The 288,358-nt window shown below is 44.0% G+C and overlaps 4 protein-coding genes, 1 non-coding gene and 1 pseudogene across 12 annotated transcripts; 2 read left to right on the forward strand and 4 right to left on the reverse strand.

The window, feature by feature from the left end:
• Positions 1–24,817: 24,817 nt before the first annotated feature.
• Tmem177 (transmembrane protein 177) lies at positions 24,818–42,061 on the reverse strand. 4 transcript variants are annotated; one of them, XR_006148206.1, is made up of 5 exons: positions 41,995–42,045; positions 40,279–40,343; positions 36,444–37,802; positions 32,283–32,436; positions 24,818–24,854 (listed from the first exon to the last, which is right to left on the reverse strand). XR_006148206.1 is itself a non-coding variant. In XM_042685283.1 (3 exons), exon 3 carries the CDS (start codon positions 37,778–37,780, stop codon positions 36,848–36,850), a length of 933 nt encoding a protein of 310 aa, XP_042541217.1. In that variant the 5' UTR covers positions 37,781–37,802; positions 40,279–40,343; positions 41,995–42,045; the 3' UTR covers positions 36,432–36,847. The 4 variants fall into 4 exon arrangements, 2 of the variants coding, with proteins under 2 accessions (XP_042541217.1, XP_042541218.1); XR_006148207.1 differs by lacking the exons at positions 24,818–24,854; positions 32,283–32,436 and adding an exon at positions 35,151–35,796; XM_042685283.1 differs by lacking the exons at positions 24,818–24,854; positions 32,283–32,436 and having other exon boundaries at positions 36,432–37,802.
• A 12,799-nt stretch (positions 42,062–54,860) lies between these two features.
• On the reverse strand, positions 54,861–148,961 carry Cfap221 (cilia and flagella associated protein 221). Its single transcript, XM_042685135.1, has 24 exons — positions 148,891–148,961; positions 147,524–147,709; positions 144,128–144,228; positions 130,901–130,987; positions 130,695–130,793; positions 129,212–129,312; positions 104,637–104,740; positions 96,772–96,931; positions 92,584–92,704; positions 92,390–92,501; positions 92,091–92,199; positions 89,706–89,793; positions 86,352–86,441; positions 84,382–84,480; positions 82,678–82,768; positions 80,561–80,694; positions 79,883–79,963; positions 78,036–78,140; positions 77,817–77,948; positions 75,188–75,346; positions 73,766–73,857; positions 67,164–67,256; positions 56,899–56,994; positions 54,861–54,990 (listed from the first exon to the last, which is right to left on the reverse strand). The coding sequence occupies exons 2-24, from the start codon at positions 147,660–147,662 to the stop codon at positions 54,882–54,884; spliced, it is 2,502 nt and encodes an 833-aa protein (XP_042541069.1). The 5' UTR covers positions 147,663–147,709; positions 148,891–148,961; the 3' UTR covers positions 54,861–54,881.
• On the reverse strand, positions 58,834–58,968 carry LOC122112482. Its single transcript, XR_006148213.1, has one exon. It is a non-coding gene; the product is annotated as a U8 small nucleolar RNA (small nucleolar RNA).
• Positions 59,803–60,247, forward strand: LOC122112330 (annotated as a pseudogene).
• An 11,242-nt stretch (positions 148,962–160,203) lies between the features above and the next one.
• Sctr (secretin receptor) lies at positions 160,204–229,230 on the forward strand. 5 transcript variants are annotated; one of them, XM_042685163.1, is made up of 13 exons: positions 160,204–160,441; positions 179,548–179,665; positions 192,755–192,862; positions 197,948–198,051; positions 202,336–202,433; positions 203,527–203,662; positions 204,827–204,980; positions 210,599–210,659; positions 212,220–212,289; positions 215,813–215,904; positions 219,915–220,041; positions 225,953–225,994; positions 228,432–228,656. In XM_042685163.1, the coding sequence occupies exons 1-13, from the start codon at positions 160,370–160,372 to the stop codon at positions 228,573–228,575; spliced, it is 1,326 nt and encodes a 441-aa protein (XP_042541097.1). In that variant the 5' UTR covers positions 160,204–160,369; the 3' UTR covers positions 228,576–228,656. The 5 variants fall into 5 exon arrangements, with proteins under 5 accessions (XP_042541097.1, XP_042541098.1, XP_042541094.1 ...); XM_042685164.1 differs by having other exon boundaries at positions 203,530–203,662; XM_042685160.1 differs by lacking the exon at positions 219,915–220,041 and having other exon boundaries at positions 228,432–229,230.
• A 1,958-nt stretch (positions 229,231–231,188) lies between these two features.
• On the reverse strand, positions 231,189–237,988 carry Tmem37 (transmembrane protein 37). The gene is made up of 2 exons (XM_042685165.1): positions 237,912–237,988; positions 231,189–232,029 (listed from the first exon to the last, which is right to left on the reverse strand). Exons 1-2 carry the CDS (start codon positions 237,930–237,932, stop codon positions 231,457–231,459), a joined length of 594 nt encoding a protein of 197 aa, XP_042541099.1. The 5' UTR covers positions 237,933–237,988; the 3' UTR covers positions 231,189–231,456.
• Between the last annotated feature and the right edge of the window lie 50,370 nt (positions 237,989–288,358).

A 288,358-nucleotide genomic window follows, 5' to 3' on the forward strand; every position in this document is an offset into this window, starting at 1 on the left:
TCCATGTCTGTGGAATTTAGTGCACAGTTTAATCAGAAACTGCCAGATTTTATAAGAATGGGTAGATGAGATACTATAAGGGTCATCTGTGCAGTTGAAACAATAAATCTAGGAGAAACATCCTATTAGCAGTGGACTCTGCTTTCTTGCAGAGAAAAATAAATAAGTTGTACTTAGGCAATAGGCACTAACTCCCAAATCTTGGTTTGAGTTGATATATATTTTCTAGAAAGCAGTTTGTCAATATGTGTTACAAGCCTTACATGTATTTGTATCTCCCACACATTCTTACACTTTGGTCTAATCATTTGATTCTGAAGTATTAAACTTAAAAATAAAATAAGTATATGCAAAAATGTTAATTATAATACCCTAAATTTCTTTTGTGTGTGGGGGGGTGGGGAATAAACTGCTTCAACAATAAATTATTGATTGTTTAATCAAGAATGTCAACTTGAAGCCAGTGCTGGTGGCTCACGCCTGTAATCCTAGCTACTGAGGAGGCTGAGATCTAAGGATCGCAGTTCAAAGCCAGGCTGGGCAGGCAAGTCCATAAGACTCTTTTTTTTTTTTTGGTCGATCGTGGGGCTTGAACTCTGAGCCTGGGCGCTGTCCCTCAGCTCTTCAGCTTAAGGCGAGCCCTGTACCACTTGAGCTACAGCGCCACTTCTGGTTTTCTTGTGGTTTATTGGAGATAGGAATCTCAGTCTTTCCTGCCCGGGCTGGCTTTGAACCGCGATTCTCAGATCTCAGCCTCCTGAGTAGCTAGGATTACAGGCGTGAGCCACCAGCGCCTGGCTTCATGAGACTCTTATCTCCAATTAATCACCAGAAGGCCAGAAATGGCACTGTGGCTCAAGTGGTAGAGTGCTTGCCTTGAGCTGAAGATCTGAGGGACAGCGCCCAGGCTGAGTTCAAGCCCTATGACTGACCAAAAAAATAAAATAAGTGTCAACTTGATGGGTAATATTACCTTTGAAGTTTATAGAAAGTTTGTTATTAAGGCACAAAATGTTTCTTTCTTACATAATGTTAAGCAAAACAAAGCAATATAATCTCAGTTAGACTAAAATCCCCATATTCAGAAAAACCTGGACTATGTATTATTTTTAAATATACATTTTAGAGCTGGGAACGAACTCAGTGGTAGAATGCTTGCCTAGCTTGCTCAGGAATGTTGGTTCCATTTCCAGTATCATACACATACATACACACACACACACACACATACACACACAATAATGTATACTTTATCACAAGCCTCTCCCATGTCAACAAGACAGAGGTACTGTATCATTTATAAGAATTGCATGCTATTTCATTGCATACATAAAAAAATTTAATTGCTTTCCTATTATAAGATATTCAAATAGCTTCCAGACTTCTTGTGTTTTAAGTGCTGTAATGAACGATTTTACACATTAATCTTTAGCCAGTTCTCCAGTATTTCCTCAGGATAAATTCCTAGAAGTGGACTTGCTAGGTCAAAAGCATTTCAGACCTTTTGAAATTTGTTGCTAAATGACCTCCCCAAGAGACTATGAATTTATACTGTCACCAGTAGTGTGTGAGTGGAAGCTCTTCCTCTGGTAGCTTTCCCAGCACCAACTTACCCATTTGCTTTAAAATTTAAAAAATAACTTAAGAAAATTTGCCAGCAGCAGGATTGAAACTCCTTCAAGTTTTTTTTTAACATGGTCCTAGCTTGCTACAATAATTTCTTGGTAGAGGCTGACATTTATTGCAGTTCTCATGGCCAATGTTACATGAGTTAATTCTTGTACTCCTCCAGATCATTCTAAGGTAGGTTCCATGACCAATGATAGGTAACCATTTCACATGTGAGGAAACTGAGGCACAGAAATGATTCATAAGCTGCTGCTATGGTTGGAGAGAACCCAAGGGCTCGTGGGCCAGGAGCTTGGTCCTGCATTTGGTCTAGTGGGAGGTCACTGGGTTATTGGCAGTGTACCTCAGAAGAAATAGGGAAAATTAATGTAGTTGTTACAGGAACCCCATATTTCTCTGGCTTTCATGTCCTGTGTGGACTTTCCTCTCACATGTGCTCCTACACTATGATATCTATTAGGAAGTCCTTACCAAGCCTAGCCAAGCTGATGACACTATACCCTTGAATCCCTGGAGCTGTGAGCAAAGTATTTTATTGTGGTAACAATAACAACAACATCAACAACAACAACAACCCAGACTAAAACGGCAAGGTAACACAAACCAAAGTCAAGATAGAGGAGATAAGATTCTCAACCCAGATCGCCACTTACACTGTACAGTTGCTCTGCTGAGAGTCTGCTAAGTTATTAGTAAGCACTCAGTGGGACCTTCCACTTCAAGATTCATACGATGCTGCAGATTCATCTTGTCCCTGTGTACAGCAGCTGAGTCTCAGATTAGGTAGATGTCCTGAAAAGAATTTAGAAGGTGTCAAGTGACTGTATCCTTAGGTTAGGGTGAGACAGAACACCTAAGCAGGGCCTGCCCTGTCACTCAGGGCTGAGAAGCTATCAGAAAGCAGTCTAGGGCAGATGGCTGTATAGTGTGAGGTGCTCATCCCACTAGGGCCAGGCCATTAATGATTCCTGGTTTGCCTATGACTGTCCTGACTTAACACCAGCAGCCTGGCACCCTGGGAAACTTCTTAGGCCTGAGAAAACTGGGACAGCTGGGCTCCATATGCTTGGGGAAGGCTCTATTGTGTCCTTCTCACTCCAGTACAAGAGGCTTCAAAGGTTTTTGCCCAGAAGCTCTGGACCCCAGACCGCACTAACTCCTGTACATCAGACACCCCAGGGACTAAATGCTGGCCACGCTACAACGTCCTCTTTCCCCCACCCTTCTCCCTCTGGGCCTAACCTCAGAGAGTCACGAACTGGATTTTGGACTGAGTTTGAGGGCTGGGGTGGGGCCAGGAGAGAGAAGGAACTAACAATGAATGTTAATAGTCTCCACTTACCCACCCCGCTGGCCCCACATAAAGCTTCCAGGCCTGAAGCAGGCCTCTACTTGTACAAGTTGGGAAGCTTCACATTTAGCAACATTTACTTTTACATACATTGGACTAGACATTTTGGTCACAGAAGTGAAACTTGAAATAGCCCAGAGCATTGTGGGAGATGTCAAGAGTGTCCCAAGGGGCTGGGGAGGAAGGATGACAGAGGGCATTGGGAAGACTCAGGCTGCTTAGGATTGCATGCCGCTGGGGGTGCAGCTTCTCTGTAATGAGTTGCATGAGTAGCTACCCCATCCAGGGTCTCAGCTGTGGTCCCTAGGGTGGGACCACAGCTGCTGCTGCTTCTCTTGCTTAAGGAGCAGGGGTTGGAGTTACAAAGTGAGGGTTCCTTGGTGACCTTTGTCCATCAGGCTCTGGCAAGATCATCCTGCCCTCCCCAATTCTACCTCTTAAGTGCAGAGCCTAGCCTGCACTTAATATGATATTCTGGTGACATAGGGCTCCATTCTGAGGTAGGCCTTTTAGACTCATGGTCCTCCTTTGTCCTTGTAACTTCCCAGTGAAGCCTCATCATCCTTGTGTTTCTGACATTCAGAGAGGTTGAGGAGTTGCCCAGTTATTTAAGTAGCAGAGGTGACTGTGCCTGTCTCTATCCAGAGCTCACACCCGTCTCCTTGTTCTGTATCACTGCTTCACTTTTGCTGTTGTTTGTTACTGTGGTAGAGGTTGTTTTCCTGCTACTAGGGATCTAACATAAGGCCTCACACATGCTAAACATACCCTCTACCCCTAAGCCATAGCTTTCTGGCTTTTATCTGGCCTAATCTCCTAGCTTCACTAGATTCCTTGGGGACAGGAGTCTTCCCACTGGGACCCCACTAAGCTAGTTTCTACTATGCCCACTGGAAACTTGGAATGTATTTTTCCCCCTATGGAAACACTGTGAAGGGTTTTCTTGACTCTGCTGTGGTTACGTATGGGTTAAGTTGACCTTTTGTGACCAGGCCTGAGGTTCTACCCATGCTCCATCATGTGATTTCCCAGGAAGAAAACACATCCTGGATTGGAAATAGCAAATTCCAAACCCTGTTAGTGCATAGCTTATTTGTGAGTTAGGGAATGTCTGCCTGTAAACTGTTTTATTCTGTATGACAAGAAAAAATAAACTGGCCTCTCTCATTATGTTATACGAGTTGTTGGTTTAAAAATCACATAGACGTGAGGCTGTGCTGCAGTTTGCCCTTCAGGAAGGGCATCAACTGTTGGGACCATTAAATCTCTCACACGAGTTTGTGAGTAAGCATATGGTTTAGCAAATAGATTAGGAGTCAATCAGGTGTTATGGGCGAGTCTTGCCCTTGCCCTTACCCAGTTGTATAACCTTGGGAGAGTTACTTTACTGCTTTCGGCGTCTGCTTCTCACTATGTGAAATAAAGGGGTGACTCTACAGAGTTCCCCAGTTTCCTTCCAGGTCTTAAGTTCTATGAAGTACAAACAGCCTCAGGTGCAGAATTACCAATGAAAGCCCATTCAGCAATTGCATCTCTTTCTTTTACTTCCCTTTGTTATTAGAAAAAAAACTCTCTCATTAGCTGTGTCCTCTTTGAGCTGTGGCAGAAGTAAAAAGAGAAAGTCAGGTTCTTTGGGGTTAAATGGAGCATTTAATGATGGATAAGCAGAAAGATGCGTGATGGGCCTGTTTCTCATGTTGGCTGTTTGGCTAATCTATCAGCAGATCCTGGCATCCCAGTGACAACCTGCATTGAAAAGGGCGGAACTTGGCTCCTCTGCCTTTCCAGCTGTAAGAGTCTGGAAGGGAAGCTCTGGGGGAATGTCTTTCATTTCCCCCCTGGAAGCTGGGGGAGCATTGGACTTAGTGTTGCCAACTGGGCAATGCGGGCTTGCCTCTAAAAGAAACCTTTTTTACGCAGCCGTCTTTCAGGCCGCAGTATTCCCCTTGGCTCCCCACCCCCTTGGAACAAAGCCTGATGGAAAGACTGGGGCGTCGCTCAGGCCAGCCTGGGAACGAATTCATTTGCTAATGGAGAAAGGGCTTCAATGTGTCTTCAGTGGCTTTTAAATTTTACAGCCAGGATTTGATTTGTCTTTTTGTTGCTTTTTCCCTCATCTCTGTACACACACACACACACACACACACACACACACACAAATGTCTTTACACTAAGGATATGTTCAATAAAATGATGCTTGGAAAACCGAAACAAAAGGAGATAGAGAATTAGGCCCAAGGAAAACAGAATAGAATATCAAGATCAGATAAAAGAGGGCACAGATGTGTAGACAATGAAGGCCAAATAGCCGTAGTTGAAATTCAGATTTGGCTACCTAAAAATTTCCCAGTGTCTAAGCCAGAATGGGCTACACAGTCACATAATTCTTTAGTATCAGAGAGAAGAAAGAAGGTCCAGTTACTCAGAGGAATGCACGCTTGTCTATTCATTTAGTAAGCAGCTAGTAAATGTTCACCATGTGCCAGGCACCACGGAGGCTAATCAGAGATGAAAGGGCCACACTCAGCATCTAAGGGAGGTGCAGTGAAGGGAGTGTATTTGTACACTTACTATGTGTTAGACACTATACCTTCAATTATACATCTGTGTATGTCACATACTATGCATTTCTTCATGCACATAGTGCCTATGTCAGGCATTATGCACTTTACTATGCATTTTTGCTTAGTTTTCATAAATAATCCTGTCCGGTGCTTGATGCAGGCAGGACAATCCACTAAACCTGGCCATCAACATTCCACGGTGGGCCTAACCAAAGCCCCCCTCTCCCCACTTCCAACCCCAGTCCTAATAGCCTTTCTGATAACCTCTGTCTCCTTGCTTAGACATCATAAAAGCCCAACTCCAACCCCACCCCCCTATACCACCTCCATTCCCATGGGAAGGTTTGTTGCCCCTCCCTGTACCTCAGTAAACAGTCTTAGCCTGTTGAGAATTGAGTTTGGCCTTTTCCTTTTCCTTTCTCCTCCATTTTCCTAATACCCATAGCTGGTAAATATTGACATTGGGATTCAAATTAATTATTTTCTTTCTTTTTTTTTTTTTCAGTGCCAGTATTGAGGCTTGAACTCACTGCCCCTTAGCTTTTTTGCTCACATCTAGTGAGCTCCATTCCTGCTTTTTGGTAGTTAATTGGCAATAATTATGGAATCTTATGGACATTTGTGCCCAGGCTGGCTTTAAACTGTGATCCTCAGAACTCAGCCTCCTGAGTAGCAGCTAGGATTACAGGCATGAGTCACCAGTGCCTGCCTTCAAATTAATTCCTTATTTTTGGTGTGGTACCATACTGTTACTTAGCTTCCCAGCTTCGCTTACTTATACCATCTTCTCTTGTTAACAGAACCTCAACTTTGTTTTTTCCTTTAAATGCCTGGATTAAGAGACAGTGACCTCATTTTTGACCTTGGGGTAGGATGATTGAAATCCAAGGCAAACACAGTCATCCCTTGTATTTACCAGAGATTTGGTTTAAAAATATCTAGGCTTAAACCAATCAATGTGGTCTGTGCTAGTGATTGTCTCAGGTCTAAGGTGACCTAAGTTGGCACAATAAAATCATCGAGTTCAAATCTGGGGAAAAGTTCTTTCTTTTTTTGCTGGTTATAAACTATTAAGTACGTTGTTGCTGACAGCCCTTTTTTGTGACTAGGGAAAGCTGACTTTGCTCATGTCAACTGCTGTGATACCAAATGGTATTCTATGATATACTTTCTCAAATCCAAATGCAGATCTCATCATGGGTTAGTGCATACTCTACAAAGACCCTTTCAACTGCTCTATTAGGATCAACAACAGATCAGGTCCCAGACTACTTGCATTTCTGCCCAATGGGCTACAAATCTGAGAAGTTCCCAAGGTCTCCTTGAGACAGATGAGAAGGACCCAGTTCTCCACGAGTATTATTCTGTTAGGAGTTAATTATTAAACACTGCTAAGAATGTTAATATTAATGGTAGGTCTTTAATGCAGATACTCTTTTGTGTTTGATTTTCTTATAAATAAGTTAAACCTTTGAGGGTCTGACCCTTTGGGGGTCAGTTCAGTTTGACAATTAGAAGAATTTTGATCCCAGCTGCACAAGAGTAGGGAGAGTTTGTGAACCAAACAGTTTGAGTTGTTATAGCATTTTGAACACAGCCTCATGGAAACTACACTCAGCTACAAGAAGTACTACAACCTCAGCTGTGGGGGTCACGATGTCTGCTCCTAGAAGCCTTGCTCCAGTCACAACTACTCCAGTCAACTTGCACTAGATTTAGAAGACTTTACTCTGGGTAGCACTGAAATATTAGGTATAATAAAAAGGCTCCACAAAAATGGTCTTTTCTTGCCTAGGAGGAGGTGACAGTGGTGGTAATGGTGGTGGCAAGAGGGAAAAGGTGGTGACTGAGGTAAAGAAGTTTCCAAAAGCTGAGGCTGTGGAAGTCTGAAAGCTGTGAAATATACTGTGAAATATAATAGACGGAGGGTCCTGGATGTTGAAAGAAATTCTAGAGTTCTAAAAATTCTAGAGGGCTAAGGTCCTGACACTCAAGACTTGAGAGCTGTGCTATTAGTCACTCTTAAGGATGAGGATGAAGATCCTGGTCCCTGGAGCTTAGCACTGCTGCCAGTGCTAACTTCTGCTAAGAGCTGAGGATTACACTAGCTGCTGAGTGCCAGATCTCTGGTTGTCAAAGCCTAGAGCAAGAGGCCCCTAACCTGAGCACCTAGAGCTATAAACTTCTGTATTCTAAAGCTTGGATCCATAGCCTCCAGTTTTCCTATAAGGCTTTGGTACTCAACAGTTCAGGACTACCCTTATCTAGTGACTATTTCCATCCAAGAAGAGCAGCCAAACTGATCAATAACATGTTCACATTCAGTAATTCACTAGAATGTCTTGAAGAACTTAGGAAATCCTATACTTATGATATTATTATGAAGGTTGTAAGTCAGTAATATGGCACAAAGCCTAAAGAGAGTCCCAGATATAGAACTTCTGGACCTTCTTGTGAGAAACAAGTGTGTATCACTTTTCCAGTAAGTCAATATATTCATCAACCAAGACCTTCTAGTGAGCTTTAATGTCCACAGAATTTCATTGAGGTTTCAATACATAGCCATGATTGGTTAAATACTGGCCAAATGTTTGAACTCAATCTCTAGCTCCTTTCCTCTTTCTGGAGGTTAGGTTGTCTCAAAACTTTAGCTCGCTAATCTAATAGCTGATCTTTCGAGTGATCAACCCTCATTCTGAGCCATCCTATTAGGGTAACGCAAGTGTAATCTCTGGGACTGCTCCATCTTCTGGAGGCCACCTGTATTTCTTACCTTCCTCTATCTTCCAAAACAAGGGCAGATGGAGCTATTTCTCATGTGATGTCATTTAACCCTGTCTTCTGCCTCTCCTACTTGCAGGGATCCAGTTGCCACACTGAGCCTGCCTATATAATCTATCTTCAGGCCAGTAGATTAGTAGATCTAATCTCATCTTTAACCTTCACACTAATACTAAGTCTGGGCATTAGCATAGGGATATCTTTATAAGACTGTCACTTTTTTGTGTGTGTGCTGGTCCTGGGGCTTGAATGTAGGACATGGGCACTGTCCTTGAGCTTTTTTGCTCATGGCTAGTGCTCTACCACTGAGCCACAGCTCCATTTATGGCTTTTTGGGGTAGCTAATTAGAGATAAAAATCTCATAGACTTTCCTACCTGGGCTGGCTTCAAACCAGATGTTGGCCTCCTGAGTAGCTAGGATTACAGGTGTGAGCCACAAGCACCCAGCTAAGGTAGTCAGTTTTGTGCCCACAGTACCCTGTTTCCTTCTTTCTCAGCTTCAGGTTCTAGCTTATCTTGCCTCTTGGCATATTGTTTATTGTTATCTTGACTTCTTTCATACTAACCAAAAAGATAAAGTGATGGAAAAAGAAAGGAGAAAAGTTGGACACTAGTGGCACATGCCTATAATACTAGCTACTCAGGAAGTAGAGATTTATAGGATTGTGGATCAAGGTCAGCCTATGCAGAAAACTCCATGAGACTCTAACTGCAATTAGTCAACCAAATGTTAGACTGCAGGCATGGTTCAAGTGGTAGAGTGCCATTCTAGCAAGCAAGAGGCCCTGAATTCAAAACCCAGTATTGCCCCCCAAAAATTACACACACACACACACACACACACACACACACACACACACGCACGCACACACACAATTAAGCCCAAAGAAAGAGAGGGAAAATGGGAAGAGGGAGGTAAAGCATGAGGAAACACATTCATAATATCTCAATTGAGATTTTGTATTTCAAAACTCTATCACTTCTACATGCCTAAAGATCAACCAAAATTTTAAAGTGGTAAGAATTCTACTAATGAACAGGCACAACATTTGAGGCCTTAGAAAACAGGCCTTTAGAAGAAGACTATAGCTGGTACCAGCGGCTCACACCTGTAATTCTAGCTTCTCAGGAGGCTGACTTCTGGAGATTATGGTTCAAAGTCAGCTTGGGGAAGGAAAATCCATAAGACTCTTATCTCCAATTAACCACCCAAAAGCCAGAAGTGGAGCTGTGGATCAAGTGGTAAAGTGCTAGCCTTGAGTGGAATAAAAACCCAGGTCCTGAGTTCAAGCCTTAGTAGTGGCACAAAAAAAGAGAGAGAGAGAGAAAAGGGAGATTAGAAGAGACCTCATAATGTTGTTATTGCATTTCCCTTTTCTGAATGTGCAGTCTATGCTGTGGACCAAACCCCTTAAACTTTCCTGCAAAGTCTTTATTCTATTTCCCTCTCATTGGCCCAGATGTCCCTTCCTTTAGAGGCATTAAGTGCTATTAGGTGAGTGCCACTTTGTCCTTGTGCATTCTTTACATTCATCTCTCCTGGCTGGGATTGGAGCATTGCAAAGTAGAACACTTGGGCAGATTGTTAAGGGAGGATCCTGGCGTGGAGCGTGCTGCCAGCTGGTCTCGTACCCACATCTTTTCAGTAAATTTCGCTCAAGCATATGTACACACACAAATACGCCTTCTGTTGAAGGCAATGAAATCATCTTTCATCACAGAGGCTGGAGAAAATATGCAGAGCCATAAAGCTGAAGACATGCTTTCAGAGCTGGGTATAATTTTCATAGAGCAGAACTCTATTGTCACCATTGTTGAACAGTAAGCAGACTGGAATACTCAGCAGGTGCACATGGCCCTGGAAGTTTAATTCCAGGGACTCTGCCGTGTTGGGAGAGGCTTGTTCACCCTGGCTTGTTTACCTCCTTGCAGGTCCCTGTCTTATTCTCCTCACAGCACCCAACTCTTTCTAAGATGACCTTGTGGGTATTTTTCTTTATTTTGTGGGCAGTGCAAGAGATGAAACTCAAGACCTCACACATGCTAGGCAAGTTCACCATCACTGAGCTGCACCCTTAGCTCTGGAATACCATGAAGCTTTGTGTACAGTCCTAGAAGACTGCAAACTCCATACTCTGTTTTCTCACTGATGAATCCTGGTACCTGGAACTCAGACACTCAGTCCTTTCTGTCACAAACCAGGACATGCGTATAGTGTATCTTTGTCTTGAACCCACTGACAACTGCACCTAAAGTAAAGGTTGGGCCACCTAAATCTCAACTACTTAACCCAACCTTACTACTTACTACTCCCCCTGTTCCCTTGAGAGGCTGACCTAAGACAAAAGGAAAGGCAAGGTTCTGCCAGTGAAGGGTCACCTGGCAGGAGACCCAGAAGAGCAAAGTTCTGGGGAGCACCCACTACAAGCTGTCAGGGAGCTACTTCCTGGCTGGGCTAGGGAAGGTGGAGGGGGAAGCTGAGATTCCAGCCAGGGACAATGAATAGTCACTTGCACCTCAATGTGGTGGATGCTCTTTAAAGGGTCAGACCAGGGTTACTGCTGAGATAAAAGAGCAAATGCCTCAACACCAGTAGCTCTAGCTACTCAGGAGGCTGAGACCTGAAGGTCACAGTTCCAGGCAGGAAAGTCAATTAACCCCAAAAGCTGGAAGTATAGCTGTGGTTCAAGTGGGAGAGCACTAGCCTTGAGCATAAAAAAGCTCAAGGACAGCACCCAAACCCTGAGTTCAAGCCCCAGCACTGACAAAAAAGAAAAGATTAAATCCTCTTTCTCTCTTGGGAGAGTCAGGGAAAGCTTCCAGAGGAGAGCACCTTGAGCTGAATCTTGAAGGATGAGGAGGAGTTGTCAGGGGCAAGAGCATTAGGCAAAGTAAACTGGGTTCAGATCCCATCATTGCTGCTGGGTGAGAGGCACTTCCTCAATGGAACAGCCTTAACTCCTGCTAAAGCATGTGGGAGGTCAACACAGGCTCTTGGCTCTCTTTCCAGGTGTAGGGGTGTCTTCCTGTTTGCCTGCTGCCCTCCATTTCCTCCGTGTAATCTGCATTCAAACCTTCTTTTGCTGCTGAGTCTGCCTGTTCTGACTTCCAGGTGAAGCCCCCTGTGCCTCAGCTGGGGCTCTGGGTCCAGACCAGTAGCCGGGCTACCACCCCCTTGCCATTTTTCTTTGTTACCTGGATCTTAGAAGGCTCCAGGGACTTCCAATGACCTGGCATAGCTGCTGGTGTGGCCAGCTCACCTTTGTTGCTCCATACCCAAACCTGTAAAGAGACAGGGTGAAGGGGAGGTATGAAGAAGCATCCATGCTAACAACTTCTGCTCCTGTGGGGAGGTCACCCATGCTTTGTGCCTCCCCTCCTCCCCTCCCCCCCCCTCCCCCCCCCCCACTGCTCTTCCTTGTATTTCTCTAGGGCTCAGGAAGGAGAATTCATGAGCTCATGTCTCAGAAATGCTTTGAAGATGAGAATCACTGAGCATTTTCCCAACAGCCTTCAGTTTACTTTTTCAGCATTCTCTCTGGGTTGTTAAGCCTTTGTAGTTATTTTTATAAATAGCAATCATTGGCTGCTTCCATTTTTACCCAGGAAAACTCCATCTCAGGCTAGAGCAGATTCTCTTCCTATAGCAGACAGCCAGGGGCTGGATTCGCCCCTATTTCTTCTGCCTCATCACTCCCCGCTCCTTTGCACATTCTTCCCACTAACACAGAGCCCACCCTCTTGGTCACTTGTATACTTCCAATGCCACTCTGTCTCCCTGTTTCTTGGCTTTTGGTCTGTCCTCATTGCTCCTCTCCTCCCACAAAGCCAAGTTTGCCAGTGTGGTAGATGAGATTCTCTACTTTCTCCTCCATCACTCCTGGGTTCAGACATCTTAAACTATCTGGAACTCCTGTTGTGCCAGGCTAAGTCCTGCTTCCAGTCTGGAAGAGATCAAGTTCCTGGACAACAGAAAGTGAATCTAAAGGTGCGCCTGCTCCACTGTGGACAAGATAGCAGGCTCCTCACTGACTGATGTGCATTTAAATGAAACATTTAAAACACACAACAATTATGGGGAATAATATGATGGATATTATGAACCACTGGCTTAAGAACAGAGATATTAATATCCATGGTTCTCAGTTTTCACCTCCAACTCTCCCCACAAGAAAAACAAAACATTATTTCAAATTTAGTGCCTAATTTGTCTAGCAAGTCTTGTGTTTACATAACTAAATAATACATCGTAGTATTTGTGATAGCTTTTAGACTACATAAATGCAGTTTACTGTCAATATACATACGATATTTACCCACTGAGGTTTTATATAAGCTGACTCTTGCTAATGGTAGTAATAATCTTGCTTTTTGAAGGAGGCTCTTGCTATGTTGCCTAAACCTCTAGGTCCGGGGGAATCTTTCTGCCTCAGCCTCCCTAGTAGCTGGGACTCTAAGTGTACCCCATCATTCCCAGATAATTTCTGTATTTTTTTTTCAGTGCTGGAGACTGAACCCATACTTAGCTTATGCAAGCTAAGTAAGCACTCTACCCAAGCTCTACCTCCAGTGTAGCTTCTGATCTTAATGAGTCATGTTCATAGTGATGTACTAAGAAAGGGTGTGATAGGAGTAGTTTTAGCTACAAGAATAAGTAATTTTATTTTTTATAGAAAATTAATTTTGTATGCCATAACAATAGATATTTATTTCTCCCCGTTCTGGCTCCTTCCAGATTTGCCGACTCTTGCCTTCTCATGTGTACTCACAAGGCACAGAGAAACCATCTTGGTTTCATCTTTTCTAGCAAGGACGCTAACCTATGCAATCAAGATCTTGCTTGTATGACATTTTTATGACCTCTTTAACTGTGTGCGTGCATGTGTGTGTGTGTGTGTGTGTGTGTGTGTGTGTGTGCGCACGCACGCCAATCCTAGTGCTTGAACTTAGGGCCTGGGTGCTGTCCCTGAGCTTCTTTTGCTCAAGGCTAGCACTCTACCCATATCTCCATTTCAGGTTTCATAGTTTATTGGCGATAAGAGCCTCACAGACTTTCCTGCCCCTGCTGGCTTTGAAACATAATCCCCAGATCTCAGCCTCCTGAGTGGCTAGGATTCCAAGAATGAGCTACTGACACCTGACCTCTTTAATCTTTTTTTTTTAATTTTAATTTTTTGTGTACATACTGTACAGAGGGGTTACAATTACATGGGCAGGATAATGAGTAAATTTCTTATCAAGCATTGCAGCCTCCTCCTTTGTTTACCCTTCACATCCCTTCCCAGCCTCCCCCCACCCCCCCCCCACTCAATTCCCCCCCCCCTCCCCCAGCACCAAAGTTGTAAAGTTCATTTTTGACATGACAACTTGTACTTCTCATAGTTGTATCGGGTCCACCTGTATCCTTAAACAACTTGTTTTCCCCCATCTCCTCCACAAATTATACCAACATCAAATATAGTGAAAGCAGGGGTTATACTGTGGGGGAGGGACATACAAAGCAACAAAGAAATAATCTTATAAATGAGTTAGAAACAAATGCATGAAAGAAAAAAACATTTAAATACTTATCTAAGGGTTCATTTTCCTAACATCACATTATCTGACCTTTCCTGCTTGACTCATACATATACTAGATATTGCAAATAAGGGAAACTATGGGACCTTTGTTTCCTTGGGCTTGGCTTACTTCACTTAATATAATTTTTTCCAAGCCTTTCCATTTCCTAACAAATGGGGAAAAGTCATTCTTTCTGATGGAGGCATAGAATTCCATTGTGTATATATACCACATTTTCTTGGTCCATTCATCTACTGAGGGGCATCTGGGTTGGTTCCATATCTTAGCTATGGTAAATAATGCTGCAGTAAACATAGTTGTGCTGGTAGCTTTAGTGTGGTCTTGTTTGTAAACATTTGGGTAAATGCCCAAAAGTGGGATTGCTGGGTCATAGGGGAGTTCTATGTGAAGTCTTTTGAGGAACCTCCACACTGCTTTCCAAAGTGGTTGAACAAGTTTACACTCCCACCAACAATGAAGTAAGGTTCCCTTCTCTCCATATCCCCTCCAGCAACTGTTGTTGTTAGAGTTCTTGATTATAGCTATTCTAGCTGGGGTGAGGTGGTATCTCAATGTTGTTTTGATTTGCATTTCTTTTATGGCTAGGGAGTTTGAGCATTTCTTCATGTGTCTGTTGGTCATCCTTCTTTCTTCTTCAGAGAAGTTTCTCTTCAAGTCTTTAGCCCACTTATTTATTGGGCAGTTGTTCTCTTTAATCTTAACTATGTCCTACAGACTCTATCTCCAAATAGAGACCTAGTAGGGGTCGAAATGTCCACAGAGGGATTTTGGAAGGACCATTCCAAGTACTATTATTATTATTATTATTATTTTGGGTTTGGTCGTGGGGCCTGAACTCTGGGCCTGGGTGCTGTCCCTCAGCTCTTCAGCTCAAGGCTAGCACTCTACCACTTGAGCCACAGCACCACTTCCTGCTTTTTTCTTTTTGCTTATGTGGTGTTGAGGAATCAAACCCAGGGCCTCATGCATGCAAGGCAAGCACTCTACCACTGAGCTACCTTCCCAGACCAATTTTTAAAAACTCTATGAACATCATACCTGCATCTTATTACCTGCAGGAAGGCAGATCAGTGCCTCTACCTTCACTCTACCCTCACCCCTTGGCACATCACTGATGTCAACACACTCCCCTTTTAAACAATTGTAGAAGACAAACACTTGCAGGGCTAGGAATATGGCTCACCAGCAGAATGCCTACTTAGTATATGTAAAGCCCTGAGTTCCATCCTCAGCATTATCAAATGAATGGATTGATTAATTAATTAATTAATTTTTGAGAGAGAAAATGTTCAGAGAACCTCCACCCAATCCTGCTTTGCTCCTCATCCTGTCCCTATTGTATTTGCCCCTGTCCTGGCCCTTCCTTTTCATGGTGTCCTCCCCCTCAGGTGGAAGTTTTCAGCCTTCCTCTTCATGACCTAGTGAGCACCCATTTGTCTCAAAGCCAGGCTCAGCTTCCCCATCTGGGAAGTACCTTTTTAGTTGTCTCCAGTGGAAGCGATTTCTGTCTCATCTTGACCTCATTCTCCAACTCCCAACAGGGAAACTGGGGCTCCATTTCCAGGCCTGGAGAGAGAGTGGTTTGGAGCTGAGCAAGTCTGTCCCCAGGTCTCCCATGATGGCTTCTCAGCAAATCACTCCTCTGATCCACAGACTCCTTATTTCTGAAATGGGGACAATATTTTCCATTTCTCAGTCTAGTGGTGCGGATTAAATGAAATGAGATTCAATATTCTTCAGTCCCATGGGACAGAATAATGGTGAGCAGGGTGAGAGAAAGGGAAAGGTCAATAAGAATGCCAAGCTGGGTGCCAGTGGCTCACACCTGTAATCCTAGCTGCTCGGGAGGCTGAGATCTGAGGATTGAGGTTTGATGCTAGTTGGTGTAAACAAATCCGAGAGACTCTTATCTATTAATATGAAATCTGCAAAACAGCTATGAATCAGCTGAATGATTTTTCTTAGCAGATCTAAAGTAAAATGTACAGGAGAATTAGGAGTTCATGGGAAAAGAGCCTCCCACCACCTAGAGGGAAGGGAAGGGAGGCAGAAACCTCACTTTAAGTGGAGAAAGAGGGAGAGGGAGCCTTCTTTTGGGGATCAGCTTGCCCATGATATGTGTGATTCTGTTTGGAGGGGTCATTTGCTGTCTAAAAGCAGCTGCTCCTATCTATACGTTAAAAAAAGACAAAAGGCCAGGCACCTATGACACACACCTGCAACCCTAACTTTTCAGGGGACTGAGTTCTGAAGATAGCAGTATGAAGCCAGCTTGGGCAAAAATAGTCCATGAGACCCTCATATCCGATTAACCAGCAAAACATCAGAAATGGAGATGTGGTTGAAGTACTTAAGCACCAACCTGGAGTAAAAAAAACTAAGGGGAAGTGCTCAGACTCTGGGTTCAAGCCCCAGTACCTGTGCGTGTGTGCATGTGTGCACACCCACATATGCACACACTCACAGCCAAAAATATTTATATAATTTGATGAGAAACTGTAGTGTTACTGTCTATGCTTTATTTTCCACTTCAGCACCAGGTGTTTGGCAAGCATTACTGCACCAAACAGTTCCAGCCACCCAACAGGAAGGCATAATGGCCTGAATTTTACAGATGAGACCCAGATCAAATATTTTAACAGTTTGAACTCTATGGAGCACACGTACTGCTGTTTTCTTTTTATCCACAGTTTTTTTGGGGGATTGGTACTAAATCTTCTTTTCACTAACCTTAGTAAAACCTGTGGCAGTTCCCACAACTTACTGAGTCTAGGCTTCATCTTGAATTGATCAGATATAATGCCCACAGCTTGTACCGGCCCCAAATCAGCCAGCCTTTAAGCAGGGTATGGGGATAGGCAGAGTGGGATCACTTTTCCTCTCTCCCCTCACTCTTCTGGCCTCTTTCTTTCCTGTCTTTGGAAACTTGGGGAAAAGGTGAGGGAAGCTTCCCATTTGACTTTTCCTGGGTGCATGATTGCAGCCTCCTCCTCTATTGGTTTGGAGACCATTCAATGGCTGTTCTCAGAACACTATTGTCCAAATGCCATCTCCCAAAAGAGAATGCTTTTGGGAGTCCATTTTCTTCCCCTCACTTTCCTCCTGCTCACAGCTAGAGGACCTTGCCAGAGTTTCCTGTCCTGTGAGAGTCATGGTGGAATAACCAAAGAGATGTATCACCCCAGGAATGATGGGTACTAGCTAGCATGTGAACTGCTTGCCTGCAGGCTCCAGCCTACCCTACCCACAGCCTCTCTCCAGCTCAGGAGTATGCTCTGTACAGAAGTCTGCCATCTGCAAGGGCAATTCTTCTGTAGTGTTTCCATGAACTGAAGAAGGGAAACCCCAGACTCACCTTTGATATCAGTAAATGTTCCCCTTGCACCTCCTCTTCCTCCTACATAATCTGAGGTGGTTTCAAGGCTAGGGTGTGGGGTTGGGTCTAGAAGAGCTAAGCTTGGATATTTAAAGAAGTTAAGGGGGCGGGGAGAGGGGAAGGGAGGGATGGCTCATGTGGCAAGAGTTTCTGCCTAGCAAGCATGAGGCCCTGAGTTCAAACCCTAGTACTGCCAGTAACAAAAAGTTTGAGCTGGGGTGGCTGGCTCAAGGCTATTATCCTAGTTACTTGGAGGCTGAGACCTAGAGGATCACAATTTGAAGTTAGCCAGAGAAAAGTTTATGAGACTCCAATTAGCCATCAAAATGCTGGGCCAAACCTGGGTAGCAATGGCTGACATCCATAATCCTAGCCACTTCAGAGACTGAGGACTGAGGATTGTGGTACAAAGCTAGCCTGGGCCAAAAAGTCTGTGAGTCTCTTATCTCACCAAAAAGCCAGAAGTAAAACTGTGGATTATGTGGTAGAAGGCCAGTCTTTTTTTTTTTGTTTTGTTTTTGGTCAGTCATGGGGCCTGATCTCTGGCCTGGGTACTTGTCCCGCTTGTCCCTCAGCTCTTCAGATCAAGGCTAGCACTCTACCACTTGAGCCACAGCACCACTTCCAGCTTTTACTGCTTATGTGGTGCTGAGGAATTGAACCCAGGTCCTCATGCATGCAAGGCAAGCACTCTACCACTGAGCTACCTTCCCAGCCCAGAACACCAGTCTTGAGTGACAAAACTAAGGGATTAGAGCTCAGGCCTTGAGTTCAAGCCCCAGTGTTGGCACAAAAAAAATTCTTGGCTAGAGTTATAGCTCCAGTGGTAGAGTGCTGGCCATGAGCAAGCTGAATGAGAGTGTGAAGCCTGGAGTTCAAGCCCAGATACTAGAGTATATGTCTGCTTATATACAGATGAAGTTAAGGGTAGTGGATTTATTTTTATTGTGGTAGAATCCACAGAAAAATTAATGACAGAAAATTAATCATTTAGTTATTTCACAGTGTGGAGACAACTACCACTCTATATCATTCCGAAACATCTTCACCACCTCTATTTCATCACTCTGCACCTATCAGTCACTCCCTGTGACTCCTCCCCAGGCCCTGGTAGCCATGAGTCTGCTTTCTGTCTCAAGGGGTTTAGAAAGCACATTGGGACATTATCTTATTACATCTGTTTTCCTCCAATAGCCACATGATCCTATCAGCAATTATCAAAGACTTCTGGTACTTCCAGGGATCAAACAGGCCCTGACAATTCAAAGGGATAGGAGTATGGGGGGAGGAGAGGGGGTGGGTGGATTTTTAGCAGGAAGCTACCGATCTCTGTCAACAACTATCTCTCAACCACCACAGTTACACAGAGCTGAAATCTCCATGCTAGGCACAGGAACATGGTGACTGTTTACATGGCACAGTGCCAGGTGCCTCAGGAAGGCTGAAAAAGGAGGTGTACAACCCTATGGGAGGCCCACCATCTGTGGATTCCTGCTCTGCTGCCACCTTACTGGGCATCCTTAGACAAGTATTCAGCTTCCTTGGCTTTCTGTTTTCCATCTGTAAGATGAATGGTGATGTATTATTTATGCAAATTATAAAACCAGCCAGGTACTGGTGGCTTATGCTTATCATCATAGCTTCTCAGGGAGGCTGAGGTCTGAGAATTGCAGTTCAAAGCTAGCCTACATAGAAAGTTCCATGAGACACCAATTAATCTCCAATTAATTTCCAGTTAATCACCAGAAAACTAGAAGTGTGCTGTGGCTCAAAGTGATGGAGTGCTAGCCTTGAATGCAAAACCTCAGGGACAGTACCCAGGCCCTGAGTTTAAGCCCCATAACAACAACATAAATGATCCCCTTTGGACTGAGAGTCATTAAGAAATTCCTTCTTGCTTCCATGTGGATTCACAAAGTATTTGGGAAACCCAAACAAATGTAAAGAAATGTGTGTAGCAGCTCAGAATCAGAAGAGGAAGTCTATGCCTAGGAGCAAAGGGCCACCAGGAGCTCTGGGAGAAGTGTTAGGCAATCACACACAGTGGACCAGTATGCTTGTGTGTGTGTGTGTGTGTGTGTGTGTGTGAGAGAGAGAGAGAGAGAGAGAGAGAGAGAGAGAGAGAGAGAGAGAGAGAGAGAGAGAGAGAGAGAGAGAGATGCGGGCTGTATGTGCAGGTGTGTGGTATGGTGATGGAGGTTGTCTGAGTGCTTGTCATTTGGTGGGAGAACTGTTTAGGATTAAGACTCTGGGACCAGCACCAGAAAGGTTCTGGTCAAGCCCTAGCATTGGAGGAAAGGAAGTAGGTAGTGCAGGGTTGTAGTTCAAGTGGTAAAATGCTTGCTTAAACATGTGTCAGGTCCTGGGTTCCATATCCAGTATCACTTAAAACCAAACAAGAAAACAAAAGAAGCACAAAGCTCTGAGTTTAATCTCCCAAACTGAACAAAGGAAAAAGACAGAACAGAATTCAAGATACATATCTACCAAATACAATGCATGGACCTTGTTTGAATTCTGAGTCAAATAAACCAGCTGCAAAGCAGACATCTGGAACATTCTGGAGAATTTGGACATGGACCCGGTATCAGACAACTATAATGAACTTTTGCTAAATTTTTTGGGTGGGTTAATACATGAACGGGTGTGAACCACTTAGCATGCTTGTTATGTAAGAAACTATCCTTGTTTCTCAGAGATTCACACTAAAATCATTCAGCAACACTATGATGTCTGCAATTTCTTTTCCATAAAAACAAAAATAGATGAAGTGAATGTGACAGAATGGTAATCATTGTTCAGGCTAAGTGATGGGTGTTTGAGTGTTTACTGTGCTGTCTGCATGAGTCAGGAGCTAACCAGGAGACAGAACCACTGGAGGATATTTAAGGCCAAAGACTCGGGCAGAGCATTGGTTCTATAGCAGTCAGAAGACTCAGGAGCCAAACAAAGAGTCCAGACACCACCAACCCTGGCTGGAGGGCAGGGCAAGAAGCTCCTGTCCCTGAGACAGAGGCCATAATAGGCCTTGTGGAGAGGTCCTGGAGTCTAGTAAGTCAGTGGGATACTGTCCAAGGGAGGCTGTGAAGGGGCGGGGGCTAACTTCTTCCTTCCTCCTGGTCCTAATCTCCTGCTTCCTGCTAATGCTCCTTATTGACCAAGACCAGTCAACAATCAACTGCAGCCTTCAGGGCCAGCCTTTAACAGAGCAGAGAGGAGGGATCTGGAGGCAGATATAGATAGGCCTAGAGCAGCACAGCATCCTGTATGTTTGCAGCTTTCTCCTTCAGAGTGAAGTTTGCACCTTACATCTCATTTCCTGACGCTCTCCATGGAGACCCCTTTGTCTTGTAGAGAGGTATGGACATGGCTCTGGGGCAGAGGCACCACCCCTGCCATCTTTATAGGACCTGGCATTTTAGATAACACCTTCTAGTGAATTCAACCCTGTGTCTGTGTGGCATCAACGAGGGCCCAGACAGCAGCAACTGCTGTGGCTGCAGAGCCATCAGAGCTGACAAACCAGGGAGATTTGGCCTCATTTCCCACAGTGGTCCTGCTGATGACCTACCCCAAATCCATCTCCTCATCTTCCTACTAATAGAACTTTGATTTTTTTTTCAGCTGACAATGTGTCCAGCTAAAAATGATTGTTTTCTCAGTACTGTTGAAGTTCCTGGTGACCTTGTAGCAATGAGCTGTAGGCAAACCAGGGATTTCAGACTTATAATCCTAAGGCAAGGAATTTGTCCACATCTTCAGTGAGGGAGACTTAGGGACTTGGGAGTCCTTAAGGCTAATCATTAGCACAGACTTGCCCACATGCTGTGAACAGCTGGGCCCAGTCTCCAGCTAATACTGTAGCCTTGGTTGGGGGCAGAGGTTCATACCTGTACTCTCAGCTATGTGGGAAGCATAGGTCGGAAGATCTAGGACTGGGGCTCTACTGAGACCAAAAAATGTGAGCCATTCTCTGACAAGTAATTTAATACCTGAAATCATACAGGCAATTTACACCTGTAATCCTAGCTACTCAGGAGGCTGAGACCTGAAGGACAATAGGTTCAACATCTATAAGATTACATCTCCAAGTAATCAGTAACATACTGGACTAAAGGCATGGTTAACATGGTAAAGTACCAACTATGAGCATAAAAGCCCAGTAAGAGTCAAAGGCCATGAATTTAAGCCCCAGTACTGCCGTAAAAAATGGTAACTTAATGCAAAATGATCTGAGTAGGTGGCTAGTGGTACAGCATCTGTCTAGCAATTTCAAAGCCCTGAGTTCAAACCTTGATACCACTCACAAGCAGCTGGATGTCCTTTGCTTCTGAGTCCTCAAGCAGAGGACCAAACTAGGCTGTGCCCAGGATCAGTGAGATCATAGAGGAAGCCATGAAGAACCTAACTTGAGCCTGGCCTGGGGAGGGTAGTGCATTCATGTTGCACTGTAAGTCCTTTGTTACACCCTCTTCCTGCTTTACCATGCAGACTGAGCAATGAATGTGACTGCAGAGTATAGGAAAGGGAATTACTCAGTCCCACCATGACCTGGGCACAGGGCCATGTATGTTACTTACTGATTCTATCAACCATCACAATGATCCATAAGTCACAGAGCCATATAACCACTTCACAGATTGAAAAACAGAGGTATTTCATGGATGGATAGAAATTCTAGGAAATGAAGTCAGCTCCTCCTATTCTAAGCTGGGTGAGAATTTGGCTTTAGGGAAAAATCAGGCCATCTGAGCTCATGTGGCCTACTTTATCAAGCTGCCTTCCTCCCCTGCTGGTCTCTTCTCCTCTTTCTAGCCTTCTCATTTCCTCTTCTTCATGAAAGCACATTCTCAACAGAGTTGTTTATTTAAAATTGAATGTGGTAGTACCTTAATTTTTAAGTGCAACAGAGGTCCAGTGTGCCTCTATTCCTTGTCCTTTGCTTGCATATTCTTCTTCCAGAGTGGCATTTTTAGGCCCTTCCTTCAAACACTTTCTAAATTTGAACCTGGTGTCAACACTCCTTTTAGCTGCCTTCCTCTGTGTTGCTGGGAGGCTTCAGAGAATTAATGTAGATCAAACATCAAGCCTTTCCCCTGCACAAAGTCCTGTATTCTCTTTTTACTTAATAGGTAAAAAGCTCAAAGTCCTGGCTGGAGATGACATCCATCCTAATGGCTCAGATGAGCCCTTGAGCGATGCATGACTTACAGAGATGTGGACTTATTTAAGATCAGTTGAGGAATCCAGGTGCCAGTAGCTCAAGCCTGCAATCTTAGCTACTTAGGAGTTTGAGATATAAGAATCGCAGTTCAAAACCAGCCCGGGCAGAAAAGTGAGACTTTCATCTCCAATTAAGCACCCAAAAACTAGAAGTGGCACAGTGGCTCAAAGTGGTAGAGCACTAGCTTTGTGTGAAAGAGCTCAGGGACAGTACTCAGACCTTGAGTTCAAACTCCATGGCCAACAAACAGTAAGTAAATAAATAAATAGAAGGATCAGTTGAAGAGGTTGAAGCACCCCAGACTTGCACCTGGCAATAGCAAGAAGCTCTTACTACCTAAAAAAAACAAGAGTGGTAACAGAGACCATGGATGCCCAGCCAGAGATGTAGTCCTGGAGGCAAGAGGTAGGGAGAGAGCCATATTGGAGAAGACATATTGGTACCTGGCTCTCCTCCCACCCTTTTTTCTCCAGCTGGGGTCTCTCATTGGCTCAACTCATTTTCAGCCAGACACAAAGCCATCAGGGTGATAGAGGATGGGAGTCAGCAATCCTGGAGGACAGAGCAGAGCAGAGGATGCTCTATAAGAGCAAATAGAGATGCCTAGTACATTACATATGACTCAAGGCCTTGAAGTCAGGGTTCTTAATGACTTACTATGGTGGCTCTGTGATTTACTGTAATTAGTAGCAATAACATTAGGGGATATTTGGATTGGTACAATTAGGGCAATAAATATCTCTGCCCATAATTATTATTTTTTTTTTTTTGCCATTTGCTATTTTATGTAACTCAGTTGGTGTGGTCTTTTTGGTTCACAGACTTTGAGAATCCAGGAGAGAAACACCAGAGGCTCCATCCACCTGGGCATTTTAAGAGGGTTCTGGAAACCACCATGGGCCATCAGTGTCTGCCTTTTTTTGCCCAGTTACAAGGGCTTGGGGAACAGCAATCAGAACATCTTTGTGTGAGCGGATCCTGGGACTTGTGTGTGGGACTTGAGCACTCTATCACTTGAGCCACAACTCCACTTCTGTCTTTTTTGATAGTTTAGTGGTGATAAGAGTCTCACAGACCTTCCTGTCCAGGCTGGCTTCCAACCATGATTCTCAGATTTCACCTTCCTTAGTAGCCAGGATTATAGGTATCAGCCACTGGCACCGGCCCAAGCAGAACTATTAAAGGAAAATTCTAAGAGAGAATGGAAACCTAGGGGAAAGTACACACTCGCAAAAGTGCTCTCTCCTTTGGAAGCTACTAAGTGCAAGGAGACATTCAACACTCTGGGATACAGTCTGCCTTTCTCCACTATGCCCTGGGTCACAGAGACCTAATGCCCTCTGCTGGTCAGAAGGGTATCTGCAGGAAGTTGCCCCTAGCCAGTTTATGCAGATCACATACGTTTGCCACTCAGGCTATGAGAAGCTACCTGGAAAGTTCCCACTGCAGGGAGCACCCAAGGATGCTTAAATTCACCCACCTGTAATGGACAACTGTCTTAATTAGAATGATTCCAGCAGAGAAAAAATTTGAATTGACATCCTTAACAAACATAACATTTTGATTCAACCTCACCTCCTCCAGGAAGACTCAACTATCCAGTGTAATCTCTATATCCTCTTTCCTTGCTTGACTCTAATTCTGAAGGAATAAGAAAACCCACTTTACTTTGCTCTCATTTTTGTATTCCTATTAGAACACCTAGAAATTGTAGTGCCTTGATTTCAATCATTGCTGAGTTCCCATGCTCTCTCCCTGGGATGATGACCTAGCTGGAGGTGGAGGCAAAAGGAACTCTTAGGCAGTGCCAAGCCAGAGCAGATGGGCAGCCTCCACTCTGCCTCATTCTCTTGTCACAGACACCTGCTCAGGATCCTGCTACCAGCCAGTGAGTCCCCATGAGAGGCCCCATGCATGCTTCCCATGCTGGAGCTCCTGTACTTGTTTTGTTAGGATTCATACAACAACCTCTGTGGCCCTCTCACTTCCCAAGGGTCCTGGGTTTTCTGACAGAACAGCTAAGGAGGGTTCTGTTCAGCTTCCCCCCTCCTCCCTGCCCCCTCCCCCCTCCCCCCCCTTCCCCCCCCCCCCCCCCCCCCCCCGCCACACACACACCTGGTGCCTCCCAGGGAAATGGGGCAAGAATACCTTTGCTCTCACACTTGCCATATCCCAAGGGCTCAGTTGGGTAGCTGTGCCTACTGATGACCTTTCAACTCTTCCTCCCCAAATTTCTTCTCCCAGCACCAGGGAGTTTGGCCTGAGCCAAAAATATCAGCATCGCTTTTCTGCTGTGTCTTCCCAGGTCTCTTGTCCAAGATGGAGTGACTTCTGTTTCCCCAAAGGACTAGAAAACAAAAGAAATTACACACACACACACACACACACATTTCCCATGTATTTTATTATAACATATAACATATAATATATATTATATATTATATACACATGCACACACAAATATACATGGATACAATTTGACATATTCCTATTTATGTGGTATAATACAATATTTCAATGTGTTATATAATATGTAACAATCTGATCGGAATAATCAGCATATCTATCACCCATGTCATGTGTAATTTCTTTGTTTTGAGAACATTCAAATTTCTCTCCATTAGTTAGTTTAAAAGATATAAAGCCAGTATGCCTGTACTCATAGTTATTTGGGATGCAGAGACATGAGGATCTCACGTTCAAGTCCAGCCAAGACAAAGGTAGGGAAGACCTTATCTCAAAAGCAAAAAAATAAAAAAATCAGAACAAAATCAATTTGAGACCATCGCTCATGTTGCAAAATACAGAGTGTACAGGGTGCTTGTCTAGCCTTGGCTTCAAGTCCTAGCATCATTATATATATGCATATATAGTGAGATATATACATACACAGATATACACAGATATACACATATAGATATACATGTATGTGTGTGTGTCAACCACCATTATCCCATTAGGCCATAACATGGGAAGTTATTCCTCCTGCACACCTGCACCCTGTACCTGTAAGTCATCAACTCATAAACCAACTGATTTCTTCATCCCCCACATCTTTCTAGTCTCTGCTAACCACTATTCTGGGCCTTATTTCTGTGAGATCAGCTTTTTAGCTTCCGCATTCAGGTGAGAGGGAGAATGGTTTTTTCCAGTTTCCCACTGTTATACCTCTTCCTAAGGTGAGGAGCTGGTCAGCTTAAATAAGGAGAAGCAAAAAGGAGGAGAGGGAAGTTGGGGAGAGGAGTGTCATCTCATGCTTCTGAAATATCACCCATCACATCTTCCTGCCCTCTTTTCTTTCTCCACTTCTGCTCAGCCTCTCTCATTCCTGAGGGCCAATCAGTACGACTATGGCCCCTGAGGAGGAGGCCATGAGCACCTTTGGGAAGAGAGTTCCCTCCAGCTGCAGCCCTCAGCACAGGAGAACCTGGGGGAATTGTGGCTGCAGAGGGGTGATGAGTATGAGTGAGAATGAATATCGTTGAGTAGTTATTTGGACATATGAAAACGGAACAATGAGACCTGTGGAAATTTCATTGGAATGGGGTGGGGTGGGGAGAATAAGGATTGTTCAGGATACATTGTATACATATGTGGTAACATCACAATAAAATCGCCCCTAGTACAACTAATGTATGCAAATAAGAAAAAACACACAAATGTTGATTTGGCCGGGGTGGGGGTGGGGGAGGAGATGGGAAGGGATGGGAAGGGGAAACGGGAGGAGGCAACAATGCTTGATGTAATTGTAACCCCTCTGTACGGTATTTTCACACACACAAAAAAATCTTCAAATGGCCAGAAAGAGGAAAGGTTCATGAAAGAGAAACGAAGAGACAGTATGAGACAAATATACAAGCAAACAAAATAACAGAGGGAAACAGAGTAGTGACTCAAGTGGCCGAGCACCAACTTAGATTGAAACTTTGATTGAACAAGCCAAGTGGGATCATGAGGCCCTGAGTTCAAGCCCAAGTACTGACATATACTTAGCTCCTGATTCTCCAAATCACAACATACCAAATCAAGCCAAGTCTCCCTACTGGAGTATAATCCTGAGGACTGAGAATAGATGTGCAAAGACTCAACCTAATGCCTGCCTGGACTCTCCCCATTAACCACTGCTCCCCATTAACTTTCGCTTGCTACAGGGTCATATAAGCTCCCAACACAAGTAAACTGGCAGGTACAGTGGCATTGGCTTCACTTAGCGAGTCACTGGCTGTGCCTTCCACAGACATTGTCCCCAGATGTAGTCTTTGCCAGGGACAGTGCCCTCCACAATGACCTTAAGGAGTGACACTCCTAGTGACACCCTTTCTCTGGTTCAGGTTTAATCTCGGATGACCAGTTTTAGCTCACAGGCTCTTGGCAGCTGGCATTTCTGAACACGTCCCCCATGCAGGCTGCCCATTCTCCACCTCTGCATTTATTCACAGGTCTAGACCTGTTGGATGTTCTGCAGGCAGAGAGGAGCCTTGGGCCCCTCCCTGTCCAGCTTAACCCTAGGCTTGTGCCTGCCCTCAGACTCAGGGCAGCTCCACAAGTCTTACTCAGCAAATGAACCAGTTCTAGCCTGCAGGCCAGGTAGGGTGATGCGAGGAGTGTGTGGGTGATGAGCTGACCCTCTCTATTATAAACCAGCATGCTGAGGCCCCCAAGGCCACCCAGCGGGGGCTGAGGACCCCAAATAAGACTAATGGTCCAAGGGCATTATCATTTATGCAAATCCTCTTGTAAATTGTATAAACTCACTGTCAAAACAGGATTTGAGGCATCGTTTACCTCATCAGAGTACTCTGTGTTTATAAACTGGTAAGTGCACCATACACATCTGGGTTTCTCACTGGAGCCCCACACTGTGGCTTGTACACAGGGGTGCTCAGGACATGCTTTTGGATTGGGCCAGGCACCTCCACCCCAGGCCTCATTCTATTGGGCGTCTCCTTTCCTCTCTTTGATCAGTCTGCCATACCTTCCCACCTGCCAGTCACTGAGCACCTGTGTCCACCCAGGTGCCCAGTCAGGCGCCCAGGATATGGGAAGGCAGCCCCAGCCCTGCCTGCCAGCCATTCATAGCCCTGTTAGGAAAGCCAGACAAGGAGCCAGACAGAGCCTCGTGTGGAAGTGCAGGATGCAGTGTGCCAGGCTGTCATGGGAACCGAGGGGTGGGCCTGTAAGCACACAAATGAAAAACAGCTCCTTACATCTGTGCATTGCCTTTGGCTTTTCAATGATGGGTGTAAAGGTGGGGGGAGGGCTGGAAAACCAAGAAATGGGAGTTTTCCATTTCCTTGTTCACATTCCAAGGCTGTCACTTTTGTTAAGCTTCTGCTCCTGCCACGAGGAAAACAAGGGGGCAAGACACAGAGGCAGGGGCTGCACACCTATCTTTGCAGCTTAGTACTGCATGAGCAGCTTTTGGTGTTTATTTTCCAGAAAGGCTTGGTGGCAAGCAGCTGGCACTGGCCTAGGGGTTTCTCCATGGAGCAGAATTCTCACCTTGCTAACAAGCCACTCCATAGCCCATTTCCAGCTTGGTGACCACATTGTGACTGGTCTAGGCAGCATGAGTGACTCCCTTATGGAGGTTGGCTGTAAGTGTGGCGAAGGGTCACTATGCTCCACTGCATTATCTACCTTTCTCTCCTGCAAGAGATCTCTGCTTTGGGCAAGGTGGAAACCCTTTTCCTCAGAAGGGTCTGCCTGGGTCTGAGGGCCTCTACTCTTCAGGCATTTATAGAACTTTGACCATAGTGCTGGCTTATCTAAAGGTAGTGAGCTCAGAGTTTGGGGCACCCACTAACCATGGAGGGAGAAGCTGTGGAAGAGTGGTTTCTTGTCCTGAGGCCAGCCTGGGGTCTGGTAACTCAGCTTGGTGGAGGTGGTGGTGATGGTATGTGTGTGTGTGTTTAGAGTTTGCTTTCCCCAAAGCTGATATAATTTCACTCTCCCACTTTCACAGCTTGGAGGAACAAGACCTTGGGACAGAATTATTGGAGGATAAAGCTGTGTCCCTGGTGCTCCAGGTGCTACTGCTTCCTATCTGTTCTCTAAGAGCCTCTAGCATGGGTGGGGCTCACTGCGGTCTCCGAGGCTTTGCTGCTGCTAAGTTCCCTCCCTCCCCTCGGAGGCTGTAGTCTTGAAGGGAACACACAAAGGATTCCATACCTGCCCAGCCCCAACTACTTTGCGGCCACCGGTGAGTTACTTAGCTTCTCTGAGCTGCTACTTCCCATCTGGACCCAGGGACAAATCCTTCCTTTTCTTTTTTCTTTCCTCCTCCCCTCCTCTCCGTGCCCTCCTTTCTCTCTCTCCATTTCTCTCCTCCTTCCTTTTGCACCCCCCCCCCCCCCATCTTGCTATATAGCTCTGACTGGTCCAGAATCTCCATCCTGCCTCAGCCTTCTGCATGCTGTGATTACAGGAGTGAGCCACTGGGGCTGCTCCACCACCGGGAGCTACCATGAGAGATGCTGTAATGCTGTTCCATGCAACGAGTTTCCACTTGTGGCTGGGCAGAACAAGCTGAGGGGAAGATTCAGATCAGTGGGGCACCAAGGGGCAAGTCTCCCACCCCTGCGGAGGGCCACTCTGGTCTCCATCTCACAATAGGATGTTGGGCCTGGCCCTATTGCAGGCACACAGTCCAGGCTTCCTTTTCCATTGTCCCCAGGCCTCTCTGTCTTGTTCTTTGGACCAGCCACTTCGTTTTCCTCAGGTTCACGCACTCCCGACAATTTAGCAAATCTTTCTTGGCTCGACTGAGGCTCTGATCGCGAGGCAAAACAAAATCACTTCATATGTATGGAAGCATGTTCCCAACAGCTGCCCCGAGCCTAGGCAACAGATGGTGCCTGACATCCATTTGGCTGGCAGGAGGAGCCTTCAGGGCCGATTCAGAATGGATACAACAGGAGTTGAAGGTGGAAGAGGCTGCAGGTTTCTAAATTCAGGAGGAGGCGCTGAGGTAAACCTAGGGGTGGGGGCTGTGATTGGATATCTGTGCACGGGAGAGGCGGGAGTGCACCTCCAGTACTGGGATCTATGGACCAGGAAAGCCAACCAATGCAGAAGCCCAGCTGGCTGGCCTGGACCTGAGCAACAATGGCCGAGGGTGCCCTCCAGTGTCAACTAGGAGCAATGCCGGAAGGTGCTGGGGAGGGGGGCCCTTTTGAGGACAAGTCTGGGGGTGACAGGCTTGGTCACGGTATCTTCTCTTGTGTGGCGCCTGGGAAAGGTGTGCTGAGCTGTCACAACTGAACCACACATTGAACAAACAATGCTGAACATTGACGCTGTCAACCACCACGAACAGAGATGGCTGTTGTTATTCTTGCTGCTCTAGTAAGGGGTCCCAGGCCAGCATGGAGCCAGACATGTAAACGAAACTGGACTCTGCTGAAGTTTGAGAATGCTCTGTAGGGCAGTCTGCCAACCCTGACTCACACCAGTCACCTGAGATGATTCCAAAAGTGCATGTTGAGCCAGCTCTGATTCAGTCACTTCCTGAAAACTGTGCCCTGGGCAGTGGCCAGTGAAGAGAAATTATGCTCAATTTCTTCCAGCATAACTCTAGGTTAGGCATTGTTCAAGATGTTTTGTAAATGTTATTTGTGGTCACTATTTGCACTTTCATGTGGGGGAAAATGAGGCATAGGAAGGCTAATATACCCATCAGCATTAGGTTGTAGAGCCAGGATCTTAACTCAGATGGTCTGGCTCCAAGGCCAAAGGCTGTCTAGAGAGGCATTGACAGCAACACTCCCCTCCCCACCACCATTTTCTCACAGGATTCTGATTCCAGTTCTTTCCCGCCTTAGCAATTTGACAAAGACATGCACTTCCAGGCTTGCAGGACTGCTTCAAGTAGCAGATGACAAAGGATCTGGCTGGTGTAATCTGCTGGGGTTCACCTCTGACATGAATTTAGGGAGCTTAAGCTCAGGAACCTGAAAAGAACAGCAGTCTATTGCTAGGTAAGAGGGTGAGTACCATGGCCTTTTCATATGATACAGTTAGGGAAAATTCAACACTGACAGTGATTTAAAGTCTTGGAAAAACCAAGCCATTGAGCAAGTAAGTAGTACTCACCTGGTTGGGCTGGTAAAAGCAAACACCATTAATAAGCATGTTGTGAACTGTCTGTGCATATCTAGCCAACTAGTGTCCTGTCTTGGCAGCTGCCCTGGCATCTCTTTGGAGGTTTGCATTGGTGAGCTTTGGTGAGGTCCTTCTCTGTAGACAGCTAATTCTGCATCTTTTTTGGTGTCTTTACATCAGTTTCTGAGCATTTGAAAATTTATCGTAAAGGTGACGTATAGAGGGGTGACAGTTATATAAGTCAGGCAATGAGTACATTTTTTTTGGAACAGTGTCATCCCCACCTCCCTCATTTTCTCCCAGTTTTTCCCCTCCAGACCCCCTTCCCTCCCAAGTTGTGTAGTTCATTTACAATATAGTGTCTAGTGAGTATCACTGCTGAATTGGTTCACTCTTTGTCCTGTTTGTGCTTCAACTTCCCAAATTAGATAAACTTATATATAAGACCCAGGACACAGAAATAAAAAGAAATAAAAAAGGCAACACACGAATGTAAAAGGAAAAAATTGTACCATAAAAACCTTGTTTCCATTTCTTGGAGTTCATTTCAATGAGCATCATTTTATATGATAGTATGTACATAGGGGATGTCTAGTTTGTTACCTCAGCGGGTGAATTTGCAGCAAGAAGTGGTTCATCACCCTAAGTTCTCCAGTGAGATGCAAATTCCACCTCTAGCAGGTAGGGCTGCTCCTTAAAGCTGCTATTCCTTTTTTTTTTTTTGGTCAGTTGTGGGGCCTGAACTCTGGGCCTGGGTGCTGTCCCTTGGCTCTTCAGCTCAAGGCTAGTGCTCTACCACTTGAGCCACAGCGCCACTTCCAGCTTTTTCTGCTTATGTGGTGCCGAGGAATCAAACCCAGGGCCTCATGCATGCAGGGCAAGCACTTGACCATGAACACCTTCCCAGTCCCTATTCATGTACTTTTCAGAGACCTTATTTCATACAAGTCAGTCCCTGTCACGATGTAGATAGCCACTGGTTCTTCATGACATTTGGAGCACTGTGTGTTTAGTTTCCTTTTGGACCTGAACTGACTTGAGCTGTAAGAACCACCTCACACCTCACTGCTAGCTTCTGTCTGGGTTCTTCCCCTGGCCCATTTTACCTGGCTAACGTGATAGTGGTAAGAACAAAGATGCTAAAGTGCCTGAGTTAAGATCTGGTGCCCCACACTGCAAGGTAGGGAGCTATTCAAACTCTCTACGATTTGATCTCCTTTTCTGTAAAATGGCGATATCTTAGTTTATTTGGGCTACTAGAACAAAATGCCCCATTCTGAGTCATGTGTAAACACAGATATGTATGGGTCACAATTCTGGAGGATAGAAAATCCAAGATCAAGGTGCCAACAGATTTGGTGTCTGATGAGGATATGTTTCTCATAAATGGTGCCTTCTCTGTGTCTCTGCATGGTGGAAGCACATGGGCTCCTTTGGTCCTCTTTTCTAAGGACACTAATCCCATTCTGCCCCTAATAGCCCTATCTCTTAATATTGCCACATGGAGGACAGGGTTTCAATGTGTGAAAGGGGGAGAGACACAAGCATTCAGAATACAACAGAAGACTGTGGGACTCTTGTGGGGATGAGTAAATATATGTAAAGCATTGATATGTGAGCATCATTCTCACACACATACTGGGTGTTACTAGTATGAATTCTTTCAACTCACCCTTTGGGGTTTTAGCACCTTCCTGTCCGCCACTACAGGCTGTTAGTTGCCCTTTCCAGTGCTTCCTCACGTAAGTTCATGGCATTGACCTCATGTCACTGCAGGTGTGCTTGTCAGTCTCTTTTGTAGGACTCAGCTTAAGCTCACACTACACCTGCAAGGTGAAAGATGTAATTGAGGCTCTCTGTGCCTAGACACCACCAAGACATGAATCTGTGAATGAGAGCTGCACTGGAGAAATACCTGAAGGAAAAGGCAGAAGGGACATGGAAGAGGCAGGGGGAGGGAGGAGAAGGGTCACAGATATCAGGGTTCTAAGAAAGGCTTTCCCAGACTACAGGGAGTTCTTAGGTCATTTGCTCACCTGCAGGATTATGGCTACCATGTGGTCACTGGCTAAAAGCAGGGGGTGAAGGCATGGCCTCAGAGTGAATGTGGTGATGGAGCTAGAGAAACAACAGCTTGGGCTGTCAGTCAAGTGTGCTCCCCCAGCAGGCCTGAGGAGCACATTTTCATGGCTGCCACAGTTACAGACAGAAGGTTGGCCACACCCCAAGAATGCAGAGCCAGAGCAGGGATACAGAATCTGTCACCTTGATGCAAAAAGAAAGCAAAGGTCCAGGATCCACTGAGCAAGAATTTATATAAATGCATGTGTGTGCGTGTTAAGAATAGAATTATTCAAAATTCCACCATAACATTGCTTCCGACTGTGAATTTCTTGCTTAGTTTATGTCCTTGTAATCAGTATGCAGGTAGCACTTTATATTTTTAAGAATTTTATATGAGGGGCTGGGAAGGTGGCTCAGTGGTAGAGCACTTGCCTTGCATGCCTGAGGCCCTGGGTTCGATTCCTCAGCACCACATAAGCAAAAAGCAAAAAGCCGAAAGTGGCGTTGTGGCTCAAGTGGTAGAGCGCTAGCCTTGAGCTGAAGAGCTGAGGGACAGCACCCAGGCCCAGAGTTCAGGCCCCATGACTGGACCCTCCCCCCCCAAAAAAAGAATTTTATATGATATTTATATCTTTTTTTCTTTTTTGCCGGTTGTGGGGCTTGAACTCAGGACTGGAACTTGAACTCAGGGTGCTGTATCTAAGCTTTTTCACTGAAGGTTAGCACTCTATCACTTTCAGCCACAATTTTCTGGTGGTTAACTGGAAGTGAGTCTCATGGATTTTCCTGACCCAGCTGGCTTCAAACCGTGATCCTCAGAACTCAGCCTCCTGAATATTTAGGATTGTAGGCATGAACAACCAGTGCCTGGCTTATTTATATTTCTACAAATTCCTATAAGTTTTTTTTTATCAGTATACATTTTAGTGGCTAAACACAATTCATAACTTCCTGAGTCACTGTTGTCCAACCTTTCAATTATTTCTATTAAAAATGTATTTAGTTAGGTGCCAGTGGCTCATCCCTGTAATTCTCATGAGGCTGAGATCTGAGGATGGTTGTTTGAAGCCAGCCCAGGCAGGAAAGTCTAAGCCCCTTATCTCCAATTAGCCACTAAAAAGCAGGAAGTAGAGCTGTGGCTCAAGTGACAAGAGCACCAGTCTTGGGCAAAAAAGTCCAGGCCTTGAATTCAAGCCCTATTACTGGCACGCACACACACAATAAAAATAAAAAAAATGTATTTATAGCTAATGTTCTTTTTTTTTTTTTTTTTTTGCCGGTCGTGGGGCTTGGGCGCTGTCCTTGTGCTCTTCAGCGCAAGGCGAGCGCTCTACCACTTGAGCCACAGTACCACTTCCAGTTTTCTAGTGGTTTATTGGAGATAAGAGTCTCATGGAGTTTCCTGCCCTGGCTGGCTTTGAACTGTGATCCTCAGATCTCAGCTTCCTGAGTAGCTAGGTTTACAGGTGTGAGCCACCAGTGCCCAGCTTGCTAATGTTCTTAAATACGTCTTTCAACACATACTATTTAATTTCTGTTGGGTTATAGTGTGATTGGACCAGAATATATAGGTTTGTGATGCTTACAAGTTCTTTTTTTTTTTTTTTGGTCTGGTCGTGGGGCCTGAACTCTGGGCCTGGGCGCTGTCCCTCAGCTCTTCAGCTCAAGGCTAGCACTCTACCACTGAGCCACAGTACCACTTCCCGCTTTTTTTCTTTTTGCTTATGTGGTGCTGAGGAATCGAACCCAGGGCCTCAGGCATGCAAGGCAAGCGCTCTACCATTGAGCCACCTTCCCAGCCCACAAGTTCTTTTTTTTTTAAACCATATTTTTTTTTCTAACCATATTTTATCAAGTAGTAATGTACTTAACTATTACCTATGGCCTCATTATTTCTATGGGGCCAGGATCCAGGCACACCTTAGTTGTGCCCTCTGATTCTGGGGTTCTCAATAAGCAGCAATAAAAAGGCTGGTAAGGCTGAGGCTTAATCTGAAAGCTGGTCTGGATAAGGATTCTCTTCCCAATTCATATGGCTGTGGGCAGGATCCAGTTCATTGTGGGCTGTTGGATGGAGGTCTTCAGTTTTCTGATAGCTACTGATCAGAAGCCACCCTATCACGCTTCCTGCCACCTGGGCCTCTCTAGCATGGCAACTTGTTTCACAAAACAGCAGTCTGCTAGGAAGTTACAATATTTTCTAACTTAATCACAGCAATGGCATACCCTCTGATAGCTTTGCTTACTACAAAAAACACCTGAACTGGGTACCAGTGGCTCATGCCTGTAATCCTAGTGACTCAGGAGGCTGAGATCTGAGGTTCATGGTTCAAAACTAGCCTGGGCAGAAAAGTCTATGAGACTCTTATCTCCAATTAACCACCAGAAAACTGGAGGTGGCATTGTGGTTCAAACTGGTAAGCCTTGAGCTGAAGAGCTTAGGGACAGCTCCCAGGCCCAGAGTTCAAGCCCAAAAAAGAAAAAAAGACACCTGAGATACTCAATTGTAACAAGGCTATTTTGGCTCATAGTTTTGGAGCTTACAGTCTATATAGTTGGCCCTATTGCTTTTAGGTCCATGGTAAGTAAGGTGGCCTATCAAGGTGGAAGTACATGACGGAGCAGAGAGAATGAGGAAAGGGCTGAGGTACCACTAGCCCCTTTGAGGGCATATCTTCAATAACTCAAGGATCCCCCACAGCTACCACCTCCCAAAGGTTGCACCACCTCCCAAAAGTGCTACCCTGGGCACCAAGCATCTAACACTCCTGCCACTGGGGGACATTCCAGATTGAAACTACAGCACTCTCAATGTTGCCATATTGTATTACTTAGAACTAAAGGGAGCATGGGGAGATTACACAAAGTCGAGAACAGTAAGTCCATAAATCACTGGCAGCCATCTTATGTCACTAAGAGTATATACGATTATATCAATTTCACAACTTCAGTAACAGTAAATGCACCAGTGTTTAAATATGACTAGTATAATTGGTGCAAAACGCCTATTATACTAGTCATATTTAAACACTGGAACATCTTCCACATCTCCAGCCTCTAGCCCTTACCTTACTGTTGGGGCAGATCTGCAGGAATGCCTGATGCTGCTATCCTGGCTCTTGCTAAGATTAAGAACAGATAGGGCAGTAGTGAGGACTTGTGAGAAGCCTAGTATGTCCAGACTCCAAATAATATTTCTCCAGCCAAATAGGTGGCCCATGTGGCCTTTCATGTTCAGTAGAAACGTGTGCACACCTCTCTACTCGGAATGACTTACTCTTCTCCTCTAAGTTTCCCCCACTGAATCTCTTCTTTGCAATCCCTGATCATGTTCTGTGGCTGGGAAGGCTGCTTGCTTTGGACTGTCACAGTAAAGGCTATTTTGCAATTTTTTTTTTTTCTCCTTCATCTACCTACAAGCAGAGCTCCTGCCACATTAACTTCACTCTTATCAGTTCTAGGGGCTTTCCTGGTTTCCTTACCACCTACCTCTCTTTGGGGTTTCCCTTCTCTCTGTGTGCCATTTGCATCCATAGGACCCTACTGATCACATTAACTGTAAGGCTCTACCTTAAAGCAGCCTCAGGCTAACTTCATATCTTAATCTCTTAAATCTTCTCACTTCTACCACCGAGGAACTGGGGTTTGACAGATAGGTAGATGGATGGTTGTTTGTTGCAGGAGTTGATATACTATAATCATCTTTGGTGGTAGACATAGCCTGACTTCCACAGTCCACTAGAACCCAAAGACCAAGTAGGAGCAATACCTTGTTTATTTAGGGAGCTGTTTGCCAGGCCCTTCTCCAGCTCATGGCTCCACACAACTGAATAATTCTTTGAGGTAGTTGTCTTCTCCCTAGTTTACAATTGAGGAAAGGAAGGTTCAGATCGTACAAGGACTTGTCTAATGTCACCAAGTCTGTAAGTGGTAGGCAAGGAGAGAATCTACACTAACTGTGGTTTGACATTTTTGTGACCTTGGGCTAAGGGTGCAGAGGCATCAAAGATCTTCTCAGAACGTACTCGTTATCTTGCCCATGTAATTGTAACTCCTCTGTACGGTATTTTCACAATAAAAATAAAATTAAATTAAAATAAAAAAATTAATTAAAAAAAAAAAAGATCTTCTCAGGTACCCGAGCAAGGTAGGAATGTCCTGGTGAGGGGTTCCTCAGGAGTGGCCTTGGTTCAGTGTCCTCCTCCATACCTGCAGTACAGAGTCCCGGCGAGTGGTGTAAGGTAAATGTTTGATGCGGAACCAGTGTTTAGGGATGATGTTCCCACTGGGTGCAAACAGCTTTTCTCCATGCCTGCCTAGAAGGCTGCGCAGGGCCAGGTTGCCAGATAGAATCTTCTCATAGAATTCAACTCCACCGCGGGCATAGTCTGGAGATAGGGAAGCTGTGCGACGGTCCAGCCAGCCTTCCAGAGCATGAGTGAGAGAGTCTGTGCAGAAGGCGTAAGCCACAAAGCCTGCCAATGCTGCCGCCAAGTTGAAGGCAGCTCGTAAGCTCCTAGGGCCTCCATAGAGCCCTAGGGCATGCTTAGCACCCACGCTAAGTGCCCAGGTTCCTGCCAGGCAAGCTGGGGCTGGCACAGCCTGCAGGGCAGCTGCACTGCTCTCCAGGTACACCACCTCCCTGGCCAAGGCGAATTTCTGGGCATCATGGGACAAGGTCAAGGCATCTCTTAGCCGAGTGCCTGCTGGGCTTTGCCAGTCCACTTTTTGCCCATGTACAATGACTGGATGATCAGTGGTTACTAGGCTACCCAGGAAGATGGCAGGGATGCCTACTACAGCCCCAGCAGGGAGTTTTGGGAAGCCAGCACTCAGAGGCTGGAAGATGAAGGTAGTAAAGGGTTTGTAGGAGTGGCTTGATGGGACACCCAGGTCCTGGAGCACCTTTTGGAAGAGGTTCTGCAGCTCTGGGAAGAGTGGAGCTGGCTGGCCCTGTGGCCAGTATTGGTATAGCCACCGGACCACGGGATCTGGGCACAGGTGGTATGAAATTTGAATTCCAAACAGGCCTGTGCAGGAACCCACCAAGAGAGCCGTCCTATGTCTCTGTACAAAGACTGCTGCCCTCCACAGGGGACCAGCCATCAGTACTGTCGCTGGTGACAACCTGGTCAAGAGAAAGAGAAGTCAGCCAATGGTTCCCAGTTCTGCTTGCAGAATGAACATCCTTCAAGGCTATTTTCTCTTCCTCCTTCTTCCCCTTTAGTACTAGAGACTAACCTATGACCTTGCAATTGCCAGGCAATGGCTCTACTACTGAGCTACAATTCCCAGCTGCTTTTTTTTAAATTTTGAGACTGGTCTTGCTAAATTACCCAGGTAAAACACCTGCCTCAGCCTCCCAAGTAGACGGAATTATAGGCATGCTCATCCACAACCAGATGCCCATATCCTTTTTTTTTTTTTGGTGCTAATGCTAGGGTTTGAACTCAGGGCCTAGGTGCTGTCCTTGAGTGTTTGTGTTCAAGGCTAGTGGTCTACTGCTTGAGCCACAATTCTATTCCTGGCTTTTTGGTTGTTAATTGGAGATAAGAGTCTCACTGACTTTTTTGCCCAGTTTTCTTAAGACTGGTAATCCTCAGAACTCAGCCTCCTGAGTAGCTAGGATTGCAGGCATGAGCCACTGGCCACATCCTTTTTAACTTAAGTAATACAACGACTGTAGTTAGAAGTATTTTAGTATCTGGCATAAGCAGACATTCCTTCTGATAATAGCTATAATATTTACTTTTTTGTGCCACTATTGGGGTTTGAATTAAGGGTGTGGATGCTGTCCCTGAGCAGTTTTTGCTCAAGGTTAGCACTCTACCACTTTGAGTCACAGCTCTACTTCTGGCTCCCCCCCCCCTTTTTTTTTTTTAAATTGCTATTATAAAGGTGATGTAGTGTTACTATTTCATAAATCAGGAAATGAGTACATTTCTTTTGATCAATGCCACCCTACTTCGTGTGTGTGTGTGTGTGTGTGTGTGTGTGTGTGTGTGTTAATTAGAGATAAGAATCCCATGGGCTTTCCTGCCCAGGATGGCTTCAAATCATGATCCTCAGATCTCAACCACCTGAGTAGCTAGGATTTCAGGTATGGGCCATTGGTGTCTGGCTTGTAGTTATTATTTTTATTCTCAAGACTGGGCACAGCATCAAGTACTCAACTGCTTCATTCTACCCACCATTCATCCTACAGTGAAGCTTGTGATCACTCACCTAAAAATGTATCCCATGTTTAACTTGTTGAACACTTTATTATATGCTAGACAGAGTTCTGAGAACTTTCCCTATAGAGTTGTCCCTCAGGATCTGTAACAGCTTAGTTCCAGGACACCTTGTAGATATCAAAAGCAAAGGATGCTCAAGTTCTTTGTGTAAAATGGCACAGTATTGGCATATAAACTACAGGTTGTCTGTGGCTGCTTTCCTGATAGAAAGACAGAATAGCTAGGACAGGGACTGTCTGACCAAGCAAGTCCTAAAATACAAGATGCTCCTTTGCTTTGAAGTTTGTTGATGTTTGAAGCATATGCACATTCTCTCTTATACTTTAAACCATCTCTAGAGTATTATAATACCTGATACCTAATGTAAATGCAGCATGTATTTTCGGGAACTTTGGAGCTGAGCTTTGAGATCAGGAAAGGGTTAACAGGTTGGAACACCACCTTCTCAGTACTCAGAAGCCTGAGAACTGGACTCTGGAAAGGTCAAAACAGGCAAGGCAAGATAAATGTATGTTACAACTTAACTGGACCTGATGGTATCTGAGTCACAGTTGATTGGCCCCTATGACACAAGACAATGGGAATAAGATGAATGTTGGTGTTATGGTCACCACTTCTCATTGTTCCCTAGCTATAGGAAGTTAGTTATTACTATGTATACAAATTATGTCTTATGTTAATGATAGTAACCACAAGATAGATTAACAGCTTGTTTTCTGTACCACCTATAGTAATTTTTTTCCTGTACTGAACTAAACAAATAAACTCACTTATGGGAGCTAGGGCTTCAAAAGCCAGTGGATGCTGGACCCCTGGTACCCTGTTCTTCTATCCTCTGTCTCCTTTCTTGTTTCTTCAGCTCCAGGATCCTGTCCTGCTGTCCCTGGTTGCAGTCAACTACAATGTATGTTTATCTCCCATTGCCTAAGGATTAACTGCAAGGGAAAAAAATAAGTGCTTTCAACCTTTGGTTAGTTGAATCCATGGATGTATCCATGGTTATGAAGGACCAGCTGTATTAATGAATAATGCTGAGTAAACTATTAGGTAATAAACAATTTTAAACAATTATTCCTAATAAACATAAAGAAGCATTTATATATATACATTTATACACACACAACACACACCATAGTGGTCCCTCTATATCTGCAAGGGATTGGTTCCAGCATCCTTACAGATAACTCAAATTCACAGATGCTACCGTCTTACACAAATGGTTTAGTATTTATGTATTACCTCCATACATTCTCCATGTATTTAAAATTATCCCTGGTTTACTTAAAACACCTAAGGCAATGCAAATGCTATGTATATGGTTGTTATTCTGTATCGTTTAAGGTGTAATGAAAAGAAAGAAGTCTGTACCTGTGGATAATTTTTCTCCCCAAATATTTGGGACCTGTGACTGGTCAAATCTCTAGATGTGGAACCTGAGGATACCAAAAACACACACAAATCTGATGTACAGACAGTTAAGCAAATGGATCGAAGTGACAAGGATCTGTGTGTGTGTGTATTACTGGGATTTGAACTCAGGACCACCTTCATCAAATGTTCTATTACCACACTTCTAACCCAAAGTGGCAGTGTTATGAACTGATTTGTGTCCCTCCAACTTCACATACTGAAGGTCAGTATATGAGATTATGGCTGTTGTTAGGGTCTTGAGAAAGGAAAGGAAAATGAGGATGTGCTCTAATCCAATCTGGTGCCTTTATAAAAAGAGACTGGGATGTAAACACACAGAGGGAACAGGAGCATCTTGGAAGAAAATGACCATCTGCTAGCCAAGGAGAAAGGCCTCAAGTGATACCATACTTGCCTATATCTAGGTCTTGGACTTTTAGCCTCTAAAACTGTGAGAAAATACATTGCAGATCAGGTCATCCAGTCTGTGGTACTTTCTTGTAGCAAGCCTAGCCAGCAAACACAGGTGCAGTGTTTGTTATAGACTGAGGGATGTCCACAGCAAACTTGTCATTTTGGACAACTTGTTATGCTAAATCACATACAATAGTGGAAAAAACTGCATGCCAAGGCACTGTGCTAATGGTTCACATCTGTTATCTAAGCTTCTCAGGAGGCTAGGATGAGAAGACCATGGTTTACTAGGTCAGAAAAGTCTGACACTATCTCCAGTGAACCAGTAAAATACTGGACTGGTGGCAGATCACTAGCCAAAAACAATAAAATTGAGAGCCACCCCCCAAAAAGCATGTCAAGGATTGGGAATGTGGCTTAGTGGTAGAGTGCTTGCATAGCATGCATGAAGCCCTGGGTTCCATTCCTCAGTACCACATAAACAGTAAAGGACGGAAGTGGCGCTGTGGCTCAAGTGGTAGAGTACTAGCCTTGAGCACAGAAAGGCTCAGGGACAGTGTGCAGGCCCTGAGTTCAAGCCTCAGGATTGGCAACAACAACAACAACAACAAAGCATGTCAACTTCTCTCAGCATCAACTCAAAGCTAATACGGTTTCACCTTCCTACCCCACCCCTTTTCTGACAGGTTACTTTTTAAAAATTCTTTATTTTCTTGTGAAGATGCCATACAGAGGGGTTACAGTTACATGAGTAAGGCAACGAGTACATTTCTTGGTCTGACAGTTACTTTTGAGAAATGCTCTACCATTTCGTCAGTGAATGTCACTAATGATCCCAATTAACTATGATTGAAACCCACCGTCTTCCCATCTGTGAAAGGCAGTGTTTACTGAGCAAGGTGTGGTGGCAGACAAGCATGCAGGGTAACTAACTGCTCCGCCCACTTTAATCCGGAGCTCCCGCCCACGTCCCCGCAGTCCTGCAATGCTTCCCAACCCGGAAGCTGGAGGTCTGCGTCCAGATCCCCGAGCCCCTCGGCCCGCCAGCGCCCAGGCGAGCTCGGGGATCGCCCGGGAGGCCGGCCGCGGAGACCTGGGAGGCCATGGGTCCCGGCCATACTTCCACCCTGGGACCCTAGGACTACTTCCACCCTGGGGCCCTAGGACTTGTCAGTAGCACGAACACGACCCCGCCGGGAATCTAGGAGCCAAGAGTGGCTTCCCAGGCCACCCGGCGCCCGCCCCGCGCGCCGCGCTCACCTCAGCCGCGGCCCCCACGAAGCACCAGCACGCTGGACGGCCGCAAAGCACGCCGGTCTGCGCGCTGGGGGCGGGGCCTTTAGTGCGGGGCTTGGCCCTCCGCTAACCCGTAAGGGGCGGTGGGGGCGGAGCTCCAAAGGGGCCGGGACCGGAAGTTATCCCCAGTCGGTGGGGTGGGGGGCGGTGTGGAAGGGCGGGTTGGGGCTCGGCTTTTGCCGCACCCGTGGGATATTTCGTGTGGCGGGGGGACGCGTCACCCAGCCGACGCTCAGGGCAGCACCGGAGGCCCGTTCCTAAACCGAGGTCCTTGGGGGCGGTCCTTAGGAGCCGGGACGTTGGCAGTCCCCTTTAACCTCGGAACGGCAGCCCTGCCTGCGTCCCCGGGCGGCCCGTGGCGCAGCCCTTCCGTCCTCGCCCAGTCAGACGGCCACGCCCATGCCCACTTGGTGGAACCGCCCACTAGCTTTGAATTGGCACGTTCGGCCTGCAGGGCCGGCTCTCTACCACTTAGCCCACACCTCCAGCTCTGCTTTTTGCAGGTTATTTTGGAGGAATTTGGGCTGGCTTTGAACGGGGAATCCTCCAGATCTCAGCTCCTGAATAGCTAGAATTACAGGCATAAGCTGCCCCGCAGCTGCTCTAAAAAGTGCCCGCGCTGCACAGTACACAGTGCATCTGCCACCTTTTCCTCAGCTGTAATGTGCGGTAGGTCAGGAATAGGCTTGCCTGCAAGCCAAACCCCACTAGCGACCTTATTTTTGTAAGTGACGTTGGCTGCTGGTCACAGCCATTTCCTTTACTGGTTGTAGCTGTAGGGCAGAGTGGCAGGGGCAGAGACAGTCTGGCCCAGCAAGTCATAAAATACTACTGGCCCTTTGCAGAAAAAGTTTTTTTTACTGATCCTTGGAAGAGATTATCCCCATTTTGAAGATGAAAAAAATGAGGCCAGGAGCTTTGAGCAAGGGGTATACACTAGTATGCACTGGAGTAGGAGGGTTTTGTGTCCCTGAGTATTTCTCTCTGGGCAGCGTTTCCTATCAAAGAATTGACTACAGCGTATCAATCAAGACAGGCCAGTCAAACCATGTCTGTTCTCAGCTAACCCTGTGCTTCTTGAATATCCCATGGGGGCATCTTGAGGCCAGTGTTTCCAGTCTCAGACTTGGCCCTGTAGCCTCCTGTGAAGTTATAAGCTGGTGAGACAGAGGTCCTGGCTCACTCAGGTAGAGCCTCAGACCCGGGTTCAAAATCACTGCTTAAGGAGACTGCAGCCCAGAAAAAGTGAACTTGCTTGAGTCACAGGGGGACTGGGGATCATAATGCCTCTCAAGGAAAATAGTGGCCTAGGTTTTTCATTGTATAGCTAATATGAGCAGTCACTTCAAGTGGCTTGTCTTGAAAAGGAAGCTCTGGTCTGAGTCTTCCTTCAATCTTAGCCTTGGAAAGTGTCAGTGACCACAAATAAGCTTTCCTATGGTGAAGAGCTTCAGACACCAGAGCCAATCTGCCTGGTCTTAGATCTTGGCTCTACAACTTCCTGGCTGTGTGACCTTGGGCAAATTAACCTCTCTAAGGATGAGAATACTACTTACCTCCCAGCATTGTTGTGGGGATAACATAAGCTCATAAATGCATAATGATCAATACAATTGATGTCATCAGGCTATTATTAAGGTGTCTTCTCATTCTGACATAAAAATTGGCTGCTCAGATGTTTTGTAAATCCGTGTAGCCTCAGCCAAATATAGGATGTACAGTCTACAAGGCAAATGATGTTCTTCCACTGAGCCACCTTCCCAGCCCGCAAATGATGTTCTTTATTCAACAAATCCATAGCATACAAACTACAGACGGTGCCAGTGCCTCATACCTGTAATACTAGTACTTAGGAGGCTGAGACCCGAGGATTGCAGTTGAAAGTCAGTGTGAGCAGAAAAGTTTGTGAGACGCTTATCTCCAGTTGAACAGAAAGCAAGGCCAGAAGTAGAGGTATGGCTCCAGTGGTAGAGCACCAGCTTTATGTGAAATCATTGAGCAAGAGCTTACAGCCCCAAGTACCAGCAAAAACAAATTTAAAAAAAAAAAGAAGAAAGAATAAGATACTTGAAAGGCAGAAGATAAATGTATGTGACTTGCTTGGATCTGCATTAAAGTAAAAAGACACTTTTGAGACAATTAGAGAATTTTGAATATGGATTGCATATTAGATGATATTAGTGAATTATTGCCTTTTTTTCCAGGAGGGGTTATGGCATTGAGTTTTCATAAACCAAAAAGTCCTTATGAGAGATATAAACCAAAGTATTTCTAGGTGAAAAGACATGATGTCTACTACTTATTCTAGTTAAAACAAAACCAAAGGGTAATGAGGATAGGTGGTAAAGAAAAAACAACCAGGAGGTGGCGCTGTGTCTCAGATGGTAGAGTGCTAGTCTTAAGCTGAAGAGTGAGAGATAGTGCTCAGGCTCAGAGTTCAAGCCCCACAACCAAAAAAAAAAAAAAAAAAATCATTTATTTGGGGCTGGGAAGGTGGTTCAGTGGTAGAGCGCTTGCCTTGCATGCCAGGGGCCCTGAGTTCGATTCCTCAGTACCACATAAGAAAAAAACCAGAGGTGGTGCTGTGGCTCAAGTGGTAGAGCGCCAGCCTTGAGCTGAAGAGCTTAGGGACAGCGCCCAGGCCCTACGACTGGACCAAAAAAAAAAAAAGAAAAAAGAAAAAACAACCAACCAAATTAACAAGAAAACAATAGTGGCATAGATGAGATGAAACAACATTGACTAAATGCTAGTATTTTTTCCTTTTCTTTTTATTCCCTTCCTTCCTTCCTTCCTTCCCTCCTTCCTTCCTTCCTTTCTTTCTTTCTTTCTTCCTTTCTTTCTCTCCTCCTCCTCTTCCTCTTCTTCCTCTTCCTCCTGCTCCTCCTTCTTCCAGTCCTGGGGTTTGGACTCAGGGCCTAGGCACTGCCCCTGAGCTTCTTTTGCTCAAGGCTAGCACTCTACCACTTGAGCCACAGTGCCACTTCTGGCTTTCTCTGTTTATGTGGTACTGAGGAATTGAACCCAGGGCTTCATGCGTGCTATGCAAGCACTCTACCGCTAAGCCATATTTCCAGCCCATGTTTGTTTGTTTGTCTGAGACCTGGACTTGAACTCAGTATCTGGTGCTTTCACTCATTGACTGAACCATGCCTCCAACCATGAAATGCTAGATCCATGAAGGAAGGGTTCAGGGGTCTCCATTATACCATATTCTATTTTGGGGTATATTTGGAAGTTTATAGCTTAAACTATATATATATATATATATATATATATATATGTATATATATATATATATAACTATATAAAAACTATATATATATATATATATATATAGTGGTATGGAGGGTTGAATTGCTAGGCAGGTGCTATCTTATGGTGTGAGTCACACCTCCTGTCCTTTTTTTTGTCTTGGTCATTTTCAAGATAGGATCTTAATATGACTGGGCAGGCATGGCTTCCATCCTCCTACTTGTGCTTCTTCATGTCTCTGGGATGACAAAATTGTGATGCAGACCAAAAACTTGAACATAAAATACATATAGTTCTATTTATCCCAGACTAGCTCAAACTGGTAGTCTTCTGCCTCAAGTTCTAGAGTATAGAGATTATAGGTGTGTACCACTGTGCTGGCCTATCTTTTTTTTTTTTTTGGGTCCGGTAGTGGGGCCTGAACTCTGGGCCTGGGCGCTGTCCCTCAGCTCTTCAGCTCAAGGCTAGCTCTCTACCACTTGAGCCACAGCGCCACTTTTTTCTTATGTGGTGCTGAGGAATTGAACCCAGGGCCTCGAGCATGCAAGGCAAGCGCTCTACCACTGAGCCACCTTCCCAGCCCCCGGCCTATCTTTTTTAAAAACAGGCCTAGGTGGCTCTTCAGAGAACCATTGCTCTAAAAATTAATGTCTAGGCTATACAAACCCCATCTCAACAAAACAAAACAAAGCAAAAATAAATAAAATATTGTGTTGGATAATCTTGGAAGCATGCTTTCTTTCTCACAAAAAGAGAGAGATACTCTAGGTCCATTTTATTCTCCTTGTCCTAAGATATTGAAGCAGATACTGCTCCAAAGGTCTCTGGTTCCTTTCACTGGCAAACTGTATTTGAGGACAACATTCAGGTGCTTTGTGTCTTTATTAAGAAAATTTCAGTTAATCAATAAAATAGAATGCACTTTTGAAAAAAAAAAAAGAAAAAAGAAAAGAAAATTTCGGGGGGCTGGGAAGGTAGCTCAGTGGTAGAGCACTTGCCCTGCATGCATGAGGCCCTGGGTTCGATTCCTCAGCACCACATAAGCAAAAAGAAAAAAGCCAGAAGTGGCACTGTGGTTCAAGTGGTAGAGCATTAGCCTTGAGCTGAAGAGCTGAGAGACAGCGCCCAGGCCCAGAGTTCAGGCCCCACGACCGGACCCCCCCCCAAAAAAAAAAAAAAGAAAGAAAATTTCAGCCTGTGCCAAGGAACCCTAGAGTTTCTCCTATTCCTTCCTGCAGTATTTTCAGGGAGTCTGCTTGTACCTCAGGGTCTTTGATCCATTTGTAGTTGATTCTGGTGTAGAGTGATATATAAGGATCTAATTTTAGTTTTCTACAGGTGTTTAACCAATTTTGCCAGCACCATTTACTAAAGACGCTGTCTTTCTTCCATCTTATTTTTTGGCTTCCTTATCAAAGATTAGTTGGCTATAGGTAGGTGGGTTCATTTCTGGGTCTTCAGTTCCATTCCCTTAGGTCTGTTTTTGTGTTGATGCCAAATTGTTTTGTAATAAGAGTTCGAAGTTTGGTATTGATATTCCTCCAGCATTGTTTTTTCTATTTGGGGTCTTTTATTGTTCCATATGAATTTTTTTATTGCTTCCTCTATTTCATTAAAGAATGAGGTTGGGATATTGATGGGTATTGCATTGAATTTGTAGATAGCCTTTGGCAGTATTTGGCAGTATTTGGCAGTATTTTCACAATGTTAATCTTGCCAATTTAGGAGCATGGGAAGTTTTTCCATTTCCTTAGTTCTGCTTTAATTTCCCTTTTCAGGTTTTTAGTTTTCATCATAGAAGTCCTTTACTTCTTTGGTTAATTCCTAGGTAATTATTTTATTTTATTTTTTGCCAGTCCTGGGGCTTGAACTCAGGGCCTGGACGCTTCTTTTACTCAAAGCTACCACTCTACCACTTGAGCCACAGTGCCACTTCTGGTTTTGTGTATGTGGTACTGAGGAATGAAACGCAGGACTTCCTGCATGGTAAGCAAGTACTCTACTACTAAGCCATGTTCTCAGCCCAATTCCTAGGTGTTTTATTTTTGGGGGGGCTATTACAATAGGAGTTGCTTTCCTGATTTCAGTCTTGCTCTTCTCATTATTGGTATATAGAAAAGCCACTGATTTTGAGGGTTAATTTTATGCCTTGCTACTTTGCCGAGGTTTTGAGTAACTTGGGAGTGGGTTCATGTCATCTGCAACGAGGGAGTGTTTGATTCATCTTTCCCTGTTTGGATCCCCGTTATGTTTTTGGATCTTGCCTTATTGCTCTAGCTTGGCATTCTAATACTATATTGAAGAGGAGTAGAGAGAGCAGACATCCTTGTCTTGTTCCTGAATTTAGAGGAAATGGCTACAGGTTTTCGCCATTAAGTATAATGCTGGCTGTAGGTTTGGCATACACAGCCTTTATTATATTGAGGAATGTTCCATGGATTCCTAGTTTCTCCAGAGCTTTCATCATAAAGGGGTGTTGGATCTTTTCAAATGCTTTTTCTGCATCTATTGAGATGATCATATAGTTCTTGTTCTTGCTCCTGTTGATGTGATGAATTACATTAATTGACTTGCATATATTGAGCCAGTTTTGCATCCCTGGAATGAATCCTGTTTGATCATAGTGAATGAATTTTGATGAATTGCTGAAGTTGACTGGCTGGAATTTTGTTGAGAAGTTTTGCTCAATGTTTATCAAAGAAATGGGACTATAGTTCTCTTTCATTGAGGAGTCCTTGTCTGTGGGATGAAGGTTATGCTTGTTTCATAGAATGAGTTTGTAGTGAGTTTTCACTTTCAATTTCATTGAAGAGTTTGAGAAGTATTGGTGTGAGATCTGCTTTGAAGGTCTTGTAGAATTCAGCTGTGAATCCATCATGTCCTGGGCTTTTCTTGAATGCGAGGTCTCTTATTGCTGTTTCTACTTCAGTGCTTGATATGGGTCTACACACACAATCACTTGGCTTAATAGCATAGGCGACCACACAGCAGGACGCATTAGAAGCAGAAGCAGAAATTTTTTTTAAATGTCACGGGACATATTTTTTTTTTGCAATTTAATTCAATTGAGCACATAAATATTTAAATAGGATACATTTTTCTTGTATCTTTTGAAATACCTGTTTCCCTTATGGTCATAATATATATATTACCTCTTACTAATTTTACCAGGCCATGTGCATTATATATTATGTTGTATACAATCATGTATATCATGACTCCTAGATGACACATTTCATTCTGCATCCCCAACTGTGCTTTCATTTTCATGATTCTTATTTTCTACTTTTGTGTGTGTGTGTGTGTGTGTGTGTGTGTGTGTGTGTGTGTGTGTGTATGTGTGTGTGAGGGAGAGAGAAAGAGGGAGAGAGAGAGAGAGAGAGAGTCTCTCACAGTGTTTTCTGCCTGGGCTGGCTTTGAACCATGATCTTCAGGTCTAAGCTTCTTGAGAAGCTTGGATGACTGGCATGAGCCACCAGTGCCTGGCTGGTTTTTTCTTGTTTGTTAAGGTACTTTATCTGTTCTATATTTTGATTAGCACATAATGCTTTTAGAATATGGGAGGTTTCATTGTAGTGACACATCTATACAAGTATGTAATATACTTTACTCATTCGTTCACCCCTCACCTTTTTGCCTTCCTACCTCCTACTAGTTCCTCCCCCCCAAATCCTTCCCCATTTATGTTCACTCCCATTTCTTTTTCTTTAGATCTAGCTTTCACATGAGAGAAAGCACACATTTTTCTAAATCTGGCTTATTTGGCTTAACATGGCCTCCAGGACCATCCATTTTCTTACAAATGATGTAATTTCATTTATCCACCTTTGTAAACAAAAAATGTTTATGTTGACAGAGTTTTGGAGGTTTCAGTGCATTGTCAGGTGGGCATGTGTGGAGGCAGCACACAACCGTGGGAGCGCATGGAGCAGAGCTGCTGGGATGTGAAATGAGAGGAAGAGGAGGGATCACTGAGTCCCACTACCCTAATTTCATTCTTCTTCCATGGCTGAATAACACTTGAATAATACTTCATAGTATGTGTGTGTGAGTGTACGTATGTAATCACATATTACATATAAAATGTGATCTATATGATGTGACATATGTAGCATATAGAAAGTGTGACATATATCATCATATAACATACATCATGTTATAGATCACATTATTATGTAACTATATATATATATACATATATATATTACATATTTTATCTTCTCAATCCACATCTTGGGACTTTGACTAGTGCTTCCATAAACATGGGTGTGCAAATGCCCTTCTTGCACGCTTACTTACATTCTATTCACTATGTGCTCAGGAGTGGCACGGAAGGCAGAAGGAGGAGTGGGGTGCTGGGGGCTGGATACCTGAGTCGTCAGTGGCTGCACCTTTCCTCAGAGCTCCTGAATAAGGGGCTCCTGCAGGGTGTCCTCTAGGAGAACTGTGTCTCCTTTCCTCTGAATGAGACCCCTCTCTATGATGTAAGCCATTGAGAGAAGGAGAGTGGACTGCAGTTTGACCCAGGAGGAGGAGGCTATAAGGTCTGGACAAAAAGACCCAACAAAGACTCGCCTTCACTATTCTCCTGTCTCTAAGGGGTCCATAATCTGTTGCCCCTCCCCCCCCACTCTGAACACTGACTTGAACCCATCTCTCCTCCCTGAAGCTTCAGTGCTGTGTTTCATCCCCTTCACCACCTAGAAAGTTATCTCAAGTGCTCAGACCCCAATTTAGTTCTTGGAAGATGGGAGATGGGTGGGTGGAGGTGGAGAGGGTAAATGCAGAAGGATGGAGCTTCACTCTCAACAAATGCTATGATCACAAGAATAACAGTTGTGGGGCTGGGAAGGTGGCTTAGTGATAGAGCGCTTGCCTTGCATGCCTGAGGCCCTGGGTTCAATTCCTCAGCACCACATAAGCAAAAAGAAAAAAGCTGAAGTGGCGCTGTGGCTCAAGTGGTAGAGCGCTAGCCTTGAGCTGAAGAGCTGAGGGACAGCGCCCAGGCCCAGAGTTCAGGCCCCACGACCGGACCAAAAAAAAAAAAAAAAAGAATAACAGTTGCTAGCTATTTTCTAGTAACTATTGCATACCATGCTACTGTGATTTTGACAACCTCACAACCATCCCTTGAAACCACTGCTGTCATTTCTACCTACTTAAGAGATACTACATTTATAGAGAGCACGATCATATCCACTAAGGCTGGGCTAGATGACACTCATGTCCTTGGATATTCTGGATTCCTAAATTCATCTATTAGGTTCAATTTCTATTTTCCCTATAACATGTATTCTGTAAGCATCCATAAGCATGAAATGTAATTTCTTTCTTCCTTTTTTTGGTAGTATTGGGATTTGAACTCAGGACCTTATGTTCGCTAAACAAGTGCTATACCACTTCAGCCACACCCATACTTTAGTTATTTTTGCTTTGGCTATTTTTCAAATTGGGTCTTACATTATGCCCATATGGCATTATGGCCTATATCATGATCTCATGATCATCCTATTTATACTTCTTTTGAAGCTGGGATGACAGCTCAAGAACTTTTTTTTTTGGTCAGTTGTAGGGCATGAACTCAGGGCCTGATTGCTGTCCCTGAGCCTCTTTGTGCTCAAGGCTAGCATTCTGCCACTTGAGCCACAACACCACATCTGGTTTTTGAGCGGTTAATTGGGAATAAGGGTTTCATAGGGACTTTCTGCCTGGGCTGATTTTGAACTGCAGTCCTCAGATCTCAGCCTCCCAAGTAGCTAGGATTACAGACATGAGCCGCTGGCACGTGGCATCAAGAACATTTTTGTTTAGGTTAGCTTTGAACTGTGATCCTCTTAATCTCTACCTCCTACATGGCTAGGATTGCAGGCATGAGTCACTGCTTCTGGCTCATATTTCTTTTATACACTCTGTGTGTGTGTGTGTGTGTGGGTGTGTGTTGGAATTGGGGTCTGTTACTCTTGCTTAGCTTTTTTGTTCATGAATGGCACTCTACTACTTGAGCCACACCTCCATTTCTGGCTTTTTGCAAATTGCAGAGTCTCTTTGATTTGTCTGCCTAGGCTGGCTCTGAACTTTGATTTCAGCTTTCTGGATAGCTAGAAGAGTGAGTCACTGGTGCCCAGGTCTTTTATACTCTTTTTAAAAAATTTTTTTTGGGGGGGTCCGGTTGTGAGGCCTGAACTCTGGGCCTGGGAGCTGTCCCTCAGCTCTTCAGCTCAAGGCTAGCGCTCTACCACTTGAGCCACAGAGCCACTTCCGGCTTTTTTTTTTTTTTTGCTTATGTGGTGCTGAGGAATCGAACCCAGGGCCTTAGGCATGCAAGGCAAGCACTCTACCACTAAGCCACCTTCCCAGCCCCTCTTTTATACTCTTTAATTCAACAAATATCTGGTCTCATGTGATATGTTCAGAGTCATCTCAACTACACTAAAAGTATTGCACAAAATTACTGCCAGGCTATATGTATATGAAATATAAATGAATTTCATGTTGCCACCTGGGCTCTGTCCATACAATGTATCATTATGTATGTGCAAATACTTCAAAATCCTAAAAAGTCTGAAATTTGAAACTCTGAGGTCCTAAGCTCAAAGCCTGTAGTGATTGCGTATCTCAGAATGTTGTGAAGATCACTGAAAACATACAAATGAAAAGTCCTTGGGAAAAAGATCATTGGTTTTCAATCTCTTGGCCCTTAGAAAGGGACCTTTGTGATAATCTAGTGACTGCAAGAGAAAGATGGCTAGCAGTTCCCAAGATCCCTACTCTGTCAGCCTACTCTGGGACCTGCATAAGGGCTCTCTCTCACAGAGAGCCTCTAAACTTTATGTGGCCACTGAAGAAATTTTCCCCATGGGATTGATTGGCAGAAGGAAGTACAGGTGAGGGTTCCTTGTGTTTTTACATGTTAATGTGGTCTAGGAAAAGGGAAGAAAAGCATTGACCAACAATCTTATTTGAAAGTCCATTTGGTTCATATGGGAGTCATGAGAGGACTTTTCCATGGTGTCCACCAGGGGGCACCAGATCCCCAATACAGTAAATACAATCTTTCTAAGGGGCCACACTGCTATATAGCATGGCTCTTGGAAGGCCCAGAGAGAAATAACAAAAAATGGCTTTGTCTAAAGATGGGAAAACTGAAATGGCATAAAAATACATACATGGACATGCGAACAAGCTCATAGTCACATAAAAAGGACTGAACGAGAAAGGTCACTGCCATATTGGGCAGTAGATAAAAGGGAGGTGGGGATGGTAGAATTAGGTAGGGGTTCAGAAACAGATGGTTGCGTGCTGCTGAGTGAGGCATGAATGAAGTAGTGTTAGGTTTGGGTATGCAAGTATTGCTGGGGCAATGTTGTGGCAGAGACTAGGTAAAAGCTTGGAAGGCATCAAGGTAGAGGGGGTTGAGTCTCAGGGAATGACATATGAAAAGGTTCAGTGTGAATAGTGGTCTATGCTTAGGGAATTACTGGTAAACTAGGCCTTAGAAAGCTAGAGACTGGGCATGTGGCAAAGAGATGTGAAGGGGAGAGTGTGGTTCTCAGTTCTTGGGAAACTTAAAAATCTGAGGATCAAGGTTCAAAGCAAGCTTGAGAAGGAAAGTCTGTGAAACCCTTATTCTATTAACCATCCAAACCAAAGTTGGGAGTGGAGCTGTGGTAAAATGGTAAAGTACCATCCTTGAGTGAGAAGCCAAAGGACAGCAGAGGAGGCCCTGAGTTGGAGCTCCATTTTTGGCATGTGCATGCAAGTGCAAACACACACACACACACACACACACACACACACACACACACACACACACACACACCACCTGGAGAAGGATAAGCCAAACTAGAGAGGCTGTTCACTCATAGGGGGAGGGTATAAACACAGTGTTAAGATGGGGATAATTGGGAGGGGCAGCATTCTCATTCTGAGTGTGCCTCTGTGTAATGGTCTTCTCAAATAAACGAATAATTAAAACTAACTAGGGGGGTTGGGAAGGTGGCTCAGTGCTTGCCCTGCATGCATGAGGCCCTGGGTTCGATTCCTCAGCACCACATAAGCAGAAAAAGCTGGAAGTGGTGCTGTGGCTCAAGTAGTAGAGCCTTGAGCTGAAGAGCTGAGGGACAGCACCTAGGCCTAGAGTTTAGGCCCCATGACTGACAAAACAAACAAACAAACAAAAACAACTAAAGCCAGGCACAGGTAGCTCAAGCCTATGGTCCTAGCTATTTAGGAGGCTGAGATCTGACGATTGCCTAGGCAGTAAGGTCTGTGAAACTCTTATCCCAATTAACTAACCTGCCAATGCTGGAAGTGGAGCTGTGGCTCAAGTGGTAGAGCATTAGCCTTCAGCAAAAACAGCTCAGGGACAGCACACAGACCCCGAGTTAAAGCCATAAGATCAGCACACACAAATAAAACAAACAAACAAACAAATAAAACAACTAGGGTGTGGAGGAACTCAAGACAGAATTCAAACAAAATATACATCTGTCAAACATAACTCAAGCGTACTGATGGGAGTGGAGAAAGAAAAATAAACTATCTTAAATGACTTGGACAAATGTATTCTGACTGTATCCTATGAAGCTAGCTAGTCCAAAAGAATAAATACTGTAATCGAGTTAGTAAATGTATGTGGGCTTTTGTATGTTTGTGTGTATGTATGTATGCATACACTCGTCCTATGGCTTAAATTGTGGGTCTGGTTGCTTTTTTACTCATGGCTAGTGCTCTACCACTTGAGCCATAGGGCCACTTTTTTTGGCGGTTAATTGGAGATAAGGGTCTCACAGACTTTCCTGCCTGGGTTGGCTTTGAACTGCAATCCTCAGATCTCATCTTCTTGAATGGGTAGGATTATAAAAGTGAGCCACTGTGCCTTGCAGTAAATGTGATTTTTGTACAGGAAGTAGTTTAGCTATTATTCCCTTTAAAGAGACACTAAGATTGAATAAATAAACATAAAGGAGCTTGTTTTTTTTTTTTTTTTTTTTTTACCAACTCCTGTTCCTGGTCCCTTTGCAATGACTTCCTGTCTCTGTGCTTCTGGGAGTTACCATGGGGGTGTTTTCCAGTGGTTCTCAAATCAGCCTGCTTATTCTAATCACCTTCAATGTCCATTCCAGCTCAGTCCCCTTTTGCCAGTGTATGTGAATGGCATAGCCCATGGGAGCCACTGTCCACACCAGTGCTGCTCCTACTGGGAGCAGCTGCCATTGCCAAAGTCAATGATACCAGCTCTGAGCAGAGATGGAGGAGCAGCCCCCTCCCCAGCCCTACCCTACATTGGGCCCTGGGTCCCAAACCACAAAAGACTGCCCTAAACAACCATCAGTACCAGGCTCTAGGACCCTCCTAACAGTGGCACATACCTTGCTCTGAAAGGCACTGTCATTGCATTTAAGTCTTGGGCTAAAAAGCATCTCACCTAGCCATCAAACTAATGACATTTTATTTTCAGAAAGAAACAAAGTGTTAACTATATACATCCATCCACATTCAATTTTTGTCTCTAGGAACTTTAATTCCAAGAGGTCAGAATGTAAATTGGCATGAAGGGCCCCAGCAAAATGAGAGGAGCTGGCCTCTGGTGGTTCTTACTGCAGAATCAGATATGTGTTGAGAGCTTTGCCCTGCAGATTCTTCATCTCCTCCAGTACCTTCTCTCCTGACTTCTCCGCTGACTGTGCCTGGTCTTTCACTTCTCTGAACATCAGAAAACAAAGGTAATTAATGAAACAGGCAATGCACCCAACAACATCTAACACTTCCATTAAAGACTGGAGGCTTTGCCAGGCACTGGTGGCTTATACCTGTTCTCTTAGCTACTCAGGAGGCTGAGATGTGAGGATCACAGTTCCAAGCCAGCCAGGGCAGGAAAGTTGGTGAGACTCATCTCCAATAAACTACTCAGAAAAGGCAGGAAATGGCGCTGTGGCTCAAGTGACAGCACTAGTCTTACGAGAAAAAAACTCAGGCCCTGAGTTCAGGTCCAGGATCAGGAAAATGATTTGGTGTGTGTGTGTGTGTGTGTGTGTGTGTGTGGTGTGTGTACATGTGCACATGCTCACATGCCAATTGCTAATTCTGGGCTGTGAACTCAGAGCTTGGGTGATGTCCTATAGCTCTTTCACTCAAGGTTAGCACTTTACCATTTTAGCCACTTTCCCATTTCTGGGTTTTGGTGGTTAATTGGAAATGAGTCTCACAGACTTTCAAACTTTGATCCTCAGATCTCAGCCTCCTGAGTAGCTAGGATGATAGGCATGAGCCGCAGCATGTGGGTGGAGTGTTTGTTTTAATATAGATAAGATTTTAGCTATTATTAGTAATAATTGACTCATCTGTAGGAGCCCTCAGCTTGTCTGGACTTCAGATTTGGCCTCTAGTCTCAGCTGTACCTGTTTCCCAGCATGTGCAAGCTACTTAAAATGTCAGGTCTCTAGGGTCTTTACCCCCTACGGTGCTAATTTCTGTGTAAGGTGAAACAAGAAATTAGTCACAGCATTAGCTGGTCTTTCATCTTTATGAATAAGGCAGTGCAGAGTATTTCTGACTTTTTTGTATGTGTATGCTAGTACTAGGGATTGAACTCAGGGTCTGCTGTCCCTTAGCTCTTTTTTTTCTCAAGGCTGGCTCTACCACTTGAGCCACAGCTTCAAGCATGGATTTTCCTGGTAACTTTGGAGATATAATCTCATGGATTTTTCTACTCTAGGCTGGCTTTGAACCTTAATTCTTTGGATCTCAGCTTCCTGAGTAGCTTGGCTTACAAGTGTGAGCCACTGGCACTGGGCTATAATTTTTAACAGCATGATGCTTACTTTATTCACCAGCCCCCTTGTGTAGAGGTGAAGGAAAGAACATTTTTTTCATGTTTGGCATCTTGTTCAATTCTTAGAAGGGCTCCGTGAAAGATAGTTAACACCCCCACCCCCACCCCCACCTTCCCCCCCACCCCATCCCCACCCCATCCCCACCCCCAGCATGTTACAGACAAGGTAACTGAGGTTCAGGGAAGCGATAACTTGGCTCAAAATCTCTATGTGATAAACGGTAGAGTTGGGATTCAGCCCCAGTTCTTGTCTGGCTCCAGAGCCTGGGTTTCTTATATTAAATTAAACAATTAAACTCAATCAGCTATTATCAAGAAATAAATTCATCTCTGACACTGTATGATAAGCAAATGAAAAAACTAGATTCACTTTTTGTTTTTTTGGGTCCTGTCGTGGGGCCTGAACTCTGGGCCTGGGCGCTGTCCCTCAGCTCTTCAGCTCAAGGCTAGTGTTCTACCACTTGAGCCACAGCACCACTTCCGGCTTTTTTTCTGCTTATATGGTGCTGAGGAATCGAACCCAGGGCCTCATGCTTGCAAGGCAAGCGCTCTACCACTGAGCCACCTTCCCAGCCCTAGATTCATTTTTTAAAGGCCTCCATGCCCCCAAGTATTTGAAGATGATTATTGTCCATAAAATATAGTTAAAAATTTGAAGCATGGAAAACATGTCTCCTTCAAAGCCTGAGATGTTTAGATTCAGATATCATGGCAGTTTTGTACTTCCTGCAAGACCAATTTTGCCCAAGGCTATCTCTTGGCCAAAAGGAACCACTTACTTCTCCTTCTTGGCATCCTTAGGACTCAACATAGGGAACTCTGCTCGTATCATTTCTGGAGTCAATACAACTTCTATGCTATGTTCACAGATCTCCCTGGAAAAGAAGAAGATGTTGAGTGGGAAATGCTTTTCCTTTCTGAAATAAAAATAGAATTAAATATTGTGATCACTTAAGACATGCATTCCTGTGACTTTCAATGTTAGTTGCATCTACTTTTGTTGAATCTATGTTCAGAGAAGCATAAGACTTACAGATTGTTTTCTAACAGCAAACAATAGTAGGAATAGTTATTTATTTATTTATTTAATCGGTCATGGGACCTAAATTCTGGGCCTGGTCACTGTCCCTCAGTTCTTCAGCTCAAGGCTAGTGCTCTACCACTTGAGCCACAGCACCACTTCTGGCTTTTTCTGCTTATGTGGTGCTGAGGAATCGAACCCAGGGCCTCATTACCACTGAGCCACCTTCTCAGCTGGGCACTGGTGGCTCTCGCTGTGATCTTAGCTACTCAGGAGGCTGAGATGTGAGGATCATGGTTCAAAGCCAGCCTGGGTGGAAAATCCATGAGACTCTTATCTTCAATTAACCACCAGAAAACTGTGGCTCAAGTGGTAGAGTGCTAACCCTGAGTTGAAGAGCTGAGGGACAGTGCCCAGGCCCAGAGTTCAAGCTCTATGACTGTAAAAAAAAAAAAAAAGTCCTTGAAGATAGGGTCACATATTCTAGATTTATTTCAAATGTTCATGAGACAGTTGATGGAATACACCAGGTCTTGTCCATAAAGAGGCATCAAATGATTTCAAAAGATAAGAATCACTTTAAGACTATGTTCTCTAGCCACAATAGAATTTGAATAAAAATTGTAGCTGAGCTGCTGGTGGCTCATGCCTATAATCATAACTACTCAGGAGGCTAAGATCTGAGAATCATGGTTTGAAGCCAGCATAACTACTCAGGAGGCTAAGATCTGAGAATCATGGTTTGAAGCCAGCGTGGGCAGAAAAGTCCATGAGACTCTACTCTTCAATTATCCAGCAAAAAAAGCCTGAAATGGAAGTGTGATTGAAGTGGTTCAACACAAGCTTTGAGCAAAAAAAAGCCAAATGGGGGTGTGAGTCCATGAGTTCAAGTCTCTGTACTGGTATATACACATGTACACACACACATACATACACACAATCTACTAGCCAATAACTAACTATAAAATCCACGAAGTCTATGGTTGTTTTAAAATCGAACAATGTATTTCTAAACAGTCCAAAGAATTTCAAAGGATCCAGGTCATTTTTTAAAAACTTTTTTGGTAGTTTGCTTAGAGCAGGGCTGTTACAGTTCGGATAGGAGCCATCCCCCAAAAGTTCTTGTGTTGAAGCAGCAAGGTTCAGAGGTGAGCTTTCCAAAAGTGATTGGACAGGAGTGCTGAGCTCTGACTTCATTAACAAATTAACTCACAGATGGATTCAAAAGTTGATGGCCTTATTCAGAGAGTGTGGCAACTATGATTGGACCTGGTTGGAGGGAGCGGGTCACTCACTGCTGGTGTGCCTTTCCCTGTCTTTTCCGGTCTTCTCTCTACCTCCTGGTTGTGATACAATGAACAGTCTCTGCCACACACCCCTGTCTGCACACTATAGACTGCAGCCTCTCAAACTATGAGTGAAAATAAATCTGGAAATAAGTAATTAACAAAAATTTAAGGATTTTTTTTGGGGGGATGCCATGCTGGGGTTCAAATTCAGGGCCTTGTACTTGGTAGGCTGTCGTCTACTGTTTGAGTTGTGCTTCCAGCTCTGCTTTTTACTGGATATTTTGGAGATGGGGTCTAGTGAACCTCTGTCTGAGCTGGCATCAAACCATGATCCTCTAGAACTCAGCCTCCTGAGTAGTTAGGGTTAGTGAGCCACCAGTGCCTAGCTAAAAGTCTTAAAAAAAATCATACAAGAGCATCCAGGGAATTGCAAGTCCTGATTATGTAGAGACACGTGCTATTTATTATGGGACATCCAGTTATCATGTTCTATCTTTTCTCCAAAAGGAGGAACAGGTAAGGATTATCTTACCTAAAACTTTCACCAATTTTTTGGTAGTGCTGAGGTTTGAATTCAGGACTTTGTCCTTGCTAGACAAGCATAATAAAATCAGTCCTGGAATGTGGAGCTCTTTTGCTCAAGGCTAGTACTCTACCACTTTGAACCACCACAGCTCAATTTCTGGTTTTCAGGTAGTTAATTGGAGATAAGAGTCTCATGGACTTTCTTGCCCAGGCTGGGTTTGAACTGTGATCCTCAGATTTCAGCCTCTTGAGTCACTAGGATTACAGGTATAAGCCACCAGGGCCTGCCTCATTTCTCTCTCTCTCTCTCTCTCTCTCTCTCCCCCTCTCTCTCTACACACACACACACACACACACACACACACACACACACACACACACACACACACACATTTTTCCAGTCATGCAGCCTGCACTCTGGGCCTGGGCGCTGTCCCTCAGCTCTTCAGCTCAAGGCTAGCACTCTACCACTTGAGCCACAGTGCCACTTCTAGCTTTTTCTGCATATGTGGTGGTATGGACTCAAACCCAGGGCCTCATGTATTCAAGGCAAGCGCTCTACCACTGAGCCACCTTCCCAGCCCCACCTGTCTGTATTTTTAAAGGGGATTTATTTAAGAAACATAAAACATGGGAGCTAGTGCAGCCGCAGCAGCTGAGTGAAGGTTTTAGCAGCTCTGGGATCCCATCTCCTGATCGCCAAACCCTAGGAGCCGGGTTTCCTTAAACTAGCCCTGCTGTCTTTGCTCTCCCTGGGCTGCAGAAAGCTACCAGGTTTTAGCCAGCTCAAACAAGCTGCCTGTGTTCCCTTTTCTTTTTTCCATGCGGGTGTTTTTGACTACAATTCTATGAGATCCCAATGGTGTAGACAAGTGGCGATGGATCTAGGAGTGTACCAACTGAGACAGTTTCAATCTCTTTGTTGTCATCGTTGCTGGGAACTGAAAACACCTCTGTGAGACTTGACAATAGCTTCTCTGGTGCAAGTGTGGTAGCTATCGACAACAAAATCGAGCAAGTTACGGATTTGGTGAAACCCATTTGATGTAAGATTTGATGAAAGAGCTAATAGAGAAAAAATTCCCAGCTGAAGTAGGAAAACAGTCTGCTGAAGACTCTGGCCAGTCCTGAGCAGCTGGCCCAGTTTCAGGCCCAGCTGGAGACTGGCTCCCCGCCCGCTATCACGCAGCCACAAGGGACCACACAACGCCTCCCTCCCCCCCAGCCAAGCCAGCATCCAAGGGCTTAGGACCAACTGCCCCACAGAATGAAGAACTGGCTGCTGCTGTCTGAACTGAACAGAAGAAGATGTGCTAGGGAGAATCCGCCTCCACATTCCATTTCATTGCTCACTGCAAAAGAGACGTGAGACTGATACATGCCATTATCTCTTCTTTCCAGTATTAAACACTCATATGCTTTTGACTTGAAGAAATTTACTAGTTGGGTGAATTAAAGGTTAATCTGAGAATTAGAATGATGTTTCCAGTGCAGCTTGGCAGATATCTGAGGAATGGTTTAATTGATGCTCAGGAGCTGTGTGCCTTTCCATCCCCTCCTGCTGCCCACCCCCTTCCAACAGTCCTCTCTCCTGCCTGCACACTGTGCTCCACGGGGCTAAGGAAGTGTGGAGTTCCTCCTGGATTTTGGGTTCTGCATTCTCCTCTCCTCCCCCATGAGGAACTAAAAGAGAGGTCAGAGACAAACTAACATGAGGGTGGATGCAGTCATTGTACAAGTTGACGAAACAAAGTCCATAAAACACACACACACACACACACATACACACACTAGTACTGTACCTCTTTTCTGAAACATTGGATGACTCAAAACTATTAGTGACAAATGGTGACAGGTAGCTTGGACCTAGGCTATCTTTCTATGAGGTTGTGTTGCTTATTGTATATTTGTGTATGCAATGTAATTATTTTATACAATAGAAGACTGTAACTACTATTTAGGTTGTACACATTGAAATTTAGATGTTTCATAGGTGTTGGAAGAGGTGTGGACTGTCTTTTCTAGAGAGATCAACATAAAAACTGCGTCATGACAAAAAAAAAATCACACCTGAAGAAATTTTACGAATTTGGTATAGTTTAGTCACTTTGTGTAGTTTGAAATGTAGCTGCTGAATATTCTGAAGTGAATCCCTCTTTACTGCAGTCTTTCCTTTGAGCTGGTCGAATACTTGGAATAATGATCAGTCCTAGCTGAGTGGATTACCCACTAGGAGTTTCTGCATATGGCCTGTATAGTAATTATATGCATATGTTTCTGTGCATGTTCTCTACACAGTTGTAAGGTGTCACGGTATTTAACTGTTGTACTTGTCAACTTTCAATAAAGCATATAAAATGTTAAAAAAAAGAAACACAAAATATGACAAAACACACTACACGAGAACACACTTTGCACAATAAGATGGGCAATATTTCCCAAGTACAAGCCCTCAGATCTACTAATGTCACATGGGTGTAACAGTGAGAGCAAATGATCCATATTCATAAGGACCCAGGTCAAAAAGCAAACAGTATAAATACCTATCTTTGTGGGGAGCCAAAAGGGAGTCTCTCAACATGATAGGCTTGACTATCTCACTGGAACATCTTGAGGCTGAGTTTACAGAATCCGGCCTTTTCACCCTGCCCTAAGCAAACACCCTGCAGCTACTAATGACCACCTTTTCACCTTGCCATAAGCAAACATCCTACAGCTGCTTTGGCCAGTGAAAAAGCTTCCTTAATGGCCAATGAAAAAGTTTCCTTATTCCAAGCATATAAATACCGCTGTGTGAAAAATAAAAATTTGCAGCTTGATCAGAATCCCTGTCTTGCTGTCATTCTTCGTGTCTCTTGTCCCTTCATTCCTTCTCGCTTAGGTTCACTGCCCTCGTTGACGTCCTGCCGGTCGGGACATATCTTTACTGTTGACAACTGTGTGCACTCACCTTATAACTGAGATCAACTGAAATACAGACAGTATTTGGGTCAAATTGGTTAGCTCTGTAACATGCTCACCCTGCATGTGGGGTGACCCAAAGGGCTGGGAGCTCAAGTAATATTATCTTTCACAAACGCACTTGTTACAAAAACAACATCTCTTCGTTTACTGAGGAAGGTTTGACATTATGTGTGTGTGTGTGTGTGTGTGTGTGTGTGTGTGTGTGTGTGCCAGTCTTGGGGCTTGAACTCAGGACCTAGGCACTGTCCCCAAGCTTTTTTGTTCAAAACCAGCATTCTACCATTTGAGCCACAGCACCACTTCTGGCTTTTTGGTGATTAACTGGAGATAAGAATCTCATGGATGGGCTGGTAGAGTGCTTGCCTTGCATGCTTGAGGCCCTGGGTTCGATTCCTCAGCACCACATAAGCAAAAAAGAAAAAAGCCGGAAGTGGCGCTGTGACTCAAAAGTGGTAGAGCGCTAGCCTTGAGCTGAAGAGCTAAGGGACAGCGCCCAGGCCCAGAGTTCAGGCACCACGACCGGATCCAAAAAAAAAAAAAAAAAAGAATCTCATGGACTCTTCTGCCCTAACTTGCTTTGAACTCTGATCTTCAGATAAGAGTAGCTAGTATTACAGGCATGAGCCACCAGTGCTTAGCAATTTAGACACTTTTATTATGATGCACATGCACGCATGTGCGCGCGCGCACACACACACACACACACACACACACACCAGAGTCAATGCTGTGACAATGAGCTGTCACTCAAATAATTTCACACCAATTCCAATTTGTAAAAGAAGGCATAAAACAGAACAGGATTCTCAAAAAAATCTTATTTATAACTCCAGTGTTAGCACTAAGGTGAAGCCAGGCACTGGTGGCTCACGCCTGTAATCCTAGCAACTCAGGAGGTTGAAATCTAAGGATCGCAGTTCAAAGCCAACCCCAGGCAGGAAAGTCTGTGAGACTCTTTTTTTTTTTTGTCCAGTCGTGGGGCCTGAACTCTGGGCCTGGGCACTGTCCCTTGTGGAGAGCTTGCGGGAGCTGACCAAAGATGGCGCAGCCGCATGGCACGGCCAAGACCAAAGATGGTGCTGGCTTCCGCCTTCCGCCTTCCCGATGGCGAGTGCTCTCTGTGAAAAACAACTCCTTATATGGCTATGGCTTGGCTTCTGGCTTGCTTCCGTGTTTGCGACCCTATTGGTGTATGCCACGTGGCACCTCGGGATTGGCCATCCAGGAGGCTTATAACCGGAGTGCGGTGCGGGGCGAGGAGGAAGCTAATAATCAAGGTTCCTGAATAAACTGCTTTGAGAAGAATCCCAGGTGTGTCTTCCTTGCTGGTCGAGGTGGATGCGACAGTCCCTCAGCTCTTCAGCTCAAGGCTAGTGCTCTACCACTTGAGCCACAGCACCACTTCCGGCTTCTTTTTTTCTTTTTGCTTATGTGGTGCTGAGGAATTGAACCCAGGGCCTCAGGCATGCAAGGCAAGAGCTCTACCACTGAGCCACCTTCCCAGCCCCTCTGTGAGACTCTTATCTCCAATTAACCACCAGAATACCAGAAGTGGTGCTGTGGCTCAAAGTGGTAGAGCATTAGCCTTGAGCAAAAGAGCTCAGGGGTAGTACCCAGGCCCTGAGTTCAAATCCCACAACTGAAAAAAAAAGTGAATATAATTCACACAGGCTAGCCAGTTGTGGAAAAAATACTAATAATTTAAAATAATGAAAATAAAACTCAAAAGAGGAGAGAAAAAAAGAACCCTTCTTAAGGAAATGCACCTCCCTCAAAAAAATCGGCAAGGAAAATTGCACACCTACAAAGATACAGTATATGGATAGATTACGAGAAAAATAGCAGAGGTGCTGTTTGAGCTGGTTAACTTTCATAATCATTAACTGTACTTTGAAATCTTGGCTGGCAATGAATAACTATGATTTTTCTTCCAGGGCATGGCTTTCTTCAGAGAATGTTTTCACATTCATTTCCTATGTGCTACTCTTTTAGAAGTTCTTCTGTGTTTCCATATATACTGACACAAGCATCCTCTATGATATTTTCCTGCCTTCTGTGCATGCTTCCCTATTATTTCAGGACCATTAAAAGCCAGTCCCCATACACTTACCTACAGACCACTGACCTGCTGGAAAGAACAGCAGTGATTGAACAGCAACTCTGTTGTTGTTAGTTGCTTCTTCTATCACCACAGAACTGTTTTCAAACTCGTCAGTAACATCAATGCATTCTTCAGGTCATTGAGGCTTTAATTCATGATAAGCACCTTGAACATCGTCAGGTGAAATGCCCCTGATGTTTTTGTTATAGTTGTTCTACATAACCAGTCCTATCCCCTGAATTTGGCTTTTTCCCTTACCCCATCTTTCGGTTTTCATGGAACTGTGTCTTTGAGGACATTAATAACTTCAATTTTAATCTTTTAGGATTTCAATTTATTATTTTTTTGCAGGCTTCAGAGATTTAATCTTTTTAAAAAAAAATTCAATGTTTGGGATGATCATTCTGGATAATATCTACATCATTGCTTGTAATTCTTGGGCAGAATGGCTGACATTGCCACATCCCCAGGAAAGGAGAGAAAGTCCAGAACAACTAGGCTGTGGCCTGCTCCTCCCAACACAGTATATTCTGCAATGCTCAGGCTCAGTGATCCCCGAGCCACTCAGGAGTAGGAGCGCTGCCAGGTCCCTCGGCTGCAGTGCTTGTGAGATTCATGCAGATGTGACACCACCACCCCGGGCAGCTTTCTGCCTTGAAGGACCAGCTCACTCGTCTGAATCCTCAGCTCTGTTTTATCCTTGCTGACATCTGTGAGTAATACATTGGCTTAGCCTGACTTGTCTCACTGAGCCAGACTTAAATCTTTCTAGATGCCTGAGAAGCACAAGAATATATTGATAAGTGAGTGTTTACAACACTTTGAAAAGTGACAGGAGTTAAATAATGAGAACTTCATTGGTGAAATGTGCATATTTATCCAGAGTCCAGGAACAATTTATTTAGGAACCTTAAATCTCAAAGAAAAACGAATCCTTCTATCTTTGTTATACTTCAGAATACTTCCCCTTTCTCATGTCAAGCCAAAACGATCCCATATATTTCAGCCAACTTTCTGTCACTGTGACAAAATGCCTGGGACAATCGACTTAAAAGGAGAAAGTTTTATTTGGGCCCATGGTTTCTCAGGTTTCAGTCCATGGCCACTTGTCTTCTTACTTTGGGCTGTGGTAGCCCACTAGATCATGACAAGAGCTCCTATTCACTTCATGGCCAGCTTCAAAGGAGGGAAGAATGCAGAAAGAGAGAGAGAGAGAGAGAGAGAGAATGAAGAGTGTGAGAGAGAAAATGAGAGAATGAGAGAACACCAGGATGCAAAAATGTCCTTCAAGGATCACACTGCCAATAACCTAACTTCCTCACACTAGATTCCACCCCTTAAAGGTCATACCATCTCCTGGTAGTGCCCAGCTGAGGACTAGGCATTTAACATATGACCTTAGTGGGGGCACACTAGATCCAAACTATAGCATCATGTAACTGTCACTAGCAAAGGAACCAGAAGCAAATAGAGGAACAATCAGGCAGACATAGAACTGGGCACTTGGGGATCAGAATCTAGACTCTTCAACACTCTGCTCCAGTCATGTAGAAACTAGCTAAAGCTGGCTGAGTGTTTTCAGCTTCTTATCCTTCCTTTTTTCATACATTCCAGGGCCTTGTTACTAGATTAGGAGTCTTCTCATTTCTGTCTCTTTTATCCCTGTCCCCCAAACTTGAACTCTGAAAAGGCTTCAGGAACTTACTCTGAGTTACAGTTGAGACTCAAAGTGTCCCCTCCCTATAGGACAAAAGTAAAGAGTGGATCTTCAGTTACAGAACCAAGGGGAAAAAAAAGACTTAATAAACTTCGGGGCCTTACATGCATCATATTTCCTAGCCACCCATGGGACACTTTCTGGAGTTATTCCATTTTAAAGATGAAGTCATCAAGGCAATGGGAGGTGGTCACTTGCCCAAGATGTGGAGAGTGAGTGGTGGGGTGGGAAGTTTGAATCTACAAATTATAATCTTTTGTCAATATGGTATGCAACATCTTGAACACTCTATGATGATACTATGGTTTGGATGTGATTTGTCCCAGAGATGGTTCATGTGTTAGAGCCTTGGTCCCCATTTGGCCATTTGGCCAGGTAAGATGTCATTAGGTAGGTCATTAAGTTTTTGAAGGTGCTTCCCTTAGAAGGGATTAAGGTAGTTCTTTGAGGACCCTGAGTTAGTTTTGGTGAGAGCAAGTTGTTGTAAGTGCAAGCCTGTTTTCTTGTCTGGCATATGCTTCTACCACTGTGGTGCCATCGGACATGAGGCTGGTCCTCGCCATGGCTGAGCTGACTGTGGCACCATGCCCTTTGGCCTCCAGAACTGTGAGCTAAGAAATGCTCTCTCTCTTTCTTTCTCCCTCTCTTTTAAGTAAAGTTAGCTTGTCTTGCCTATTTGTTTTGTTACAGTAACAGAAAACAAACAAATACAAATTGTTATGTCTAAAACTTTGTTATGTTGCTTAATTATGCTAGAAATTTTAGTTTGATTTTACTTTTGCCTAATAGAACCTGCTGAAAAATATTGAACTTGTTATTTTCTTCTGGAAATTATGTAGTGATATAATAATAGAGCTAAGCATATTTTTAGAAAGGAGAAAGCAATGGTTGTATTCTAGAGGCATCTGCAAATAGGGCAATGGTCTGGGAGCTCCTAGTGGAGAAGCTGCCCTGGGACCAGGGCATATTCTTTGCCTGACTCACATTGCCCATTTTGGGTCTCTAGTATTAGATTAAATGGGCGTGGTGGCAGGAGATTCAAAGATGTCTGCTCACTGGCTATTGGCTGCCAAGAAGTAATATGAAGCCCAAGCCTTTTGTTTCTGGCCTTATGAGTTCTTGACTATCCAGATCCTTACATCTTTCACAGACCAACTCAAATCCACATGACTTCGCCTGCCCATCAGCTTCCCTCTGTTCTCCCTTCCCTTGAACTCCCTGAGTACATAGTTATCAGCAGGCTTTAGACTTTGGAGCCAAATACTAGATGAGTACCTCCTCAGAATGGCACTGCTGGGCATTAGCTTTACCTACTTGGGTTGCAAACTCAGGTCCTTTGAACTGTTCTGAACTCCCTCCCAACAAGGAGTATATTTTTGGGAAACAGACCACATTAGAGATTAAAGGCAGAGAATAAAATGAAATACCGTTCAGCTGTTTCCAGTCTGTCTTCTTCTGGTAAGGCTTCCAGAGGGGTGGGGACATCAATGGGAAGCAGAGCTGAGTTGTAGGAATCATAGCTGCAGGGAGAAAAAAAAATCACACAAGTAGTCAAGGAAAAATGATCACACTGCCAGTCATAGCAGCCTTGATGTGACTGTCCACAGTCCTTCAGCATTATCACGGGGAGGCCTCTACTTCTCTGCCTCCTTCCCTGCAAATGCCTAGCCATGTTTCTGGAAAAAGCAAATGCAGGGAGCACAGGAGGCCCCAGCAGACCCCTGCATCCCCTTTATAAAGTTAGTCTGTCTTGGGTATTTTGTTATAGTAACAGAAAATGAACAAACACAAATTGGAATGTCTAAAACTTTATGCTACATTGGTTAAGCTAGAAAGCTTAGATGGATTTGATTTTTTTTTTTTTGGATTGGAGAATGCTTCCAAATAAGATGTTTTCTGGAGTGTGAAAACAGAATCAAAAGAGGATCTGTGTGTGTGTGTGTGTGTGTGTGTGTGTGTGTGAAAGAGAGAGAGAGGGAGAACAAGAGACTTGAAAGGTTTTATTTCCAGCACCAACAAAAATAAAATAAAATATAAAATTAAACATCCTGCCTGGTGCCAGTGGCTCACGCCTGTAATCCTAGCTATTTAAGAGGCTGAGATCTGAGGATTCTGGTTTGAAGTCAGTTGGAGCAGGAAGTCTATGAGACTTTTATCTCTAATTAAGTACTAAAAAGCTGAAAATGCAGCTGTGGCTCAAGTGGTTAGAGTGCTAGCCTTGGGCAAAATGCTCAGAGACAGTGCACAGGCCCCAAGTTCAAGCTCCAGGATTGGCATGCACATGCACGCGCACGCGCGCACACACACACACATGCACACATATGCACACACATACACACAATCTATTGTAATATTAAAAGTTGGTAGCAGGCTCTGTTTCTAGATGGTAGAATGGGCACTTGTTGGTTTGGATCTCAGCTTCTTTCTTATAAACTTTTAAAATGATACTAAAGAAATAAAAACTGAACAAACAACAGCAAAGAGAAAAGGTATCAGTGGATAAAAGTTTTCAACAATTTTGTGGGAGGTATTTCTAGCACAGCAAATGAACACTGATACCTGTGTACAACCAGTAGGAAAATGTCTTCCTCCTATATGTGGTGAGGGCTGCCTGCTGAAGGTAAGGCAGGGGCAGGAATGGATAATGGAGCCACTGAGGACTCTTTATGTGCAGGTAAGCCTCTGAGGAAGACAGAACTTGTATCTCATCACGGGTGGCTCATGCCTGTAATCCTAGTTATTCAGAAGGCTGAGATTTGAGGATCAAGGTTTGAAGCTAGCCAGGACAGGAAGGTTCATGAGACACTTATCTGCAACTAACTATTATACCAAAAAACTGGATAATAGAGCTGTGGCACAAGTTGTTGAATACCAGCCTTAAGTGAAAAAACTAAGCAAGTATGAGAGGGCCTGAGTTCAAGCCCTAATATAAACACACACACACACACACACACACAAAGACTGATTTTATTTGTTCCTGTGCCAAGCAAGTGTGCAGATGGTTAGAAAGAAAAACAATCTGCGATATCATGGTTTTGAAGGATGGAATAGAATGAGGAAGGTGTCTCTGAATTAACATGCGCAGATTTCTAGAGATACTATTCTGCGAAAAAAGCAAATGCAGAAGAACATATTTAGAGTGGCACTTTTTATATAAGAAAGAAGGGACAGGGCTGGGAAGGTGGCTCAGTGGTAGAGTGCTCGCCTTGCATGCTTAAGGCCCTGGGTTCGAATCCTCAGCACCACATAAATAGAAAAAAAAAGCTGGAAGTGGTGCTGTGGCTCAAGTGGTAGAGCGCTAGCCTTGAGCTGAAGAGCTGAGGGACAGCACCCAGGCCAAGAGTTCAGGCCCCACGACCGGACCCTTGTGTGTCTGTTAAATGTATTTGTAACCTGGCTTTGTATATAGAAGAGATCAAGATACAAAGGCACCCCAGTGGTGATATGCACACCAGGGCACATCATTCCCCTGGATACTGGACCCCACCACTCAGAGGTCAGCCCTATTTACTGACTTCACCATAAAGAACTCAGGTTCTAATTGAAGATCCCACAAAAACTGTAGAACATAGAGTTGAAGGGATAGCAGAGAAGAGAGAGAACAGGGCCTGGGCCATTCTCCAGAGACCTGATCTAGAACAATGGAACAGCAACAACCAAGGGGTTTCATGAAGCATAAGGAATTAATTATACATTCTCAAACCATGTTGCTCTTAAGTTATTTTCTGGTGTAAATATATTGTTTTCAATTTTATGGTGGTAGATGGTTTTAAATTAATATCCTTACTTGACAAAGTAAAACTGATAACCCTAAATTAGTTCTCAAATTGTTTCTGAAAGCCTAGAAACCACTGTCTTTAGGTAATTGTCTCCCTCCCTCCCTCCTTCCTCCCTCTCTCCCTCCTTCCTCCCTCCCTCCTCCTTCCTCTCTCCCTCCCTCCTTCCTCTCTCCCTCCCTCCTTCCCTCCCTCCCTCCTTCCCTCCCTCTTTTCTTTCTTTCTTTCTTTCTTTCTTTCTTTCTTTCTTTCTTTCTTTCTTTCTTTCTTTCTTTCTTTCTTTCTCTCTCTCTCTCTCTCTCTCTCTCTCTCTTTCTTTCTTTCTTTCATTGTGCTAGTACTGGGGTTTGGAATCAGGGCCTTTTTTCTCAAAGTGGCACTCTATCACTTGAACCACAGCTTTACTTCCAGCTTTTTGGTAGGTAACTGGAGATAAGAGTCTCACAGACTTTTCTGCCTGGGCTGGCTAAGAACCACAATCCAAACATCTTAGCCTCCTGAGTAGTTAGGATTACAAGTATGAACTACTACCATTTCTGTTTTGTTGTTGTTGTTGTTTGTTTTTTTGTTGGTTGTGGGGCCTGAACCCTGGGCCTGGACTGTCCCTCAGCTCTTCAGCTCAAGGCTAGCGCTGTAACACCTGAGCCACAGTACCACTTGCAGCTTTTTCTGCTTATGTGGTGCTGAGGAATCCAATCCAGGGCCTCATGCACGCAAGGCAAGCACTCTATCACTGAACTACCTTCCCAGCTGCTACTACTATTTCTTTGGGTGCTGCTCAATTTTAGATTTTATGGAAGTCTGCAGACTCAACAAAATCTCTTTGATTTACTAATGAGTAAAGAAACCAGTAAACTCTTTGAGGATTCTCATGAACATAAATAAAATAAATCCAAAAAGAACTTGGAGTATATAAATGCTAAGCAATCATATTGCATGGTTTAATAATATGCAGATAAATCTCAGGGTACAAGAGAAATCTCATAAGTAATAGGAGATAATCTATTTAAGCAAAATGGCCATAGATTGAAAAATCACTAATGGATGTGTAGGGACTTTCTATAGGCTGAATGTTTGTGTCTTCCCAAAAGTCATACATTGAAATCCAACCCCCAATGTGGCTGTGATTGTAGTTAGAGTAGAAGGTCTAGAAAGTATTTGGGTTATGGGGTGGAGCACTCACTTGGATTAGAGCTGTCAGACGAGAAGCCCCAGAGGACTGCCTTCATCCTCCTTTATGGAGAACACAGCAAGAGGGCACTGTGTATGAGGCAGGAGATGAGCCCTCATTGGGCTCCAAAGATTCAGACACAGCTTACTATTAGTATGGGTCAAGTGTTTTGGTTTTGGTTCTGGACATCAGACCCAGGAACTTGAGCATGCTAGGTAAGTACTCTAGCATTGTGCTATACCCTCAGCCACTTAAAGTTTCTTTTTTTCTTTGGTGGTAATGCATTTGAACTCAGAGCCCCATACTTGTAAGACACCACTGAGCCACGATTCCAGTCCTTTTTTGTGCTAGTTATTTTTGAGATAGGGTCTTCCTTCCTTTTTCAAGCTGATCTACCTAGTACAGGCTTTCTGTCATTGCTGGGATGACAGTGCACATCACCATGCCCAGTTTCTTCTGTTAAAATGAAGTCTCAAGGACTTGTCTTCCAAGCATGGCCTGGAACCACTATCCTGCTGATCCATCGTCTCCCATGTAATGAAAAGTGGCAGGCACACACTGGCATGCCCAGCTATCATACATGGGTCAGTTTTGAAGCATCCCCAACTCCCAGTTAAAAGGAGTCTCTTGCAGCAGTGCTGGCGCCATCTGGTGGCAACAGAGTGATTGCAAGGTTTTGAATGTGGAAAAGTGTGTGACCAATGCATGCAGTAGGCAAGATACTAGATGCTTTGAATGAGCATTTAATTTAAGTCTTCACAGCAGTCTGGTGAGGACGCCTCACCCATGTCACAGGTGAGGAAATGATTGTTCAAGGAGCTCCAGGAAGAAAGTAACTCACCCAATTGCAGAGAGCTGGGGGGCACAGCCATCAATATCAGAGGCAGGTTTCTGATGCCAAGGCTCTTGCTTTCTATGCTTCTACTGTCTACTCCCAATTTTGGAGATTCTTTATTTTAAATAAAGAATGCTGAGTTTGAGAAGACAAGGAAGCAGGGAAGATATAACAGGGAGAGAACAATGCAGTCCCATGCTGGGTGCTTTTTATCTCCAGGCATAGAGAAGAACGGAGAAGCACCAGGGGTAACCTTGAAAGGGGACACAAAGAAAGAAGACTTTGGAAGTTCAGCTGCACCTACCTTATATCAAGGGGAACTTTTCTGGTTGGCAATGAAGGAAAAAGTCAAATCAAGTGTCTTAGGGTCACAGGCTAGATTCCAAAGACCTTACATACCTATAGGATCCTGGACAGACAGTGGGTACGGAGTGGCTGACTTAATGTAACTCAGTACTATGAACTGGGTAATGTACAAAGAGAAGATCTTTGGCCCATTGTTCTGGTCCAAGGTTGAAGGGCTGCATCTGGTGACAGCCTTCTTGCTGTCAGTGCTCTTCAGTGGCTTAGGTCATCATATAGCAAAGGACAGACAGTGAGTAGCCACTGGGCTTTTTCACATTAATCTAAGGCCACCAGGATTTAATCATGGGTTTCACCTTGATGATTTTGTTTAATATTCCCAGAGGCCTCACCTCTAGACACCCTAGTCAGATGACATGTCCATGTTCTTCCCACCTCACACTGCTGTCAAACCCCAGCCCGAGTCTCAGAAGGGACAAACGATCACAATGATCGTCACCTAGTAGAAATTTAAAAAAAAAAAATCAAGGCTGAGAAGTACCCTTACAACAAACCTCATCCCCTGTCTCAGAAGAGTAGTAGAGGGGCACGGCTGACCCCACAGCTCCTGCATGTGTGGAGTAGTTCTTGATGGTTTTAAGCCAGACAGCCAATCGAGGGACTAGGAATGTGGCTTAGTGGTAGAGTGCTTGCCTTGCATGCATGAAGCCCTGAGTTCCATTCCTCAGCACCACATACACAGAAAAGGCCAGAAGTGGTGCTGTAGCTTAAGTGATAGAGCTAGCCTTGAGCAAAAGCAGCTCAGGGACAGTGCCCAGGCCCAGAGTTCAAGCCAGAGGATTGAAGCTCACTGGTGTGAGTTGGGGGGTCTGCTGATCTCAGTCAATGGCAATGATCAGCTTTTCTGACCATCTCAGTGATGGGGCCTCACTGAAAGAGAAGGTGATGGTAGCTGCAAATCATTGTGGGACCCTAGTCACATTCAGGCACCAGTATCTAAATAGCTACATTTATAAAGACAATGGGCTGATATCAGAAGTTTAAGGGCTCCAAAGTAGGTGTTGATCAGACCAAAGAAAAGGCCACCAAGCTGCTTATCTTAGAGCTTTGAAAAGATACTAAATAGCCGGATTAGCAAAACTGTATCTAGACTAAATTCTTCCTTTGTGGTTCAACAATATCCTCACCTATCTGTTCTGTATCTGAGGCTGAGCTCTAGGCTGTGTATAGAGCTGAGGGGGTGTGTGTGTGTGTGTGTGTGTGTGTGTGTGTGTGTGTGTGTGTGTGTGTGTGTGTGTGTGTAGGTGGGGCCCTATAAATGGAGAGGAAAGTGGGTTCTTTGGAACTGAGTGTGGAGGGTGCAGGAGGCTAATCTTGGCAATTTAAAAAACAGACCAAGAATATTTCAGCCGAATTCTACTGTTTAGTTATCTACCTGCGCTGAAGTGCTACTTGTCAATTAGCCACTGCAACATCACTTTTTCAAAAGTGTAATAAGACAACTTTGCTTAAGACAAATTTGCTGGGTGCTGGTAGCTCAAACTTGTAATCCTAGCTAATCTCAGGAGGCTGAGATCTGAGTTGAAAGCCAGCCTGGGCAGGAAAGCCTGTGAGACTCTTATCTCTAATTAACCACCAGAAAACTGGAAGTGGAGCTGTGTCTCAAAGTGGTAGAGCACTTGCCTTGAGCAAAGGAACTCAGGGACAGTACCTGAGTTCAAGCCCCACAACTGACAAAAAAAAAAAGACAAATTCATTTGACAATTTTTTGATTAAGATGAATTCAAAATAGGAAAATCAAGAGTACAGTATTCCATCTCTCTGACTTGCAAACATCCCTTAACTCACACTTGCAAAGTTTAATTTGACATAGCATTATGATTTAACTTCTGTAATCTGTGGGATTAATGACCTCCTGGGAGACAGGAAGATAGCAAGGCTTACCTCTGTGTGGGCTCTATCTTAGAAGGGTCTGGCATGGAGGAGAGCACCACGGGCTGGAACTTCTTCCAGTGCATAATTCCAGGGATAATGTCCTGTAACAGTAATAGGCATAGGGCCACATGAGAAGGAGGAAGGACTTCATTCATTCAGCATTTTGTGTGTGTATGTGTGTATTCTGGTACTTGGCTGGCACTCTACCACTTGAACAATGCCTCCAGCCTTTGTTTTTACTGGCTTATTGGAGATGGAGTCTCTTGGACTTTTCAGGTTATTTAATATCTTTTCAAACATCTAGGCTGGGCTAGCACTCTCTGTGGCTCCCTTCTAAATCAAGATCCTCCAGTTCTTGGTCCTAAGTCACCAAAGGCCTTGTGGGCCAAGCTAGTGAACTTGGAGCTGTTCCCACTGGCAGTAAAGCCCACAGAGGTCTTTGAAGTCAGAACCAACAGGATCAGATTTCTGTTGATGGAAGATTCCTATGGAGGGCAATCGCAGCAGTGGTGAGCCCAGGGATAGACTAGAGGAGGACCCTTGTAGTTCAGGAGGTGGACTGGTTAGCTATGGGGAGTGGGAGAAGGAGGGAGTCAAGTTCTGTGTACAACGCATGTGGATAACACATGGAGGAGGCAGTGGGGGTAGAGCTGGTGGAAGTGAGGCAGAGATCATGATCAGAGTTAGAGATTTATTGAGACTAAGGGGTCTTGAGGTGATTTTCAAGAGGTGCCTCTAGATATTCAGGTCAGGTGGATCATATGGGGGATCATATGGGGGAAGGAATTCTTTGTAGCCACTTCTGTTCATTTGTCCCACCATCTCCCTGTGTACACTGGGATTTTTATACTAGTAGGGATCAAAGTAAGAGGAGGTCAGAACAAGGAAGGATATGAAGCTCATGGCTGAGGTAGGAGTGAGGGAACAATTCCTTTTACAGGGACAACAGAGAAAGTATTGACAAAAGCCAACAAGAAGTGGGTGGGGGCTGGACAAGGTTGTGTTTGGGTGGACGGGACAGAGTTGGTTTTAGTGTGGATGGGACAAAGGTGGCATTTATTTTCCTTGCCGCTTTTTGTGTGTATGTGCAGGTCCTAGGGCTTAGATTTCAGGTCTGGGCACTCTCCCTGAGATTTATGGCTCAAAGCTAGCACTGTAGTTCTAGAATCACAGCTCCACTTCCATCTTTTTGGCAGTTCATTGAAGATAAGAGTCTCATGGACTTTTCAGTCCCGGCTGGTTTCAAACCATGAACCTCAGATCTCAGCCTCCTGAGTAGCTAGGTATGAGACACAGATGTCCTGCTTTCCCTGCTGCTCTTTCAGGGCTAGCCTACTCTGCTTGGTATGTAGCCGTGGTCCTCCAGGTTCATCCCCATCGCCTCCCTGAATCCCAGACCACCTCTGTCAGTGAGCTGAGAGAGGGCTTTACCGTGTGATGGAGAAACTGCTTCTGGGTGAGTGGAATGCTGGACCCCTCGTGGCACTCCTGCATGAACTTGTACTTGGGGTGAGAGCACACATGGTAATCTATCAAAGTCTCTGCGTAGGTCAGTGGGTGCATCACAGGAAACAATCCTGGGTTGGGATTCTGCAGAAGAGAAAAGGCTTCTGTTAACCCATCTCCATGTCAGGCCTAGGATGGGCATCAGCTAGTGTTCCCTATGGCTCCGGAGAGTGCTAACACTCTGGGATTCCTGTCTAGAAGGAGAAGCAGGAGACCCAAGGCTTCTTCAAGTGGCTATGGTTTAAGATGTCCTCATCATGCAGAATTGCCACTTTTCCAGATTAAGAGCTCTTCACATGCCATTTGGGTTTACTCTCAGTGGAATCAAGTGAAACTGAAATCACAGCTCGCAATGGCTTCTAGTATTTGCTTCTACTTACAATGAATTAGGGGATTATTAAATTAGCAAGCGGGTTTAAAAAGAAAGCAAATAAGCTTCTGGATCAGAAAACAAAAATAGCCTCTTAGAAACCATGCTAAAGAGATGACAAAAGCCATGACATTTGGTGTACCAGGAAGTGCCAACATTTAACATTATTGTGGTAGTGGTTTTAATTCAGGATGGCTCCATGAGGATGTGGTATCTGGTTTGAAGGGAGATCTTAATTTTTTTTAAACTAATATTCTGAAGAACTAATTGAGGTGCAGAGCAATTTTTTATCAAAATACTAAAATAGAGGACCTTCAAATAATATCCTTTCTGGACTTTGTACAACAAATCTTGTACTCTTGTGTCAGACACTCCCAAACTCCACCTTAGTAAGGCAAACCTGATCTAAATGCCAAAAGCCAAATGTTCCCACCCCCAATTTAAATATGAGCAAACTGGGGAGACATTCTACTCCCAGATGCAAGGTATGGAGGGCCCAGAAGTGGCGTGCTGGTAAGTCAGGAATGCTGAAGTGACTGTGGATACAGGGTCTGGGGCCAAGACTGGGGTCTAGGGGAAAGACTCACAGGGGACTCTCTGCTGAATGTCCAGGTGTGGAGGAGGAGGGTGGGGAGGGGACGGAACCCCTGGAGGGTGTCTGCAACGGCCACAGTAATGTGGGAATGAGCCAGTGAGGCAGGCACATTTAAGGAGACAGCGCCATGGGAATGAGCTGGCCATACTCCATGGAGGTAACCACGGGAGGGCAAGTTACTAGGTGCCTTTAGGAGTGTCTTCAGCTCTGGTTGACTGAGGCATGAGGAGGAGCTGGATGGCCTTGGGCCAAGTGTAATAAATGCAGATTTTCCTGCAAATGGTGATAACATTGTTTTCACTAGTTTCTCTACCTCAGATCCCCTGGGTGGCTGCCACTGCTAGAGTTAAGAGGTCATGACAATTTTAATTTTAGTTTTCCTCAGAGTACTGCATGTATCTGGTAGTGACTCACCAGGCCACACGTGGTTATGATGACAAGCAGAGGCTCCTGTAGCTTGCTGTCCCCATATCCCAGAGGTTGTTTTTTTTTCTATTTAAAACAATTCATTTTTTTTTCAATCAGATTCTTGTAATTTCTTATCTGTGATCAGTTTGGGTTTCTTCTGTCTCTCCTTTTTCTAATATGTTAAAAGGTAAACTTAGGACACTAATTCGAGACCTTTCTTCTATTGTAAGATTGTAAGTGTATAGTGCGTTGACTTTCCTACCATTTTTTGTATTAATTTAATTTTAAAAAAATTTCAGTTAAATACTTTCTAATTTTTCCTTTGGCCTATAGATATACATCATAGAAAAGATACAAGTCTATGTCACAGAAGTAGAAAAGATTATAAAGCTACTATCATAAAAACAAATTCTAAGCTGGACATCAATAGCTCACATCTATAGTCCTTGCTACTCGGGAGGCTAAAATTGGGAGGATTGCAATTTGAGCCAGCCAGGCTCAAATTTCATGAGACCTCTACCCTAACACATAGCTGGGTACAGTGGCACATGCTTATTATCCCAAGCTGTGTAGGAGGCTGGAATTGGGAGCATGTGGTTCTGGACCTGCCCAGGCAGAAAGTCTGTGAGACTCCATTCCCACAAAGGGAATCTGGACATGATGGTATGTACTTATTATCCTAGCAATGACAGGGAGCTTAAAGTAAGTGGATCATAACTCAGATGGGCTGAAGTGAGAAGCAAGAACTTCTCTAAAAAATAAACGGTTAAGAAGTGGTTGGAGATGTGGTCAAGTGGTAGAGCACCAGCTTAGTAATATGAGATCCTGAGTCCAAACCTTAAATACTTCCAAAGTAAGTACTGGAACTATTAAAAGACAGCAATACTGATAGGCTCCAAACAATAAATGACAAACAATTTCCAAGGTGAGATATTATTTAACACTTGAAATTCTAGGACTGAAGATATACTTTAGTGATAAGAGTACTGATGTAGCATGTGTAGGGCCCTGGGTTCAAATCCTAGCACTGAAACAATAACAACAACAAACAAAACAAAACAAAGTCAAACACTTGAAATTCCAATGAGAAAGAAATAATCTCCTTAAAATTTCTGGGTGTTTTTTTGGATGGGTCAGGGTGGAAATAAAGGAACACATGACTTCTGCCAGTTGTTACTTACGAAAATATAAAGTGGATCATACTCTATACCCATGGCCAAGGCCTCAGGTGGTTTCATACTCAAGATGGATGGCTTTCCAGAGAGCTGCGTGGCATCCTGGTCTGGCAGGGCTCTGATGGTAGTGACTTCATCCTGGGTAATGACCAGAGCATCCGTTAGTCTTGATACAGGGACAAGAGAGGAAAGATAAGGGCAATTCTTGAAGGGAGATATTGTCACCTCGGCTCCTTGTTTCAGGTTTCGAGCAAGCTTTTGGGATATGTAGTTGTTTGAAGAATGGACAGAGAATGGTTTGTATCCCTTAATTTTGTACAATTGAGGAACCTGGGGATGCAAAAAAGACAACAGATTGAACACCCTCTTAAGGACCAATTACTGTTCAGTGGGAGGGGCCTCTCAACCACAGTGGCCTGATGGCAAAAATGACCAAGCACCAGGAGGCGGCCAGTAGACTGTGGTCTCTCTCCATGTGGACAAATGCTGGACAGACATTGAGCCCGCTGGAATCCTATTCTGGTCTTCACAACATCAGAGTTCATGATGTCTTTCTCTTAACATATAGCTTAAAGTAGACATACATCAAAACACTTTTTTTTTTTTTGGGGGGGGGGTGCTGGTCCTGGTGCTTGAACTCAGGACCTCACACTCTTGCTTGGCTTTTTTGCTCAAGTCTGGTGCTCTACCACTTGAGCTACCGCTCTACTTCTTTCTTTTTGGTGGTTAATTGGAGATAAGTGTCTCATGCGCTTTCTTGCCCAGTCTAGCTCAGATCTCAGCATCCCGAGTAGCTAGGATTACAGGAGTGAGCCACTGGTGCTCAGCTACAGCTTCTGTTTTCAAAATCAGAAGTGGTCATATACCACAAGAAAGGCTGACTAAGGTTTGTTAAATGCCATCTTGTGTTTTGTCTTGAAGTTTCTTTATTCTATTTTTTTTGGTGCCAGTCATGGGGCTTGAACTAAGGCTCTGGGCACTGTCCTGGAGCTTTTGTGCTCAAGGCTAGAACTCTACCACTTGAGCCACTGCTCTACTTCTGGCTTTTTGGGGTAGTTAATTGGAGATAAGAGTCTCACAGACTTCCCTGCCTCAGCTAGCTTTGCCCCACAATCCTCAGATCTCTACCTAGCTAGGATTACAGGTGTGAGCCACCAGTGTTTAGCTATCTTGAAGTTTCTAGTAGATGTAGTGGAGCTACTTCACCTAATTGTAAGATATGGCATACCCACAGAGTAAAGATCCTGGTTGCTAGCCACCACATGGGGAACAAGAACCTGGGATACCTCTAACATACCATTAGATAATAGCAGAAAAATACACACCATGCCATTCAGTATAATACAAAGTAGGACAAAACTAATGGAATAATGCAATTCAAATTCAAGAATTTTTTTTTCGGTCGGTCATGGGGCCTGAACTCTGGGCCTAGGTGCTGTCTTTCAGCTTTTCAGCTCAAGGCTAGCACTCTACCACTTAAGCCACAGTGCTACTTCTGGCTTTTTTCTGCTTATGTGGTGCTGGGGAATTGAACCCAGGGCCTCATGCATGCAAGGCAAGCACTCTACCACTGAGCCACCTTCCCAGCCCCAAGTTCAAGAATATTTTGTTTGCTTCCTAAGAAGCTCAAATAGAATTGGTGAAATTGCTTAAGTGGTAGAACGCCTAACTAGAAAGCACAAGGCCCCAAGATCACATTCCAGTACTGCCATAAGAAAGAAGAAAGGAAGAAAGAAAGAAGGAAAGAAAGAAAAGAGCCAGGTGCTGATGGCTCATGCTTATAATCTTAGTTACTCAAGAAGCTGAAATCTGAGGATCACAGTTCAAAGCCATCCCAAGCAAGAAAGACCGTAAGACTCTGATTTCCAATAAACCAGCAAAAAGCCAGAAATGGAGCTGTGTCTTAAGTGGTAGAGTGCCAGCTTTGAGTGAAAAAGCCAAGAGACAGTGTGAAGTCCTGAGTTCAATTCCCATCACTAGCACCAAAACAAACAAACAAACAAAAAATGAAAGAAAAGAAAAAAAAGAAAAAAAAAGAAAAACTCAACTAATTTTATGAAGACCAGTCTGACCTGTAATTTGAAGAATGCATAATTCTGCCTGATTTGAACATCTGAAGCCTTAATTGGGACCAGTCCAAGGCCATCAGGAGCCTACAATGTGAAAAGTAGAGAGGAAAGGTTAAAGTGTTCTGGGAAAGGTGACTAAGTGTATCTTTCATATATGTTAAAACAGTCCATGGACAGTTCCATTTTGAAGTAGCTCTTCTAACAACCACAGCTGCCACTTGATGTGTCAGACACAAACCCTGGCCATCCCTGCCCTTTGTCTTCGTGTTTGGAGATACAACGTGTCACCCATAACCTCCTTCCTTATGAGGCTGGGGCCAGGCCTAGGCCTTGCCCTCGTTTTGGCCTCCTGTTTACAGGCAGCAGAAGGCTCAACTGATCAGAGCCTGCCTCCCTGAACCAGGAGGGCATTTTCTGTGCTTCTGAGGCACTGTTTCAGGGCAGCCTATTCTGGGTTCCAGATAGGGGAGGACCCAGCCTGCATTACTTAGGTATATGGGATGAGCCAAGAGCAAAGCAGACAGCAGATGGCTTCCAACTTCTTACTGTTCATACTTTCTTAGGTGCAGGTCTCCTTTGGAGCCTCTCAGAGGAGCTTGTGAAGGGACTGAGGTCAGGCTTTTCCAATAATCTGCCCACATGATCAGGCATGTCCCACCCCCACCACTGAACTGCACCCACCAGCTCATTGGAACCCTTGGGGGGTCTGTAGAATGGGAAAGCAAAAGGCAGCACTTTCTTGAGCTGTAGGGAGGACTGACCACTATGCTCTTCCTTTTTGGATGGCTCCTCTAAGTATTTGGAGGGTTTTTTCCCTGTGGATGAAAAACAAAACCATATAAAGGATACACATAATACACATTTCCATTTTAATTTCTTCTGTTTGTCTTCTCAACCTCTTTCCTAGTGTTAAAGAATTTAATTTTGCTGGGCTGGGAAGGTGACTCAGTGGTAGAGCGCTTGCCTTGCACGCCTGAGGCCCTGGGTTCGATTCCTCAGCACCACATAAGCAAAAAAGAAAAAAGCCAGAAGTGGCACTGTGGCTCAAGTGGTAGAGCACTAGCCTTGAGCTGAAGAGCTGAGGGACAGCGCCCAGGCCCAGAGTTCAGGTCCCACAACCGGACCCCTCCCCCCCCCCCAAAAAAAATTAATTTTGGCTGGGTGCTGGTGGCTCATGCCTGGAATCCTAGCTACTCAGGAGGCTGAGATCTGAGGATCCTGGTTTGATTCCAGCCCAAGCCAAAAAGTCTGTGAGATTTATCTCCAATTAACTACAAAAAAGAGAAAAAAGCTGAAAATGGGGTTGTGGCTCAAACAGTAGAGTGCTAGCCTTGAGCAGAAGAGCTTAGGGGCAGCTTGCAGCGCGTGCGTGTGCACGTGCGCGCACACACATACACACACACACAATTCATTTTATTTTTTTTTCAAAAAACTGTCTATCTTTTAAACATCTTTTTAAGGAGGCCAGTACTGGGGTTTGTGCATAGGCCCTTGTACTTGCTAAGCCCTTTATTCATTAGTTATTTTTTAAAGAGAACCTCATATTAATAACTCCTCGTTTACATTTCCCAAATAGGATGACGGGTCGTGCCACTTCATCCAGTTTTTATTGATGGAATGTTGATAACTTTTTGCCTTGGCTGGTCTTGGACTGTAATCTTCCTGATCACTGCTTCCTAAGTAGCTGGGATTATAGGTATGTTCTACTACTCCCTGCCCCACAACAGGTATTTCTTCAATTTTTTTTTCCTTTTTCTCTCTCCCTCCTTCTCTCCTTCCCTCCTTCTTTGTTTCTCTCCTTCCCTTTCTTCTTTTCTCTCTTTCTTCTTCCCTCCCATCCTTTCTTTCTCTTTGTTTTGTGTACAGGTACTGGGGCTTGAACTCAGGACCTCAGGCTCTCATTTGGCTTTTTTGCTCAAGGCTGATGTTCTACTACTTGAGCAACACCTCTACCTCCGGGCTGAAATTCTTTAAAAAGCAAAACACTGTGTAAGATTTAAAAACATTGCCTAAAATGCTAGGCTGTGGAAGCATCACATTCATATTCAATCAGCAAGTATATACCACAACTACCTTTATCCCGCTAGTGACAAGAGGAGGCAAGGGTACAAAACAAGAGGTCAAGTGTGGTCAGACTCCTCAGTCCTTGCACCTCCATGTAGGATGGGTTGACTTGTTCATTACTATCCAGGCAGGTTTTAGTCCAAACCTGGCATAGAGATCTGACTTAGGACACATGAAAGGTGGAGTAATGGCACTGAAAGGTCTATAGCCTATGCCCTGGGGATGTGGACTGCTACTTTATGTGATAAAAAGGAAATTTGCAGAGGGGATTAAGTTAAGCATCTTGACGTGGGAAGCTTATTCTGGATAATCCAGGCATTCTCAATGAAACCATAAGGTTGGTATAAGGAGGAGACTGGAGGGTCAGTCAGAAAGGGATATGTGATGCCTGATGCCAGAGAGTCAAGTGATGTAAGGAAGGGTCCACCAGCCAAGGACTGCAAGGAGCCCAAAGAAGCTAGCAAAAGCAACGCAATGGATTCTCCCATAAAGCCCCAGAAAAAGCAGCTTGAGGACACCTTGATTTTAATCTTTGGCTTCCTAGACCTGTGATATCCTAAACCTGTGTTATATCAAGTTTGTGGTGGCTTTTTACAGAACCAATGAGAAATGAATACATGTGGTTTATGAAAAGATTTTATTCCTCCATAGCCAACTTCATTGTAACGAAACAACATGACCAGAGGGATTATGGGTCTAAGCCCTTCTGCCCCTTGTAGCTACACATTCATTACCTTGTGCAAACAATGTTTTCATTTGGATAGTATCTTTGTCCGTTTCATGAACTCCACTCAACATGTTGTGTAATCGTCGCTCTCGTAAAATCTAGATTGGAAAGAAATTTCATTATTTTAAGTTCTTAATTTTGCCACCACTCTAAGAATTCACAAGGAGAGTTCTACAGTGTTAGAGATGAAGGCTGTGAGACTTCATGACCTGGGCAACAGGGTATCTGCCTGGGCTGGCTCTGAACTTAGACCCTCAGATCTCAGCTTCCTGAGTAGCTAGGATTATTGGCATGAGCAACCGGTGCCTGGCTACCTGGGTGATTTTGTAGCTTGGGATGAAGCCAGAGGCAAGGCTGACTGTGCACCATTAAGCTTTGCATCAGAATGGTGCAGCCTCAGACGGGCATTTTCTGTGTGCAGAACTATGGTCTGAAGGATCAGTTGCTCTGTGATTAGCACTCCTTTCTATCTTCTCAAGACCTTCATCACACAAAGATTATGAGATGGCTACTTTGTGCTCAACTCTATACATCCACCAGAGAGACAGAAGAGCAAAGAGGTATCCTGCCTCTGTGTGTATGTGTGGGCTAGGAGCAGAATGTCTAGCCTCTAAGCAAGGATGAGGGAAGGCCTCTGTGAGGAGGTGAGGTTTGAAGTAAGGTGAGTGACAAGAGACAGGATAGTGAGCGAAAGACAGAGTTCTGAGCCTTGATAAAGGCTGCATTTTTACTCTCATTGAGATGGGAAACCTTCAGAAGGTTTTAGCAGAGTGAATTGTATTTCTATAGAGATGTTATTAAACAACACTAAATACTATATAAATGCACGTGTGAAACCATGGGGAAACTCCTTTGAACAATTAGCATATCTTAAAAATACAAAGGGCGGGGATGTGAATCATGTCCTGGGTGGAATGGGCTGTTGATGGGAGCAGGGAGGAGTGGAGAGGGTGGCAGGGGTGAGTGTAGGCAAAACACTTTATTTCCATGGCTGCGAATGGAACAATGAAGCTGGATGAGCTTGATCTGGACAGGAGCAGGGGGATGAGGGAGGGTGATAGGGTGACCAAGGAACATTGTAGGCATATGGATAACTCAAAATGAAATCCCTTTATACAACTCACTGACTCTACTTCAGGTGTGGATGGCTTACACTTGTAATCCTAACTACTCAGGAGGCTGAGATCTGAGGATCATGATTTGAAGTCAGCCCAGGGTAGAAAAGTCTGTGAGACTCTTTTTTTTGGGAAGGGGAGTGTCTGGTCATGGGGCCTGAACTCTGGGCCTGGGCGCTGTCCTTCAGCTCTTCAGCTCAAGACTAGCGCTCTACCACTTGAGCCACAACGCCACTTCTGGCTTTTTTCTTTTTGCTTATGTGGTGCTGAGGAATCGAACCCAGGGCCTCAGGCATGCAAGGCAAGCGCTCTACCACTGAGCCACCTTCCCAGCCCTCTGAGACTCTTATCTCCAATTAAGTAGCAAAAATCCAGAAGTGGAGGTATGATTCAAGTAGTAATGTACCTCCCATGAGCAAAAAAACAAGACAGAGCCAGCCCTGAGTTCAAGCCCTATACTGGCATGCACACACACACACACACACACACACACACACACACACACGAAAGTAAAGTAAGATAAAATCCTCATTGTTTGACTTGCTTGTGCTGATGACTAAGTAACAAATAAAAATTCCAGTGGTGCTGACACTTACCTTGCGTGTTGCTTGTTGAAATCGTACTTGTGCCCGGAACCTGGTGCTCCAAGTATTATTAATAAATGGATCAAAATTAGGATGAAATTCCAGGATTTCCTGTGAATATAAAACATAGGCACAGCTGACATTTAAATTCTAACTCTAACTGAAGCACAAAATAAAAAGAGTTTCATCCCCAGCGCAGTTCCTATCTGTTCTGTCACTGACTGAGTACTTATTAAGCACTTGAAGTATACACAGCATCCAAGGGTCCAACAGTGGAAGATAAGAATCAGCTTTAAGGAACTTTCTGTTTTGTTTAGGGCAGTTCAAGCAAACTGGTGAGCTGAGGGAAAAGAGCTGTGTGTGTAGGAGCTGGCACTGTCTCCAGAAGCAAGAGGAGTGGACCATGAACTGACAGGGAGATGGCTCCACCCAGCCCTGCATGCCTGATACCACTGCTGCCTTCGAGACTCCACAGCAGTGTGCCCAGGTCACAGAATAAATGGAGAGATGATGATGCCAGGGGCAGAGGTGAGAAGAGCAAGCCCAGTTCTAAGGTTCTGTAGTTACTGAGCAGGAATACAGCAAGTGAAGCAGTCAGCTAGACATGAATGGGTCTGGAGCTAGTCTATGCAGTGGGCTATAGAAGGGCAGGGAGAGGGGCAGGCTATGAATGCAAGCCAGTGGAATTAGTCAGTGGTAAGACCCAGAAATTGGACTTGGCTATGACCTTGCAGAAAGCTACTGGTAAGACTTTGTGGGTAGAGGAAGAGAAAAGGTAACAAGAATTCAGATATGGCAAATCAAGTACAGAGAAGCCAGACTGAAGAGATTAGGAAGAAATGTTTTCATTGTTAAAGTAAGAAGTTGGAGAGTATTTCCTTCCTTCCTTCCTTCCTTCCTTCCTTCCTTCCTTCCTTTCCTCCCTCCCTCCCTCTCTCCCTTCCTTCCTTCCTTTTTCTTTCTTTCCTTCTTTCTTCCATTCTTTTGTTCTTTTGTTCTCTCGTTCTATCTCCCCTCTCCTTCTTTTGCTTGTACTAGGGCTTGAACTTAGCACCTCACACTCTCTTGCTTAGGTTTTTCATTCAAGGCTGATGTTCTACCATTGAGCCACAGCTCCTTTTTTTTTTGCTGGTTAATTGTAGATAAGAGTCTCATGGACTTTCTTGCCTGAGCTGGCTTCAAATGGTGATCTCAGATCTCTGCCTCCCAAGTAGCTAGGATTACTGATGTGATCAACCAGCACCTAGCTAGAAGTTGGAGTTTTAACCAGAAAATGTTGCACAACAGAGGATTAGATGTGAAGGTTACTATATCTCAATTTTATAGTTGAGGTTAGTCAGACATCATAGCTCACAGGCTTGTCCTGGGTCCCATCTCTGCCATCAAGTTGGAACCATAACTCTGGCATTCTTTCCACCAAGGGAGGAAGCCTGTTAGCAGAGGTCAGGGACCCACTGGAGAACCTGTAGACAGGTGTGGAGACCAAGCAAAGGAAGTGGAAGAGCAGAAATGGGGAGCCACACTCTGTGATGTTGACAATTTCAAGGGAAACGTTAAGTACACGTTTTGATGCTCTACTTGAGAATGCATTGTAAAAAAAAAAAAAACGCTCAAAAATATAAATGCATGAGAAGTTTTTAGCTATCTCTTGGGGAAGGAAATTCTATAAAAATCTTCAGCACTTGCTGGGTTCCAGTGGCTGAGATCCAAGGATTGAGGTTCCGGAAGCAATTCTACACAGACAAAATCTATCTCCAGCTAACCAGTCAAAAGCCAGGAGTGGAGGTATGGCTCATGTCAGAGCTCTAGCCTTGAGTGAAAAAGCTAATGGAGAGCAGGAGCCCCAGCGTTTAAGCCTTAGTAATAGTGCATATGCATGTGCGCATGTGTGTGTGTATACACACACAAAACTGTTAAGCATTTAAAAAAAAGTATTTAGGAATTGCTGATCATTAGAAACCAAGCAAAGGGAAGTCACTTACATCTTGTAGATCTCGAACTACCCGTTTTTGGCTAACTTCTGTCTTGAGCCGTTGTAATTCCTCTTCCACAATAGGATCTCCTTTATCTAGCTGGATTTTTAATCATCAACAATATTAATGTTAAAGACAGATCTGTAAAACTTATTTATCTTCAAAACTGGTATAAACCCATTGAACAATCTCTCAAGCCTACCCATGGAGTTATGGTTGTGAATGGTAGAGACTTTAAATCCTTGCTATAATTCTTTATTGTTTAGATGCAAGGAGCTTTTTAGAAGCACAAACCTGAGACCTTCTTTTTCTTTTTTAAATAGCTAGTGGTAGATATCTCTGGAAATGATTATTTCCAAGGCACTAAAATCCCCAGGAAGGTTTCAGGAAGTTACACAAGTAGGAATATGTCCACTGCAGACTCAGTATAAAGAGATCCTGGTACAGTTTTGCGCTAGTTAGATTGGAAATTCCTGTGGAAATTCCTTCTTTCCTGAATTCTTAGTGGACCTTAGAGTCTCTTTTCCTAATTTCAGGAGCCACAGATGACCCCAACAGGGCAGGTTAATCTGGATCAGTGCCTACACATGCTGGTTGCAAGGGAAAGAGGGCTGTGAACACTACACATGGTACTACTTTTTGACTCTGTGGGTTCTATTATTTGCTCAATAACTTCAAAAACCAATTTGTACACAGTTCACAGTTATGTCTAAGGATGTAATTGAAAAGAGCCTATTCTGATGATCACATTAACACCCTACTCAGAAATAACACAGGAGGAGGGTTGGGCATGGTGGTTTGTGCCTGTAATCTTTGCTACTCCACAGCCAGAGGCTGGAAGATCAAAGTCCAAGGTCGGCCTGGGCAAAAAGATCTAGACCCTCTCTGAAAAAAATAACTAAAGCAAAAGGAGGCTGAGGACATGACTCAAAGCAGTAGAGCACCCAGAGTGCCTACCCAGCACACAGGAGACCCAAGTTTAAAGCTCAGTACACAAAACAAAACAAAATAAAAACAAAAGCAAAAACCCATCGAAATAAGGTGGGAGTGTCACTGTCATCAGGGTGGAGAGCTGACTGGGTCTGATTCTCACAGTTCTGGAAGTGGAGTTTAGGTCTGTGGCCCTCAAGTTCAGATTTCATGAGGAAAGACCCAGACTCTTTTCCCCCCACCATCATTAAGATAGATTAAAACTGGCAATGTAATGTTGTCAGGTAGAATAAAGAGAAGGGGTATTTTGTGATGAACAAATGGGCATTCAGAAGGTAATGTCCCCATTGGTTGCCATGAGTAAAAGCCCATCATCCTTTGTGCCATCCAGCTGCGACTCCCCCATGGTCTCTTGCTCAGCCACTGGGGCCTCCAAGTGTTCCTCCCAGTGGTTATCTGTGAGTCTTAGCTGCCAGATGTGCAGCCCCGCAGTACATGTTACTCCTCATTCCAGAGCCTTGGAGCACTTCTTGTCCTACCCCTTGTCCTGCCTAAGGGCACAACTGCCCTGGTCTGCACATGCTGGCCATCAGAGCCTTCATGCTCACTTCACCTGACCATGTCACCCACTGTCACCTCCATCTCTAAGAGAGGCAGCATGCCACAGAGGGCGCGACAGAAAATACTATGCTATGCTTTGAAAGTAGCTTTTGAAGAATCTGAACAACACAGACAAACAGGAAGTTCATATGTGTCTTTCCTGGAATGTAAAGATTTGCCAATACAGTAATTTTATATTCTTTTGTTTTCCTTATTTAAAAAAAAAGAAAATAAGACATTCATCCAAACATCTAGGCTGACTAAAATCTAAGCAAAAATCAGATATTTAGCAAGACACATGTTTTCCCCTCATTTCTCCTAGTCATGAACACCAAGTTAGTTCCCTAAAGTCACATTGCTAAGCTTCAGCATGTTACAGGGGTGAGCTGGGTCTCCCACAACTTACATGTTGATGCTCAAGGCCTCAGTACCTCAGCATGTGGTGGGACCTCTTATCAAAGGTGGTTAAGTTACAGGGAGGCCTAGAGTGTCCTAATAAACTTATGACTAATGTTAAAGTGGATGAAGGAGAGATTTGTGAGAGTAGGAAAGAAGCCTGACTAGACAATCAGGGCAAAGCCCCACTCCCAAAGAGACTCTGTATCTCTTACTATGGCCTCAAGCACTTTCACATTGGGCTCTGGGACTCATGCTATGAAGCTAGAAGACTTGCACATGAACAATGAAATCATTGGACCCCAGAGGTGTGTGCTGGAATGGGCATCTAATCAGAGAGACTGCAGGAGCCATGGAGAACTAGTGCAGCCTCTAATTGGGTCTGGGGACTGATAATGGCCCACAGGCTGTCCAGTGATCTTGAGAGTCATCTAGCTGTCATCTTATCAGCCTTATTAACAATGCCCTCTACCTCCAACCATGCAGGGCCCTTCCTTGGGACCCCTCCTATCTAGCAGGAGTTCTGCTTATCTAATTCTCTGATAAACCTGGGCTATTTTACTCCTTCTAAGTCCATGGAAACCATTCATTGAGACCAGAAGACAAAGGACTTGATCCAGATGTTACCGGTTTTCAATATCCTTGTGAGCATTCACTGCAAGACCACCATTGCTGAGCCAATAGAGGACTCAAAAGAAGTCAGCACCCCAAAGACTTGATCTCTAGAACAGCCTCCTGCTGTTAAAGTCTTTTTTTTTTTGTAACCCATTTTGATATGACTAATAAAGTATGTGATGGTCTCAAAAGTCTGACCAATAAAGTTCAAAGCTCTTACACAGAGAGCCCCACTGAGCCTACTCTGCTTCGTGCATGTCCTGTGCTTCAGCCATCACAGCCTTGCCCCAGTATCTCTGCACCTGCACTGTGTGTAAATACCACCTCCATGTCCTGGTCAGGCCATGGTGTTCCAGTCTCACAATTCCTGCCCCTGGGCTTACAGGGACTGCCTTGGTCTCTGGAGAAAGTCTCTGAGAAACTCTGACTTGGGACTGTCATTTGGATCTGGCTTTGGGATCCCTGGTCTTCATGTTCCGTGGAACAGATGCACCTCTTGCCCAGAATAACAACTTGAATCTGAGCCCTCCCTCCACTTTCACTCATTCTCAAACTTTCACTGTGTCTTCCAGGAAGCTCTCCAGTTAGAGACGTTCTCTCTCCTCTCTCATTTCTCAATTCCCCCATAATACTCACTATCAGTGTCTCTATTAGAACATGTATTGCCAAGTGAGACCTATTCTTAGCAATTTGCTTATGGTCAGCCTCTTTCCCCTCCCAACTGAATGTACAATTTCTTTTTCCTGGTTTGACATCTTATATATAATAGGGACTCAGATCATTTAGTGAAACAAAGGCTATAAAATTAGCAGTCATTCTGACCTGGTATTTGTTCCATGAGCTTTGCCACTCCTCAGCAAACTCTTTTCTAAATTTAAAAGACATAGGTTCTTTACCAAGGTGCACCTGCCTGGGGGAGAAAAAAGCCAACTTCCAGAAGCCATCAGAAAACATACTCAAGTTGGGCATGGTGACTCATGAGTGTGGTCCCAGATACTCAGAAGGTGGAGGCAGGAGGGTCGTGGTATGAGGTTGGTCCAGGCAAAATTAGGCTCGGAACCCTATCTGAAAAACAAACTAAGAAAAGCAAAAGTACTGGAGTGTGGCTCAGGTGATAAAATGCTTGTCTAGCAAGGGTGAGGCTCTGAGTTCAATCCCAAGTAAGAAGAAAGGAAGGAAGGAAGGAAGGAAGGAAGAAAGGAAGGAAGGAAGGAAGGAAGAAGGAAAGAAGGAAGGAAAGAAGAAAGGAAGTAGGGAGGGAGGGAGGGAGGGAAGGAAGGATGGAGGAAGGAAGGGAGGAAGGAAGGAAGGATGAGAGAGCTGAGCAAGGCATTGGTGGCTCATGCCTATAATCCTAACTACTCAGGATACTAAGATCTAAGGATAGCAGTTCAAAGCCAATCCATACAGGAAGGTCCATGAGAATTTCCTGTACATGTACACTACCACACACAGACTGGGGTATCTATGATAATACTAATAATTTAAAAATGGAAAGTAACAGATATTTCTGAAGATGTGGTGCGACTGGACCCCTCCAACATTGCTGGTAAGAATGTAAAATGGTGCTGCTACAATGAAAAACAGCTTGGTATCTCCTAAAAAATTAAATATAGAGTTATCATTGATACAACAATTTCACTCTGAAGTATATGGCCAAGAGAACGTAGCTGCTATGTGCACATTAAAAACTCAAATGGAAATCCTCATAGCAACATTATTCATAGTAGTCCAAAGTGGAAACCATTAAGTTGTCCACTAACAAAAGAAGGAAGAACTAAAATATTATTCAGCCTTCAACAAGAGTGAAGTACTAATATATGCCATGAAGTGGATGAACCTTGAAAATTTGTGAAGGTAAAACCCTTTAGTTTCTTGGAGTACTAAAGCTGAGGCCGGTTAAATGAGGCAAGATGATTTAAGTGGAAGGAATTTCTGTCAGAAACAAGCCATTTTTCCCATTAAAATAGGGTGTGAATGCCTCCTATGGAGAATTTCCAGGTCAGGGTGTGTTCCTGTGTGTCTAGGAAGCATGGAGGCAAGGATATGTCAAGCAACCCTTAAGGGACAATTTCCAGGGGTCTCTTTCTTAGTTCAGTTCAAGAGTTCCTGAAACAGGAGGTGTGGTGGCTCATGCCTGTAATCTGGGCTACTTGAGAGGTGGAGGTCAGGAAGATTGTGGTCTGAGGCTAGCCTTGAGTAAAGGTGCAAAGTTCTATTTTTTAAAAAAGGAAGTGGGCTGAGAATGTGGCTTAGTGGTAGAGTGCTTGCCTAGCATACATGAAGCCCTGGGTTCAATTCCTCAGTGCCACATGAACAGAAAAAGCCAGAAGTGGCTCTGTGGCTCAAGTGGTAGAGCACCAGCTTTAAGCAAAAGAAGCTCAGAGACAGTACCCAGGCCCTGAGTTCAAGGCCCAGGACTGGGAAAAATAAAAGAAGTGGTAGAACATCTGTCTATCTAACTCATGGCACAAGCCATGAGTTCAAATCCAAGTCCCACCAAGAAAAAAAAAAGAGAGAGAGTTTCTGAAGTTTACTTTAGAGTTGGGTGTGGTGGTTCCAGCTACTTGGAAGATTGAGGCAAGAGGCTCACTTGAACCTAAGAGTTCAAGGAAATATAGTGAGAACTTGACTCAGAAAAGAAAAAACGAAGTGTATGTACTTTCGCTGTATACATTCGTGTAGCTAGGCCTGGTATGCTCTGGCTTAAAAAAAATGTGAAAAATTCCATTTTGACCCCAGAAGAACAAGAATTCTTTCATCTGAGTGTTAACAGGACTCCACCCCATTCCATCTACCCCTAGAATTTCTAGGTTCGTCAGAAGGCTCTTGGGGCACACAGTGAATGGCAGAGGGGCTCATGAGGTGGTGAGAGGCGATGGGGTAAGACTTGAGGTACCAGAACCACTCCAGATCTGTCCTTGAGTTGGGGGTGTTGCTCAGAGCAAGAGTCAGGGTCCCAGCCCCTCCCACAGTTCACCTGCCTCTGAACTGTCTGATCACACTTAGGTGACAGGATGGTTTGATCATATTAATTTATTCCTGATAGATACTCATTCTGAAATAGAAAGACCAGTGGGTGGCCAGGAATAATCAAATTCCCCAAAGGACATCAACTATTATATTTCATTATGTCTAATGCATTAAAGGTCATTCCTTGAAAACAATCATGCAATCACTTGACACAAATAATTGCCCAATATTTACCACTTAAGATGATTTTCTGTCTCTTCCTGGATATCCTGTCTGACTTTTTGTTCAAAGAGTGCCTCCTTCATCTGTTTTGTTTTGGAAATCTCAGTGCCTTGGTCCAAAACTAGAAGAAAACAAGCAATGATGTACCAGTAATCAAATGAAACGCATTTGCAAGAGGAAGACAAATTTCTAGTGGCAAAGTCAAACAGCAATTGAATCTAAGTTTTATGGCTCATAAATAATGGATGTGACAAGAAACAATTTGCTCATATTTTGCCCAGGGGCTGATTTATCATTGGATCAACTGGTACCTTCTCTTAATTCTTTAATCTTCAGTTTTCCTGGTTCTTGGTTCAGAACAGTTGCCACAGCAAATGGATTTGATAGGTTAGCTGGAAACCTCAAGTTTTGGTACTCAATTTCCTGAGGACCAATCAGGAAAATGAGTCCTCTGGTTGTTCCTTCTTCCCTCCCATCAGTGACACTGAGGGTCTGCCCACTTTACCTTCAACTTCGGAGGCACTGTCTTTGGTGGTAACCGGCGAAAATTTACATGCATCATTGTTTTTTCTGGAGGAACTTTTACTTTATTAGAAAGAACATTTAATCTTTTAAATTCTTCTAATCTATAATGTAAAATATATATTAAATTAATATATATGAAAATAAACTCTAGGCGTATGTGTGTGTGTGTGTGTGTGTGTGTGTGTGTGTGTACCTGTGTAGAATTTTGGGGCTTGAACTCAGGGCCTGTGTTGTCCCTTAGTACTATCCTTCAAGGCTGGAGCTCCAGTACTTGAGCCACAGCTCCACGTCTGGCTTTTTGCTGGTTTACTAGAAATAAAAGTCTCATGGAGTTTCCTCCTTTGTCTGGCTTTGAATCTGGATTCTCAGATCTCAGCCTCTGGAGTAGCTAGGATTACAGGCATGAGTTGAAGATGATAGCTTCTGGTTTCTGTGTTATATCTGCCTGGAGAACTAATCTGTGCACACAACAGTGGTATACTAAAATAACTCCAATGCCAGTACAGTAGTGAATAATTATATATAGCCAATGGCCTTCCAGCATGTGGCTTTTCATTCTTAAAGAATGTGATGGTTTAAAAAAAAAAAATTAAAAAAAAAAAAAAAAAAGAATGTGATGGTAGATGGGCTGGGAAGGTGGCTCAGTGGTAGGGTGCTTGCTTTGCATGCCTGAGGCCCTGGGTTCAATTCCTCAGCACCACATAAGCAAAAAGAAAAAAAGCTAGAAGTGGCTCTGTGGTTCAAGTGGTAGAGTGCCTTGAGCTGAAGAGCTGAGGGACAGCGCCCAGGCCCAGAGTTCAGGCCCCACAACCAGACCCCCCCCCCCAAAAAGGAAGAATTTGATGGTAGAGAGTTTGACATACTAAAAGATGCTGTCTTGACTTAGTACAGTTCATTTCTGGATTGTAGGTTTTCAACAGCCTAATTGCTTATGTTAAAAAAAAAAAAACAACACTTACTTTGACTTAGGAGTGAAAGAACAATTATGCCTACTATTGGTAGCCAGATCTTTCAAAGAAAGACACAGTCATCTTTGGTTTGTTTTTCTGAAAACTGCTTTTGGGCATAGTCATGTAGAAACCATGCTGAAGCCATGCTATACAGAGCTCCACTGGTGGTCCAAAAAGCTAGCGGTGACACCTGTTGTTAAGCAAGAAAGTGGTATCCTTACTGTCTATGCCACTACAGAAGTATGATAAGGAGACTCTAGCACGGATTCATTCTGTCAGTGTGCACCTGCCAGCACCTGGCTGCAACTCTCTCTTATCTCAACTTACAGCCCCCATTGTAAGAAGCACCCTTCATGTTGGTGGCATGGGAGAAAACATGCTGACTGATATGAGCCAATGTACAAGGCTGAGAGCTTAGCTAGGGACTGAGTCTGCTCAGTATCCAGCTCACATGGAGCTCTGGGGTCACCCTGCTGTAAATGTGGGGAATAATAAAAGTCTTTTGAGAGGATCAAAAACAGAACAAAACAGTATCCCAAAGAACTCTAATCACTAGTTCTAGCAATGGAATTGAAAGAGTTTAAGAATATAATAGATTTGGCTGGGTACTGGTAGGGCAGGCCTGTAATCTTTGTTACTCAGGAAACTGAGATCTGAAGGTTAGAGTTTAAAACCCAGCCTAGGCAAACAAATCCAAGAAACTATTATGTCCAATCAACCAGAAAAAAAAGCTGTAAGTGGATGTGTGGCCCAAGTAGCCTTCAGCAAAAAGAGTTAAACAAAAATGCAAGGCTCTGAATTCAAAGCCCCAGGGCTAGCATGCACACACACACACACACAAACACACACACACACAGAAGAACGTGGTAAACTATAAAGTTACATATGGATATTGATAGGGCCAAACTTAGGACATGAGTAAGTCTATCACACATCCCAAACTGAAAGAAAGCAGTCCATGTTAATTTGAGAGAATGTTGTGGCTAGTCTAATTATTTTTCCTTTATGGTAGAATTTATATGCTATTAGTACCATTCCAAATTTGGGGAGTCAGGCAGCTGTGGTGATACATGCCTCGCATTTATTAAATAAGAGGGAGCCCTATTGGGAAACTAAAGCATCACAGTCTAGAAATGTATATGACTGCATTTGTAAAGTGCTTCTACTGTACAGTGCTCTTATGAAAAGATCACATCAGGACTGGAGGTGTAGCTCAGTTGTAGATTAGTGACTAGCATGTGGATTCAATCTCTAGCACCAAAAAAGTTAATTAAAAAATTAAAATAAATGGGCACTGACGGGTCAAGCCTGTAATCCTCCTTACTCAGGAGGCAGAGATCTGAGGATTGTGGTTTGAAGCCGGCCTGGGAAAGAAGAGCCCATGAAACTCTTAAATCAAAATAGCTTACAAAAAAAGCCAGAATTAGAGCTGTGGTTTATGTGGTAGAGAGCTAGCTTTGAGCATAAATGTTCAGTAATAGCACCCAACCCCAGAGGTCAAGTCCTAGGACCAGTACAAAAAAAGTTAATATAAATAAACAAGAACATATCTATGAAAGGATATAAAAGTGAAGTCATCCTGGGATATCTTTGAGAAAGCCATCTGAGCATGGCCACATATGAGCAGACATGGTGAATGACACTTACTACTGACACAAGAAAAATTAATACTATTTCTTATTACAAAAAAAGTGTAAGTTCAGCTGGGTGCTGGTAGCTCATGCCTGTAATCCTAGCTACTCAGGAGGCTGAGATCTGAGGATCACGGTTCAAAGCTAGCTAGATAGGAAAGTCAGTGAGACTCTTATCTCCAATAAACCACCAGAAAACTGGAAGTTGTGTTGTGGCTTAAGTGGTAGAGCTCTTGCCTTGAGCTGAATTGCTGAGAGACAGTGCCCAGGCCCAGAGTTCAAGCCCTACAACCCACCAAAAAAGAAAAAAAGTATAACTTCATTTTGAAATGGAAATGGAAGCTCAGGAAAGATTTATTATGAACTAAAACTCAATCCCATTGCACATCTTCACTCTTTTTTTGTGTGTGTGGTATTGGGATTTGAACTTAGGCCTTCATATTTGCTAGGCAGATGCTCTTACTGCTGAGTCATGCCATTTTTTGTGTGTTAGTTATTTTGGAGATAGGGTCTTGCTTCCTGCCTAAGTGCATGCCTAAGCTGCAAGTTACCTAGTTTAGGCTTTCTGTTTCAGCTAGCAGGCATGCACTGCACTCGTGTTGAGAAGGGGATCTCATGACCTTTTCTACCCAGTTGGCCTCAAACTACAACCCATCCAGTCTCAGCCTCCACATAGCTAGGGAACCTGGCTCTCATCTTCACTCCCGCCTCTCCCCTGCTGCCCTTTTAAGCCATTGTGTGTGGCATGTTTTTAACTCTGCTTTATGGGATGGCACTTGATATACAGGACTTACTTTGCTTGGGGTGCCGAAGCCATGGGACTTTGCAGCAGATCCTGCACAAGGCACTAACTCAATTACTAGGAATGTTGTGTGAAAATTTTAGAATCATTATTTCTGGCTTTGTGTGATTTAGATGTTTGGAAAGGTAGTAATGCGTGAATATGGCTCTAACCTAAATAGCACATCTGCAATGATCAGCAAAAGTCCCCTTTCTGTCATCATATCATCCAGAATCACCTGTGTAGAAACATCTCTGCTACTAGCATAACTATTATTATTGTTGTTGTTGTTGCTGTTGTTGTTGTTGGTGGTGGTGTGCGTGTGTGTGCGTGTGTGTGTGTGTGTGTGTGTGTGTGTGAGTCCTAGAGCTTGAACTTAGGACCTGGGCTCTGTTGCTTAGTTTTTTCACTCAAGGTTGGTGCTATACTACTTGAACCACAGTTCTACTTCCAGCTTTTTTGGTGGTTGATCAGAGGTAAGAGTCTCGTGAACTTTCTTGCCTGGGTTGGCTTCAAACCATAATTCTTAGATCTCAGACTCCTGAGTAGCTAGGATTACAGGCAAGAGCTATTGGCACTGGACCTTATGCTTAACTATTTTAAAGCCTATTTAATGTCAGGTTTATTATTTAAAATAAGGGTTTTTTTTGTGGTTTGGAGAGTTGAATGTAGGGTCTTGCCCAGGCTAGACAAGAGATCTATCACTGAACTACATCACTGGCATTTTTGTTACAAAGTGGAAGGAGGAAAGATGGGGTTTTGGAAAAGCATTAAGAATTAAGGAAAACATTCCCCAGAAGCCATACGGTAAGGCCATGTTGGGGTAGCTGGTTCCGGTGAAGACACACTCATACGGCTGAGAGTTGAACTGTGAAATCCACAACTGCATTTTTATTTGTGCTGTCCCATACTGGAAGGGCGTAAACGTAATGGTCACATTCATCTTCCCATTGGCTGGAATGATTCCTGAGGAAAAAAAAGGAGAAACAACATGATACTCTCTCCTCTCGCCAAGTGCCAAGAGTCAGGCTACACATCAAAACTCCTTCCTTCCAGGATAAGTACAAATATTTCTATGATTTCCAAGGAGCTCTTTCACTAAGCATGCATGAATCAACTCTGTATGCTTATTGATCTGTATGATCTTACTGATCAATTCATGACATTAATCTTGGACAATAATTATTTGATTATGTCAAAGTGACATAATTAACTCAATCTGAGTTAATCGTTCAAACAGGAATTGCTATAATTCCAGTTTTCACATTCCAGAATTGAAGATTAATTCTATAAACAACAAGGAAAAGCCAGGGATATAATCTAAAAGCTTATGTCCAGATAATTTAGTTCCTTCTGTCTTTGAGTGGTTTTTCTTTTGTCATGTGTTTTATTTTATTTTTCTCAGTGCTAGGAATAGAACCCAGGGCTTGTCCCATATTGGTCTAGGGTTCTGACACTGAGTTACAGTCCAAGCTTTCTACTTTCAAATCTTGAGGATAAACTGCTGTTCCTTCCAAAGTCAAACACCATAGTATCTTATTCTTCTTTTGAAATTTGGATCATTATAATTGCTTGACAGATGCAGGAAGAAAACTAGACAGAAAATCAATGTACTGGGTACAAGGAGACTAATATTCTTCCTGACTTCCATTAAAGACACTCTGGTTTGCTTCCCTGATGAGACCTTTATCTTGCCATTGGCCTGAAAAGCCCTTGCTCCATTCCTGCCTCTTGCCTGACCTTCGCTCCTCCTCCTTGCTCTGTTCTTCTCTGAACCTTGTACCATTCTCTTCCTTCCCTCTATGCTCAACTACAGAGGCTACTCATGCAGCCATTCAGACATTATTGAGTGCTTACTGTGTCCTTGGCACTTAGAGCTATAGTAATACACAAAGCTCCCATATCTAGGGCGTTTACATTCTAGCTGGAGCTAGCAAACAAGCAGCAGCAAATGAATAGAAACACAGAGCCAAGTCATGAACATCAATAAGAAAAACAGAGCAGGGCACTGGGATGGACAGGCCCCTGGGAGGATATGTTGAAGAAGATAGGTGAGGAGGGCATGGCCTTCCCTCGAATCCCCATGCTCTGTCCCCTGCTGCCCAGAGTCTTAGGCCTGGAATGCTGCTTCCTGCTCTCCTAGGTGCTTCTCCTACTCCCTGAGATGGAGCTCTTGCAGTCTTCCTTCCTCCAGGCTAAGGGTTAAGTTTTAGGGAGGCAGGCATCTGCTCACCACTGCTTTCTAGCTCAGTAAACACCGTTAGATGTGTGAATAGGCCCACACCCAAATGTCTTCTTCAACCCATGCCTTATAAGCCATGCCCCTGTCTTTCCATCCCCCAGGATATCCTCCATCCTTTCCTGAATATCCACCTGCCCTATAGAATTTGTGTTCTATCTAATATGTTAGCCTTTAAACTTCCAGACTATCATCCCTCAAAGTAGCTCCCTCCCCAGATCTTCTATCTTTCTGGATTCCACACACAACAAATCCACATGTGAAAAATATAGGTATTTATGTTTCCTGAATATGAAAATCAAAATAGTTAATGATACCAACTGATCACCCTCAAACCCAGAGCCTGGCTGAAGAAATCAGCTCTGAAGGCCAGCTGAGTAGGAGCCTAGGTTTCCCCATGGTACAATGGCCTCCATACACCTGACTACCCATGGTCTTGGAATATGGCTTAGTGGTAGACTTGCCTAGCATGCATCAAGCCCTGGGTTCGATTCCTCAGTATCATATACACAGAAAAAGCTGGAAGTGGTGCTGTGGCTCAAGTGATAGATGGCTAGTCTTGAGCAAAAAGGCTCAGGGACAGTCCCAGGCTCTGAATTTAAGTCCCAGGACTGGCAAAACAAAAACAAAAACAGTTTCATATGCCTGACCACCCAATTGGTTAGAAAATACTCTGTGTGACCCACAGTTCCTCAGGGGCTTGAGATCAAGAACATTCTATTGTTTCTGCTACAGTTCATTAGCTTAAAAAAAACAAATCTGGAGCAAGGATTAATGTTTGCTGTGGGCTGGCTGATTTATTTTTAAGTGTTCCAGCCAAGAGCTAATATATAAAACAAACTGTGGAGACACAGTCCAGGCAACCAGAGAAAACCACTTCTTCCATTAGCAGTGGGGGAGCCAGCACAGCTCCATCACCAGAGCAGGGTGGTGGCTGCATGTCCATTGTAGACAGCTGTGGAGGTGTCCTGCAGCCACAGTAAGCGAGAAATCTTTTGCTGCCCAATGCAAATGCTAACTGTATTTTGAAATCACTATTTTAGGGCTGTAGTTCAATTTCATCTGCAATCCATTTCTGTTTGCTATGCTTTGCCTAAGCAGGAATAATGTTAAACCATAGGGCAGGGAGAATGGAAGCAGAGACAGGGTGAGAGCCAAACTTGAAAACAAAACAGAGCCAAGTATGGTGCACATCTTTATCCCAGCCCTCAGGAGGCTGAGACAGGAGGATCTGAAGTTCAAGGCCGGCGCAAGTAATGTAGCAAAAATAAATAATGAATGTAAGGCCAAGAAAACTCTAAAGCTCTAGTTGATCTTTACAGTGACTATCATAAAGAAAATATCGTGGGGGGGGGCAGTGGAAGGATGGGAAGGGATGGGAAAGGGAAACAAAGGAGGAGGCTACAATGTTTGATAAGAATGTATTCATTATCTTGCCCATGTAATTGTAACCCCTCTGTACAATATTTTCACAATAAAAATTTTTTTTAAATTTTATTTTATTTTATTTGTGAACATACTGTACAGAGGGGTTACAATTACATGGGCAGGATAATGCGTACATTTCTTACCAAGCATTGCAGCCTCCTCCTTTGGTTTACCCTTCACATCCCTTCCCAGCCTCCCCCCTCCCCCCCAATCCCAATCCTTCTCCTTTCCCCCCTTTCCCCCCTCCCCCCCCTCCCCCCCCCCCCACACCGACGTTGTAAAGCTCGTTTTGGACATGACAACTTGTACTTCTCATTGTTGCAACAGGTCCACCTGTATCCTTAAACAACTGGTTTTTCCCCATCTCCTCCACAAGTTATACTGACATCAAATATAGTGAAAGCAGGGGTTATACTGTGGGGGAGGGACATACAAAGCAACAAAGAGATAATCTTATAAATGCGTTAGAAACACATGCATGAAAGAAAAAAACATTAAAATACATATCTAAGGGTTCATTTTCCTGACATCACATTATCTGACCTTTTCTGCTTGACTCATACATATACTAGATATTGCAAATAAGGGAAACCATGGGACCTATGTTTCTTTGGGCCTGGCTTACTTCACTTAATATAATTTTTTCCAAGTTTTTCCATTTCCTAACAATAAAAAAAATAAAAAAAATAAAAAATAAAAATAATAATCCTTACCAAAAAAAGAAAATATCACAAAATAACCATAAATGAAGCCACCACCAGGAAATAGTGTTTTGCTTTTCCTAGATTACAATGGAATAAAATATGCATATAAATATGGTCAGTTCACTGGGTGTTTGTGGATCACACCTGTAATCCTGGGTACTCAGGAGGCTGAGACCTAAGGATTGCGGTTTGAAGCCAACCTGTGCCGAAAAGTCTGTGAGACTCTTATTTCCAATTAACCAGAAAAATGTCAGAAGTAGACCTATGACTCAAGTGACACAGCACCAGACATGAATGAAAAGCCAAGGGAAAGCTAGAGGCCCTAGTTCAAGCCCCTATATTGCCCCATCTCCCCCCAAAAATGTATGGCCAGTTGGAAAAAAAATCACATTATCTTTTAGAGGAATGAGGCGTAGGCTAAGGTAGCTGATAAAAAGGTCTTCTTTTTATACATGCATAGCATGTTTTAATGGACATACAATGGTCTAACTGTAGTGTTTTGACACATGTAAGTTGTATGATGATCCATCAGGGCTTTACACATGCATCACCTCAAACATTCATCACTGCTTTGTACAGAAACATTGAATATCCTTTCTTGCAGCTCTTTGGAAGTGTACCATGTTGATTGTTGTGTACAACGTTGTTACTGGTCACCCCACTGTGCTACAGTGCATGGGAACTCACTTCCCTAACTGCAACTTGTAACAGTCAGTCAGTCCTCAGTCCTCTCTCCAGCCTTAGCCAGCCACAATCCCACTCTACTTTTACAAAATCAAAAATTTTAGGCTTCACATTTAAGTGGGATCGTCAATATGGTCATCATTTTAAAACAACTTTCCCTCTAAACATCTCACAAAGTACAGCTTCTTCTCTCTGCATTGTCAAAAAGCCATCCAATTTACATGCTTGACTTGTTACCAAGGTCTGTTTGGAAACTTCCAAGATTTAGGGCTCCACTAACTGTGGGATAAGTGGTAAACCACTTAATCTCTCTAAGCCTTTCTTAGGAAATTAGCAGCTACCCTGTTTAAAACTATCCTTGCAAAAGCTGTTGATAAATCCTAGCAGAGCTTTTGCTTGTCTGGGGTTGCAGAGGGAGGGCTCCAAGAAGGGTGTGTTTGGCGTCATTTCAGTGGTCCCAGGCCACCATGGCTGCACAGGATGTGGGACAGAACAGCTCTGGGGCCACTCAGCCTGACCTAATGTCCTGCTTTTGTTTGGTCTTTCAGGAGCTCCTCAGTTTAGCTTAGATTCGTCACTGAAGCCCAGGTTTCTTATATGTGAGCACTTCTAGCTGTGGTGCACACCTGCATCTTAAGGATGCTAAGCAGGCAAGTAGACAATGTGTTAAGATTTGGGGTCACTGTGCCAAACTCAGGGAATTAAGTATTTTGTTGTTGTTGTTGTTGGGGCTTGAACTCTAGACCTGGGCACTATCCCTCAGTTCTTCAGCTCAAGGTGAGTGCTCTACCACTTGAGCCACAGTGCCACTTCAGGTTTTCTGGTTGTTAATTGGAGATAAGAATCTCACAGACTTTCCTGCTGAGGCTGTTTTTGAACTTTGATCCTCAGATCTCAGCCTCCTAAGTAGCTAGGATTACAGGCATGAGCCATCGGCATCCAGCTAACTTTTTTTTTTTTTTACATTTGGCAATACTGAGTGCAAAATGCCTGAGAAGCATAGAACATAGATAATGCATCTAGATTCCAGAGAAGATTTATACTATAATCCAGTTGAATGTGAATATCTCACACATTGTTTAGACAATGGGATACCAAAGATAGTTGAAACAGTGTCCTTAAATGAAGTATAATTTCATTTAAAGGAGAAATTAAAGACACAAGCCATGAAGTCTCAGAATAATCTGAAAAGCCATCCGATGGATTAGACCAAAGTAGGTCAGGAGTCACATACTTGTCTGAATTGTAAACCTGTGCATTGCACAACCTGAATGCTCCAGGTAAGTCTTGCTTAGTTTTGTTAAGTGTTCATGTAAGGAGACCAGTGATCTCTGCTCAACATTCTTTTATGCTGATCTGTGGAGTGTTTGGGTTCTGAATAGGTTATATTTCAAACCCCCCTTGGGTAAATTGTTCTGGCCTTAGGACAATAATTTTTAGAGGTTTGGCAAGACTATCAACTCTCCAGTTTCTCTTCCTTTTGTCTCCCTAGTTTACTTGAGGCTCTCACATCTGGCAATATTTCATCCCAACATCATGAATTCCTGGCCTCTTGTCTGCACCCAGTAGTGACCCTGTGTACTGACAAGCCCCCATCAAGCACAGTAGCTCCTAAGACTTAGCAGCTCCCTTCCATCTGTGGAACTTACTAGAACTTCAGAGCACCTGGAAAAGTGTAAGGGTCAAACTAGCCCAGTAACTCTCAAACATACTCTAACATCATTCCTATTAGACTTGTTGAAAGTACAGAAAAATCAAGCCTTGTCAAATTACTAAATCCAAAAGACCAGGGATGAGTCTCTGGGCTTTGAAAACTTTCCAAGTGGTCCACATCTGGAGCCACTGCCTAGTCTAACCCTTCATCTCTGGCTCTGGTCTAACCCTTCATCTGGCTCTGGTCTCACTCTACCTTGTCCCACCTCAGCACCGTTGAATGAACCAGCTACTCGATGTGACCTTGAGATCCTTCACTAAGATTTTTTTTGATCTGTCTTTGAGTGTGGCTCACAGAGACAATCCTAGAACCCCAGTGACAGCAGGCAGCCCACGTGTGACAGTGGGACCTTCTCTTTCTTGCTGAGATCCCTGATTCTCTACAAGGTAAAAACTAAGATCAAGAGGGAGCTCACTTTACCTGCATGCCTCCTAGGGCAAATGTTTATAACTTCTCAGATCAGGTAAAATTTTAACTTGTGTTTTACAAGATAGTACATAGATCTGGAAGCCAGAGTGAGTGAGTTCAAATCCCACTTAGGTTACTTACTACTGAGAGGTTGAAAATAAGGTAGCTATATTCCTTGGTGCCTCATTTTCATATTTATTAAATGGGAATAAAGTATGAACCTGGAGTGGCTGTAGATAGACTAAGAATGTGCACATCTCTCTCTGTATAGTGTTACTCAAAGTGTTAGTTACTAACAAAAGGTTTACTAGGAGAGTATAAACAACAGATACTTGCATATCTAAAATATCTTGCCAGTTGAATTTTAATTACTCAATTTCCTTCTATTTTAGGGTTCAAATAGCTGAAAATAATGGACTCTTCCTTCTAGAAAGAGAACCAAAGTCAATTTTTTGCAATATCTTATATTTTTCAAATTCTCAGAATAGTTCTTGGTTCTCTAAAAATAATTTATATTCACTTAATTATTCAGAGATAAGGCAAAGCTTCTGCTCCAGACACTTATTTGCTGGAATAATAGGCACTTGTACTAATGGTAGAGTTGTACACTAATGAACCTTAAGCTTAAAACAAAATAATTTTAGTATTCATTGTCAATGATTGAGGACAAATACTTAAATCCCAAATATCAAGAAACAGAAATTAGGAAACAGGAATCATTTCTGGTATGAAAGGTCACTTTCAAATATATATATATATATATATATATATATATATATATATATATATATATATATATATATATATATATATATATATATAGGTCAGTCATGGGTCTTGAACTCTGGGGCCTGGGCACTGTCCCTGAGCTCCTCAGCCCAAGGCTAGTGCTCTACCACTTGAGCCACAGTGCCACTTCTGACTTTTTCTGCCTATGTGGTACTGAGGAATTGAACCCAGGTGCATGCAAGGCAAGCACTCTACCACTGAGCTACTTTCCCAGCCCCTTTCAAATATTAAAAAAAACAACCCCATTTTCAAGGTGTAGCAATCTGTGTTCTTCAGAATATGTTAAAAAAAATCAGGTTGTTCACATCTCAAACAAGAAAAATTTGTCAGTCTCTTCCCCTAAGATACTGAAAGCTTAGAATATATCTGAAATTGAGTTGAGTCAATATTAGCATTAGACAAGATTAACTTCTGATTTCAAGTTTAGACCTTGAAAGAAACTGAACTTGGTGTTATTATAAATTATCTGAATGTTATAAATCAGCTAAAAGTGTCCAATTCCAGCTTATCGCACGTGTCCAATTCCACCTTATTGGAAGTCAGATGTGTGAAATTTATTACTGTTACACACTTGAAAATAGGATAATGCATTCAATATGACTTATTTTGTTTTGATTTTTAAGAATCTGAGACCTACTTCCCAATCTTGCCTTTAACCTGAGACCTCTAAGGATAGTGTACATTTGATGTCAAGACTTTTCTCACCTGACATTGGCTCAATAGAAAAGGCCTGATGAGGCTGAAGTAAGGTGATGTGGAACTCGAAGTCCACAGGGCAGCTGCACTGCAAGGGGATCACATAGGAAGTGCTGCAAAACAAACAAAAACAAAATGAAAGGTTATTTTTCTTCATAGCAAGGATGTTACAGTATCTTGGTTTAGATTCCATAGACCTTAATTTCCTTCCTTTTCAAATTATTTTCATAATTGCTATATTTTACATGAAATTCTAAGTGTCCTCTTTGAGTTTAGTAATCTTTTTTTTTTTTTGTCTGTTGTAGGGCTTGAACTCAGGGCTTGGGCCCTGTCCCTAAGTCTCTTTGTGCTCAAGGCTAGCGCTCTACCACTTGAGCCACAGTGCCACTTCTAGTTTCTGAGTGGTTAACTGGAGATAAGGGTCTCAAGGACTTTTCTGCCCAGGCTGGCTTTTATAATCTCGATACTCAGATCTCAGCCTACTGAGTAGCTAGGATTACAGATGTGAGCCTCTGGTTCTTTTCTCTATCTCTATTGAGTTTATTTCATCTATTGAGCTTTTAAATTTGAATGTCTACATTTTGTACTTGTAAGGTTTGTAATTGGTTCTACTTGTCTACTTGGCTTTTCTAAAATTTCCTGGTGTAGTACAGGATTTGTAAATTTGGATGATAAGCTTAAATAGTGTCCATCTCACAACGACTAAAAAGAAATCTCCATGTAACCTTTTATATTTTGTACCAGAAACATAGGGTACTTGGGCATTGGTTGAAAGAAATCTAATGGGGGCTGCCCCCATTGGGGATTTCATGTCTGCTAGCACACCCAAGGAACAACATTTGGAAAATAAATACCAGTGAAATTTGTTTAGATATTAAATTTTACTTTATTGTTATTATAGAGGTGTTGTACAGAGGGGTTGCATTTACATGAGTCAGGCAATAAGTACATTTTGTTTTATACAGTGTCATCTGTTCCTTCATTCTCTCCCATTCCCTCCCTCCCATCTCCACCCCTGAGTTGTCTAGTTCATTTTCATCAATGTCCAGGGCTGCACTTTTTCACCCTTTTCCCTCAGATTCTGGGCTCTCCCTTCACCCTCCCACAGACTTGCACATGGATATACCATATATAAGGTAAAAAACACAGAATCTGAAGAAAAAGAAAAAAACAAATTTAAAAAAGGTCCTTTGTTTCCATATCTTTGGAGTTAGTTTCAGTATGTATATGCTTTATATCCATATGGAGAGGCCTTGGGTATGGCTCCTTTGTGGTTCTCTCCTAAGACTATCCTCTCTTATTTTCACTGTATGGGAATATCTCGAATCCTGGGTAATTTGTTGTATTATCCCAGTGCATTTTAGATCTAACTTCCACATATCAGACAGAACATACACCATGTGTCTCTCTGAGCCTGGTTTACCTCACTTTATATGATTTGTTCTAGTTCCATGTATTTCCCTAAAACTGACACTATTTTATTCTTTCTCATGGCTGTATAAAATTTCATTGTATATAGGTATCACATTTTTTGATCCACTCATTTATTGACGGGCATCTGGGTCATTCCGATATTTTGGTTATTGTGAATAGTGAGGCAATAAATATGGGTGTGCAGGTGTCCTTGTCATATCCTGGTTCATGATGTCTAGATGCCTAGGAGCGGTGTGGCTGGGTTGTAGAGAAGGTCTATATTTAGTTTTCTGAGGAGCCTCAACTGTGTTCCAGAGTAGTTGTGTTACTTTACATTCCCACCAGCAGTGCAATAAGGTTCTTTTCCCCCACATCCCCGCAAGCATTTGTTGTTAGAATTCAAAATGTTGGCTGATCTAACAGTGGTGAGATGGAATCTCAGGGGTGTTTTGATTTGCATTTCCTTTATGGCCAGTGATGAGTATTTCCTCATGTGTTTCTTTGTCATTCTTACCTCTTCTGAGAAAGTCTCTCCTTAGCTCCCTTGCCCATTTTTTAATAGGTATATTAAGCTTGGGAGGGGTTAGTTTCTTGTCCTTGTGTATATTGGGTATTAGGTCTTTGTCTGATGTATTGCTGGTAAAGATCTTTTCCCAATTGGTTGGTTGTCTTTCTAATTTAGCAACTATGACCTTAGCTGTGCTGGAACTTTTTTATTTTAATGTAGTCCCATTTGTCAAGTCTCTCTTCTATCTGTTGTGCTCCTGTATTCAGGAAGTTCCTGCCTGTACCTAGAAGTTCTAATGTTTCTCCTACTCTCAGGAGTTTCAGAGTTTTGGGTCTGACATTGAGGTCTTTGGTCCACTTTGAGTTGATGTTAGTGCATGGTGACAAGTAGAAATCCACTTTTAGTTTTCTGCATATAGATGCCTGGTTTTTGTTGAAGAGGCTATGTTTTTTTCCCCTACTGTATGTCTTTGGCTCCTTTGTTGAATATCAGATACTGTAAGTATGTGGTTTTATTTCTGGGTCTTCTAATCTGTTCCATTGATCTTCAGGTCTATTTTTGTACCAATACCAGGTTGTTTTGTTATTATGGCTCTGTGCTTTTTTGTTTGTTTGTTTATTTTTTGGTCTATAATTGCTTTGGCTATTCTAGGTCTTTTGCTGTTCCATATGAATTTTTGAATTGTTTTCTCTATCTCAGTAAAGAATGTCATTGGGATTTTGATGGGGATTTCATTGAGTTTGTATATCATTTTTTGCTGTATGGCCATTGTTACAATATTGATTCGACCTATCCATGAACATGGAAGGTCTTTCCATTTCCTGGTATCCTCTCATTTATTTCTTCTGATTTTTATAGTTTTTCACTATAAAGATCTTTACATCTTTGGTTAGGTTAAGTCCTAAGTATTTTATATATTTTCGAGGCTAGTGCAAATGGGTTGTTTTCATGATTTCCCTTCCTGCTTGTACATTGTTGGCATACAGAAAGGCCACTGATTTTTTTTAATTTTTTATTGTAAAGATACTATACAGAGGGTTACAGTTACATGAGTAAGGTAATGAGTACACTTCCTATTGAGCATTGTTATCCCCTCCATTGTTTTCCCCCTACCATCCTTTCCCTCCCTACCTTCCCCGAGGTTCTTTTTTTTTTAAATTGTGATTAAGTGATTACATAATTTCCCAAATTTCACAGTATTGTGGAATAATGATGCTTATTTAAAGTCAAGTTCATTCTACTTTCCTGGAGCAAATTGTCTATCACAGTCTGTAATATATAACGGTGTTCACATGTTATATACCATATATGTGATCAGCAGCATGGGGATATTTAGTAGTGGTTCAACCAGATGAGTGGGAGTTCTTTGTTTCTTAAGTCCTGTTGGTTTTGTCGTATCACCTAACATTTTGGATTTAGCATCCACTTATCAGGGAGACCATGTACCGTTTGTCTCTTTGCTCTTGGCTTACCTCGCTCAACATGATTCCTTCTAGCTCCATCCATTTCCCTGCAAATGCCATTATTTTGTCATTTCTAATGGCTGCATAATATTCCATTGTGTATAGATACCATAATTTTTGGATCTATTCATCTGTGGTGGGGCATCTAGGTTGTTTCCATATCCTAGCTATTGTGAACAGTGCTGCAATAAACATGGAGGTAAGGCCACTGATTTTTGTGGGTTAATTTTGTATCCTGCTACTTTGCAGAAGTGGTTGATCAGCTCTAGGAGTTTGGGGGGGGGTGGAGTTTTTTTTTTAGGTCCTTTAGGTATAAGATCATGTAATCTGCAAATAGGGATAGTTTAATTTCTTCTTTCCCCATGTGAATCCCTTTTGTGTCTTTTTCTTGCCTTATTTCTCTGGCTAAGAATTTCCAGAACTATATTGAAGCAGAGTGGAAAGAGTGAGCATCCCTGCCTTGTTTCTGATTTTAGGGGAAATGGTTTTAAATTTCCCCTATTTAGTGTGTTTAATCTGTAATATATAGCCTTTGTTGTTTTAAGGAATGTTTCTTCTATTCCTAGTTTCTCCAAAGCTTTTAACGTGAATGGATTGGCATTAGGCAATTTTGCAATTCACAAATTTCTTGATATTTTTTTAAATGGAAGTTTTCTCCATTTATTTCATTGAAGATCTTAATATGCCTATTTAAAATTTGTATCACACTGTTGTAAATAATCCATTATATTAAATTAAATTTTATGCTGATGGAGTTTGTCTTTGTGTGTGTGTGTGTGTGTGTGTGTATGTGTGTGTGTGTGTGTGTGTGTATGTCTGTGCCTGCACCATTACTGGGGCTTGAACTCTTACTCAGTGCTGTCCTTTAGCTTTTTCTACTACAGGCTAGTGTTCAACCACTTGAGCCATAGCTTACTAGCAGCTTTTTGCTAGTTAATCGGAGATAAGTATTTCACGACCTTTCCTGCCCAGGCTGGCTTTGAAGCATGGATCCTTAGATCTCAGCCTCCTGAGTAGCTAGGATTACAGGTGGGATCTACCAGTGGTCAGCTTATGCATACATTTTGAAATCTGAATTTTCAAGCTTGAGTAAAAGGCTTTAATATTTTTGTTGTTGTTGTTGGTCTTAGGACTTGGGTACTATCCCTTAGCTCAAGGCTAGTGCTCTAGCACTTTGAACCACAATGACACTTCTGGTTTTCTGATAAATGCAGATAAGAAATATACTTACTACCTTACCTAAGCAACTGTAACCCCTCTGTATATCCTTGACAATAAAATTAAATAATAAACAAAGGATTAAATGCAGTAAGCTACTGGTGCCCAGCACGGATTTGATTTGTATTCAGTTCTATGACTGTATATCAGAGTTCCAACCAGGGTTCCAACTATTTTCAGGCCCCTAGCCTTCAGTCACTGGGTCAGCAGGCAGCCAGGCTTACCACCCTTCATAAGATGATTATCATGCCCTCCGCTTTCCCTGTCTATGCTGAGTACAAAATCCTGGCCTGGACACAGGTCAGCTGAGGTTTGCCAGCTTTCTCTCATGGAAGTGCGAAGTAAGAACACCTCAGTCTTCCCCTGGCTTCAAGAAGCAGGCAAGGTGCTGATTCCCTGACTTAATAGGACACATGACCTCCCTGTCACCATGAGAGTGACCCAAGACTCCCAACTACCTACTTCATAACCTGGCTCCTAGAGTTGTGTATCTTATTTCTGAGCTTGCATTCATGTCTCTGGAGGTGTCTTTTATAGCTTATTTGTCACTACTAGGTATCTGGGTAGAAGAGATGCTGTACAGTTTCAACTCTGCTTCATCCTGACCAGATGTCACTAATGGGCCTGACAGACATGTACTCTGAATGCAGAGATCACTTGATGCCTACCAGTCAATGTCCTTTTTCTAATTAATTTTCAATGGTGTTTTGTTTTCCTCCACCACCTCCTTCTCCTCCTCCTTCTTTTTTTGTCAGTCCTGGGGCTTGAACTCAGGGCCTGGGTATTGTCTCTGAGCTTCTTTGTGCTCAAGGCGAGAGTTCTACCACTTGAGCCACAGCACCACTTCTGGCTTTTTTGAGTATTTTATTGGAGATAAGAATCTCAAGGAGTTTCTTCTCTGGGCTGGCTTCAAACCACGATCCTCAGATATCATTCTTCTGAGTAGCTAGGATTACAGGTGTGAGCTACTAGCACCTGACCAGTTGTGTTTATTTTCAAAATGATCTTTTAGCTATGATGAAATGATAGCTGTATGAAATGATAGCTGTCTGGAAAGGGCATAAGAGCCCCAGAAGGGGATAGGTCCACTCACACTTCCTAAGGGCCCTACAGTTCTGATACAAACTCTGGAAAGGGTCAGAGTCTTTTCTTCAATACACATGGGATGCACCCAAGTAGGTTTTCCCTTAAGTCTAGTCCTAAAATAAGCTCTGTTAGAGGTCTCCAGTCAAGCACAACTCTCTGGGAGCCTTCCTAATTGAGCTAAACAAAATATACAAAGGCCATTATATTTTCAAGATTCAACCTATCAGACATTCAGTTCCCAGTGAGCATCCGCTGTTCCACTGAAGCTGGGAGAGAAAGCTGGAATGGCAACTGCAGAGCACACGAGCTCCCTGGGCCCATGGAGGTGACCGTAGGCCTTGGATAATGGTCAATGTTAGGCATGAAACTGTGCTTACACGGTCTCTGAAGATTAGGCTGGGCATTCACAGTGACTGGGCTGTGTGGCCATTGGATCAGTGCCCTAGGGATCTGATCAGGGCTGTCCCAGCAAGGTACATCTGGTGCTCAAGGTTCCTCTACAGAAAGGTGCATGGTTGCATTTTCCTGAACTGAACTGAAGCAAAACAAGCAATCCAAAAAGAAAAAAAAAATCTAACAAACCTACTCAGGGCTTTTACTCATTGGTGATAAACACCCAGTTTCCAATGAACTTTCTAACTGATAATGCTTAGTAAAATGGCATCAAGATATTTGTTTAATGGTGATTATAAGAGGCCAAGTTCTCAATGCACTAGCCAGTCTGGAAAAACAAACAATTCCTTAAGGGTCCAAATTCCAAGTGCCACCATCTGGGAGGAAATACAAAAGTATGAGCTCTGTGGATTGCAGTGGGACAGCTAGTCTTGTCCTTGCTGCTGTTCCTGTCATGATGTCAACCCAGTGTGGACCATATCAGGACACTCTAGATTAATTCTGATCAGGGAAGTTTAGGTGATAGAAACCTTAGTTTTAGTTTTTCATTGTACTAAGATCTGACTAGAATTAAAAAGATTTCAACTGAATTCCCACTGCTAAATACTATTAAATATAGCCAGAAGCCAGTGGCTTCTGTAATCCTAACTACTCAGGAGGCTGAGATCTGAAGATCGCAGTTCAAAGCCAGCCCTGGAAGGAAAGTCCTTGAAAGTCTTATCTCTAATTAACCAGTAAAAAGTCGGAAGTATAGATGTGGTTCAAGTGGTAGAGTGCCAGACTTGAGTGAAAAAGCTAAGAGACAGCACCCAAGTTCTGAATTCAAGCCACAATACTGGCACAAAAAATTCAAACAAAAAAACAGACCTGTGATTCTTCAGAAGCAATAGGAATTGAAATTAAAGTTCTAAACTTTATGAAAAGCAGACAATAGGCAACATGAGAGCAAGTAGAAGTTAGTACTTTTGGAGGCAACACAACTTGTACCCCTGTTACTTTATTAAACATCAATAATGCTGTTAAGCATCATTGCATGCTGTATACAAAAATAGATAAAAGTACTTTTAAAGAATTATTCCCTATTTTTGAATGAAATAAAGCCAACCCAAATCTTCTAAACAGTAAGGTTTTATATTATGATCATGTACAAATTGATAACTAATAGAACAGTGCATAAATTTACCTTCAGAAAGTAAACATAAGAAAACAAATTCAAATTTATTTCTTGTTCCTTCTCTGTTTTTAGAGAATAAAAGCTCTGTGATCTATTGAAGAGAACTTGAAATCAAATAAATATATGCTCTAATTCAATGCTTTCAATGTCTAATGAGCAGAACAGACAAGCCACCTCATCATAATAGAATTTCGTTCCTTTTCTGTAGAATTGAAGGTTAGGGACAATAAGCATGGCAAATATTAGCTATTGGAAGATGATGTTCATAAACCACTGGGAATTAATCGGAAGTTATTATGTTTGCATAAAACTTGAGGGGGATACCACCAAGACAAAGGGAAGTTTTTCTACAGAGAAGTATGAGTAAGATGACCCACTGCACAGACAATTATGGCACATTATGGATGCCAACTGAAGCCTGGAACTAACAATCTTACTGGAGGGCTAAGTCAATTTTCAAGTACTTTTCTTCTGTCAACTGCTCATAGATGTGGGAACCATTCACAGATCAAAAGATGTAGCAACAGTGACTATCCACATATTGTCATCTTCTTCCAAAAGTATGGAAGACTCCTGAAACAATCCAGAGTCTAGACAATCTTTGGGGTTGCACATTGCAAGAGTTTTCAAACAAGTTTATAAACTCTCATATCTCTCCATTGAGAGGTACAATTTAACTTCCCTTCCCTAGATTCTGAATTCTGTTCAGCACTACTTAACTCATACAATACAGAGGGAATGACAGTGTGCCTGTTTCTTAAGGCCAAGGCCTAAGAACTGGAACTTTTCACTTCCTTTTGGATATACTCACTGTAGCACATAATCACCATGTTGTAAGGAAGCTCAAACAGCCTGTGGAGACCTTACCAGGAGAGAACCAAGGTTCTTGGCCTCAGACCAACTGAACTTCTGAATAGTAGCCAGCATATGAGGGTACCATTTTGAGCAGAACTCATCTGACTCTACAAAGTGCAGAAAATGAGCTTTCCCCATCAAGCAACACCCAAGTTGTAAACACATGAGCAAAATCAGTGATTGTTGTTTTATTTTTCTTTTTGTGTTTTTGTTTTATACCAGCCCTGGGGTTTGAACTTAGAATCTGATCACTGTCCCTCTGCTTTTTTGCTCAAGGATAGCAGTCTATCACTTGATCCACATTGCCACTTCTGGCTTTTATGGTAGTTACCTGCAGATAAGTGTCTCTTGGAGTTCCTGTGGAAGTTAGCTTTGAACCTTTATCTTCAGATTTCAGCCTCCTGAGTAGCTAGTATTATAGTGTGAGCCACTGATGCCCAGCTTGATTGTTGTTTTTCTAAGCTACTAGTTTTAGGGTGGTTTATTACAAAAAATGTAGACCAAGAGCATTCTCTCTTTCATCCCATCTTTCCTTCAGTCAATGATAACTTCATCTATTTCTATTTAGTATCTTAATTTGGCTATTTTGAAGTTTTTTTGTTTATTTTTACAGTAGTTCTTAATATGTCTCAGCCTTGCACTACTTGATACATAGTGCATATGTAACCCTCTTGACCTTGTGAGGTAAGTACCATTATCATCCCCTTTTATAGAAAAACTGGGCTGGGAAGGTAGTTCAGTGGTAAAGCGCTTGCCATGCATGCCTGAGGCTCTGGGTTCGATTCCTCAGCACCACATAAGCAAAAAGAAAAAAGCTGGAAGTGGTGTTGTGGCTCAAGTGGTAGAGCACTAGCTTTGAGCTGAAGAGCTGAGGGACAGCGCGCAGGCCCAGAGTTCAGGCCCCACGACCGGATTCCCCCCCCCCCAAAAAAAAAGAAAAACTGACATACAGGGAGGTCCAAAGTCACAACTGGTAAGTGGTGAGGTGTGATTTAAAGCCAGAAATTTAAAGCTAGAGTCTGAGCTAATCTACTGGAGATATAATATGGTATAGCAGGTGCCATATTACTTTTATCCCCAACGTTAAAGGGCAGCTCCCTGTATGTCATACAGAACTCTCTCTTCACCTCTTCTCATCCTTCAGTGCTTTATCTGTTGACCTTTCTGGAAAGTTTCTCCTTTCATTAACAAACAGGATAAGATCCTGTAAGATCCTGTTTTGGACTGCTGTCTTCCCCATACAAGGTAAAGCTCTGATTCCCATGAGAGGAGTAGGGCTCAGATAGGTTTAGATGAGGCCATAAGAGTGCCTGCTTCCCCCACCCAGTGGAATTAGTTTCTTTTTAAAAGTAAGAAGGGTCAGAATACTCCTCCTCCACCAGTTTCTCCCCATCTGGGAGAAGCCCAGATCTCACCATGTTGGCATCATGGCTTACAGGGCTGTGAGAAATGTTTGTTGTTTGGATCTCCTATTTTTTACCAGTTAGATTTGAGAGAGGGTCTCATAAACTTTCCTGCCTGGGCTGGCCTCCAACTGTGATCCTCCCACTCATCAACCTCCTGAGTAGTCAGAACTATAGTATGATAACATGGTAGAAATTTCCCAGAGTAGCTAGGAGATGAGACAAATCCTCAAACTTTTTCCTATATATTGATAACTTCCTCTCAAGCTCTGCCATACATACACAGAAAAAGAAAGAAGTTTGAGAGCTGGCCAATTATTTATATTTAGCCTTTATATATAAACTTCTAGCTTCACAATATAACTTAAAATAATGGAAGGAAATGAGGCACTATTAATTGCCTGGTAAGTTAGACTTTCTCCCATTCAAACAAATAGGTAATAATTTCAAAATATATGAGAAACTGAAGGTATTTTATGTTTCAAATTTCAAAGAATGCTCTTTTATCTAAGATCATTTATGCACTTTTGAACTTTCCTATGTTGCTTATCTTGTTTTCAAAGACACAATTTATTTCACTAGGATTGATACCACAATCCAGAAGCAAGGTAAGCTCATGCTCCACAATAACTAGTCAAATAAAGGTAAAAATGAAGCCAGGCACAATGGGGCATTCCTGTAACCCAAACTATGCTGGAGAGATTGAAAGGACCACAGTTCGAGACCAGTTAAGGCAAGGTTAGCCAGTCTCCATCTCAACCAATGAGCTGGGTGCTGTTGTATTTGCCTGTGGACCCAGCTACATGGAAGGCCATAGGTAGAAAGAACATAATTTAAAGCTGACCCCAGGCAAATTTTCAAGACCATATCTGAAAAATAAGTAAAGCAAAAAAAGCGCTGGAGGTGTGGCTCAAGTGCAAGCCACAAGGTCCTAAGTACTGCCAAGCAAGAAAAAAATGTATATAAGGAATTTCTCAAACAATAAGCATTTAATTATTTTTATAGCTAGGAAACAGTACCCACACTGCAGACTAAGCTTAGATCAATATTAGAAGCAAAGGGAATTGAAGCTCAGGTAGGTTGGCTGTAGAGCTCCTTCTTTGCTGAGTTCAACTTCTTCTTTGCTTATTAATTGGTAAAGTTGCCCCATCTGCTGGCCCAGGAGTTTGGGAAAAGGAGGATGCTAGAGACAACACTATGAACAACCTGACTCTAAGGAGGTGACCTCCTATAGTTTGTAGAAGTAGCTAAGGCATTACTCTGGGGGTGAGACAGTTGCTAAATTCAGAAAAAGAAGAGCAGGTGCCATGACATCTGTCATCTGTGGAGGTAATGTGTAGTCTGTTCATGCTTCAAAATGACTCCTTTAGGGCTAGGGATATAGCCAAGTGGTAGACCATATGCTTAACATGCATGCAAGGTCTTATCACCAAACCCCAAACAAAATCCACTCTCTAAAAATTTACCATCTTGCGGCTGGGAATGTGGCCTAGTGTAGAGTGCTTGCCTAGCATACATGAAGCCCAGGGTTCGGTTCCTTAGTACCACATACATAGAAAAGGCCAGAAGTGCTGTGGCTCAAGTGGTAGTGCTAGCTTTGAGCCAAAGAAGCTCAGGGACAGTGCCTAGGCCCTGAGTTTAAAAAAAAACAACAAAAAACAAAAAACCAGTACTGGCAAAAAAAATTACCATTTTGAGCTGGGCACTGGTGGCTCATGCCTGTCATCCTAGCTTCTCAAGAGGCTGAGATCTGAGGATCACGGTTCAAAGCCAGACTGGGCAGGAAAGTCTGTGAAACTCTTATCTCTAATAATCATCAGAAAACTTGAAGTGGTGCTATGGCTCAAATGGTAGAGCACTAGCCTTGAGCTAAAGAGCTGAGGGGACAGCACATAGGCCTAGAGTTCAAGCCCCACGACTGACAGAAATTAAAAAAAAATAGAATATTGAAATACAAAAAATCTTGAATAGTAATATCACTTAACAGGAGAATATTAATAAAAATATCTCATTCAATAGGAACTGACTGTTCATGGTTCTCTCCAGGGTAGGATGATGGGATAAAGAATGAAATTCTTGGGTGACTCGCAAGCAGGGAGGGGAAGCAGGGCCTATGGCTGGAGCCCAAAGCGCAGGAGGAGCTGGCGGCAGGGCTGGCAGCCAGCACAAGGTGATTAAGGGCCAGATAAAGACCTTCTGCAGTCCCAGTGCTTTTATGTTGAGACAAACACAGCCCTTGCTGGGGGTAAGATTCCAGGCCACACTATATGCTACTGACAGCTGCTGCTGCTTCTAGAATGGGGGTAAAAGAAACCACATGCTGACTACATTCAAACCACACTTCCTCTCAGCTACAGAGATCACGACAGCATGTGGCCCAGCACACAGTCGGGAACCAGTGCCAGCCTGCCACTCCTTCCCACCACCTCCTGTGGCTTGCCTACCATCTGTTATTACAACAAAAAGCTCACTCTGGTGGAATACAATATTTTTTTTCAAAGCAAAGCAATTTAAATTCAAAATACATTTGAAATTGTAGTATGCAAGAATCTGGGGTGAGAAATTGGGAGCCTATTTAATAGAAAACATCTGTTTAAGAAATTATAGTCACAATTGTGTTGACTGATGGCTAGTTATGTCATTCTGAATATTCTGACAAGTATTAAGTGAAGCACACTGTGTATGTGTGCATCTGTGTGTATGTGTGTGGAGGTACCACCAATCTAGCAGCAGTAGTATGGGGGAGGGGGAGATGGCTGTAAGTGCACTCTGAGGGGGAATAACAGCTATGTTAGCCAAGCAAGTGGGGCCACCAAAAAGTCTTAATGTAGGGGGACTTTCCAGGATCAAAAGCCAGCCACAAAGCTTCCTTTTGCACTCCTAGGGATGTACTTTGGGTACACACTGACATTCCTTACCTTTTGGACCTTTTTGTAGTACTAGGGTTTGAACTCAGGACCCTGTACTTGCTAGGCAAAGATACTACCACGCCTGGTGCCGGTGGCTTACACCTGTAGTCCTAGCTACTCAGGAGGCTGAGATCTGAAGATCACAGTCAGCCTGGGTGGGAAACTCTGTGAGACCCTTGTCTCTAATTAACTACCCTTATCTCCAATTAACTACCAAAAAATCTGGACTGGAACTATGGCTCAGTGGTGGGAGGGTAGTCTTGAGCAAAAAAAAACCAGGTCCTGAGTTCCAAGCCCCAGGACCAGCACAAAAACAGTAAACAAAAAACAAAAGAACCCTGAAAAAACAAACAAAAAACCCCACTACCTTTTAAACCATACCCCAGCCCTTTTTTGCTTTAGTTGTTTTTCAGATAGGGCCTCAAGTTTTTGCATAGCTAACCTTGGACTGAGATCCTCCTACTATGGGAGTAGCTGGAATGAAAGGCACCACACATCTGGGTTATGGATTGATATAGAATCTCTAATTTTTTTCTCCAGTTGGCCCCAAATCAAATTTCTTCCACTCTCCACTTCTGAAGTAGCTGGGATTACTGATGTAAGTCACCACACCTAGCCTTACATTGTATTAATAAACATTACAATTAGAATTCATTCATGGGCATTTTTTCTGATGGTAGTGTAAAGTTTGCTATTGCTTAGTACATATATGTGTGTGCATGTGTTTTTGTGCATATATATGTATATGTGCATAAATGTGTCTCTCTATATACATATATACATATTCACATGTATACATATATGAGAGAACTTACATAAACTAGAATAACTCAAAAGTAGAATATGTTCTTCTTTTAACACCTAGCTAGGCTTTTATACCGTCAACAATTCCTTTCTTTATTTTGGTTCTTCAGTCTTCTCCTGGATTTCTTCTGAAGCCAAAAGTTAGGAATGTTGTGACAAAGACAAAAAAGAATAAAAGCTAGCTGAGTATCAGTGGTTTATAAATCCTAGCTATGTAGGAAGATGAGATCTGAGGACCACTGTTCAAAGCTAGTCCAGGCAGAAAGTCTATGAGACTCTTATCTCCAACTAATCACAGAAAAAAAAAAAAAAAACAACCAGAAGTAGAGCAGTGACCCAAGTGGTAGACTGTTAACCTTGAGCACAAAAACTCAGGGACAGCTCCTAGTCCCAGGGTTCAAGCCTCAAAAAAAAAAAAAAAAAAAAAAAAGAGATCAAACTGGAGCTGTATCTCAAATAGTGCACTAGCCATGAGTGAAAAAGTTGAGAAAGAGTGCAAAGCCTTGAGTTCAAGTCCAGGTACCAACCAGCACACATATACCCACAAAAATAATAAAAGCTAACCCAAGTATCTATCCAATGTTCTCTTTGTTGGCTAGCTCATGTTGGTATCCATTTTTTCTAAATGAAAGAGAGAACCATTTATGCCCTGCCACTATTACTTATATTCAACTGTATACTTTACAGGTTAGGAGATTTTCTTTTCTGTCTAAAATTGTAAGTGAAGGCTGGGTCAGGATGAATAGACTGATACTTGCTGGACAAAAGAATATTAAATTAAGAAAATTTAGGAAAATTGTTCATACTGTGTAATACAAGCTGCTGTTAAGGGACAGAGGTTATATAACAATATTGGATAACAAGGTCAGTGCTGTTCCATAGACCCGGGTTGGGAGTAGATAGAGAATGTTTGTCCATAAGCTTAAGTCACTCTTGTTAAGATTGATTCATAAAATGCTGCTGCTTCCTGAATCAACTTTGAAATTTGGAACACAAAAAGAATCTTCAGCCAGGCATTGGTGGCTTTTGTCTGTAACCTTAAATATACAAGGAAGGTGAAATTTGGAGAATCATAGTTTGTGGACAGCCAGAGCAGAAAAGTCTGATTCGAGTTCCAAAATAACTAACAAAAAGCCAGGCTGGAGACATGGTTCAAGTGGCAGAATCAGCCAAGCAAGAAAGCTGAGTAAGTATAAGGCCCTGGGTTCAAGCCAATGTACCAATATGAGTGAAGAACATGAAAATGTAATTTTTAAAAAATCTTTTCAAATAGGGAGGCCTTCAGAAACTCCTCCTTCACTGGCGCACTATTCCCAATAGCCAAGATATGGAAGCAGCCCAGATACCCTACAATAGATGAGTGGATCCAAAAAATGTGGTATTTAGTACACAATGGAATTTTACACAGCCATTAGAAAGAATAATATTATGTCATTCTCAGGGAAATGGATGGGCCTAGAACAAATCATGTTAAGTGAGGTAAGCCAAGCTTAGAGAGCCAAAAGGAGCATGTTTTCTCTCATATGCAGAAGTTAGATCTAAAGTGCACAGGGTTATGATAAATTATACAAGCCTCTAGACATTCACACACCGTGAGACCAAAAGAAGACACTTAGAGCAGAAATACAAAGGCACAATCCCTGTGTGCCTCTGATCATATAAAATAATATATATGTCAAAACGAACTCCAAGAAATGGAAACAAGAGTTCTTTTCTTGTTGCTGTTTCTGTTTTCTTTTCTTTCTGTATGGTTTATTTGCTTGTCTGTCTTTTGTGGGGGGCAGGGAGCCCAAGGGAAAAAGGGTGAAAAGGTGCAGTAGCGGGGCTCATTGGACATTGTTGAAAGCAAACTATACAACTGGTGGAGCTGGGAGGGAGGGACTGGGAGGGATGACACTGGACAAAAGGAAATGTACTCATTAACTGATTTGTGTAGCTATAATCTCTCTGTATATCACTTTTATAACAACAATAAAGTTTTTTTTTTAAAGGAACTCCTCCTGAAGAGCAGTTTGTCCATCTTCTCCAAATGCCTGCATTCTGGCTTCACTGCAACTGGTTCAGTGTTGGACAGTGTGAGTCTTGGTTTGGTTTCCACCTGTGCTGGGCATACCCTCACCCCCAACTTCCCTGGAAGTGTTAGTTCTGGTATGCATGTTACCATGTGGCCTAGATGCTGTAAAAGCCAAGATTAAAGCATACTAGTCTGATCCTGGTTACTCTATACACACATACTCTTTCTCTCTCTCTCTGTCTCTCTGTCTCTCTCTCTCTCTCTGTTGGTCATGGGGCCTGAACTCTGGGCCTGGGCACTGTCCCTCAGCTCTTCAGCTCAAGGCTAGTGCGCTACCACTTGAGCCACAGCACCACTTCTGGCTTTTTCTGCTTATGTGGTGCTGAGGAATCAAACCCAGGGCCTCATGCATGCGAAGCAAGCACTCTACCACTGAGCTACTTTCCCAGTCCATACTCTATACTTTTCAAATGAACCGTGAGTCTCTCTCCTAAGAAAGACCACCACGGGCCAGGAAGGTGGCTCAGTGGTAGAGTGCTTGCCTTGCATGCCTGAGGCCCTGGGTTCGATTCCTCAGCACCACATAAGCAAAAAGAAAAAAAGCCAGAAGTGGCACTGTGACTCAAGTGGTAGAGTGCTAGCCTTGAGCTGAAGAGCTGAGGGACAGCGCCCAGGCCCAGAGTTCAGGCCCCACGACTGGACCAAAAAACAAAAAAGACCACCAGTAAGTTCCTAAGCCTGTGACTTCAACATCCTAGAAACTGTAGTCTACTGGCTTTGGAACAAGGCTGTCAGGCCTTGTGGAGTTTGTGGAGTCTCTGCTGTCTTGAGCTGTGCCTGGGGTCTGTTTGCTGCAGCAGCCCAAGGCTGCCTTGCCCATCAATCCATTTCCAGAATGGATTGTATCCTGGTTTTCCATCCTTCCTTTACTGGGTGACTTTTACAGGAACTTGTCTATAGCACACTAGCCAACTGGTCATCTGAGTCAGCTTGCTGCAAAGGAAGATTGGTTGTTAGAAGAATGGTTAATGGCTGCTTTGCTTCCAGTTCTGTTTACTTGGTACCAGAAAGACACAGATGCAGGAATTACAGAGTGAATAAATCTTTTCAGAACCACGAGGTTGGAATGATATAAAAGTTTTGTGTCTAATGTAAGCATGATTGTATTTCCTTGTGTACATCGAAGGATAACACTGAATCTTATCTACCATACTCTTAGAGGTATTGAGTGATCACTGATTTTCACAAGTCAGGGTGGTTAGGTTTATCTAGTTACAAAGTGGCTCCAGCCAACAGAAAGGGAGGGGAGCTTCAAGTCCCCATGGCCTCTTCGACTTGGAGAATTTGAACAGGAATTGGAATGCAAGCTTTCCTTATTTACAGACACTGTCAGAGTACTCTTCAGCAGATCTTAAGCTACCAAAGTTGTTTATAGGTAGTTGGCAAAGGTCCATACGGCATTTTATCTCAATATGAAAAATTTATAAGCACCAGATCCAGCTGCTGAAAAATGTGCTTGATGAACGCAAAGCAGTCTGCTACATGACCTTGTAGATGGATGGAAATGTTGTCCATTGCTCAAAGACGCCCCAGCCCACAGCTGCTTCTCCCAAAAACAACCCATGGAAGGGAAGCAAAAGTAGTAATATTATACACAGGTCCAACAGCTTCTGATGTTTTCGTCCAAGGAAACTGAACATGTAAAGGGGAAAATATTCTTCTAAATTCACCTTTTGCTGAATTTCTATTTCTCTATCAGCTTTGCATTTCTTCACCATGTAGAGGGGGATTTTTTTGTTATTGTTTCGGCTGTAAAAATGGTTTCTTTACTTAGAAGTTTAAGAATTATGTGCCATTGGAGATCTCATACATTTCCCACACTAGTAGTTTCTCAAAATGTTAAATACAAGTTATCTTATGAATGAGCAATTTTACTACTAGGAATATATCCAATGAAAAATGCAAACATACCTCCAGACAAAATTATAGCTACAAATGTTCATGGCAACAGCATTCCTAACAGCCCCCAAGTAGAAGAAACAGAAATATCCATCTACACTGTGGCTCAAATGGTAGAGCGCTAGCCTTGAGCTGAAGAGCTGAGGGACAGCGCCCAGGCCCAGAGTCAAGCCTCACAACCGGACCCAAAAACAAACAAACAAACAGAAATATCCATCTAGTGATACACAGATTAATAGAATATGCTATATCCATAAAATGGAATATTATTCATCAATGAAAAAGAATGAAATATTGATTAAAGGTGAATGACTCTTGAAACACTCTGCTAAATGGAAAAAGTCAGTCACAAAAGACCTTATAAGATCCCATTTACAGGAACTGTCCAGAACAGGGAAACTTAGCGAAAGACAGAAAATAAATTAGAGTTTGTTTGGGATTGAATAGTTGGGAGAGCAGGAGATGGAGAGTGAGGTAGAGATATTTTCGGGGGATAATAAAAATATTCTACAATTGATTATAGTGGTAGATATACATAGTAAAAACAGTGGATTGTATATCTTGAATTAGTGAGCCTTATGATATATAAATTATATCTAATACAAGTTACTGTGTGTGTGAGTGCATGTGCGTGCATGCGTGCGTGCATGTGTGTGTGTGTGTGTGTGTGTGTGTGTGTGTATATGTGTATGTGTATGAGAAAGAGAGAGAGAATGTGTTCTGGAACTTGAAGTCAGGACCTTGACAGTTTCTTAGCTTTTTCTGTTCAAGGCTAGTGCTCTACCATTTGAGCCACAGCTCCACATCTGGCACTTTCGGTAGTTAATTCGAATGTCTCATGGACTTTCCTTCCCAGGCTAGATTTAAACGATCTCAGATCTCAGCCTCCTGAATATCTAGTATTACAGACATGAGCCACTAGTGCCTGGCTCTAATAGAACTTTCTTTATTTTCTTTCTTTCTTTTTTTTTTTTTGACAGTCCTGGGCTTGAACTTAAGAGTCTAGGCACTGTCCCTGAGCTGCTTCTGCTCAAGGCTAGCACTCTACCACTTGAGACATAGCACCACTTCCCGGCTTTTTCTGTGTATATGGTACTGAAGAATGGAACCCAGGGCTCCATGCATGCTAGGCAAGTACTCTACCCCTAAGTCACATTCTCAGACCTCTAATAGAACTTTTGAAAAGGTATAAATGTGTTTCAGTCTGTTTTAGACTACTCTTTCAGAGAATCACAATCTGGCTAATTTATAGTGAACAGGAAAGATGAGAAGGTAAATGATGTCATCTTTATAGCCCCCTACAGCTCTGAATTCCAATCATGATATATGTGTGACCCTGGGCAATAGCAACCTCTCTGTGCCCCTCAGAATCCTCCTCAGGCTTGTCACAGTAGTGCTGGTTACCATCCCCTCAACCTACTGCACAGGGTCATCAAAGGGAGGTTTCTCAAATGTTAATGTACATTGTTTCTCAGATGTAAAATGTGCCCTCTTTCTTCTTGAAGCTGCAGAGGTGGCCTAAGGGTGAAAGCTAACACTTCTCAGCAAAGCTATGAGGCCTTCTAGCTCAACTGTATCCCTACCTCCCCTGCCATGGCCCCTGGAACACAAGCTTAGTTAGTCTACAAAGGTACAAATGTGCTGGGCATTTCCCATCTCCACCTTGTACTATGCGATTCCTTCCTTCCTTCCTTCCTTCCTTCCTTCCTTCCTTCCTTCCTTCCTTCCTTCCTTCCTTCCTTCCTTCCTTCCTTCCTTCTTTCTTTCTTTCTTTCTTTCTTTCCTTCCTTCCTTCCTTCCTTCCTTCATTGTGGGGCTTGAACTCTGGGCTTGGGTGCTGTCCCTGCACTCTTCAGCTCAAGGCTAGTGCTCTAACACTTGAGCTACAGCATCACTTCCAGTTTTCTGGTGATTAATTGGAGATAAGAATCTCACAGACTTTTCTGCCAGGGCTGGCTTTGAACCATGGTCCTCAGATCTTCAGCTTCCTGAGTAACTAAGATTACAGGCATGAGCCATCGACACCCAGCTTTGACCTATCCTATTTCTCTGCCTAGAATATCCCCTGTCTTCTTCTCCTCCACACCTTTCTTTGCTAGCTACACTTCAAACATTCTGAAAACTCAGCTCAGACATATTATCCCAGAACTCTTATTTGAGCTCCCCTCTTCCTCTCGACTGGCTCACCTCTCACAAGCTGGGTAGAATATCTGTCCCAGAATACACCTAGTTAGAAGAGAACTGCCCATCTAGACATGGTACCAGGTCATAATCATCTTGATACCCCTAGTTCTTGCTGTGGCTGGAATCTAGTTCATTTCCTCCAAAACTCAGTTTGAAATTTGAGTTGGGATGTCAGGGGATGATGCTTTTAAGACATGATTGTTTGTGAGAGACTGCTACCTTTTGTGGGACTGGGTTAATTCTCTTGGTCATTAGAGAATTCTTGCTCTTGGAAGACTGAACTAATTTTGTGGAAGTGGATTAAGCTAAGGGCTCCCTTGACTTACATTTCTTTCACATTGCTGGTGCCTTAATTTTTTTTTTTTTTTATGTTTCTCTTGATCTTTTGGGCTTTTATTTTATTTTTTTAATTTAATTTTATTTTATTTGAGAACATACTGTACAGAGGGGTTACAATTACATGGGCAGGATAATGCATACATTTCTTATCAAGCATTGCAGCCTCCTCCTTTGTTTACCCTTCACCTCCCTTCTCACCCTCCCCCCTCCCCCCCACCCAATCAAACCTCCCCTCCCCCCCCCACTCCGACATTGTAAAGCTGGTTTTGACATGACATTTTGTACTTCTCATTGTTGCAACAGGTCCACCTGAATCCTTAAACGACTTGTTTGTCCCCGTCTCCTCCACATGTTATACTGACATCAAATATAGTGAAAGCGGGGGTTACACTGTGGGGGAGGGATGGTGCCTTAATTTTTGACCTCTAGAACTATAAGCCAAAGTAAACTGTTCTTTTGTTTTGTTTTTGTTTTTGGTCAGTTGTGGGACTTGAACTCAGGGCCTAGGCATGTCCCTGTGCTCTTTTGCTCAAAGCTGGAGCTTTACCACTTTGAGCCACAGTGCCACTTCTGGTTTTCTGGTGGTTAATTGGAGATAAAAGTCTCACAGACTTCCCAGGCTGCTTTTGAACCATGATCTTAGATCTCAGCCTCCTGAGTAGCTAGGATTACAGGGGTGACCACCAGCACCCAGCTAAACTCCTGTTCTTTATAAGTCACACAGACATAGGAAGCTTGTTAAAGCAACAAAATGGTAAACTAAGACAGAACATTGTGATGATTACATGTCAGGCATTCAATAAATGAGTGAATAAAATGAATGATAAATAAACAACCCACACGTATGACACCTTCAACCCCATGGTGGCCCAGAACTCATAGGGAACATTTTAGGTAGAAGTCCTTTCATGAACTCACCTAGTGTACTACTAGCTCAGCCTGGGGTTAAATAAGCATTGAAGGCTTGAGCAGTTATATATTGCTCTCTGTGAAGGGCATAAAATCTTGGGAAGGCATTGCCTGCTGCCAGAATGTTTGGAGGAAAAAAAAAGTAGTGTGTTTATCTTTTGAAAGATTTTTTAAAAATAAAAATAGTATACCATTATAAACAATAACTCAGTTAAATAAACTGTTTAACTGAGATTTCCATGCTGATTACAAATGAATGGCACCATATACAAAATAGTTTGGGGAAGGGCCCTGAGGACGTGACAGGTTTTTGTTTTAAAAATATAAGATTGATGTCTGTATTTCAAGGTGTATTGTTCCCTCCAGTTTAATAAACCATTTTTTTCTCAGCTCATAATCCTGGCTTATGACACAAGCTGAAGGTAATTTGTGGGCCAAAAAAAAGAAGAATGAATGAAGTAGGAAGTAAATTATTCCTCGCCGCTTCTATATTTTCTACTTGCAGGAAACAACTGTGTAGCCTCACCATGGATGCTGAACAGGTCCTGCAAAGAGGGAATTATCTTTGCTATTCTTGGAGTCCCTGTAGAGACCACTTAAATCTGACAGGAAGATGGTGAACCCAGGACATATTGTGAGGGGAAGGGAGACATTACTGGGAAAGAGTTCTGCTCAAATGTTTTGGGGAAAACAAATAAGAACACGAAAAGGCACGGGGCCAAAAATATAGTTCACACAAAATGGGATAGGCTGATAATAGCATTGTTAGCAATGATGTAGGGAAATGAGAAATCTCACGCACTAGGGCTGGGTGTGTAATTCCAAAGCTTGTGCCCCAGAGGCCTTGGACAAGAGCAATGTTGTCATAGCAACAGTGAGTAGGAACAAGCCACAATCCATCAGTGGTAGGGAGGAAACAAAGTATAAATTCACACAGAGGACACTACACAGCAGTGAACCACACTTTACAAGTGTATGTGGCCAAACCACAAAAATATAATGTAGTCTGAAAAGAGCAAGTTACCAAAGAACTTACACATTATACAATTCCATTTGTGGAAAGTTCAAAAACTAGCCAGACTAGAGACTATGCTGTCAGGGGAGCTATGTCAAAGCCATTGAAGCAAATTCAGGGGAATAATTATCACAACATTCAGAAGGGTGACTGAGAAGCTACTGATCATGTTTTACGACTTAAGTCAGTCTTTGTTATTATCTTTAAAGTGTAAAAATTATAATGTATACTCTTATTCACTTTACAATCCTTTTTTCTTTTGTGGTACTAAGGTCTGAACTCAAGGCCTCTTACTTATGAGACTGGTGCTCTACCACTGAGCCACACCTAAAGCCTTGTTTCTTGCTGATTGTTTTTTGAGTAGGGTCATGTTTCCTGGTCTGCATGTACCCTAGCAGTTATCCACTTACTTTAAGCTGCTAGGATGACAAGCATGGGCCACCACATCCAGCTTCTCTTTGTAAAGATGGAGTCTTGAGGGCTTCTCTACCCAGACTGGTCTAGAACTGCAATCCTCTCAGTCTCAGCCAAACACCTAGTTTGCCACTATACCCAGCTATGGGTTCAGAAGTGCTCATAAGAATTTGTCTGCCGGGGCTAAATTCAAACCATGATTGTTTCAATCTCCTCTTTTCCAAGTAGCTAAGGATTATAGGTGTGAGCCATTGGTGGCACCAGGCCATATTAGTTTTTAAGGAGGTATGTGGTATGTGTGTGTGTGTATGTGTGTGTGTGTATGTGTTCGTTTGTTCTTGTTTTTGGTGTACTGAGAACTGGACTTAGGGCCTTACCCATACTAGGCAAGTACTTTACCATTTGAGCCATGCCTCCAACCCTAGGAGTCATTTTAGAATGAAAGCAAACAGGAATGGTGAATCAGACACTGAGAAAGGTGTGTGGATAGAGAAGAAAAGAACAGCAAGTCAGCTCAGCCAAAACATCTGCTCCAGGTATAACTGGAGTTTCACTCAAGGACAACAGATAGTACTCAAAAAAAGTAGCTAATATGCATTGGTCATAAGCTTCTACCACCACCAAAAGGGTTCATTTGCTTCTTTTTCTTTTTCTTTTTTTTTTTTTGGGTCCGGTCTGGGGCCTGAACTCTGTGCCTGGGCGCTGTCCCTCAGCTCTTCAGCTCAAGGCTAACACTCTACCACTTGAGCCACAACTCCACTTCCGGCTTTTTACTTATGTGGTGCTGAGGAATCGAACCCAGGGCCTCAGGCATGCAAGGCAAGCGCTCTACCACTGAGCCATCTTCCCAGCCCCTCATTTGCTTCTTTTTCAAACTGAATGAGTCTGTTTTTTATTTATTACTTTTTCTTTTTGTGTGGGTATTGGGGCTTGAACTCAGGGCCTAGACACCTGTCCTTTACTATTTTTTTTTGAAGGCCAGTGTTCTACCACTTGAGCCACAGCTCCACTTCTAGCTTTTTAGTGGTTAATTGGAGATAAGAGGCTCATGGACTTTTTTTTGCCTAGTCTAGCTTTGAACTTTAACTTCAGATCTCAGTCTCCCGAGTACCTAGGATTAGAGGCATGAGTCACAGGTGCCCAGAGCATTTCTTTTTTAATGTCTTGCAAAACACCCACCACAATTCAGTCTTTAACTCACTTACCCTGCTTTTGACCTAATAAGCCTGTTGACACTACTGCTTGTATAAGGAGCTATCTAGTGCCTGTCAGCTACTGATGGCTTAAAACCCTTCAAAGGCCTTCATCACCTGTAAGACATGCTTGATGTTCTGCTGCTTCATGGTTTGGTAGATGATCTTCATAGCTCATGAGATCCTCTCAGGAAAACCCATATCACCTCCTGCACAGTGAGAACTCCAGATTTCTGAGTCAAGGCTGAGTGCTTCTTCTTCTGGCTCACATAAACCCTACGTATGTCTCAGTTTCTGACACATACATATTCACAAATTCACAACAGATCCTGTTCTTACTGGACTCAGAGACCTTCAGGACCATAGCCTCTGTCTAGTCATCTTTTCACCTTGTGTGATGTCGAAAATGCCAGCCAGTCAGCAATTCCCAGACAGCAACTGGCCAGAGGGGAGCTAGGGCTGGAGCCAGGTTCTATGGATGCCTCTATCCCACTCCTAAACTGCTGGTTTGAACTCCTTATCTGATGAATCACAAGTACCTTGGGTGCAGAGAAGGGAAACCCAGGAAAATATAAATAGTACAGATGTAATTCGAAATTTTTTGAGAGAGGATCCTGCTCTAGAGCCCAGACTGAGTTTTTCAATATTTTAACTACTGATATGGCCATATATATGGATTCAGCTGTTCAGTTTCAATGTCCCTCACATACCTAGAGACAGATAGTACTATACTTGGTAATAGACATTTCGTGAATGTTTCTTCAAAGAATGAGATACACACTAACATATAATTGAAATCATTAACCATTTTCCAAGCAATAAGGTCAGAATCTGAGATTTGGCTTTACCTTCCCTTTACCTCAATGCAGATTGGTTAGTGGATGGGCATGTGGCCCATGCTAGTCCAATGAGACTCAGTCCTGGACTTTTGCTTGAATCCTGCCAGCCTCCTCAGCCTTCCAGTCACTCTTGATTCCAAACTAGTTTTATTAATTCTCTTGGCTTCATGATGAGTACTGTTAAATTTTTTTTTTCAAAATAACACAAGATAAAAATATCCCTGGACATGGAGAGAGTTGGGTTGCTGCAAACTGACTTTAACCTCTAGGCCCAGTGTGCCTGAAGAAGTCCCTGTGCCATTTGGTTAAATGTCCCAGCGTATTTAGTTTCTTGAATTTTTGACTCGGTTTGCTTTGTGTTGTGTTGTTTTGCCTTTTGTAACCGTAACTTCAGTCCACTTCAAGTGGAACAGTGAATTTCCACTAGAAAAAAACCACAAGTTCGTGTCTTTATGCCTTTCTTAACTTGGCACATCCTATTTGAGTACTCACCTCTCACCAAGAAGGACATTTGATAGATTTATAAATGTGGGAAAGTCCAGGTTGTTCATGACTGGATAGGCATGGATAGGAACAAGCAAGGTGTCATCTCCCTAAAATTAATGAGTGAAAGAGAGTTAAGTTTGTTGTTCTGAAAACTGTAATTTCTGAAGAGCAACTTGCAGATGCTATATTTCTGATGTTGTTTTTGGTCAATTTTGTAAGAAACTTCAGTGCTTAGATCACATTAGAAATACTGAGTTGTCTTCACCATAAGCCAAGTGTAGAAAAATTTGAGTACATATCATTTAAACAATGTTCACTATTACCCAAGGAAGCTAGAGATGATAAACTATTGTCTTCTATTAAAAATGATATAGAAGACACTCTTTAGTGATCTAAGAGAGAAAGAAACTAGCCTGCATTTGTTGGATCTACAAAGCTCAGAATAGTAAGCATTTGCTGGCAAGAAGCAGCAGAAACCTATTTCCTGCTCTGCGTATTACATGACCTTGAGCAAGACCTTCAACCTCTTTAGTCTTGTTTCTTTTTTTGCCAAGTGGTGATAATCATACTTTCCCTCAAAGGCATCTTTAAGAATTAAAGTGAGCTGGGCATGGTGGCTCTGGTTTATAATTGTAGATACTTGGGAGGCTAAAACCTGAAGGATCTCTGTTCAAAGCTAGCCCATGCAGTAAGGTATGTAAGACTTTATTAGCTAACAAAATGTTGAATTCGAGACATGGCTCAAGTAGAGCACCAGCTATAAGCAAGAAAGCTGAATAAGACTACAAAGCACAGAGTTCAAGCCCTTGAATCAATAACACACACACACACACACACACACACACACGCACACACACACACACACACACACACACACACAGAAGATTATAGCCTTTAAAAAGTGAAAAGTACTGCATGAATATAAAGTCACATTATCAGCATGAATACCAGACACAGGAAATGGTTCCTATTACTCTACATGGTGCCTATTCTGCTGGGTACTGAATAGTTCTTCTAAAAAATATTCGAGTTTTATTTTTAGATTTTTTAAATGAAGCTCCAAAACATAACAGTCGTTTGTCATATTCTTAAGATGTGTTTCTTGATATCTGGGGTCACCAGTGTTTATAATCACAGTATGTGCAGATGCTATTGTTCTAGCTTGGCCCTTATAGGAGCACATTGATGCTATTTGACAAAAGCCCTCATGAAAGCCCAGAAACACAGGAGAAATGAGGAGGATTTGCATAGGCTCTGAGAGACCTGCAGCAGTCTCCCAGGTTCCCTGCAGCCTAACACCTTCCCAGTCAGGATGCATGCAACCGGCCTTCCAGTACCTTCCACACCAGTCAGACAAGCTACTTAGAGACTACCTGGCACTGGACTGAATTAGCCCTGACCCGTAATCCCATCCTGCTTTCTTCCTGGGAGGAAATGGGTCGCTCCCCCAATCTTAATTTTTAAAAAAAAGCAACTTTAAGAAACTTACCTTACAGTGAACACGGATGCAATCATAATAGTATCGCCACTCATTTGGAGAAAATGTAATAGTGATCATGAGAGACAAGCCAGGGACGAGGCGGTGCTCCTGAAAGGTAAGTGGGATGCTGTTGGAACCAGCAAGCCAGAGACAGAAAAGCACGGCCCAGCAGAGAGCACTATGGGAATGGCAGTGGATGACCCAAAGACACTTACCTTCTTCTCATAGCTGATTTGAAAGAATTTTGTCTGTGGGGGTAAAATATGCACATGTGTGTCTTCGTCAGAAACATTGACCAGGTGCTGGGTAAGAAAAAGATGCATTTAGAGTCAAGAAATTGTTTTATTTATATGCATATTCATCTCATTTATTTCCTCCTCTAAAAGGATTTGAGAAGACTGTGTGTGTGTGTGTGTGTGTGTGTGTGTGTGTGCCAGTCCTAGGACTTGAATGCATGGCCTGGGCACTGTCTTTGAGCTTTTTTTGGGGGGTGGGGGGGGGGCTCCGGTCATAGGGCCTGAACTCTGGGCCTGGGTGCTGTCCCTCAGCTCTTCAGCTCAAGGCTAGCGCTCTACCACTTGAGCCACAGCGCCACTTCCGGCTTTTTTCTTTTTGCTTATGTGGTGCTGAGGAATCGAACTCAGGGCCTCATGCATGCAAGGCAAGAGCTCTACCACTGAGCCACCTTCCCAGCCCCTCTTTGAGCTTTTTTGCTCAAGGTTAGTGCTCTATCACTGGAACCACAGTTCTACTTGCAGCTTTTGGGGGTTTTTTTTGGTAGTTAATTGGAAGTAAGAGTCTCACAATCTTTCCTGTTCAGGCTGGCTTCAAACCTTGATCTTCTGATATCAGCTAGGATCATAGGCATGAGCCATCAGTGCCTGGCAGGGAAAACTTATTTTTAACTTTTCAAAAAACCGGACATCATTTAAGAATAGGAAAATATGCCCTTATGCCTAGTGTCCCCCTCTTGGGAATGGTACCAGAGCTTCCCAATCCCCTATGGTCCTTCCCATATTCCTCAGTCCTACATAGTTAGGTTTGTGCTATCTGTTGAATTCTGATCCTGAGTTGCCTGAACTAAAAGGGCAGCCATCGATCCCCATGGGTTCTCTAATTATAGGCCACTGGCTCTGAGATGGGAGGAGAATCAGGAAAAGTTACATGGCTGGGTCAACTTCCTACGGACAGGCAGCAGCAGGTCAGTTCTGTGAGGTAGGACTAACGGGGGTCAACCTAGCTGAACTTGAGGAAATAAATCAGTTTCTTCTGCTTGAGAGAAGAGTAAGAACTTTGGGTTCTGAGGATCTGGCCTTCCTCTGGGCCAACTGGGGAACAAGAGGCCTTTGGCTTACAAAGTGTAGGCTAGAGTCTCCACCCGCATTGCTGCTCCAGAAGGCCCATGCCCAAGGCTCTGTGTTCCTGGGGAATCTAAGTTAGACTTCAGACCTTAGCTCTTGATGAGGTTTTAGAGGTGTTGGAGCAGAAGTGAGGTATTGATAAAAGTTCTTATTCTTACATGGGAACATTCTTAAAGTGCAACCATTTTAAACTTGTTTTGCTACTTTTTTTGTTGTTATTGTTTTTTGTACCAGTGCTGAGGCTTGAACTTGGGATCGGGGCACTAGCCCTCAGGTTTTTGTTTTGTTTTCACTCAAGGCAAATTCTCTACCATTCCACTTCTGACTTTTTGGTGGTTAATTGTAGATAAGAGTTTCTTGGACTTTCCTGCCCAGGCTGGCTGTAAACCTCCATCCTCAGATCTTAGCTTCCTGAGTAGCTAGGATTATAGCTGTGAGCTATCTTTTATTTTTAATACGCTGAAAGCCTAAAGATAAAAGCTCCCCAGGAATTTCTTGACTTCTAAGAGGCCCAGCAGAAGAGAGACAATCTAGGTGAAGGCTGGGCTTCCCACAGGGTGGTCCTTGCAAGAGAGAGGGAGACAGGTATACTGGGCTATCATGCTCTGGGCCTTAGGTTGTGAGACCCACCTCTGGACAGATGCCCAGACCTGGTAGATGTGACAAAAAAGATAAGCATGGGAACATGACCATAAAGGCCTTGACCTAGGTGTCCAGGGAGAGCTGATTTTATCATCACCATTTACTTACAAGTAATCCAGCAAAGACAATACATTAAGCAAGGGTGTATGAACTTGTGTTGGTTTGTACCCTGGAAGTACAGAAATGACATTCTGTGCCTTGTGGATGCTGAGGGTCCTCATCTAGGTCCATACCACATATAGAGTGGTACTCGGGGAACTTCAGTGATGCGCACAGGATGGGGGCTGCTAGGCTTCTAGATTAGAGAAGGGTTCATGGGGATACAGGGATTATCAGGAAATAATTATCCTGATATTTCGACCCTCAAACAGAAGGGATATAAGAATCTGAAGCTCAAATGCCCAATGTCCTTCAGGATGACATTTAGCCAGGTGCCAGTGACTCATGCCTGTAACCCTAGCCACTCAGGAGACAGATTTTAGGATTCAGTTCAAAGCCATCCCAGGCAGAAAAGTCCAAAAGACTCATCACCAATGAACCAGTAAAAATCTGTTTGTTTGTTTGTTTTTGGGTCCGGTCGTGAGGCTTGAACTCTGGGCCTGGGCACTATCCCTCAGCTCTTCAACTCAAGGCTAGCGCTTTACCACTTGAGCCACAGCACCACTTCCGGCTTTTTTTTCTGATTATGTGGTGCTGAGGAATCGAACCCAGGGCCTCAGGCATGCAAGGCAAGTGCTCTACCACTGAGCCACCTTCCCAGCCCCAAACCAGCAAAAATCTGGAAGCTGAAGTATGGTCCAAGTGTTACAGTGCCAGCTTTGAGGGGGAAAAGCCAAGTGAGAGAACAAGGCCCTGAGCTCAAGCCCCCTGCCCCCCATTAACATTCAGAGGACTCAAACTCTCTTAGGTCCTTAACTTCAACTGAAAATCTGATGGAAAAGAGAATATGCAAGACTAAAGGGCTGGGCACACAATTCCACATGATAGATGGCAGTAAAGGCTGTGACTGGACTTTAGTGATGGTAGGGGAAGAAAAATTCTGCAAACAATGACTTCTTTTACTTCTCCTCCTCCTCCTCCTCTTTTTCTTCCTTCTCCTCCTCCTCTTCCTACCTCTTCTCCCGCTCCCCCTTTTATGAGGCAGTCTATGTTGCCCAGCTGATCTTGAACTCCTGGGCTGAAGCAGTTCTCCTGCTTCAGCCTCCTTAGTTGCTGAGAGTACAGATATGTGCTTCTGTGCTTGGGCTTGGACAAGGACACTGAGACAAAAAAAGAAAAAAACAACAACCCTGGTGCCCAAAAAGCTTTATAAATGAACTTGGAACACTAACAAGGCTTAACATACTGACTCCCAATACACACTGTAAAGACTAGAGATTCTATTCATGTTTCAGTTCTCTGCTGTGAGTTGCAAATACCCATGGTTTGCTATAATTAGCCATGTTTTTGTCCTATTAAAGATTGTGTTGTCTGAACCCCTGAGAACAGAGAGGCCATTTAGAAGACACAGTGATATGGTGTTGCTCAAAGCAGGCGCTGGGTCTAGACTTTGCCTCAGGCTTTTTCCACTGCTTCTTACTGTCTCCTACATCAGGGAAGCTCAGGGACCAAACTATGCTCCATCTTTCTTTCCTTTCATGCTGTATTAGCAAATTGGTTTTATTTTTAGGTTGTTAAAAATAATATCTTTCCAGGGATAAAATGGTATTCCTGCCTTTCCACTTACAACTAAAACCGGGGGGAAATCATTATTAAAAACACAAGAGGGGTAAAACAAGTCGTTTAAATAAGGATACAGGTGGACCCGTTGCAACAATGAGAAGTACAAGTCCTTATGTCAAAAACGAACTTTACAACTTTGGTGGGGGGGGGGGAGGATTAGGTGGGGGGGGGGGAGGATGGGAAGGGATGGGAAGGGGAAACAAAGGAGAAGGCTACAATGCTTGATAAGAAATGTACTCATTATCTTGCCATGTAATTGTAACCCCTCTGTATTTTCACAATAAAAAGTAAAAAATTAAAAAAAAGAAATGTACTCATGACCTTGCTCATGTAACTGTAACCCCTTTGTACAGCATTTTCACAATAAAAAACTTATTAAAAATGCAAAAAACCACAAGAAAGTGGATTTTAAGTTAATATTTGAAAACATAACAAAACCCGAGTAACCCAGCACTGCCCTTGAGGCAAGATAAAGTTGCCTACAATCTTACCCTGTCTTCTGTTTCAGGATGCCAGTGGACTCTTGAATTGTCCAGGATCCCTGACCCCCTGGGAGCTAGCCTTCCCTGGCTCTGTTCCCCAGGATGCATCCTTTGGGAGGCTCATATTGACCACAATATGAATGAGATTCAGGTCTTTCTTCTGTTTTACAGGATGTCTCCTTTCCACCAAAAACAAACAAACAAACAAACACCCACCAATCACACATCAAGATGCCTCACCATGACCTGGGATTTACAGGGATAAGATAGAGAGCTCAGGGCTCTCTTTACTTCCCTTCCTCCATTCTCCTCTCATGCCCTTCCGTATGCAATTGCAGGATTTGTAACAGGTACTGATTTTGCTGAAAAGCAATGATTCCTTATTTGGGTCCACAAATTATCTCAAAGGAGAGGAAAATAAGCTTGGCATCTTTGCCTCCATTTTCTATGTGTTTTCAAGGCATTCTCTCTGCAGATCCTTTGGAATCATTTGAGGTTCTCGGGACAGGACTGATGGATGCATCTTTGTGAAAAGTAACTGAAACCATCTGGAAGGAACAGTAGAACTTCTGGAAAGAATATCCAGCAGGCAATGATGACTTGTTTACCCTGATCAGTGATGACAGTGGTAACAACCTCTCTGGAGCCCCTCCCCAAACAAGGACTAGACCAATGATCAACCAGACCATACTTTGAACAGATTTTATAATTATGTATATCTCTCTCACCTTTGTCTCCAGTTCCTTGTGTATGTAACCAATAGTTCATGTCCGTTCATTGAAGATAGTGGAAGATGAGCTGAAGTACTATCTTCCCATGGCTGCCCATGGTCTGTAATAAATCTCCTTTCTATGCCCTTTACAATAGGGGTGAATGGCTGGACCTGACATGTGGAACTCCTAGAGTTTGAACCTGGGGCCTAAATACAGGTCTATGCTTCTGGACTGGAGTGAAAAAAAAACGAGTCTGCCTCCAAGGAAGTCTTGGTCTAGTGTGGGTGGGGTGTAATCTTTACTCCAAAGCATTTATCCCAGTATGTTTCCAAACACAACATATTCAGCCTCCAAGCTGGGTGGGGGTGGGGGGGAGGTTGCTGCCAATTTTTCTAGAGGAGGTCAAGTCTTTATTCAGGGATCTGGGGCCAAATTCCAGCAGTTCTGCATGACCTTGAAGATGTTTTATCTTAAAATACATTCTGCTCATATACTGCATTCTTCTCAATAGAGAGAGAAATTGGTACCCAAGAAACAGGAGCTGTGTTTATGTTTGTCGTATTGATTCTCCCTTCCTTCCATGTCTACACAGGAACCATAGAAATTCATGGTCTTAGTTTTGAGAAGCAAGCTCCTGCTGTGGGGAAAGGTGGTCCTTAAAGGCTGTCGTATGGAGTTAAAAACTAATATTATTGCTTTACAAATCCAGAAGGAAATGTTCACTCTTTTACAATAAGGCTTTACAAGGCTAACAATTTTATTTGAGCTGGCAACACAGCACTGGTTGTCTTCTAGGAAAATTGATGGATTATTTACTTAATAAATATAATTTCCCAGACAACATCTTTCCACAGCAGGGAGAGGGAGAATGTAAGGAGTCTCTGTTTTGAGAAAATGGAGGAGCATTCATTCAAATTTGAAAGTAAATCGAAGCACAGATTTCAACATGAATGCAAGATCTGGATCAATTTCAAACATTAATAAACAGTTTGTTGTGGTTTTAAACACACATTCAATCATCCCATCCCTGGGCAATTTACATAGTTTCCTGTGGTGAAACCAAGATAAAAGCAGAGTTGTTGTATTTTTCCCCTTGTTTGGCAAGAATCTCCAGGAAATAGCCTTGGGCTTCCTCTTAACTTTGTTGGTAGAAATAGGAGACTGGCTTTCTCAATACTTCCTAGAATATTATTACGATGAAGTCATTGTGTACATTTATCTATTTCTGTTTTAATGCCTGATAGAAATGTGTGGCCATTTAGACTTTACACTGTATTACTTGGCACTCATAAGCCTCTACCAAGTTAGTCCAGTCTCAGCAAGTAAGTTCAGTGTGATTCTTTCACAAGTATTTGCTGAGTGCCTTCTGTGTGTTAGACATTGTGCAAGGTACAAAGGAGCGGCAGATTTGGCTTCTGTTCTCAGCAGAGTGAAGCAGAACAGAGGCTTTGTATCTGTCCAATAACTAAGTCATACTCCTTCTTGTGTTTCCCTAACATTCTCAAGGCCAGTAAGACTCCACAGGGGAACTGAAAATTGATTTCTGAGAGGGCAAAATAATCTCAAATATTACAGTGATGTGGGACCTTCAAAACTTAACTACCTCAGAAAATTGTATTCTTTCATGTTTCATTCCTCTCATTAATGTCTCCTTTAAGGACAACAATGGAAGAAAAGGTTGAGTTGGGCACTGGTGGCAACATTTGTAGGCCTAGCTACCCGGGAGGCTGAGATCTGAGGATCAAGGTTTGAAGCCAAACCAGCAAGAATAGCTATGAGACTCTTATCTCCAATTAATGAACAAAAAGCCAGAAGTGGATCTGTGGCTCAAGTAGTAGAGTGTTAGCATTGAAACAAAAGCTAAGGGACAGCACACAGAGCCTCAGTTCAAGCCTCAGGATGGGTGTACATGCCCATGTGTGTGCATGCACGTGCACATGCACGCACACACACAAAGGTTGTGAACCTCAACCATATGCAAAATTCCACAAAACTGATTGAATGTTCTTGAGTTTAAAAACTCATCCTTAACTTCCTTTACTATCTGAATTACAGCCCACCTAAACTAGTGGCCTCCAAGTTCACTACATGTTTGCTCACCTAGAACCTCTTTCCATGTCCTCCTCTGTGCCTGAATTTCTCTCATTTGGCTTGTGGGCTATGCTACCTGGCTTCTCTTCTACACTCCATTTTTATACCTTCCCTTGTGAATGACAAGGCATCTTTTAGAGAGCATTTTCTTCTCATTTCTTTATACCACCTTGCTTGTCTGGTATCATGTTTGAGTTGTTTGGTGTGTGTGTATGTGTGTGTGTGTGTGTGTGTATAACGATTTAAAGGACTTTTTGTTTTCTTTAGCATTCACCATGATGCTTTCACTCTTTGCCACATGGTGGATGCTCTTGCTAACTGTATGTGGAATTAAAAGAAAACCCAAAACATGGTAACATACACCAGACAGTAGAACCTCACTAGAGAGAAACTAATAAAAGAAATGTTCCATTGGAGATGAATACTAGGAAAAACTAGTATTAACACGATTAAAATCATAGAGGGCAAAGAATTTTTAACTTGGTAACATTATTGGAACCATTGACATTGTACTTAGCAAAAGTAAATAGAATGCCAGCCATGTTGTTTAGTTTTTTTCTTTATTTGCTAGTTTGATTGGTATGGTAGTTTTTAAAGTTACTAGTTAATTATTAACTCTGATAAATGCCATCCATAGAGAGAATGGCAATATTTCTTAACATTCTTTAGAGGATCTTAGCAAGCCAAATAGGCCTTCTGTGACTCTGGGGAAAGTCAACTTTAAAATAGGTTAGGCTCCTACCCTATAAAAGTGGGAAATAGCCCAGAGTTAGTGAGAAAGGTGATAAAACAAGTGTAATAAATGACATTTGTGGCTTAATATTATGATACTCCCCAAATTGATTCAATGCAACTCCTGGCGCAATTGCAGAATAGTCAAAATGATCTTGAGAAAGAAAAGCAAGGTTGGAGCACTTGCAATTTTTGGTTTCCAAACTTACTGAGAACGTCAATAATCAAGTGTTACAATGCCATCAGGACAAATGTGCACATAAGTGAAGTAGAAATGAGAGCCCAGAAAGAAACTCTTACACTTACAGTCCATTGATTTTTTTTTACTAAGACTGTCAAAAACACTTAATAGGGAAAAACTAGTTTTCAACCAAAAAATACTGGCACATGAAAATGATTGGAATTAACCTTCATCTTACATAATACACAAAAACTTAAAGAGAACTACAAAACTAAAGTTAAAAACTAAAAGGATAAGACTCCTTTTCAAAATATAATTTTGTTGTTATTATTAAAGTGTTGTACAGAGGTGTTACCATTTCATAAGTGTGTTTCCCTTTTGGACAATGTTACCTTTTCCTTCACTTTCCTCCATCTTCCCCTTCCTATCCCTGCCCACAAGTTGCATAGTTTATTTTTTATATCATGTCTACTGAGAAGGTTTACAATTCATAGAAGAAAACACAGGTGTAAATCATTATGACCTTGAATTTGTTATTAAAAGCAGCACAAATAAGAACAAATGGGTAAATTGGACTTTATTAAAATAAATACTTGATACTGTCTAGAGAATTAGGACAGGTACAAGATACTTGTAAGTCACACATATGATAAGTGACAAGAGATTTGAATAAACATTTCTTTAAGGAAATGGCAAGTCCTTTTTGTTTGTTTTTGGTTGGTTGTGGGGCTTGGAATCAGGCCTGGGCACTGTTCCTAAGCTTTTTTGCTCAAGGCTAGTGTTCTACCACTTTGAGCCACAGTACCATTTCTGGTTTTCTGGTAGTTAATTGGAGATAAAAGTCTCATGGGCTTTCTTGTCTTGGCTGGTTATAAACCAGATCTCAGATTTCAGATCTCAGATCTCAGTCTCCTGAGCAGCTAGGCTGTTTGAGTGCCTGGCTCAAAATGGCCAGTGATTCCTCCTTTAACACTATCTCTTCTCAAGGAAAGGTTTAACTGCAGATGTTTTCATATAAATTATCACATTGCATGCAAGTAACTGATATGAAGGAAGAACTCAAATTTAGAAAAGGCAGTAAGTACTCTTGTGCTCCTAAGCTAACAGTATTTCATAGAATTGGTTCTCAAGTGGCTGTGTGAAGTCAGTTCATGTGTTTTGGCCAGTTCACAGCTAGTGAACTCATGAAAAAGTATACCGTTAGTCACTATAGAAATGCAAATAAAGCTTGATTGAGCTACATAGTGAATTCAAAAAGATATGTTCACATTCTCATCTCTGGCTCATGTGAATGTGATCTTATTGGATAAAAGGTCTTTCTAGATGTTAAATTAAGGATCTTAGGATGGGGTCATTTTGGGTTACTGAGTGGGCCCTAAGTGTAATGACAAGTATTCATTTTAAAGCAAAAGAGAAGACGGGGCTAGGAGCATGGCTTAGTGGTAGACTGCTTGCCTAGCATGCATGAAGCCCTGGGTTCGATTACTTAGTACCATATAAACAGAGAAGGCTGGAAGTGGCGCTGTGGATCTAGTGGTAGAGTGCTATCCTTGAGTAAAAGAAGCTCAGGAACAGTGCCCAGGCCCTGAGTTTAGGCCCCAGAACTGGCAAAAAATAATAATAATAAAGAGACAACATAGGTAAACAAGAAAATATCATGTAAAGATGGAGGCAGAGATTAGAGTGATGCCATCACAAACCAAGAACACCCAGGACCACCCAAAACTGGGAGATTCTTCACAAGAACCTCTGGAAGGTGCAGCCTGCTGCACCTTGATTTTGGATTCTAGCCTCCAGAACTGTGAGAGAATAAATTTCTAATTTTAATAGCCTAAATTTATGGTTTTTAATAGCACTTATTCCATGTATTATGATAATTTCATACTTCCAAGCAAATTAAAAATATGTCCACACATACATGCATGTGCATGAGTGGTCATAGTATTGTTATTTAATAATAGCCCCCAAATAGAAATAACCTATATGTACACCAGCTGATGAGCAGATAAACAAGATGTAGTCTGTGGAATAGTATTCAGTTTTAAAAGCGATAGAGTACTAGCTTACTCTATATGGTGTATGAACATGAAAACCACTGTGCTGTGTGAAGCCAGTCACAACAGACAACATGCTGTGTGTACTTCCAGAATCAGTAAATCCATAGAGACAGGAAGTACCTGCAGTTGCCTAGTGTGTCATGAGGGTATGGCGAGTGACTGATACTAGGTGTAGGGATTCTTTTGGGAATAATAAATTTTTATTTTACTGTGAGCTTTTTTTCAATTTTTAAAATATTTTATTATAAAGATACTGTACAGAGGGGTTACAGTTACATGAATAAGACAATGAGTACATTTCCTATCAAGCATTGTTACTCTTTCCTTTGTAATTCCCCTACTATCCATTCCTCCTCACCTCCCCAATACCTCCCTCCCCCCAAAAATATTTTGAACTTTTATCTTGGCAGTATTTGCACAAACCTATAAATCTAGTAAAATCACTGAATTGTATTTATGTTATAAATGGGAGACTTTGTGGGATGTGACTTACATTTCAATAATGCTGTCAAAAAAAGAAGAGTCAAGAGCTAGCAGTAAAATCTTATCTTAGCCTTTTGTATTTACTTAGCTTGTAAACATTAAGTGATTATTATTAATAAATATTTTAGATTTATCCCACTAGGACCCAGCCTGCAAACTTCATCAAGAAAAAGTAGATTCTAGAAAGCTGTTTTTGCTGGTTGGTGGGAAAGTTCCTAACCATACTTTTTTTAAGCACTTTTTTTGTTCTTAATATATATATATGTATATTATTGTAAATATACTGTGCAGAGGGGTTACAGTTACATGAGCAAGGTAATGAGTCCATTTCCTATCCAGCATTGTTATATCCTCTTTTGTTTTTCCCCTACCATCCCTTCCCTCCCCACCTCCCCAACTCCTCCTTCCCCTCCTGCCAATCCCTCCACCCCCCCAAAAGTTGAAAGTTCATTTTCAAGATACTGTCTTGTACATCTCATTATTACAATGGGTCATCCTGTATCCTTATTTCAGCATTTTGTTATTTCCCTTCCCCTCCCCAAATTAGAAAAATGTATATACAAGATGCAGGACACTGGAATGAAGAAATGCTTAACTTCCCTAGCCATAAAAGAAATGCAAATCAAAACAACATTGAGATTCTACTCAATCAAGTTAAAATGGCTATAATCAAGAAACCTAATAACAACAGATGCTGGAGGGGATGTGGCCAAAAGGGAACCCTACTGCATTGTTGGTGAGAGTGTAAACTTGTTCAACCACTTTGGAAAGCACTATGGAGGTTCCTCAAAAGACTCCACATAGAGCTCCCCTATGACCCAGCAATCCCACTTTTAGGCATTTATCCAAATTATCACAAACAAGGCCATACCAACACAACCATATATATTGCTGCATTATTTACCATAGCTAAGATATGGAACCAACCCATGCCCCTCAGATGAACAGATCAAGAAAATGTGATATATATGTAGATATATAGATATAGATAGATATATGGATTTTATGCCTCCATCAAAAAGAATGACGCTGCCCCATTTGTTAGGACATGAAAAGACTTGGAAAAACTTACATTCAGTGAAGCAAGCCAGACTCAAAGAAACATAGGTCCCATGGTTTCCCTTATCTGCAATAACTAGTATATGTCTAGGACAAGCAGAAGAGGTCAAAAGTTATGTACATATGACCATATAACTTGATGCTAAATGAAATGAACCTCAAGATAGGGACACAAAAGGTTTTATCTTTGTTGCGGTTCTTTTTAATGTACTTAAAATATACTATGTAATATTTTTGTTTCTTTGTATGTTCTTCCCCCATAGTACAACCCCTGATGTCACTGTATTTGATTCTGGTGTTCTGCATCTTGTATATACATTTTCCTAACCATACTTTTAAACCCTCATCCACTTCCTAAGAATGAAAGCTTCCTAGGAGCTGTTTCTCTCTACCCACTTCAATGTGCAGGGCCTTGTGGACACTGTTCCCTTTATGAGGATGGCCTGAGAGAAACTGTCCTTCACTCCCTGATAGTTTCACCATTTGTCAATGTCCTAAAGTGACTCTGATTCAGTGTCCTGAATCAGGCTTTCTTAAAATCATCAGTCTTACAGTGGCTGGGTCAGAAGAGCATCACACACACACACACACACACACACACACACACACACACACACACACACACATCTTGTTACACACAAAGACAATCTCAAAAGCCCATGTGATGCTGGGAACCAGTGCTACCCAGGTCTGTAATCCTAGCTACTCAGGAGCCTAAGATATAAGGATTGAGATTCAAAGCCCAGGCAGATAAATCTAAGAGACTCTTAGCTCCAATTAATCACCAAAAAGCCAGAAATTTAGTTGTGCCTCAAGTGGTAACGCGCCAATCTTAAACACAAAAGCCAAGCAAGAGTGTAAGGCCCTAAGTTTAAGCTTCCATACACACACACATGCGTGCGCGTATGCACGCATGCACACAAGGTGAAGACTTTCCCACCCCAACTTGGCTCAGATGCTAGTTTGGCTCAGATGCTAGTGTAGCTCAGATCCAGAGCCCATTATGGAGAAATTCTGGGATGTACTGTCCAGTGTGACTTTGGGGGACTGCATGAGGTCACTGAGATAGGGGAGCTAATGTAAAGGCTTGGGCATGTTTTCACATAGATAAGCACAAGTAGGACCATGAGGGACAGCCTGGTCAGCATTCAGTTCAGGGAAGAAGACCCAGGCAGGTCTGGTCCTTCATCTAGTTCTACGGAAAACCTCCTGTAGCCTGGCTGCTTGAAGTCCCACTTTTTCTTCTATCCTAGATCCTGCTTAGAAGAGCTACCTTTACCTGGCAGACCTCTGCAAATCCTCCCTTACCAGAACAATTGATTCAGGTATTGGTATCTGATCCAAGCAGGTTAAAAGGGTCTGAGTTAGAACACCTAGGAAAGAGACACCCCTTTTCCTGGGAGTGGTGAAACTAGAGTGGCTTGGAGGAAGGTAACCCAAGAGTCAAATTCTGTCATGATCACTCGGTAGCTCTATGTGCTCTATGTGCTGGAATCCTTTCTCCTTCATCTCTAAGAGATACAAACCTCACAGAGCTACAATAGGGATCAAATTGGATCAGTCCCCAGCCCCACCATAGGACAAAGTATTTAGAAAGACTATTGGGAGGAGTCTTTGACACAGTGGAAGAAAACGTGTCCAAGGACACTGATGTAGCTTTAGATTTTCTTAACCTTCTGATCTAGAACTTGATCTGTTTATGAGTACTTTAAGTGCAATGATATCTCATTTCATGACCGTGATTAACTATCCCCCTTCCAAAGTACTCATCAGAGGGCCAGGTGAGGTGTTCCAGGCCTATAATCTTGACGCTCAGAGAGCTTGAGGCAGGAGGTTGCACGTTCAAGGCCAGCCTAAGCTACTAGTATGACTATCTCAAAAACCCCAAACAGTTAAACAGAGAAAAAAAAAGCACCTACCAGAATCTGCTTGTGCTTTTTTCCTACTTGATAGCCTCCAAAATGTACTATGCCAGGCTTCGCCTGGATGATCTTATTGTTCACAAGCTTGGCATAAACCTCTGTAAAAGCAAGGGAGATAAGTACATCATGAGACACCAGAGGGAATATTAAATTAATGAAGGCTCTCTTAACATGGACTGCCTTTCATTTAGGGCATTTTAAACACAACAAAATTTCAGACACTGGATACAGCTGTCAGTAGGATTAATTATGAACTTAAACTGAACTTTAACTGAATGCTTCTCCCTCTACTTCTGAGCACTCCTGGGGAGACGCTCCCATCACCACAAAAATCTATAGTATACTTATTAGTTATTAAAATAACTCACTCTTCATTCATGTGGTACATGATTTTATAATAAAATACCAACTGGTAAAGACCACACACCTTGTCTTTGCTCTAACACTAAGATTATTTACTGTGTGTAATGAATACCCAGTTCACAGTATCCAAATACCAAATGTTGCATTTTATTACTATCTGATTAACTTTTATTATTTGACCTTGCCTAGACCTGATTACAAGGTGATATAGAGACATCTTAAAGCTCTGAGTATCATTGTGGACAGTAAAGCCTTGGATTATTTTGTTATAAATGAGTGGTTTAAAAAAAAAAGGTTTTAAGAGCAATGTTAAAATAGCTGAGCTCATATAAGGGTTCAACCTATAAAACTTTGCTCAGATCTTTATTTAGGCAGGGCAGTGACAGGTGGAAAAGGCCCTGGAACTTGTCTCATTTTCATTTGCATGCTTTCTGCTTTGTGTCAGGTGGAGCACTGCATATGTTTGTTTATAATTCTCACATTAGTGCTATGAACTATTATTTCCACTGTGAGGAGTAGGAGAGTGAGGGTCACAGCTAAACAACTTCCTCATAGCTGGGAGAAGAAATCAGGCCTGTATGTGCCTGATTCTGAATACTAAACTGCTGCCCTTGGGATGTCTAATTCCCCAAAATGATAACCATTTGTCTTTGGCTGCATCTAAGTCCTGTGAGCCACAGAGACCCCCACCCCACAATTCACCATCATGATTTGTGACACATCTGAAGTGGGCGTGAAAGTACTGTGATATTTCCTTTGCAATGACTGCTGATAGCAGTCACTGCTATCAACTTGGGGCCAAATTAAAGGGCTAGAGGGTGGTGGGTCAGGGGACTAATGATCTCTGTAGATTATTATATAGCATTTCTTTTAAGTGATTTAAGTTTCCATTAATTAGTGATTTTTTATATGTTGAAAGAATTTGTGGTTGGGAGAGATAGGAGAGAACAATGGAAGGTGTAACACTGATCAAGATCCATTGTACTCAAACTGATAAGCTGCATTAAAGCCCCTTTGTACAAGTACTTAAAGATAGATATATCTATAGATATACATATATATCTATATCTATCTATCTATCTATCTATCTATCTATCTATCTATCTATCTATCTATCTACCAGTTGTGGGGCTTGAACTCAGGGCCTGGGCACTGTCCCTGAGCACTCTACCACTTGAGCCACAGCACCACTTCTGGCCTTTTCTGTTTATGTGGTACTGAGGAATGGAACCCAAAGCTTCATGCATGCTAGACAATCTACCAGTAAGCCACATTCCAAGCTCCAAGGATAACTTTTTAAAGTAAAAAAAAAAAAGAATGACTTTTGTTTTAAGGTTACAGAGTAGATATAAAACTATCATTTTCCTTCTAACACACCCAAATGATAAAGTATACAATTTTTATTTAACACATCTTAGGATGACAAGAGTCACACCAAAATAAAACATTTCTAAGATGTAAGATGGGGCTCGAAGCTGTGTGTGGTGGCTCACACCTCTAATCCTAGCTACTCAGAAGGCTGGAATCTGAGGATTGGGGTTCAAAGCCAGTTGGGGCAGGAAATGCCATGAGACTCTTATCTCCAATAAACCACTCAGAAAACCAGAAGTGGTGCTGTGGCTCAAGGGTAGAGTGCTTGCCTTGAGCTGAAGAGCTGAGGGACAGAGTCCAGGCCCAGAGTTCAAGCCCCTTGAACAGGAAAAAAAAGAGAGATTAAAAAAAAGATGAGACTTGAAAGACAGGTGGCTGGCACAAAACATGGTAGATAGCTGAACATGGATCTCCACCAGCTGAATGACAGCTAGAGTGCCATCTTGGGGAAATCACATGACCTGTCCAAGTCTCAGTTTCTCCAACAGCAAGTGGAAATAGAATGTACCTCATCAGGTTGTTTTGTGGGGGCTAAATGAGAAAAATGAGGACAAAATGAAGAGACTATTCTCTAACAGATACAGGATTTCCCAGGCTTTGCAGGCTGGGAAGGTATAATATGCATATATTCCCAAAGAACAAGTAACCTGGCACCATGTGAGGATGGTGTAAGATGATCAAATTGAGATCAGACACTAAAGGGGGTGAGATGCCAAGGAAAGAAGCAGTGATTTTAGTCTGTGTGCAAGGGGGAACCACTGAGCGTATTCAAGTAGGGTGGAGACAAAGCTGTCAGGTATTCTAGAAAGGAAACTGATAGGTGGAAAGTGTGTAGAGGGAAAATGTGTAGAGTACTGTCAGACCCGGTAGCCTGCTGATGTGGGAAACAAGCAGAGAGAGATGGGAAATGTACCTGTGGAAATGGAAGTAGTAGAACTTGGTGACTAATTTATGCTCCAAAAAAAAAAAAAAATACACCATTTAATGGAATACACCATTTAAGACCCAGAAATGAATCCACAGATTTATAGCCACCTAATCTTCGATAAGGGAGTTAAAAAAATAGAATGGAAGAAAGCCTCTTCAGTAAATGGTGCTGGCAAAATTGGTTAAACACCTGTAGAAAACTAAAGATAGATCCTTATATATCACCCTGCACCAGAATCAACTCCAAATGGATCAAAACCTGGAAGTCAAAGCAGACACCCTGAAAATATTACAGGAAGGAACAGGAGAAATTCTAAGGCTCCTCGGCACAGACTGAAATTTTCTTAATGAAAACCTAGAAACACAACAAGTCAAAGAAAGGTTGGACAAATGGGATTCCATGAAACTGCAGAGCTTCTGCATGGCAAAGGACATAGTTAGCAAGATCGATAGAAAGCCCATGGATTGGGAGAAGATCTTCACTAGCCATACAATGGACAAGGAGCTCATATCTAAAATATTCTTAGAACTCAAAAAAATAAATCCCCCAACAACAAACCCTGAATTCAAGTCTCAGTACTGGCACAAAAACAAAACAAAACAACAAAAACCTATTAGGAACCTATAAAATGATATAGACAAATCAACATCAACTTTTCCATTCTGCCTTCTGGAGTTGGATCCCTTGGGAGGATGGGAGCTGTTCACAAAATCTGTTTTCTAACTACTTACTGGATTCCAGGAGGTGATTAGGAACTTCTCCTCTTCTCTTGGGCTCCTCCACCAATCTCTTCAAAAGGATGGGTGATAGGTTACTACAGGGTTCTTCTGCATTCTTTTGCTGTTGGCTAGGGTTTTCCACTGCTGCCATTTTATTATGGAAAATGGAATCTTCTTTCTAGAGCCAAAGTTTATTTCCTAGGGAGAAGAGAGCACAGCAAAATCATCTATGAGAAACCACATGCATATGCTTGCTCAATTCTGCCTATTGTACTGATTCAAGTCCTTCCTACCTCTTGTCTGCTGGCCATTCCTCTCCACACAAAGATTCATGGCTCTTCCATTAACTTTTTATGTCACACATCATAACCCACCCCAGTGGCATTGTCCTTTAACAGCTTTCCCCAAAATGTTCTCCTGAGATGTTTCTTAGGCATGTAAAAAGGAAAAATAAGCCTAGTCAAATAAGCACTGAAAAATGTTGAAGTAATCTAATCTGTTTCTTAGAGGTATTTGAAGATCTCTTCAATATATGGAATAATTTTTCAGGACACTGGCATTTATGCCCCCTTCCCTAGTACTCTGCTACTAAAAGGAAGTTGTAGGGAGGCTACAAAGGCCTGGGGACATTCCTAGGACCTTTGTGGCTCTAGGAAGTCATACTATGGGTCAGACTTGCCTTCCCTTGATACTCATTTGAAATTCCATGCTCCTCATGAAGTTGATCCCAACACCCTTAACCTTCTTTAGTAATTATTGCTTCTATCGCTCATTGGACCATAATTTATTGTTTTGTAATAACATTTTACAAGTCCCACATTTCCTTAGCTTCCATAACTATTAACTATGTGTGTGTGTGTGCGCAAGGGGGTTGAAATCGAATGTGTGAATGTTTGTGTTTCCTTTTTCCATGTGTCTACACTGTTAAGGGCAGTAGAATGAATACATTGCAGAAAATGTTCTACAATCACTTTCTGAAACAAATTTCTGCTGACTCCTTCCCCCTGGCATCCCTTCTCCCTAGTATCGCCAAAGGCTGCCAAGTCCACTTACCTCACCTGCTTGATTCGCATCCTGCCCCCAAAGTCACCTTGTAGGTCCTCCCCTTCCTAGTCTCACACGATCTCTGCCTGTACTCCAGTCGGGTACTGCAGCTAAACAGTTTTCATACCAGCTCGCCCACCACCATTGAACTTTGTCACCACCGTCCCCTCCCCCCATACCTTTAGTCTCTGTCCTGTCTGTCCTCTACCGGGTCTCTCCCTAGCCAGAGGGCCTCTTTCCTTCAGTGACCTGTCACCCCATCCCTTGCCAAGAGTGGGAGGTAGACCCCAGAACCATCCATCACTGCATCTTCGTTTGACCCTTTGGAGCCTGACCTTTTGTCCAACCTGGCCCTGGCTGATTTTCGGCTGGACACCTGCCTGGGGCTCAAGATTCTCAGCAGCTCGGTGGTAGACACGTAGTCCACCTAGGGCCGCCCCAGACCCAGTCCGGGGACTCCTACAGAGGGTTCCCGGGCGGGATTCGGCGGGCGCCCGCACCCGCTCAGAGCGTTGCCATGGCGACACAGACGCGCTCTCCCGGAGAGCTGCCGGACGCGACCAAATGCCCCCACGGCGTGGGGGGAAACTGGTGGCCGCGGTTTGGGGACAGCAGGTTGTGGGTAACTCTGGGGCCTCGGACAGTCTTGGGGAGCTGTGGAAGAATAGAAAGAACATCTTATAGTGTGGGAAACTAGTAGATTTCCGGAGGAGAAGAGGAAAACTGGTAACCTGCAAGAGCAGAACGCGGCAGAAAGGAGGATGGTAGGGGTGGGGCCTTACCACTGCAGTGGGTGCCAACCCCAGAGTTCACGCCCCAACACCTGCTTTTTTCTTTTGCCAGTCCTGGGGCTTGAACTCAGGGCCTGGGTACTATCTCTGGGCTTCCTTACCCTTTGAGCCTGCTTTGTTGTTGTTGTTGTTGTTAATACTTTTATGGTAAGTTTCATAAAGTACATAGAAAGGTAGAATAAACCTCAGCATCCGGATTCAACCATGTTCAAATCATGGGTAATCTTGTTTTATCTCTACTTGTTCTTCACTGTATTATTTTGAAGAGAATTCCAGACATTATTATATCCGTAAATACTTCAGGACATGCCTCTAATACATAAAGACTCTCGTAAGAGAAGTCTTTAAGGGCTGGGAAGGTGGCTCAGTGGTAGAGCGCTTGTCTTGCATGCCAGAGGCCCTGGGTTTGATTCCTCAGTACCACATAAGCAAAAAGGAAGAAGTGGTGCTGTGGCTCAAGTGGTAGAGTGCTAGCCTTGAGCTGAAGAGCTGAGGGACAGCGCCCAGGCCCAGAGTTCAGGCCCCATGACCAGACCCCCCGCCAAAAAAAGAAGTCTTTAAAATCATAATAATATCTTATGATATTTAAAAATCCACTACTATACTCAATTGTCTCCAAAATATGGCCCATCCTCCTGCTGGCCCCTGCCCCCCAATGTGCTAGTTTGAATCAAAATTCAGATAAAGTAAACCCCACACATTGAAATAAATTGGCATGCTTTTTAGGCAAATCAATAAACAACTTCCACTATTTGCTGTTATAGTTTCTTCAATTTCTCCACTGAAGAAACAATTTCTGTCCTTAATGCTGAAATTTATGGGTTATAAGATTGAAAGCTGGCTTGTTCCTGTCTCTCATTCTTGCATTCCACACTGCTAATCCATGGATATGTGTCTTTACAAAACTGCCTCAAACTTCACTCTTCTCAGGAATTATTTTTATCTCTCTCCTTCCTATATAACTTAACTATTTATTTATGGTTCTATGTTAAGGGATTATCATAGGTACCCAGTGAGACTCCCTGCCTTCCTACATGATCATCTCTGGTGTTGGATGTATTCTGCCTACTAACTGGAAATGTTTGTTTTGTCCATCTTCAAATTCTTGAATCCCTCCTTCTTCACTATTTTCATTACCTACCCTTTCTTTTTTCCTTTTTTCTTTCCTCTCTTTGTTTCTTTCTCCTTTATTTTGGTATTGAGACTTGATCTCAAGGCCTTGCACTCTTGCCTGGCTTTTTCCATTCAAGGCTGGCGTTCTACCACTCCAGCCACTCCTCCTTCTGGCTTTTTGCTGGTTGATTGGAGATAAGAGTCTGATAGATTTGTCTGCCTGGGCTAGCTTCAAACTCAGATCTCTGAGTATCTAGAGTTACAGGTATGAGCTACTGGTGTTGGCCTCCTCCTCATCTTTCAATGCTAGCAGTAATTAAGATTCACTTACCTCCCTCTTCAAACCTTGCATGCCAGAAGGACTCTTTTTCTGGCTCCTGACTTCCATAACCATTTGTTCCACCAGCTTTATATCTTTCTAATGCTTATCTCTTTACAGGCTGCACCCATCATTATTTGTGTATGTGTCTTAAACTGCAAATTCTTAGGGGAAGGGCACTGTACCTTATGTTGGATTTCTTACAGCCCTTGACCCAGTTCTTTGTCCATAGTGATTACTCAGTGACTGTTGGCTAAGGGAGTGAAAAGATTCATTTGATTATCTAATGCACTGCTTCTGTTCTTTTTGTTTTGTTGTCCCAACAAAGTTGTAGATTTCAAGAGAACAGGCATATCATGTTTCTTGTAGTTCCAAACTTTGCCACCCCAGCTCAAATCATGAGATATTTGTTTCTGTACACTAGTTAATGGGTATCAGGTCACATCTGTAAGTATTTCCCATGAGAGAGAAATAATACATCCGTCTACTTAGAATATCTAAATAAAGCAGGTGGTACTATTATTATTATTGGTGGCTCACACTTGTAATCCTAGCTACTAAGGAGAATGAAATCTGAGGATGGTGGTTCAAAGCCAGCCCGAGAAGGAAAGTCCATGAGGCTCTTATCTCCAATAAACCACCAGGAAACCGGTGGTTTCCTATGGCTCAAGTGGGGCCTGAACTCTGGGCCTGGGCGCTGTCCCTTAGCCCTTCAGCTCAAGACTAGCGCTCTTACCACTTGAGCCACAGCACCACTTCCAGCTCTTTTCTTTTTGCTTATGTGGTGCTGAGGAATCAAACCCAGGGCCTCATGCATGCAAGGCAAGCGCTCTACCACTGAGCCACCTTCCCAGCCCCTAGACACTGATTTCTAAATCATCACTCCTGGAAGTGTGAGCTGAGGCCATTGGGAGCTTGCTATGGATGTGAGATTTATCCAAGATCTATTGAATCAGAAACTGTGTTTTAATAAGATTTTCCAGTAGATTCATAGGCACATTAAAGTTAGAGACTCATAGAACCAATGGGTGCCCTACAGTTATGGCTCTCAGATCATCAATTACTTAATTCACTCATATGTGCATTCCACACATTTTTTCTACTTAGCATTCATGCTGGGCAGGACTCAAAGGTGGTCCAGTTCTACCAAGCGAATGCAATGAACCAAGTGTGACCATACAGGCACAGATACCATAGCTTGTTACAAGCTTCAATAATACAGGAGGAGCCATTCATTAAATTGCTCATTTAAACTTCCTCAGTGGCTTCACATTATACAGAGCATAAAGTCCAGAACCTTTTTTTAACACATTTTCAGGGCTGGCTGCTGGCCCTCCCTTCCATTTTGTCCTCATTTTGCTACCCTGTGTCCACCACCACCCCCTTGCCTGGCTGGGTGAATTAGAGGGGCTGCAGATCCTCTGATACTACTCATGGGAAGAAGTAGGGGTCTTATCCCCTTCCCTTGGATCTGAGTGGGGCTCTGACTACTTTTACTGCCTAATCAAGTTCCATCTTAACTTCTGATTTGTGTGATATAAGATGGTTTCTGGTTCTAACCTCTACTGCAGCAATTAATTACTTGAAACTTGACTAATTCCTAGTTAGTGAAAGGATTCCTGCCTCATAGGGGCTTTTTTCCTTCTAAGTCAGGCTCTGCTTTCGCAGAACTGTGTTCTCTCCCTTCATAGCTTAGTTCATGCTTCTGTCACAAAATACCTGAGTGGTTTAAAAATGACAGCAGTTGGGCTGGGAATGTGCCTTAGTGTTAGAGTGCTTGCCTAGCATGCATGAAGCCCTGGGTTTGATTCCTCAGCACCACATACACAGAAAAAGCCAGAAGGGACACTGTGGCTCAAGTGGTAGAGTGCTAGCCTTGAACAAAAGAAGCTCAGGGCCAGTGCCCAGGCCCTGAGTTCAAGCCCCAGGACTGGCAAAAACAAACAAAAGAAAACAACAGCAGTTTATATCTCAAAGCTCTGGAGGCTATGAAGCACAAGCTTGACACCAGCACTCTCCATGCCTGGTAAGATTTCACTTCTAGGTTCACAGATGAGACTTCCTTCCCCTCTGCATCTTCACATGCTGGAAGGAAGGGTCGAGAGCCCTCTGTTCCTCTTTTATTAGGGCACTAATCTATTCATGGGGGCTCTGCCCTTTTCATCTATTTATATCCCTACAGGCTCTACTTCCTAATTCCATTTTTACCTATTTTTATCTCTAAAGGCTCTACTTCTTAGTTCCATTACCTTGGGACATGCTCTTAATATGTGAAATTTAGGAATACACATTGCAATCACAGCTGCTAGGTTTGTGTCTTTGACATGTGTCTCCCTCCACTATGTACAATGCTGGCTGACTGACCCATTCACTACTGAGCATACATCAGTGTGAACACTGTAGACATGTAATTGTGTCCCAAAACCTCTTCATTTGAAGTAATACGTGTGTATATGTTCTTGGAATGTGGCTAATATAGTCATTATTTATAATTCAAAGAATAAAAGCCCCCTGATTCTGCCCATTAGTCATCAAATTCCCTTTCCCAGAGGTAACTGTTGCCAAATTCATATTTATCATTTAAGGATATGTTTTACTCAGATACAAGCAATTTCAATTGCAAGACCTTCTTTAGAAGCCCAAATTTCTTACCTTACTTCTTTTTTATTTAAAAATATATCTGGGTGATTGTTCTATATTTGTATATAAGGTGCCACCTTATTGTTTTCTATGGATGTATAAAATTTGATCATTGAATTACCCAGTCTCTCTTGCTGGATATTTAAATTGCTTTTGATCATGTGCTATTATAAGTAATGCTATTCACACACATGTATATATCATTTCTTCAACACTATACATATATCCATTCACATATGTGTGAAGTATCTTTATGAAAAGTCTTCAGAGTGTAAGTGCATTAGTCAAATGCTTTATTTGGAGAATTTGTGGTATTTATGACTTGTCAAAGAATCCTCTCTGAGTGTTGCAATATTTTCTACTCCTAATTGTAATACATACATAATTTTTTGTTTCTTTGTAGCCTTACCTACAAGTATATTGCATTACTTTTGTGTTTTTGTTGATGTGGTAGGTAAAATGTAGTATGTAAATGGTGCCTTTGTTTTTCACATTTCTCAAGAGAAGCAGCAATGAGCATGGTTCCATTTGTATAGGAGACATTTGTGGTTCATCTTCTGTGAGTCCATACCTTTAGCTATTTTTTCCAATTAGATTTTTGTTCTTTTTCTTATTGAATTGGAACTTTTTACATATTAGGGACATCAATCTGTGTGTGTGTGTGTGTGTGTGTGTGTGTGTGTGTGTGTGTGTGTGTGTGTGCATGCATGCGCACACACACGTGCTATACTGAGGCTTGAACTCAGGGTCTTGTGCTCCTGCTTAGCTTTTTCCAGTCTGGGCTGGTACTCTACTACTTAATCCATAACTCCACTCTGTCTTCTTGCTGGTTAATTGGAGTTAAGAGTCTCACAGACTTTTCTGCCTGGGCTGGCTTTGAACCAATGTCTTGAGATTTCAGGACATACCTTTTTTTTCTGTGATAACCATTATAGTTTTTCACAGCTTGTCATTTGGCTGTGTTGTTGATTATTTTTGTTTTACAGAATAAAAAAACCTATGCTATCAGAAGGCTTAATGAAGCCGGGCGCCAGTGGCTCATGCCTGTAATCCTAGCTTACTCAGGAGGCTAAGATCTGAGGATCACGGTTCAAAGCCAGCCTGGCAGGAAAGTCCGTGAAACTCTTATCTCCAATAAACCACTAGAAAACCGGAAGTGGTGCTGTGGCTCAAGGAGTAGAGCGCTTGCCTTGAGCTGAAGAGTGCAGGGACAGCGCCCAAGCCCAGAGTTCAAGCCCCACAACAGATCAAAAACAAAAACAAAACAGAAGGCTTAATGAGCAGAACACCAGTTGTTCATGCCTGTAATCCTAGCTACTCAGGAGCTGAGAATCAAAATTCCTTCAAAGTTAGCACAAGCAGGAAAGTTTATAAAACATGTATCTACAGTCAAGTGTGCGCACACATACACATACACACACAAAGCTGGAAGTGGAGCTATGACTCAAGTGGTAGAGTGCTAGCCTTGCAAAATTGCTCATTGACAGTGCTTAGGTCTCGAGTTCAAGCCCCAGGACCTGAACACACACACAAAAAAAGAATCAATGAAATAGGTTGATCAGTAGGGGTTTGGGAAACTAGTAGAGAAATTACTAATTTGAGAATCTAGTTTAGTACATGCATGTCTGAAACCCCATAGTGGAACCTCTTGGTGTAATTAACACACATTAAAAAATGGGAAAATGATGGACAGCAAAGTGGAACAGGCTCTGTTGAGGACGATGGTGCCAATGGGGGAGGAAAGGCTAACAAAGAGGTGAATGGGAATGAATATGGCTGAAGCAGCTGTTAGCATGTATGAAAATAGAACAAGGAAATTGTTTTAGGAAGGAGAGAGTGGAATGGGGAAATCAACAGATGGGATGAGGTTGATGGGATACATTGTGTACATGTAAGGAAATATTACAACAGACTCCTCATTAACTAAAGTGAGCTAATAAAAATATTAAACATGCTGTGCTATTATTTCATAACAAATTATTTCCAACCAGGTCACTTGAAACAATAATATAAAAATAAAAATAGTTTGCCTGGTGCTGGTGCTCATGCCTGTAATTCTAGCTAAATAGGAAGTTGAAATCTGAGGATCATGACTGGAAGGCAGCCTGGGCCAGAAAAGTCCATGAGATTCTTTTCTTTAAAAACTTTTAGTATAAATTAGTTATATAAAGAGGTTACATTTCCACAAGTTAACGAATGAGAACAGTGCATCTTGATTAATATTCCCTCTTCCTTTGTTTTCCCCATTTCCCCCTTCTGTCTCTATCCTTGTTACATAATTCATTTTTATATAATGTAAACTGAATTTATGACTGCCTTTGCTCACTCTTCTTCCCTCCCTCCATTTGTGTGCCTCTCCCCTTTCTCCCCTCAAAACACATTTCTACTTCCTGGTATTCATTTTGTTAAACAGCTCATTAAACTCTTATCTCCACTAACCAACAAAAAGATGGAAGTAGAGCTGTGGCTCAAATGGTACCAGCCTTGAACAAAAAAGCCAAGGGGGCTCAAGGCCCTGATTTCAAGCCCCAGGGCTGACACACACAAAAAAGTATATTTCTGGGATAAGAAGTCAGACATGAAAAAGTGTAAGGAAAGTTTATTCCAACTTCCTGCTGTCTAGGGCTTCCACTGGAGACAACCATCTTTTTAGTTAGTGCCACTTGGGTACTGTCAGGTGGGAGCCTGAACTAGGTTTGTGGCCAACAACTTAAGTGTATTGAATTATTCTCAACTTCATGCTAATGCTGAAAGAGGAATATTAATTTCCCTATTACACAAATGAGGAAACTGAGGCTAAGTAAATTCAAGTAACTTGACCAAGATCACAAGGTTAATGGGTAGCTAAGTCAGGACTTGACTCCATCCTTTGCTTTATGTCAAATGTCTGACCAGGAAGGAATGGGGGAAACTTCTGGGAGACTAGCTTACACCTGATTTTTCTATGCTCTGTCCAGTGAAGATAAGCCCTTGTAAGCAACACTGTTCTTCAGATAAAGTTTTGTTTCTTTTTATTTGCTGTTTTAACTATAATGTTTCATATCTGTATTTAAAAGGATGCTGGCAAATAGAGGAGGAAAATATGAAAAGTAAAGGAAAACACTGCTTTCTTGAGAAAGCCTTCCATGTTTTCAGAGTATAAACAGTGAACCTGGGCCATAAAAACCTCATTAAAATGTCAGTGTTACACCTTTGTACTTCAGGACTGAATAGCAAATCACTTACCCCATTATTTATGGCTCATCAATAATACATTAGCTCTGCTCTTAGGAAAGCTGACATTCAAGGATGGGCTGGTCTTGTGTGTGGTTTATTCCATTCCCAAAGGGGCAGAGCACCACTTGCGTGGTCATTTGATGAAGACCTTAGACTCAAACACCCAAAAGAACCAATATCTCCCTTCCCAGTGCTCTCCCTCCTCCCACTATCCCAAACTAGTCCCAGCAGTGCAGATAGCATTTCCTAAAGGAAGCCTTCCTTCCTCAGAAGCAATTCCAGTCATAGGATGGAAATGGATTCAAATTGTTAAAATGTGTGTGTGTGTGTGTGTGTGTGTGTGTGTGTGTAAGAGAGAGAGAGAGAGAGAGAGACAGACAGACAGACAACAGACAGACAGACAGAGGCAGGCAGACAGACAGGCAGACAGAGAGAAAAGAAGTGGGGGTGACAGGCTTCAGCTTGACTATACTGAGATGCTGGATGTTAATGTTCAGGTATCACCTCTCTCCACCTATTTTCAGTGCAAGATAGCTTCATTCTCAGCAGGATCTCCGCATGCCATGGAAAAGATCACCATCTTTGCTATTAGTTTGGTGGTAATGGTAACACACAGGGTTTGCTGGTGCCACTCTTATTGGTTCAGGGTCAGTCATATACTCATTCCTGAGCCAATCAATATGATTAGTTGGTTGGTACATGGTGACTCTCATTGCCCAGGTCTGGAGTCCTTGTGAAAGCCCCAACCAAAAACTTTCCTTCTCCTGTGACATGAAAGTGGAGCAGGGACAGGTCTTATACCAGAAGGAGAAATGGAAGATGAACAGGCAGAAATAACAATTGTCAAGGAACTTGTTAGACAAATTTTTATACAATTGTTGCTATTCATATGCATTTGAACTGCATGCATGTGGACTGACAGGAGTCAACTGATGTATGGATCCACTAGGCTTATTGTGTGTCCCTTATTGTGTGTTCTTGAGGATTTACTACAATTTGCGATGTGACCCACTTTACATTCTGCTGTTGTTCATAAATACAATAAATAATAAAAGGTTGATTTATTATGTGGTGACACTGGGGCTTCCAAGGGGTAGAATGCTACCATGTGGACTTTGTGTATGGAGCTGAGGTTGCCAAGACAACTTCTCAGATCTCTGTCATCTTAGCACAGCATCCAGAACTGAGCAGGTGCTCAGTGAACATTAGTTCTTCAACAAGGGTTTATTGCTGTCGGAAAATAAAAAGAGCACCATGATTTAGACAGAGAGAGGGGGGAAGGAGAGAGAAAGAGGGAATATCTCAAGCCAATGGTGAATCCTCTCAACAAAGAATGAATCCATTTCATAAATGGTAAACATCAAGCTTGTCCCTATAAACCCTCCTTCTCTACCCACATTTTAAGGAGATGCTCTCAAGGGGAATGTCCCTCTGAGCATGCACAACTGATAAAAAATTGTAAAAGAGTCACATATCTTAAGATTCATATCTTAAGATTCTATTAAAAGAGACACTCTGGGGTATATGTCTCCTAAAAATATATTGAAGGCAAAAGGGGAGGAGCAAAGATGTCTTACCCTTTTGGTACCAAGAAAATTTTTAATTCAATTTTTGTACTTACCTTTACTGTCTACTTCTCTAGAGTGATAAGAGTGTCTACATAAAGCCACTGGAGAAATTCACCCTAAAACTGACATAAATACTCCCATCCCTGGATAATATTTAAAATACTATTAGGAGAACCTAGTGACTTAATAGTGTTCTGATGGCTATGACTTTCCTGTGTAGAGGGATTAAGGGAAAGGGATTAGAAGCCAATGTGGGAAATTAAGATCACAGAGATGCCCCCTCTTTGTGAGGTTATAATGAAGCTTAGAAGATTTCTTACCTCCCAAGGCCATCGCAGTATTTATGGTCCCATTTGTTCTTCCAGAATCTTATCTTCATCAAGTAGTGCCATCTAGGGATGGTTGCTGTTCAGTATAACACTTCACCATCCATCACGGCCTGACCCACAGTAGTTCTTTGTAGGAAGGAGACTGTCAAAAGCAGGAGAGAGGAGGGCAGAACTCATGCCAGTTCTTCTCCAAATGTGATCCAACACCTGTTATGTTCCCATTTTAAGCTGGTGTTTATGAGGATGCTCCAAAATCTGCCCTCCATTTCTGCAGTGATTTTCCAACCTTACTTAACAAATTTCTTCTGGGAAGGAAGGCTGCTGAGGAGCCACTTTAACATGGCTGCTTAACAGCCTGATCAGAGACCCCTTACAAGGCTCAAGCTCTAAGCTCTGGGTTCAAGTTACAAGCAGGCAGCCATGTAGTGGGTCTTCCGCCATCCTCATGCTCCTTTTGGTGGACATCACCTGGGGGAATTTGATGAGCTGATGTACTCAAAGTGCCTAGAAGAGAGGGCAGAAATGTGGAGAGGCAAGAGGGAAGTGAGTGGACATCAGATGGAGACAGAAAAAAATGGATCTACAAGATCCAGGCATGGTGGCTCATGCCTATAATCCTTGCTACTTGGGTGGTGGAGAGGTGGGGATGATGGTTCCTGGCCAGCCCAAGGGAGAAAGTTGGTGAGACTCCATCTCAACCAATGAAATACGCAGCACCAGTGGTGTGGACCTGTCATCCTAGCTAAGAGAAGTGTTTAAATAGGATGGGACTCTCTGGGTATAAATGGGAGACCCTATTCAAAAAATAACTAATGCACAAAGGGCTAGAAAAGCCATTTGGGGGGCCTTGCACTAAGGAGGTAAAAGCAAACTTCCGGGATAAGGGAACACCGAGAGGCATGCAGGCTAAGCAGGCTAGGCGAATATCTGCCTGGTATTTACTACAGAGCGTCCCAGGGAAAACAAGTGTCACCGAGCTTCACTGGTAATCTTCATAGGCACAGCTCCAAAATGCCTGGGTATACCGAAACCCTCTTGATTTCACCTGATCACCAAAGGCTTCCTGGTATGGAGGGTAGGTGACAGGAAATTTCTGGAATAAGTGAGTATAACTTGAATGATGAAGAAAGACAAAGTGGAAATCAGTAAGTTCAAGGTCGTTGTCACACCCCACACCACCCCCTCCCGGTGGGAACACACACAGTGGGTGGGCGCTTACTGAGTCCCTGGGTCTTTCGTTTACCGATTAGGTTGCATTCGATACATTATTAGGAACGTGAATGGATATTGACGCTCAAACAGGTGGCCCACACCTTTCTGTAATCCTAGTATCTTGGAGGATCATGAATTCGAGGTCAGCTCTAGGCCAGGTGGAGACCCTATCTTGAAATAAATAAGCTGCTCTGGACCCCGCGAGCTGCTATGGCTTGGGTCCCTAGGATCCAGAGCCAAGGAAATGCTCTTGTGAACTTCGGGGTGGGGGTGGGGGTTGCAGCCCTGAAGGCTGGGCAGCGCCTGCTGTTTGTTGTCCTCTCCAGGGCCCTCACCCCCACTTCTCTGCCAGCTCCGCCTCTGCCTCCGCCTCCCCCCCTCATCCCTCCCATAGGGGACTGGGTGGCGGCGCGCAGACCGAGCTGAGTCCTTACCGTAGCACCTGGTCCGGGAAGTACTGCCGTTTGAAGACCTCAGTGGGTCGCGGGGGTGTCTAGCTATGGCTGCTCGGGGATCGGGGGCCGCCCAGAGCCTGGGGTGCCGCGCTGGACGCTGAATTACAGTGCAGGCAGAGCGTAGAAGCGAGCGACCGTCGGGGCGCCTGCAGTGGAGGAGCGAGGCGCACCATGCGCCCCTGCCCGCCGCCGCTGCGGGTGCCGGTGCTGCTACTGGTGCTGCTATCCGGCGCCGCACGCACGGTGAGTCCCACACCTTCCCCGGACTGCTGCCCAAGGGGCTCGCCCCTTTAGGATCCTATGCGGGATGGGGTGGATTGGGTGGGGAGCGCAGAAATTCCGCAGAGGAGAGTCCTGCTCTGCCCTCAACGGTGATCTCTATCAGCTCCTTGCGGGGAATAGGGGTGGGGGGACCCCAAAGGAGGAAAAGCCATCGTGGGCACCAGGGGCACCGGGCGGAGGCAGCTCTGGGGTAGATGCTTTGCCCTCTGCCTCTGCTCTTCCTCCAGCTGCGCATCTGGGTCCCTCATGGACGGAAACTGTGGAGCCGTCCCTGGCAGCGCCTTGCGTGCTGGGCACCGGCCCTCCAGGGTTTCATTGAAACCTCCGAATCACTCTCGTGTCACCCTTGTCGTGTGCAGACGAGGAAGCCTAAGGATCCAAGGAGGGGTGATGGTGGTGGTAGCAATGTGGATCTTGCTTCTTGTCCGAAAAAGAGCTTGGGGACTCATATCCGTCTGTCCCCAAGTCTTGACATTTTCACACGCATGCACGGGGCTGCAGATGGGGAGATCTCAGAGAGCTCTGGTTGAGCGTCTGGGTCTCTGATGGGGCAGTGTGCAATTCCCCACCCCCGCTCCTGTGGGATTTGTCTTCCTGATGTCTGCATGTGTATGTTTGTGGGCTCCTGGGAGAAGCTGTTCCCCACAAACCAGGAAGAGACTGGAAGAGAAAAGAGGTCACAGGGTGGGTGATTTGTCTTTCTTTCCCATGGGAACTCAGGAATGCTGGGCTTCTTCCCCTGGGCTTTGTGCTTGCTAGCAAGACTGGTAGGATGGAAGGAACAGGGAAGGGGTCAAGGCTGGGTGGGAGGCGGCATCTCACCTCAGACCCAGACCCATCTCATCCCATTCGCATTCCAAACTGGTCCCCAAGTTCTGCATTCTTTTGAGCAGCCTTCAGGGAAAAGTGCTTGGGGAGCCAATTTTGAGTCTTCCAAGTCTATCCTGGGCAAGTTCTTCCTGTTACCGGGCAGCTGTGTTTGCCCTTAGCCTGCCCCAGTTTGATCTTAAGGAAAAAAGTTGCTCCTGGGTAATGAGCTTGTGGACACTCATGGTGGCCCCTCTTTCTGCAGCTCCAAGGCATTCCACAGCCATAGCTTGGAAAGGTGCACTTTGGGGGCTCAAGCCCAGCTCCCACAGTACCCAGAAGCCTCTTCTCATCAGTGGCAGGGCTGTTTTGCAAGGTGTTAGAGTACGAACACACACTCTTTAGTCTGAACTTACTGCACTATGCAAGATGCTGGGCTGGTTCAAGGCCAAATACAGCTTTGTATCTGTATACAGTGTGTTATTCTATGGCTGGAGGGGGAGGAGCAATAGCTCCTTCCCTAGGTGCCTCCCAGCCTTCTTCTTAGGTATTTACAGTAATCTTAAGACTCTTACTCATTCCTAGGCTTCAGAACTCAGGTTGAACTTGTATTTCTATGTCAAGGGGACTCAGGAAGTACAGGGGAAAATGAGTTTGCTTAGCTCAAGTTGTCACTGTGTTTTAGAAGGATGCTTCATTGTAGCATGGTTTGATTCTTTCATATTATAAATGAGCAGATTGAGACACAGAGAGGACATCTCTGACATCAACAATTCAGCATGAGAGCTTTGACTAGCTCTGCCTGTCAGGTTCCTTTATTTACTTATCATATACTTAGGTACTTACATGCTCATGGATGATAAGTGTATTAGTATCTGAACTATATGACTATATAACTATATAACCTGAACTATATGATCTTATATATTTCATATACTTATGTATTATATTGTATTGTTGGGGGACAGCTCTCCATGTTATTTTATGGGGTTTGACCTGTGGGCATGTGTCTTCAGACTTTATGGTAGCAAACTCCCTTAATAGATTTACAGCAGCATTGATAGTTTGGTTGAAGTATTCCCCAGCTGCTGAAGCTGTGGTTTCCTTCTGGATGTTTCATTCTGTGATTCTGGATGGTAAGATATTAAATGTGTGTGTGTGTGTGTGTGTGTGTATGTGTATTCAGAGCCTTATACTCTCACTTGGCTTTTTCACTCAGACTGGTGTTCTACTGCTTGAGCCATGCCTCCACTTCTGGATTTTTACTGGTTAATTGGAGATAAGAGTCACATAGACTTTTCTGCTGGGACTGGCTTCAAACTGTGATCCTTAGAATTCAGCCTTGTGAGGGGCTGGAAAGTTGGCTCAGTGGTAGAGTGCTTGCCTTGCATGCATGAGGCCCTGGGTTTGATTCCTCAGCACCACATAAGCAAAAAGAAAAAAGCCGGAAGTGGCACTGTGGCTCAAGTGGTAGAGTGCTAGCCTTGAGCTGAAGAGCTGAGGGACAGCGCCCAGGCCCAGAGTTCAGGCCCCATGACCGGACCCCCCACCAAAAAAAAAAAAAAGAATTCAGCCTTGTGAGTGTGAGCTACTGACACACAGCCAAATACTGAATCTTGATGCTATCAAAGATTTTTAAAAATTTATTTGGTGTCCTGTTGAAGGAGACCATAGGCATCTGCCTACTTGCAGGGATAAATATCAAGTCACTTATTTCTCTCCCTCATATTTCTGTCTCTCCATACTTGGAGATGTCAGAGGGTTCTGTTCAAGTGAACACCAAAATACAGTAATGGCAAAAGGAGGTGAAGTATTCTGATGATTTCCATAAGAAACTCTGAGCTCCAGAGACAAATGGTGCCTGTTTCTCTCATAGACCTAAAATACATGGGGACATGATAAATTATACAGGATTCGAGGCATTCACACACAGTGAGAGCAAAAGAAAATATGCTTAGAGAGGCACACAGAAATGGCAATGTCTATGTGCATCTGATCATATAAAATACTATTTATTGAAATGAACTCCAGGAAATGGAAACAAGAGAGCTTTTTTGTTTTGTTTTTCTTGTCTTGTCTTTTTGTCTTATTTGTTTATCTGTCTTTAGGTGGGTAAGGCAGGGAACAGAAATGGAGGGGTAAAGGGTACACAAATGCAGCAGTGGTATTCACTAGACACTGACTGGGTAAGAATAGGACAGAAAAACTGGGAGATTGGAAGGGGAAAAACGGAGATAGTAGTGCAAGGGGTGATATTGTCCAAAAAGAAATGCATTCTTGCTGGACGCTGGTGGCTCATGCTTGTAATCCTAGCTATTCAGGAGGCTGAGATCTGAGGATCAAGGTTCAAAGCCAGCCTGAGGAGGTTAGTTCATGAGACTCTTAACTCCAATTAACCACCAGAAAGCCAGAAGTAGCACTGTGGCTCAAAGTGGTAGAGCACTAGCCTTGAGTGAAAGAGCTCAGGGACAGTACCCAGGCTCTGAGTTTAAACCCCATTACCAACAAAAGAAAGAAAGAAGAAAGAAAGGAAGAAAAGACAAGAAAAAGAAAAAAGAAATGTACTCTTTACCTGACTCATGTAATGTAATCTTTGTACATCCCTTTTATAATAACAATAAAAAATTAAATAAAGAAAAAGAAACTTTGAATGATAGATGAGTGAAATGATGATTGCATCCATGGAAACTGTGTTAAACTGTGTCCTATAGCAACAAGTAATGAAGGATCATACCTGAAAGCAATCATTCTTTTCAAATTGCACACAAATGTGGCATGCAATAGAAAAAAGAGTCGCCCAAGGCCTTTTAATCCTTAGCTTCATGCAAACTTCCACACTCACCCCATTGAACTCATTAAGTTTGAACTCAGATTGGCAGTTTTCCTTCAAGTATATTTGTTTTAACTTCGAAAATGTTGACAATTGAGCTAAACAATTCTCTGTTGGGGGAAGAGTTTGTCCTATGCACTGTACAAGGCCTCATAGCATCCATGGGCCTCTATCCACTAGAAGTCAGAAGACTCTCTCCAAAGTTGTGATAATAGAAAATATCTGTAGACATGGCCAACTATTCTGTGGGCAGAAGAAGGCAAAATCGCCCCTGAGTAGGTAGAACCCCAATCTTGAACGCTGAGGAGATACATCATCAGGACTGACAGTAGGCATTTGTTACATGTCAGATTTGGAGCAGTGGTGTTGGTGACAGGGAATCTGAGTCCAAAGATGGAAACAGATTGCTATAATTTGCATCTTGAATGACCTGCAAAGGCTCAGTGTGTTGAAGGTATAGTCTCCAGCTTGTGGCACTTGGGCATGGAGAAATCATTAAGAATTGGGGGTCAAGTGAGAGGAAGTGAGGTCACAGAGAGAAAACTTTGAAGGGAATATTGGAATCCCAGCTCTTTCCTCTTCCTTTCTTTTTGTTTCTTAGCTACCATGAGATATTATTCAGCCTCCTCGGCCATAGGCTCCCACCAGCATGTGCTGTGCTGCTACAGGCCCAAAGCAACAAGGTCAAGTGACTATAGACTGACATCTCTGGACCTTTGAGCCAAAATAAATCTTTCTTCCTTGTAAGTTGATTTTCCTGGGTCTTTTGTCACAGTAAGAGAAGTCAAGCCTCCATGCCTTCTAAGCAGGCAGTCTATCACTTGATCCAAGCTGCCAGTCTTTGTATACAGGTTATTATCAAGACAGAGCCTTCATGTATTCCCTGAAATAGCCTAGACTACAGTTCTATTATTTGTGCTTCTTTCTGTTGCTTGAGTGACAGATGTGCACCACTGTGTCCAGCCACTGATTGAGATGGAGTCTTGCAAACTTCTATATCTGGGCTAATGTTGAACAGTGATCTCTGGATCTTCACCTCTCGAATAACTATGATTATAGGCTTGAGTCACTGTGCTGGGCTAAGAGTACCTTTTTGAAAGTTTATTCCCTAGGATTAGAGCTCCATAAGTATGGCCACCCCCTCCAGTGGCCCCCCAATGGCTACCAGCCTCCATCCCTTTAGAATGCTGGGAGTTCTCTCACTGATGTTCACCCAGGCTTGGGGATGTCCTGCAGCCCAAGGTACACCCACAACATTCAAATCCTATCTATGCTGTTTTGATTATAAACACAAGGCTGCTCAGTACTGTGCAAACTTGAGGAAATGAGACTCTTCTGGGCACATGGCTCTCTGAGGTGTGCCTGGTGGCTACCTGTCTTTTCACATTCCTGACCTGCCACTTGTATGCTCATTTGCAGCAAATGGAATTTCCTCTCATTTCCTGAGAATCAAAGAACTATGGATAAACTTCCTCTAATCAACAACCTGCCCTGATGGATGTGTCTACATTGTCTTCTCCATTCTCTTCCTTCCCATCCATCCTGAGCAGCTGGGCTGTCATAACAAAATGCTATAGACTAGCTTAAACAATACAGGCTTATGTTCTCTTAGTTCTGAAGACTGGAAGTCTAGATCGAGGTTTAGCAGGGGCTAGTTTCTGTTGAGGACTCAACAGATGGCTTTCTGGCTGATAGGCAGTCGCTCTGTCCTCGCCAGCCTTTCCCGTGAGCACCTCTGAGTAGTATGACAAGAGAATTGCTGGGATCTGTTCTTGTAAAGGCATGAATCCTTTAGGATCAGGCTTCTATAATGTTATTTAGCTTTAATTTCCTCATGAGAGGCTCTTTCTCCAAATACAGCCCCAATGAGGATTGGAGTTTCAATTCCTGAGTCTGGCTGGGAGATGGGACACAAACATTCCGTCTACGCACCATTTTCAAGTTATGGCATTATCCCATACCTATCCTCAGGGCTTTCCTTCTGCAGATGACACATTGACAACCATCTTATCCAATATTTACCTTTTTCTCATCAGATGTATCAGCTCATTCAATTCCACAACAGGGATCTGGTAGAAGACTCTCCCTCAGCTCTGTCTATCCTTCCTGCCAGAGCCCCACATCTGCCCCCTGATAGCTGGCTCTTGGAAGACAAGTTCATGCTCATGGTCTCACATTCTCTCACACTGCAGCCTGACTCCTGTCTATCACTCACAGAGTGAGTCTCTCATTAGTGCTGTGCGTTGTAGAAAGTCCTTGAAATCTACTCTCTACAAATATCCAGTACATGATAGAGTACTATTAACTGTAGTCACCATGCTGTACACTCCCCTCTAAACTCGATCACTTGTCATTGTTGCAATGTTGATACTTTTATTTTTTGTCCTGGAGCTTAAACTCAGGGCTTGGGTGTTGTCATTTTCTATTTTATTATTATTATTGTGAAAATATCGTACAGAGGGGTTACAATTACATGGGCAAGGTAATGAGTACATTTCTTATCAAGCATTGTTGCCTCCTCCTTTGTTTCCCCTTCCCATCCCTTCCCATCTCCCCCAACTCCCCCAGCAAACTTTCCTTCTTTTATAAAGCCAAACAATATTCCATTGTTTTATACCATTCTTTAATCCATTCCTTTGTAGATGGACACTTACATTGATTCCATATCTTGACTATGGTAAACACTGCTGTAATGAATGTAAGAATGCAGATATCATGGTGGAATGGTGCTGACTTCATTTACCTCAAGTAGATCCAGCAGTGAGATTTCTGCATCACATTGCAGTTCTATTTTTAAAGTTTTTGAGGAACTTATAGGTCATTTTCATAGTGGCTGCAACAATGTGCATTTCATCAACAGTGTGGAAGTGTTCTCTTTTCTCCACATTCTCTCTAGCACTTGTTATTTCTTGTCTTTTTTCTAATAACCATACAAAATGGTAATCTCATTGTGGTTTTGATTTTCATTTCCCTAAGGATTGATGATGTTGAATAACTTTTCCCATAGCAGTCTGCCATTTATACACACTGGACATTTCTCAGTCCTGGTCCTACCTAGGACAATGTGATGGCCAACCTTCATTAGCAACTTGATTAAGAAACCCCTATGGTATCAATAAATATGCCTCTGTGTGTGTCTGTGAGAGCATTTCCAGAGATGATTTATTAGGTCAGGAGGAACTTGACCTAATGGATGGGTTAATTCCTTGATGGCTTCATAATATGATGGCCTTGTTGGGAACTGGTAAGGATGTGAGGCTAGTTGGAGGAAGTGGGTCTGTATCTTTCCCTGTATTCTCCTTTTCTCTGCTTCCTGGCCACATGATTTAAATTGCTTTGCCATGCCCTCCTCACCATAATGGATCAAAATTTCTGAAACTGTTGAGTGAAAAGAAATCTTTCCTCCTTTAATTGGTGTCTGGTATTTTGTCACAGCAATGAGAAAAGGAAAAAAAATACAAGCATTTATGTGCCTTAGACTCTTCTGTGCAGCTATAACAGAATACCTGAGACAGGATAGTTTTTACAGAATAGGGATTGATTTCTTGTAGTTCTGTTTTGGAAGCTGGGAAGTCTGAGACTGAGAGCCTTCATACTGTGCTATCTCCTGGTGAGAAGCAGAAGAGCACGAGACAGGTAGAACCCTCCTAGTCTCTAAATCATCCCACTCATCTGCATTATTGCACAGGGATTAGGTTCCAAGCATGTGAGCTTTGGGACTCACTCTAGCCATAGCACCACCCAGTTTGGTTCAGAGAAGGGACATTATGAATAATAACATGAATCTAGGAGTCATACACCTGCTGTCCTTGGCAGAGGGCCATGGCACCCCAGCCTGTCACAGGCACTCAATGCTGGGTGTTCCCACCTGATGTACTATCCTCCCTTGACTTCTGCTGCACATGGACTCCTGGCTTCTGCTCACCTCTCTGCTTCTCCTCACACTGCACCTTCTCAGCTCCGCTAGGACCACTCTCCCAACTCTATCTTTGGCTCCTCACCTGCCTCACTTTGCTTGCAGTACTGTTATCCCGACCATCCAAACTTCCTTTAGTCAGTTCAATCTCCCTCACTTGTCCTATTTCATTCTTTTCTTTTTTCATTTTTTTTTGGGGGGAAGGGGTGGTCATAGGGCTTGAACTCAGGCCTGGGCGCTGTCCCTGAGCTCTTCAGCTCAAGGCTAGTGCTCTACCACTTTCAGCCACAGTGCTACTTCCGGTTTTCTGGTGGTTAATTGGAGAGAAGAGTCTCACAGACTTTCCTGCCTGGACTGGCTTTGAACTGTGATCCTCAGATCTCAGACTCCTGAGTAGCGAGGATGACAGGCGTGAGCCACCAACACCTGGATCATTATTTTCTTTTATCTTGTGTATATGTGGGAGGGGCATGTGAGCCAGTCTGATGCTTGAACTCAAGGCCTGGGCACTGTCTTTCACTTTTTTGCTCAAGTCTGGTATTCTACGACCTGAACCACAGTTCCACTTTTGGCTTTTTTACTGATTCACTGGAGATTAGACTCTCCTGGACTTTCCTGCCCTGGCTGGCTTTGAGTGTCCATCCTCACATCTCAGCCTCCTGAGAAGCTAAGAGTATAGGTTTGCTTTCACTATTTTCAAAGTTATCAAGTAACCCAAATCTGACTCACGGGGGTCAGAACCCCTTCCACCCTCCTCACATTCCGTCTACTGCCCGCTGCTTCAGGGTTTTGCCTCTTCCATGTGATATCTCATGATATCTGTTCATGAGACATTGCTCTTAGGCATGAGAGTCCTCACTTCTAAAGGGTGGAGTCACCTCCGGGGGGTCCCCATTGCCAGAGTCCCTACTGATTATTATATCCACAACTTCCTACATGCTGGTCCTTCAAGCCCTTGCTCCTCACCCCCATTTTATCTGGATGCATTATGCTCTCCCCAGCTGTCTCTCAAGCATCACCTTTCCTGCCTCTCACCCCGGCCCCACACCCTCCCCCAGAGGCCTTCCCACCCAATTCTTTCTCTCTTAGGGCACTTATATCACACACTGGCCATTGGCCTCTCTGCACCTTTTGGACGCTGGGAGCTAAGCTTCAAGGGCAGGAGCAATTTCCCATCTGCCTCTGTGATTCAGTGCTGGGCAGGCTGCTGAGGTATGCAGTGGTATAATAAATATTGGCTGACATTTTGTGTTTTGAGCTGAGAAAAACCATAGCGAATTCCATCTTCTTACTTTTCACTCTGTAAAGAGAAACCATGGGATTGTTTCCTTTATCCTCCCTGAAACAATTTCTTTCCTGTCTCCATTTGGAAGGCAGAGAGCTGCATTATGATGTTTGTAGAGAAAAAAAAAATGACATTAAGTCCCTTCACGTTCTTCAGAATTTTATTCTTATTATGTATCATCCTGCATGTTGGCATTTTAGATTTAGGAGCCCCAAATCAACATTGTAATAGCTAACAAAACTCTATGACCTGCTTCCTCCCTTATGCTCCATCTCAGTGGAGTGGATTATTCTGTTGTTTTCTAAAGCACAATCTATGGATGGCCTGTAGCTCCCAGGTGTGCATGTTTTATGAATGGGAGACATTGACTTTACTTCCCATTGCAGTACTACCTATCCTGAAGGTCATAGATTATCCCAAACAGGATCAGGCATTCTCCTTGGGCCCAATCTGTAAAACGAGGCCACGCAGCATAAATCAACCAGCACAGAGCTGGAGATTTCTTCATAGAAAGGATCTGTTAGCTCATAAACTGAATATACCTCTTAAAATATGTCTACCCAGGGGCTGGGAAGGTGGCTCAGTGGTAAAGCGCTTGCCTTGCATGCATGAGGCCCCGGGTTTGATTCCTCAGCACCACATAAGCAAAATGAAAAAAGCAGGAAGTGGCGCTATGGCTCTAGTGATAGAGCGCTAGCCTTGAGCTGAAGAGCTGAGGGACAGCGGCCAGGCCCAGAGTTCAGACCCCACGACCGGACCCAAAAAAAAAAAATGTCTACCAACTGTAAAAATACCCTAAAACTTGGATGATGAATGTTAGTCATAGAACTATCAGGCAACAAACAAGAATATTAACAGGAAATCTGAGAATGACAATGGCTTCTTGGAAGCTGAATGTATAAAAGTTGACCATTACCTGGGTGCCATTGGCCCACACCTGTAATCCTACCTACTCAGAAGGCTAAGATCTGAGGATTGCAGTTTGAAGCCAATTGCACAGAAAAGTCCATGAGACTCATATCTCCAATTAAGCACCAAAAAAAAAAAAAAAATCCACAAGTGTAGCAGTGGCTCAAGTGGCAGCGCATGAGCATGAGTAAATAAAATTCAGAGGCAGCAATTAGGCCCTAGGACTGGCATGAAAAAGTTATCATTTATCTTCAAAGGTACCATTTAGTTCCACAGGTAAGAGAGCTCCTAGACAGAAGATTACAAAGAAAAAAATACCACTAATTTGACAGCAGATAAAGATAAAAAGTACCATTACTCTCCCCTACAGTATAACCCCTGCTTTCATATATTTGATGTCGGTATAATTTGTGGAGGGGAAGGAGAAAAACAAATCGTTTAAATAGGGATACAGGTGGACTCATTGCAACAATGAGATGTACAAGTCGTTATGTCGAAAACAAACTTTACAACTTTGGTGCAAGGGGGGAATAAGGATTGGGTGGGTGGGGGGGGGGGAGGCTGGGAAGGGATGGGAAGGGGAAACAAAGGAGGAGGCTACAATGTTTGATAAGAAATGTACTCATTATCTTGCCCATGTAATTGTAACCCCTCTGTACAGTATTTTAACAATAAAAAAGTACCATTAATTTAATAACAGGGAAAGATAATAGAGTTGGAAGATCAGTCTAAGTTGTTGATTATTCAACCAACATGCATCTAGGTCAATAGATAGGAGATGAAGAGAGAAAATAATAGAATAATAGAATAACAATACCTTTTAAATTCCCAGAAATGTAGCCCATAGTGGTCACTAAATAGCCAACCAGTGAACAAATAGAAAACCATTTCCGCAAGACATTCTGAAGAAACTAAAAACCAAGAAAAATCCTAAATAATTCTAAAGGGAAAATTTAAAAATTATATGCAAAAGATTTGGAATCAGAGCAGGTGCTGGTGGCTCAAGTCTATAAGCCTAGCTACTCAGAGGAGGCTGAGATCTGAGGGTCATAGTTTGAAGCCATTCTGGGCAGGAATGTCTTTAAGACTTATCTTCACTAAAACTACCAACAACAACAACAAAAAAAAGCCAGAAGCAGAACTGTGGCTCAAGAAGTAGAGTGCTAGCCGTAAGCAAAAGAAGCCCTCAGACAGCAAGCACCCAGACCCTGAGTGTTAGCCCCAGGAACAGCACAGCAAAAAAAAGTTTGGAATCACAATTGGCTTTGTTATAAACTGCATAGGAAGAAAGGGGAGTAATGCCTTCAAAAGTGGGAATAAAAATGATTTCACCCTAGAATTCTCTATCCAAATAAATAGTTTCACATTAATCAAATTAATCTTCAGCAAAGATTCAAAAGGTTGTCACTGTGTATGCTTTCTTAGAGAGTTGCTAGAGAATTCTGGGTTTCTGTAAAGCCAGAGTGCAAACCAAGGAAATGGACATGGAACCTAGAAAACAAGACTCCAGGTGGGAGATGAGGGTAGAGGGCATCCAGAACTAACCAGCTGAGAGAGTGCAGATTGAGCAGGGAAAAGGAAGACCCTGGGGAAAGGTTCCCAGAAGAAAAGAAAATAAGACTTCGAGTGTTGTGTCAGTGCTGGGAATATTTGAAAAATCAGCCACAGGTATACAGAAACGAATCAAATAAAATAGCATGCAGGGAAAACAAAACGTACAAGACATAGTCATTTTATGTGATGTGATTCAGCAGCCAACAATATTGCAGAGTCAAAAGAAGCCATTCTAAATACTGAACATTTGCTTCACTAAAAATTGAATGAAGAAAAGTGCATATAACCTATAAGGACACTTTAAAACATCTAAATCTTTATCTTCCACAATAGGAAGGCTTAGGAAACCTTCAATAAACCAAGAAAGTTCAATCTAAAGCCTAATTTTGAAATGTGAAGATTAAAAAAGAAAAAAGACAACTAAAAGGAGCTGGAAATGATTGCCTTTGGAGAGCTGGTACAGCTCTTTGGCACTTGTACAGATAAATGGAAACAAATGTACTAACACAAGTTCAGAGTGTGTGTGTGTATGTGAGAGAGAGAGACAGAGAGAGACAGAGAGAGAGATCTTGACACTGGTGGCTTACACCTGTATCCCTTGCTACTCAGGAGGCTGAGATCTGAGGATCAGGTTTGAAGCAAGCCTCGGCAAAAAAGTCTGTGGCACTTTTATCTTCAATTAACAACAACAACAACAAAAGCCCAAAATGGAGCTCTTATCTCCAATTAACCAGAAAAAAAGTCAAACGTGGAAGAATGTCAGCCTTGAGTGAAAAAGCCAAGAGAGACTTGAAGGTTTTGAGTTTAAAGCATAGTACAATAAACAAACAATAAAATAAAATAAATGAATCTTTTAAATGAACTGTTCTTATTTTAGAGAAATATTTTATATAAAGTTATTGATTCTTCTATTTATTTTTTCTGCACTGAATTTTGAGTTGTTATCCTTAATACTTTTAGTGAGTATATAAAATGTGTGCATAGAGGTTAGTCAAGAGCAAAGAGACAAACGGTACCTGGTCTCCCTGATAAGTGGATGCTAAATCCAAAATGTTAGGTGATACAACAAAACTAACAGGACTTAAGAAACAAAGAACTCCCACTCATCTGGTCGAACCACTACTAAATATCCCCATGCTGCTGATCACATGTATGGTATATAACATGTGAACACCGTTATATGTTATGGACTATGATAGAAAATTTGCTCCAGGAAAGTTAGAATGAACTTTAGAATGACTTTAAATGAGCATCATTATTCCACAATACCGTGAAATTCTGGAAATTATGTAATCACTGAATCACAATCAAAAAAAAAAAAAGAACCTCGGGGAAGGTAGGGAGGGAAAGGATGGTAGGGGGAAAACAATGGAGGGGGTAACAATGTTCAATAGGAAGTGTACTCATTACCTCACTCATGTAACTGTAACCCTCTGTATAGTATCTTTACAATAAAAAATAAAATAAAATAAAAAATGTGTGCATAAATGAGTATATGTATATCCACATGTATTGACCTCTCCTCCCCTTCTCTAGGTTAATTTAGATAATAAGGGGACTTATTTTACATCTTCCCAACAAGGTATCTTTCAGGTACATTGTTCCTCTGAGCAGCATGCTGTATCTAGCCACTTCCAACCATCCCAAGGGACATCCTTCTCTGCTGATCATCCCTTGGGAACCTTAGGCCCCGTCTTTCAGCAGAATACCATTGTATGGTGGTGGACCCATGTAAAGAAAGTAATGACCTTGCTTTAGTACATTTCAATGGAAAGGTACAGCTAACAGAACTATTGAATGACCCACTGTACACACCAGGCTGGCCAATGTAAAATAACAAACACAACAGAAAAATAACAAATGTAGTAAAGAACAGGAAGAAATTGGAACCCTTACTATGAAATGGTGTAACTGATGTTGAAAGTGCTTTGGGGATTCCAAAAAATTAAAAAGGGCATTACTCTATAATCCAGCAGTTCTACTTCTGGCCTTAGACAGATAGTCCTCCAGTTAGGGTGGTTAGATTTTTGATGTCTGGCATTACATAGGTGTGAAAATGGTAGCAAACATTGGGATTCAAATCTAGATCTTTTCCCAGGCTTGCCTTAGGTAGTACTATCCTTTCTGGTGACACTGGGCTGTGGCAATGAGTTGTAGCTCCCAGTTGTCATCAGAACAAACAGCTAATATTCTAGTGTGTACTGTAGCTGAGCTGTGATGCTCAGTAGGTTGAATGCATTACTGCAGTTTGAATTCTAGTCATTTCATTTACAAAAGGTTTATAAGAGAATGCAAGTTGAGAAGCATCTGAATGTCCCTGTATTTATTTGGGTGTTTGAGTTCTTTCATACGCATTATGTAAGTTTTAACACATAAATCTGTACATTTGCTAGATTTCTACCTAAAAAGTAAATGATTCTAAGTATAGTCTAGTTTGGATCTGGAATGTTTCCCACAATCTCATGTGTTACAAGGCTTAGTCTCCAACTTTGTGCTATTGTGAGGTGGCAAAGCTTTAAGTAGTCCAAGAGGGAGGTCTTCTGATCACTAGGGGTGACCAGAAGATTCCATATCTTCCTCCTTCTCTTCATTCCTTGTCATGAAGTGAATGGGTTGCTCCATGATGTGTTCCTGCCATGAGGTGTTGCCACCAACCCAAAGCAATAAATGCCCAATCATTCGTGATCAAAAAACAGCCAGGACCATAAACCAAAACCAACCCTTTCTCTTTATATGTTGATTTTTCTCAGGTATTTGCTGCAGTGACACAAAGTGGGCTAAAACAAAGAAGCTTTGTAGTGATAATTTGGTGTCTATGCACTCACTTGTATAAGCTAAATAAGCTTACAATCTAAGACCTTAGCTGAACATTTTTCTGTGTCCTAGGAGATTTTTTTTTGTTGATTCCAATGGTTGCTACATAGGTAATCATGTAGAAATTGTGCTCCATCTTTATAATCTCTATGCCCTTATTTATTTTTCTTGTTTTATTGTGCTGGCTAGAACTTCTGGTAGTATAATGAAAATTGTGAAAGCACACATCCTTACCTTCATGCCAGCCTAAAGGAAAAACAGTCAGTTGGTCAACATCGAAAGGTTTAGCAAATTTTTGAAAATGTTCTTTATCAATTTGAGAAAAGTTCCCCTCTATTTCTATTTGTCCAAATGTTTGGGGTTTTTTTTCCCCACGAGAAGGTATTGAACTTTGTTGAATGGGTAAACAATTTTTCTACATAATGTGACTTTTCTTCTTTGCCTGCTAATATGGTGGCTTATGTTGATTGATTCTCATACTGAATTTGTGCTTTGATTAGAAACTTGTTGCTTAATTCCAAATGTTTGGAGACTGTACTGTTTTCTTTCTGTTATTGATTCTTAGTTTGATTACACTGTGCTCAGTAAACACATCCTATATGATTTTAGCTCTTTTAAATTGGTCATGATTCATCTTATGGCATAAAATATATTCTTTTTGGTAGATATTCCACATGCACATGATAAAAATGTGTATTCTCCTGTTCTTGGATGAATTATTCTGTAAATGTTGAGTGTATTGTGTTGGTTGATGGTATTTTTCTATACTCTTGCTGATTTTCTGCATAGTAGTTCTATCACTTGTTAAGAAAGCAGTGAAGAAACAAAGGTTGTGTATTTGTCTCTTTATCAGTTTTTGCTTCCCATATTGTGAAGCTTTGTTTTTAGTGCATGTACATTTAAGATTGCTATATGTTTCTTATTGTCTCTTTAAATTATGCAATGTCCTTTTCTATGTCTAGTTATTGTTTTGGCTCTACACCCTTATTTTATATTAATATAGTCACACTTGATTTCTTTGGTCAACATCTGGATTACTTATCTTTTTTTAAGGCTTTTAGCTGCTTATGTATAATTTTAGTTAAATATTTTGCCATTTAAGTTTCATGTAGACACCCATAGTTTGTGTTTTAAACTATTATGCACCATATCTCTTTTACTTGATATATTTTGACCATTTATTCTTAGTGTTATTGTTGATGTACAATGGCTTAATTCTGATATTTTGTGTTTCATGTTTGTTTTCTGAGCTTTTAATTTCTTTAGATTTAATTTTTTGGTGATTTTTCAGCTTGTTAAACCTAAATATATGTGTCTTTCTAGATCTGGGATTTTTTAGCCATTTCTTAGAACATGTTTTTAGCAGCACCGTCTTTCTCTTCAGAAATTCCTAAGGGGTAAACATTAGATTTTTATATACCTCCCACAAGTTCCTAAAAAAATCTTTTATTCTTATCATTTATTTATTTTTATTGTGAAAATACCGTATAGAGGGAAAATCTTTTATTTTTTATATTAAGTTTTTTCCCTCTGTTGTTCAGATTGAATAATTTCTACTATTCTGCCTTCTGCCCCACTAATTCTTACTGTGTCTCCCATCAACTCCCATTCTGTTTTTAAACCTATATACTGAGCTTTTAATTTTGATTATTGTCTTTTTCAATTCTAATATATAATTTTAATTGTTGTCATTTTCAATTTGATTCTTCGCTAACTTTACTCACTGATTCTGCTGAAATCTCTCTTTCTCCTTCCTTTCTTCCTGCCTACCTTCCCTCCCTCCTTCTCTCCCTATCTCCCTTCCTTCCTTCCTTCCTTCCTTTTTTTCTTCCTTCCTTCCTTCCTTTTTTCTTCTCTCCATCCTTCCCTCCTTCCTTTACCCTTACTTCTTTTTTCTTTTCATTTCTTTTTGAGACACTGGGGTTTGAACTCAGGGCTTCATGCTTGTTTGGCTTGCTTACTTGACTAGCAATCTACTACTTGAGCCATGCTTCCAGCTTTTTGCCAGATGTTTCATAGAAGCACTTTTGTGGCTTCTTTTCTTTCTCAGGCTGGCTTCAAGCCACAATCCTTCTGATTTTAGCCTTTGAGTATCTATGATTATGGGCATGAACCATCAGCACTGGGATCTTTCTTGTATTTCTACACATCTGAAATCCTGCTAGCTCTCAGTAGGATGAATATTACATTTTGAGATTGGTTTTTATTTTAAACTCTTGTTTAATTTTTTGACAGGTGGAGGGGTGGGTGGGTGCTGTGCATTTACTGTGAGGTAGAAATAGAAGTTTAGCTTCTTATTCTGAGTCATCTGACACCTGCAAGGGTGCTGGTAGTTACAGGTGGTAGGGGAGAGGGAGAGTGACAACATGGTCTCCAACAACACTGCAAGGTTCATGACCACAAGAAAATCCTAGATCTTTATGAGGCCTCCTCTGACGCCATCCTCAGGGCTGAGGAGCACATCATTGCTTCTGTTGGGGCAGAAAATCATCTCCACTGACACCACAAACTGGGGCCTTCATGACCACAGACAGGATGAAAGTTCCAGCTGCCCATTTGACCTCTCTAACTCTGACCTGGCCAGTGTTTGTAGGCCCCATGAAACATACACATTACCCCCAACATCACCAAGGCTCAAGTTCCATGTTATAGCTGGCAAAAAGGTTGGGAGGCATGGCTCAGGTGGTAGAGTACCAGCCAATGAGTGAAAGCCTCAGAGATCCAGTTCAATTCCTGCTCTTGGGGGACAAAGGGATGTTCTGGATTCCCTCTTGGCCTTTTTGGGGAGGAAGGATGTTTGGCTGGAGTAGGAAGATTGTATGGAAAAGTCTTCTGTCTTGGCAAGAGCTCTGTCTTGTCTTTGGCTAGTGAGAGCAGGCTTTGGTTGGGGCTTTTTTGGTTTGCACCTGGTGACTGTTCCTTAAGGTTGGCTTCTTCAGCTCCAGTGCTATGACATACAAGGCAGAAGTCACTAGATTATCAGTCCCTAGCCCTGAGGACTCTAGCTCACCTGCCTTCTCAGCTCCACCTTTCCAAATCTTCTTATTGTTTTTTGTAATATCTAGGATTGTGTTTGTGTTTATTTCAAGTAATAAAATATATATCTGACCCATTTTCTTGACGTAGAAGCCTATCTTTATTCCTCCTGTTAAATACAAACTTAGCCAGGCACTGGTTGGTGGCTCACACCTGTAATCCTAGCAACTCAGGAGGCTGAGATCTGAGGACCACAGTTCAAGGCCAGCCAAGGCAGCAAAGTCTATGAGATTCTTATCTTCAATAAGCTACTCAGAAAAAGACTGATGCTGTGGTTTAAGAGGTAGAGTGCTAGTCTTGAACAAAAGCAACTCAGGGACAGCACCCCAGCCCTGAGTTCAAACCCCAGGACCAGCAATAGATCAATCAATCAATCAATAAAGTTGCTCTTAAACGCCTTCTCCATGGGGCTGGGAAGATGGCTCAGTGGTAGATTGCTTGCTTTGCATGCATGAGGCCCTGGGTTCGATTCCCCAGCACCACATAAGCAAAAAGAAAAAAAAGACGGAAGTGGTGCTGTGGCTCAAGTGATAAAGTGCTAGCCTTGAGCTGAAGAGCTGAGGGACAGCGCCCAGGCCCAACGTTCAGGCCCCACGACTGGACCCCCCCCCAAAAAAAAGCCTTCTCCACATATCAGATGGATTTCAGGAGTAGAGCTAGTTGGCCAAATAATACAAACATTTCCTGATATAGGGTGCTTATATGCATTAAAAAGATTGTATCTAACTGGGCATCTATAGTCCTGAATACTCAAGATGCTGAGATCTTAGGATCATGGTTCAAAACCAGCCTAGATAGACCACTCACGATTCTGAGCATGCTACCCTGGTTACATTCCCATCACCATAAAACTCAGTTTTCTTCTCTGCATATATAAGAACATTGTATTAACTCAAGACTCGAAGCATTCACACACAGTAAGACCAAAGGAGCCCATTCTAAGAGGAGGAACACAAAGACACAATGCCTTTGTGCCTCTGATTATATATTATTTATCCAAATGAACACCAGAAAGTGGAAACAAGAGGTTTTTTCCCTTTGTTGTTTTTGTTTTCTTTGTGTCTTGTTTGTTTGTTCAATCTGTCTTTGGGAGGATAAGGGGGGACACAGAAATGGAGGGACAAAGGGTGAAAAAATGGAGCAGTGGCAATCACTAGTCACTATGTGAAACTAGATGAACTATATAACTCGTATGTCAGGATGGGAGGGAAAAACTGGGAAAGTAAGGGAAGGGGTAGCACTGTCCAAAAAGAAATGTATGCTTTCCCTGACTTATGTAACTGTAACTCCTTTATAATAACAATAAGAAATTAAAAACAAAAAAGTACTGTGTGAACTAATGTATCCAGAAGGGCTCCATAATATTAAAATTACATACTCATGTCTGTAGCAAGAGTGGGAATCCATTCCTTTGTCCATTCAGTTGCTCATTCATTTATTCATATATTTATTGAGTCTCTGGCACCAATGAAGTAGGAGGGCTGTGGAGTGAGTGTAACTTGGGAAGAGCAAGGATGCTAGGATGTGAGCCAGCCCCTCTTCACACCCCGTCCCCTTCATCTTTGTGGTCCCATTGTCTGGGCTTTCTTCAGTGGAACACCAGTGGCTCAGTGTGGGGTCCAATGAACTTGCCTGACTCAAAAACAAGCTTTCAAAAACTAAGATGGCTGCACAGCTGGACTGCAATAAAATACGTCTTATAAACTCATAATAAGGTGCCCAAGAAACAAACTACTTTTTGAACTTGAGACTCTTGATAAACCTAAGAGCAAGCTTTATAGTGGACAGACTACAGGTCATGTGAGCATGATGGCTGCCCCCAAGCTCCTTGGATTCTGCCTTCCTCGTGTTTGAATCCCCGTGAGCTAATCTGATTGATGTGTGGCAATGGTGACACCCTTGGCTTGGGCTTTCAGGTTGGAGTCCTGCCCCGCCTGTGTGATGTGCTACGTGTGATGCAGGAGGAGCAGACCCAGTGCCTGCAGGAGCTCTCCAGAGACAGAGAGGATGCGAGCCTGGAGCTGCCAGTGCCAGGTATGAAGCCCACCTCAACGCAGGTGCATTCTGCAAGTGGATTGTGTCCATTGCCATGGGCTGAGGGAGCATGAATTCAAGGCCAGGGTGGGTTGGAGATTGGGGAAAAATCCAGTACTGCTCACTCAATCACCTGGGGCCATAATGGTCTATACAGAGGAAGGAGCTAGCATCTCCACTCCTGTCTTGGACCTGTGTAGAGAGCCAGACCATTCCTCTTCCTTTCTCTCCTCCCTTTCTCTCCTTTCCCCTCCTCTCTCCCTCTCTTCTTTCCCCTCTTTTCTCACCTTTCCTCTCTCTTTCTCCCTTCTCCCTTTCCATCCACTCTTCTCTTTTGTGTCAGTACTCAGACTTGAATTCAGGGCTTGGGTTCTATCCCTTAGCTTTTCCTAGTGCCCTACCACTTGAGCCACACCTCCATTTCTGGCTTTTTGCTGTTTAATTGGAGGTAAGAATCTCATGGACTTTCCTGCCCATGCTGGCTTCAAACTGTGATCCTCAGATCTCAGTCTCTACAGTAGCTAGGATTATAGGTGTGAGTCACTGGTGCCTAGCTAGCCAGTGTTTTCTTACCACCAGCTTCTTCATGTGCAAAAGGTGAGAGTTTGTAGAAACTGTGAGGTCATATGCCTCACATGCATGCTCTTGCCTTCATGATTTAGATGAGGGTGGGAAGAGGACTCAGTGTGGGGCTTGGAAAACTTGAGGTCTCATACTTGCTGAATGACTGCAGGCAGATGATTTAACCTTCCCTTTCCTTATCTATAGAATGGATGAGAATTCTAACAATAGATGAGATAAAGTATATAAAAACCAGGTACCAGTGGCTCATGCCTGTCATCACAACTCTACTGGAGGCTGAGATCATGAAAACTGTGGTTCCAGGCTAGTCTGAGCAAAAACAGATTTCAAGACCCATCTCAACATAAAAGGCTGGATTTGGCGATGCTCTCTTGCAGTTCAAGCTATTAATTGAAGAGATTGAGGTAGAAAGGTCATGAGTTCAAGTCCAGGCGGAAAGTTAGTGAGGCACTATATCAAAAACAAATTAAGAACGAAAGTATTGGGGACATAGCAGTAGGGCACTTTCTTAGCGAGTGGAAAGTCTTGGGTTCAATCCCTAGCACCCCTACCCCTCAAAAAAGCACGAAGGATAAAATCATTCCCTTTCTTAAGTTCTCCTTGCCATTCTCAGCTAAGAGTATAGAATTAAGAAACTCCGCAAGAATTCCAACATTGGTATCCAAAGTTCACAGCAGGCATGTTATCTCAGGTAAGAGGTGGGTCAATCTAAAACGTCCATGAAGGATGAATGGACACATTGAATGGGATCATTGCACACAATGGCTTGTGATTCAACCTTAAAAAGAGATGAAATACTAATGCACACGACAACATAGGTAAACCTTGGTGCCAAGTGAAACAAGCCAGACACGAAAGGCCACCACATGTTGATTCTACTTCAGTGCAATGCCCAGATTAGGTAAATCCACTAGCACAGGAATTGGATTCGAAGTTGACTGGGATTGTCTGGGGTCAGTGGGGGAGAGACTGCAAGATGCATCCAGGGCTTCCTTTTGGGGTGTGAAAATATCTCAAAATGTGATTGCTGTATAGCATTAGATTATGCATAAGCCAAATGCCACTGAATTGCACGTGTTACATGGTTCATGGTCGACTTTAAAATATATGATTTGACTTCAACTTAAAAAGACAAAGGGACGTAAAGGGACAAATAAAGAAACCCAGTCTTTTAGATGGCTTTGTGATCTTCAACAAATCGCTAATGTCTCTATTGCTAAGGCCTCTATCCCTGTGTCTATTTTAAGAGATGACTATGGAATTAAAAGCATTCATTCAGATAACACTGATTTCATGTTTGCTGGTATCAGGTGAAGATGTTAGAGGACAGAACATGAGGCAAGTGAGCTAGCCCAGACCCCGCCCATTGCTTAGGAATGCTTGGGAGCAGATCCTTCACCAAATAGGGGTTTCTTGGTTGTGTGTTGCAAAAAAAAGCCCAGAGGTGGTGTAAAGTTCCAAGCTGTCAGATATTTCAGATTTCCCTGCCCTTTAATTTCATGTGTGGCTTTTGACTTCTTGGTGATACAATGGCTGCTGCACCTCCAGGGAGGAGAGGAGAGTCTCTGTGCATCAAGAAGGATGATAAGGCATCCTGAGAGACCAAGCTTTCCTGCAAGTCCAGGAGGCTTCTGGTTCTACCTCCCCGCTGGACCATCCTGGCTACAATGGAGGCTGGAGGGTGAAATTATTTGTGTGGGGGAGGAAGGAAGGGGATTCCTAGGGGTTGAATTCAGGGCCTAAGTAAAGCACTGTCCCTGAGCTTTTTTGCTCAAGGCTGATGCTCTACTACTTGAGCCACATCTCCACTTGCAGCTTTTTAAAAATGGAGATAGGAGCCTCATGAACTTTCTTGCTGGAGATGACTTCAAACCATGATCCTCAGATCTCAGTCGTCTGAGTAGTTAGGATTAAAGGCTTGAGCTATTGGCTTCCAGCTGAAGGTGGGATTTTTAGCTATGCATGTGGTTGCCTTATCACAGCCAGCTCCCGGAGAAGGAAGAGAAGGCTAGACCATAAGGAGTATGCCTTAGTTCTTCTGACTGGGCAGGAGAGAGACATGCCTCAGTTAATTATGAGTCCATGAAAAATGACAATGAGATAAATAAGGAGTGTGTGTTCTGCCTGAGACTGGGGGAGAAGGTGGTGTTTGAACCCAGATCTGAGCAGCCCTGGTTGCTACCAGGAACAGATGTGAGGCAGCCACAAGGCCACAGCACACAGGATCTCCTGGGTCACTTGGAGGATTTTTATCTTGAAAGGGAGATGGAGAGCCCTGGAGAGCCTCTGAGTCTAGTGCTGTGATTGTCTGCGTGAGGGAAAGATTGCCCTCATCACAGTGAGGACCCCTGATTGGAGGACAAGAAGAAGTTCGGGGACCCACTGGGAGCAAGCCATCTGGGCAAGGGTGCTATCACTGGGACTAGCTAGGGTGTCTTTTTGTGGGTCCCCAGAAACAGGTAATCATCAGGAGTATAATAACTGAGACTGAGAACCAGATACTGGTGGTACAGGCCTGTAATCCTGGCTACTCAGAACACTTAAGATTGAGGATCACAGCTCCAAGCCAAGCCAGGCAGGTAAGTTCTTGAGACTTTTATTTCCAATCAACCAGCAAAAAAAAGCTGAAAGTGGGGCTGTGGCTCAAGGGATAAAGCACAATCTTGAATTTAAAAAAAAGCCAAGAGAGAGCTCAAGGCCCTGAGTTCAAGCCCCAGTACCTGTACAAACAAAAACAAACAACAATAACAACAACAAACAACTGAGATTGAGCAGGAAGGAAGCAAACCTATCCCTGTGGCTTGTGGGTAGAAGGAATTGCATCCACAAGCCCCTTGAAGCAAAGGCTCTGGAGGACATAGCCACCATTCTCCAGTGGTCAGAGGTGGGGGCAGGAAGCAACATTCACAGACCTTCACTTCTAGTGCAGGGGGCTGGGGCACAGGTGAGCCTGGATAGGGGCTACAGGAGCTATAGGGCCTCAGTACACAGTGAGATTGCAGGCACTGGGAAAATCAGGACCAAGAAAATAGGTGCAGGTAGGGGAGGGAAGCAGGCTGTTAGGTGGCAATATTGGGCAGACTCAGGGATGAACTGGTGGGGACGAGGTGAAGGAGGGAGACTACGGGATGTCTCCACCTAGATGTTTGCCTTTAGCAACTGGAGGAGGAAATAAAGGGTAAGGGGGGCATCAGTGGCTTATGCCTGTAATCCTGACTATTCAGTAGGCTGAGCTCTGAGCATCAGGGTTTGAAGCCAGCCTGGGCAGACCTTGTGATTCTTATTTGCAGTTAACCAGCAAAAAGCTGAAGTTTAAGCTGTGGTGCAAATAGTAAGGTGTTAGCTTTGAGTGAAAAAGCTAAGCAACAGCATCTAGGCCCTGAGTTCAAGTTCTAGTACCAAGAAATAAAGGATAATCAGACATCAGGGAGAGAAGTTCAGTTACTTTTTTTCACTGAAATTAAATAATTTATTACTGTTGCTAAAATGAGCACAAGAACTTAATATCCAATTTTGTTTACTTATGAGCAGTTTTAATTCACTTTTAAGTCCCAAGAGACCAGGTTTCCACAAGCACAAAAATTGGTTTTAAACAGGTCAGAATACAGCAATGGATGGATGAGAGTACTTTTATATGGACAGATGTAAAGAGAGTGAGACATTTTCTTTTACACAGAGTTTTACACAAAGTTTTCTTTAAAAAAGCATAAACTGTAACCAAACTATCATCATTAGAAAGACGACTCAATAGTAAATGAATTCATTAATATCTTCTGAATATAGAAGGCTGTTATTTTTTTCATAAACATACAGGGGGACTAGAAATTGACATCTTATAAGTAAAACACTTAGAGAAGCTTTTTGCTTGTTTTCTAGTTGAAATTGAGGTATGGAATGAGTGAATGAGTATAGATATCTTGGTATGTCCCCAAAATTTGTCTTTATGAACAAATCTTCACGATTAACAAAAAAGATACATTTGTTTGGATCAATTGAAATAAATGATATTTTGTTGTAAGCACTTATAAAGTCTTGCTACCTTACCAGCTGGTAGGGTAAAACAATATGTGGTAAACTAGGCACAGTGGCTTACACTTGCAATTCAAGCTACTCATGGAGCTGGTATCTGGAGGGTACTGGTTTGAGGCCAGCTCCTGCAAAAAGTTTGAGAGACTCTTATCTCAACCAATAGGCGGATGTGATGGCATGTGCCCGTCTTCCCAGTACGGAGGGAAGTATAAATAGGAGGATCGTGGTCAAGGTTGGCTTGGGAAAAAATGAGACCCTATCTTAAAAATCAGACCCTAGAAGTCAAATATTATCTTGTATCCAAATTAATTATAGATTAGGAACTAATATTCCCCCCACTGAAGTAGAAGAGGTAGCATCCTAAGTCTTCTCTTTGGGAAACTGAAAATATCTCTTCGTATCTTCCATCCAACAAGGTGGACATTTCCACAACTCTATGAAATGGATAAATCTGTTGAAGCGACTGAGGCTATAGTAGATTTTTTTTTGCTAGTCCTGGGGCTTGAACTCAGGGCCTGGGCATTGTCCCTGAGTTTCTTTTGCTCAAGGCTAGCACTTTACCACTTGAGCCACAGCACCACTTATAGCTTTTTCTGTATATGTGGTACTAAGGAATTGAACCCAGGGTTTCATGCATGCTAGGCAAGCACTAAGCCACATTCCCAGTCCTGTACTAGATTCTTGCAACCATGCAGATTTCCCAGTCACAGCACTAGGCCTGGAGAGGTAAGAGCATTTCAGTTCTTATGAAAATAGTAGTGATAAAAGGATGATTTTTCAGAACTACCTGTATCTTGTAAACCCTGAAGAAACCCTGGGACCTATGAAATATCAGCCTGCTGCTGGAAGTCACTCTGACTCAGAGGGGAGACGGGGGAATGTGCAATACACAATCCCTCTGTACTATTCTGTGAATCCAGGTTTTGGGGAGATACACACTTTCCCTTTTCTTTTCCTTTCCCCTTTCCTGGCAGTGGTGATCTAATCTCTGGAAAAAAAAAAAAAAAGGCTGGGAAGGTAGAGTGCTTGCCTTGCATGCATGAGGCCCTGGGTTCAATTCCTCAGCACCATATAGGCAGAAAAAAGCCAGAAGTGGTGCTATGGCTCAAGTGGTAGAGCGCTAGCCTTGAGCTTAAGAGCTGAGGGACAGCGTCCAGGCCCAGAATTCAGGCCCCACAAAGAAAGAAAGAAAGAAGGAAAGAAAGAAAGAAAGAAAGAAGGAAAGAAAGAAAGAAAGAAGGAAGGAAGGAAGGAAGGAAGGAAGGAAGGAAGGAAGGAAGGAAGGAAGGAAGGAAGGAAGGAAGGAAAGAAAGAAAGAAAAAAGAGCACTTCTCACATTGGTCCTTCATATAGGTTGCCTTATAGATACTGCCTCATGCTAGCTCTTGAGCCTGGAGCATCACTAAGCATCACCTCTACATCTGAGCACCAATGGCTTTCCTCCTGAAGCTATCTTCCTCCAGCCTCCAGCTGCCTGGCATAGATCCTCTGCTAGGGTACCCATCCTTCCTTCTCAGTCCTGAGGTTAAGCACTGTGAAGGGAAAAGTCAACTTTCTTTTTGTTTTTCCTTCCCAGGAGACTTGCAGGTTGAAACCTTGACTCACACCAGAAGTTTAGGTTTAGACACATGGAATTGAGTTCTCCATACTGGGCTAGAGGCTGGGAGTGTTGTCTGTGTGTATTGGAGGCAGGAGAGGCTTAGGCTGTGCAGAGAGAGGGGGTGGGGAGGGAAAGGGAGAGGCTCCAGCACTGGCACTCCTAGCCAAGAGAAGTCAGATTTGGGGGTTAGGGGGAACGTTGCAGAAGCCATTGGGACAGAGACTCTCCTTGCCTTTGAGCCTTCCTTTCCCTCTATTGGCTCAAAGGCTCTATGTACTCTCACATGCTTAGGGGCACAGTTGAGAGTGTACGATTTGCCTAGGTCTCTTGCTCCACAGAGGCTGTGTCTACCATGCGAGGAAGTAAGACATCTTCAAAGCTGATGTAGGGTGCAGCTGCCTTCTTCCTTCCAAAACTCTGATGATAGGCTGCTCTGAGAGAGAAGGCCTAGATGGCTGAGCTTCTGGAGCAATGGTGGAAAAAAAACTTCAGGTCACACCAAGAAGAGAGGGGTGGCTATTTTAAGATCTGGTTGTTTGCCAACCACTAGTGGCTCACACCTGTCAGCTATTCAGGAGGCTGAGACCTGGAGGATCACAGTTAGAAGCAGAAAAGTCTGTGAGACTCTGTCTTCAATTCACTAGCAAAAATGCAGCTTAAGTGGTAGAGGGCTAACCTTGAATGAAAAGGCCAAGAAAGAATTCAAGGCTCTGAATTCAAGACTATACAAAAAAACAGGGTTAGAGGCATGGCTCAGGTGGTACGGTGCCTGTAGAGTGGAAAACAACTTCCATTTCCAGTTCTTTCTCAAATCAAATAGAAAAAAATCTGGGCTGGGAATGTGGCTTAGTGGTAGAGTGCTTGTTTAGCATACATGAAGCCCTGGGCTCAATTCCTCAGTACCACATAAACAGAAAAAGCTGGAAGTGGCACTGTGGCTCAAGTGGTAGAGTGCTATCTTTGAGCAAAAGCTCAGGAATAGTGCCCTGAGTTCAAGCCCCAGGACTGGCAAAAAAAAAAAAAAAAATCCCTGGGCTTAGAAGGTGGCTCAGTGGTAGAGTGCTTGCCTCACATGCATGAGGCCCTGAGTTCGATCCCTCAGCACCACATAAACAGAAAAAGCTGGAAGTGGTGCTGTGGCTCAAATAGTAGAGCGCTAGCCTTGAACTTAAGAGCTGAGGGACAGCGCCTGGCCCAGAGTTCAAGCCCCATGACCAACAAAAAAAGAAAGATAGAAAGAAAGAAAAAAAGAAAGAAAGAAAGAAAGAGAGGGAGGAAGGAAGGAAGGAAGGAAGGAAGGAAGGAAGGAAGGAAGGAAGGAAGGAAGAGAAAGAGAAAGAAAGCATGCATCTCTCTGCTATTCTATTTCACTCTAAATGAAAGCAGACACCACCACTCAGTTGATGGCTTGCAGTTTCTCAATTCTGCCCTTTCCTTCTAAGCCTTTGGCCTTTGCACGTATGAATCTCTCTGCCAAACATCATTCCCTCTCTTCTCCAGTTTGCCAATAACTGGCCATTTTAGACACCTCCAGAAACCATGCCCTGCATGCCTATCACTCCTCTGGTCTAGCTGACCTCTGATTCCTGTAGGACCCTCTGTTCCTCCTGGCATCTCTGCACTGCACTGTGAAGATAAGTTTGTCTGACTGTCCCTACCGGACCGCAGATAGAAGTGGGGCTGATTTTCTCTTCTTTTCCAGTGCTTGACAGTGAGCCTGTACAGGCCAAGCACTGGGTGTTCGTTGACTGACTTACTGAATTAATAAAGTGCAGAAACTCAACTGAGAGCAGGAAGAAAGCAAGAGATCTGGTGTCCAGGGAAGAGTGAGAGTTAAGCACAGCTTTCGAGGCAGCCAAGGCTCCACCGGTGAATGCCCCCAGCTGCTCTCAGGCGGGCAGAGAGGAAGCCCCGGTTCTCCTTGGACCACCCACAAGAGCATTGAGCCAGCTCTATGCATCGGGACTCAGCCTCTGACTTGATCCTGCTGGCTGGGATCTCCTACAAACTTCAGGTGCCCTCCAGACTTCCACGATGCAAGGAGTAGACTCGATTCCTGCAACTCTTACAGGGGCTTTTCCTTTTGTGTGTGTGTGGGGGAAATGCAGGTGGTCAGGAAATGCAGGCAGAGCAGTTGGGGAGATCTTCATCAGGACCATGTCCTGAGTCTTACACATGACCCTAGAGGAGTTGAAACAGAGGTTCTGGGATCAAGTACAGCCCTGTGCTCCTCACCTAGGCCAGGCACCCCAGCGGATCCCCTGGGAGCTCAGCCAAAGGGTCCTCCATTGGCCCTGATCCATGCAGGGGTGGGGGGTCTCACACCCGGGGAGCCAGGGTTAATGGCTAAACTGCTTGTCCTCCCTGGGGAGGAGGTTAATGTTGGAAAGCCAGACAAGTTGCAGGAAGTGCCATTCACAGATAAAAAATTAACTCTTCAGCTATTCTGGGCTCACTGGCCAAGGCCATTCCAGGTTTTTGTGGGAACATTTCAGGGTCACCCTAATAGCTGCATGGCTTGCTCAAGGGGATATTTATTACTCTGTTTATAGAAGCTACTACCCTCCTCACAGCCGGCTGACAGAAGGGCTCTGGCTCTCCCTAGGAAAGATTGTTCTAGAAGAAGGGTGGTGGCAGTCTTGCAGACTGAGCCCTGGGCTTGGGACTATCACTTAGGTACTATGTGATTTCCAGCAAGACTCTGGTCCTGCCTGAGGCTCGGTGCCCTCACCTTCAAGTGAGAGCACACCAGCCCTGTTTCTTCTTGGCTCTGCCCAATCCAAGCCTGAGTAGCAGGAAACAGGCCTAAATGATTTTGAACTTTGTTCATTGGGTAAAATTCATACAACCTTAAATCAGCCACTTAAAAATGTACAATCTTGGGCTGGGAGTTTGGCTTAGTGGTAGAGTGTTTGCCTAGCATGTGTGAAGCCCTGGATTCTATTGCTCAGTACCACATAAACAGAAAAAGTCATAAGTAGTAGAGCACTAGCCTTGAGCAAAAGAAGCTAAGGGACAGCACCCAGGCCCAGAGTTCAAGCCCCAAGACCAAAAAAAAACAAAAAAGTACAAACCCAGCCAGGTCCCAGTGGCTCATGCCTGTAAGCCTAGCTCCTCAGGAGGCTGAGATATGAAGATTGAAATTCAAAGCCAACCCAGGCAGACAAATCAAGAGACTCTTAACTGCAGTTAACCAGTAAAATGCCAGAAGTGGAGGTGTGGCTCAAGTGACAGAGTGCCAGCCTTGAGCTAAAAAGCTAAGCCAGAATGTAAAGCCTTGCATTCAAGAGCCAGTACCACGGGCACAGGTGCGTGTGTACGCGTGCACGCACACACACACACATAGGTTCGTAAGCACAATCAATCCCATGGTGGTTGTGTACCCACAATGCTATGCAAACACTCCCTCTCTCTACTTCCAAAACATTCTCATCACCCCTCAATAAAGTTCCAAGTCCACTAAGGATCTGCTCCCCTTCCTTTCCTCTCCCAGCTCCTGGCAAATTGCTAATTGCAAATTGGAGTTCCAATTCTGGGCATCAAAATACAATGTATAACCCTTCCTCTCTGCCTGTTTTCCTCTTTGAGAGCAAAGGTCTCTAGCATCATCCACGGTGTGTGGGCATCAGCACTTCACACATGCTGGCTCCTGCTGGATCTCACAGCTCCTGATACTCTGGTGCTACCATGCCTCTCTCTTCCCTTACCTGGGACCCTCAACTGCCCACGGCTCTCCTCTGCCCAAACCCTCCTAGCCCAACGGACCTTGACTCATTCTGTAGAAGTAAACTTAATTTATATAACATTTCAGGCAGCTTTTATTTCTTTTTCAAAATATACTTTTATTGTTATTATTAACATGTTCAGAGGGGTTACCATTTCGTAAGTAAGGTAATGATCACGTACATTTCTTTTTGAACAATGTCACCCCTTCCTTCTCTTTCTCCCAGTTTCCCCCTCTCATCCCTGTGCACAAGTTGCATAGTTCATTTTCCTCATTAGTGTCTACTGAGTACCATGCTTGCAAAGTTTTTAGTGTTTAAAATAATTGTACCATTGGTGGGCACTGGAGGCTTACGCCTGTAATCCTAGCTACTCAGGAGGCGGAGATCTGAGGATTGCGGTTCAAAGCCATCCTGGGCAGTAAAGTCCATGACTCATCGCCAAGTAACCACCAGAAAACCAGAAGTGGTGCTATGGCTCAAGTGGTAGAGCACTTGCCTTGAGCTGAAGAACTGAGGGAGAGCACCCAGGCCCAGAGTTCAAGACCAAAAAACAAAACAAAACAAAACACCCACCACCAACAACAAAAATAAGCCACAACAAAAAATAATTGTACCCTGGCTGGGAAGGTGGCTCAGTGGTAGAGTGCTTGCCTTGCATGCATGAGGCCCTGGGTTCAATTCCTCAGCACCACATACGCAAAAAGAAAAAAGCCGGAAGTGGTGCTGTGGCTCAAGTGGTAGAGCGCTAGCCTTGAGCTGAAGAGCTGAGGGACAGCGCCCAGGCCCAGAGTTCAGGCCCCACGCCCGGACCCCAAAAAAAAAATTTGTACCATCAACACTATTACCCTCCCCATTTTCTAGATGAGCCACTAAGTCTCTGAGAGGCCTAAGATTGCCCATATCACACCAGGACTCAGCCCAGATCTTCAGCTTTAAAATCTTGACCATTTTGTAGTTCATAATCCAGTCTAATAAAACTCATTACCACTGAGTTGGGAATGACTGAGTGACTGATAACCTTGACCTTCCCAAGAAGAATTTTCCATTAGAGAGGAGAGAGAGAGAGAGAGAGACAGAGACAGAGACAGAGAGACAGAGAGAGAGAGAGAGACAGAGAGACAGAGAGACAGAGAGACAGAGACAGACAGACAGACAGAGACAGAGGACACAGAGACAGAGACAGAGAGACACAGAGAGACAGAGACAGAGAGATGCCTGGGGTGTGGGGGATTGAGGTGCACATGGGGACTTTCCTGAGAGGGTTACAGGTCATCTAGTCACTGGGAAGGGAGGACTTAGCTTCCAGTCCCCTGGTGCTCAGGAGCTGGGTGGGAGATGCACAGACTACTCGGAGGACACAGCTGCTTCAGTCCCAGGATTAGGAAGATCCTTCATTCCTTGTATTCCAGCTTCCATTCAGCACCTGACTTTTCTCCCAGTCTTGTTTGAATATCTTCAGTGATGGGGAGCTCACTCCTCCCCAGCCTGTGCGTTCTGGAGTGGTTTATGCTCCCTGCTTTAGAGGTCAATGGCCCCAGGCTCCAGCTGTGCCTGCAGCATGGGTTTAAATGCCTTTGAAGCCCTAGAGGACTTTAGTGAGCTCAGTCCCTGCCCAACCACTGCTGCTGTGTGCAGTGCAGCAGTCACAAGGGAGAGCAGTTGTCTTCTGGACCTAAGTCTACACATCAGGTCAATGGAGAAGCCAAGGACAGCATCCCAGGCATACCCATGGCTGGCCTGGGGCTGGCAGATGAAGATGGAGGGAGATAAAAGGAGGTGCAATGAAGCTGCAGACAGGCTGCTGTGCAGAGTCTGTCCTGAACCACTACGGGGTCTTGAAGAAGAGAAGGATAGGTGGAAAGAATGGAGAGGTACCTGGGAGATAGCTGTGAGGGTCCCCAGGTGGAAGAAAGAGCGACTTACAAGAGGACATGTCACCGTTGGGGCAAGGGCAGGAAGAGCTGCAGGCTCCCTGCTGGTCTCACCCTCAGCAGGTAACGGGAGCAGCATGGAGAAGCACCTGTCATCTCCATGGCCCAGTCCAGCCTGGCCCCATCATGGCAGTCGGTCCCACTGCTCCAGAAACAGCCTCAAGGATACTGTAAGGGCATCCGAGCTTGATGAGAAATAGGGGGTCTGGAGGGTGAACATGGGGTAAATTCCCAGCTGGCAGAAGACTGTGTGCCAGGCATGGGCTAGGCTGGGGGGCGATGTGGAAATAGCCAAGATGCCACCTTGATCTATCTCTCAGGTCACCCTTCCTCCTTCCTTAAACCTGCTGTAGAGCCCTCTTTCTGTCCCCCAAAGCTGGAGATAGGAAGTTGAGGGTGCTGTGTGTTTGCCTTGGGACAGATGCTCTGCTGGGGACTTTAAAACTAGAAAGGAAACAAATGGAAAGGAGTTTATTGGCTGTTGGGCATTTTTCATTTTTTATGAGTTTTATTCTGAGTCTATTCTCCTGGGCCACTGTGGGCTCTTTCAAGGAGAGCACTGTGAGCTGCCATAGTGACTGATCTAGTGGGCCGGGCAGTGTGGTCTGGCACCAGTGGCAGCCAAACCATGCAGGAACTGGTGAGAAACACCCATTCTCAGTCTCCACCTCTGGTCTGAGCCCCCAAAGAGAATCTGAAGTTCAAGATGAATGGGACAAGTCTTCTCATCATTTTAGAATTACTTGAAAAGCTTCACATGATATTGGCTAGGGCCCACCCAGACCAATTCCCTGGGACTCCCTGCACGTAGGCCTGTTTGTGTACATGTTGGGGGTGCCCTGAGTCATTGATCCAGGGTGCACCATGACTGGAACAGCCAGGAGTGAGTCCCAGTACTATAAGTTATTTAACATAACTTGAGGCATCTTCCCAAATCCAGACCTGCCTTTGTGAGTCTCCATGAGAGACTATGTGTCTCCATCTCTACCATTTAATGTCACAGTCCCAGGCCCAGAAGAGAAAAACAATAAGTGCATTCGTTAGACAACATTGGCTCCTGAACTCAAGCTCTGCAAAAAGTTGAAGTTTGAGAAGTCAGTCCTCAGTTGGACTTAGGAATTATCTGATGAGACCTGGGGGAGAAGCGGGTGGGAAGCCGCGGGGGAGGGGCTGCCCGCGGCTCGTGCATCATCTCAGTCTCGTGCTGTGGTTCTTCCCACAGGCTGTGAGGGGCTGTGGGACAACATGAGCTGCTGGCCCTCGTCTGCACCAGGACAGATTGTGGAAGTGGAGTGCCCCAGGTTCTTCCAGATGCTCACCGGCAGAAATGGTACCCAGGCCCAGGGCCTGAAGAGAGTCCCCCCGGGAGGTCCCTGGATGCTGGCTCAGCCCAGAGGCAGGAGACCAGGATGTAGGGACACACAGGGGGTGAAATAATTGGGGTGAGACTTGCTTGGGCATGTGGGAGGCTCAATTCTCAGGGTCCACAGGAAGGGGGTAGGAGATGATGCCCTGGAGAAGGTGTTAAAAACAAAAACAAAAATCAACTAGCCCTGCCAGAAGCTGGCAACTCAGGAAGCTGAGATCTTAGGATCACTGTTTGAAGCCAGCCCAGGTAGGAAAGGCTATAAGACTCATTTCCAATTAACCTCCCCCAAACCAGAAGTGGAGGTATTATAGCTTAAGTGGTAGAGCTGCCTTGAGTGCAGAATCTAAGGGACAACATCCAGGTCTGGAGTTCAAACCCCAGTACTGGCACACACACACACACACACACACACACACACACACACACACACACACACACACACACACACACACACACACAGAGATCAGGGCTGTAATTGTTTCTCCCTGCCCCCTCCAATGTGTCTGCCCTCTCAGCCTTGCTCTAAACACCCCTCCTCCATTTCTGGAGGCTACCAAGCAGCTAACCTTCAGAAGGCTCACTTCCTCCAGGCCCTCCTGATATAACCTGTGATCTTTGGAGAATCCTGACCTCATGGCGACTCATCTGAGGTCAGCTGCAGTTGGTGAGGATTTTCTTAATTTACTAATTTGGTTGAAGGCTGACCACATGCCAGGGATCTTCACATGAGCTCATTCAAGTCATCACAATATCCTTTCATGTCACATACCTTTTCTCCTCACCTACTAGCCCTCCAACTCTGTAGAGTAATAAAAATATGAGCTGGGAATGTGGCTTAGTGGTAGAGTGCTTGCCTCACATGCATGAAGCCCTAGGTTCAATTCCTCAGTACCACAAAAGCAGAAAAAGCCAGAAGTGGCACTGTAGCTCAAATGGTAGAGCACTAGCTTTGAGCACAGAGAGGCTCGGGGACAGAGCCCAGGCCCTGAGTTCAAGCCCCAGGACTGGCAAACAAAAACAAAAACAATAAAAATAGCCAGGTGTGGTAGTGCACATCTGTAATCACAACACTCATGAGGCTGAGGCAGGAACATAATGAGACCTGGTCTACCCAATATCAAACACAAACAAAGTTAGTAGTAAAAATTGACACTAAGAGAGGTTTACCTAACACTCACAGAAATAGATGGAGAAACTAAGAATCAAGTTTGATTTCTACTTTCAGATATGGTGCTCTGTCTTTGAGGTCATGGTCCAAGTATATCTCTAGCCCTATAGTCAGGGTGATCCTGACAGAAGGTAAGGAAGGTTCAATAGCCCCTGCCCTCAATGGGGTCCTTGGGAAAGCTTGTTTGGGCCTGGCCCTGATGCTTTCTCCATCACACAAGCAGGGCAGGAACAGTCAATCAATGAGGCACTCAAACAAGAACAAATCAAAGAATGGGTGATTTGACTCCAGGGCCCATCAGTCTTCCAAAGCCAGGCAAGGAAGGGTGACCATGGAGACTATGTTAATCAACTTTCTATTACTGTGGCAAAAGTATCAACCCAAAGAGGAAAGGTTTATTTTGATTCACCGTTTTGGATGTTTCAGTTTGTAGTTGGATGGTTCTGTTGCTCTTGTCTCTGTGGAAGGAAGGCAGCACATGATGGCCTGGAGTTCCTGGTGGAACAAAGCTGCTTTCTTCTTCAACCCCTCCTATCCTCTGCAGACCGTCCAGGAGGAGCTAGCACATGTGGCCCCAGGCTGACCTGTGTGCCAGCCTGTCATGTCTCTCCACTTCGGAACTTCTTCCGGCATCACTAACTAGAAGCCCATTTTTTCCCCTATTAAGATCCTCATCCTTGAAATGATTAAAACCCATTGAACAAGTCTTTGTCTGAGTGCGTTGAGGATGGACATCTGGGCTCCCTATGCCTTGTTCTGCAGCAGTTTCATCTTCTTACCACATGGTGTCGCTACAGGATTGCATATCTACACTGAGCCATGCTTCCTGTACTGTCCTGCTGGCAATGACTGAACCCTAATCCTCAGATCTCAGCATCCTGAGTAGCTAGGATTATAGGTATGAGTCACTGGCACCTGGCGTGGAACTTTCATTTTAAGTGAAAAGAAATAAATTCTAGAAGTGATTCATAAATAAATGATTTCCCAGGCACCCCACCCTCACCCCCACCCCCACCCCCACTCCCACTCCCATATGGGTTGGGCCAGATCGACATCCCTGTGACTGGAGAAACTGCCAGCTGCAGTCTGCCCTGGATAGTTCTCATGCCAGGCCTAGAAAATTCCCCTAGGAGACATTCTTTTGATTCTTAAAAAGATACTTGGTCTTCTAGAATTCCTTATTTTAAAAGAACACATTTCCTGGCAGGGTTGGTTACCCTGGACCTTTTTTCTCTCTGGCTTAGTAGCAATGGGTCATTTAGCTTTCGGGACCAAGAGATCTGAGAACCAGATGAAAGTCTTGGATAGTTCCTTCCTAATTTGTGTGTCTATGCATACACAAACACACTTGGTGTGTTTCAGAGCTCCCTGGGAGCAGGCACTGACAGGGGGAGGGGAGGGGAAGGTGTGAGGTGTGTGGAAGAGGTAGGTCTCTGTATAAGGACCTCTTACCTATTAGGAATGAAATCCAGGGGAACTGGGTGGGGTCGACAAGACCCCTGAAACCCCCTACCTCAGGCAGTCCTGCAATGTGGCTCCCTTAGTTGGGGCTCTGTCCTAGCAGCAGCTCTGTGTACAAGCCTGGGTTACATGTAGATCGCTTGGAGATAGTGCTGGGTCTGTGAAGAGGAGCCTCAGACTGACAGACAGATAGGCTGTGCCTGGCTGAGCCCACACAGAGCTGTCCTCTGGGCATGCGCTGTCTGATAACTTCCGGTTCCTCCCTTGAATTTCAAGACTCCATGACTTGCCCATTTCCTCCCCCTTTTGGAAAGGCCAAGGGGAATACGTGCTCTGGTCTAATACTGTGACACTCTGTGCTGGCACCACCTGGACGTGTCCTGTGCCTGTGTCCTGTTCCCTCTCCCCTGGAGGGTACTTCCTATTACGGTACTGAGACACATGCATGTGAGGTCATATAGCCAAAGAGCTAGCTCTGGACTTCAAATTCTGATCTGGCTGCTTCTAAGCCTGTACTCCAGGCACCCCCAAGCCTTCAGAGGCTGGGCATCTCCAGAGTCCAAAGGACAGTATCCCAGGACTAGAAACCACCTCTAGGACCACACCAAAGGGCCAGGTGGAAGGACCAAAGCAATGGGATACATGCTAGCTTGGCACTGAGGTCCAAAGCTAGTTTTCTGGTCTGTACAGCAGGCATTCCTCCCCTCACTGAGGCACTATGGGGGCTGGATCAGAACCTGAACTTAAAGTGCTGAGCTCAATGGTTGGTTCTAGAACAGCCATCTAGCTGGGCCTCTCCAGCTTAGTGGAACCCATTTATCCCTGAACTCTGAGTGGCAGGCAGCCTAGCTCCATGGGGCCATGGGAGAGGAGCAAACCAGGTCCAGCTGAGGCTGTCAGGGACCCTCAGGCAGGATTTCCATCCACAGGGACTCAATGATTGTGCCCTCACCCTGTGATGGTTGGCATACTGGCCAGTGCTGGGGAGCCAGATCCTGGCTTTCCTTGGCAGCTCGGAGCACAGAACACAACAAGCTATTCAGGCCTGCAAGCCTTCCTTCCTGCCTGGCAGCTTCCTTTCCATGTTTTTGGCTCTGGCTTTAAAAGCTCCATTAAGGGCTGGAGACTAAGCTCAGCAGTAGAGGCCCTGAATGAGATCCCCAGTAATGTGCTCATGGGCATGTGTTCACACATGTGCATATGTACAAGTGTGCACATACACACATAGCTGCAATGGGCTTATCTTCCCTCTTCTCTACCAGAAGCTCAGCAGGGGTCCCACTCCTTGGCTTTCTGTCCAGCTATTCCAAGGAGGTGGGGGGGGGGCCCTCTGGGCTAGGCCTGGGGGCAGGATACCCACTTCCCATGGGGTAAGAAGGGTCAGCATGCAGCCCCAAGCTGGGCCTGGCAGCCAGAATTGCAGCTGTCTCCACAGAGGGCTTGTTGTCGTGGCTAAAGGACTAATAATTCCATCCATCTGTGAAAGGCAGCTGTCTGGGAGGGTCCATCTTGGTGGCCCTCACTCTGATGGCTTCTAAAAGGCCAGGTGAGCAGGGTGTGAGGTTGGGGATAAAAGAAAACTTCCTTGGAGCCGGGCTATAACCACAGAGCCTGACCAGCGCTCATTGGATGAGTGGCCACATCTTAACCAACCACCCTGATGTTCCAGGTGTTAGAAACGCATGGTTCTCTGGCGTTAGAAATGAATGTCCATACAAGAGATATAGGAGATTTCAATCAAGGCAATTAATTTATTTTCCCACAAAAGGGTGCGGTGACATTACTCTACCTACAGTTAGGCAGGCAGTCCATGTAAGGCAGTTGCTAGGCTTTTCTCCCAAACCAAATTCTCTTTCCTCCTTGTCAAGGAGTTAGGCTCACAGGCTAAGTGTAATACATTGCCAAGGTTAGAAAGGGGGCCATTCTTTAATTCCTGTCAAAGGTTTACTTTTCTTTTCTTTTTTCACTTAGCAATTACAGTTTATTATTTTTAACTTCTTTAACACAAGATTGGTCTCCCCAACATGGATAGCTGGTAACAAGCAGTACAGGTAACAACTGGAGTAAATAAATAATTCCAGGAGTGATCAGTCCACAATACCAAATACATTTTAGTTTGACAGAAAAGAATGCTTTTTCTCACACAGTTCCCTCCTGCTACATGGTGGCAGGACCTGGGGTCAAGAGAATAAGAAAGGGGATTAGTATACCACCTCTGAGGGAGAGTAAGGGCCCTAGAGTCTGAATTCCAGAGTTCTAATCCTCCTTCCCCAGCTCCTACTGAGGGATCTTAGGCAAGTTATGTAGGTACTGTATGTCTCACTTTCCCCATCCACCAAATAGGTGAGGTGTTTGCATGTTACCATGGATTTTCAGCCCGATGTCAGTGTTCATGTGCAGGACCTTAACACCCACAGGGTCCCTGTTCCGAAACTGCACCCAAGATGGCTGGTCAGAAACCTTCCCCAGGCCTGACCTAGCCTGTGGGGTCAACGTGAATGATTCCTCCAATGATAAACGGGTAAGCTGATTCTGGGCTGGGGGGGGTAGGTGGGGGCTGGGGAGGTCTTAAGGAGAAGGGAAGCCAGCATCAGAGCTAAGGATCTGGAGGGCTGCCCTCAGCCCTGCACCTGCCCTGGCCACCTGGAGTTCAATGGTCTGCTTCACAGCCTAGGTCTATCAACTAGGAAGTGAAAGAGGACCCCAGGCCTTATGAGCAGGGTCAAATAACACTGCAAGACTGTAGGGATTTACTCATGACACTGGAAGAAGTGCTCAGAGCCAGGCTGCTGAATCAGAGTTGGGGAGGGGGAGGGAGGATTTGGGGAGGTGGGGAGGAAAGGGATGGTAAGGGAAAAACAAAGGAGGGGGTAACAATGCTTGATAGGAAATGTACTTATTACCTTGCTCATGTAACTGTAACCCCTCTTTATCTTTAAAATAAAAAAATATATATTAAAAAATGAAAGAATTTTGCCCAGTGCCAGTGGCTCATGCCTGTAATCCTAGCTACTCGGGAGGTTGAGATCTGAGAATCACTGTTCAAAGCCAGCCCAAGCAGGAAAGTCTGTGAGACTCTTTTTTTTTTTTGGGTCCGGTCGTGGGGCCTGAACTCTGGGCCTGGGCGCTATCCCTCAGCTCTTTAGCTCAAGGCTAGCACTCTGCCACTTGAGCCACAGCGCCACTTGCGGCTTTTTTCTTTTTTGCTTATGTGGTGCTGAGGAATCGAACCCAGGGCCTCAGGCATGCAAGGTAAGGGCTTTACCACTGAGCCACCTTCCCAGCCCCATGTGAGACTCTTATCTACCAGAAAAACCAGAAGTGGCGCTGTGAGCTGAAGAGCTGAGAGACAATACCCAGGCCTAGAGTTCAAGCCCCAGCACCGACAATAAAAAAAAAAAAAAAAATCCAGACTTGATCTCAGTAGAGCTGGGGAAGACCTAATTGCTCTGTGCCTCAGTGCGTGTGTGTGTGTGTGTGTGTGTGTGTGTGTGTGTGTGTGTGTGTGTGTGTATGTCTGTGTCCTGGAGTTTGAACTCAGGGCTTGAGAGTTGTCCCTGAGATTTTTCTGCTCAAGGCTAGCACTCTACCACCTGAACCACAGGTCTACTTTTGGCTTTTTGCTGGTTAATTAGAGATAAGAGTCTCATAAACTTTCCTTTCCAGGGCTGGCTTAGTGATCCTCACATCTCAGCCTCCTGCACAGCTAGGATTATAGGCATGAGCCATTGGTGCCCAAATGTGCCTCTGTTTCTTGATCTTGGAAATGAGGGTTATAGTGTTGTCCACACAGGCTGGTCAAGAAACCTGAGTGAGTTGATATATGGATATGCAGAAATGTATTCCTGGCTATAGAGATTTCTCAATAAATGTGTGCCCACAAAGCCTCCGGCTCTAACAAGCAATGACAGAGCTGGGTGCAGGACAGGTCTAGTCCAAAAGAGGAAACTCACTCTGATCTCAAGGAGAGTGGCTCTTCTTCAGGATGTCCAGATGCTCCCCCGGAGGGGTCCCTGTCAAGGTCCAGCCCAAGTATGTCCCTTCCCAGGACAGCCCAGTCTCTCAGAGCTCACATACACTCTGTATCCTTCCTCCCACAAGGGCCTCCTGTCCCAACACCACTTTCCTTCCTCTCTTTTCCTCACAGAATTGTATACAGCTTTCAGCATTTCACTGTGGTCCAGCCTTCACTTCCCCTCCCCAAGAAAGGGTCTCCTATACTGGGAGTTGGCCCCTGACTATGACCTGTCATGTCATGTTCAAATGTCCAGTGTCTGCTGTGTGGCTCCATCCCTCTTCCTAAATGTGAGCTCCTCAAAGGAATTTGTCTTCTTAACAAACATTTACTGAGCACCTATTATAGGCCAGGTCTGAATCTAGGTGTAGGGTTCCTGCAGTGACAAATCAGAAGGAATGTTAATTATTTCCAGGCCGTCCAGTGCCCAGCACGATGTCAGGCAGCCCCAAAGTGCCTGATCAATGTTTGCTGTTGTGCCCAAGGCCCTAGGTTCAATCCTCAGCACCCTCTACCCCTCCCCAAAGCATTTGTTGTTCTGAATGTCTGTAGCAGGTCAGCTGCTTGATGGAGGATGACATTAGATATCAAAATAAGCCTGAAAGTTCTTGAACATAATTGAACAAAAGCTCATATGTTCATGGAGAAGTTCCATTTTGCAGATGAGGAAACTGAGGATTGGAGGAGGGAAGGAACATGCATATAAAGTAGCAGACATGGGGCTTCAACCAAGGTTAGCCTCTGAAAGAACCAGTTTTCTGTTCTCGTCTTCTGCTGCCTTCCCATTAAGGAGGGCATTTCCTAGGAGGTGCACTTTTTCTGTTCAACGTCCTTAGTTACGCTTACTACATTATAGCCTTTTGGCCAACTCCATCCTGTTTTTTTGTAAATAAAGTTTTATCAGAACACAGCCAAGCTCATTTGTACCCTGCCACTGCTTTTGGATGACAAGGACAGAGTAGTTGCGAAACAGACTGCATGGCACCCAAAGCCTAAAACGTTTACTGTCTGCCCCTTACAGGAAACTCTTGCTGCCAACTGATTTGAGACAGGGGTGGCACAGCCAAAGTTTATAATAGAGACAGGCAGGGGGGCTCTTGGGTCCCAAGTCCTCGGTGAGGGGGGATGAAAAGCCGGACGCAATGGACAGCTGAAGATGTCAGGAGCTGAAGGGCCAAGGGTCACGCGAGGACTTCTGGGAGCAGGACTCTTCTTGGATCAGACCCTCCAGACAGAAGGCAGTCTGGAGAGTTGTGCTGAGGTCATCTGGTGGCAGTGACCACAGCCACACCTGCCTGGGTACACCTTGTATGTCCACCCTAGTCCCCTCAGACGCCTACAGGCTGTGGTAAGCACCCCCAGGATGATACTGGTGTTGTTCGCTGTGGAGCTCATCCTGGATATGGCAAGATTAGAAAATGACATGTTGGCCCCCAGCTTTCGGAAACCTCACACGTCTTTGGTGTGTGAAATTCTAGGGACCATTTATCTACGGAATCTAGGAATCTAATCTAATTAGTCTAGGAATCTAATTAACCTAAGGCAAGTCACTTCCCTTAGGGTCTAATCCCTTCCTCCCTGAGAAGTGGCTCCTGCTTTCTTGGAAAGGAGTCAGGCCAGAGTCCTATAGCAGCCATCACGTTGAAGGTCACCTCTTGGAGCCAAATAAATTTTGGTTTCTCTGTGTCAACATCTATTTATTTTCATATAACTTCTCCCCACTGAGGCTCCTACACAAAATCTTGTCCTTTTGTCTCCATGTCAGTCATACCAATGTTTTTCTTCCCTAAGTTGTTTTCCCCTCCGGGTACAACATACCTGAACTTTTCATGCCTTGTTCAGATGACACAATCACTGTCCTCTAGAAGTGTCTGGCTTATTAATGTGTCTCTTAAAATAACACACCCAGACTGGTCACAACACTCTCAACATTCCAGCATGGCCAGCTGCTCACAGCACTCCATCAGTGTAACTGAGAGCAGGCCACAGAGTTTAGCAGCTACCTCAGATCTCAGACTTCATACCAGCTCCTGCGGGTGCAGGGTGGATGGTGGAGTTCATCGCCCGATTAGAAGAGATCTGAATGTCAGGCTTTGCCTAGATAGCTTGATATCTTATTGATTCTTCCAGCAAACCCAGTAGGGTAGATTCATTATCCCCATTTTGCAGAGGGAAGGTGAAGGCCCCTACGTCTACTTCCTGGTCAGTGAACATGCCTAGAGTTTTTCAGCTACAGGCTCTGGGAGTCTTCTTGAAGAACATTGACAGATTGGAGCCGAATGTGATGGTAGAGGACTGTGGAAGGAGGCTGAAGGCATAGAAAATGAATCCAAAGATGAGTTGGAAAACTATAGGCCTCTATATAATCTTGGTAACAAATCCAGCTCATAGTAAGTGGCTCCAGAAAACATAAAATTATCACCAGATACAGTATAGAAGGTAGCTGGTTTTAACTTCACACCAGAAAAATCTAATACTTTGTGCTGTTGTATACCAAATGACCTTTCTCAAGAGGTAGAGAGTCTCTAGAGATATGCATAAGCAAAGACTTGAATTCAGAAAGTGAGTTAGGGACTTGCACATAGGATGGAGAAACCTAAGTGGGCATTGGATGATCCCTAAGAACTTTACCAAAGCCAAGGGGTTATGATGTATTGAGTGTGTGAATTCACACCTTTGGTATGGGAACAGAATACAGGGCTGGCAGGCTCATACTGCCTGAATGGGTTCACTGAGGCATAGAAGAGCCAGCCATGGCCAGGTGGGGCTGACCTGTGTCTTCCTCTGCAGCACGAGTATCTGCTGAAGTTGAAGGTCATGTACACAGTGGGCTACAGTTCCTCCCTGGTGATGCTCCTGGCCGCCCTCAGCATCCTGTGTGCTTTCCGGTGAGAATATGCTGATAGCTCTCCATCTCCACAACCCTCCCTGGGCACTGGCTTTAGGTCTCATCTTAATTGTTCAGGAGAGAAAGAGGAAGGTCTGGGTGAGTTGCTTTGTCATCTCTCCATGTAAAGCTTATCTGTGGTGCAACAGGGAAGTTCCTGTGGCAGCATTCATTCCCATATTTGTTCCTTTGTTCATTCAACAGTTACTAAACATTCCCAAGGCCCCAGTGCACCCAGTTGCTTTACATGCATTATTTCTATATACTAGGTATTATTGTATGATAATGAAAATATATAAATAGGTATCACCTCCAGTTTACAGGAAGACTAGTCAGAGTCTCCATTGCAAGAGACAGCATTTCACTATGAAACAGCTTTAGAAAACAAAGATGCTCTGACTTGTGTATTTGACACAGTCGGGATGCCTGCTTTAGGCATGGCTAGATGCTCATTGGGTCTGGCACTCTCTTTTATTCTGCTGTGCATTGGCACCATTTTCGGCCTGCCTCTCTGCAGGAATGGAAGAGATATCAACCACCATCAGCCTGCAGGAGCACATTCTAACAACTCAGCAAAACAGAGCAAAAATCCTTTTCGTCTCTGAGTCTGGGTCCACCTTAGACCACATGCCCAATTCTGAGCCAATCCTTATGACCAGGGATGGAGCAATCTGATTGGTCAAGTCTGTCGTGAGAGCAAGGAGGGTGGAGTCGATCCTTATCTGGAACTAGAAGGATTCTTCATAAAAAGTCATGTTCCTAGTGCCAGAAGAAGGGGAACAAGTAACATCGGGTCTTACACATATAGGAAACTTTCTGGGGCTGGAGATTAGGACTGTAGGTTAGGACAGAATATATGTTGTCCCTACAACCCTTGCCAGTTATTTCCAAACCATAGTGTTCCACAGAATGCTCTGGGCCTCTAGAACGCTTGTGGACCCCTGGGGCTCTGGTGAGCTCTCTGCTAACAGAGAGGCATGGCCTGCAGCGACTGACAGGGCCTCCTTTGCGCTAGTGCACTAACTGCGCATGCGTGGTCCTGGCTGCACGTCAGCCTCTCCCACTGTGGCATGGCAGCCCCGCATTCTCCCCAGCAGGAGGCTGCACTGCACCCGCAACTACATCCACATGCACCTGTTCGTGTCCTTCATCCTGAGGGCCCTGTCCAACTTCATCAAGGATGCTGTGCTCTTCTCCTCGGATGACGTCACCTATTGCGATCCCCACCGGGTAACACGCCTGGGTGTCCTGGGGTACCGTCGGGCCTGCCTTCCCTTCCCCAGCCCAACTCTGGAGAGCGTGTAACATAGTTGCTCTTCCCCCAGGTTCCTGCTGGGGATGGGGAAAGGGGCCAAGGCTGGAAGTTCTGGGAGATTCCGCTCAGAACACAAAGCCAGAGTCATGTGTTTGTTGGGAAGTGGCGGGGCTGTCTTTAACTCCAGCGTCCAGGAATGAATTAGCCACTCTAGCAGTAGAGCCAAAATGAGACTCCTCTTTTGCAGACTCCTGTCATCTCCTAGCTGTAGACAGAATAGCAAGACTGGAGAAGATTGAGGTTGATTTTTGTTTTTTTAAGTGAGATGACCAAGTTTGAAAAAGATTGGGATTGACTTAAACAAACAAACAAACAAGAGCTTGTGCCAGTATGACTATATATACAGATTTGTGCAATTTGCTAAATTCAAATGCCCAGGTGACCCCTAGCCCACTACATTAACTCTGTGTCACCTGGGGATCTCTTTTGCTACAAATAACAGAGAGTAATTCATCAGTGTTTTCCACAGATAAGGATAGTTGCTCATATAAGCAGCCCCCAGATGGGAATCTAGAAGTAAACAGGACATAACCTTCCCCTCTTTCTACTCTTCCATAAATGTAATATAGACCTTTGACTGCAGATTTTACATCACATGATTGCAAATATGGCTGCTCCAGCTCTAGGTTCCTTTCATGTACTGGGCAAGAAGGTAGGTCAAAGGAAAAATATTGGCTATGTCATGTGATCACACATAACCACAAAGGAAGCTGAGAAATTGAGGAGTTTGTTTTGTTTTTTAGATTGGTATAGCCAAAGTGCTTGTCACTTCCTACCACTCTCACATTTGTTTGTAGTGCTCCTGGTTCAGGGAGGAGGTGGGAAAGCAGAGTGCACATGCACCCATGGGCCTGTGTGGTGTTTCTGAGTAAGACTGAGAAGTGCTTCTAATAGGATCTATGTCTCTCCAGGATGGAATAAGAGACCCAGGTTGGATGTCAGGAGACTTATCTTCTGGCCCCTCCTCGTATTACCAGAGGTCTCTGTGGTCTGCCTCCTGCCTCCTGTTGCATCTGATTGCTTCCTTTGGGGCTCACCACCATCACCGAGCCTGGGCTTACCTGCCTCTTTCTGTCCAGGTGGGCTGTAAACTGGTCATGATCTTCTTCCAGTACTGCATCATGGCCAACTATGCCTGGTTGCTGGTGGAAGGCCTCTACCTTCACACACTCCTGGCCATCTCCTTCTTCTCAGAAAAGAAGTGCCTGCAAGGATTTGTCACCCTTGGATGGGGTATGTTTCTCCATGGTGTAATACTCTTAGATGTATAGGAAAGAGCATCCAGTTGAGGGTCAGAAGGATTTGGTTTCTAGTTCTAGCTCCACAAGTTGCCTGATGTTGAACCCTTCAGGCCTCAATTTTCTTATCTGCCAAATGGTTAGGAATAGCTAAAAATTAGGAGCAATTTCTGACATCTAAAGGCCTTTTATAATTTGGTTCTAAATCAACACTTAATGTTTTATCTTCCAGATAATCCATGTATGTGTCCTCTTTCTGGTTTCCTTTCTGGAGCAAGATATTCTCAACTGCTGGGGTAGAAATTCTGGCTCAGATATGCTTTAAAGATAAGGGAAATTGGCTGGGATCTGGTGGCTCATGCCTGTAATCCTATACTCCAGAGGCTGAGATCTGAGGATTATGGTTCCAAGACAACCCAGATGGACAAGATACTCAATCTCCAATTAAACAGCAAAAAACTCCTAAGTAGAGCTGTTGCTCAAGTGATACAGTGACAGCCTTCAGCAAAAAAAGTTAAGGGAGAGCTGAAGATCCTGAGTTCATGCTGTGAAAAGTACTGTACCAAAGAGTAAAAAATAAGATAAAGTACTAATTGGTCCAGTAACTGACAAATCTAGAGATCACTCACTTTCTCCAAGAGGAATCTTCTATCAGCTTAACAATGTTTCTTTCTGTCTGTACTTTGCTTTTTGTAACATCAGCTTTATCCTGGGGCTGGGACTCCCATTTGTCTGCCAGCAACAGCCACCAGAATACAGTTTTCTTGGTGCCGAGACCCAATAAGAAAAACAAGATGCCTGAGATTTGATCTCCAGCACTGGGGGAAAGGAGAAACAAACAAGGTAGCATTCCCTGCAACTTGAGGCTCCCTCTGATTGGACCACTTAAATCACATACACATCCTTGAACCAATCACAGAAACCTGACAGAAGGCTTATTTGTGCAAGTCACTCAAAAAGGCCATCAGGAACTAGTTTTCTATGAAAGAGAGGAAAACAGTGTAAGACAGCCTCCTGTCTGGTCAAGGAAAATATCAACAACTCTCATTTATTGAACTTACTATGTGCCAGGCACTGAATTTAGCACTGTATAGATTACAAGCCCCTCAGAGAGCTCAGAAAAGAGACAATATTCACAACTCATGCTATACACAGGCCTCAAACCAAGGCCTATTGATATCCAAAGCCCTTTAACTCCTACTCTACTATCAACAAATATCCATATATCTGCCTGAGAGAAAGTTAGCTGATATGCAATTAGGGGTAGAAAATAGCAACTGGGAAAGCAGATAATATGGCAGGAAACAATGATACAAAAAGCTTTGTTCCCATCAGGCCATGCAGGTTCCAATACTCTGACACATGCACTTTACAAAAGGAAAGGTGGAAGAAGATAAGCTTGTGCTCCAAGGGATTGGGGGATCCAATCAGAAGGGAACGTCCAGGCTCAGGCAGCCAGGAGGGATGTCCAATCAGAAAAGACTCCAGCATGCATGGATACTGGTTAATCAATCAAACTGAAAATGCACTCCCTCAAGAGGAAGGGGAAGGAAGGTCATATATATGGCAGGCCCAGACAAAAAGATTGTCTATACCTACCTATGGGTTTCCCCACTCTTTGGAAGGACTGTTTTGTTACTTCCTTTTTCCTTCTTTCCTTATGAGTGTGTGTGTGTGTGTGTGTGTGTGTGTGTGTGTGTGTGTGTGTGTGTGTATAGGTTCTAGGGCTTAAACTCAGGGCTTGGGTGCTGTCCCTGAACTTTCTCATTCAAGGCTAGCATTCTACCACTTGAGACACAGCTCTACTTCTGGCTTTTTGGTGGTTAATTATAGATAAGAGTCTCATAGACATTCCTGCCTGGGCTGGATTAGAACCATATGCTTTCAGATCTCAGCCTCCTGAGTAGGTAGGAGTACAGGTGTGAATGAGCCACCTGCTCCCATTTCTCCTTTCACTCTTAAATGAATGTCCTCAGTTTGCTTTAAACACTTTCTTGCCTTCTTAATTCTTTAATTTGAAGAGAAAACAAACTCCACCCTAAATAGTATTGCGCCTCATGCATGCATCAATTAACATCTGTCCATCCATCCTCTATCCATCCACCTTATTTGTGTACACACCAGTCTGATCAACCACTATCTATATGTCCACTCCCTTCCAACCATTTATCCATCCATGCATCCACTTATAACCATGTCCATCCATTCATCTATGCATCCATCTCCACTGTTCATTTGATAAGCACACATTTAAGTTGACAGCACAGCTAAACTTGTTTACTTCTTGACTCCTTCTTTGGTTTACTTCTTTGTTGGAGCATATCCTCCAGGACATGTCTGACACAGAGGACCCTGGAAGGAACATTTTTTCACATTGCATATCTGAAAATATCTTTATTCCACTTTTACCTCATTTACTGGTGCATAGAACATCAGGTTGAAAAACATTTTCCCTCAGAATTTTGAAGGCCTTGTGTTTTGGCATCTGAAGTTGTGGGAAATGCATGCAATTCTTGAACCTTTTACTAACTTTTTACATATCAGATGCCAGAGCTGAAGGTGTGGCTTACTGACAGAGCATTTATCTAGCATATGCAAAGCCAGAGACCAACTCCTAGCACCAAAAACTAGTTAATTAATTAAAAACATGGAATCTTCTCCGTTTTGAAATGTCACAGGGATGTAGGCCAATGGAGATCTTTTTTTTCCCATGGTGGCCCATTCATCTGCAAATTCAAATCCTCCTTTCTTAGAAGCATTCCTGTGTTATCTGCAGGATCATTTGTTTCCCTTCAGTTATTATTCTTTCCTATCCAAAACTTCTTTTTGTCAGAAGGTGCACATCCTGGAATAAACCCCTAGTGTTCTAATTTCCTACTTTACATTCCACTATTTTCTGTTTGTTTGTTTTACTTTCTGGGAGATTCCTAGTCTTTATTTTTTCAACTCACTGACTGAATTTTTGATTTGGTCATCTATAGTCCATGCCTTCTTTCTTACTCTCTGACTGCTCCTGGTTCACAGCTTCCTGTCTATATCGTATAAACGCAATCATGTCTGTCTCTTTGATGATATTCCCTAGAGTTGTTTTGTTCAAGTTCCCTCTGTTCCCCACTTGGTTTCCTCTTAGTTCCTCTTCTCTGATTGTTTTGTTCCTAGTCTTTTATGTAATCAGATGTCAGTGACCTTAGCTGTCTGTCCATATTTAAGAATGAGTCTTTTCAGAGCCAATCAAAAGTTCTGGGGAGAGGGCCCTGTCACAAGGGACCTGGCCTGGAAGTGGCCAGTAGATTAGAGGAGGAGGGTGTCCCAATATTGCTAACTCTAGGCCCTTTGTCTGTCTGGGGCTGTTTTGTACTTCCAAATAGAATCTTCCAATCTCCTGCCTGGAGTTCGGGAGTAAGAGTCTGGAGTAGAGGTAGACTCAGCCATTAGAGTGGGCCAGAGCTCTAACTATTGGCATGCAGCCGAATATCCATTAGATACAGAATGTGAGCCTCATATCTAATTTAAAAGGCCTGGTGTGCACCTCTAGTTCTAGCTCCTTGGGTCAGAAGCAGGAGGATCACTTGAACCCAGAATTTGAGACCAGCCTGGCAGTATAGTGAGTTCTCATGTCTTAATAAAAATAATAACATAGGGCTGGGAAAGTGGCTCAGTGGTAGAGCACTTGCCTTGCATGCCTGAGGCCCTGGGTTCGATTCCTCAGCACCACATAAGCAAAAAGAAAAAAGCTGAAAGTGGTGTGAGCTGAAGAGCTGAGGGACAGCGCCCAGGCCCAGAGTTCAGGCCCCACGACCAGACCCTCCCCCACCCCAAAAAAATAATAACATAGAGTTAGAGGCGTGGCTCAGTGATAGCACACTTGCCTAGCACATGTGAGGCTCTAGGTTCTATCTCCACTGCTCCATGTTTTTAAATGAAATTTTAAAAGTAAGTAAATTTCAGTAGGCACAGTAAACATTAAAAAAAAATAGTAAAAAGTGATATGTTTTGTATAACAGTATAATCAAAATAGTACCATTTCAATGTGTATTCAGTATAAAAACTGTAAGTGATATTTATATTCCTTTATTAATACTAAATCTTCAAAAACCTTAGATCTGTCTTGCACTTCAGCACACCTGAGCTGAGACCAGCCACATGGCAGGTGCTCAGTGGCCTTGTGTGGCAAGTGCCTGCAGTACTGGCTGGAACTTCACCCAGTGGTCATGCTAGCACCCACTTCTTCCCTCTACCTGGCTGGAAGCCCAGACAAGCCCTCCCTGGCTCAGTTCCCCTAGGGAATAAGCTCGGCTGGGATACACAGATACATCTTTGGTCTCCTGAGGGTAGTGTTGGCCACCAAGAGTGGCTATCTGCTTCTTATTTACACTTTCAACCATCCTTCATCTTAGTCCCATTGTTTCCTACCTCTTGAGGAGCATGGTGACTGGCCCTTAAACTCCCCCCCTACCCTCCCTCTACCTATTCAAAGTAGCACTGCCCCGCGTGGCCCTTGCATCTCTGCTTTCTCCACCCTGGGATGTCAGTTACCACCCCTCTGCCAGCTTTCTTCCCTCTCCCTCCCTCCTTCTCTCCCTCCCTCCCTTCCTTTCTTCTTTCCCTCTTCCTTTCTTTCCTTCTTTCCTTGCTTTTTCTTTCTTGTATACCAGTACCAGGGCTTGAATTCAGGACCTCACTCTCTTGCTTAGTTTCTTTGATCAAATTTGGCAGTCTACCACTTGAGCCACAGCTCCAATTTCAGTATTTTTGCTGGTTAGATGGAGATAAGAGTCTCTCTGATTTGGCTACCCAGGCTGACTTCAAACTATGATCCTCAGATCTCAGCCTTCTGAGCAGTTAGGATAATATAATAGTCTGCCAGCTGCCAATGTTCCTGAATGTGTTGCCATCTAGTCCCTTAACTGTTTCCTTCCCAGTGTTTGTGCTTATTGCCTTATACCATTTCTTTGTTGTTTGCTGGAGATGGAACCCAGGATGTCACGCATGCTAGTCAAGTACTCTGCCCCTTAGCCTCTACTCCCCATTTCTATTTCTTTACTGTCATGTTCGATGGAGGGGAAATAGAAATAAATGTGTAAGTTCAATTTGCCACATTTAACCACAAATTAGGAGATGGTCTTCTATCTTTTAAATTCAGTGGTAGTTTCTCTTCTCTAGTCCAAACTGTGTTTCTAGATAAATATAGCAGTGATTGCTGAGCTTTTACAAACCAATAGCTTAATAAAATCAATATTTCTTCCACCAACTGGTTTCCTACGCCAAACCCCATAAACATGTGTGTACTTTGCAGTTCAAGAGGGTAGCACCAGTACTGCCTCCATGGCTCCAAGGACCTGCCTGGGGAGGGGGATTTTGTCTCTTCTCTCATTCTCTTCAGAGGTCCTCTGGATTCCGGGGCAGACCTAACCCCCAGTGGCTTTCAGAATGTATCCCACTAAGTCTTAGCTTCCAGCACCTGTGAAACATGCAGCTCCATGGTGATACAGGATGGCAAAAGTGTTTCCATGGAAACCAAGCCTGGCACCTGCTTAGTACCTGGGCTGGGGTAACCCATAATCCCGATACTTGTATATATGTTGAAGATCTCCTACTATTTCTGCCCCTCAGGTTCTCCAGCCATTTTTGTTGCATTATGGGCTATCACCAGGTACTTTCTGGAAGATGTTGGGTAAGCTGTTGAAAGGTAACAAGAGCATGTAGTCGGCTCTTTGTAGCACTGGCTCTGCACATACAAATTTAACCAACCTCAAATGGAAAATAAATCTTGTTTAAAATGTCTCTGCATTTGGGAGGCTGAGACAGGAGAATGGCAAATTTTAAGGCCTGATCAGGTCTGTTATTTTTGCCTATGCAATACAATATAGCCAGCATTACATAACCTTTATAAGTCATTCAGAGATAAATTCTAGTTTATGGTGCATAGGTGATATGTATTTGGCATTGAAGCACTTGAACATCCACAAAGGGGTCTGGAACCACCCCCTGTGGGTCCTGAGGGCTGACTATGTTTGACATCATCCATTTCTTCAAACAGCATAGATACTTCTATGGGGGCTTCTTGGGAAAGGTCTGTCACTCAAATTAGGGGTGATAGGCGAGGTGTCTGGAGCCCCCTGGGTAAGTCTCCAGGTGGATGAGTCAGCCAATGAGCCACACCTTGATTTCTGTGGTCCCTGACTGCTTTGCCCACTGGATTAGTCGTGCTTACATCCAATGCCAGATAGCACCTGAAGCAGGTGCTGCCGGTGGAGGAAGTACAAGGAAGGAGCAGCCGGTTGTCCCCTACCCTTCCAAGGTGGAAAAGCCTTGCAGAGCCAGACAGGCAAAGGCAGTGGCAACTCTTGTGCCTCAATGAGAGAGACAAACCTGAGCTCTAACCTTCTCTACAGGAGCCAGGTGCTGAGCACTTTGAAAGAAACCAAGGAAGTGGCGAGTTAGTGTGATCGATGAAGTCCATTTCTCAAGGGTAGAATGTCACAGCAGGTTAATAAGTAGACTAGTGCCGAGGAGGCTTGAATGGGCCTTTTGGGCCAAACTTATCCCCATTTAACTTTTCACATGGACTAATTCAATTAGAAAGAAATCCTGGCTGGTTGTGGTGGCACATGCCTGGAGTCCCAGCTGCTCAGGAAGCAGAGGCAAGAAGACTTGAGCTCAGAGGTTTCAGTCCAGTAGGGGTAGCACAGCAGGACTCTGTCTTTTAAAGAAATTAAAATAATTATTGTTTTAAGTTGGAATTTTCAGTCTTTCTAGAAAAAAAATCTATTAGTAAAATACTAATACTTTGTGCCAAAAACCATCTGGAACAGAGCTGCGGCTGCCTTGGACCAGGCATGTGCTCTTCGTGACCAGGTAACCACCACACCTGATCCATGTCCCAGATATCTAGGTCATGCTTCAGTCACCCAGAAATCTTACTGACTGATGTCTACCTGGGTTGGCAAGTGAGTCTGCCACCGTGTGATCAAGTGAATCCTGACAGCAGCTGGCTTTGGGATCTAGGTACCTGAGCTCTGAGGCTCCCTCAGATGCACCATCAAGTGACAGAACCCTCAGCCCAACAGTGCTCTGAGCACCAGCAAGGGGCAGGTTCTAATGGCGAGCTAAAGGTGGGGACTCAGGGCTATAGACATGAGGCCCTCATCTGAGGGTTGTTTCAGGAAACCTGAGTCTGCTGGTCAGCCTCTTTCTCCCCTCCTAACAATGCCTGTCTGTCCCTTTCCCATAGGTGTTGGGACATCAATGCCAATGCTACCATCTGGTGGGTCATTCGAGGTCCTGTGATCCTCTCCATCCTGGTAAGTGGCCATCTTCTGCTGAGCTGGTGGCCTGTGGGACAAAAGTGCCAGGAGGGATAAGCCACAGGCTTGCAGGTGGTCCTGGAATCTCTGATCTTTTTTGGTGGTCCTAGAATCTCTGATCTTTTTTGGGGGGGAGGGGTGCGGGTCCTGGGGCTTGAACTCTGGGCCTGGCTGTTGTACCTGAGCTTTTTTGTTCAAGGCTAGTGCTTTACCACTTGAGCACATCTCCACGTCTGGCTTTTTTTGATGGTTAATTGAAGATAACAGTCTCACAGACTTTCCTGCTCTGACTGGCTTTGAGCTACAATCCTCAGATCTCAGCCTCCTGCATAGCTTGTATAGGTATGAGTCCCCAGCACCTGGAAAAATCTCAGCTCTTAATCTGAAGGGACAGTGGGATGGTGAGGAATGGTTAACAGCCAAGTGGGACTATGGTTTTAGAACACTGAAGGGGACAAGCTCAGGAAACAGATGCAAGAATGACCCCGGCATAGGGATTACTCAACCCTGGCTGCCAATTCCATTCCCTGGAAGCTTTCAATATGTTGATAGGAAGCTGGGTGCCCACTGCTCACACCTATAATCCTAACTACTCAGGAGCCTGAGATCTGAGGATTGTGTTTGAAGCCAGCCAAGGCAAAAAGGCTCATTAAAATTCTTAACTCCAGGTAACCAGCAAAAAGCCAGAAGTGGAGGTGTGGCTCAGGTGGTAGAGTGACAGCTTTGAGTGAAAAGGTAAAAGAGTGCAAGACACTGAGTTCAAGCCTCAGTTTAGCACAAAAATTAATAAATGAATAAAAAAATATTGATAGTCAGGACACTGGTGGCTCACGCCTATAATCCTAGCTACTCAGGAGGTTGAGATCTGAGGATCGTGGTTCAAAGCCAGAAGAAGCAGCAAAGTCTGAGACTTTTATCTCCAATTAATTACCACAAACCTGTAAGTGGAGCTGGACTTCAAGTGTAGAACACTAGCTTTGAGCACAAAAGCTCTTAGATAGGCCGTGCCCCAAAGGCCTAAGCATAAAATCCTAGCTACTCTGGAGGCTGAGATCTGAGGATCATGGTTCAAAGCCAGATGAAGCAGGAAAGTCTGCGAGACTCTTATATCCTATTAATCACCAGAAAACTGGAAGTGGAGCAGTGGCTCAAAGTGGAAGAGTGCTAGCCTTGAGCTGAGCCGACAGGAAAAAACAAAATAAAACAAAACATGTATGAATCGGTAGAGATGAGAGTTCTGTGTTCTGGGGAAGGGCCTGAGCCTGAGCTTTGTTAAGGCCTTGGTGTCTGTTCTGAAACCAGGGTGAAGAGCCCTATAGCCTAGCTGTGTAGAAAGGAACAGAGTAGGGGGCAGAGGAGAGGGGACGCACAGAGGAGAGGTCTAGCTCTTTGGCTGGAACTAACATCTCTGTGCCCAAGGCTGAGGAACAAGTTGACAGAAGTGCCCATTACAGATTGACTGACTGGCTTGGGGGTGGGAGAAGAGCAGAGGTCAGGAGCCCCTGACCCTCCCATGCTGCAGTCACTCCTGCATCTCTTTTCTGGGATTGTCCCTTGCAGAGTCCTAAAACTATACAGCCCCACCTGGCCCGAGTTCCTCTAAAAGAAAAAACAAAACAAAACACTAGAATTCATGCAAAAAGCTACAAAGTAGAAGATGTGTTTGTTTTGTTTGATTGATCAGTGTTCATTGTACATATTAGCAGGGATCAATGTACTATTTCACCATGCATACAATTCATGTATACTGTATACACCAATCTTCTTAGCTTTTTTAAAAATGTAGTTGGAGCTTTCAAGAGCCTCTCTTCTAGTTTCCCACAAAATACATATTACAAAATATATTTCAGTGTGTCTGTGCTGATCCTCAGGGCCTGGTACTGTCTCTGACTTTCTTTTTGTTCAAGGCTAGCACTCTTACCACTTGAGCCACAGCTCCACTTCCAGTTTTGTTTGTTTTTAGTTTATTGGAGATAAGAATCTCTTGGACTTTCCTGCCTGGGCTGGCTTTGAACTGTGATCCTCAGATTTCAGCCTTCCAAGCAGCTAGGATTACAGGCATGTGCCATAGGCACCAGGCACGTGTGTGTGTGTGTGTGTGTGTGTGTGTGTGTGTGTGTGTGTGTGTGTGTGTGTGTGTGTGTGTGTGTGTGTGTGTGTGTGTGTGTGTGTTGCCAGTCCTGGGGCTTGAACTCAGGGCCTGAGTGCTGTTCCTGAGCCTCTTTATGCTCAAGGCTAGCACTCTACCATTTGAGCCACAGCACCACTTCTGGCTTTTTCTGAGTAGTTTATCAGAGATAAGAGTCTCAGAGACTTTTCTCTCCTGGCTGGCTTCAAACATCAATCCTTAGATCTCAGCTTCCTGAATAGTTAGGATTACAAGCATGAGCCATCAGAGCCCAGCTCAAAATGTATTTTTTAAAAGGACAGCCAGTGCCTGACTTATGTAACTATAATCCCTCTGTACATCACCTTTATAGTAACATTTTTTTAACTTTCTTAAAAGCTCAAGGAAAAAATTTAAAAAGACAGCCAGATGTGTTGATACATGCCTGTAATCCCAGCACTTAGAAAGCTAAGGCAGGAGGCCAGACTGAGATACACAGGCCCTGTGTCAAAGGGGAAAAAATAATTAACAGGGAAGTAGTGGGTAAGAGGAAGAGAAAGAAAAGATATATAGAATCTTAAGTTCAGGCCTACATGCTTTAAAAGCAGTTACTAGGGTTTGAACTCAGGGCTTAATAATTATTAGGCAGGTACTCTACCACTTGAATCATATCTCCAGCCTTTACTGCTCTGTTTTTTTGTGTTTTTTTCTTTTGTTGTTGGTCATGGGGCTTGAATTCTGAGCCTGGGCACTATTCGTGCGCTCTTCAGCTCAAGGCAAGCACTCTACCGCTTGAGCCACAGCACCACTTCCGGTTTTCTAGTGGTTAATTTGAGATAAGAGTCTCTTGGAGTTTCTCACGGGCTGGCTTTGAACCGTGATCCTCAGATCTCAGCCTCCTGAGTAGCTAGGAATACAGGCGTGAGTCACCGGCACCCAGCTGCTCTGGTTATTTTTAAGATAGGATCTAACTTCTTGCTTAAACCAGCCTGGACCTCAGTACTCCTATTTACACTTTCAACTACTGTCTAGCTGGGATGACAGACACACATCATGATGCCCACCATTTTCTATTGAGATGTAATAATTGAGAACTTTTTGTATGGGCTGGCTTCAAATGGTGTGTCTCCCAACCTCAGCCTACAAGATTCACAAAACCCTGCAAACCTGAAGAATCAGTAATCTGCTTGCCAAGTGAGCAAACCCTTGAGCTTCCTTGGCTGGGGGTAAGATGGCTGCGGTTTCCAGCCATGGCTCTGAACAGTTTGTTTCACCGGGGCTCTGAGGCAGGAGCCCCAGCTGGAATGGGCTGTCCTGCACGTGGTTTCCACAATGTCTTTCCCACCCCAAAGTCCACAGGATATCAGGGAAAGCAAGAGACCTTCAACCCCTCTTCTGCCTTGTATTTTACAGATCAATTTCATCTTCTTTATAAACATTCTAAGAATCCTAATGAGAAAACTTAGAACCCAAGAAACAAGAGGAAGTGAAATGAACCAGTACAAGTAAGTATCAGGCAAAGACCTAGAGATACTAAAACAGCCAGTCTATCAGTCAGCATACATTCACTGAGCACCTACTGTTTGCTCAATGATTGATTGCCAGTTAAAATTGGAAAAGGGAGGCCCAGTTTTACATTGTAATTGGGATGGTGGGGGAGTGTATCTGATTATGATGGGATAGAGAAATTACGAAGCCTCCGATGGGAAGCATGTGGGTAGAGGCTGGACCCTTGTGGGGTCTGCATGGGCTGCAGGATTTGATCCAAATCTGGTCAAATCTGTGTAGTATTTAGGGGAAAATGACCTGGACTTTCATCATATGTTCAAGGCGAGTGTGTGATTCAAAAACACTTAAAATCACCTGCTTCCTGGGGCTCACATCTGTAATTCTAGCTACTCTGGAGGCTGAGATTAAGATCTCAGATAAAGGTTAAAATCAAGATCTGAGAAACCAGAGCTCACAGACATATATGAGAGACTCTTGTCTCCAATTAACCAGCAAAAAGCTGAAAGTGGAGGTGTAGCTCGATTGGGAGAGTGCCAGCCTTGAGTGATAAAGCGAACCAAGATTTTGAGGCCTGAGTTCAAGCCCTAGTAACAGCACCAATCAAACAAAATATTTGAAACCTTTAAGATGTTCAAGAGTGATGTGTCCCCTTCCTTAGGTGGTCTTAACAAAATGCTGCAGACTGGGGGTGTAGACAATAGAAATTTTTTTTCTATCCTGGTTCTGGAGGCTGGAAGGCTAAAAACAGGGTTGGTGTGCCTCTGAGATCTCTCTCCTGCATGTGTAGGTGGCCGCCACCTCCTTATGACCCCATGTGTTCTTTTCCCTGAGCACTGGTACCCTTCATACCTGTGTCCACACTTCCTTTCCTTATAAAGACTCTGGTAGCTGGGTGCCTGTAGCTCACGCCTATAATCCTAGCTATTCAGGAGACTGAGACCTGAGAATTGTGATTCAAAGCCAGTCCTGGCAGGAAATTCTGTGAGATCCTGATTTCCAATTAACCACCAAAAAGTCAGAAGAAGAGCTGTGGTTCAAATGGTAGAGTGCTAGCTTTGAGTAAAAAAAAAGTGCAAGGACAGGCCCTGAGTTCAAGCCCCAGAACCTGCAGAGAAAAAAAGAAATGACCCTGGTAGGTTGGTTTGGTGCCTCACACAGGCCTTGAAACTTAATCTCTTTAATGGCTGCATTCACAGTCTAAAATACTAGGAACTTGGCTTCAACATAAGAATTTGAAGGAGATACAATTCAGCCTGTAACAGATGTTAAAGACAAATTAATGCTCTACACAGGCTCTCTCTATGATGCCTTTTTGAGAAGTGGTCATTGGTAGAGTTTGTCTGTGTCATTCCTCACTGCATCTATGGATCATCTCTTCATTTCGTCTCCAGACAGTCAAGATAAAATACACATTGTGGGGGCTGGGAAGTTGGCTCAGTGGTAGTGCGTTGCCTTGCATGCCTGAGGCCCTTGGTTCGATTCCTCAGCACCACATAAGCAAAAAGAAAAAAGCCGGAAGTGGTGCTGTGGCTCAAGTGGTAGAGCGCTAGCCTTGAGCTGAAGAGCTGAGGGACAGCACCCAGGCCCAGAGTTCAGGCCCCATGACAGGACCCAAAAAAAAAGAAAAAGAAAAAGAAAAAAAAATACACATTGTGTAGGTACATTTGAATTCAGGGTAAACAACAAATAGTTTTTCAGGACTTAGTCCCCTAACCCAATTATCTCGTATGTGTCTGAAATTCAGACATAACTGGCCCCTGTATTTTTTTAATTTATTTTTTGCTGAGCACCCTGTATTTTTCCCATTCAAGACTGATGCTCTGCTACATGAGGCACACCTCCACCTTCATCTTCCTTTATTTTGGGGGGCTGAATCCAGAGCTTGCATTCAGAGCTCACTTTGGCTGGTGCTGCACCATTTGAGCCACATCTTCATTCTGGATTTTTGCTGGTTAATTGGAGGTAGAGTGCCACAGATTTTTCTGCCTGAGCTACCTTCAAACTGAGATCGTTAGATAGTGGTCTCTACAGAACCTAGGAATACAGGCATGAGCTATTGCAACACTTGGTTTCTATTTTGTTTGTTTGATTGGTTAGGAGTTTTTGTAAATATTTTTATTGTTATTATAAAGGTGATATACAGCCAGGCCCCAGTGGCTCACACCTGTAATCCTAGCTACTCAGGAGGTTGAGTTCTAAGGATCACAGTTCAAAGCCAGCCTGGGCAGGAAAGTCCGTGAGACTCTTTTTTTTTTTTTTTTTAATCAGTCCTGGGGCTTGAACTCTGGGCCTGGGTGCTGTCCCTCAGCTCTTCAGCTCAAGGCGAGCGCTCTACCACTTGAGCTACAGCGCCACTTCCGGTTTTCTGGTGGTTTATTGGAGATAGGAGTCTCAGGGTCTCTCCTGCCTGGGCTGGCTTTGAACCGCGATCCTCAGATCTCAGCCTCCTGAGTAGCTAGGATTACAGGTGTGAGCCACCAGCGCCCGGCTTGTGAGACTCTTATCTCCAATCAACCACCAGAAAACTGGAAGTGGTGCTGTGGCTCAAGTGATACAGCACCAGCCAAGCAAGTAAACTGAGGCTCAGGGACAGTACCCAGGCCGAGTTTGACACACAACCAACAAAAAAACCAAAAAACAAAAACACCAAAACCGGTGATAAACTGAGAGGTTACCACTTCATAAATAAGTGAGATATAAGGAGTACATTTCTGTTTTTCCCTCCTATCCCCAACCCACAACTTGGAGTGTTAATTTTCCACATAGTATCTAGTGAGTATCACTGCTGCATTTGTTTACCATTTGTCCCTCCATTTCCATACCCCCTTACCTTCACCTCTCCCTGGAACTTGAACTCGGGGCCTCTTTTGCTCAAGGCTAGCCCTCTACCACTTGAGTCACAGTGCCACTTCTGGCTTTTTCTGTTTATGTGGTACTGAGGAATCGAACCCAGGGCCTCTACCACTGGGCCACCTTCCCAGCCTCTCTGGGTTCTTATTTACTAAATTTGGTTACCTTAATCTAAGAAGACAATACAAGCACTCCTCATAGTTGTGTAAGGGGGGAGGGAGTGCGTGTGTGTGCATGCATATGTGTATTGTTCCTTAGTCTTGAATTCAGGGTCTGTGTGTTGGTCCTGTGCTAAGGGCTAGTACAGCTCCATTTTAATTTTTGGTGGTTAATTGCAAATAAGAGTCTCAGACTATTCTGCTCAGGATGGCTTCAGAGATCCTCAGATCTCAGCCACCTGAGTAGCTAGGATTACAAGCGTGAGCCACTGGCACCCATCTTACAATTATATTATCTAATAAGAAAGCTAACTTTGATCATTGTTAGACACAGAGTTGGGCTGGGAATGTGGCTTAGTGGTAGAGTGCTTGCCTAGTATGCATGAAGCTCTGGGTTCAATTCCTCAGTTCCATATAAACAGGAAAGTCTGGAAGTGGCAATGTGGCTCAAGTGGTAGAATACTAGCCTTAACCAAAAGAAGCTCAGGGACAGTACCCAAGACCTGGGTTCAAGCCCTAGGACTGGCAAAGAAGGAAGGAAGGAAGGAAGGAAGGAAGCAAGGAAGGAAGGAAGGAAGGAAGGAAGGAAGGAAGGAGGAAGGAAGGAAGGAAGGAAATCTAATTCATAAACAAATTCCTTGCATGGATATTTTTTATACTGCATTACTTAGGCAATCAGAAACTTTGAGGACTGGTCATGACTTGGTGAGTGTCAGGTCTAGATGGTAGGTGTATGAGAGTTAAGAATCTATGAAATAAAATGCAAACAGACTGGGATGTAGCTCAATGGCAGAGTGATTGCCTATCCCTGGCTTTAATCCTGCTACACACTCAAAAATAAATAAACAAATTAATTAATTAAGACAGGAAAACAAAAAACGGAAGCCCCCCAGTGTTTGGACACATTGCTGCTAAGCAAGAGGCCCTGAATTTTCCCCTTAGATGAGGAGAGAGGGTTAGAGGGATGTAGAGCTTCTGGTGTGTCTCTGTGTCCCCAGGCGCCTGGCCAAGTCCACACTCCTGCTCATCCCCCTGTTCGGCATCCACTACATCGTCTTCGCCTTCTCCCCTGAGGATGCTATGGAGGTCCAGCTGTTCTTTGAACTGGCCCTGGGCTCCTTCCAGGTAAGGAAAAGAGGAGCTCTCTGTACCACGGGGAGAAATCAGGGACTTGGAAAGGGTTTTGCCTCATTCGGCAGAAATCCAAGGGACACAGGGGCAGGACCTGCTTGTGCTATGTGACTGGGACCTGAGTGGGCCCACAGTTCCCATCAGTTAAATGGGGGCGGGAGATGAAATCTAGAGACTGGGACAGCCACACCCTTTTGCATGTCAAATTGTCACAATACCACAAATGTGTCCTGGAAGTACATAGGAAGGCAAGGCTTGGGGGAGGACATTTGAAAGAGTGCAAATCCTTGTCTTCTTACTGTGATGCTCAGAAAAAATGACCAAAGATACATTTTCTACTATCATCACCATCACCACCACTACTACAAGCAGTAGCAACAACAGCTTCTAGAGTCAGTTAAGAGAAGGTACATTTGCCCAGAGGAAAAGGAAACTGGGGCCTGGTGTCAAGAGGTTGGTAGGGTTTCTAACCAGAATGACTTTACTTTTAAAACTATGAGCAGTTGCAACTTATTACAAATACAAATATGAGAGAGAGAACCAATGACTCATGCCTATAGTCCTAGCTTCTTAGGAGGCTGATATCTAAAGGATCAAGGTTTGAAGTTGGCCAGGGCATTGAAGTCTGTGAGATTAGAACTCCAAAATAATCAGTGGAAAGGCCAGGCTTGATGCATGTCTCAAGTGGCAGAGCACAGATGTGAGTTCAAACCTCAGTACCTTGATATAAGAATGTATGTGTGTGTGTATATATGTATATATATATATATATATATATATATATATATGTATGTGTGTGTATATATATGTCTACCTATTAATTCACCAGGATGTTGTGAAGTTAAAACAACAAAAACTATGAAAAACCTGTTCAGACAGGAGGGAGTATTAGAAATCTTCAAACCATGGAGTATTATATTATTTATTCATAGCTATTTCCTCCCCCCAAATTGTGATTCTTTCAGGAAGAACATGGACATCCTCCCCTCACATAAACAAATAAACAAACAGTAGATGAAGATTTAGTGAATCAAAAAAAAAAAAGAATAAAAGCCAGATTGACTCCTGTGCAGAAGTCAATCTGATTAAGTACCACAGCAGAGAGGGACAGGTGGGTCATAAATTTGGATTTAATCTCCCTAGTAACCAAAGCAAAGACACAAGACTTGTTTCAAGACTTGTCCCTCCCCCACTCCTCCCCATTCCTGCAGACTTGACCCAGGCTGCCTACTGTGTCCAGAGACTCCCTGCTAGCTCCTCACTTTCAGAGAACCCAGCCTCTTGCCTATGTTACCCATAATTCTTTTTTTTTCCTTTCTTATGGCAGTACTGGGTTTTAAACTTAGGACTTCTTGCTTGCTAGGCAGGTACCACTTGAGTCATGTCCCAACCCCTTTTTGCTTTAGGTATTGTTTTTTGCTAGAATCCTACATTGTTGGTCTGGGTCTGGCATAGGCTGCAACCCTCTTTCCTACAGCTTCCCACATAGCTGAGATGACAGGCTGATAGGCGCACACCACTAAACCAGGCATTTTCCTTTTTTTCTTTTTGGTTGGGCCTGTGTGCTCTCCCTGAGCGCTTTTGCTCAAGGATAGTGCTCCAACACTTTGAGCCAAGGCTCTACTTTTGGTTTTCTGGTGTTTAATTGGAGATAAGAGTCTCATGGACTTTCCTGCCCAGGCTGGCTTTGAATCATGATCCTCAGATTTTAGCCTCCTGAGTAGCTAGGATTACAGGCATAAGCCAGGCTCCAGGCTTTTTTCTTGAGATGAGATCTTGCTCACTTTTTGCTCTGGCTAGCTTCAAACTTAGATTCTCCCAATCTCTGCTTTCTTTTTCTTTTTTTTTGGGGGGGGGGGGTGTCCAGTCGTTGGGCTTGAACTCTAGGCCTGGGCGCTGTCCCTTAGCTCTTCAGCTCAAGGCTAGCGCGCTACCACTTGAGCCATAGCACCACTTCCGGCTTTTTTTTTCTGCTTATGTGGTGCTGAGAAATCAAACCCAGGGCCTCATGCATGTAAGGCAAGAGCTCTACCACTGAGCCACCTTCCCAGCCCCCCAATCTCTGCTTTCTGAGTAGCTAGGATTATAGGCAGGAGACACCCAGATCTTTATGACTTTTCCTTTGGCTCATGTAGCATTTGAGGAAGCTGGGCTCATCATGGCCCATGCAGCAGCTGAAGGATTTGAGATCCAGGCTGGAGGAAGGACTTGACCTGGAAAACCACGCAGTGACCATGGAGAGTGCTTGGAAATTCATATCTGCCTTGCCACCTGAGCGAGGGCTTCCTGACCTTCAAAGTTAGGGCCATAGACTATCCAAGCAAAGGCCATGTGACTTCTCTCTGGGAGAATGTCAAGAGAAAAGCAAACACATTTTGTTAGTGTTCCCATAGCCAAGCTTATGAAAAAGTCATTACAGTATTATACATGTATGTTCTTGTGCATATATGGACATGTATGAATAAAATACACAGAGAGGCACAATATACATATTTTACATTATATGTGAAAATCTCTTCCACCCAAAGAAGTGAGTAGTAGAATTATACTGGTGAGCATGTTAAGACTCTCTCAATCATTAAAAAGTCAAGGGCCTGCCGGGCACTAGTGACTCATGCCTATAATATAGGAACCTGAGATCTGGGGATCACAGTTTGAAGCCAGCTCAGGCAGGAAAGTCTGTAAGATTCTTATCTCAGATTAATCACAGAAAAAGCCAGAGAGAAGCTGTGGTTCAAGTGGTAGAGTGTTAGCCTTGAGCAAAAGAATCTCAGGGACAGCGCCCAGGCCCAGAGTTCAAGTACCAGGACAGACAAAACCAAACAACAGCCAAACGACTAAAGAACACACACACAGCACGGTCTGTAACAATCCTATACCTTTCATCTTCTTTTTTAGTTCTTGGTCAGCATTGAGGTTTGAAATCAGGATCTCATGTTTGCTCAGCTTGCTGCTGGACTGGCATTCTGCTGCTTGAAACATGCCTCTAGCTCTGATTTTTGCTGATTATTTGGAGATGTAGTCCAGTAGACTTTTTCTAGCTGGGTTGGCCTTGAACTACTATCCTTGTGATCTCAGACTCCTGAGTAGTAAGGATTATAAACAGGAGCCACTGGTGGCTGGCTATCGTGTACTTTAAAAAAATTGAAATGCAGCCGGGTGCTGGTGGCTCACGCCTGTAATCCTAGCTACTCAGGAGGCTGAGATCTGAGGATCGCGGTTCAAAGCCAGCCTGGGCAGGAGAGACTGTGAGACTCCTATCTCCAATAAACCACCAGAAAACCGGAAGTGGCGCTGTAGCTCAAGTGGTAGAGCGCTTGCCTTGAGCTGAAGAGCTGAAGGACAGCGCCCAGGCCCAGAGTTCAAGCCCCACGGCTGACAAAAAAAAAAAAAAAAAAAAAAAATTGAAATGCATTAACTTGATTAGGGATTTAGTCCAGTGGAAGAGCATTTGCCTGGCAAGTATAAGGTCCTGAGTTAGAGAATATAATGAAATGCATTAACTCTCCCTGATTATATAAATAATGCTTGCTTATTATAGATAATTGGGAAAGTTAAATTTTAAAAGAGAAAACTAAATACAATAGGAAGGAAGAGAGAGAGAGGGAAAGAAAGAAAGAAAGAAAGAGAAAGAGAGAGGGAGAGGGAGAGAGGGAGAGAGGGAGGGAAGGAGGAAGGGAAAGGAAAGGGAGAAAGAAAGAAAAAGCAAAAGGGAAAAAAGCTCAGTGTTAGAGTGCTTGCCAAGTATGAACATGGCCTAGGTTTGATCCTAGAGAGAACACACACACACACACACACACACACACACACACACACACGTCATCAACTGGGACCATGATGTGATCATTTTTTATACTCCTTAATTCTCTACATGTCCCCCATGATTTTTTCTTCATGGCTTTAACATCTTGCCATCTCCATTTTTCACGGCCATGTAACTCAGATTTAGTAAGTTTGCTGGATTGTGGGAGGCTTGCCTAAGTGTGCTTGGGCCACAGCTTCCTCAGCGAAAGCTCCTGCCCTCCCCCTGAACCATGAGAATGTGTTCTTGGGCCCCAGGACAGCTAGAGTAGATGATCCTGGGCTGAGACACAGGTAGCAGTGTCACACTGACAGCTAGCTACAACAATGCACAGCTCCAGTCTTGCTGGAAAACCTCTCTGACAATGGTCCCTTCCTATAAGTGGAGTTCCTACCTCTCACTCAGGGCTTGGTAAAGTGTTTTCTTTTAAGACAGTGTCTTACCTAGATTGGTCTTGAACTTTTGATCCCGTTGGGCTGAGCTTCTCAAATGCAGGGACGATAGTCGAGTATCACAATGCCTGGCCCTTTGGTAAGAACTGAGCAAAACAGAAACTCAGAATCCCATACTAAGGTCAAGCTCTGCTGAAAATCCAAGTTTGACTCATTTCAAAGTCTGACAAAAAGAAAAAGAAAGAAAGAAAGAAAGAAAGAAAGAAAGAAAGAAAGAAAGAAAGAAAGAAAGAAAGAAAGAAAGAAAGAAAGAAAGAAAGAAAGAAAGAAAGAAAAGGAAGGAAGGAAGGAAGGAAGGAAGGAAGGAAGGAAGGAAGGAAGGAAGGAAGGAAGGAAGGAAGGAAAGAGAGAGAAAGAAAAACAAAAAGATAAACTACTGATGCTCCCCTCCCTTCAGATTTAGGAGTAGAGTACAAGGCAAAGAGAATTCTAAAATTCCCAACTTGCCGCACAACTTGGGAACCACAGCCCTGTGTAGGCATGACTGCCATTCAAGGAGTCCTTGTCCTTCATGGCACTCATTGATGCCTGAAGTCTCTTCTAGTTTTACCACTAACTCATTAAAATGCCAGTGTCAAGAAATGGGGTTGGAGCTCAGTGGTGGAGCTCATGCTCAGCATGTATGAGGTCCTGGGTTCTAGCCCCAGCTCCAAAAGGTTAAGAATTAGCAAAAAGCCAGTATTCCTGAACAGTTGTATATATTGTCCACCTACACGGGCACAGGGCAGTTCGTTGTCCTTGGAGTCCTTTACAATGTGATAAGGAGCAAAGTGCACAGCGGGGCAGGACTAGAGAGAAGGTAGAGCCGCACACACCAGCCTCTATGTGGGAAGGATGACCAACACCCAACTACCTGCAGGTAGGCCTGTAAGAAAGGCCTGAGTGGAGGGGAGCAGGGTGTACCCCTTCACTTCTTGTGCCTCTCTAAGCTCTTCGGCTCCACCTGTGATTGGAGGGGCACCTCTGGCAGAGCTCCATGCCAGGGTCCTGGGACCATTATGTTCAAACACCAGAGCAGAAGCATTTGGGTAGGCAAAGACCTCACCAGGCTGGGGAACTTGAGGCTGTGAGCACAGGGCTACACCTCCCTGTGCTTGAGGCAGTGAGGCCAGGCCCTAACCTGGGCTGGGCTGGACCTGGTTTGTTCTGACCACCTATTTGTTCTTCAGTGCAATTAGCCATCCATAATGCTTACAGCTCTCCAGACTTGCAGCTTATCTTGAAAATGATAGCACGCTGGGTCCAGAGGCTCCTCTTGGACTGGCCTTGTGTCACACAGTGGGGTTGGGGACACATGGCAGGGGCACCATTACCCAGTGTGTTCCCATGGCCTGCCTTGCTGGATGACCCGTCTGGTCCCCACGCAGGGGGTCCTAGTCAGCAGTAACTACCCCACGACCATGACATGTGTTTGTGGCCCTGTGCTCAACATCAGGGACAGGGAATGAGACTCAAGTCTCTGGTGGACAGCACAGGTACAGAGCACTAAAGGAACAGAAGAGGTAGCATCTCATGAGGTTCAGAATGGGGCATGGGAATCTGGAGTATCCATTAGAGAACATGTACAGGAATGGATTAGGGGAAGGAGCCTAGGGCCAACTGCCAGGGAGGGATGCCAAGCACCTCCACTAACCTGGGCTCTTTCTGGCAGGGGCTGGTCGTGGCCATCCTCTACTGCTTCCTCAACAGCGAGGTGAGTGTCCTGGGGTGCCACTGGTCTAGATGCACGAGCTTCTTGGAGAGGACAGTGGGGGCGGGTCTTTGGGGGAAAGGCTGAGCAGCAGTCTTGGGAGTCTAAGCTCAGCAGGAGCAGCAAGGTTAGCTGGTAGCTGCCCCCATCCTGATTCAGCAAAACTGAATTCTCTGGGTCCGGCTGGGGCTTCTGAAAGTAGTTTTTGTTCTTGTTCTTGTTGACTAGCTGTAACTGAGATTTGCACTCAAGGCCTCTCACTTAGGGCAGGTGCTATACCACTCTAGCTATGACCTCCAATCCTTTCTGCTTTATTTTTCAGAAGGCCTAGCACTTTTGTCCTAGGGGCCAGCCTCTGTACTTGAAAGTGGGAGAAGGGATGGGGTCTAGGGGAGGTGGGAAGTCAAATGAAGAGAGGAAGTGGGGGTGGGAGGAATGCAGTCACAAAACTCAGTGTACATCCTACAGAATGAAGAAATTGAGGAAAGGGGTAGAGTTTGGAGGGATGGGGAAGAATGATGAAAGGCATGACATTGAACTTTAAACTGTGGCTCAGGCCTATAATCCTAGCTACTCAGGAGGCTGGAATCTGAGAATCATGCTTAGAAACCACCCTTGGCAGGAAGTCTGTGAAACTCTTATCTCCAATTAAGCACCACAAAAGCCAGAAGTGCATGCTTAGAAACCAGCCTTGGCAGGAAGTCTGTGAAACTCTTATCTCCAATTAAGCACCACAAAAGCCAGAAGTGCAGCTGTGGCTCGAATGGTAGAGTACTAGCTATGAGCACAAAAGATCAGGGACACTGCCCAGGCCCTGAGTTCAAGCCCCAGGACACAACAATAACAACAAAAAAGAAAAACAACCAACCAGGTGCCGGTGGCTCATGCTTATAATCCTAGCTACTCAGAAGGCTGAGATCTGAGGATCGTGGTTCAAAGCCAGCCCAGGGCAGAAAAAGTCCTGGTGAGACTCTGATCTCCAGTTAACCACCAGAAAATAGAAGTGACACTGTGGCTCAAGTGGTAGTGCCCAAGCCTTGAGCTGAAAAGCTCAAGGACAGCACCCAGGCCCAGGGTTCAAGTCCCATGACTGACCAAAAAATGCATAAAGATCCTATAACCTCTACCTCCCTAATAGCCTGTACAGCCTAATAGCATGTACCACCATACCCAGTTTTTTTGGTTTGGTTTTGTTCTTTTGTTCCTGAGTTTGAACTTAGGAACTGGGTGATCTCCTTTAGCTTTTTTCTTTAAGACTGGTGCTTTATCACTTGAGTGACTCCTCTTTCAACTTCTTGGTAGCAAATTGGAGATATCGCATGGACATTCCTGCCCAGGTTGGCTTCAAACCATGATCCTCAGATCCCAGCCTCTGGACTTGCTAGGATTATAGGCCTGAGCCACTGGCACCTGGTTAGAAAGTATTTTTAACCTCATTTGGGGAACTGTTATCCATAGTAAAGTTCAGGAAACATGGGGAAAGAGCTTAGGCCTCAACTACAGCCCATGTTCCTGACAGCAGTGTTATACACTCCATGGGTGATTGGGTCTCTACACAACTCTTGACCTGTCTTCCCATAAGAAGATTCAGAAGTAGTGACAGTAGGTCAGTCTTCTCAGGTCTCCAAATAGGTTGACAACTCCCTGGGGATTATGCACTCCTTTAGAGGACTCTTGATTTTTTTTTTTTTTTTCCAGTGCTGGGGTTTGAACTCAGGGCCTGGGCCTCTTTGTGCTTAGGGCTAGCGTTCTGCCATTTGAGCCACAGTCCCACTTCCAGATTTTTCTGAGTAGATTATTGGAGATAACAGTCTCACAGAATTTCCTGTCTGGTCTGACTTCAAACTGTGATCTCAGCCTCCTGAGTAGCTGGGATTACAGGCGAGAGCCACTGGCACAGGGCAGATCTCTGATTTTGCAGAGCCTTTGGGTAATATCACCCGAATGTAGGCACACAGAAACCATCACCATATGGCACATAAGTAAAGCCTCTGTAGCAGGTGGACACTCTAGTTTACAGCACTCACATGGAAATTAGTCAAGCATCAAGCCTAGCCTCATAAATGTGGCTGTTCCAGTTAGAGATTGTGAAGGAAATGTCCATAAAACCACTCTCCAGCACCTGACATGAATTCTGAGCTGGCCTGGGTGTCTTCTTTGGAATGAGTACCCAGTTGTCCTGGCTACCAAGATATTGTATGTGGATGTTTGGAGCTTGGCAGCTTGGAAAATAAAGCCAACTCCTTTCTTTGGGATGCTATGTGACAAGATGGCAGGTCCAAGTGCCCAAGGTGCAGTGGGTCCTTGGTACCAACAGCACACAGGGATAGAAATTGTCAGTCAGGGTGCACTGTAGCTGAGGGAAAGCAGGGGCCAGCTGAGCAATGGTATCAGGCCTGCCCTTGCCTACTGGCTGATGCTGACACCTGATCTTGGGCAGGTACAGCTGGAAGTTCAGAAGAAGTGGCGACAGTGGCACCTGCAAGAGTTCCCGCTGCGCCCCGTGGCCCTCAGCTCCTCCTTCAGCAATGGCCCCATCCATGGCACCAAGAGTCAAAGCACCTGCAGGGCCAGTGTCATCTGAGACTGCAGCAGGACTGCCTAGGGTCAGAGGTCAAGCCAGGAGCTGGGAGGCCCAGGCATGCTACAGGACAGGTATCTTCCCAACAGCAGCCACCCTGTGCTCTCCAGTGACTGCATGCATCCCTCCCCTCAAGTGCAGGACTCCTCAGAAGCAAGCAGAAGGAACTTGGGGGCAGCACGGGGAGGACAAGGGCCCAGGACTTTGTGTATAGTGCTCTTCTGGGAAGGACAGTGTAGGAGCTCCATGGTGGGCAGAAGAATAAATGGTGCCTGGGAAGAGATTTGGTCTGTCTTTGTCAAGTCTTTTTGCTCTGGAACACAAGAGGAGGAAAAATACTTGGGCTCACTTCCTGCAGGAGGGGGGCAACTCTTGGCCCTCAGCTCATGTTTCAGACACCATGAGAATTCAAGGCCTCAGGCACATGCCATCTGTGAGCCCTGCAATTCACTGGTGTAGTAGCTCTCCCCAGAGCTTTCAAGGCCCAAGGTAAACTGATCTGATGCAGTCATGGGGACCCTAGCCTCTTGTAGAATCCCCGCATGGTGTGAGGCATGTGGGATGTGGGGGTGGGGAGGAGAAGGTGGTATAGCAGGAAGTACTGCATACTTCCACTGGCTGGGAAGGTGGCTCAGTGGTACAGTGCTTGCCTTGAATGCATGAGGCCCAGGGTTCGATTCCTCAGCACCAAATAAGCAGAAAAAAAGCCACAAGTGGTGCTGTGGCTCAAGTGGTAGAGCGCTAGCCTTGAGCTGAAGAGCTGAGGGACAGTGCTCAAGCCCAGAGTTCAGGCCCCACAACCAACCAACCAAAACCAAAAACAAAACAGCTTCATCAAGGCCCCAGGACTTGCCAAGCTACTCAGTAAAGAGGTGACAGTTTGTCCAGAGTCCTTACTATAAAATACACATGCTTCCAGGCTAGAAAGGACAGGAGTCTGTCTCCCCTCCCTACTAAGCTCCTCAGAACTATGAATCTTACCCTACACCCTGGCTGTGCGTTCCCTGGAGTATCTGTGCTCCCTGGCTCCAATGGAGAATGAAAGAGGGCTAAATACTTACCGTTTTGCTTGGCTCATGCCTGTAATTCTACCTAATCAGGAGTCTGAGATTTTAGAATCATGGTTTGAAATCAGCCAAGAGAGGCAAATCCATGTGATTTATATCTCAAATTACCTACCAAAAGGCTAGAAATGGAGTTGTAGCTCAAGTGGTAGAGTGACAGCCTTGAGCAAAAAGACTTAAGGGACAGTTCCTAGATCCTGAATTTAAAGCCCCAGTACTGACACACATATGCACACGCGTATGCGTGCGCGCACACACACACAAAATAACACCCTTTTACAAAAACAAAAGCATTCTGTAGAGAAGCAGAGACACTCAGCTTAGAGAAAAAAGTATCTTGCTTAAGGGAGGGCAGTTCAGGTCCAGATTGAGTGACCTTATCTCTTATCTTTCCTGTCTACTGGCTGCAGACAAGGCTTACCCCTTTGTACTTTACAGACTTCTGCTGGCCCCCTTCCCACCTAAGATACAGCCTATATGGACCAAGCAACCCTCACAAACTTCTCAGGAGGGGATGTGGCTCAGTGGTAGTGGACTTGCCCAACATGCATACGGCTCTGGGTTCAAACCCCACCACCATGTGGGGGGGAAAAATCCTTCTCAGGTCATTCCCAGGAACTCTCTGCAGCTTGGTGGCTCCATGTTGGCAACCTTAGACTCTACACCTGGGAGGAGATAAAGAGGATTTGGGCATAATGGCACATATCTACAAGCTCAGCTATGTGAGGAGACTGGGAGTAATGACCAACCTACCCAACATATCAAGATACCATCTCAAGAAAAAAAAATCAGGTAGATTATATATGGCCAGTCCAGGAAGGAACACTCAGTGAAAAAGCACAGAGACTAAAAAAATGTATCTATTTCTGGGCAGAAAAATTACTGGAAATATGGCAGTATGATGAATGACTATAGATCCGCAGTGAGGATGGAAATCTCCACCTGCCCAACTCCCTTCACCAACCCTCATCCCCAGGATGGCTGTTAATCATTATCCAAGGTCTGCCAGTTCCCATCACCCCCAGGGGAGTTCAGCAGGTCCAGACACGTGCTCCTCGTAATGTGTTCTAGGATCAAAATTGGTACCCTGAGGCCATCTAACCCTTACAAAAGACAGATATGCACGTGCTCCTGTGTACACCCCCTGGCCTGGTATCTGAAATGAGCCAGGCCCCACTGGAACGAGGGCTCAAGGAAGGATCTGGATCTGCTGGTAGAAGCTGGGGTTATCTGGGGCTTATGAGATCCCCATAAAGAGCAAGAGAGAACTCAAGCCAAATGATTTGAAAACCTATGAGCAAGATATTTAAAAGAATCTTGCTAAGTCAGGAAAATGTACCAGCAGGCATTCCTTCAAGTGTGGAAATCTGAGGCACTGATTGGTCCCTGGTCTAGAGGAGGATAATCCATTCTTGGCACCCTCAGGAGCCCATAGCCCACTACAGAGTCAATGAAACAGGTGTGAACTGTACTGGAGTGTGGCAAGCCTGGTTACCTGTAAACAGGTCTGCTTTCAAATCGATTCTACTCCAAGGAAGAAAACTCAAGAAAGGAGTTTTAAAATGTGTTCTTCTTTTAGAAACAACACCCTAATAATTTGACTAAACCTCTGTAGATTGTGGCTACAGGAACACTCCTAGCTCCACAGAAGCCCCTGGACTGTTTCAAGTGGACCACCCAGAGCTTAGTGGCTAAGAGGAAAGCTTCAAAGTCACAGTTTCACTCAATCCCAGATGGAGGTCACAAGTTGGAGAGGTACCATCTTGATTACACTTTCTTGTAGAAGCCAAGGTCCCTGAGTGGGGTGTTGGGGGTGGGGGCTAGAATTTCCTTGGCTGGTCCCAGGGCTGGCTGAGGCTGTTGATATGAAGGCCACTGATAGCATTGAGGAAGAAGAGGAAGGAGGCTGTGAACTCACACCAGAACATCAGGGTGAAGCCAACAAGCGTGACCTGATTCCGGAGGAGAATCACGAAACTCAGGAGCCCCCCAGAGGAGAGGATGAAGGCGACCAGGAGGAGGAAGGAACCGATGGTCCACTTGCGGCGCGAGTAGGTATCCTCACACACCTGAGACACCATGAGGAGCTCCAAGCCAAAGATGGCAGCTACCACAGCCATGGCGGCCACACTGCGGGCAAGGCCCAGGCCTATGGCCAGTCCTGGCACATGGGCCTGGCTCAAGTCTCTGAGGCATTGTGGTCCACTTTGGTTGGTAATGGTGCAGAAGTGCCACAGCCCAAAGAGGCGGTTGTCATCCAGCAGCCAGTAGCCATCGCAGATGGAGATGGAAGACAGGACAACAGCCAAGGCGGTACATGCAATGATGAGGGTCCGGATAAAGGATTCAAAGAAGGACCGGTGGGGCCTCTTGAGGCCCAATGCCCTGTGAGCCTGAAAGACACCATGGGAAGCAGGATCGGTGAGAGCCTGTGTCATACTTCTCCAGGGAAGACCCCCAAACATGCCTTCCAACTCCCCGCTGGCCCTATTTTCTGCTCCCATCTCACAGGAAGCCTGGAACTGGTCACCTCTACCCCAATCTCCACCCCCATGCTGACCCAGCTTTCTACCTGTATCCTCCATCATAGCCCCATTAGCAGCGAGTGTCCGGTGCTTACTAGAAACTGATTATTCTCTTACCATTCTTTATGTTCTCCGCAATGGATGGAGCAAACCTTGTCTGGCTCTAGTGACCTGAAGCAAGGAGTCTACCTTAGCTTCATTGTATACATAACAACAGTGCCTGGAAGGCAGGGCTCTGGGGCTGAACAGAGCCTGGAGACGTACTAGGCCTTGTAGAGGCCCCAGGACACAACCACCAGTTTTATCTCCACCCCAGCCACTTGTTTATATGCTTTCTATAGTTGCTCTATGACTGCAAGACATTATCTTGTTTTCCTGAGTACTGAAAATCCAGGTTTGTACCTTGCCCTTCAGCCTTGCTCGGGCTCTACCCCACCCACACCTGCTAAGGCAAAGTGTCTGCACCAGCAGTTTCTAGGCCTGGGAAAGTCACCTTGGTGTTCAGCCTGCAGTGCTGAGCACCCTAACCCTGCTAGTTTTCCAGTGAGGTTTTGTCTCATACCTGAGATGTCATCCAGGCTCTGCTCTCAATCCAATCCACTAAGCAAAGGAACTAGGACACTGAGGCAGACACATTGCCACTGCCACAAGCACTGCAAGATTTGTCTGCCTCCCTCTCCAGCTTTGCCTCCCTGTTCTCTCCCTACCACCTGGCTCAGGCCCCATATTAGCCCCTGCTGTATAGTTTCATGTCTGGACCTTTCTTCTCTTACAGCTCTGGCCACCTGCCTAACCAAGTTTGGAGAACTCTTTTTTTTTTTGGTTTTGCGGGACTGAGGAATTGAATTCAGGGCATTGTGCTTGCTAAGCAGAAGCTCTACCACTTGAACCATGCTTCAAGTGCTTTTGCACTTTAGTTTTTTTTTTTTTAATCTAGGATGTTGCACTTTTGGACTTCAATTCTCTATCCTCCTATCTCTACCTCTCAAGTAGGTAGGATTATAAGTGTGTACCTCCAAGTCCAACAATCCTTTTCTCCATTATTTAGGTCTGTTTAAAGTTACCATTTTAGTAAAGTGGGTCCTCTGCTTGTATTTTCCAACAGAGACCCCTGTTTTGCTTTCTGTACCTGTTGTGTATGCGTGAGTGTGCACATGTGAGCGTGTGTACTAGTCTTGAGGCTTGAACTCAGGGCCTGGGTGCTATCCCTGAGGGTTTTTGTTTTTTTGCTCAAGATTAGCATTCGGCTACCTAAGCCACAGCTCCACTTCTGGTTTTTGTGTATGAGTGTGTGTGCTTAATTGAAGAGTCTCACAGACTTTCCTGCCTAGGTTGGTTTTGAACCCTGATCCTCAGATCTCAGCTTCTTGAGTAGCTAGGATTATAGGTAGGTGCTCAGCTTCTACATACCATTTTGCCTGCAATTTGGAATGACATGATAGCTGCCTTTCTTGGACCAAGTCCTCTAGGAGAGCAAGGCTCCTATATCTAGACAGTACTTGGCACAGTGTCAGACCTTTGCATTCAGAAGGTACTTGAGGAAGAGCCATGAGATAAACGAAAGGTCAGGTTTGCAACCTGTTATTTCCATCTGAAGCTTCCTGTAAATGGAGTCTCCTGCTTAGCTGTAAATTAAAGTATTCCCTTTATAGTGTATATACAAGAAACAGTTATACCCTGGTTTGAGAGGTAAACACAACAGTTCTAATGCAACAGTGGCTACTAGGGAACTAGGGTAACTGAGATCAGGGGCTATGGGCGCTCCCTACACTGAGTGCAAAGGAGGATTCCAAAGGTGACTTTCTCCTCTTCTGTGGGTTGAAAGGCAGAGCCTTGCACTAGAGACTAAGCAGGTTCTCCTTAGGCTGCCTGCCTACATTTCCACACATTCAAGCTACTTTCATTTCAATCCCAAGGACCCAAGAACAAGGAAGCTTGTTTAAGTAGCATTCTTTTCCTCCTCCTTCTTCTGCCTGTACCTTGGGTTGAACTCAGGACCTTGTACTCTCCTTAATCTTTTTGTTCAAGGCTGGGGTTCTACCACTTGAACCACAGCTCTACTTCCAGATTTTTGGTGGCTAATTGGAAATAAAGAGTCTCACAATTTTTCCTGCTTGAGCTGACTTCAAACCATGACCCTCTGATCTCAGCCTCCTGAGTAGTGAAGGTTATAGGCATGAGCCACCAAAGCCCTGCTCATTCTCTATTCTTAAACCTTTAAGGTTGGTAGAGGAGAAAGCTCCATGTAGGGGGTGGTATAATGAGAAAACTGAGTTATATGGAAGACAAGTGACTTGTCCAAGATCCCTTGCTCAAACTGAGTAAAGTTTGTGACAGCTGCTCAGACAGTAGAATCACAGGTGGAATCCAGTCAGCTAGGAAATGCTGACTGAGGCCTTTTCCATATAGCCTTTGTGCTAGAGCTCAGTGTTACTGAAGAAGAAAGGATATGATCACTGGCCATACCTTGGATCCAAGGCATACCTTGGATCTACATCTCCACTCAGGTGCTGGCATGACACCAAGAATACCTAGGCAGCAACACTCAGACAGGAGTGTGGGCTGTGCTGTCAAGTGGTGCCCAGATTCCTAGAAAGCTTCAGCACTGGGGAAGGCGGTGGGAAAAGCTGAGTGGGACACCTCAGACCCCCTCCTCATTCCTGCTGCAACAGACCCACTACCAGCTGGAGGCATGGAGGTCTAGGAGTTTTCATTGCATTGTATGAGCGAGGAAAAAGGAGGATCTATAGGTAAGAAATGAAGCAAAGGAAGCAGAAAATAGTGCATCTTCATCTCCACTACAAACCAAGGAGGCCTTTGTCCTCAAGTGAGTTCTTAACCTATTTGCTAAATTTTCTCATCTATAAATGAAGTTAGCCAGTTGCCAGTGGCTAACTCTTGCAATCCTAGCTACTCAGTAGGACAAGACCTAAAGATCAGATTCCAAACTAGCTGGGGCAGACAAACCTAAGAGACCTGTATCTTCATTTTACCAGCAAAAAGACTTATGGAAGTATGGTTCAAGTGATAGAGTACAATCCTTGAGAAGGGAATAAAAAAAAAAGCTAAAGGAGAAAGGAAGGCCCTGAGTTTATGCCTGAGTACTAGTGCAAAATAAAAATAAATATAAATGAAGTTGGTAACACCAGTTTGAAAGTCGTGTCCACAAAGCACGTAGCAAGGAAATCCCTAGAGATATAGTCAGAGGTTGGGACAGTCCTGGCCTCAGAAGACAAGTTATAGGATCACAGGATCCAGAAACCTTTTGCCCCTACACATCACAACACTGACAAACAGGTACATCTTGTCCCTTCTTCAGCCCTACCCATCCCAGGCCCAGACTGGACTTTAATCTCCAGGTCCAAAGACATCACACTGAGATCTGAAAGAAAAGAAAGCTGATCTCATTTCACCTTCCCCTCCCTCCCCACTCCTGCACCAAAACAGGGCTTCATTTCAATTCTCTGACCACCTATGAAACTCCAGGGGTTAAATGAGATCTTGTACATAAAAGATGCATGACAAACGGGCACAATGATACATATTGTTGTCTTCCTTCCAAACCACTGGACACCTTGTCCCTATTCTGCCAGGGCTTTCTTTGGTCACCTTTCAGTGACCAGGGCCTGAAATCATCTTCAGGGGGACAGAGAGGTAGGGACGAACAGCTCAGTGGAAAAAGATTTTAAGGCAATCACTTAAGTCCACTAAGAGCACTGCTTTATAGTTTTTCTTCTCATCTGTGACTTTGAATGACCCCTATTGATGATGAAACAAAGATTCTTTGATGCTCTAAGGCTACTGAATGCAATGGCTTGATCCTTTCTGTCTGTCCCATAAACCAGGATCTCACCTGCTCCCCTTGGCCAACAGCATCCTCAAGGAGGAAATCTTGGGTGCCTACTCATCCCCATCCCTAACACTTCCCCCCAACACTCCCTTGCCAGGCCTGAGTCAAGACAGCCTCTTCACTGTTAAGACTATGTGCTGAAGAGTCAGGCCCCTGCCCCTTTCAATCTGTCTGGACCACCCTGCTGGCAAGAGCCAGTCTTGTTTTTGGCTCTTATTATTTTTTGTGTGTTTGTTTTTGCCAGTTGTAGAGCTTGAACTCAGGGCCTGGGCACTGTCCTTGAGCTTCTTTTGCTCAAGGCTAGCACTCTACCACTTCAACCACAGTGCCACTTACAGCTTTTTCTGTGTATGTGGTACTGAGGAATCGAACCCGGGGCTTCATGCATACTAGGCATGCACTCTACCACTATGCCACATTTCCAGCCCCTCAGCTCTTATTTTTAACACCCTCCCCTCACCTAGCAGTGGTGAGGGGTACCTATCTCCTAAAGTGGTGGGGATGAAGTTATTGCCAAAGTGCTAGGGAAAAGTCCTTCCCGTAGGGGCAGTTCAACTCTCCCGGCCCGTTCACTTCTTCCCCTTCTGGAGCCACAAATTCCTTCTCCTCCCCCGAAGAAAACCTTGAAGCTTTCCCACCCCTTAATTTAAGACTCACTTCCCTTATCTACTCCACGTTTATAGGTCTCCCTCCCCGAGGCAGAGACCACACCCAGGCCTAAATTCCAAGTCCCCAATCTCCTTGGCCCAAAGCAGGAGCCCAGTCTGGGACAAAGAGGGACATTTCTGCCCCACCCTAGCCTCTGGCTCTTGGCTGAAAAGGGTTGTGCAGAGAAAGATTAGGTGGCTTTGGAGATATGAATCTGGGGTCTCAATCTTGATTCTGTCACTTGGCTGACTGCGAGTGGGCAAGTGACTTCTGGGCCTCAGTTACCTCATCTATGAAATGGGTAAAGTTGGGCATGAAGGCTCATTGGTGTAGTGTCAAATACACCATCCCAGCTACTTAGAGAGAGGCTGAGGCAGGAGGATCCCTTGAGCCTAGGAGTTAGATCAATGTGAGCAATGTAGGAAGACCGCATCTCAGAACAATGATTAAAATAATAGTAGCAATAGTAGTGATAATAATAAAATAATAACAGACGGACAGAAGAGTACCTAACATTATCAGTATTATTACGGGCTACGAATATCTGAAGGCGTGGAGGAGGGGCCTCTCCTGCCTCGGGCACCGGGCGGGACAGGCGCTTGGCGGGTGGGTGAAGCGACCAGCCGGGTGGGGCGCCGGGTGGCGGACGCGCGGCTCGCGCGCGCGGCGCTTCCACCGGGCAGGAAGGTGCAGGTTCCCGCCAACATCACCCCCGTCCCCGCGCGGGGAGAGCCCTTCCTCGGGGGCGTCGGGGCCCCCAGCGAGTCCGCCCGCTCCGCACCTCCAAAGCCGTTTGTGGGGCGCGGTCTTCCCAGCCCGCGGGCCCGGAAGCCGGCGCTTCCCGGCGGCGCGTCGGTTACATAAGCCCGGCCGCCTTGGCCGGGGCGCCCGCCGGCCGCGGGTCCGCCGTCGCCACCCCGACACCTCGTTTATTTTAATGGCAGTCCAGACCAACAGGTCGCTGAGAAGCATCCAAGTCCTCCGGGGCCATGCTGGGGGGGGCTGAGACTCCGGGGGAGCCAGCTCCAGGAGAGCGGCACCGGGGCGGGGGAGGCGGGCGCCCCGGGATGCTCCCCCGCGCACCCTCCCGGGAACCCGAGGGTTCCAAGCAGGGGCCGGAGGAGGGGCTGGGCACGGAGGGGCACCGGCGCCCCGGGTGCAGGCTGGGCCTCGGAGGGTGCGGGGTCCCCGTCTCCCACCCTCCACGGTGGACAGCGCCCCGGCCCGGCGCCCCACGGGCCCCCCGAGCTACCTGCGCGGCGATGGCCGTCATGCTGCTCCGGTCGCTGCCGCCGCGGAGCCGCGCGCGCCTCCCGCCGTCCGCCCGGGGCTGAGGGGGGCGGGGTGGGGCGGCGCGGGGGCGGGGGCTTCGGGCCTGGCCCTGACCCCGGGACGGCTCAGGCGTCACGGAGTCAGCCCCTCCCCCCATCCCGAGGGATGACACCTCCCTGCTCCCCCCCCCCCCCCCCCCCCCCCCCCGCCTCTCCCCACAGTCCCTGCCGTAGGACGGAGCTGACTTCTGGGGCGCAGATTCCATCCGGACTGGGGGCCACCCCAGCGGGGTGGGAGGACCGACCGGGTCTGGAAGGCTCCCACCTTCACTGCTCGCTGTGTGACCTTGGGCTGCAGGTTTAGTAAGTGAGATAAAGTGACACACCGTGCCTGGCCTCTTGTAAGTGTCCCTGAGCAGTGTCCTCGGCCCTCAGGGGAATGGGACAACCCGCCCAGCCCAAGGTGCTTGTGGGGCTTAGGAAGGCCCTGGGCGAGCTTGCCTAGCAAGGCTGAAGGGCCTAGCTTCCATCCCCAGCATGGAGGAGGCTGGGGAGGGGGAGGCTGAAAGGCCATTGCCTTTCAGCTCTCCAGGGAAATGTCTGACATTCAGTCACCTGGCTCCTTTGGGGCAGGCAGCTATTCCGTGACTGTACGACCCCCGTCCTCAGTCGTGGGAGAGAGACAGGAAGTGAGAGCGGTGCATTCAACCTCCACTCTCAAGTTCATCAGAATCTATCTCTGTCTGAGAGCCCCTTGTGCACTGGGCAGATGGAAGATGGAGGCCCAACACTGGAGGGTCTTGCTGAGCCTTCCCTAATCCAGAATGGAGTTCAGGAGTTCAGGTCAAAAACTCATTGTAGCCAGACTCAGGGTGATTCATGCCTATAATCCTAGCTGATTAGGAGACCAAGATAGATCTGAAGATTGAGGTTCAAAGCCAGCCTGGACAGGAAAGCCAGTGACTCTTATCTCTAATGACTCACCAAAAAGTGGACATGGAGCTGTGGCTCAAGTGGTAGAGCTCCAACCTTGAGGGGAGGGAAGCTAGGAGAGATGACAAAGCCCTGAATTCAAGCCCAGTACTAGCACACATTCTCACACACTCATTGTGTATTAGTAACACGTGGATGGTTGTTCTATTTCTGAAACAGTAGGTGAGGATGAGATATTAATACTGTGGGTTTAGAGGCCAGAACTATCAACATAAGGTATAGGGTAGCTGACCAGATCTAGCCAGCTCAGCCTGCCCCATCCCCTTTTCTCAGTAGCCACACTCACATGCTCCCTAAATTCTGGTGGCTGGAAGCAAGAGGTCCTCCCTCCTCTGCTACCAGCCTCTCAGGAAGGAGGACCTGGCTTTGTTGGGGGTCCCTTCATTCCAGGGGCCTATGGTGCCCTGTGGGAGAACCTAGTTTGCAGCATCTCACCTAATGGAAGGAAGCCCAGTGCCTATAATGAACATCAGAAGGAACTGTCAGATAATCAGCCTGCACCTTATGCTTTCTAAAAAAAAAAAAAATCTTTAGTTGCCATTCAAAAAAGCAGTATATCAATACAATGAATCTTAATCATTGCCTTCATCAATCTTCCCCCTCCCAACTTTACCCCTTTCCTCAATGTCCTGGTGCCTTCTAAGATTTCATGTGTGGTAGGTAGGACATGTTTGGGGATAGATCGCTTTGTTCGTATGAACAGGAAAAGTTGGAATCAGTAGAACTTAAAGCAAATATGCATTGTCATCAAGAAGGCTGAAGAAGTAGAAAGGCCATCAGGAAAATAAGGAGGAAGTGAGTGGCCATGGCCATCAGGAAGTGCTAGGCACAGGGCTGGATTCTGGGTGAAGTATGTGCTAAGATCCTCAGACTGCGAGCTTGGGAACCCACAACACCCTCCTCAGCGGAAGCCATCTGCTCACAAATGAATATCCAGGGAAGAAAGTATTTCAGGTGTCTGTGGCTGGGATGGAGGTGGGGTGGGATGTCAGGGTGGGCCCCCACCTGTGGAAATAAAAACAGCATGAGTGCTGGGGCTGAGTCCATGGCCGAACTGGACTATATTCTTGATTTCTTCTGCTTTTTCTCCAGTGTGTCCCTCCTCCATTCCTACTTAGTTCCTAGCCAGACTTGGGGGAAAGAGAACTGACAGAAAGGGAAGAAGTGGTCCCCATGTCTCACCTCTGTCCATTCCTGTCTGATGATATAGGTCAATCTACTCTAAGAGTTCCAAGGTGGCCAGGACACACTGTGTTGGGAGCCAAAAGTTAAGTCTCTCAAACTTGATAGGCTTAACTATCTCACTGGAACAACCTGAGCCTGAGTTTACAGAATCCCACCTTTTCACCATGCCTTAAAGTAAACACCCTGCAGCTACTAACGACCACCTTTTCACCCTGCCCTAAATCTACTTAACGACCACCTTTGCACCACGCCCTAAGTCCAAGCATATAAATACCCTTGTGTGAAAAATAAAAATTGGCAGCTTGATCAGAATCCTTGTCTTGCTGTCCTTCTTCGTGTCTCTTGTCCCTTCATTCCTTCTCGCTTAGGTTCACCGCCCTCGTTGAAGTCCTGCGGGTCGGGACAACTGGCGCCCAACGTGGGGCACGAGCCTCTGACTGAGGAAGGAACGCCGTCCTCCGGGAAAACTTGGCCAAGTACAGTCCGAGATCGCGAGATCGCCTCGACAGACCCCGCCGAGAGACAGATCCAGGAGGAGAGTGGGGACGGCGCATGGTAAGTGACCCACTATGGGACAAGCAATATCGTCACATGATCTATTTCTGTCAGACCTCAGGGAGGCCTTCAAGACACGAGGAACGCGGGTTAAGAAAAAGGATTTAGAATTATTTTTCTCATTCATAGAGGACTTGTAGGAATCATAGATGCAAAAAGATGGCAAAGAGTAGGAGATTGCTTAAAAGATTATTATGAAATCTTTGGTTCAGAAAAGGTTCCTGCTATGGCCTTTTCCTATTGGAATTTGATTAATGAAGTTTTAAAATGTTCTCTATTTGATAGTGGAATTTTAAAACTTGTAAAAACAGGAGAGGAGGTTCTCCAAAATGCCTCTCGCCCCCCCCCCCCCCCCCCCCCCCGCGGCTTGCCCATCAGTTGTATTAGATATGACTGCTGGTCAATTTACTGAAAATCCCTTCCTTTTGTGGCCCAGCCCTTCAGGGGCCCACTGCCCCTCCAGATCCAGATGTTTTTTTCTCTCCCTGCTTTACCTAACCTGGCACCTTTACGCGAGACTCTTCAACATAGGCGAGAACACCTTCAACTTTTAAAAGAACTGCGGTCCCTTGATTATGAACTCCGCATACTGGCCTTGGCCGATACTCCAAAAACGCCTGATAAAATTAAGGTTAGATCAGGCCATCAATCAGTTCTCGCCTTTCCAGTAACTCGGAGCCAGACAGATAGGGCCTCAGAGGGTGAGGAGGATGAATCAGAAGAGGAGGAAAAGGAGGATGAAGAGCAGGATACTGGGGATGAAGAGGAACAACCCACCCAGGGAAAAGGCCAACAAGAGTATAAGAGGCTTAGCCTCCGGTTTGTTGAAAAGCTTAAAAATGCATGTGCCCAATATGGCCCGACTGCCCCTTATACGTTAGCCTTGTTAGAAAACCAAAGTGCGCGCTGGCTCACCCCTAATGATTGGAAGTTCCTGGCCCGCGCCACCCTTAGTGGGGGTGATTTTGTTTTATGGAATGCGGACTTTAAGGAACAATGTAGAGAGACCGCGCAAAAAAATTTGGCTAAAACATCTTCAAAAACCTGGACCTATACTAAACTTTTGGGTAATGCGCCCTTTGATACCAATGCTAAACAGGCACGCTTTCCTACTGGACTTTTGGCACAAATTCAAAACGCTGGCCTTTATGCTTGGAAGCGTCTCCCTCAAAAGGGATCGGCTACTACTTCCCTGGCAAAGGTTAGACAGGGGCCAGAGGAACCCTACAGTGACTTTGTCTCGCGGCTTAACTTGGCTGCAGAAAGGCTTCTTGGGCCAAGTGAAAGTGAAAGTGCCTTTGTTAAACATCTTGCCTTTGAAAATGCTAATCCGGCATGTCAAGATGTCCTCCGACCACATAAAAACAAGGGTGACCTCTCTGAGTTCGTCAGGCTTTGTGCTGGAGTAGGAACCGCTCACACCATGGGGCTCGCCATAGGTGCTGCCTTTACCAAGGCATTTCAAGGTTCAGTCCCCAGCTCGCATACTTGCTTTAATTGTAAACAACCTGGTCACTTTGCACGTGAATGTCCCTTCGGCAAACAAAGCCAAGGGGCAATGCCCTCCCAAGCTACAGGTAGACCATTCCCTGCCATTCTTTGTCCCAAATGTGGTAAGGGCCAACATTGGGCCAACGAATGTAGATCCAAAACAAATGCCCTTGGACAGCCCATTCTCTCTCGGTTTTCGGGAAACTTCCCTCGGGGCCAGCCCCTGGCCCCGACCATCCCCAAGACAAGCCCAGGGGCAATAGGGTTTGTCCCCTCCCAAACTCCCAGGCCTACACAAGCCCCCCACCTCTCTCCACAATTGCCTCCCTCCAGCAGGCAACCCCAGGCAGTGCAGGACTGGACCTCTGTGCCGCCACCGACACAGTACTAGACTCTGTACAAGGACCTCAAATAATACCCACTGGGACCCTGGGACCCCCTCCGTCTCATATGTGTGCCCTTATTCTTGGAAGAGCCTCTGCTACCTTACAAGGTGTCCAAGTTTTTCCTGGTATTATTGATAATGATTATACAGGAGAAATAAAAATTTTGGCCACGGCCATTAATGGGATTGCAGCTATTCCAGCTGGAACTAGGCTTGCACAATTGATACTGCTCCCATTAAATTCAGGGGGTTCTTCCACTGCTCAGACCACACCGCGAGGAACTGCTTCTTTGGGGTCTTCTGATGCGTATTGGGTTCAGCCTATCACTCAAAAAAGACCCACCCTCACCCTGCGAATTGAAGGAAAGGAGTTTCAGGGAATTTTGGATACTGGTGCAGATGCCACAATTATTTCCCAAAAATATTGGCCACCAAGTTGGCCCCTTACCCCGTCCCTAACTGACCTTAAAGGCATAGGGCAGTCAAAAAGCCCTTTGGTAAACTCCAGGGTTCTTAATTGGACTGACAAAGAGGGCAATAAGGGAACTGTTACTCCTTTTGTTGTTCCTGACCTCCCTGTTAACCTATGGGGTCGCGATATCTTGACCCAGATGAAAGTTATCCTTGCTAGTCCCAATTCTGTGGTTACACATCAAATGCTCCGTATGGATTTTGTCCCTGGTACGGGTCTTGGGAAATCAGGAGAAGGAATTGTTGAGCCCATCCAAGCTACCCAAAAAACAGATAGACATGGGCTTGGGTATTCGGATTTTTAGTATCGGCCCCTGACCCTCCTGTGCCCCATGCAGATAAAATCATTTGGGAATCCCAAACCCCTGTGTGGGTGGATCAGTGGCCCCTTACCCAAGAAAAATTGGAGGCTGCCTCCATGTTAGTACAGGAACAGCTGGTGGCAGGCCATATAGAGCCCTCTACTTCACCATGGAATACTCCTATTTTTGTTATAAAGAAAAAATCAGGCAAATGGCGCCTTTTACAAGATCTACGCGCTGTTAATAAAGCTATGCGCCCAATGGGAGCGCTGCAGCCAGGCATTCCCACACCGGTGGCTATTCCCAGGGATTATTACAAAATGGTTATTGATTTAAAAGATTGTTTTTTTACCATTCCCCTACATCCTGAGGACAGACCCTATTTTGCCTTTAGCCTTCCTCGCATTAACTTTCAAGGCCCCATGCAAAGATTTCAATGGAAGGTACTTCCTCAAGGTATGGCTAATAGCCCTAGCCTTTGTCAAAAATATGTTGCCCAGGCAGTGGACCCTGTGAGAAAACGATGGCAGCGCGTCTATATATTACATTATATGGATGACTTGTTGCTTGCTGCACCTGACACCCACGAACTTAGAAACTGCTATTTAGACCTTTATAAAGCCCTTACTGCCCTGGGACTACAGGTTGCCCCCGATAAAGTTCAAACACAGGATCCCTATACTTATTTGGGTCTAGAACTCCAAAATAATCAAATTCGGGTTCCTCAAATTCAACTTCGTTTAGACCATCTTCACACCCTTAATGATTTTCAAAAGCTGCTTGGAGATATTCAATGGCTTAGGCCATACCTAAGGTTGCCCACCAGCGTGCTTTTGCCTCTTAATGAGATTTTAAAAGGGGATTCTGACCCCTCCTCTCCTCGCAAGCTTACTCCCAATGCTCGAAATGCTTTAACCCAAGTTACTGAGGCCATTGCCCAGCAGTTTGTTACACAGATTTCCTATAATCTTCCTCTGGTCTTAATTATTTTACATACCCCTCATACACCCACAGGATTGTTTTGGCAACAGATTCTTCACTCCAATAATAAGGGCAGCCCCCTGCTTTGGGTCCATTTACCCACCACATCCCCCAAGGTTATTGCTGTTTACCCTGCCCAGGTAGCCTCTATCATTATCAAAGGTCGCTTGCTTTCTCGACAATATTTCGGCAAGGACCCTGATACCATTTTAATTCCATACACCAAAGACCAGACTCAATTTTTACTTCAGACTGGGGATGAATGGGGCATCGCCCTGTCAGGATTTTTAGGACTAATTGACAATCATCTCCCCAATGATCCTCTTTTACACTTCGCCCAGCTACATCCATTTGTTTTTCCCAAGGTTACTCAAAAGGCTCCCATTCCTCAAGCCCTCACTGTCTTTACAGATGGCTCAAGCAATGGCCGTGCAACCTTTGTTGTTAACAACCATTCTACCACCTTTGATGCCCCTTACCAATCAGCCCAGCTTGTGGAGTTATTTGCTATAACACAGGTTTTTATGACGTTTTTTGATAAGCCTATTAATATTTATACAGATAGTGCTTACATTGCTCATTCTGTTCCCTTGCTAGAAATTTCACCCGCTATTAAAACTTCTTCCAATGCGGCATTTTTATTTACTCAGCTTCAACAGCTAATTCAGGCCAGGAGACATCCGTTTTTTCTGGGACACATTAGGGCACATTCTGATCTCCCTGGCCCTCTTACACAGGGTAACGCTCACTCGTTCCATTTTTCCGGTTTTTGTTGGGTCTGTCCAAAAGGCTACAGAATTACATAATCTCCACCATCTAAACTCCCAGAGCCTTCGATTGCTTTGTAAAACTACTAGACAGCAAGCACGGGAGATAGTAAAGGCATGCCCTGCCTGTGTTGTCTCCCTTCCTGTACAACATCTGGGTGTTAACCCCCGTGGACTGCTACCCAATCAAATCTGGCAAATGGATGTTACCCATTTTCCTGAATTTGGAAAAACAAGATATATACATGTCTCCATAGACACATTTAGCGGGTTTGTTTTTGCTTCACCACACTCAGGAGAAACTGCCAAAGATGTTCTCTCTCACCTTGTTCTAGCCTTTTCTGTAATGGGAAAACCAGCCCACATGAAGACAGACAATGGCCCAGCCTATACCAGTGCCAAGTTTAAACAGTTTTGTGCTATTTTTCAAATTTGTCATACTACTGGGATTCCCTATAACCCCCAAGGTCAGGGCATTGTAGAACGAGCCCACCACACCCTAAAAACCTGGCTTACTCGCCTCAAAGCCTCTGCCTTTTCATTTTCCACTCCTAGGGATCGCCTTAGTCATACATTGTTCGCCCTTAATTTTCTAACTCTGGACAATGAAGGCCACTCGGCAGCTGACAGGCATTGGCACCCATCTTCCAGTTCTGCCCGCCCGTCTGTCATGTGGCGAGACCCCCTTACAGGCAAATGGAAGGGCCCAGATCCTGTTCTTATCTGGGGGCGAGGTTCAGCCTGTATTTTAGATCAAGAACAAGCGGCCCCAAGGTGGCTGCCTGAACGCTTGATAAAACAGGTGAATGGCTTACCACAACCCAGGGGAAGCCTTCCCCCCGAGGATGATGCCTTTTCTCTTGCAGATGCAGCTAGAACTCCAGACATGGACCATCCTGTTTAAATTTATTAAATAACAGATTAATCTCTTGGCTTCTAAGCCCATACAGGTTCATCACCATCGCCTTGATATGGCAGACGCCTTGATATGGCAGACCGCAGCATCAAGATCTAGGATTGACCCCAGGCTTTTAATTAGTGTTTTGCCATGAACTTGTTCCAGTGGGAAACAGCCCTCCCCTTTTTTTTTTCTTATTTAGAAAACCCTCCTTATTCATAACTCCTGACCATTCAACGGGCAAGACCTATTGCCATAAGGGATAGGTTCGCCCCTCCTCCTATAGGCCCCTCCGCTTGGGGGAGGATGCACCTATGGGAGGAAGAAGAAATGCTCTAATCAAGGGTGCAGGTAAGACTGCAGGGGGATGGATCCGCGAGATCCCAAAACCCAAGACCCCTGAGTGGCAAGCTCTGGTGCATGACGGTTGGCATGCATACCCACAAGCCGTCTCCTCAAAAAACATGCCAAGGTCTGTAAAATTCCCCTCCCCGAGTGAGGACGCTCGCTCGGAGCGGAGAAAAACCCTGGGCCCTTAGAGGAACAGAGCCTCTGTCACCCCCTTAAAAAGAGCAGCCAACAATTGATGGTCAATTTTCTAAACAAGAAAGGGGGAGATGTTGGGAGCCAAAAGTTAAGTCTCTCAAACTTGATAGGCTTAACTATCTCACTGGAACAACCTGAGCCTGAGTTTACAGAATCCCACCTTTTCACCATGCCTTAAAGTAAACACCCTGCAGCTACTAACGACCACCTTTTCACCCTGCCCTAAATCTACTTAACGACCACCTTTGCACCACGCCCTAAGTCCAAGCATATAAATACCCTTGTGTGAAAAATAAAAATTGGCAGCTTGATCAGAATCCTTGTCTTGCTGTCCTTCTTCGTGTCTCTTGTCCCTTCATTCCTTCTCGCTTAGGTTCACCGCCCTCGTTGAAGTCCTGCGGGTCGGGACAACACTGCCCTGGTTTCAGTAGTCAGCCCACAGCATTCTCTCACCTCTTGGTCTTTGAACTTTCTCCTCTGCCAGAAAAGTTTTACCTCATGATATAGCTAGCCTGGGAGTACAGCTCAGTGCTATAATGCTTGACTAGTGGAAGTGCAGCTCTGGGTTTCAATCCTTAACACAACAAACAGCCACATCTAAGATTCACCATTATGTCCATTAGTCCTTGGAATTCTGGATTCAAACGTCACTTGATCAGAGAAGCATACCAAGACCATCACATCTACAATGTTCCCCTGAATTCTTTACCCTCCCCGCTTTCCATCTAGTTCCCTCTTCTTCTTATAATGCTGGAAGTTCTGTCCATCTAAGAAGTACTATAATTTAATGGTCTTAATTCTTTAATGATCTTAATTCTTTATTTTACTTTCTGGAATTGGACAACACTTCATTCCATAAATCAGAGCTGAATTCTATACAACAGAACAGACAGAAAAAGGGTTTGAAGAGAGCAGAAACAAATAAACAAAAAGAAGTCTGGTCATTTCTGTTTCTTTTCCTCGTGAGGTGCTATGGAGAAGAATGATAGAAAAATAACTGATTGGTTAATGTCCAGTTACTTCAAGTTAACTTCTATCTGAAAGGATTAAGGCTAGGGAACTTCATTGTTATACCAAATGAAATTGCCACTTTGGGAAATTTGGTTATTTCTTCTAATATTTTTTTCTAAGAAAAGCAGCTTCATTTTAGCCAGGTGACATGAAACTTTAGCATAGGTGACTCCATTTTGACTTTAGCCTGGTCTGTTCTCTGGTGTCTAGTTCAAGAGCTTAGCCAAAACAAGGACCCCCCATGTGATCCCCTCTCCTCCTATCCCCTCCCCTCTTTTCTTCTCCCTTCTCCGCTTCTCCCCTCTGTTCCCCTCCTAACCCTCCCCTTCCCTTTTTATTGCTCTTTATTTCCTTCATTCTTTTACTAGAGTTTTAAACTTGAGGCCCAAATGCCAGGAGTTGCATATGTCAGGACCAGCCATTCACACCTGTATGCCAAATAAAGAGACATGGTGAAGGGTAGAGAGAGGAGATTTATTACATGGCATGGATATATCATGGGAACACAGCACTTCAGTACATCTTCAGCCATTTTCAGGGGTATAGGCATGAGCTTTAGGGGTATGTGTTCGTGTGTGTGTGTGTGTGTGTGTGTGTGTGTGTGTGCACATGTGCACGCGCGTGTGCCTGTGTGTCTGTGCTAGTCCTGGGGCTTGAATTTAGGGTCTAAGCACTGTCCCTTTTGCTCAAGGCTAGTGCCCTACCGCTTGAGCCCACAGCTCAAGCTGGGAGTAGTCTATTTGGAGATTGTCTCACACACTTTTCTACCTGGGCTGGCTTTGAATCATGATCCTCAGATCTCAGCTTCCTGAGTAGCTAGGATTACAGGCGTAAGCCACTGGTGTCTGGCTGGGCTGGGGGAAGAGGGAGAGAAATAGGCTTAATTATTACATAGTCCTGTATAAAATGACTTGGTTGATCGTTCATTATTTCAGTTCTTGTTTTGAGCAGGGTCCTCTTCCTTTAGAGGTATTTTTGGTGCCTTATCATAAAGATGTTATAGATCAACTCTGTCTTTCTCAGAACCATTGGTGATTGAAAATTGACTACAGAGAGAAAAGCTTAGCACCAAGACAGACAATGGAGGCAGCAATGTCAAGTTTTTTTTTCTCCCACTATTAGTTAATTCTTGGGCCCAAGTAAGGAATTTGTGCCACCATGCTAGTTATTTATTTATTTTTTGGGTCCGGTTGTGGGGCTGAACTCTGGGCCTGGGCGCTGTCCCTCAGCTCTTCAGCTCAAGGCCAGTGCTCTACCAGTTGAGCCACAGCACCACTTCCAGCTTTTTTCTTTTTGCTTATGTGGTGCTGAGGAATCGAACCCAGGGCCTCAGGCATGCAAGGCAAGCGCTTTACCACTGAGCTACCTTCCCAGCCCCTGGATCCATAATTTTTAACAATGCTAAGACACCAAGGACTTTGCCACGTTCACTGCTTACATCAGAGCCAGGCACACAGCAGGTGCTCAATAAATATTCATTGAATACATGGATTGATCATTTACTTACTATGTACTTACTGTTGTCTAGGCCAGAGAAGGACAAAGATGAAAAACAGAATCCTTGTGGGGTAACAACTTGAGTCTGAGGATGAAATCTTTCATTTCTGTTTCACTCATGGCCTCCTCAGTTCAGGTTCTATACCTTCTGTTTCTCCCCCATATGTCTTTTCTCTACGCTCTCCGGCTGCCTTGCCTCGGCCTGTGGTAGGCCCCTCACTCTGGCCAGGTGCCTGCAAGACCACCTCTATTCTCACTCTTCTGGTGTTTCAAGTGTCTTCCATTGGGCTCTAGCCGCACTGGCCTGCTCAGGCTGGGTTGGGAACTACCTCTGCTGTGGAAGCTTCTGCAATGAGCACTCTGTGTGACAGGCCTTCGCTGGCATCTGCAGTGCCTCTTCAGGGTCTCATTGATGTCTCTACCCTCTCTAATCCTCCACACACATGCCCTCTCAGTGTTTGGAGTATCAAACCCAGGCCTTGAGCAAACTAGGCAAACACTCTACCGTTGAGCTACACCCCTCTTCTCACTTTGAACATTTCAAAATTGTTTCTTGGATTTATCCTTCCTTCCTTCCTTCCTTTACTCTCTTCTTACTTCCCTCCTTCCCTTTTTGCTTCTTTTTCTCCCTTCTTCCTTCCCTTCCTTCCTTCCACAAGTGGGTCTCACTATAAAGCCCAGTCAAGCTGGTACCGGTGGCTCATGCCAGTAACTGTAGCTACTCAGGAGGCTAAGATCTGAGGATCACAATTCAAAGCCAGCCTGGGCAGGAAGTCTGTGAGACTCTTATCTCCAATGAACCACCAGAAAACCAGAAGTGGTGCTGTGGCTCAAGTGGTAGAGCTCTAGCCTTGAGCTGAAGAGCTGAGGGATAGCGCCCAGGCCCAGAGTTCAAGTCCCATGCCAGAGGAAAAAAAAAAAAATCTCAGTCTAGCTTCCAGTTTTCCACCCTCCTGCCTCAGTTTCCTTGGTGCTGGGCTTACAGGTATGTGCCATCACACCTGGCTTTCTTTTTCCCTCACTAAGTACACTAAGGTTTATAAGAGCTGGACTTTGTCCCTTTTTCACTGCCCTCTGGCTAGCCCCTGCAGTGGTGTCTAGTCAGTACGGTTTGTTCATTGATGGCCAAGTGTTGAATGCACATTTCCCTCTGTGAGCCTCTTTTCTATCCACTAGAGAGAAACTGCCCTGTTGGTGTTGAGGAATGCTATAAGAATATGTATATCAGGTGTCAATAGATGGTTCTATCTATCTGGTCCCAACGATTTATGATCCTGACTGTCCACTTTCTTGGGAGGCTCAGAGTATGGTGGTCTCTTCCCCCAGTGAGCCAGGGAGTGGCCCCCTTCATACAGAACCTTAGCCTGGGAAGGAACATCTTGTGCTGGCTACTGGTTTCCCTTTAGGAGTGAGGTGTGTGTGTGTGTGTGTGTGTGTGTGTGTGTGTGTAGAAGGAATGAAATGTAGTTTTTGGAAGCAGCTATGTCCATACTAAAGCTCCTGCAGACCATTTAACCTTAGCTGATTCTGAGGTGTAATGTAAATCAAGAGACAAAGTTAGTCAAGTATAGTGGTATATGCCTGTAATCAGTTCAAAGCCAAGGTGGGCTATATAATAAGATCCTGTCCCTCCGAAACAAAAATAAGATCTTACCCTAGAGATGTCCTGTTCTCAGGCTATTAACATATATTCTTTTCTGAATAAACTTTACTATCACTTTCACTAAATAAAAATAAAACAATAAAGGGCAGAAGTAAAAAACCAAGGAACAAGGTTTTTTTTTGTTTTTGTTTTTGTTTTTAAGCCAAAGTTATCTTTATCTTTATCTTTATCTGTAATCCTTTCAATAGTCATTTACTATCAACCTCCGAGTCCGACCTGATTCAGGACCTGGCTCAGGACTACCAAGTAAAATCCCTCCCAGTGCATAACTAAGGTTGGTGGACTCCTAGCCTCCACCAACCCCCCAGACAGCCAAAACAAAACAGCTAAAGCCTCTAGAAGGGTGCCCAGCAATCTAATAGGTAAATGAACTGATTTATTATTTTCTTTAGTTCAGTGACTATCAAAGTTCATGTTCATGTAACTACTTCCACAGAGAAATTGGACAAGGTTTCTTGAGTCTGAGTTCTTGAGCCTTGGTCAATCAGGTGACTCAAGATAAAGTCTTTTGTAAGGGGGAGGGTACCGAGGGGGGGAGGAGGGGGGATCATAGTCATGGAGATGGGAGGGGCAGGGATGGTTGGGGAAAAACAAAGGAGGAGACAACAATGCTTGATAAGAAATGTACTCATTACCTTGCTCATATAATTGTAACGCCTCTGTACAGTATTTTCACAATAAAAACATATATATATAAAAGATAAAGTCTTTTCATTTCTTATGAGTATGTGTGTGTGCTCACACGCACGCATGCACACATGCACACTCAGGTTCTGGGGCTTGAACTTAGGACCCCATGGGCTCATGTGGCTTTTTTACCCAAGGCAGGTACTCTGCCACTTAATCCATATCTCTACTTGCACCATTTTGCTGGCTAATTGGAGATAGGAGTTTCACAGTCTTTTCTGCCCTGGCTAACTTCAAACTGTACTATTCAGATCTCAGCCTCCTGAATAGCTAGGATTATAGGTACAAGCTACCAGTGCCTGGATTTTTAAAAAAATTTCTTTTCAAAACTGTATTATTTTATGTAGGGAGGGTAGGAGGGGACAGGGGCTTCTGGTTGTGGGGTACAGTAGGGCAGACACTAGAGACATAGGGGAATAATCCTGGCTGCCACCTGTGCCTTGCACTTCTGAGCTGTGCAGCATTCTCCTATTGTGTGAACTTGGAGAACAGCCCCCCCCCCCACATACACGTACCCCCCCTCCCCCTGCACACCATGCCCTGGCCTCCCCTCATCTCCCTGGAGTCTTCCTCTTCTCTCAGCCCTCTCCCACTGGCAGGTTCCTTTTCTTCCCTGGCTCAGGCTTCTTGGTGCCCTTTGCCTCTTCTACCCTTAGCCCAGCCCTACATTCTGACCTCCTCAACTTCCCAACTGCCCAGCCAGCTGGCGATTGCAACACAGACCCTGTTTACCACATTCTGCTGGGATTAGAATCTGTGGGGACTCCCAGACTCTGCCCTGTGGCTTTTCAGTGCCTTCTTCCCCAGCTGGAGTTGGGGCCACATGTGTGTCAGCCGGGGAGCCCCCATCTCAGACACCTGCTTCTGATGATGGGGGTGGGGGTAGGGGCTATTTGCACTTGAATTAAGGAATGAACCAATCAGGGACTAAATAGCTTTCCCAACTATTTCTATATAATAAAATTTCCTCTACATTTTAGGTGGTATGAAGGAAACTGTATTTAGAGATGATGAAAATAATGTAGATGGATGGGATCACTAAGGGGGGGTTTTGTGTGTGTGTGTGTGTGTGTGTGTGTGTGTGTTTTCCTGTAGGGTCCTCAGTTTTCTAAGTTCAATACTTCATTTTCTTTTTTTTCTTCCAGTGCCAGTACTGAGGCTTGAGCTCAACATTTCAGGCTCTCTTGTTTTTTTCACTCAAGGCTGGTGCTCTACCACGTGAGCTACACCACACATCCAGCTTTTTGCTGGTTAATTGGTTAATTGCTGGACTTTCCTGCCCTGGCTGGCTTTCAACCATTATCCTCAGATCTTAGCCTCCTGAGTAGCACTGATTACAGGAATGAGCCACCAGCAACTAGTTTCAAATCCTTTCAAATCCTTGAGATTTTTAGCCCCTCAGGGCCCCAAATCCTCCCATCCTGATGGGAGAATTCTAGTACTTTTTTTATTTGCATACTTGGACACTTGACTTATCAGCACCCTCAGAGACACCCGATCTCTTGGCCCAGGGTCACTCATTATGTAATGCTGACTGCCAGCTCATCATGCCCAGGAATGTGTCTTGTTCTTCCTTCTCAAGAAACCCTGCAGAGATCAAAGTGCCCAGGAAGCAAAACAAAGTTTGGCGCTGGTTGGTAGGCAAGTGTGATGGCCAGGAATTTGAATGGTGGAGACAGGGCTCTAGAGGAGCCTGGGAAATAGCCCATCTGACTTATTAGATTTGTATGTACTAGGGTTGAGTCCAAGTGTTAGAAATACATAGTGATTCTCCAGTGTCAGAAATGAATAGACACACAAGAAATACAAGAGATTTCATCAAGGCAATTTACTTTTGTGCAAAAGAGTGCAATACTCTACCAGAGCTAGGCAGGCACACTGGACAGAGCAGTTTGCTAGGTTTTGATCCCAGTCCAAACTGTCCCTCCTCCTTGTCAAGGAGCTAGGCTCACAGTCTAAGTATAATTGGTTACCAAGATTCGAAAGGGGGCTATTCTTTAACTTTTTTTCAAACGTTTGCAATTTTTTTTTTTTTTTCATCACAACTGGCTGGGAGTGGGGCTGGGGGCAGGGTAACTGACAGATACAGTTGGAGGAGTTTGATGAGGTCCATTGAAATTTCCCATTCAAAGGGGGGGGGGGGGAGTCTTATTCCTTTTGACTCCATTGATAAAGATTTCTCTTTCTAAAAAGCAGCACATTTGGTAGTTGCAGTCTTATTCTAACTCCTGTGATGCCATGCTAGCCGGTCACAAGCAGCACACCTGGTCATTCCAACTTATTAACTCCTAAGACACAAGATTCACATTCCTCACATGGCTGCTGTCACAGATAATACTTAAAACTGAAGTCAAAAAACAAATAATTCCAGGAAATATGTGTTAGGTTTTTAAAAAGAGGTAGCCAAGTTAAGAACAGCACCACTCACGTGGTATTCAGGTAAGGGGTAGGTTTATTCAGTAGACCTGCTGGGACCAGGCCAGGTTGGCACTCCACACGGCTGACAAAAGAGAGCATCTGGCCCTGGGTTAGGCCTTATATAGGGTAGGGCGGGGAAAGGTGTGTCCAGGTAGAGAAGTGGGACCAGGTGGGAGAAAGGTATGGCCACATCAGATTCAGATGTGAAGTCAGCGGATGCCGATGTGACCTTTTCCAGGTGTCCCAGTTGCCTAGGTAATGCAGGTATTGGGCGAGGTCTGTTTGCCATCCAGGAACGGACCTTACATTCCAGACTTTTGATAATTATGAAAAAGGGCGAAGATTCTCTCGTCTACTTCCTGCTGGCAAGGGGTGTCAACAGTAGGGGTAAAAGGCTGAGATGTGGTCCACTCTGGGAGAAGGCAGCAGGCAGCAGCTGTCACTTGGGTGTTGAGTCCTTAGATGAAGTCTGGAGAAGTCTCATGAGGCATTGACAGAAACCTGAGCAAATGGAAACTCTGACAATTTTCAAATCTAGAATGGCTAGCCTTTGAGAGGGAATCTGGGAGGTGGGGGATTTCTGGGACCCAGCCTGCATCACACTCTTCAGGGAACAAGCCAAAATGTTGTACAAAAGAGAAAGAGAGAGATAGGGAAAGTTCGACATGATTGGCAGAGAAAGAGAGAGAGAGCAAAGAGAGCCTGAAAGTAAATAGACTTCTGTCCATTTACATTGCAGTGGCAAAAACTGTTTAAAACTGAGAATGGCATAAAAATTGACTTGCAGCACCCCATTAAATGTGTAGGAGAGTCAGTCTGGTGAGTGAAGGAGAGCTGACCAGGCAGAAGCAGCGTCCCGACTTCCCCCAGAGCCCTCTAGAGAGAAATGGCCAAGCCCCCCAAACCAAGCGTCCTCAGCTTCGGAGATGACCTGCCTTTCAGCTAAAGGCTGCAGGAGCTCTCTGGCATGGAGCCATGTCTGGACAGAGACTGAGTGACAGAGAGCCGTAGAGAGTAGTATCACTCACCAGAGTAGAGAAGTGGTGTGGACGTGGATATGAAGGCCAGAAATGGTATCGATGCGCTGTATCTGCAGCAGACAGACGGGTTCACAAAAGGCCATCAGAACTGTGTGTATTCCTCAGAGTAAAAAGGGAAAAACAAACAAAAAAGAAAAAAAGAGGGAAAAAAACCGGAGAGGAATCCCACCTATCCTGACTTTAAGCCCTTCCCCGGTCATGGCACCATTTATGTTAGGTTTTTAAAAAGAGGTAGCTAAGTAAGAACAGTACCACATACATGGTATTCAGGTAAGGGGTAGGTTTATTCAGTAGACCTGCTGGGACCAGGCCAGGTTGGCACTCCACACGGCTGGCAAAAGAAAGCATCTAGCCAGCCCCAGCCCTCAGTTAGGCCTTATATAGGGTAGGAGCTGGGCGGGGGGGGGGGGGGGGGGGGGGGGGGGAGAAGGTGTGTCCAGGTAAAGGGAAGTGGGACCAGATAAGAGGTGGGACCAAGTGGGAGAAAGGTATGGCCACATCAGATTCAGATGTGACCTCAGCGGACGCAGATGTGACCTCTTCCAGGTGTCCCAGTTGCCTAGGTAACACAGGTACTGGGCGGGGTCTGTTTGCCATCCAGGAATGGACCTTACAATATGAATACAAAAAAAACAGCCTATAAGACAGAAGCACTTTGGTTTAACAGAAAAGACTGCTTTTCCCCCACACAAGGATGTGGGCAGGAGGAGCTGTTAAGGAGCAAGGGAGATTGGGATTTCCAGGGACTTCACTGCCAAGGGGAAAGATGGCCTCCAAGATGATGGGGGCAGCCATTGGGCCTTGAGCCTGGACTCCATGAATCTTCATGTTGGCTACCTACCTCCTCCCTTGTAGGCCTGCATGTTTGGTTCTCTGTGGTACTAGAGATCAAACCCAGGGCTTCATGCTTGGTAGGCATGTGCTTTACCACTGAGCTACATCCCCTGTTTATTTTGGTTTTATTTTTCATGTTTATATATTTAATTGTTTTTAATTTTATAAATTATTTTTTGTTTATATGACACTGAGGAATTGAACCCCAGACCTCATGCATGCTAGGCAATCACTCTACCACTGTCATATTCCCAGCCTTAGTTGTTTTAAGATAGGGTCTCTTGGTGTTGCTTTGGCTGATCTCAAACTCCTGAGCTCAAGAAATCTTCCCACCTCAGCCTCCCCAGTAGCTGTAACCACACAGCATGCCAGGGCACCTAGCTAATTTTATTTATTGAATATAGTGCTGGAGATTGAATCCAGAGCCTGCTAAGCCTATGCTCTACCACTGAGCACTAATCCCAGCTTTAGAATTTGTTCTATTTTATAGGGTAAGGATTTTTCTTTCTCCTAAATTTCTAACTAGTTAGTATAGTTATTTTTTAGTCATTTTTTTTAAAGCCACTTATTCATTCCTATTTATTTATTTAATGGAGATGAATCCCAAGGCCTTGAGTATGCTAGATAAGAGACAAGTGCTCTACCACTAAGCAACATCCCCAGTCTTAATTTTTGTTTTTTTTTGTGCTGGTACTAAGACATGAACTCAGGTCTTCAAACTCTTGCTTGGCTTTTTTGCTCAAGGCTAGCATTCTACCACGTTAGCCATACCTTCACTTCTGGATTTTTGCTGATTAATCAGAGATAAGAGTCTCTTGAGTTTCTCCTGTCTGGCTGGCTTCAAACCATCATCCTTAGATCTTAGCCTCCTGAGTAGCTAGCTAGGATTACAGATGATAGCCACCAGTGCCCAGCAATTTCTTAAAAAGTTAATGCTGGGTATGAGAATGTGGCTTGCCCAGCATGCATGAAGCCCTGGGTTAGATTCCTCAGTACCACATACATAGAAAAAGCTGAAAGTGGTGGGTGCTGGTGGCTCACGCCTGTAATCCTAGCTACTCAGGAGGCTGAGATCTGAGGATCACGGTTCAAAGCCAGCCCCGGCAGGAAAGACTGTGAGACTCCTATCTCCAATAAACCACCAGAAAACCCGAAGTGGCGCTGTAGCTCAAGTGGTAGAGTGCTAAGCTTGAGCAAAGAGGGTCAGGGGCAGTGCCCAGGCTCTGAGTTCAAGCTCCAGGACTGGAAAAAACAAAAGTGATATTATTTATTTATGGTCTTGAGTTCCAGATCTCAAGTGGTCCTCCTGCCTCAGCTCCTGAGAAGCTGGAACTATGGGCGTGTGTCATCCCTCTGAGCCACAAAAGTGAATTTAACTAGTACCGGAGGCATGGTTCAAGTGGTAGTGCCTCAGCCATGAACAAGCAGGCTGAGCCAAAGTGTTCTGAATTCAAGCCTCAGTACTGGTGAGGAAAAAAGTAGTTAACTAAAAGTAAGAAAAAATATCAACTCAAATGGAAGGTTTAATAATAAATGGTTAATTTTAGCTTCTTTTTTAAAAATGAGGGGATCTCCACCTCTGGGTTTCCCCTCTCCTTGGGGAGTCTGCTTTGCTATTCTTCTGTCCCTCTTGAATACACTTGCTCTGTTTCAAATAAATAAGTAAATGAATGAATGAATAAGTTTGTAAGGTCCGCTCCTGGATGGCGAGCGGACTCCACCCTCCTCACAGCAGAGTCTCCGCCCAGTACCTGTGTTACCTAGGCAACTGGCACACCTGGAAGAGGTCACATCTGCATCCGCTGAGGTCACATCTGAATTTGATGTGGCCACACCTTTCTCTGCCCAGATAAGGCCTAGCCTAGGCCCAGACGCCCTGGGCCTAGGCTCTGCTCTTTCCTTCTCTTCTCTTTCCCAGCTCTCTTTCTTTCCCACCTCTTTCCCAGCTTTTTTCCACCTCTTTTCCCAGCTCTCTCTCTTTCTCAGGTCTTTCTCAGGACTTTCCTAGCCGCGTGGAGTGCCAACCTGGCCTGGTCCCAGCAGGTCTACTGAATAAACCTACCCCTTACCCGAATACCACGTGGGTGGTGCTGTTCTTACTTGGCTACCTCTTTTTAAAAACCTAACAAAGTTGAGACCAGTTGGAGCCCTGAAGACCACCCTTTAGCCCTGAAGTGACAGTCACAGCTCTACTGGGCTGGCTGCCTTTGGAGAACTGTGTCCTGTGGTCCCATGCTTCTTACCCCTCATTTTGTCTACTCACTTCTCTGGTTGCTGGCCTGGTGCTTACAAGAGTATAGACTGTTTCAACAGTCCTGAAATTTGAATCCAGCTTCTGGTCCAGGCTAGGCAAGTGTCCTACCACTAAGCTATACTCTTTAGCTCCTCTTTTTGTGTGTTTAACTTTGAGATAGGACCTTGCTTACTTTCAAACTCTGACTTGAAATTGGTGTTTTCTTCTACCTCAGCTTCCCAAGTAGCCAGGAGTACAGGGATATGCCATCATATCTGGTTGAGGAGCATAGTATGCAAACCAAGCTTTACTCGTGTGTATATGAGAGAGAGAGAGAGAGAGAATGACTCAGCCACACATTCAATGTCTGCCTCTGCCCATCCTGTTCCTATCTGCTTCCTGGCCACCGTTTCGGTTCCTCAGAACTCCAGCCTGCTGGCAATAGACCCTAGCCTTTCCTGTCCAGACTCCACCTCCTGCCTCTTCTGAAGCAGCCCTCAGCTCCAATGGTAAAAGCTTTCTCTACTTCTGGGTTCTGATTCCTGAGAGAATCTCAGAAATCAGGAATATAAAGCTATCCAGGCAGCCTGAGGGCTGGATTCTGCGGGCTAGGGGCCCAACTTTGTCTGGAAAAGGGCTGGAGTGGAAAGGCAGCATCATGAGGGATTATGGCTATCTTGTAGCAGCAGCAGGCCACTTTGACAGAGTGATATATACCATCTAGAGAATGACTTGCTCTCATTAAAGAATTGATGAGATCTGAGGATCTTGGTTCAAAGTCAGCCTGGGAAGGGAACTTTGTGACACTCCAATTAACCACGTAGGAAGGAAGGAAGGAAGGAAGGAAGGAAGGAAGGAAGGAAGGAGTGTGTGTGTGACAGAGAGAGAAAGAGAGAGAGAGAGAGATAGAGCAAGAGAGAAGAGAGAGAGTACAAGTGAGCTGGAAATGGAGTTGTGGTAAAAAGAAACTCAAGGATGGTATGCCCAGGCTGAGTTCAAGCCCCAGGACTAAAAGAAAAAAAAAGGCTAAAAGGCAAGAACGTGGTTAAGGTAAACAGAGTAAGTTTATTTGGATGCGAAAGGAAAGCCAGGACTCTCCATTTTTTTTGGGGGGGGGTGTCCAAAGAGGTCGTCTAGGAGGGTAGCTTTATAGGACAAGCTCCTCCCATATCTCCTCCTTTGGGCTTTCTGCTTCCTGCTTGTTAGCTTGATGAACACCCAGGGCATTATGGGAAGAAGGGTTTGAGTGGAAACAGCTTTAAGGGAAGAAGCAGCCATTGAGCAGGAGCCCTAGGCACTATGGAAACAAGAAGCACCTTGCTAGGATACTTGTAATCTGCCACACATTAGAGGCGCCTTTTTTTTTTTTTTTTGTCATGGGGCTTGAACTCTGGGCCTGGGTGCTGCCCCTCAGCTCTTCAGCTCAAGGCTAGTGCTCTACCACTTGAGCCACAGTGCCACTTCCGGCTTTTTCTGCTTAGGTGGTGCTGAGGAATCGAACCCAGGGCCTCATGCATGCAAGGCAAGCGCTCTACCACTGAGCCACCTTCCCAGCCCCTTTATTTTATTTAATTAGTTAAGTAATTTGTACTCCGGTGCTAGACAACCACTGTCAATCCCAGTGCCTCTCTGGCCCCTGGGAACTGATTTTGTTTATCTTTTTAAAAGATTATAAACACCATTTTCAGCTTCGAAGTAGTTTCTCAGTATTTTCCTGGTTCTCAACAACAAACGAGTTGGCGCTGCTCCATCTTTCTGTACTGTTGGGCCCTGCCGACTAACCATTCTTCTCAGATCCTGGCACACTGATGCAATCCTTGCTTTCAGAATCCTCTGGAGTTTATTTTCCTTTTCTCTTCATCTGTTCAATGTGTTCAATGTGTTTACTGTAGATCTTTATCTATAAATGAATCCTTGGTGTGTGTGTGTGTGTGTGTGTGTGTGTGTGTGTGTGTGTGTGTAGCTTTTGTTTTCCTAAATATGCTTAAAATTGTTCTATAAATCTTATTCTGTTTCTTACACCCTAGTTAATGCAATAGTAGATCTAATTCAGAGGTTGACAAATGACAGACCCCACTGTAATTAGTGAAACTAGAATAGTAGGGGCATAACCATGGTTATGTCAATTACCTTGGTCTGATAATTTCATATTGCATATGAATTATAATACTGTACTGTACCCCATAAATTCTATAACTATCACATAACATTTAAAATAAATGTATATAATGAATAGTGGCTCATGCAAAATTAAATAAATTTTCATGAACTTTTTTTCAAAGGTAGATTAATCGATTTGGGGTGCATAGTAAGAAAAAGTTTGCAAGCTGTTGATCTAGTCCATTGCTGCACACTGCTGCATTTGTCCCTACTATTCATCCACCACAATTTTTAATTTAATTTTTTCCCCCAATACTAGGGTTTGAGCTCGAGGTATGGGTACTGTTAGTTTTGTTGTTGTTGTTAGACTTTTTTTCTTAAGCCTAACACTTGGCCATTTGAGCTACACCTCTACTTTGGCTTTTGGGTGATTCTTGGGAGAGAGGAGTTTCATGGACTTTCCTGCTCCCTCTGGTATCAAATGGTGATTCTTAGATCTCAGCTCCTTGAGTAGCCAGGATTATAAGCATGTGCCACTGGCATTTTTTTGGGGGGGGTCCGGTCGTGGGGCCTGAACTCTGGGCCTGGGCGCTGTCCCTCAGCTCTTCAGCTCAAGGCTAGTGCTCTACCACTTGAACCACAGCGCCACTTCCTGCTTTTTTCTTTTTGCTTATGTGGTGCTGAGGAATCGAACCCAAGGCCTCAGGCATGCAAAGCAAACGCTCTACCACTGAGCCACCTCTCCAGCCCTTGGCAGTTTGTTTATCACCTTAGTGATGAACCTTTGGGTCACTTCAGAGTTCCCATTCCTCCCATTGATGAATTCTTTTGTGTTCTATCATGTGAAGAATTATCTGTATGCTCTAAAAAGTTCCATATACCCTACTAAGAAGATACACCCAGAGATCAGAAAATAAAAAAGAAGACTGATTAAGATGCCTAGCAGAGTATATGCTTGGGTTCCATCCTTAGCACCATATATACAAAAGTAATTAGGATGATTGAACACAAAAGTTCAAGGACAGCACCCAGGGCTAGCACCCCCAAAAAACTGTATAAGTCTGGGACCCACTGCAGAGGGTAAGTTTTTTTTTTTTTAAAATTTGTTGATCATGGGGCTTGAACTCTGGGCCTGGGCACTGTCCCTCAGCTCTTCAGCTCAAGGCTAGTGCTCTACCACTTGAGCCACAGCACCACTTCTAGTTTCCTGGTGGTTAATTGGAGATAACAGTGTCACGGATTCTCTTGCTCAGGCTGGCTTTGAACTGCGATTCTCAGATCGCAACCTCCTGAGTAGCTAGGATTACAGGTGTGAGCCACCGGTGCCTGGCTCCAGAAGTCATTGTTGAGTTAACTTAGTACCCAGGTTGATATTTGTGTGACTTCAACTCTACAGCTGTACAAGGCAGCAGACCTCCAGGCCCCAAGAAAGCCTTTTCTCCATTACTGATTGATTGTTGGTTTCCAAAGGGGTCAGAGGAAAAGACTGGAGGATGAATTTGTGTGCAATCAGATAATATGTAGGTCCATGCTAAGGAACATGATGATAAATAATATTTGTTGGCATTAGATACTGTGCTAAGTATTCCAGAATGTCTTCATATCAACCTTTGAAAGCAGGTATTTCTCTGTCCCACTTTAGAGATACCTTCTGGGGCAGGCTTGCAGGACTGGTAGTGCTGGCAGGAAGGCAGGAAGTATTGGCCACACTTCCTCTCACACTCAATGGCATTAGCAGAATGGTCTCTGCTGGGAGTTAACAGTTTTCCTAGTTGTGTGCAAACTGCCAACCCCTGGATCACAAAATACTCCAACATCGCCCTCTGCTGGCCTTTGCCTGAGATTACAATCTAATCTCCATCTAGCTCATGAATTCTATTAGACTCCCCAAAGGCTCTTCTTCCTTCCTTCCTTCTTTCTCTTCTCTTCTTTTCTTTTTTCCTTCTTTCATTCCCCCCTCCCCCCAGTAGTGGGACTTGGATTCAGGGCCTCATGTTCTCACCTATAGTTTATTGCTCAAGGTTGGCACTTTACCACTGGAGCCACAGTTCAAGTTCCTTTATTTATTTATTTAGGTGATTAATTGGAGATAAGAGTCTCTTGGGTTTGTCTGTCTGGCTAGTTTTGAACTTGGATCCTCAAAATTTCAGTATGTGGCTAACCAGAATTACAGGCATGAACCACCAGTGTCATCCTCTTTTCAATAATTGCCCATGATTTAATTAATTCCAGAACTTCAAACACTGGAAATTCTAGTTCTCTATTTGAGCCACTAACTGTGAGCACTATTCCTTTGTCCTGGTATGTGACTTTGCTTGTCTGAAAGAATAAAATCATCACTAACTTTTCTCCAGCTATTGAGAAGCAGCTGTCTAGGTAATTTGAAGAGAAAAAGGCAGAGGCAATTCGCTTATGCTCTGCTAATGGCCAAAACTTTGATCTTGGGCAGGAAAACATCAGCATTCTCTGATGAGAATGCTTTATGTATGTAGTGCTGGGATCAGAACCTCAGCCTGTTGAACATGTACTTTCCCACTGAGTGACACCCCAGCCAGCACTCAGCTTTCTTAGAAACCACAGAGTTCTCCTTTGTCAAGGGGACTTGTCTTGCTCACACCTGTAATCCTAGCTACTCAGGAAGTTGAGATCTACTGATTGTGGTTCGAAGCCAGCCCATAGCAGGGAAGTCCATGAGATTCTTACCTCCAACTAACCACCAGAAAGCCTGAAGTAGAGCTGTGGCTCAAGTGGTAGAGTGCCCGCCTTGAGTGAAAAAAGCAAGGGATTGTTCTGAGGCTCTGAGTTCAAACTCCAAAATCAGCAGAAAAAGGTGTGTGTGTGTGTGTGTGTGTGTGTGTGTGTGTGTGACCAATGTTCACAGGCAGTCTCTGAGTTGTTCCTCAGTTAGTAAATTACTCACCGTCCTTTAGGTTCCTCAGAAGAGTCTGTGCATCTGTGTCTCAGCATACATCATCACCACCACCACTGTGGTAGAAATTTTGTACCTTCAGCAAATCTTCCGGAAGGCTCAGATGGTCTTGGGCTTCCTAAGTTTCTAAAACTATAAGAAAGAAATGTCTTCTCTTTATCAATTACCCAGTCTCAGGTAATATATTATAGCAACAAAAAACAGACCAGGAAAGGCTGAAGCAAGTTAAAGATGTCTGGCTTAGAGCTCATGAACAGGCCCAGGAATGGAGATGTATTTATAAGAGACCCATCATGCTGAACCTTCCAGGCCTCTATGTTGCAATGGCTTGAGATCTGATTCTTAGCTGTGGAATCTTGGAGGAGACTCAGCCTTCCTTCATCGCTATCAGACAAATGGGACCAACACTCTAGACTGCTGTGTTGCTCCATGGGGTATGAGAATCAAGTCACACTGTATAAATCATTGAGAGAATGTTGGCCCACTTCATTCATTCCTTTCATCCCTCCCCTGGGAGGGATGTGGGACCTGGAGCATCTAAGAGGACTTTGAGACCATGTTTCTGGGCTGGTGGCCTCCTCCCTCCTCCCTAGGCTAGCCCCAGCCCTGCACTGTAAGCCTAGTTATAACTTTCTCATGAACCCCACACCCAACAGCTGGGACAACTGTACCAAATTCAAGCATCTTAGGGCATGGACCTGGGGGCTGCTTATTGGGCCAGCATTGATTCTTTTTGGAGATTGGAGGACCTCTTAGGAGAGCCTTAGAGGGCTGACACCCAGGGGTGAGGGAGAGATTTCCATTGACTTCCTAAAAGAAGCTCCATGCCTTTGTTAATCTCAGCACTGAACTTGGGGGGTGGCATAGGGACACATTCAGCAAATTTCAGTGAATGAATAAATGGAATGGATGCAAAGTACAAGCAGTACCCGAAAGGAAGGGAAAAAAGTATTTATCCAAAACAACTTCAGGCTTAATGTCTATTGGGTTTATATTTCAAATGGGAGTAGAAACTTCCCTGAGGCCCCTGTCTAGCATGGAGTGTGGCAGAACAGGTCATAAACCAGAAACCTTTGGCCCCACACTGTCTAGATTCCAAGCAGGGGTGTGTGTGTGTGTGTGTGTGTGTGTGTGTGTGTGTGTGTGTGTGTAAGAGAGAGAGAGAGAGAGTCTTGTGAACTTAGGAGATGAGCAGGGGTGTGTGTGTGTGTGTGTGTGTGTGTAAGAGAGAGAGAGAGTCTTGTGAACTTAGGAGATGAGTAGGTTATCAATCCTGCCCTCTCTGCCCTCTGCAATGGGGCAGTTGCCACACCCAGTCACATAGTTCCTTTCTACCAGGTGGAAGCCTGAAGGATGGAGACAGAAAGGGAGTAAAAGGCAGCACAACAGTTGAAAAACTTGAATGTACTTCAGATCGCAGGGCCCCATCTGTACTGCTTCTGATTCCGCCAGTCTGGAGGGTGGGGCAGTGCTGGAGAATTTACTTTCTAAGAAGGCCCCTGGTGAGGCTGAGTCTGCCGATCCAGGGGCTGTGCTTTGAGAATCACTGGTATAGAACCAAGAATGTGGAGCTCTGCTGGACAGCCTCTGTATAGTCTAGGTCACCCTTGAGCCTCTGTCTGCCCAGGTTTTCTCATCTGATAATGACCATCCCTAACTCAGCCAGTGGGAGAATTAAACGTGATCATCCGGGTGAAGCACTTGCCACAGTTGCCCAATAAATACTAGCAATTTTTATTTAAGGATATTTCCTAGGCATGGAAGAGTGGATATACAGCATGTGTATATAACTTCTAATTAGTTAGAACTTTCGAATTAGTGACTAATTAGTCAGAACTTCCTCGGCAGGTCCTGGAGGTGGCTTCAAAACTCTTCCCAACCCAGTTTTCTAGCAGCCGTTACAGAAAGGCTAGACTCAACCTTCACATCAAAACCTGTTTGCTCTCCTGCCAAAAGGAAACTTAAAAGGCCCTTCTGGTGCTAATGATCAGATATGAATTGTGTCACACAGCCTTTTCCCTATCTGATGGGACATCAGTTTACTTGATGGGTAGCAAGTGGGAAGAAGTCCACAGGCAGAGAGAGGGAAGAAAGGTGATGGTTGGTGCTAGGGATCAAACGTGTCCAGAAAGGAATTCCCAGGAAACCATGATGATCAATGACAAGAAATGTGAACCACTGATACAGTTAATGCCCTCTGTCAAAATAGGAAAGAAGAACTCATAGAAATTCTAGCTGCATGGTACGAATATATGCATGAGTCACACAAAGAAAAATAGGCTGTCAAACAGATAGTCATTATTTTCTTAGTATCTATCAATATTAATTTTGTTCATTAATTTTTAAACCTACTATTACTAAGGAAAATTTATGGGGAAAGCAGTTAAAAGCGGGGACAATCTATTCACTTTCTCTCTCTCTCTCTCTCTCTCTGTGTGTGTGTGTGTGTGTGTGTGTGTGTGTGTGTGTGTGTGTGTGGCTTGAACTGAGGCTTGAACTAAGAGCCTGGGTATTGTCCCTTAGCAATCTCAGCTTGGCTAGATGAAGCTCAGGCATCATCAATGCTCTATGTGACACAGTTAAGGAATGACTGGATGACTTCCACTTGCTCTCAGGATGTGGGGAGATACTGAAATGCCCTGGCTTTGTACAGATGTTCAGGAGTTTAGGGACAACTCACCTCCTGAGGGTGGGAAAGATCTGCATTCAGATTGGGTCTGAGATTTGGGTCTGAGGACTGGACTGAAAGTAGGATCACTGATTAGTTGTATATGTAGGTCCTTACTTGAATGTGAATTCTATTTGACATGTAAATTAGTAGGATGTCTTTTTTGTTGTTTATTTTTAGGTCTGAGACAAAGACTTGAACTTGGTGCCTGATACTTTATCTCATAGGCTAATGTTCTACCAATTGAGCCATGCCTCCAACCCCACTTATTTTTCTTTGCTCTAAAGCCATGGTTTATTTATGTGTTCACACATAAGAACACTTTCCTAGTGCTCTTAAAATGTTATAAATAAAAATGAAGGCTTTGTATTATAGCTACTAGACAAAAATGGCAATAGAGTCCATTGTCTTCAGCATCAGTGCACAGTTTGGCTCCAAGTGGCATGCAATTTAGGAGAGAAAAAAGATACAGTGATGGTCTGAAAACTGTATCTTCTGTTTGTCATTGGCACAATCTGAAGAAGGAATTTTCCATCCTTTACCTTTATTGGCTTGCTTCCTACAGGACAGATGGTGTTATATGTATATGTATATGTCTTCAGGATTAAAACCAAAAGTGATAGGGTTCTATGGGATGTAAAGATTATCGGGGAGCTGCTGAGATGACCTGACTGGAACAATGTCTGCTTTTCACATCTGCCTGTGATGCCTTGATCTTAATAGGCTGGAGGCTAGAGACTCAGTAGTCTTGGCAAGACTTAACTGAGAAGCTTCACAATTTACAAGGCAAACTCAAGCTCAGTCCCTTTGCTTGGCTCACACACCATGTGATCCATTAAACCAGGACAAAGAACAGGAACTGGAACAATTAACCAAATTGCTGTGGCAAGTGAGCCTACAACAGCTCATTCAGCAGTGGGGCACAAAATGCAGAGTATGTCAAGGCTGTAGGGCAGGACAAATCTTGGACCTAGAAGGAGCCATCCTGTGAGCAGGAACCCTATCTAGGCTTCACATGGATGAACAATAAAGTTCTACTGTATTGAGTCATTAGACTTTTTTGTTGTTTCTGTGCTGGGACTGGAACTCAGTGTCTCACACATACCAGACAAGTGCTCTGCCCCAGCTGAGCCACTGAGATTTTGGACTTAGCTGATAAAATAGCATTATCTTAGTTGGGGTAATGATTGTTACCCATAGGGATTTACTAATATAATTTGTTTTGAAATATAGTCAGACCTATGATGGTTCTCTTTTTTAATGTGTGTGTGTGTGTGTGCGCGTGCGCGTGTGCGCACGCGCACCAATCTTGGGTCTTGAACTCAGAGCAGCCTGGGCGCTGTCCCTGAGCTTTTTTGCTAAAGGCTAGTGCTCTACCAGTTGAGCCATACTTCCACTTCCTAATGGCTCCAGGAAGATTTTCAATTGAATAATGGTGCAAAAGTGAAATACATTTGGTAAGAAACATTGCCAATTTTGAATTTTTTTCACTCAACTGGTGCCTAACCATGTGAGCCACAACTCTACTTCTAGTTATAGGGTTCTTGGGATGCCACCTTATCTATTAAAAGTCAGGAACTTGTCCCTTGAAGAGGATGGAATTTTGACATCTGCACACCCATTCAATAGCTATTTACTGAGGATTCCTGTGGCTGAGATCTGGAGATTCAGAAACAGAGAAGACACACCTTTGTCTTAAAAGACCTCAAGTCCCATTGTCCTTTTAAGACCCAAGAGGGAGCAGGCAGCAGTGTTAACAAATACTCCAGAGTGGCATTTATTGCTCTGTATGGAAATATATCTCTGTGGGTAGATAGGGTAGAAAAGCTACTGAATGAAGGAGAGTTGGGCACAGAGGTTTTCCAAGCGTTCCAGAGCCTGAGGCCAGGCTGGGATTGGGTGGAGCAGGGGAAGAGTTGAATCAGAAGCAGATACTTTTGGGCTGGGAAGGTGGCTCCACATAAGCAGAAAAAGCCGGAAGTGGTGCTGTAGCTCAAGTGGAAGAGTGCTATCCTTGAGCTGAAGAGCTGAGGGACAGCCTCCCAGGCCCAGAGTTCAGGCCCCATAACTGGCAAAAAAAAAAAAAAAAAAAAAAAAAAGAAGCAGATACTCTGCATGTCCCATTAAGAAGGTAGCAAGAGGTAGATAGTAGAGTCAGACTAAGACTTTCTCGAAAAGTTCAGAAAATCTACTCTCACAATGTCTTTTCTCATCAGGTTAAGAAGAGGCTGCACACAATGCAATTTTATGCATCCATTAGAAAGAATGATATTGTACCATTTGTAAGGAAATGGAAAGACTTGGAAAACATTTTATTAAGTGAATGAAGTAAGCTAAACCCAGAGAAGCAAACCTTGCATGCTTTTCCTCATTTCTGGAATGTACCTATAAATCTATAAGTAAACACACTGGGCGGCGTGCAAGAAGGTATACATAAATTAACTGAAGTATAATAGGCTCTATGGAGAGCTCAAATAGTATAATTCTTTAGAAAGATGAAATCAAATCCCAACAAATAAGTACCAGGAAGTGGGTACTTGCAAGAGGTAAGTGGAATTAAGGAGAGAGGAGTAAATGAATGAAAGGGGAAAGTGGGAAGGGGAGAGAATGCAGCCAATGATTCATTGTAGATACCACAAAATGAAGGAAAATAAGGGAAGGGGTGGGTTGAAGTGGGGGTGAAAATATGGAAGGAGTGAAACAATTCAAGATGCATCATATAGCTAGGTGCTGGTGTCTTATACCTGTAATCCTAGAGGCTAAGATCTGAAGACTGGGGTTCAAAACCAGCCCAGGCAGGAAAGTCCATGAGACTCTTACTTCTAATTAACCACCAGAAAACCACAAGTGGAGCTGTGGGTCAAAGTGGTAGAGTGCCTTGAGCTTGGCTTGGCTGTAGTTCTTCTCTTGAGCTCCAGAAGGCGCAACCATGCTGTGCACAATGAAGGTCTGTGGTGTGTCAGGTACAGTTCTAGACCCCTGTTCTAATGCCTGGGAAGGTCTGTGGTGTGTCAGGTACAGTTCTAGACCCCTGTTCTAATGCCTGGGAGGGGCAACAGACACATGAACAGATCATTTCCACTCCATGCATGTGATTCCTCTACTGACAGAGCTATACATAGGACATCACAGGATTTCCTGGGTGGGGTCCACTCTGTGACCATGATAGGTGGAGACTTTTGTGTTTTTCTCTTCTAAAACTCATTCTAAGGCCTAGTTGTGTTCCTTCCTTCCTTCCCTCCCTCCCTTCTTCCCTGATGCTATATATTTGATTAATCTTTTTCAGAACTTCATACACATAAAATATAACGTGCTAGGCTTCTTTCACTTAGTATAACATCTGGGTGTTCATCTTTGCACCTACTAGAAGTTTATTTTACTGCTGAATAGGAATCCCATTGTATTCATACACCTCAAGTAGTTTTCCAGTTTCTTGTGGTAGACACTGGAGGGGCTGGAGGGCAGGTCTCCTCTCTTTTATTTCTTGCAGTTCTCTAGCACAACATAAAAAAGGTGCAACAACAACACAAGATAATGAAGAATTGTACAGAAGAGCTCAGGCTTTGTCCTCTTACCTCCTAGGTCAGGGTGTCTGTAATACAACTTTATTATTATTATTTTTTTATGTGGTACTGAGGAATCGAACCCAGGGCCTTATGTGTGCTAGGCAAGCCCTCAGCCACTAAGCCACATTCCCAGCCCTGTAATACAACTTTAAAGCTCAGATACAAGGCATCAAACCCAGAAGACACTTTGTTCCAAATGAGGAACCTGTGGGTGAGACTCCATCCACCCTGGGCAGCTTTTCTGACTAAATTTTTAAAACAATTTTCTGTTTCAGTTTTATTTTGGTAAATAAAAATATTGTAGGTTTAAAAAATGCTAACTTTGTATTCTATGATATCACTAAACTTGTTAGTTCTTTTTTTTTTTTAATTTTATTTTATTTTATTTGAGAACATACTGTACAGAGGGGTTACAATTACATGGTCAGGATAATGCATACATTTCTTACCAAGCATTGCAGCCTCCTCCTTTGTAAACTTGTTAGTTCTTATAGCATTTGTGTGTGTGCCAGTACTGGGGCTTGAATTCAGAGCCTGTCATTCTTTCTTGGCTTTTTGTTCAAGGCTGGCACTCTACCACTTGAGCCACAGATCCACTTCCAGCTTTTTGTTGGTTAGGTGGAGATAAGAAACCCATGAGCTTTTCTGCTCTGACTGGCTTCAAACCTAGATCATTAGACCTTAGACTTTTGAGTAGCTGGGATTATAGAATATGAGCCACCAGCATGAGGCTGTGTTAAAGATTTTTTTTTCTTTTCTTTTTTTTTTTTGTCAGTGATAGGGCTTGAACTCTGGGCCTGGGCACTGTCCCTGAGCTCTTCAGCTCAAGGCAAGCGCTCAACCACTTGAGCCATAGCACCACCTCCAGTTTTCTGGTGGTTTATTGGAAATAAGAGTCTTATGCACTTTTCTGCCTGGGTTAGCTTTGAACTGTAATCCTCAGATCTCAGCCTCCTGAGTAGCTAGGATTACAGGCATGAGCAACTGGTGCCTGGCTGTGTTAAGGATTTTTTAGTCTATGTTATTTTTTCTCCCCACCATTCACTATGAATTTATAAGTTTCATCATATTCTTGCATGAGGTTGTTGTTTGCTTATTCATTACTGTATGTTACTCTATTATGTAAGGATTCCACATATTAATTCTTCTCCTATCAATAGACATTTAGGTTTTTTCCTATTTTGTGTTATTTTTGAATGCTATGTACATGCTATACAAGTTTTTTCATGAACATGTACATGCATTCAGCTGGGCATATATACATATATATATATATATATATATATATATATATATATATACACATACATACACACACACACACACACACACACACACACACACACACACAGGCCTGAATTGATGGATCACAGAGTAGACATTTGTGTAATTTTAGTAGATCCCACCCAACAGTGGTGCAAACCATTAAACCTGGAATATTTGTGCCAAAAGAATGTAGAATGTTATCTGCTTAAGCTATTTTGGTTGCTCTACATTCTTGCCAATTTTTTCTTTTCTTTCTCTCATTTTTGTCATTCTACTGACTATGTAGTTGTATCACTTTTAAAATTTTCTTGTGATGTTGAGCAGATTTTTATATGGTTATTGGCCCTTTGGATAGCCTCTGTTGAGAAGTGTTACTTTTTTTTTTTTTGTGTGTGTGTGTTTTTTTTTTTTTGTTTGTTTTGTTTTTAACCATTGGGTTATCTATTTGGTATTGTTTTATACAAGTTCTTAGAGTATTTTTTTTCTTTTTCTTTTCTTTTTGTTGGTGTGGGTCCTGAACTCTGGGCCTAGGTGCTGTCCCTCAGCTCTTCAGCTCAAAGCTAGAGCTCTACCACTTGAGCCACAGCGCTACTTCTGGCTTTTTCTGCTTATGTGGTGCTGAGGAATTGAACCCAGGGCCTCATACATGCAAGGCAAGCACTCTACCACTGAGCTACCTTCCCAGCTCTCTTTGAGTATTTTGTAGAACCAATGTATTGCAAAAACTTTTTCACTCTGGATGCCTTTCCATTCTTTTTTTAAATGACTATTTTCTCCCATTTCGTGGGTTTTCTTCTTATTCTTTCAACACTGTCTTTTGCAGAGCAGAAGTTTAATTTGAATCAGATCTAGCTTATTGATTGTATCTTTCATGGGGGATACTTTTGGTGCTGTATCTGGCCTAAAATATTATCACTCTATCCAAGTTCATCTTGAGATGTTTTCTTGGGTTATGAATCAGTTTGTCAGTGCCTATAAATTGTTAAGTGTCCACAGCAGGACCAACATCTGGCTAGTTTCCTGTATGATAAAGTATTCTTAGATACAGTGAAACAAATCTCAAAAGCAAATAAATGAGAAGCCAGGTGTCAGTGGCTCATGCCTATAATCCTAGCTACTCAGTAGATTCAGATATAGAGGATCTCAGTTGGAAGCCAATACAATTTCATCTATATAAAGTTGTAGAACAGAAAAAAAAACTAATTTATGGCAGAAAAAAATCAAAGCGGTATTTGCCTTTGAGGGCATGGTGACAAGTATTGACTGGAAGGGTCATAAAGGAACTTTCTGGATTGATAATGATGTCCTATACTTTCAAAGGAATCTGTTATATATGTACATGGATCGGTTAAAAATCCATCAGATTGTGCACTTAAGATGTATGCATTTTGTCATCATGCTAGCTTTCCATTACTATGATAAAATACTACAGATAACTTAAAACGGGGGAAAACTTTACTTGAGTTCATGGTTTCAGAGTCTTTAGTCTATGGTACCTTGGCCTTGTTGTTGTTGGGCTGGTGACAAGGCAGCACATTATGGTGGGGACCTAGCAAGGCAAAGTAGCTTACTTTATAGTAACTGGGAAGCAGAGATGGGGCAGGAGTATTGGGAATTCAATGTCCCCTTTAAGAACATTCTCCCAATCACATAACTTCCTCCTACTGGTCCCCTCTTCCTAAAGGGTCAGTCCATCAACTCCCAAGAACACCACAGGCTGGGTCAAAGCCTTCTGCACAAGACTTTGGATGATACTTTGGATTCAAACTGTAATGGTTGTGTATACAATTTACCCCCAAGGAAGTGTTAGAATTATATATGCAAATATTGGACTCTAGCTAATAAAATACATGCTTAAATGTTAGGGGAACTATATTGTGATCTGTAGCTCACTTAGAAATGCATGAAACCGTAAGACAGTAGGGGAAGGGGTGACATGTCCAAAAAGAAGTGTAATCTTTACCTGACTTTGTAATTATAATCCCTCTGTACATCACCTTTATAATAATAATAATAATAATGATAAAAGAAATGTACTTAAAAGCTGGGTGCTGGTAGCTCACATCTGTAATCCTAGCTACTCAGGAGGCTGAGATCTGAGAGTTGTAGTTCAAAGCCAGTTTGGGCAGGAAAGTCCATGGGACTCTTTCTCCAATTAACCACCAGAAAGCTGGAAGTGGAGCTGTGGTTTAAAGTGGTAGAGCACTAGCCTTGAGCAAAAGAGCTCAGGGACAGAGCCAGTCCCTAAGTTCAAACCCCATGACTACTACAACCACCACCACCACCACCAACCAACAAAAAGAAATGCATGAGAAAGCAGTTCAGATTGCTGGAGAAATAAATGAATAAATAATTGGATTGATGTAAGATAAAGCACACAGAGTAATAATACTATGATAAAATCTACATAGTAGACAAATGGCTGTTCATGGTAAAATTCTTTTAGCTATTCTGTATGTTTGAAAAGTTTCATAATAACATGGCTAGGAATAATATTCAGTGTGGCTAAAAGAATATTCTGTGCTTTTTTTTTTTTTTGGGTCTGGTCGTGGGGCCTGAACTCTGGGCCTAGGCACTGTCCCTCAGCTCTTCAGCTCAAGGCTAGTGCCCTACCACTTGAGCCACAGTGCCACTTCCGGCTTTTGTCTTTTTGCTTATGTGCTGCTGAGGAATGGAACCCAGGGCCTCTGGCATGCAAGGCAAGTGCTCTACCACTGAGCCACCTTCCCAGCCCCATATTCTGTGCTCTTATGACTCAGTCTGCCCACACAAGGCTTTCAGTTCCTTTTTAAGCATTTGAGTCCTGAATGGGTACATTGTTAAGGGGACTGGCTGCAGGGAGGCCTGAAAAGGCTTGTCTTTTAGCTCCTCCTCCTCAGTGTCACATCTGACCCTAGGAGAGATGCTGCTGTGCCCAACAGGCTGAAATGCCTGTGCATGCCTCTGATGATTCATAAGGTGCCTCGTTCACCATCTCACACACTCTACACCTTGATGAGTAGAAAATGTGGACACCTGCTCCTGGGCAGGGATGGACTTGAAACAAATCTATAACTATATCTATATATAGCTATATATAGCTATATATAGACATAACTATAACTATAAGATGAGTCCCCAAAACACCACTGGCTCTCATCTATAGCTATTTAGGAGGCTGAGATGTGAGAATCACAGACAGAGGCTAGCCTGGGAAGACAAATCTGTGAGATTCTTGGCTTAATCAGTTAAAAAACCAGAACTAGGTGTGTGGCTCAATAGTAGACTGCCATCTATGAACAAGGGTGAGAGCATAAGATTCTACATTCAAACCTAAGTACTAGCAAAGCAAAAAAAAGTTTCCTAAAACCCAAAAAGAATGGGAACACATGATCAGAAATTGTCTAGGAAGGAAGGAAGGAGAGTGAGAGGGGGAATAGGAGGGGAAGGAAGCTAGTTATGTATGTAGGTGCAGAACTTGAATTCAGAGCCTGAGTACTGTTATTTAGCTTTTTCACTCAAGGCTGGAACTCTATCACTTTAATCACAGCTCCATTTTCAATGTTTTGGTGGTTACTTGGATGTAAGTACCTTACGGCCTTTCCCTTCCGAGCTAGCTTTGTACCTCAATCTTTAGATCCCAGCCTCCTGAATAGCTAGGATTGTAGGCTAGAGCCCCTGGTCCCCTGCTCTATCTTACTTTTAAGGTTGCTTGAAATGCTAAATTATTAAAAATGGAAAATTTACAATTAAAGGAGTTTTTATGGAAATACTGAAATTTAACAATATATGATAAAGTTACACATTTTGAATTAATAAGTTATGTCCATTCCAAGTACAAAAAAGCCAAAATGTTTCAAATATCTACATATGAAGATGTTTAACAAGTTAATATAATAATAGAAAAAATAGAATATTGTAATTCAGGTATTAGCTAACTTATAGTTTAATGATGTGATGCAAATATGAAGACTTTTTTTATTTTTTATTTTTGTCAGTCATGGGGCTTGAACTCTGGGTGCTGTCCCTGAACTCTTCAGCTCAAGGCAAGCGCTCTACCACTTGAGCCACAGTACCACTTCTAGTTTTCTGGTAGTTAATTGGAGATAAGAGTCTCACAGACTTTCCTGCCTGGGCTGGCTTTGAACTGTGATCCTCAGATCTCAGCCTCCTGAGTAGCTAGGATTATAGGTGTGAGCGACTGGCTCCCAACTCAGAATTTCGTAAGTTTTCTACAATGCATGAATTTTTTGTTTTTATTGTTGTTTTATCTTTGGCAGTACTGGGGTTTGAACACAGGGTCTTAGCTTAATAGGCTGGTTCTCTATCACTTGAGTTACAACTCTAAGCCCATTTTTTCTGGTTGGTTTTTACTTCCCACCACACTGGAGCCATGATCTGCCTTGTTTAAGCTTTCTATCTTTGCTGGGATGACAGGCATGCCCCACTGTGCCCAGCTTCCATCCTTTGAGAAGAAGTCTCATGGCCCTTTCTGCCTGTGCTGGCCTAGAACCTTCCAATCTCAGTCTCCCCAGTAGCTAAGGATTACAGGAATGATCCACTAGTGCCTAGCTACATATTGATTTTTATATATGGAAAAAATTGTGTGTGTGAGTGTGTGTGTGTGCGTGCACGCATGCATGCGCGCCCCATTTCTGAAGTTTGAACTAAGGGCCTGAAGGCTTGTTCCTGAGTATATTTGCTCAAAGCTAGCACTCTACCACTTGATCCACAGCTCCACTTCCAGCTTTTTGGTGGTTAATTGGAAGTAGGAGTTTCATGGACTTTCTTGCCTGCACTGTCTTCAAACCATAATCCTCAGATCTCATCCCTCAGAGTAACTAGGATTATAGGCCTGAGCCACTGGTGCTTGACTGGAAAACTGTTTCTAAACATGAAGCATTCTGGGGATTGATAATATAAAAATTAAAAATATTGTGGAATGATTAAAAAGGAGTTATTTTCTAAGCCTGAGCTGTTTCCTGACATAGGCATGGTGAATTCACCAGAAGGAACAAGTTTCCATAATCTTTTTTTTTTTTCTTGGGTCTGGTCGTGGGGCCTAAACTCTGGGCCTGGGCGCTGTCCCTCAGCTCTTCAGCTCAAGGCTAGCACTCTACCACTTGAGCCACAGCACCACTTCCAGCTTTTTTCTTTTTGCTTATGTGGTGCTGAGGAATTGAACCCAGGGCCTCATGCATGCAAGGCAAGCGCTCTACCTCTGAGCCACCTTCCCAGCTCCATAATCTTTTTTTTTAAAGTAGTTGTACAAAGGGGCTTTAATTAATTTTCTATAACCCAAACATTTCACAAGGCTGGAGAAACACTATACCGTTCAATTTGCCTTTTTGACCTGATATTTCAATGAATGTGCAAAATTTACTACTATGCTGGTTTGTAGCTGTTTCCTTTGCTGAATTTCCCTGCTGGTCTTCCCCGAAGATAGATTTTGTTGTTGTTCTAGATGCCCTATCCTGCTGAACCTCAACCAAGCTCTTACCTGGTTTCTAAACCAAACCTATGTTTTCTGACTTGAAAATATTTTCTGTATCTGAATAAAACTATCTTTTATTTTAAGTTCCTTTTTTGTTTGTTTTATTTATATTAGGGCTTGAACTCAGGGTCTCATACTTTTGCTTGTTTTTTATCCTCAAGGCTGGTACTCTACTACTAGAGCTACAACTCTACTTACAGCTTTTTGCTAGTTAATTGGAGATAAGAATCTATGGGGGGAGGCTGGGAAGGTGGCTCAGTGGTAAAGTGCTTGCCTTGCATGCCTGAGGCCCTGAGTTCGATCCCTCAGCACCACATAAGCAGAAAAAAAAGCTGGAAGTGGTGCTGTGGCTCAAGTGGTAGTGCCCTAGCCTTGAGCTGAAGAGCTGAGGGACAGCGCCCAGGCCCAGAGTTCAGGCCCCACGACCAGACCAAAAAAAAAAAAAAAAAAAAATCTATGGGGACTTTCTTTTCTGAAATGGCTTCAAACTGCAATTCTCAAATCTCATCCTCCTGAGTTACTAGGATTACAGGTGTGAGCTACCATCACCCCCAGCTTTAAGATCGTTAATGATTTCTTGCCTTACAGGATTGTTAGAATGTATTTAAGAAGCTCTTGTAAGAAAGAAGTGTGGCTCAAGTGGTAGAGCATGCTGGGAGGGCAATCTCCAGCATCAAAAACAAAAACCAGAAACAACAACAACAATAAAAAAGATTATAGAAGGTTTCTTTACTAATTTCTAAAAAGCAACTTTCACACTGTTTGCTTATACTGTGGAGACCATGTGGGTCTCAGATTGGAAGTGTAGTGATGGAGAAGTTAAGAGGGTGGGAAGAAGGAATAAAGGTATCTACTGCTGGTGGGGAGAGGGAGAGATGGGAGGGCAGGGATGGGAAGGGGAAACAAAGGAGGAGGCAACAATGCTCGATAAGAAATGTACTCATTACCTTGCTCATGTAATTGTAACCCCTCTATATGGTACTTTCACAATAAAAAAACTTATTAATAAAAAAAAAGCTATCTACTGCTGAGCAGAGCTCTGTCTGGGTTGAGCTGGAATAAACAGTGAGAAATATTCCAAGAGTGTTATTGCAAGTCTGTTATCCACCCAAAGTGACAATGGTTGTTGTCACTGCTTTCTTGCAACATACATTTCCACCATCCACAGGGGAAGTAAAAGGTCACTGGTAGTGGAAGGGAACTGTGAGCAATAGAGCCCCAACTGTTGGCCATTGTGATGGTAATTTTATAAACATTATCATTGGCCTAATCCTCAGAACAGCACTGTGGAATATGCCTTATAATATTATAGCCAGGAAGTAATACAAATCCACCTTACACTCTCATAAGCAAAAAGGAGATGTATTGACTAAATAACCAAAAAGGATAGCTTGAACAAAACTCCATATATGAATAACTTTATAATATTCTGTTGTTATAACAACACAATATCCTCTCTCATAGGCCTTTCCTATCATGGGACTTTAGCATTCCTTCCATCCAGAGTTAAGAGGGGATCTGTGCTCCCTCTCTTTGACTTTGGGTGAGCTGATGGTATATCTTGTGACGCTATATTATAAAAGGTGATGCAGTCGGCCTGGGTCTTTTAGGATACTCTCCCTGGAAACTCAACCACCATGCTGGGAGGAAGCTCAAGTCATGTGAAGAGGCACGTATAGGTATTCTGGCCACAACTACCAGACTTATGGGTGAGGAAACCCCAAGATGATTCCAACCTTGGCCATCAACTAGCTGTGTGCAGTAAATTCTGGATAAAAGTCCACAGCTGAGACTAGTCAAACTTAGAGCCATGAGAACAATAAAAATATTATTTTAAAGCACTCTGTGTTAATGGCATTCATTAGGTAGGAGTAAATGACTAGAATAACCTCCAGTGTTTGATTCTTCTTTTTTGTTGAATTCATTCATGGTAGGGAATTTACACGGTGGCTATATACCCATGGCTGTATCAGTCTCACCATTCTTCTAATATCCAATTAAACTCTTAAGCAAGAGCTAGTCTATTGCATAATAATCTATCTGGAAAATTACTATGGCCAAAAGACTGAAATTCTGTGACCAAGGCTTTTATTTTGTTCATTATAACACACATCTTTCCCTTTTTTGGGCTATAGTTTGATTCTGGTTCTTTTTTTTTTTGAAACTCATGTTACACATTAATTCCCTTTGCGAAATATTAAGAGGAAGAAGGTTTAAGAGGTGACTAGGGCCCTGTCATTTATGTGATTAATGGGTTAAAGGACAGAGGATTAATGGGCTAAGTCTAGAGTGAGTCTGCCGTAAAAGCCAGTTTGGCTAGGTCTCTCAACATATGATACTCTGTTGTCACCTTGGGACTCTGCCAGTAAAAAGGCCATCACCAACATAGCTCATTTGCCTTTGGCCACAATCATGAACTAAAATAAAACTACTTTCTAACTTTCCTGGTCAGTGATATGGTGTTATTAGCAATAGAAAATAGACCAAGACCCTGGTTAAAAAATGTGGTTAAATTATAGCAGTGAAATATAAGTAGAAGTGTGTATGGCCCTTTAAGGAGGATCCTACATTAGTATCCTATTGTTGCTGGAACAAATAACCAGATTCATACCTTAAAATACAGATGTACACTGGGCACCCATGGCTCATGCCTATAATCCTAGCTATTCAAGAGGCTGAGATCTGAGTATTGCTGTTCAAAGCCAGTCCGGGTGGGAGTTCGTGAGACTCTTATCTCCAATTAACTACCAGAAAACAAGAAGTGGTGCCATGGCTTAAGTAGTAGAGTGCCTTGAGCTGAAGAGCTCAAGGACAGTACTCAGTCCCAGAGTTCAAGCCCCAAAACTGAAAAACAAATAACAAACAGGTGTACTGTCATCCCATTTTGCAGGTTAGAAGTCTGACATGGGTTTCACTAGATAAAGTTGTGGGACTGTTTTATTTCTGGAGGCTCCAGGAGAGAGTCTGATCATATTTCTAATTCCTAGAGGCTGCTGAATGCCTTAGCTTGTGATGTCTGGCTGAATTTTTCCCATAATACAGTATTCTGCTACAGATTGTTTTACCTCCTTTTTATATACCTAAAGACTACTTTGGTTATACTCAGCCCATCTAGAAAATCCAGAGAATTGAGGAATTAGCAACTCCCATCTGCATCCACAGTTCCCATTTACTATTCAACCTAAGGGATTTACAGGCTTTAATGATAACAACTTAGGTTTTGGAGGCAATTATTGTTCCGCTAACTCTAGGTTGGTTAAAAAAGAAGCAACCTTTGTTCTTTATCTTTCCTTTTGCTCTCTTGGGTTGTGGAAATTTCTGCAATGAGGTACTTTGGCAGCTCTCCAGAATCACCTTTTGTCAGTTGTCCTAAAAAAAGAATTGAGCTGGGTATTGGTGGCTTATGCCTATAATCTTAGCTACTCAGGAGGCTAAGATCTGAGGATCCTGTTTCAAGGCCAGACTAAGCAGGAAAGTCCATGAGGCTCTGATCTCCAATTAAGCACACACACACACACACACACACACACACACACACACACACACACACACACACACACACACACACACACACACAGAGCTGGAAGTGGAGCTGTAGTTCAAGAGGTAAAGTGAGCAAAAAAAGCTCAGGAACAGTGCCCAGGCACTGAGTTCAAGCTCCAGGACTGGCAGAACAATGACGAAAGTAATTGTTACTAGTCAAATGGGAAAAAGGAAGCCAGATAGATAGAAATAAGAGATGTTTACCGCAAACATTTGGTGTGATATTGTTTGTTGTATGACCAAGTAATTTCTGACGGGCTGGGAAGGTAGCTCAGCGGTAGAGTGCATGCCTTGCAAGCATGAGGCCCTGGGTTCGATTCCTCAGCACCACATAAACAGAAAAAGCCGGAAGTGGCGCTGTGGCTCCAGTGGTAGATCGCTAGTCTTGAGCTGAAGAGCTGAGGGACAGCGCCCAGACCCAGAGTTCAGGCCCCATGACCGGCAAAAAAAAAAAAAAAAGTAATTTCTGACAATACTCACCCATCTACTTGTGGCTTATAGTTCTTTGGCTGCTGGAGGTTCTGCCAGGTTTGTCTGGGACCAGTGGATTTGACCCCAGGCAGTAGGTTCAGGTGTGTTCTGACTTTCATCTACCTGATCAGAGCTGGCCTTTAACCAACACTCCTTCCTTCCTTCCTTTCTTCCTTCCTTCCTTCCTTCTTCTCTCCTCCCTTTTATCTTGTTATGCTGGAGACTGAATCCCGGGTAAGGTGCTCTTACCACTTGAACACACCTCTAGCCTTTTTGTTTGTGTTTTGTTTTTGAAATAAGATCTCACTAACTTTGCTTGGACTGGCCTCAAACTTTCAAACCTCCTACCTACATCTTTTGTGTAGTTGAGATCACAGAAGTGTTCTACCATGTCTAGTAAGAGATTTTCTTACTTGAAAGAATCCTCTACATGATATCCCATTTGGTTTTTATTTCTGAAGTATCAATTTTTTGAGACTTTCAGATGTCCCTATATGCTGTATTCTAGAATTCCAGGTCCCCATACACTAAGATTTTACTCTACTGACCATGTGTGGACACAGTTCAAATCATAATACCTGAATCACTTAAGAGTTGCATTTGGCTGTGCATCAAAAACAGGTGGTTTTGACATACAAGAATCTAGTCTCTTACAGAAAGAAATCTTTATCTAAAAAGCCTAGCACTCCTGCAGAGTTCTCGAGTCAAAATCTTTCTTTCTATTTGCATTCTTAAGTTCTCCAGTAGTATGGGCATCTGCTAGAGCTGACAGCATCATAAACGCTTGTATGTTCTTTTTCTTCCTGTTTCTCCACATGCCCTCTTCCTGAAATGAACAGCTTGGTTAGAGACCAAGACCACTATGAACCAAGAATCTTTCCCTTTGATCAAGGGCATTCGTGATGATTGTGACCTAGGATTTCCGTACCTATTCTCTTTACTAGATGGTTGGTTTCAGTGTTTCTCTTCTTTACCACAACAAAACTACATGTCCTTTATCCTTTTCCATGAAACTTTATAGAGCCTACTAGAGCAGGTAGAGTGAACATCACTGCCATGTTGGTTTGGATTTGGCCATGAAACTTGTTTTGAGCAACAAAATGTGAGCTAATGTGAGCTTTGTTTGGCTCTTATACTCTGCAGTTTTCTAAACAGAAGAACACTTCCCAGTAGCCACTGATCTAAGAAGGAGTCCTATGGAGAAGCCCTGAATCCAGACCTTAACCTGGAGTCAAGTGTGGCTGATCCTGAGGGAAGTTTTGTAATCTGGGGGGATTATTTGTTACAGGGCATCATAAAATGAAAGAACTGACTAATAAAGCCCTCTACTGGCCAACTCAGGAGAAGTTTTAAGGATACTGTTTTCTATTCTTTATGTTGAAATTGACAAAAAGCTAACTTAGCCAGGTGCTGGTGGCTCACACCTATAATCCTAGCTACTCAGGAGGCTGAGATCTGAGGATCATGGTTCAAAGCCAGCCAGGGCAGGAAAGGCTGTGAGACTTTTATCTATAATATCTCCAAGAAAACAGGAAGTGGCGCGGTGGCTCATGTGGTACACGCAGTAGAGCTCTTGCCTTGAGCTGAAGAGCTCAGGGACAGTGCCCAAGCCCAGAGTTCAAGTCCCACAACTGACAAAAACAAACCAAAAAGCTAACTTACACTAGTTTGAAAGAGGAGGACTTTTCATACAGTCCTAGCCAAAGTGCTTCATGCCTTTGGCATAGAATTGGCCCAGAAACTGTTACACAACTCAAGGAATCAGATTTTTTCCCTATGATTTTCATCCAGGATCCTCTGACTTACATGCTAGTGTTCTGGTAGTTTCTGATTCCAGGAATAGGGATGGCAGGATGAGGAAAAGAATTTACTCGTCTTGGTCCAACGACACACAATCACAGAGTGTGCATAGTCTAATATTGTGAGAGAGCCTGGTCTTGCTTAGCTAGAACATCTAACTCTGAAATCCTAAGAAAACACTAATTCATTCTTTATTGATTTAAAATATGTTTTTTGATTTATAATAGCTATCTTGTATAGATGTTTCTATTGTGTTATGTATCTTATTTTATTTTATTTTGTGCCAGTGTTGGGGCTTGAACTCAGGGCCTGGGTACTGTTTGTGAGTTTTTTTCCTCAAGGCTTCTATTCTATCACTTGAGCCACAGCTCCATTTTTAGCTTTTTGGTGGTTAATTGGAGATAAGAGTCTCATGGACTCTCCTGCCCAGGCTGGCTTCAAACTAAGATCCTCGGACCTCAGCTTCCTGTAATGTAGGATTATAGGCATGAGCTACTGATGCCTGGCTTACAATGCATTGTGATCAATGTCATCCCTTTGTAGTACATATTTTATTTTATTTTTGGTCATGGGGCTTGAACTCTGGGCCTGGGTGCTGTCCCTCAGCAATTCAGCTCAAGGCTAGTGCTGTATCACTTGAGCCACAGTGCCACTTCTGGTTTTCTGGTGGTTTATTGGAGATAAGAGTCTCACAGACTTTCCTGCCCTGGCTGGCTTTGAACCGCGATCCTCAGATCTCAGACTCCTGAGCAGCTAGAATTAACAGGCATGAGCCACAGATGCCTGGCTTGTAGTATACATTTTAATATCCCCTTTGATCTTTTGGCATAAGAATTATCTGTATTTTATAGCTCAGAGAAATCAAAACACCCCTTCATGATCACAAAGAACAAAAGTTCTGCTATGGTTCAAACTCAGGTCTAGCTGATGGTGGCACATAGCTGCAATCCCAGCAGTTAGGAGGTGGAGGCAGAAGGATCTTGAATTTGAGGACTGCCTAGCCTACATAGGAAGACCCCAAATGACTGATAAGGTGGTATGGCCACATACTTCAGGACTACCTTGGACAAAACTATGCTAAAGACAAAGACAGTCAACTCCTTGAATGCCCTCCTACTTCATAGCCCTGCCTTTCTTTCCTTCCTTCCTTCTCTTCCTTTCTCTCTCTCTCTTTCTTTCTCTCTCTCTCTCTTTCTTTCTTTCTCTTTCTTTTGTCAGTTGTGGGGCTTGAACTCTGGGCTTGGGTGCTGTCTCTGAGCTCTTCAGCTAAAGGGAGGGCTCTACCACTTGAGCCAAAGCACCACTTCTGGTTTTCTTTTTTTTTTTTTTTTTAACTGTATTTTTTTTGTCTTTTCTTTTTTGGTACTGGGGATCAAACCCAGGACGTTGCACTTGCTAGGTAAGCGCTTTGCCACTGAGCTACATCCCAGCCCCCACTTCTGATTTTCTAGTGGTTTATTGGAGATAAGAGTCTCACGGAGTTTCCTGCCCAGGCTGGCTTGGAACCATGATCCTCAGATCTCAGCCTCCTGAGTATTTAGGACTACAGGTATAAGCCACTGGCACCCAGCATCTGCCTTTCTTTTTGGCTACTCTCCTACTGGATGTGGATATCCTGGGCTACGTGTGGCTACCCTGGAAGTAACCTGAGTTCTAGCATCATGCTTGAATGGCATGAGCCATTAGTTCCTTGCTAATATCACACTTTTTATCCAAACTGCCAACCCCCACACCCATAAGCCTGAATCCGATGAGACTTCAGAAGAGGATATCTCAGGAGATAGTGGTGGGCTTGTGTTTAGTGGTATTACAGGCAGCTAAATTAGCTGGCCAGCTGAGTCTGTATCTCAGTACTGCTGCAATGAACTACAAACACTGGATGACGTAAACCATCAAAATGTATTCACTTACCAACAGCCAGAAGTTCAAAACCAAGGCATTAACCGAATTAGCTCTTTCTGGAGGCTCTAGGTGAGAATCAGTGCCATGCGTCACTGGCAGTTCTTAGTCCATAGCTGCATTATTGTTAGCTCTGCTCCATTGTCATGTGACCTTCATGCGATCTTCCTCTCCTCTGTCTTTAAAGAAATCTGGTCACTGGATTAGGGCCCACCCCAATCATAAAATGTTAAGGATAAGCTTATCTCAAGATCCTTAGCCTCATTAGGCCTGCAAAGTCCCTACTGCATTCCCCCTAGCCCTCTATCTAGGGTCTCACTTCCTGGGTTTCAATTGCCTATAGTCTGGAAATACTAAATAAAAACTAGCAGAAATATAGCAGTTTGTGTGTTGTCCTGGGCAGCATCATGAAGCCTCTTGCCAGGTCCCTGCAATGTGCTTTGCCCCTTGACCTAGCCACCTTGTAGTTACTACATACCCACTGGCCACTTAATAGCTAATTGCTTACTAGAACAAGTGTCTTGGAATCACAGTGCTGTAGTAAATAAGCCTCATCTCATGAATAGTGGCCCCAAATGTGAGTAGCAATGTGGCAATTCAGATAGACTAAGGAGAAACCACACTAGTCTTCCAGGAGCACCAGAGGTGTGGCTCAAATGGCAGAGTGCCAGCCGTATGAGCAAGCAAGCTGCCATAAGAGCATAAGGTCCTGAGAGTTCAATTCCTAGAATAGACAAACAAAAGGAATCCTACTGCACTGCTGGTGGGAATGTACAGCCACTCTGGAAATCAGTCTGGAGATCCCTCAAAAAATGAAACATAAACCTTATCTATGACCCAGCTTTACCACTTCTTGGCATTTATCCTGAGCATCATGAGCCAGGATATGATAAGGACACCTGGACATCCATGTTCATTGCTTCACTATTTACAATAGACAATATAAGGAAATGACTCAGATGCTCCACAGTAGATGAATGGATACAAAAAATATGGTACCTATATACAATGGGATTTTACACAGCCATTAGAAAGAATAAAATAGTGTCATTTACATGGAAATGGATGGAACTAGAACAAATTATGTTAAATGAGGTAAGCCAAGATTAGAGAGACAAACAGTGCACGTTCTCCCTGACATAGGAAGTTAGATCTAAAATGCACTAGGATATGACAAATTACACAGGATTCTAGATACCCCACATACAGTGAGACCAAAAGAGGATAGTCATAGGAGATTCACAAAAGTGCAATACTCAAGCAACTCTTTATATGTATCTAAAATAATATGCATGCTGAAATGAACTCCAAAGATATGGAAACAAGGGAATTTTTTTTCTTAATTTGTTTTTTCTTTTTCTGTGACTGTGTATTTTTTACCTTATATATAGTGTATTCATGTGCACATCTTTGGGAAGGTGGGGGGAGGGCACAGGATTTGAGGAAAAAGGGTGAAAAAGTATAGCAGTGGAGCATACTGGCTGCACTGGACACTGATGAAAGTGAACTATGCAATTCATGGGTGGAGATGGGAGGGATGAATGGGAAAGAATGAGGGAACAGATGACACTAGGCTAAAAGAAACGTACTTATTACCTATGTACCACTGTATATCACCTTTAAAATAACAATAAATTTTTTTTTTTTAAAAGGAAGAAGCATCTCAACCTTGGCATCTCTACCATGGAGCTGCTAAGAACATAGGACCATCTAGCTTTGACCCAGACCCTGAAGAGATCCTACCCTGGCTGGGAATATGGCTTAGTGGTAGAGTGCTTGCCTAGCATGCATGAAGCCCTGGGTTCAATTCCTCAATACCACATAGACAGAAAAAGCCAGAAGTGGCTCTGTGGCTCAAGTGGTAGAGTGACAGCCTTGAGCAAAAGAAGCTCAGGGACAGTGACTAGTCTGAGTTCAACTGCCCCCCCCTTGTCCCTCCCCCAAAAGAAAAAAAAAAAGCAAGCAAGCAAGCTTACCCTGCTGGTGACTTCATTCAGCTCATCCTCAGCTCCAAACACCTATAATTTAAGTACCTGTAATTGTCTGTCTGTTTAAACCACCCCCTCACTACCTCAGCCTGGTTTGAGTCAAGGCAGATACCCCTGGGCCTTCTAGTATCTTTCTGTTCATAATTTATATGACAGCAGTTGAACCAAAGGTTCTGGATTGGCAATCCAGCATCTTTTCCCAGGATCTCTTATCTGGAGATTCCTAATCTCCAGACTTCTGGATTTTGGAAGAACTTTGGTGTAGAGAGGATATCCTTAGATGACCCTTACTTGCTTGCATGGTGGGCTCCCAAGTTCCTGGAGTGTTTTCAGGAAGCAGTGCAGCACCGAGTGCCACCTTTGGTGGGGAGGGTAGTATGTTAGGAAGACATCCAGGTAATTGACATATTGTTAGGCATGCCTTGAACAAGCACTTGGCCCATTTTGTGAGTCTTGGCATGTACAGATTTTATTCATTTTCCAGATGAAGAGATCAAAGGCTCTGAAAGTGAAGTAGGATTCACGTTTAAGTCTGCCAAAAAGTTTAGAAGTAGCTGGGCACTGGGTGGCTCACTCCTATAATCCTAGCTACTCAGAGGCTGAGAGATAAGATTGTGATTCAAAACCAGCCTAGGCAGAAAAACCTGAGATACTCTTTTTTTTTTAAACCGGTTGTGTAGCTTGAACTCCGGGCCTGGGCGCTGTCCCTCAACTCTTCAGCTCAAGGCTAGTGCTCTACCACTTGAGCTACAGTGCCACTTCCGGCTTTTTTCTATTTATGTGGTGCTGAGGAATTGAACCCAGGTCCTCATGCATGCAAGACAAGCACTCTACCACTGAGCCACCTTCCCAGCCCTCCTGTGATACTCTTACCTCCAATTAACCAGAAACCTTCCAGTTATTATCTCCAATTAATAATAATAAAAAAGCCAGAAGTGTAGCTGTGGCTTAAGTGGAAGAGCACTAGCCTTGAGCTAAAAAGCTTAAACTCATTCCCTGAGTTCGAGCCCTAGGACCGGCACACACACAGAAATAGTATTGAGAATAGAACATGGCATAAAGGTGCTGAGGCTCCTCACTGAGAAGGGAAGATGGGTGACATTCCCTCCCCCAGGATGTCATTTGTTCCTGTTCACATCCTGTGAACTACCCATAGGACTTACAGGCCTTACAGAACAGCCCTGAGGCCACTGCCACCTGGCTCTCAGAATACCTGCCAAGGTTACTTTCTGAGAAACCAGTACAACAGCTTTCTAGTGTGGAGGTGGCAGAGAGAAGGATACCTCACAATCTGGTCTGAGCCCCAGAACCACCTGAGGTGCTGAAAAAACACATCTCACTTGAGCCCCCTACCAGCCCACTGGGGCCTGATTATGCAAGCTCATCCCCAGGAAAGAGCACATAATCCTTTCACATCTGCCCACTAGACTATGGAACTCTGGTTCTCTGGCTGATGCAGAGCTGAGAGGCTGTCAGTAGTCAGGACAGAGAACATGACAGAAGAGCTTTTCCATCCAGAGAGGGGTGTGTTTGGATCTGCTTACATTACCAGAGCCTCCATTCCCTTATCTGGAAAATGGGTGCAGTGATCCCCATTACACAGTGAGTTAGCATCCTCTTACTTGTCTTTTGCTTTCTGTGATGGCAATACGTGCAATAAACTGGTATAAAAATATATATAGCCGGGCGCTGGTGGCTCATGCCTGTAATCCTACTCAGGAGGCTGAGATCTGAGGATTGCGGTTCAAAGCCAGCCTGGACAGGAAAGACCGTGAGACTCCTATCTCCAATAAACCACCAGAAAACCGGAAGTGGCGCTGTAGCTCAAGTGGTAGAGCGCTCGCCTTGAGCTGAAGAGCTGAGGGACAGCGCCCAGGCCCAGAGTTCAAGCCCCACGACCGACAAAAAAAAAAAAAAAAAAAAAAAAAAATATATATATATATATAATGGAGAATTCCAAAAGCGAGCAAGTCTTAAGTTTTAAATAACTCATATTACAGTATATAATTGCTCATTTTAATGATTAGTTATTGTTGATCTTTTTCTGTGCATAATTTATAACTGAAAGTGTAACACACACATGCATGGGGAGAAAAAAGTCTATCTGGAGTTGCTATCTGAGGTCTCAGCTATCTGTGCAATGACTTGGAATGTATTCCCCAACTATACCTCATTACAATGGTCCCCAAGACAAGGGGCTGGAGTGGGGGAGGAACACCTAAGTCCTGCAGGGTAAAATGCAAGAATTGAAACAGAGCCCTAAGCCAGAGCCTGGCCTCAGTAAATGATGGCAATTAGAGATCATAACAGCAGCCCTATGAGCCATGGGCCTTGGACATACTTTTTTTTTTTTTTGGTGTCAGTACTGGGGCTTGAACTCAGATCCTGGGCATTGCCTCTTAGGTTTTTCTGTTCAAGGCTACTGTTCTACCACATGAGCTACAGCTCTACTTCTGGCTTTTTTAGTGTTTAATTGGAGATAAGCATCTTGTGGACTCCTCAGCTCTCAGCCTCCCAAGTAGCTAAGATTACAGGCCTGAGCCACTGGTGCCCAGCAACATAATAAACCTTTTCATCTCCACATAATAGTTCTTTCTTTCTCAAGAGAGGAGCCATATCAAGTAGTCATAATAAAGTCCTACTGCTGGACAGCCCAACTGCTTCTCTCAAGCTGAAACCAGTTAGCAATCTGGGCAAGTTCTTATGCACTCACCCTGTACCAGTGAGTCCTTGACTCAGGGCTACTGCAGGAGACAAGTTGCAGGAAA

Source organism: Dipodomys spectabilis, unplaced genomic scaffold (assembly GCF_019054845.1).
Source record: "Dipodomys spectabilis isolate Male_0828 unplaced genomic scaffold, ASM1905484v1 ptg000094l, whole genome shotgun sequence".
Lineage (NCBI taxonomy): Eukaryota > Metazoa > Chordata > Mammalia > Rodentia > Heteromyidae > Dipodomys > Dipodomys spectabilis.

Excerpts from the sequence above, each read along its gene's own strand:
- Tmem177 (XM_042685284.1), bottom strand. The coding sequence starts at position 37,780 with ATGGCTGGTCCCCTGTGGAGGGCAGCAGTCTTTGTACAGAGACATAGG.
- Cfap221 (XM_042685135.1), bottom strand. The coding sequence starts at position 147,662 with ATGGCAGCAGTGGAAAACCCTAGCCAACAGCAAAAGAATGCAGAAGAA. Across the intron at positions 104,741-129,211 it reads AATGTCCTTCTTGGTGAGAG|CACTTCCTATGTGATCCCCT; the intron begins GTGAGTACTCAA and ends TTTGTTTTGCAG. Across the intron at positions 54,991-56,898 it reads AAGGATGCCAAGAAGGAGAA|AGAAGTGAAAGACCAGGCAC; the intron begins GTAAGTGGTTCC and ends TCTGATGTTCAG.
- Sctr (XM_042685160.1), top strand. The coding sequence starts at position 160,370 with ATGCGCCCCTGCCCGCCGCCGCTGCGGGTGCCGGTGCTGCTACTGGTG. Across the intron at positions 210,660-212,219 it reads TACTTTCTGGAAGATGTTGG|GTGTTGGGACATCAATGCCA; the intron begins GTAAGCTGTTGA and ends CCTTTCCCATAG. Across the intron at positions 225,995-228,431 it reads ACTGCTTCCTCAACAGCGAG|GTACAGCTGGAAGTTCAGAA; the intron begins GTGAGTGTCCTG and ends GATCTTGGGCAG.
- Tmem37 (XM_042685165.1), bottom strand. The coding sequence starts at position 237,932 with ATGACGGCCATCGCCGCGCAG. Across the intron at positions 232,030-237,911 it reads TGACGGCCATCGCCGCGCAG|GCTCACAGGGCATTGGGCCT; the intron begins GTAGCTCGGGGG and ends GGTGTCTTTCAG.